Source organism: Dermacentor variabilis, chromosome 4 (genome assembly GCF_050947875.1).
Source record: "Dermacentor variabilis isolate Ectoservices chromosome 4, ASM5094787v1, whole genome shotgun sequence".
Classification (NCBI taxonomy): Eukaryota; Metazoa; Arthropoda; class Arachnida; order Ixodida; family Ixodidae; genus Dermacentor; species Dermacentor variabilis.
The window spans coordinates 51,719,338-52,004,700 of NC_134571.1; the positions used below are offsets into that span (position 1 = coordinate 51,719,338).

At 47.1% G+C, this 285,363-nt stretch overlaps 6 protein-coding genes across 15 annotated transcripts; 3 read left to right on the forward strand and 3 right to left on the reverse strand.

The window, feature by feature from the left end:
- The first annotated feature begins 624 nt into the window (after positions 1 to 624).
- On the forward strand, positions 625 to 20,132 carry Xpc (DNA repair protein complementing XP-C cells homolog). The gene is made up of 6 exons (XM_075689035.1): positions 625 to 3,046; positions 3,914 to 4,139; positions 5,216 to 5,384; positions 16,179 to 16,272; positions 16,597 to 16,690; positions 19,358 to 20,132. Exons 1-6 carry the CDS (start codon positions 882 to 884, stop codon positions 19,451 to 19,453), a joined length of 2,844 nt encoding a protein of 947 aa, XP_075545150.1. The 5' UTR covers positions 625 to 881; the 3' UTR covers positions 19,454 to 20,132.
- A 14,706-nt stretch (positions 20,133 to 34,838) lies between these two features.
- Positions 34,839 to 170,309, reverse strand: Synd (protein kinase C and casein kinase substrate in neurons protein Synd). 10 transcript variants are annotated; one of them, XM_075689044.1, is made up of 13 exons: positions 170,188 to 170,309; positions 139,095 to 139,159; positions 67,199 to 67,274; positions 56,989 to 57,066; positions 55,672 to 56,016; positions 54,149 to 54,370; positions 53,004 to 53,230; positions 49,137 to 49,257; positions 47,207 to 47,317; positions 42,752 to 42,966; positions 41,923 to 41,991; positions 38,496 to 38,656; positions 34,839 to 37,601 (listed from the first exon to the last, which is right to left on the reverse strand). In XM_075689044.1, exons 5-13 carry the CDS (start codon positions 55,999 to 56,001, stop codon positions 37,489 to 37,491), a joined length of 1,569 nt encoding a protein of 522 aa, XP_075545159.1. In that variant the 5' UTR covers positions 56,002 to 56,016; positions 56,989 to 57,066; positions 67,199 to 67,274; positions 139,095 to 139,159; positions 170,188 to 170,309; the 3' UTR covers positions 34,839 to 37,488. The 10 variants fall into 10 exon arrangements, with proteins under 10 accessions (XP_075545159.1, XP_075545153.1, XP_075545155.1 ...); XM_075689038.1 differs by having other exon boundaries at positions 54,128 to 54,370; XM_075689040.1 differs by lacking the exon at positions 170,188 to 170,309 and adding an exon at positions 148,757 to 148,901 and having other exon boundaries at positions 54,128 to 54,370.
- Positions 118,547 to 121,063, reverse strand: LOC142579134 (uncharacterized). The gene has a single exon (XM_075689037.1). It carries the CDS (start codon positions 121,029 to 121,031, stop codon positions 118,578 to 118,580), a length of 2,454 nt encoding a protein of 817 aa, XP_075545152.1. The 5' UTR covers positions 121,032 to 121,063; the 3' UTR covers positions 118,547 to 118,577.
- A 163-nt stretch (positions 170,310 to 170,472) lies between the features above and the next one.
- Positions 170,473 to 174,025, forward strand: LOC142579137 (FHF complex subunit HOOK interacting protein 2A-like). Its single transcript, XM_075689048.1, has 2 exons — positions 170,473 to 171,215; positions 171,398 to 174,025. Exons 1-2 carry the CDS (start codon positions 170,760 to 170,762, stop codon positions 173,057 to 173,059), a joined length of 2,118 nt encoding a protein of 705 aa, XP_075545163.1. The 5' UTR covers positions 170,473 to 170,759; the 3' UTR covers positions 173,060 to 174,025.
- A 5,465-nt stretch (positions 174,026 to 179,490) lies between these two features.
- Positions 179,491 to 222,926, reverse strand: Polr3C (RNA polymerase III subunit C). Its single transcript, XM_075689049.1, has 11 exons — positions 222,694 to 222,926; positions 222,472 to 222,617; positions 222,256 to 222,353; positions 219,204 to 219,355; positions 209,311 to 209,462; positions 195,469 to 195,646; positions 193,300 to 193,478; positions 187,927 to 188,047; positions 187,271 to 187,339; positions 182,515 to 182,682; positions 179,491 to 179,743 (listed from the first exon to the last, which is right to left on the reverse strand). Exons 1-11 carry the CDS (start codon positions 222,838 to 222,840, stop codon positions 179,603 to 179,605), a joined length of 1,551 nt encoding a protein of 516 aa, XP_075545164.1. The 5' UTR covers positions 222,841 to 222,926; the 3' UTR covers positions 179,491 to 179,602.
- Positions 222,927 to 239,608: 16,682 nt separating this feature from the next.
- Positions 239,609 to 276,250, forward strand: LOC142578202 (cholinesterase-like). The gene is made up of 8 exons (XM_075687603.1): positions 239,609 to 240,246; positions 252,456 to 252,738; positions 256,253 to 256,464; positions 261,033 to 261,362; positions 264,377 to 264,581; positions 265,761 to 265,940; positions 268,461 to 268,777; positions 276,118 to 276,250. The coding sequence occupies exons 1-8, from the start codon at positions 239,678 to 239,680 to the stop codon at positions 276,248 to 276,250; spliced, it is 2,229 nt and encodes a 742-aa protein (XP_075543718.1). The 5' UTR covers positions 239,609 to 239,677.
- The last annotated feature ends 9,113 nt before the right edge of the window (positions 276,251 to 285,363 follow it).

Below are 285,363 nucleotides of genomic sequence, written 5' to 3' on the forward strand. Positions count from 1 at the left end.
TGAGATCTGTCCACGTTTATCTGTGCGCGCGAGACAAAATACTTATCAATATAATTAGTAAACAAATGTTTACTGCAGTTTATCGGCCGATAAAACTACGAACCCTCAAATTTTGGGCGATACTAACACTCTTTATTGACCTAACAATTTGAGCTATAAGTACGATCTTGCTGCTAAATTTGGGCAAAAACACCGCAGCGGCGAAGCGGTACCGCGGTGCGCACATAAAATTTTAAAGGTGTGCAGGCGAAGACGCCGTGTTTGGCCTTTGGTTCGACGACGGCCTTCCTCAGATTTACATACATTGGTCTCGAAGGCCATACTGAGAATGCCGGAAGTGTCTGCATACATTAAATGTATTCAAGCGACAACATGCTAATGACTAGAACCAACCAGAACTTTGCGCCATGACAAAAACCTTTTCCTATTTTTTATTCTTGCATTACGCAAGAAAATCGTGTTTGGAATTTCGACGCTTACCTTTGAATGACAAAAGGAATCTTAAAGGCTATGCATTTGCTAGCTGTGAGCGCCGAAAGTATTTGCAGAACAGAAACACGTTGTTGTTGCCAGGCTCTGAATATTATTTATTTGTGAAACAGCCGATATCAGTCGATCCAATCCAATTTCGGACACAAGTTAAAACATGTTTCGGTTGTTGCTATGTGAAACAAGCGGCGTGCTCTGTCTGACGCAAATATATAACTGTGCGCACGCGCTTAGCTGTTTCCACATTTGAAAATGTGCGCGATGCACAAGTGTTAGTCGGTCTTTTAGCAAAGTGCACATATCTAATGTTTGTTGAAAGCTTTTTCAATTCTCCCATCTTAACAAAAGTACCGGCGTGACAAGCGGACGAGTCGTCGTCAGGAGCTGGCACAATGGCCACAAGGCGATCGTGTAGGCTGCTTAGTAAGAAAGACATTACTCCAGCATCGGGGCCGAAATCAAGCAATGAAGATATGGATATTGACAGCGATGAAAAGTACGTATCGAGTTGTTCTTCGTCAGAGGACGAATACATGCCCCCGAAAAAACAAGACTCCACGGATGAGTTTGAGGATGATGTTCCGGCAAAAAAAATTAAGCACAAAGATCTTCAACCCACGCGCGTTTCAGAAAGTTCTGCCGATGAGCCTTTCGAGCTCGAATGTTTAGAAGTCGATTTGTCTGAAGGTGGAACATCAAGCGATGAGTTTGACGAGAACGTCAGAGCTGACACCAAAAAAAGCACTGAAAAGATGGCCGGGCCCAAGAAGAAATCCATGCAGAAGATAAGGATACCGAAACTGGCACAGATAAAAAGAGCTACTAACATGACTCTGAACACTCGGATTTCCAATAACAATCTTTCTGAAAGAAGGCATCAGTTGGAAAGTTTACCTGGTTCCAGTAAGGTTCTCGTGTGCGAGTTGAAAAAGCACAACCCGGCTGACTCTACCAATCAAGGCACTGCAGCGCTGTCAACTCATGTGGACAAAGTCATAATGAAAGAACGTGTAGGTGATGGCAAGCCTTCTGAATCCTTAAAAGACGTTATCAGTGCTATGCTGCTTGAAAATGAACCAGAGGCCTCTTGCTCTTATACTGTAAATGACGCACCAAAGTCGGGACAGCGTAAGTCTAAAAAGACTGCAAAGAATTCATTAGTATCCTCTGCAAAACAGTCTGCTTCATGTCAGGATGCACGGTCTCCAGTCAAAACTAGAAGCAGGCAGTTTCAAGATGTGAAGACAGCCAAGTCCATGTTGTCACCTGTAAAAAGTGGAAGGAAGGCTGGCAAAACTAGCAACACAACAGAAACTCAAGCAAAAGCGGCACCAAAGAAGTTGCCAGAGATAAAGAAACAACAAGTGAGAGGAAAGAAAACTAGGCCACAAAGAGCCAAGTTCGAGAACAATGAGAGCTCAAGTGAATCTGATTGGGAAGAAGTCCCCGAAGGAGCCGACCTTGACAGCTATGCACCGGTTGTTCCTGAAAACGGAATCACAATTACACTAAAGGAGCCTGTGATGACTGGAAAGCACAAGAAAGCCAAATTTGATCCAGTGGCAGAGATGAGACGCCGCATCAATAGAGTGCGCAAGGAAGTCCACAGCCTGAAACACAAGGTGCATCTTCTCTGTCTCCTGGCACACGGACTAAGGTTAAACAGCCTTATCCTGGACCAAACTCTGCAGGCTGTTGCACTGTCTTTGCTTCCTTCTGAATTCTTGGCATACTCTGGCAAAACAGTCACACTTCTGGATGTTGAGCGCATGTCTAGACTGTTCACCAAAGTGTTTGTGTGCACGCTTGGCACTCGCACTGGCTGCCATGCCTTACATGATGATCTTACAGTGGCACTAACAACCAAAATCGCTCAGAATGCACGAGATTACGCACTTCTGTTTTTGGTCATTGTAAGGTGCCTGCAGATTGAAGCTCGTTTATGCATGTCCCTGTACCCTGTGCCTCTTGATGCTGTGCAGTTGTTGAAGACTGACACGAAACCTGGAAGAAAAAGTGCCGAGCTCAAAGCACCTTCCAAAAAGAAGGCTCAAAAGGTGCACAGTGAGCCTGATGAAGCAGACAGCGACTTTGAAGTCGAGAAACCAAAGAAGGCAACAGGGAAGAAAAAAGTTCATGACGTCTCATCAAACAAAAAGACTGGGAAGGAAGGAAAGACTGGCAAAGGAAATGGTGAAAAATTTGGGCAAAGTTTAAGTGACAGCATTGAGCACTGGGTTGAAATATTCACTCCAAAAGATTCAAAGTGGATTGCAGTTGATGTAGTTCATGGATCAGTTGGCAGCATAACTGAGAGTAATATTCAAGAACCATTGTACTACATTCTCAGCTTTGATGACAACAACAAGGTGAAAGACATTACAAAGAAATATGCCTCAGGTTGGTTAACATCTGTGAAAAAGAAGAGGATTGATCCGAAGTGGTGGGAAGAGTCTTTAAAGCCTTTTAGGCCCACTGACAGTGAGCGAGAGCGTGTGGAAAATACGCAAATACAGTCAAAGCTTCAACGGCAGCCAATGCCTGGAAGCATTGCCGAGTAAGTTTGCTGCTTGTTTTGTGTCCCGCAGTATCGCTGTCAAATACCCTAAAGTTGCGATCAGCTTAGAATGTCCTATGAGCAAAACTTGCTTGTGCAGAACCACAGACAATTTAAAGCCGTCAGGCCTATAGCTCTTGAGGTTTTCATGACCTGCACACTAGATATGCAAGGTGAAATATAATTCAATTGTGCCTGAATGAAGCACAGCTACTTGCTAATGTATAAGTAAAGTTTGCCAGTCTTCTTCCAGGCTGGCCAAACAAAATGGGCCATCTCTAGATTAGTGAAACCCTACAAGAGCCGTGGAGATATCTGCTTTATGTTGCTTATGAGCACTTTATCCATCAAATTTTATGGGCAATCACTTGTGGTATAATGCTGTTGGCCTACTCCATTCTTACTGATTTCTACTGAAACCAGTCTTTAGGCATGCTTGTTGGCAGGTGTAGTTGCAATCTTGCTTTTTCACAGACTGATTGGATAGGAGCATTGTATCATCAATGATTCCTTGTTGCTACGGGAAGGCATTGATTGTGCTGAATATTGCATGATGCAACAGGGGAAGTATTGTGCAAAGTGATCGATCAACCATATGGCCCTAGAACCCAAGTAAGTTTATTTTATCCTTGTTGGCGTGCTGTATTGTGGGCTTCAATTGTTGCTAGAAAAACCAGCAAATCTACGCAGTAGTCAAGTTCATGACTTGTGTGCATCTCAGTCATTGTAGCTGAGAAGCATTAATCCTTTGCCTTGGGTTTCCACAGTCAGGCAGTAATGTACTGAATGATTTGTCATCACATGATCTTGTAAATGCTCCTGTAAAAGGATGTCTGGAAGCCTGATGTGTGTCCCATGTCCACACAGGTTCAAGAACCATCCTCTGTATGCACTAAAGCGTCACCTGCTCAAGTTTGAGGCCATCTATCCATCAGATGCCCCAACTCTTGGGTTTGTACGAGGAGAGCCTGTTTATGCTAGGGAGTGCATTCACACTCTGCGCTCAAGGGAAACTTGGCTTCGAGAAGCGCGAATGGTGCGTGTCAAGGAGCAGCCATACAAAGTTGTCAAGGCCAGGCCAAAGTATGACAAGGTATGGAGAAGTGTATGTTCATTACTGGAAACAGAATGTTTAGGCATAAGAAAAGCATCACTATAATCTTTGTTCGAGGCACTGAAATATTTTAATGCTCAACAGAACGCTAATTTTGGCCACGCGGCGCTTTAATACAAAATACATATCCATTGTTGACAATATCTCATAAAACAGATGACAGACACACGGTGATCAAGCATGGCAATAATGTGGCCTCACAACTGCTAGTGCTTTGCCACATGATTGCTTCAGCTTTTAGCAGCTATTGTTGCCTGGCATCTCATCATCGGCTAAAGAGATGCGACTTCTCTTGTGTATACAATGTTAGACTAACAATGCAGCTCATTATGGTGGTGCTATTGGTCATGAGAACACAAAACAGGCACTGACCAGGCACGCACTATACAGTTACATCCTTTCAACATACTGAGCGATTGGTGAAACAAAGCTGGTGTGCTGAACCGTTACAGGTAGTCTGAAATATGGGCCAGTGTGAACTTGGCCACACAATGGCCAAATTCACATGGTATCTTGGCGCACTGAATGTGACACCGTGCTACCAAAACTGTCCACGTAGTCACACTGCTTGCATAGTACCACGCAACAGCAGATTGGCATGTTGAAGTTCAATGAAGGACAGCAGAGACATTTCAGTAAAACTTCATTTGGGCCTAGTTGGTACATAATTCTGAACTTAATGTTACAGCGCAAAAACCTAAGACAAACCACAAGAAGAAAAAAAAGTGTGTCGTGTCTTTCTTTTTGTGGTTCGTCTTAGGTGTTTGCGCTGTAACGTTAAGTTCAGACAGCAGAGAAACAGCATAAAACGCACAAGTGTGCAGTGGAGCAGGCAACCATCTGTTACAGCTTGGCCAAATGTATCTGTTACTACGGCAGCTGAAAACCAGGATTGCCTCATTGCAGCACTGGTGTGTTGGCTTTATAAATGTCCCCTACACAGGGCTTCCTTATTGGTGCAAAATTCAGTATTAAATGAAGCACAACAGACGACAGAATGTGTCAGTCATTTGTGTCTGTGGCTTACTTATGGGGTTATGTTTTAATAAATGCAGCTCTCTGGGCAGATACTTAAGGAGCAGCCCCTGGAGTTGTTTGGCCACTGGCAGACGGAGCCATACATGCCACCCATTGCCTTCAATGGCAAGGTGCCCCGTAACGAGTGGGGCAACGTGGAGCTCTTCAAAAGCTGCATGCTCCCTATTGGCACCGTACATCTGAGAGGTTAGTGACATGTGAATATCTTGTGCAAACTGTGTGCGGCTTAGCCATTCCTAAGAGCTCAGTAGTGAAAAGCTTTGCTTTTGGGGAGGTTTTAGTTCCCTAGTATCTTGCATCTTGAGGCTAAAGCCAAATCTTGATTTAATGAAGACAGATGTAAGAAATTGGATAGAACGGATATAATGAAGTATAGAATTGACGGCACATGCATTCGTCAGATATGATTGGTGACATTAATGGCATGAGCAATTTATCCTATGATTGGTGGCTGGTGGGTAATTATCGATGATATGTTTTATGTAATGATTATTATGAAGTGTGGCACAGATCCGGTGGCAAATACTACCCAAGTTGACGTCAAAGTGGTTCACTGAAAACCAGCATATACCTAGTGGCAAATACAATCGACTTTCATTACAGGTGTGTAAGTGTGCCTAAGAACCAAAGACAAAAGAAAGAACAAGACGCATAGCATATCCTGATGCCTCTGGAAACCCACCTGTCTTTTCTAATGGGTAGAGATGTACCACAAACTGGCGCTCAGTTGTTCGTATGGGTTCTCATCTCGAAAAAGGGCTATAGATATTTGCGAGGGCCTCCAGTTGCCCCTTATCCTCCACCACAGCTTTGGTGAAATAGTCGAGCATCTGTCGCTGCTGTGGGAGGCAGACGAGTGCTGCTGCTAGGTAACTAGTGGTAAAATAGGTAATAGCAGGCATGTATATTTACACGCCTGCAATGCTGGACCATCTCGCCCAGCTAGTTGAGTTCCCTTAATTTGACCTGGATGGGACCGCCGAAGTCGATCAAATTATAGTAAACAAAGTGCAGAAAAAAGAAAAAAGAACTGCTGAATTATTTGGCACTATTTGCCTGATTCCAACACGCCTCCGAATTAAACGCATGCCCCAAAGTAGAAATATCCTCAAAGTAGAAAACTAATGTAGAAATGCTGCAGCTCGTCCTCCTCCTTATAGAATTTGTCAAGGGAACAAATACATGAATAATAACTGCATTGCAATTGCTAAAGTTGCTGCAAACTAAATTTTGAACTCTACGCACTGTCAAGACAAGTAAAATGTCCCAAAAATTGTGCCCGAAATTACTGATACCAATGCTTTCATGTCTTTCTTTTGTCTATTTAATAAGTAAAGAAAATGTCGTACCAACTTTAGAACTATATCAGTTTAAAATCAGCAAAGCAGTGCATGCCGTTGATATGAAGAATGTAAAGGCCGTGAAATGAAGAAGTTGAGTCTGTAACTGACTCCTTTACGTCATCGTCCGACACGAATCGGGTTCCCTTGAGCTGTCTGTTCAATTGCCCCAAGTTGTGGAACTCGCAAGGCGACAGGTCTGGGCTGTAGCGGATGTTGCAGTCTTTCCCACTTTGCCAGTTTTGTGTTAACCACATCAATGACTTGGGGACGGGCATTGTCGTGGAGCAACATTACCCCATTCGTCAATTTTTCACGTCGTTTGTTCTTGATTGCTACATGCAGCTGATCCGACGCTTCGCAATATCGGAAATCATTCATAGTCTCTCCTGGTTTAGCAAATTCGGTCAGTAATGGCCCCTGATGATCGAAAAAAAAAAGTCAACACTTTTCTGGCGGAAATGACAGCTTTTGCTTTCTTTGGGGGTCGTGAATTCGTATGTTTCCACTGTAAGCATTGCCGTTGTGTTTCAGGCTCGTAATAGTGGCCCCATGATTCGTCCCCGACAACAACTGCAGACAAAAAGTCATCACCTTCATTGTGATACCAGATAATATGAGTCAAGGCAGCGCTGAACCTCTCCGTCTTCTGATGGTGATTAAAAATCTTGGGCATCCATTGCGCACACAAGAGCCGATAACCGAGATGTTCATGAATTATAATGTGAACTTATCTGTGACTGATGCTCACACGCTCTGCCAGTTCATCGATGCTTATCCTCCATTCTTGTCTAATCAGCTCATCAACCTTTGCAATTGCATTGGGGGTGATTGCACGGTGGCCTTGGCCCATTCTTGGATCGTCCTTGCAACTTTCACGTCCTTCTTTTAACTGTTTCCTCCAATGCTTCACAGTGGCCAATAAAATGCAATGTTCAACATACACGGCAACTAATTTCTTTTTGGGAAACACCTTCAGCTGTCAAAAACCTCACGACACCACGCTGTTCAGCTTTTGGAGCGTCCATTATGTCAAGCACACAACCATGTTCAACCCAGTGTATGGGAGCATTAAGGAACGTTTATCCTCACACCTGCGTGTCACTTTTCTAAGAGAGGTGCCCGAGTGCTACGCGCATGCCTCGCAGATAATAGACCGAACCATTATTGTGCGGATTGGCTTGGCTCACTTTCATTTGACTCGCCCTTGTACATTAGAAATGCGAAGGTACAATGGAGTATACAAATGCGAAGATACAGCTTGATAAAGAACAAAAAAGTGTCACGGGAAACAAAGTTCACTGCACGTATACACAAAACCGCGCAACAAGATATTTATACTGAAAGGGGGTTTATTGCAGCTCATTCAAGGGATCGCAAGTAGCTTTTGATCACGAGTTCTAGCCCTTCGCATCAGCAGCCCGAGCTCGGGTCTCGCGCCGCAGCGGTGGCAGTCCGCACAGCGCCACATGCATATTCCCCACTACAATTGTCTCCGCGGTGAAGAAGAGCCATCCTGGCGACCTTAAGTGATGACACGATAAGGGGGACATGGTACGGCTTCAGGCGGCTGATGTGAACCGTCTTGCAGCCACGGCGGCACTTGTACAAAGGTGGCGTCACCAGTTTGACCACTGTAGGATTTGTGGTCGGTTAACTTTGCTGGCGTCGCCGGCTCTCCGAAGACGCGCATTGTTGGCTCTCTAAAGCTACTCGTCGCAGCGGGCTGGGAAGGGTTTGAAGGTCGCTGCCCCCGCAGGTCGTTCGAAACAGCTGCAGAGGGCTGGGAAAGGTTTGCAGATCAGTACCCCTGCAGGCCGATCGTAACACCACATAATTCACAGGCGATATACACGTGACGATCCGGTACAGACCGTGATATTTTGGACCCAGCTTTAGGCTAAGGCCTGGAGCTTGGAAGGGCAGCTGAAGCCAGACATGAGAGTCCACGGTGAAGGACTGTGTGGGCTGATCATTGTCATGGCGATCTTTATGGATTCCTTAGGTATCCGACATGAATGAGCAAGCCAGTTGGCGGCACTCTTCAGCATGGCCAGCAACTTCGGAAAGACCAGTGAATTCAGCGGCATCCGGAAGATACAGTAGTACGGTGTCGAGGGTAGTGGATGGTTAACGTCCATAAAGAAGAAAAAACTGTGAGAAGCCTGTGGTAGCCTGAGCGGTGGTATTATATGCGTACGTCACAAAAGGGAGGACGTCGTCCCAATTGGAATGATCAGACGCAACGTACATGGTGAGCATGTCACCAAGAGTGCAGTTGACTCGTTCCGTTAGACCGTTAGTCTGTGGGTGATATGCCGTAGTGGTGCGGTGAATAGTGCGACATGCAGCGAGTACCTCATTAATAACTTTGGACAAGAAGACACGACCTGCATCGCTGAGCAGTTCTTGCGGTGTGCCGTACCATAAGATGAATGCGGCGACGTCACGAGCAGCAGTTTTGGCATATCTTGTGAGGTGGTCTACTGCGACAATTATCCAACAATTTCCATTAGCAGTGCGTGGAAGAAGCCCATAAAGGTCAATGCCAACCCAGTCAAAAGGACATGCAGGACACGGTAAAGGTTGCAGAGGGCCTGTCGTATGAGGAGATGTCTGCACATGACCGAATGCTGCACATGACCGAATGTATTTGTGGACATAAGAGGACATGCCGCGCCGGTAGTACTGCTGGCGGAGCCACTCATTGGTTTTCAGGACACCAGCATGAGCGTGTTGTGGGTCAGCATGGAAATACGTGCACATGTTGGAATGCAAATGGCGAGGGATGACTAGCAGCCATTTGCAACCATCTGGCTGATAGTTTCGGTGGCTCAAGATGGCGTCCCGTAGCACGAAATAGGTGGCTTGGAGATGAAGGGCCGAGGGCATGTAGCCGTTGAAGAACTGTTGAGAATGTCAGTGAGAGACTCAATCCACGGATTTTTTCTCTGTTCAGACGGCATGCCAGTAACAGCAAGCGTAGCAACCGGGCGCTCCATGGATGAGGGTGGTGTTTCGTCGGATCACATGGGCGATCGGGAAAGCGCATCTGCATCAGAATGTTGATGCCCGGAGTGATAGATGACGCGAATGTCAAATTCTTGGAGCCGAAGAGCCCAACATCCAAGACGCCCCAGCAGGTCTTTCAGTGACGCAAGCCAGCAGAGCGCGTGGTGGTTGAACGGATGGCAGTCGAACGTCTAACGGATGGCCATTCAAGTAAGGGCGAAATTTGTTCAAAGCCCAAACTATAGCTAAACATTCTTTTTCTGTGACAGAATAATTGGTTTCTGCCTTTGTCAGGGCACGACTCGCACATGCAACCACATATTCCAGAAAGCCAGGCTTGCGTTGTGCAAGTACAGCTCCAAGACCAACGCCGCTGGCATTGGTCTTGTAGCCGATCGCAAGTCCAAAGAAGAAAAGAATTCGGCACCATGTAGACAATCCAGGGCGTCATCTATGCCCAGTAGAGAATAGACATCTTTTCGTGCAATCTTGTTGAGACGACGATAGTACACACAGAAACGAATCGAGCTATCTTTTTCTCAACGAGTACTACGGGAGACGACCAAGGACTGCAGGATGGCTTGATAATACCACGTTCAAGCATGTCTTCAACTTGCTCGGTGATGACACGACGCTCAGTAGATGACACGCAGTACAGATGCTGGCGTAATGGTGCGTGATGTCCCGTATCAATGTGGTGAGAGACGGTACTTGTGCGGCCTAATGATGCTTGGTTCCAGTCAAAAGAGGCGTTAAAATCATTTAAAAGAGTAATTAGCCACTCACATTGTTTCGGCTCGAGGTCATCGGCAATAGAGCGACAAAAAATATCCGGTGCTACTCGGTTAGATGGCACATGGGGTGTCAGTGCTGTTACATTGGCAGTATCCACGTCGTCGGCAACAGGGAAATGCACAATAACGTCAGCGTCCACAGTCTGGATGGTACCAATAGTCTCGCCACAGTGCAAAGCGAAGGTGTACGAATTTGGGTTAGAAATCAGTATTTCTGCAGCACCATGGTGAACCGTGAGGAGGGTGAAAGGCAACTATATAGGCTGGCGGCAACTGAAGACAGCAGCGGGTGCAAACATTGCTTCGGCAAGCGATGCACATGAAAGAGGGACAAATATAGCACTGTGAGGAGGAAGGTCAGTATCTGAAGCGGCACACATCCTCCTAACATTGTGAACTTGAAAGTCGTGAGATGGCAAATCGCACAAAACGGAGAACTGCACCTCAGCACGTGCACAGTCAATGACGGCATGATGGCGTGACAGAAAATCCCAACCGAGAATCACAATAAGCAATAATATCGCAAGCAATAATACTGAAGGTCACTTCCTGTAATGCACGGCAAAGTTTCTCACTAATCACAGATACAGCAGCACCTGTATCGACGAGCGCAAGACATTTGATGCCATCAACAGACACTTCAATAACGTTAGCGGGGGAAAAACGAGGACTTTGATGTTCCGACGATGACGCAGTTCGTGCCTCAGGAACTGCGGAAATCAGTTTTCCACCTCAGTAGTACTGGCACTGGGGCTACGACGCATGGGTGAGCACCAACAAGGGGAAGGCGAGCGACGAGTACCATAGAGCTGTGAATGCGGAGCTGGTATGTCATCAGCAGCGTAGCATTCCGGTGGCGGCCGTTGAGGCATACGGAATGGTCAGAAGCCGGAGCTGGGTGGTCGCTGGATGCCCACGAAGGCCAGCAAATGCTGGCGGTAGAAGCGCGCTACATGTCCCAGGGTACCGCAGGTGTAGCATATTAGGCGGTTGTTAGCAGTGCGCCAAGGATTTGTACCCTGCTGCTGTGCACTGAAAAAGGGAGCTGCCGGCTGGCAAGGCAAAGGCAGAGGAGAGAACACCGGTGGGCGAGGCGCTGAAGGCGGAGGAGGGAACCCCAGCAGACGACGCACCCATACAATGGCTTCAGCATACGTCAGAGGCACGCGCGACCACAGGAGCTGGCTGACACGAAGGTGGAAGAGCTTCGGTCACTTGCTCTTGAATCATCTGTCGGATCGTTGGAGCCAAATATTGAGAAGGCTTCTCCGTGGTCGGCAAAATCGAGAGCTGACGTGCGACCTCCTCGTTCACAAATTCTTTTATTTTCGTCAGCAAAGTTGTTTGGTTGTCGCCAATAATCAATGCTGCTAGCAAATCTTCCATAGGCTGTGGGCGCCGAGCTAAAATGCATTGTTTCCGTAGCTCGTCAAAACTTTGGCACAAATTGATAACTTCGGCCCACGGTATGCGGATCCTTCGCTAACAACATTTGAAAGGCATCCTCATCAATGCCTTTCATAATGTGTTTTATCTTGTCCTGTTCTGGCATTGACGAACTCATGCATTTACACATGCCAATGACATCTTCAATCTAATTTCTGAAAGTTTCACCAGGATGTTGCGCACGCCCCCGTAAGCATTGTTCAGCACGAAGCTTGCGCACAGCGGGGCGCCCGAACACTTCTGCGAAACCTGTCTTGAATGTGCTCCATGTTGTGAAATCGTGTTCGTGGTTTCAGAACCAGAGGTTCGCGACGCCGGTTAAGTAAAACAGCACGTTGTGCAACTTGGTGGCGTCGTCCCACTTGTTATGCTGGCTCACCCGTTCGTACGATGACAACCAATCCTCCATATCATCATCATCGGTGCTGCTAAAGATGGCAGGATCACGCTGGCACAACACACCAGTAACGATGACCGCCAAAGGCTTTGGTGCATCTTCCTGGGTGGTTTCATCAGGCATGGTCGCAGCAGTGGGTAGTGTCTGGCTTCGGAGTTCCAGTTTTCGAGATTACCCAGCACCTCCACCAAATGAAAGGGGGTTTATTGCAGCGCGCTCGAGGGATCGCAAGTAGCTTTTTATCACAAGTCCTAGTCCTTCACATCAGCAGCCCGAGCTCGGGTCTTGCGCCCGCAGCGGTGGCAGTCCGCACCGCGCCACATGCATATTCCCCACTACAATACGTATAAGTCTCCAATAAATCTACCTTAGAATAAGTCACTGTATGTTTTGCGTTGAAGAAGGCAAATAAATATGTTGGACAATCATAGAGTCACAGATCACAGAATACTAAGGCACGATCCCCCACCTCCCTGCACTCCCCCCAATGTATCGCGCACAGCAGAAGGCGGCGCACTTCCTTCTCGCTTTTCTCCCTTGCGCACACAGGACTGACCTACCATCGTCGGCTCACTCGTGCCTCCCCCCCTAAGCTTTTACTCCCACATACAGCATGCGGCGTGCAGTCACGATGTTATCGCCCTTGGACTTCATATGGAACATGAGGGTGATTGTGACTGCAGGATTGCACCTGGAGTATCCATACAATTGTTATCGCAATAATATAATAAGAGCACCCAGCAACTGAAGCATCCCATAGCCCTCTACTTGCCGTAACGAAATTGAACATTCACCATGCGGCAGTTCACTGCGTCGCAACAAATCTCTCTCTCTCCCTCTCTCTCTTGGGGGGGGGGGGGTGCATTGAAATGAAAAAAAGAATGAAAAGGAAAGCATGTTGGCCCACAGAGAACCATACGCATACTGCTTCGTATCCTACACCGACGATACAAGACTTTGGGAGAGGTTGCGCTCAAGCAAATGCGATGCGGTCCGTCAAGTCCCCACGATGATGGCGGCGAGTGACCATTGTTTCTTTTACTCGTCTGCTAGCCAGAAAGCATCCAAAACTCTGCCAGGCGAAAATCCACTCGGCCAGGCAAAAACAAACGCACACTGAAGGGTGCCGTGCGGTGGTCGGGACAGCACGAGAAAAACGCATGTGGCTGACTCTGGCAGCTCGCGGGTAGTGAGAACAAGAAAATTGAAGAGGCTCAATGTGGGTCCTCGCGAATAAAAGTCAAAGTAGAAAAATAAATAAGAACGCAGTTATCTTTGTGGGCTTTAGTCTCTTGAGATGGATGCTTTGGCGCAGGTGAAAAAAAAAGTTGATATTCTTTTCTATGACATGGACTGCACGAATCAACCACCGCAAATCTTCATCTCATTGGACCTCGCTCACTGCGTGCTTTGTCAACTTGTCTGATAGTGTGTTGATTCAGCTTGTCTCGTTGTATGGTCTGATGTACGACTTTAGAATAAAGTTATGCACCTTTGGCGTCATATTTTTATAACAGTAAACCCACAAAGTTCCAGAATTGAACATCTAAAGCATGACTTTGTAAATGTCAATGCACCTTTCACATCAAAAGTTTGAGATCTTTGTACCCATAAAGTTTCGGAAGTGAAACCTATGCACTCTGTAGATTACGCAGCCTCCTAGAGATGAAGCGACGAGCCAGCTCGCCATCAAAACACCTTTCAAACATTGTGCTCGGATGGGGTTCCTTACGTTATGTGACTCCCGGCGCATGGGCATTGCCGTGAAATCCAGCCCGAGTTTGCAATGTTCGCGCTGAAATGTCTCTTCAAGTGTGAAAAAGACATTCTAGACAAAATCCTGAATGATTTCTAGTGCCAGGGGTTGTTTTGGTCGGCGGTGCATGACAGTACGAAAAATTTTCAAGGGAGGGTAGGCTGAAGCCCCATAAGCACCCCCCTCCCACTGGCTGCGCCCCTGCTACCTAGTGATCCAAGTTGGCGTGAAATAGGTTAGGCACAGACATAGAGACATACCGCAAACTAGGTGAGGTTCTCAAAGAATGCTAATACCGTTAAAAACATTTGGTTAGCCTAGCTTTATTTCAGTGAATATTCTATTGCTATAAAAAACAAAAATGCAAACTTCAAGGCAATACAAAGTTACAACAAAGTACATATTTGCTTGCTCGCAGCTCAAAATATGTGTTCTGCTCAGAAAAACATCAATTACTCAGCAAGAGAAATTTGAAATGGCACATCCTCAATGTACCGTGCTCAGCGATTGAAAAACAATACTCTGAGCTGCCGGTGATTTCTTACGCCATCGCTGAGCTCCCTGGACACCAAGCTTATTAATTACGGTATATGATAAAAGGCAAGAGCATTGGCAGCACATTACGACTCTATTTAGTCCCCCAGGGATTACCTAGCGCTTTCCTGTGGAGCAAGAAGCGCCGGCCACTATGTAGTGAGAAATCATGTTTCAATCACTGTACATTGCATTCTGGCGAATAGCTTGCAGCATGCCATCATCATAACTTTTCGTTCATGTTACCTCTCGCCCACATTATGCACACCTACTGAAGATTTCACACATAGTTCTTTGCTTTGCATAAACTACAAACTGAGCCAGAATTCTGTGACAGTTGGCAACCCAGGACTTATTGATATCGCTTTGATTTACCTGTATATTTATTTCCTTACTTGCTGAAATTTTGTATACAAATTGATAAAACACTGTTCAGACTGTGATCCTGTAGCTTTGGGCCTGATTACAAAAATGTCACTAAGGCAACTTTGAAACTCTAGCACAAAGCAGCTTCAAGACAGAAACAACAGTCATTGTCAATTGTAATGTTGATTGCTGCACTTTTGTATTGTTTCATAACGAAAAAGAAGAGGTAAGGAATGAATACATGGACACAAGAGAAAAGAAGTGGACAACACGAATGCCATTCATTCATTCATTCATTCATTCATTCACTGATTCATTCATTCATTCATTCTTCACTGACTGAAAAATTATTAGTGGCCAATGCTGCAACGCTAGCGTGTATATATGTGCTGGGAATTTCTCTTGGTTTTTGACACGTGATAATGTTCAGCTATTACTTTATGTGCTAATTGGCATGCTAAATTTTAATGCATATGAAAAAAATTATTTATGCACCTTCTATGTGAAATTATTGAAGGTATGAGATGCATAGCCATTGAATCATTGGTCAGTTGACATTGCAGCAATACTAAAAATACTAAATCTCAGTGTTTGTGCTGAAGCGTGTCAGATGTGCCTGCAAACATAATAAATCGTAAACAGCCACATTTATTATTTTGTTGTGTGTGTGTGTGTGTGTGTGTGTGGGTGTGTGTGGGTGTGTGTGTGTGTGTGTGTGTGTGTGTGTGTGTGTGTGTGTGTGTGTGTGTGTGTGTGTGTGTGTGTGTGTGTGTGTGTGTGTGTGTGTGTGTGTGTATATATACATGGGGCCATAGGCATTGAAGAAGAGAGTGATTGCAAAATGACAGCTAAATACAAAATTGCATGAGTGGCAACGATGAACTTGCTGCTGCCTATGCATTGTCAGATAAAGTGTTTCAGAGACTATGAATTGTCATTTATTATGTATATGTACACTCAAGAAATGCAAGGGTTACAAAATAGACGTTATCTATTACTTTGCAAAAACCATGGTTATCATTAGTAGCAACTTCTGTATGAAGATGGTTTCATTCTTAAGTTGGGGCTGCGAGGAAGAAAATACTGAAAAAAATTTTCATATGCCGTGATTCAATTTCTACCTTAAAATGATGTTGAATGCAATGGGACATATACTGAAGTAATGGAATTAATTCCTCACCTAGCACAGGGTGACAGTACAACTTATGGAAGAAAGTTAAGTGGGATATTTTGTTATGAGAATCAGATTCTTCATAGATCTTGTGTCCCATTGTGTGCCAACTGTACATACAAGCAGCAGCTACTCACAGCATACTTGTGACAATTCTCATGCAGCTCCTGGACTGGCTCGTGTAGCTGCAAAGCTGAACATCGATTGCGTTCCTGCCGTCGTTGGCTTCGAAGGTCACTGCCGTGGTGTCCATCCAGTGTAAGTGCTGTGTGCAAGGCAATGTCACCAATTTGTTTGAAACTCATCTTATGTTGTACTGCTACAATGAACAGTGCAGCACTTGGCACACTCATTCTCAGCAGAATATAATTCAACAGACAAGATGGTAACACAAAAGAATGAAAGCATGCCATGTGCCTGGCATTGCGTCTTCATTCTTTGTGCCCATCTCAGTCACTGAGTTGTTCTGCATAAAAACGAATGGGAACTACTTGCCCATTTATCCGTTCTCTCCTTTGGCACCTTTCACTCTTCCATTGGTTCACAAGCCCAAACTAAGCCAAATGGCTGTTGTTTCTTTAGGTTTGATGGGTGGGTCGTGTGTGAAGAGTTCAAAGAAACACTGATGGCTGCTTGGGAGGAAGAACAGGCTAACATCAGCAACCGCGAAGAAGAGGTATGTGTTGGGTATTTCCTTGACTTTGCTAATTGGACTAACTAGTAGTGCATTCACAAGCTTCATAAAAGTTAACAGGGGAGTGCATACCACTTGGTACAGGCAGAACACTCTTGCAAGCAGCTATCACACTCTCGTATTTGGTAGGTTCAGCAGACTCACATCCTGATCGCACTTGTGCGTGCCACTAGTCTACTGCCAGGCCATAAATGAATGCGCATGCGCATGAGGCTGCACATTCCGTCATTTTCAGAAGCTGTGCAGTGGTTACGGTAGCAGACGACACGCAAGCATGATTAGGGAGTGAGTCTGCTAACCTACAAACTACGAGAGTACGCCAGGCACTCACCACAGTACTCTGCCTGTGTCGAGTGGCACACACTTCCGTGTTTAAAGTATTTCAGTATATATTTCATTTTCATATTTTGTTCATGGCTAACTCTGTCAAGCATCAGTGCTGGCCGCATGTTGAATTTGGTGTGGCTGACAAAAGGATCGTGTCAAGGTACATGCAAGTGAAATGTCACTTCTGGAAAACAACTCTTAATGGTATACCGTATGCTGTGTTTACATAACATTCTTTCATTTATGCTTAGTCTTTTTGAAGGCTGCCTCATAGAAAACATAGTTAAAGGGTTCCTGAATGAACTGTAAGTGTTTAAAATTGTGATTTTGGGTAACACTAAGAAAAGTTCTTCTCTATACATCAAGACCTCGCTGTAACAAAGCTAAAGAAAGATATTGTCTGCCGTCATGGCCAACATTGGTCGATGGGGTGAGAGTTGTTGCCAGCTAAGCTGAAGCCCATGCGTCCACCTAGCATCCACACTGCCAAAGTTTCCTTCAGCAGTATGATGGTGATGCCACTAAGGTAACTCTTAGCCTTGACCTCTTGAGGAGTGTGAAGCAGCCACAAGCAAAGTATGCACAGAGGATGAGTGCTGAAGAAGAACGCAAGCAAGCGGAAAGCGACAGAAGATGCTGTCTTCAAGCAGCCCAGTCTCGAAGCGCAAAAGAGAACATTGGAGGACCAAGTGGCGGTCAGCAAGGCATTGCTCACTAGTGCTAAGGAGATGATCAACGCCATCATCAAGCAAAAAGACATGAACAAGGTAGAAAGTGGCCGCGTGCTTTTAACAACAGGACATACAAACCTTGAGCAGGCACTTAAAAAACTCGAACTCAAAAAGCAAATGATCAAAAAGGCAAAGCATTGATGTCTAGCCATGTATAAGCTGTTGTTAGCCTTGTTGAGATGCCGTTTCTTGAACCTCGACCGGCGTTACTATCGGGTAGCGTGGCGTTGTCGGCGGGCTGCAGGCGTCCGGTATACCATGGCGATCAGGCAGGGACGAGACGATTTCTAGTGCGAAACTTGCACTGTTTATCCAATGGATGGTGAAGGATGTAAAAGAAGAGAATGAATGAATTGAAAAGTACATTGCGGGGTGCCTTAAGTTGGCCCACTAATATCGTAGGCGGTATCTTGCTCACGTCAACGTCACGTGACATGCATTAAGTCCCCCTCATTTCTTTTCGGCTGCTCCCACTTTCCTGGGCGATGTTGCACGTCCCCGTTGGTGCTTTGCAGCTGCTCCCACTTTCCTATGCGACGTTGTACTTGCTTGCCTCCGCTGGTGGTAGCCCGCGGGTCCGGAATGGGTGGCTGATCCTTTCTTCGGGCGATGTTGGTTCGCGGAAAGGGTCTCCCTGGAGTCAGACAATTTGGGGAAAGGGTCCCTCCTAGAGTCGCACAGTTTGTGAAAAGGGTTCCCCCCTTGGTCACACACATGCAAAGGGGTCTGTAAACACTGCGGGGCGTCCGCCAGACCGGCAACAGCACGAGACAACCATAGCAAATTAGGAATCCATCCTCCGTCTTGGTTGAGCAGGGTCTTTCGAGCCTCCTTTTTACCTGAGGTGTCACACGCCAACCATAACAGCTTATAGTCATGTGCAAGAGCAGCTTGGTTTTTAGGGTATCTAGTCATAGTCTAGTCAGCTGCTACTCATGTGCAAGTCTAGTCATCTAGACTAGTCCAGTGAAACGCTACTCATGTGTAAGTCACTTTGAAGTACAAATATATTTGTTTGCATTTTTATACCAACCTTTTCTTTGGTCTGTGTTCATTTGCTTGGTCCTATCAATATTCTAAGCAATTTGATCGACCTGCTCAGCAGGTTAGAACAAATTGAAATGTACCGTGTGGATTTTTGTAGGATTCAATGGGCACTGGTTTGCAGGACCTTGGTCACTGAAGCTAAAACAAGATTACACCAAATTAGTTTTGTGCACGGAGCTTTAAAAACAATTGACCTCAATGGTTTTATGGCTTGTACTGTAGCTATGTCACATTGCTGGAGTTGGTTCTGAATAACTGCTGTAAGTATTCACACCTTTTTGTTTTCTGTTCCAAAAGTAAGCTTTCTTCTACATTAGACTGCGCCAAATTTAGTATTCGGTGCTCCAAAATGGAGTTATTTTTCTCCGCAGCCTGCTCCAAATTTGAATTTTCCTACTCCAAAACTAAGATTTTCCTGCTCCAAAAATTGCTCCAAAAATTGCTCCAAATCCTACTTCAGCTGTTGCACCTCTGCATAATGGATTCGATTGATTCTGGGTGAATGTTGCATATTTTACATGTTGCATGTTGCTCTTTCTTCCAGAAACGACTGAAAAGAGTGTATGGAAACTGGAAGAAGCTAATCAGAGGAGTTCTCATCAAGGAAAAGTTGCGGATGAAGTACATGAATGACGACTAATGTAGTGTTGAGGATTTTTGTTGTCATTTGGCAGTCATATCTACCTCAGTTATTTGTGCTTGTGTGCTTTGCTTTATGCACTCATTAATCACTGCTACCACACCGATGTAAATTATGTACATATATAACTTCATGTTAAATACTAGTTGGAGCTCTTTATAGTAAAGGGATTTAAAGTACAATAAAGTTATTGTTTCCATGAAGTGTTTGTTCCTCGCGTAGAGACAACAACGTAAACAATCTGTAGACAATGGTACCGTGAACATGCGAGCCAAATATGATCGTGTAAAAGATAATGGGGAACATTAACATTGTGCTTTTTATGTCTGAATTATTGCTAAGTCATTTTCAAAGATTTCTTTAGGAATAGAGCATTTACTAAAAGGCATTGTATTCACTTCTGTGTTTGAAGAAAAGTTGTTACTAGCAGGGCCTCTCTAAACTCTAAGGGGTAACCAAACAGCAGCACTAACTGCTAAACTGTTTGCATTTATGAGGCAGGAAAGGGTTAATTTCTGCCAGAGAAAATCAAGACCAAGGTTCAATTTCTTGAATTTCACATCCAAACCACAGCGTTGCCATAGGAATGTTATGTCATGGATGTTAAAGTGTTTTCTTGTATATTTGTCATTTTAGCACATAAAACATCTCAATAAATTTTCTAGGTTGTGTATTTCGTCATTTTAGCAATGTGGTTCTTACTTTTTATTGAATATTTGTCGATCTGTAGACGAGGCTCCTGTGAACGTGTGAGCCAAATATTTTTGCATTGCATGCAGCTGGTAACTTACAATCTTGTGTGTCAAAAACAGTCAAAAATTGCAATGGTGATGTCTCAGTTTATTTCTTCTGTACAGTGAATGACTACAAAAGTTGCTTGGCCTAATATTTGCTGACCTTCTAATCCACTGCAATTTTTATTATAACTACTTCACTAGCTTTCTAGCAGACACTTCCAAAATCTGACATCGCAAGATGTGGCGCAAGGGCCAATAATGGCAAAAAGTGCCAATCAGTGGTCTAATTTAATCACTGGTTTGATCAATGATAAATAGTAAATGTGCGGATGTATCATGGCTGTATAGAGGCCAAAAACTATTGTTGTAAAGTGGGTAAAGTACAGTAGAACCTCTTTACCACGTTCCTGTTACACACATTTTCCTGGCGCCAATTCTCACAATCGAGAACAAAAAAAAAATGACTCACTAGAGTTATACTCATTTTTTTAACGGTTCATACGTTCCCGGAAAACACTATATTTTGACACCAACATTCAGTACATCGCTAAACTGTGATCGTATGATATGTTTTCCGGCTTCTAGATCCCATGTAAACAAGAAAATGCACAAGGTGCGTGTGATCAACAGTATACAGGGTGTTTCACGTAACTTGAGCCAAACCTTAAAAATATGCAAATGCTACGTAGCATGACCGAACCAATGTAATGTTTGCCGTCGCTTGGAGATACTCAGATTATTTTTTTGCATTCTGCCTAGTTAGATAATTAGTCTTAATAATTGAAATTCTCAATTATTATAATTAGATGAAAAGTCTCAGTTAGAAAATTGTAGAGCAATATGAGAAACTCCCAATACAGCTTTCTATTGCTCAACACGTGCTACATAAAGTGCTTTTCCAAGCTTGAAAGGAGCCCGCGAATACACGCAAAGTGCCTCGAGCGGCCAGTTGTGTGGCAATATTGCGTGTATTCGTGGGCTTCTTTCAGGCTCGGAAAAAGACTTTTATGTAGCACGTATTGAACAACAGAAAACTGTGTCAGGAGTTTCTCATGTTGCTATACAATTTTCTCATTGATACTTTTCATCTAATTATAATAATTTACAAGTTAAATAAATAATTAAGACTAATTATCTAATTAGGTAGAATGCAAAAAGTAATCTGAGTATCTCCAAGTGACAGTGAACAACACTATCTTGGTTCTGCCCAGCTGCGTAGCATTTGCTTATATTTAAAGTTTGGCTTAAGTGAAACACCTAGTACAGCTGCCCGCCGAGGCAGCTTCATCGCAATACTTGCCTGCCCGTCTCACATGAAAACACCCGCGTGCACATTTTCTTATTCCGGTACCAGCAAATCTCCACTCAGGTCATGGCACGCCGCATGCACAGCTATCGCCACCAAACCTATTGTGGTAAGAATCTTCGCCTATCTGTTTTACAGCGCATGGCGTGTAGTGCCATTGGTAGCGTACTGCATGCTTTTAGTAGGCAACAATCCAAATGTGCCGCCGTTTCCTGCTGCAGGCGGTGCAATCTGGGCATCACGTTTCGCTTCAGCTACATCTGGCCACCAGTTTGACGCGCATCGGTTTCTCGTGCCGCAACGATCCGCACGATGCTTCACATTACGTAGATGTCAGCAATAGTTAAGTCTGTCAACTTTTTAGTTACTTTGGATTGTATGTTTTCTCAGTTAGCACGTTTTTCCTCGCATTCTTTTCCAAAATGTATGAACGAGGTTCTACAGTATATATGCGCTAAAATATTGCCAGTGCCTGGTGAGGCATGCTATTGACATGAGAGATATGGTTTATATTGATTGATATACTGAAAAGTATCAATGTCAGTAGCACTACTGCCTCGTCAACACCCTTAGACGCAAAGGCCTGGAGGCACGTCCCCTACGAAGCTCTGCTATCACAGCAGAAGTCTCGCGTGGGAGGATGTGCTATGAATCTTGTGGGCTAATTACATGTAACACAACTTCATTTAGAAAATTTTAAACAGCTTTGGCACTGAATAATGGCTCTATACCAAGAAACATTGCTGGATGGAGAGGAGTATGCTGTTGGTAAGCTGCAGGAAAGGGCTTTCTTTCCTCAACTTCCGCCTCCTGGCACTCCAGCAAGGCACGGAGTACTATCAGCCGCTCGTTACATCTACCACTAATGGGAAGTTCACTGCCAGTCAAAAGGTAACAGTGGGTACCATATGTGCGCCCTATTCTAAATCGATAAAGCAGGACATCAATTCATCGTGCCTTTGCTATTGACAGCTAATTACCTAAATGCAGCTTGATTAAATGGAGCTTATTCAAGGTTTCTTTGTCCCAAGTTGATTGCCAAAGATTTCTGAGTTTTTCTGCAAACATAACTTCAAGTCTAGAAGGGATAGCTATGGAATAGTTAAAGGCTTTCGTTGTTATGTACGTAGCGATTTCTTCTGCAAGCATATTACCCGCAATACCTCTATGGGCGGGCACCCAACATATGATGACCTGCGGGTTAGATGCATGCATAGTGCACAGAAACGAGAATAGATCATTGTCTACAGGATTGTTATGTCTTTACAGAGACATTAAAGCTTTCACAACGCTTGGTGAGTCAGTAAATGTAATTGCCTTTTGTATTTTTGTTTGCTTGGTGTGCTTTACAGCCGACAATAGTGCTTTGGCCTCAGCCTTGCGTAAAGATACTTGTTTCCAGATTCAGAACATCAAACTCCGAAAAGGATGTTCTTACTGCTGCATAAGACACATTGGCATGTGATCTTAATGTGTTGGTGCAATGCTCTGGACACAAGTATTTTGCCTGAAGTTCAAGAAAGTGCATCTTAATTTGTTCCTCTGGGGCGTGCGTAGTGATCTCGATGAATGATGTGTCACATTCTAAGAGTTGCGACTGCCACAGTGGTAACAGCTTTGCTGGAGGCATCAGACGATGTTCAAGGGGTGGTACCCTCACTTCATCACTGAGACTCTGCACATGTAGCGAGAAAGGCTGTCTCACTGCTGGTTGATTACGAAAAAGTATGGCACATGTCACATTGCTTTTACTTGAGTGAGAAGGATGTCCATTGTTCTAGTGTACTTTCAAAAAGTATGTGAAACTAGTGTACAACCTTCGCAGTTGGAATGAGCACTCATTGCATTCTACATATATAGAATTTGCACAGGGTTTGTCTGAAAGCTTCTGTGGCCAGTTGGATGCCTAGATGGTGTACAGGATCGAGCATTTTTAGGGGATTCAGTGTAGCGGACTTGTAAACTAGGACACCGTAGTCCAAACACGAACATACGAGGCTTTTATGCACATTAAAGAGGCACTTCCTATCACTGCCCCATGTTGTATGTGCTAGAATTTTCAGTAGGTTCATTGTCTTTAAGCATTTTACCTTTAGGTTATTTATCTGGCGAGTAAAGGTTAGTTTCGAATCAAGTATGATGCCCAAGAACTTATGCTCAGTAGTTACAGCTATATGTTGTCAACATTTGAAGACTGGGTTCTGGGACTAGCCTCCTCTTGTAGAAAGAACACAAGAAGTATCCTGGGGGTTAACTTTATATCCATTTTCGTCTGCCCACTTAGACAACTTGTTCAAGCCATGTTGTACCTGCCTCTCGCACACTGTAAGGTCACAGGATTTGAATCCTATCTGTACATCATCGACATAGACAGAATAAAAAAAAATGGCCGACTATTACGCTTCTTGGTAATGCGATCTTTGAGCGCAGCTGCTGTCTTATTTCAACAACAGGCAACCGCATGCAGAACACGCAGTGCCGAACGGAGGTGGTTCTGTGTTTCGGATCGGGCAGCACACCGCGATCCGCCGCTATCGAGCCGGCGATGCGCCATCTCATGTAGATGGAGACCCATCTTATAGTGGGTCACTGCTGTGGAGAGAGGCGGGGGGGAGGGAGATTAGCAATTATTATTTAACGTTTATTCTGAGGTGGGATGCGGAAAAGGGTGGAGATAGGGATATTGAGTAGAGGTCACACACTCATTCACTCGCTGGCAGGCCTCAGTGTGGCCGCACAAGGTTGGGGTGGGGAAGTAGGAATAAGGGGACGAAACGCTACAACTGTCTTTCGAGTCGCCGCAACGACACTGCGCCATGTAAGGGCAGGTATAGGGCAACAGTGGAAGCGGGAGAAGGGCAGCCAGTCGCAAGTGCTGGCAGAGGCGACAAATGCCACTGAGGAACGCGCCCCGCCAACGGGGAAGGGAGCGACACGGCTGAGAGCCGTACAGCCAGCCACGCGAGGCGGCAAGGAGTGCCCGCCGCCGGCATAGCGACAGTTGCGCAACAGCGGGAGAAGAAACGGCGAGAGCGGAGGGGACGGTAGCGGCGAGAGTCACTGCAACGGCACTGCGTGGAGGAAGGTGGCGAGAGGATAGCGGGAACACGGTGATCCGGCTTTGGGGGACAAGGGGGAGCAAGCCTCGCGCGAGAGATGGCAGCTGGAGCGCACGCAGCTTTAGCGCAGCTAGAGCAGCGCGCGTATCATGACCTTGGTTACGGCGAGGCCGACGGCGACGCGAAACGTGGGAACGGGCGCCAAAGAGCTGCGCTCTAAAAAATTGCTGGTGGTAGTGAAGCTGGGAGCGTGTTCATATTCACAATTAAAAGCGTGCAGCTCAGCACGCCTCCCTGGGTACACCACTGTCTTGCGTGAAGGGACGGGACAACATTGACGCGAAAAGTACGATCGGCCAAGTAGCTTTCTATTACATTCAGCATGTTCCCACGGATGCCTATTGCCGACAGGTCTCGCAGTATTCCGTAACGGCACGTTGTGTAGTACGCCTTTTCCATATAGAGAAATACAGATAAGAAGAATTGTTCATGTATGAACGCATGTCGAATGTTTATTTAGATGCGCACGAGATGACCGGTTGTAGACCAGCATTCTCTGAAACCGTATTGATAATAATCAAGCATTTTGTTGCATTAAAAAAAATAGAATACGATTGCTCTTTTTTTTTCAAATAGCTTACAAAGGCAACTTGTGAGAGCTATCGGGCGGTACCTTGCCCCCGAGGAAGGGCTTTTACCCTGCTTCAGAACAGAGAACACAATCGCTTCTTTCCATGCGGATGGAAGGTATCCGGTAGCAGTGGCGTAGCTAGGTCGTCTGGCAACCGGGGCCGATAGCTCTTATTTGATAACTCGCGGGGCAGCTCACTATTATTCGAAGCTAGGACAGGGGTTTTGAGAACGAAAACATACAGGGCTAAATTTGAAGACGTGGACCTTCGGTGCACAGCATGCGGAACCGAAATGGAGACCACTGAGCATATAGTGCTGAGATGCACAGACCTTCGCCCAACCCTGGCAGCGGGAACAGTGGCAGATATGGAAGGGGCATTAGGTTTTCCCGGGGAACGAGGGCAAATAGACGTGAAAAGAGTGGCAGTAACGAAGGGGAGGCTAGAGGATTGGTGGAGGAAGTCAAGGGATAGATAATACTATAAATCGGGGAGATAATGTTTCCTCTACTGTGTTAGATAGTTATTTTGGGGGGAGGAGGGCAGTGAAAACTAGGTTAAGTAAAAGAGGATATAAAGAAAGGGGAAAAAGAATAATAATAATAATAAAATAGGAAGGGGAGCAAAAGGCTAGGTGGCGCCAGTCGCCGCCCGTTACAAAGGGTATAGCCGCCATCCATCCATCCATCCATCCATCCATCCATGTCACCCTCCCCCCCCCCCGGGTGTAGTCGAGGAAGGCGAGCATATCGACAATTTCCGGGTGTATTCAGACGTATATGGCACCCCCCCCCCTTCACTGGCCCCTTGCACCCGGGGCCCACGGCCCCCCCTGTTGCTCCGCCACTGTCCGGTAGCCCAAATAGTGTTGAAAAGTGCGAGTAGCGTCAGTTGTGTATCAGTGTGTACGCTCTTAACCATTTCGTACACTAACCTCTCAGGTCTCGGTGCAGAGCTCTTGCATGCGATCAAGGCAGCTCTCAACTCGGCAATACTGAAAGGACGGTTATACGGTTCGTTCTGTCGGCATTTACGTACGAATGGCTTACATTCTTCTATGTGTTTGTATGTGAAAAAGGATTGTGAATAATGGGTTGGGCTTTACACATGCTCAAAGTGCTCCCCAAGAGAGTCTGCTTGGTCTTGCAAGGTATTCCCTTGGTCGTTCACCGGAGGCAACAGATGGATTTTTTGCCCTTGTTAGCTTTCTTGAGCAATTCCATACTTTTGTCTCCTGTGTGTATTAATTTATACCTAAGAGGAACATCACTCAGCCTTCTCTATTTGCCTGACACCATGTCCGCCATTCCTGTGATTTAATATTTTTTTTAAATTGAATGAGGTTTTCTGCATTTGGCGATCTACACAATATGCCCCGTGCCTTATTCTGCCTCTTTCGCGCCCCTCTATAAAGTCTTCGTTCCACAAGGGAACATGTCTTTTAAGTGAACCAGCATTCATTTCTGGGATAAGCTTTTCAACTGCATCAGTAATAAAAGCGGTAAAATTTGTAACAGCATCATCTACACTAAAATCGTGTATAAGATCTCGTGGTAAACAAGTTGATTCTTTAAAATGCTCCCAGTCAGCCGATGCTAATTTCCATCGAGGAACATGGGGAGGGCTGTCATGCTGCGTTAGTAAGTTTAAAGTTACAGAGAAGTGGTCGCTTCCAAAACGATTATTGATGACATTCCAGATGAGGCAGAAGAGAAGCAGAGCCAGTTGCTAGATCTATCGATGAATGCGACTTGTGTTCGATGTTGTAATACGTCTTGTTGTAATCTGTTCTTTTTGGGTGAATTCACCCAAAAAGATCACGTTCTCGTGACGCCTTTGGCAAAAAGGACGTTCCACGTCCGCCGCCAAGGTCTGTGAGCGGTGGCGCTGGCTAACACTCCCAGGGTTCTACTAGGACACATAAATACACAAGAAAAAGTGGATGGGGAAACAGCGCCGCGGTAGCTCAATTGGTAGAGCATCGCACGCGAAATGCGAAGGTTGTGGATTCGGTTCCCACCTGCGGCAAGTTGTTTTTTCATCCACTTTAACTTCCATTAATTTATCGTTTCTTTATTTCATTTATTAAGCACAAGTAATTTTCCCTATGTTGTCCTTGGTGTCAGTGTTTGTTGGCTTCTCATGATATGACTAATAAAGATCGGGCCCCTCGGTTAACACCGTTTCTCCTAGGTTGGTTATGTCACATGGTTAACCCTCACTTCCTGGAAAATCGGAAATAGTGATACAGAAGTCAGCAGAGGACAGGAAAGGGAGAAAGTGAGAGGGAAAGACGAAAATTGAAGAGAAGTACAGGAAAAGGCAACTACCGATTTCCCCCCGAGTGGGTCAACCCGGAAGTGCCATCTACGTGAAACGGAGGCCAAAGAGGTGTGTCGGCTCCACTGAGAGGCCATAAAGGTCCAAACACCCGGCATTGGCTCAACCCCCAGGATCCCCGAACACGGCTAAGCCGCACACGGTTAGACGCGGGAGGGTCCAACCCTCGTGTGCTCGGGTCCGTGGTGTCGCAACACACCAAACGCCTGCTGATGCAGACGCCCCTGCGGGGACATCGCAGGAGCTAGTGCAAAATTTCAAATTGAGGACACCACCAATCTTTTCTAAGCTTGTGCGAATATTCAATATTCTCGATTACTCAATCAAATATTATGCTACTCGATATTCGCTTCGGGTCGTACTTCAGTATTCAAAGTATTCGAGACCATCGAATATACGCATATGTTTACATATATGCTGCACCCCCAATAACACCCCCTAGGAAAGAAAAAAAATGTGTGTATAACCTGGGGAAATAACCGCACAAAACACTCCAATCTTATAAAAATTCACACAGAAACTCTGGAAGTTCTCCAAGTATGCGTAAGCATTGTGCCACATAATTGCTCATCTCCACGTAGCCCAGTGTCATCAATGTTATGAAACTTGATCCAACCATTATTACCAGCATGGAGGAAGGAAAAAACTGAGGAGAGGCCCTGCCCCCTCCGCACGCTAGGAAAAAAGTATGGAGGAAGTCACGTGGTTGTTCTTTCCTTTTCTTTGTTTATTTTTATTTTTGCTGTAGCGGCGATGTTATTAGGCTACAATGGTGTCTTTGTTATGGTTGTGTCATGGTGGAAGGAATGTGTGGACTCACACGTGATGCTCTGTTGGTTTAGTACCGTGGCAAAGGCGTCGCGTGTGCAGGATTGCGTTAGTCTCCGTGTTTTGTTCCGGTGCGTTATCTAGACCGTGCTCTCCCAGCTGTTGTTGCGGCCAAGCAAAAAATCTTAGCGCCTCGGGGGCGGCCTAGGCCCAGGCCACGAATTTGCCGGATTGTTAATAAAGTTGTTACCACCACCACCTCCACTCTGTGGAGAAGGATAACCAGTGATGCTGTATTGGGATGACTATCGTGATAACTACATTGATTTATATAGTTATTGCTATATTGAGTTAATAAATACACCTACGCGTAACTTCTTGGTTGTTATCGTCTTTTATTTTCTCTCATTCGTTATCACAGTGGCCAAAGCTTTGTGGCCGCTGTGGTACGAAGTATTCGCGGCCCGCTCCTCGTGGGTCCTATTCGCCCGCCGTCGTCGCACAAATTCTCGCTGCTGATGGCCCTCCGTACTCCGTCGGTATACTCGATGGTGCCGACCCGTCGGCTGCTGCGCGTTTGGCGGCAGCGGCTTCCCGTCGCTTTCGCACCCATTCGCACTGTTGTTCACGTCGGCACTCTTTGAGGGCACGTTCTTCTTCAGAGTGAACTACGCACGTCCTGCCTATAGCAAGTCGAAAGTGCAATTGCTGATTACGTCGCTAGGGTGATTACTACGTCAGAAGAAAACGAAGCACCACGACTGGTGGGTAGACTATGACGTTTATTTTTCTCTGTCGATGGGACTCCACAGACGGATGCATAAATTTTCAGAACCTAGCCATATACAGTTTCGCTGCAAATAGATGTAGTTTCGCCCGAAAGGCGAAACATCGATTGCGATAGCAACTTAGCAGACAGCCATATGAAGTATAAGGATAATACTTTTATCGGCCGTATCAACTTGTAAACGCTTGCTAACTAAATTAATAGGCATGGTGTCAACGCGCACAGGAAACACGAACACCTCACACTCGATGACTGCGGACAATCGCTGTCAAAACGCTGGCGTGAGGAAACGCGGCAGCAGCACCGAGCGAAGTGACATTCGTGCTGTCTATCGCTTCAACGCAAAGCGAGGGCCGAGAACACACAGCACGCACGAAGTTACGCGTCACCGACGTCCCTACATGACCTAGGCACTGCGCCCAACGCAGATCGCTCAAAGTTTCCTCTTCGCATTCGTCCCTTTCGCGCGGGCGAGATTGAGCCCCGATCGTCAGCTCCCCTCGCACGCTATCACTCGCACATACAGCGTAGAGCGCGCGGCGACGGTGTTATCGCCCTTGGACTTTATACGGAACCTCACGGCGACGCTTGGAGTGTCCGCTATCGAAATTAAACGTGAGACGAGCGCGCATGTAACGCTGTATACAGCACATACCACGCCACATACGAAGGACGACGTGGGGATATATTTCCCGTCTTCTGTAGATTCATGCTAACATGTCGTCACAGACTGAAACCGCTGTGCATCAGATGACGTACGATAAACACCTTGTACGTCAGTGACAGCTGTGCAGTGTACCTGCAAATTTTGACAGCGGACGATGCATTTGTGGCACGTAAAACAGCCACGTGGAAGGATGGGAAAGAAGCCGCTCTTGTGAGTAATAAAGGGACGAACCCCATTTATCACAGTAATCTTTTGTGCTCGACGGGCGCAGGGAAGTCAGAGTTGGCGGATGCGGTACAATACTGAACAAGGCTCTACAGAACAACATACGCCTATGCGCACGTCAAACGGCAAGCCGTACGTATTCGCGCTTACTGTTCGGCACCGCAGAATTTCGTTCCTATGAAGCTTCACTTACCATGAGAACAATATACCTGAGGCCGCAGTCGGGGTACTTAAGCGACGTTCTGCGTCAACGTCGACACGCTGTGGCTCGTCACACCTCCGCTGTGAACGGCCGCCCGAAATGTGTTCAGTTAAGCAATACGATTCATATGAAGCCACGACCAGCATACGTGTTTGTACTCATGAGCTGCAGATGGGCTTGCCGTAGGTCGTATCGCGATGGAATACACCGCGATTGGAGTGGTCGGGTCGCTACGGTGCGCAAACGTACGCGCAGCCCGGCGTGAGAGTGTGGTGTGACTGTGAAGAGGAAGACGCGCGCTTGAAGCCAAACCTGGTGACCCAACACGTGATCGCAGGTCAAAGTGCGTGGTTGGTTTTAGTGTTCCCGCTCTACAGGCCACAGAGTTTCATACAATAATGCTGCAGGCAGAGCCACAGCAGGGCAGCTGAACACGCGCACCGAATGAAAGTCCCAGTTGTCCTTAGTTATCGCCTATAAGAGACGTGAAGGCGATAGCCTTGTAGAGCCTACTGTAATTCATTCCTGATCCACCTTAATCTGCCCTAATCGATCTTAATCTACCCTAATTATCTTAATCTTCCTTAGTACACCTTAATTGACCTTAATCCAATCACTAATCAATCATTAATGAATTTTGCTCTTCATTATTCATCTCATACACGGCTGGACATGCTTTGGTTCGCTTCAGGCCTTCCTTGGGTCACGTGCTATTTTCTGTACCTCACAACACGACCTTGACACAGAAATCTAAGGCTTTCGCCTTAAAAACTACTGGGGACCAAACGTCTCAGCAAATCTAGATTCTTGTTCCGTGATCTCAACACAAGTGCTAGGTCACGTCTTTGACCATCACTGTGGCTCCACGGAACGTTCGCTTGCAAAGGCTGGCTGCGTCACGTAATGTTCGCCCCTATATAATGTTGGCCCCTTCGTTCCTTCCTCCATGATTACCAGAATAAAGACAGCGGCACAGCGCTGCGGGGATACGCACTGCTGCGGACGGCGGGTGAATTGATGACTCAAGCCAAGCAAACTACTGCAAGTGGAGGTGCCAGGTGCGTTCCAATCATGAGCCACTATCGCTCTATCCGTCCGCGTCGAACCATTATCAACCATGGCCCACCGTACCCCGACGGCGGCTGCGTATCGCGCGGCAGCTCGGGCCCCTATCTTGAAAGCGATCTGCGATGAAGACACAGTGTGGCGAGTGCTGATAGCTTCGTGCGCGTTGTGTTAATAATATTTGGGGTTTTACGTGCCAAAACCACTTTCCGATTATGAGGCACGCCGTAGTGGAGGACTCCGGAAATTTTGACCACCTGGGGTTCTTTAACGTGCACCTAAATCTAAGCACACGGGTGTTTTCGCATTTCGCCCCCATCGAAATGCGGCCGCCGTGGCCGGGATTCGATCCCGCGACCTCGTGCTCAGCAGCCCAACACCATAGCCACTGAGCAACCACGGCGGGTGTTCGCGTTGTGTTCTCGCCGCGAGTTCGCGTTGAAGCGAGGCGCATAGGCCCCTATTTTGAAAGCAATATGCGATGGGGGCAGAGTGTGCGGCGAGTGCCGATAGCTCCGCGTTGAAGTGAGAGGCAGCACGAAGGTGAATTCGCTCGCTGAATTCGGGCCCTATCTTGAAAGCGATCGTCTTACCGGACGGACGGTTTCTCTCATTGGTATGCTTATGCATTTAAAATGTGTCCGTTCGCGGACGCACTAATCGTCCACGACCCATCTTTGGGCGGCAGCTCTGTTCCCCACGTCTTCGGCAATGCTGACGGCGAACTTTGCCCTCACTGTTTTCACGGCAGCGCGGTCCCCGCTGCCGTTAGTGCGGGTTAGGCCTAACAGCCAAGGTAGAAAGATTGCCGCTCATCGGTGATCGGGCCAGAGATCATTCGCGGGGGCTAAACTGAGTACCGCAAAAGTGGCGAGTCTACTGATGCGAGCTTACAGAACGGAACAGGTTCAAGCAGCTGAATTTGCGCAACACAGCATAAACTGCCGACGTTGCGCAGTGAAGGTCGCACATGTACAGCTTCGCGACGACGCGCACGACGAGCGAACGCGAAACACTCCCGCGTCATCAGCACCATCACGAAATTTTAAGTAGACTGAAGCACAACGGTGAGCAAGGGCCGTAAAGACATCTGTGCTGCTTTGAATTTGCATTGTTGCACGAAAGAAAAATGTAAATAACAGCACTTTGCAAATAAACTGACATGAACATGTTTCCTTTTAACGCGATAGCAGTTATATGGTCACTCCATGGCGAATTTCCGTCGTCATCGTAGCCGTGATGTTCCGTATAAAGTCCAAGTGCGATAAGTTCGCGGCCGCGCACCGTGTGCTGTAGCGGAGGGCGAAAGCTATTGATATCGTGTGCGCTGTGTTATAGCGCGCGCATATGGCGGCGAGCTCGACCACTGGAAATGCTAGCGTCACCGTCGGCGTGACGTGACATGAGGGATCACGTGGACTCAGCGGCCGCGTCGGCTGCTTCGGAAGCGAGCTGAAAACGAAAGTTTAATGTCCCAGCTGCGCTGCGGTTGTGGTTAAGTGGTGAGGCTTTACCGTCTTGGGTGTCTGCTTGACAACATTTAAAAGTGCTATAATAGGTAGTGGCTGCCTTTGGAGGCGTGCAGCACGGTAGGCTACTGTTCGGTGCCGCTGCGCCGGACGCACGCAACGAAGCCCTGTGTCAACCTTATTCACACGTAGCCACAGGGCAAGGAGCTGCGTGAAGCTTGGCTGGCGAAACTTAGAACCGGCAGACAGCCATCGGCTACAACTCGGGTATGCAGCAAGCACAGACGGGAGGAACATTTCTGCTATGGCGTCGGGACTGCGCGATGTTCGGTGAGTAGCAGAAAACGCGTACTGAGACGCTCGCCCGCGCCCGCTGCACGGATAATGTCATTACGATTTGGTCTATGAACTTGTTGATGCTAGATACCGGCAAGTTCACTGGAACGGAAAGGGAGCGGTAAGACGCACATTATAAAAAGGCACGGCATATGGTCATGTTTGTGTTATGGATTAATGCGCTGGAACCTATGAGGAGCGCGCCGCGTGATCCCTCATACTACGCCAGCGAGGCGCTTCCGATAGATGGCGACTCCGTAACTCCTCGCCGCCAATAGTGGGTTACTGCAATTTTAGCTCTGTGTTTGAACTTTACGCCACCAGGCGGCTGCAACGCTCCGGCAGCTCACGTTTACGCCCCCCGCACATCCGGCAATCCGCCCCCGTCTGCCGGAATAGCGGACACGCTAAAAGTCTGTTGCGATGCAGAGTTAAACCAGAGTGTACACAAAGCTGATACTGCAGTGACTTATCATATTCAACTTGCTTGTTAAAATGCTGCTAGTGACATAATTGTAAATGTGCAGTTGAGATTTTCTTTCAACGAGAACTTTCACGCAACTAAAAACAAAAATGATTAAACGCATTGCAGTTGGACAAAGCATCACAAAATGTAGCTACCAGCTTTTCTACTGTGTCACAGCTCCGGTAACCCAGAAATCTGCAACGCGCAAGCAGTTTGTGGGCAAGCTAGAACTCTATTGCAATACCAGAGGTGTAATTGAGCAATCCAGCTTACCTCTGTTTGGTGTGCATTAAAATAAACATTTCTTCTTTCCTACCTTTCCCTGTACCAGATGAATGCAAGCCTCATGTTTTGTCATGACCCCCACCTCTCTCCTTATCCCCATGCTACTTGCTGCTCTGTGAACACTCCCTTTATTCCCCTTGAATAGATAGTGTCGCTGCTTTTTGCTCCAGCACGCACAAGAACAGCTGTATGCCAAACCTAGCATTTGGTAGCAACACCCAATGTGTGCTCCGGATTTAAATGTTTCAAGCAGCGCTGAACGTAACAATAAAGAAGCAAGTACTACAGTGCAGTCCACTTATAACGATACCACATATAATGATATATCGGTTACATCGATGAGCAGACTTCAGAGTGTCAACTTATGCATTAGGGCTATTAGAAAAAAAATAAACATGTTATTTACCGCATATCGGACATAACGATCTAAATCCTGCCTTTTAGGTGGCGTATTCAGTGCAGAATAATTGTGAAATTTGTGTTGCTAAGTTCTCCGTAACGTAGACAAGGCGAAAGGTTTGCATACGCGAGTTCGTAACTGCCGCCATTGCCGAGCAGTGCGTCCCGCCGGCGCACCGATTACGAAAGCCACGGAGAGCATCGCAAGTTGGTGCAGCGTGCCACAAGAGGGCGCCAGCTGCTTTGCACCCGCATCATGCCTGCGTCGCCTACAAGCGTCCAGAAAGAGAAAAAAACACAAAGCGAGAAGCAGATCACGCTTGCAACCTCCCTTCCTCGGCGAGCACGTAAATGCGCCGCGGAAGCAGCTGTAGGTGCGCCGTCAAGGCCCAAAGCTGTGTCGCTTAAGACGAAGCTGTAAATTTTGCAAGACTCGCAGCACGAACTTGCGCAGTAGATGACAGCGACAATTCTGAAAACCGCGAGCGCCACGATCATGAAGGCTAGAACCAGTGAACATGCCAATCAACGGAAACGGCAGGTTTTGTGCGCCAATTTTCCTTTGCTGTGCACACTGGCACAGTGCTGAAGTAACATCTACATGCTGTTTGATGAACTGTAGGTAACGTTGCCAGGACACCATTTTTCGCAGACATATTTATTTACAATGTTCTAAGCCAATCAATAATTTCACTTGCACACACACCAAAAGCATTCACTTTCAACAGTGGAAGTGCTTTTAAGTCTCAAGTGCTACTTTACAAGTTCGAGTAAAACAAATATATAGCAAAGAGTTTTCATGTGGCTCAGCTTTGACGAAAGCTAGCTGTTGCAACAAGGTCAAGTGCAAAGAGCCTTGCATGGTCTGCTCAAGAGTTTGGACTGCTGACAAAAGCATTCAAACAGAATGCAAATGTCCCTTGGCTATCAGTGGTATTCCTGTGACGAGGACACTAGTAAATGGCAGACCTGTCGGCAAATGAAACCCGTCTGTAAGTGCAACAAAGAAAAAGTGCTGGCTGAATCAGTTTCGCAAAAATGTCCTGTGCTGAAAGTAAAAGAAGTCTCGTGCAAGTTCTGCTCAAGTTTTGGCTTGCACAAACTGAAGAGTGTATAGCATATGTACAAGCACTGCAGCCCCAAAATGCCATACCCTACCTACATTCACTTCGTAAAAATATCCTCCACACACGCGATCATGGCAAACAAAAACAGCATTATGCTTGTTGTCGCAGCTGGAGTTCAATGGGCAAATGGCAGAGTCAACGGCTTAACTTTTGTACCGCATGCCAAGACAGTTCCACAGTGCATGCTTGGTTATAGTTAACGTAGAGTGCAAACGCAGCTCAGTATACCCAGCAAGAAAGTCAAGAAAATCTCACTAGGGAGATCGCTGCTGGCAGTAACATTGAACACTGAGATGGTGTAGTGCAAAGCCGAATGCTCTTCTTTAAAAGGAATGGAAGAAATAAAATAGATCTGATGCACCATGGAAGGTATTTCTGAGGCCTCTGTACCAAACTGTCTTACTAGCGAGTCTTGTACATCCTGTGTAGACTAGCACAGTGATGGAACAAAGAGTGTCAACAAATCAGTGTAATAATAAGAATAAAGGCTCAAGCTATGCCCCACAGCTAATGTTTGTAAATGATAACAGGTCAGTAAGCCCAAAACTGCAAACACAATAAACACTGGTATGCCAAGATCCACTTTGCAAGATCTCGTGGAAGCAAAATTGCACACGACAGCAAAACAAAAAAGCCAGTAGTAGAAAACTGTTATAGAACAGCATAAAATAACTAGAGTGCTATAAAAGAATGTATACATACAAGGCACTTCCTGTGCAAACTGGGGAGAAAGCAAACAAAAGGAAGCATCTGACAGTTTGCTACAGCAAGTTCAGTCCTCAACACAAGTAATGAGACCATGCTGTTGGCCCGCTATAGTTGGGTTGCAAAATGTAAATCAAAGCAGTAAAAGTATGTTTCTATACAGCAAATGACTATGAAAGATCAACATTATTTGGTTGGTTAGCAATGACAGGAGCACCCCTTCTATAGAAGGGATATTAAAAAAAATGACCTGTTAAAACGTGTTCACATACTTCCTCGCTGAAAGTGCTTTCTCGGAGTGGGCAATGCCTAGAACAACGGGCTAACCGAAGAATACTCGCCGGCACTTCTAGTGGGCTTGTACTCTTAAGACATTTTCATGGCTGAATGCATTGATCTAGTCTCGGAAGAACTTCCCCATATATATAAAAAAAAATTTTAAAAAACACGCTGAAAGTGGCTTCACCATACATAGCAGCAAAAATGGTCATCAATGCAATGTTAGAGTGCCGAGAGACTGCATTCAAAGCCAGCCATCAAAACAACTGTAGCATTGCCAAATTTAAAAGAAAGAAACATTAACTTAGAAAAATAAACACACAGTTTCTAGCTTTGACATCTACATTTTTCAGTTAAACTCTTTACATGCGATTGCAACATGCCGACAGGCAAATGGACACAGCAATATTATGTACAGAGAGTGGGGCGGGGGGGGGGGTTCAGCGCAACACACCCAAACAATTACTATAGAGAGACAGGGAGAGGTCGTCGCAGTTAAATAAATGCCACTGATGTGTACAAAGCTTCAAGGCTGACCATGTTCCCGTGCCAGCCATGGTAACACAAAAAAGCCAATACAGAAGGCATTGCTAACTACCAGGCGCAAGAGGACCAATGCGCGACATGCGTGCATCGCGAAGTGTCTCTCTCATTCCTCAGTCTATATCTATTGCAGGAGAGAAGAACTACAGTGGCAACTCTGTCTCCGGGTTAAGTGCAGCAGACATCCCGACAAGGCAACCACACGACACGCACACACGTTGAGCCCACTGTACAACAGTCCCTTCCGGCAACGCTGTGCCCACCAGACAAAAAAAGCACACACCAACAGGTGCAGCACATCCTCTGAAGTGATGAAACAAAGAACGTTAAGAGATGGCAAACACATTAACAACGTGTGCCAGCATCACACACACGCACCAGCCACATTATGTCCGTGCAGCCCACTTGCTTGCACATGGAGTGCTGACACTGGAAGAAGGGGACATGAGGACCAGAGGACGACGTGCCACGTGGCAACAGTTGCGGGTGTTGAAGATAAAAGCAACACAGTCTCTTTTTTTTCCATCTCATTTCATCTAGAGAGAGCACGGGGGCAAAGGAGGAACGGCTCGCGAGCTGCTGCAGCACGCGGTGCGTCGTGCGAGTGGTCAGCCGCTCCGTCTCGGCTCGAGACGCATCTAGGGGGCGATGACTTCAACATAGTTGGCGGGGTAAAGACCGACCCGGCCGTCCTTACGGCCTTTGCACCAGCCCTGTTCATCTTCGTCCTCTAGCTTTTCAAACTGGTCCCCTGAGAGAAAGAAATATTACAGAACAATGAGATAAAGTTGTCACTGATACAATTTTTAAACTTGTTACATCTATTGCAACCACCTAGGGTTGCCACCAGTTTGGTTTCTTGACCAGCACAACCAGCATAGCTGGCAGTCTAACCTACTGATGGAAACACACTTACTGGTTTACAGTCCTGCCTAGGATAAATGACTGAAAAACTACATAACAAAAACCACTGAATAGAGTGGATTAGAAGACCGTGTGAAATGATCAAATCAAATGTGCAACTTGCGTAAATACTGCTTTGGGACATAGCAGCTGCTTTTTACTTCTTAATGTCTTCATCAAGTGCAGCTTGCACTTTCGTGTAGGCCTCCATAGAGTGTTAATAACTCTGCTGCTCTTTAAGGTTGCATAAAATTGACCTGTAGGTACAATAGGGTCACATTGTAGTGACAGTAAAGAACCAGACAGTGCTAAATCTGTGAGTGGCAATTCTAACTCTTTATTGGGTGGACTTGTGCCCAACAAGACAAGTAACACTCAAGGCAGAACGATAACGGCAAGCACATCAAAATCTGACGTACGGGTAAAGAGTGTGCTATTTACACATGATTCGCCATACATTGCAGCACAATCGACGATGGCACTCACGTACATTCGAGAATGTGCACCACTATTCACGTTGCATGCACAATCTGATCGGATGCGACTATTTTGCTATGGAATTGCCAAAAAGATTCAAGAACTTTTGGACACACGTAGGCACATCTTGCCCTGAGTGATAACCTTGCAACAGCGGTTAGCCAATAAAAAATGGTCATCACCAAAAAAAAAAAGAAGTACCTGTGATCACACAGCAAACAAAACAAGTTCTAGCGACAGGTGCAATTGCGGTTTGACAAGTTACCTTGCTTAAAAGATAGTTCATCTGCTTCAGCCCCATCATAGTCATATAGCGCTCTGACAGGCACACCCGGCTCGCCATTGTCTACAAGTGCGTCATTGGACTCTTCGTCCCAATCTTCATGGTCCTCCTCAAATGGGTTTGGTTCACCTGCACGTCCATTCCTGCAGACCCCAAGGAATAAAGATGCAATCAGTGTCCGCTGCTCTATTTTATCATTCAGTTATGCAGAAAACGAGCAACCACCACTGCTCTGGCAACATTTGTAAAGACTGATGTGTGTACCAATTTAATGAAACAAACTGCAACTTTAACTATGGACAACAGCTATCAAGAACTGAGTGCTTTGCTATTTTTCGCCTGTCCACATGAAACAGTTCACTTTTCTTATGCATAGTCCTGAACCATAGTGCTCAATTTTAATGTGAACAGAAAAGCTCCTACACTGACACACTGGCCCAGTGACACTATGCAACAGTTTAGGAATGTTTATGTCAACTGTCTGGCGACATTAAACATAAGTGACTATACGAAAGACTGCTTTCAGCAGGCTTGGCTAATTGAACAAATAAATGTGGCATGAAAGCGTCGCTTGATACACAATGGAAAGATTTTATACATCTTTGAAATTCTGGTAGAGCTAGAGGTGCATGACGTCATAGATGTCCTCCATACCTGAACACGTACAATATTTGCAGTGGGTTCTCTTAAATCTCAAACTCTTGTTTTCCACCCTGGAGACACTGTGTATCATTTTTATTTTCACCAGCTGTATAAAAATGTAAGAATCAAGACTGCATAAAATTTTGCTGGTCTGTTGATGCTCAGGAACTGTATACCAGTTATTTTATGCTTGAAAAGAATAACATGCTCCTTGGGCATTGTGGTGCCACTGGATGATATCGTCAACATTTTACCCCATGTTTTCAAGACAGCATTGCCAGTCAACGAACTAGAATGATCTGGTTACCATCCTGACACTGCCACCTGCCAAACAATAGAAACAATATCACAGGAATTATGATCGTTCATTTTATGATGATTCTCACAATGAGTAAGTATGCCTACAACAGGCATGCATATCAGCACTAACAGCTACATACTGCTACACACCACATCACATTAAAAAGCAGAGCTAGCATTTGACCTTCAGCAATGACAATAGATATACATCTCGATAAATTGGGTATATTTAGCCTTCCAAGTTTCTGGTTGTGATTGAAGTAATGCTGGAAGACAAATGTGTGTAAAATAAAAATAAAAGTTAAACAAAAAAATGGATGCCAAATTTCGGACACTTTGGCCTCTACATATACCTCCTTTGATTTGATACCAGTTCTTGACAGTGCCATGCACAATGCTGCATTAGTTCATATCGTAAAAGCTGTAACGTGGCACTCGTGCGCAAATGTAAAGTGTGGATGGACAGCAACAGACAATTCTTGAATATGTCCATCTCGTGAAGAAAAATGCTGTGGCTTCCTCACTTTAATGAAGTTATTCATTCTAATACAAGTCAAACTGTCATGTACACACTGTAAAGGCCGTCCATATTCCATATGGTCAAAATGATTCTGGAGGCCGCCACTGTGGCTTCCTTCACAGACAACACATTAATGCCCAAATGAATGAATGAATGAATGAATCCACATTCCATTGTCTCATGGAGGGGAGAACATAAACTAGAGGGAAGTAGCTCAATGAGACTTTCGGGTGAAAAGTCAATGTTCACCTGGCCGCGGCAGCCGCATTTCGGTGGAGGTGAAATACATAAAATGCACATTTAAATAAAGTTCTCGATGCTGCAACTGCACTTCTAAGTAATGCTAAGATTGTTTCTAAACATTGGCTTAAATTTATGGTAACATATTAAGAGTTTTACTATACCAAATCAGAAATTATGCGTGCTGTTCGTAAGTTTTTGTGCTTGGGAGAAGACAGAATGCACGTTTCCTTGTTGTCACTCGTCTGTTTGAACCTATTTTACTATTTCCATCATTGAAAATCGTTGCTTTTCACACTTTCTGTGAGCAACAGACCCAAATTTACCAACCTTCAAGAAACAAACACAGAAAAACCAAGCTTTCGCCAGAAGGATCTACAGCTTGACCTGGTCAAAACAAAACCTTATACAACATGAATATATTTGTTATACTAAATATTTGATGCTAGCATATATTCCTTACATGCTCATATCAGCGAAACATTTAAATTTACTTTGTTATATTCGATAATTCATTATAATTGTTTGTCAGACAGTATCGATGGTACCAGAAAATCCGAAGCCTAGCTAGCATACTGTATGGGGTCCCTATTTCGGCGGCTTATTCAATTATTCAATTCAATTGAAAATTTGAATTGCATCTGTAGCAAGACAAAGTTCATGTGCATACAAAATTGCCTAAGAACTACACATTACTGCAAACTAAAAGCACCAGTTCTTGTTTAATGTTTACAACGGGCAGAATGGTTTAAGAATGGCTCATGACGCCCCTAACAAATAGGTGATGTTGCATTGATTGAAAGGAACAACTAAAAAACAAAGAAGCGTAAGAAAAAGCTTTTGCCAAAGCTGGCTAATAAGCTTTTCATTGATAATAGCAAAATAAGAAGAACAAAGCTAAAGCAACCTAAACAAAAGTGAAGAACAAGCAAAGCAGGTTGCATGTCTTGGGTGTTCAGAGCACTAGTCTACATGACTCACACGGAGCTATAAACTACAGAAACTACACAACTACAACTAAATGAGTCCTATGTACAATACTGGGATCTCCGTACACAAAAAACAGGTCTGACCATGGCGACTACAGGTCGACCATCTACACAATCTCAAAATGTAGTACAGAACTGCTACACAAATGAAGAGACTATGCAACATATTATATCGATACATGCATTTGATGACGGGGCATCACATCTGCAAGTTTCAAATCTGTTTTGTGTGGTTACTAAAAACAATAGCCTTATTAATACAATAGACTCCACACTAATTATGCTACAATAACAACCTAAAGGAAGTGATATGCAAATTACAATGAATGCACAGACAACTTCCATAACACTAATCTGTCACCTTTACAAATCTCCGACTGAGTGGCACAACAAAACATTTAAACTTGTGGCGGCATATAGAAAAATTTAACACCCTTTCATTACCAATGTTTACGTGAAATCTATAAAACATTAATCAAGCTTCGTCAGAAGTTATTAAACTGGGCTTCACTGTTCCTTGCCGTAGTGAAGCAACCATTCCACTAACACCTATCAGGGGAAACTAGGCTTTAGCTTGGGTGTCAGAAAACACCTGGCAATGAAGGTGAAGGAGCAGGAGCAAACTAGGAAGTGGGAAGAACAAGAGGCTGAAGCTTCACAACAAGGCCAAACAAGCTTTTTTTGCATAGCGGTATGCGGCCACATAACTCCACTTTACATGTCATTCGGGTGGTCGACCTCATTCTCGTCGTCGTCCTCTTCAAACGGGTTGTAAGCCTTTTTCACCCTGCACCAATGGCAAGAAACGTCACAGAACCGGCCTCCAGGAACTTGAGAACATCCGTGGGTGTGATCATGGCTTATACAATAAGTACTCCCTGCTCAAAATTTCACTAAAATGACAAACCTGTCAAAGCGGCAAAAGAAGTAGGAGAGTTTCCAGAGTTCTGAAATTTAGTTGAAGTGGCATCATGAAATATATCACAACCTTTCCAAGAGTTAACTAGGAGTTTACTGCACTAACACTAACACTGCAGGTTTTCTGCAAAGCAATATTTAGGTCAACCCTCTGCCCTTGTATTGTGAAAATCTTGCAGCACAATACACAGGCTCTCAATACATTGATTAGGCTACCTTCACATAAAGCAATGCTCCATTACAAAACATAAAACAGAAGGTCATAGTTTCACCAGTGCGAGAGATGACATAGCGAGCATAATGCCCTTGTTCAGTCGAAGGACTGACAGTTCCGCAGGAAAAGCTTGCTTTGAATCTAGTAAAAAGGTCTGCCAAAAAGTGCGATACAGAAGTGGAACAACACTATTTCAATGTTGGCACAATGCCAGAACTATGCTGGCACTATCTTGGCACAAAGTATGAGAACAGCCTAAAGCTGAAACGAAGCCCTTGCATGTTGATGCTACAATATTAGCACAGTGTTATGTTGATGCTACAATATTAGCGCAGTGTTGGCTAAAATCTTATAATTCTGGTCCAAATTTCGTGCAATGCATGGGGACACCGACGAATGTAGACAAAGTCCTTACGTGTTTGTGGTGGCCGTGGGTGTCGAGTTGTTGGTTGTCGCTGCAGTGGAATGGTTGGTGCCCGTCTCCTTAGGTGCCTTGTTGGTGGTCTGGTTTTTCGGTGCATTGGCCACCACACCGTCGGCACGCGTGCTCACGCTCGTCAGTGTGATGCCACCTGCGTCAATGCCCTTTTTCTCCTTGCGGTGGATGTGCTGCACCTCGGGTGTGTACTCCTGGAAAATTGGGTCCACGAGCACGCTTTGGTCAGTGAACGACACATGATTGCACTACTCACTTATGCAAATGTTGAATTTATTTACTTTAAGGCCAACGGCAACACAAATTCAATTTGGCTAAATTGGTTTTAAATGTGAATAGTACATATACTATGAAATAGTACATGTACCATGTTGTGAACACTGAAATTGATGTTGAAATCCATCTTGGAAGGACACAGGGCTGGTAATTGCAGAATTTTCTTATTAGCAGCCTCTAAGCAGCACCTAAGTAGTCAACATGTGCGCCTGGCGCTTAGCAGCAATGATGGAAGTTCCAGCATGTTGCCTCCGAGATTTTCGGCACACCACAGGCAGCTGTGGGAGTTGGCCAATCTCAGGTCATGTTGAGCGGCTGTGCATGCTAGGTCACAAGTCACTTCCAGCGAGCAATAATGATGGTGGCTTTTTTTTACACTACGGTATCAAAAATGGCTATTTTTGCTAGCTTTTTGCGACACTTCCACTTGTATTACAAATGTGGAATTTTACACGGAGGCTCCTCAATATCCACAATATCTCAAACTAGGTTTTTTTAAACAGTCAAACATTATGTTCCAGTTGGCCTTTAATGATGTTATCATGAAGCCAACTAACCGTCTTACTGTAACTTTCATTAGGAAGACTTCTAAAGTTTTTCCTAAAGGCAATTAAATGGCCACTATGGAAAATGCACCAGCCTACACAGACTATTGCTAGCCAAATTAAGTACAGCCACCACCGTACTTAGCCCAAACACTCCTTGAGTGCCTTTTTGATTTTCCTGCAAAGTGTGCTAGAGATTTCTGGTTGGGATTCCATAAATGTGCTAGTCTCGTGCATCTTTCTTCCAAAGCACTCAATGTTTCCTCCTTACAGTCTGTTTGTTAAACTGCCATACATGTGTCTCCATTGTTCAAACTAAGTCTGATGGTGGCTATACAACAATCTAAACTAACTACAATCGGACACTACGACAATGGACATGCAGTTAATTCCCAGAAACTGGAGTGTGAAGACAGTTGTATCACAAGAGTTGCTAATGCAACAGAGTGTTAAACATGCTTGAATGTAAACAGTGGGTAGCTAGCCATGCACAAAATTTTACAGGAGTAATCAAGTGCTATGCTAAGCAAGACACTTGCTGGAAGCAGATAACAGCCAATATGTGAAAAAATTTATGCAGAGCATAAAAGGATTGGCGAAGAAAAAGTTAGTGGTATGCTTTGGGACAGCGGTCTGAATTTGCAAATCTGAAAGAACAAGAGACAAGGGTTAGATGTCCCACAAACAGTAAATCACAATTCAATGCAAGAAATGTCATTCAGAGTACAGTAACATGCTGCTGCAGCAGAGTGTGTGTCCCTACAGACAAATGAAAATGAACAATAGTGGAAAAAACAAACCGCCGATATAGATGTCGCCTATAATATTTATGACTGTGTGGTTTGGGTACTAGCACACTTCAAAGAATGAAAGATGAGTAGTGTACAAGGTGGGGAGATATTATGCAAAATGCTATGTGAAAATGTAAAAGAATATTTGCATATTAACATGACCAGGAATTAATTTAAGCACCAGGTGGATGAGATGTGTATTTACATTTGCTTTGCTCTCAAATAAATGTTTAATAATTCAACCATTTTTCTTGCAATTCTGGCAGAACTTCAGAAACTGCCATATATTCACACAGGTGGAGACAGAGTGTCAAACGAAGACTTTTTGACGATGACATTCTCACTACGGGAAAGTATCCTAAACAGGAAGACCATTCAGTTTGTTGCAGCAAACATGGCTAGTTTCAGCAGTCATAAATAATAGCCTGACAGTGCCTAAACTAATAGATTATCGCAGACAGCTGTAGAGAAGCCAGCTAGAAGCCCTGAAAAGATGCAGTAACAACACTTTTGCCATGGCAGAGGCCCAGTTGGTTTGATTAAAACTGAGGCTACTGTTAACAAAACCAGACAAAGCATGTTACTGATTACCTGCAGCCATGCCTCCCGCAAAGCTAACCTCACTGGCTTATTACCTGCACGCATCCCATCTAGTTGGTAAAGCAAGATGGTGTGGCACTTTGCCGCAGTCAGCCATGCACAAGCTTGGCAGGAATGTGTTATTCATGAGCCCAAAGTGGGCATGCTCAGCAAGCCGAGTATACTTCTGAGAAGCAAAGCTGCTGCTTGAAAGAGCTCACTACTGAAGTGTTCCTGCCTGATTTCATGCACCAAAGAAAATTGTTTGAGAACACTGGATAAGTATGATTCAAGCAACATCGAAGTACTCATAGAAAAGAAAGAAACAAGAGTACATTACGTCTATATCATTGTGTTGCAAAAGGTTCATGTCGGTGTGGGTAGGGCAATGATGAACCCGTAAACCACCAACGGTTGAATTTGGTAAACACGGGCACACTTGTTTCCCGTTATTTGCGAACAGCCACTGTGTGCTTGCTAAATAGAAAGCCTAAGTAGGGAACAATGAAAATACAGTGAATTTCCTTGTGCCCCATGGAGTTGCATACAAGTAGATTCTAAACTTTTGCTATGTGCATTTAATTGGTGTAAATTTCAGTCTGTAGATTGCTGCTCTAAGCTTTGTCACAATTTCACCATAAATCCATGCTACGAAGTTTGCTACATTCAGCCTTTTCTGCATGAATGGCAAAACACTGCAAGCAACTGGACTTTCATTTCTATGCAAAGACTTTGGGCCTGTCAATATATTTATGTACCTCTACACATGTGTGTTGCTAGCCTATCACTCTAGCATTTTTTTTAACAGTAAGCAACCAGGCAGTTCGAGAGGGCTATGGAAAAGTTGTCTAAATTAAAAAGTCATTTCGTTGCAAAGTAGAAGGCTGGAGTGTGCCAGTTCAGGCTGACCTCTGCTTTACCAGTAAATAATTCAATTCATTTTGTTTCTCCCTTTTGCTGCACTGATTTTCTCAAAAAGCGGTGTCTACATCAGACAGCCATGCTGCTTCTAAGAGTTGCAAGGAACAGGGAATAAGACTTGTAGCATCAGAAATATGGTTCGAGTGAAATGGAATCCAGACAATCAGACAAGTTCCGTGTGTCAAAGAGTATCGCTGTTTCTTCGTACTGATATCAGGACCGCCACTGAACTGCTGCAGATCTGTGCTGACTCAGAGTGTACACAGCCCAGGGAGCTGGTGGAAGGAGCTATCATGTAGCGAAGCCTGCTCTCATGTGTTTTTGTTTAATAATTCAGGATGATCAGAGCACCTTAGTGAGAAAATTTCCCCAAATACATGCTTTAGAGAAGTGACCACAAATGCACTGCCTTCTTTCGTTCAGGCATTCTTGGTACACCTCTATTAAGTAATCACCCTGTCCATGCAGTGATGAGCTGAGGCCATAAAATACTTGTGCCAAATTATGAGGACAGCCAGCCTAGCATATTGAATTTCTTTGTATTACGCAGCCCAGAAGATATTCAGTAAGCATTGCGATTCCAGAAATGAACTTGGTTAAAACACGTTGGCGGGCTAGTTGGTTAGAATCCACTGGTAGTGCTTATACACACTACCAATGATTCCAGACCTATCGAACAAACAAGTTATGAGTGTGTTGTACAATAAAAAGAGTATAGATAAGAAGAATTGCAGAAAAAAAAATACACTGAAATTGCAACTGATAGGATAATCACTGCATTGAATGATATAAACTCTACATTTTTGTGGAACAATCTGTTACTAGCATGGAGAATGATTACTGAGCAGTTTAAGTTACCTTGGATATGTGCCTTATGTGAAAGATGTTTGAATTAAAAGAGCTGTGGCAAGAAATATACAGCCAATTCATGCGCAGTGAAGCCTCACTACTTCATGACTTGTACTCCATGACTTAGGCTGAACTAAGTGGGTTGGTGCAAGAAAAAAAAAAATACATGTGAGCATGTGTGTTTTAGAGATGTACAAAGAATATCTACAAGCAAAAGAATTGATTTCTTGCGAGTCTTTCCCGCACGATTTGTCAGTACTGACAGGGGTTAGAGCCACCAGCTGTCATTGAGAACATCACAACCAAGCACCAAGGAGCAATAACACTGCATGCAAGAGTAGAAAAATCCGCAAGTCAATCCAAAAACATGGTGAGACCGCAGCCAAGTGGAAGAGGAGGGAGCAGAAAAGGTCAAGAAGAGGCTGGAAAAAAGAGGCAAGGCGACGCAAGAGAGGCATTTTGTTTTCCTTTACAGGCAGCTCCTCGCCGATCTTGTGCTGGTTGACAAGGGTGATGCCGCTCTCGGGGATTGCTGCCTTCTTGCTGCTCTTGCCTACGATGTCCCGGAATTCTTCAGAGTACTCCTACGCAGGGGGTGGGTGGGCACGAGCCAGAGAAGCAGACAGCCAAAGAGTGCATGACGGGCAACAAAAAGCGCATCAACTTTCTCGCTACTGTCAACCAGACACGAAAGCTCAACGCACACACGAAGATGCAGCGGTGAACAGGCAAGCTGTACACACTGGTTTTTGACACTTATGAAGTGCAAGCATGGAAGAAAGATGTAGCTAGAGTACATCTGTCATTATCAAGCTATACTACCTTTGAATAAGCACTACTGCTGGCAACAGGGTGCAGGATGGGAATAGTTGGTTCATCTACATGGAAGGGGGGAAACAGCACAAAAGCATGGGCACAGTAAAGGAACTGTGCAGTGTGCATTTTGTGCAGTGTTTTCACCTTTCTGTGGAGTACCTGTGCTAGCAAATGGCACAATGTGTGCCTACTACAAGCTATCTGTTCAACTATGCAAGTAAATATACAATGTTTCTTACTTTTACTATGCATATTTATGTAATTATATTTTAATACATATGTAGGCCGTGCACAAACCACTCGATGTGTAAATGCACTGGGGGTTGCTGACCACTTGAAGTGCTTCAAGTCGCAAAATAAGAGCGTGGGAATACGATTGTTTAACCAAAGTAACACCGAGTGGTGGAATAATTTGATTCCACTTTTGACTATCGGGCACTCAAGTTCTGAATCATTCAAAAAGTGCAATAGCGAACACTAACAGCACTGTCTCCAAGATGTCTTAAAGTAAAATTATATTCTAGTGTTTTGACATGCCAAAAACACCGCCTGATTATGAGGCCACCATTCTGACCATCTGCGGTTGTGTAATGTTCACCTAAATTGTAAGTGCATGAGAATTTTTCATTTCACCCCCATAAAAATGTGGCTGCCGCAGCTGGGATCAAATTTGCAATGTTGAGCTCAGCAGCAGAATGCCATAGCTGTTAAAGCTACCACAGCCGAATGATCTACGTTTGTCAGAAATTTGGCAATGCCAGGGTGCTCCACTAATGTACGCATGTCGAATTCAACGTAAAGCTTCTTTTGTCACTGCCAGTGCATTTTAGTGGCGATGACTATTGTCATATCCCTAGGAGGCACACTTCTGCAATATGCAAGACACTGCTGGCAGCAATGCAATTGTTAACACAGCATTTGCACCAGTGACATTGTTCAACACTCACAGCATTTGCAATAATGCAGTGCAATGTATGCGTAATCTAAGCACTGTAATGTTGAACGTACAACCAGATAAGGCATCACGGTTAAACAATAGTGTACGAGACGGCTTCGCGATTGCAACTTAGTAATACGAGGGCTAATTAGCATGATGTGCTTAAATCGTTACTGCTCAAAGAAGCCTATAGTACTAGCACAGAAGCAAAGCAGGGAAGTTAAGCTCGAGGTTAATAGTAAAGCATGCAAAAGGCTCCGAGGTAATAAATTTAGAGCATGATAAGCAACATGTGTGAGCTATCAGTAATTTCACTCCTGCCCCCCTAGTACTGATGTCACCTATATCACAGAAAGCAGAGCTCAACATGCATTCTGCGCAGCATTCTGGTGCTGCCTGCCAGTGTTAAAGGCTAAACAAATCGCTTATAGTTGCTAGCCTAGCTGCAATGACACATGATATGACTAGTGCCTACAACACCAAGTGAGAGTGAGAGAAAACAGATTCCTCGAGTTAACACTAATAGCCAAGCGAAGGTAGCCAAAAAGCATTGTTCAAGCAGAAAGCATTGTTCAATGCCAACATGCTAGATGAAAAAAAGCAATTCCTGCCGCAGTGCATCACTCATGAAAACATGCAAGGCTTATTACTTCAAACTGAGGCCAGTTCATTGCCATGCCAACACCATGGTTGTTGGACCACCACTTGAGGTCCTTTGATGCATCGGCGTTCTGTATCGTATGCCGATATTCTTCGTAAATCTGGGGAAGCCTGCAGGGATAAAAAAAATATGTACATAAATAAACTGCAATGTGGCCAACAACACAGCATCAATTTCAAGCAATAAAACTAAAAGTGACTGTGGGAAAAGGATCACTGAATGTACTATTTTATAAAGCTGCATGCGGTAGCTTCAGCACTGCCTCAAGAATTACAGGCCCTTCTTTCAATGCATAATTACTTTGCTGTAGCCATCATCAAACCAAACAAGCTTTGTTTAACTTTGAATGCCTAAGTTTATGTCACCACAATGATATGCATTGGTAAGATACACACAGAAAGAAGCAGTAGCAATGAGAAGTGAAATAGGTCTATTCTCAAAAAAAAAAGACAACTCCTTATCGCCATCAATAGACCAAAGAATTTCATCCTCGGTGCTGTCCACACCCCGGCATTTGAAATCCCGCACTTTTCAAAGGCCTTGTTGACCATGGCAAACGGGATCGTGCACCATGTATCTTTTACCCATCCAGCCAAGTCCTGCAGTGAAGCACGCTTCATTTTGTTGGTGGGCATAAATTCATAGCAGCCACTGACAAGCCATTCGGTTTAGGGCTCCCGAATTCTATCTGTCGGTGTTGCATGCGGCCAGCTTGTCCTTGATGCGCTGGTCAGGGCGGCACCTGAACACATCGAGCACAAGCATCCCATGCAAACCCAAACTGCTGCTGAGTCTTTTCCGCCAAATGTTATCAATTCAGTCAGCAACCAAGTACGTGGTCATCCAACCTTTTTCATTTGCACGTACAATCGTGCCACTCGGACACATGATTCCTTTTGGGAGCATCTTCTGTCTGAAGGCAAAATACAGAGGCAGCTTGTGCCCATCCGCAGTGCAACAAAGGCGGGGACTAGTTTTTTCGTGGCCGGAAGACAAAACGCGCACTTGCTTCGCCCCCTTATTTTCAACGGTTGTGATGACAGGCATGTCAAAGTAGAGCAGCATCTGATTGGCATTTCCAATCTGTCTGAAGTGGTAGCCGTTTCTATGGTGCAACTTCAAAATGTACCGGTGAAAACTGTGCAATTTCTCTTCATATTCTTCGGGCAATTTTTGGCATATCCCTGTCCGCCTTCGAAGAGGAAAGGCTTTTCTTTTCAGAAAATTTGATAGCCAGCATCTGCTCGCTTTGAAGCCACTCCGCATTAGCCCTTTCTGTAGGGCTAACTGCATCGCCTGTACTTTGAGCAGATTGGTCGTCACAGGTCGCTGTGCCACTTGCTGCTCTTGCACATATTCCACGAGCAGTTCTTCTGTTTCGGTGAAGCAGCCCTGCTTCAGTCCACTGAAACCCTTCCTTGTTGCTTTGCTGGTGAAAATGTTCTGTTTGCGCCAGTCCTGCATGCAAGTTTCGAAAACTCCGAACGCCCATGATGCAGCCTGATTTCCGTCCGTCTCCACGCACATAACTTTTCTTTTAAATGCGGCATTCATGGTGGACTGTGTCTTCGCAGTCGGCGCTTCCATGCTGATTGAATAAACGCGGAAAAGAGGAAGACAGGCGGTAGACTAGGCTACACCAGTGCCTGGTTACACATACAACATGGAGGTATGCACATGCAGGAAGTTACGGCAGCTAGGCTAGGAGCGCGTACGAGGCGGCCATTTTTTGAATGCCGATGGCAATATGGTAACGCAGATTTAGGGCCGTACTCGATTATAACGCGCATGCAATTTTCGGACCCATTTTACCGGAAAAAAGGTGCGAGTAAATACAGTACTTCTGTTTCGTCTGCTTGTTCCCAAGCTGTGCCGCTCACGCACATAGAAAACGAAACTCTCCAAATGTGCGCACGCTGAGAGATTCACTTCAATGTAGGGCAGAAGCAGCCAGTCATCAACACAGGTGATCTTGTGTACAGCATGCAGAACCATGCACAGCACAAAACAAGACAACTGTAACAACTTGTGCATGAGACCGCCACCAAAAGTCCACCATGCATCAAGAACGTGCACGAGAAAAAAACAGGGCTCATGATGTATACGTGATGTCATCCTCAAACTACGGTATAGGAGAATGCAGGGAAGGAATTTCGCTTGCAAAGGCAAGACAGGGCAATTGGAGGGAGTATGTTGGCAGAGCAGCTTGCCTCCTGAAATCATGGACTTGCTACACTTGAAATATTTCTATCTCTGCTATTAAAGAACCAACTCGAAAAATTCCTGTGATAGAACACTCCTTAGAGTGCGTGTAAAAGCTTCCAGCATATAACTGAAATTTGCTATGGGGCCTGGTAAGAGGACCTTTAGAGGCCCATGAAAGTGAATTTTTGTGTATATTCCATGGCAAATTGCATAACTGCTCTACCTTGTTCCCAAGCTTCAATTTATAGAACTTAGAAATGCAGCTAACATATTTATTTCGTGTACCCTCAGGGCCAGAGGCATTAAAGAGGGGAGTGGTTACATCAAAGACACACCATTGAACTCCATTGGCACTCACATTAACCCTTTTTACGCCCAAACAGTTCCACATAAAGGAAAATAGCATCTTGTTCACCATTATTTCTGGTCATGGAGAGTACATTGTACAACATTGCTGTTACTTGAATAAAAACTTAATTAGTACAGGAGTTATTTGTTTAGTAATTGGTTTAATTGCTGACCTATTATCATTAGAAAATCTCCTGTAAGATATAAAAATTGCTACTACAGGCTATGCATTATGTAACCCGTGCTTAAATCAGAATTATGAGGTAACAAAGCAGCGTAGCACATTTGATACATTGGGCATTACCTGTAAAGCTGCACACCTCAAGTTAATAAACTAGCATGTGTTTGGATCATGCCCTAATGTATTAACTGATGCCACACTTTACTGCACTCATGGTTCCCTATTTTCATAGAATGCATTTATGTATCAATATTTGTACATGTGACGCTTCAGAATATTTAACCTTGTGGCACTAGTCCTCTAGAAATGCTCCAATACGGAGCTTCGATTGAAACTCAGCCTGGACCTCTTTCAGTACTTTCTTATAGTGTATGTGCTACATATCCTAGACAGTGCCACAGGTCGAGCAACTTTAAAACCAGACAGCAGAATCCTGGAAAACGTGGAAATGGGGATGTGTGCAGCGGTTGGCATTTGCAGGCACTGGAATCTGATGATAGACTCCTGTCTGATTAAGACAATGTTTGTGCAGAGGATGACCCATATGTCGTGTACACAGCAGCAGCACCTTGCATTCAGTGCGACTCAATTGCTAAAATGCAAGCTTCAATTCCCGTGCCGGTGTTTCCTTGTACACCTCTATCTTCGGCAACATTAACTAGCAAAGCCAATGTAATGTAGACAAGCTGAAAGCACTGTACAACTTCATTGGCATCTCAGGTAACCTTCCTCCACGTATATTGCATTGCTTACCACCAGTATATGCATAACTAAAAATTCGCAGTTGCCTATAATGTGTCACTTGGTTTGCAGGTGGTACGTGTCCACTAACTGAAATGATGTTAGATACTTCAATACATGGTGTACAAGCTGAATGAAAATTTTAGAATTGGGCAAAATATATATTCATCTTTAGCATCAATTGAAAATTAATACCGTGAGACCAAAGAAATCCTTTGCCTCTAGTGGCTGCCCTTCTTCCAGGTGCATGCATGAATATGCACACACACTTGCATGCATTGTAATGAAAAGAAGACCAACAGGCTAACACTGTAGCTGCAAAAACGTTCATGATAAGCGCTGGAACAGATGGAAAGGAACTGCAGGTGGAACAAAACTCACTCTGGGTCTGTAGAGATGTTGAGGCAACCATGAATGGAAAATAGCATTTCCTTGAAGAACTGCAGGCGTCGCTGCTCAAACTCCTGGCACTTATCAAAAACCACAGTCATGTCCTCCATGTATTTGGCATTGTAGTCGTTGATCTCCTGCAGAGCTGCTTCGTAGCGCTCTCGCGTGCGCTGCACTTCCTCTTTGCACTTTGCTACACGGTCCTGAAGCTTCTTCACCTGCAGAATAAAAACAGAGCAGTAGTCATGTTGTAGTAGCGGTAGCAGTACCACTACTACTGCAATGGTAGTGCAGCACAGTGGTATTAGTTCCAATACAACACAGCTGGTTCACTGCAATCAGGGTGAGGCTTGCCTTGCAAGAAAGCCAGCAGCACAAAAGCCCGAATTCAAAGAATTTGTGCATGCATGGCAAGGCAGAGCTCAACATCTACAGCAATGGATTTCATCAATACTTTAGAAAGGCAGCAAAAATATTCCAGAAGGTTTTTAACAGGGAATTGTAACGTTAAGAAACTCAGACTTCCAGTAAATGGATGCAATTAACTTTATTTGGAGAAAAAAGTTTTGCAGTTATAAATTTTCAATAAAATAATTATTCGGTATTGCAAACTGCAGGGGTCCAAGCAGGAGTGGCATACAAGTGACTGCAGAAACACACACAAGTACAATAACAAGTAAAATCAATACATTAAAATGAAGACAGTTTAACCCTACAAGTCAAATTAGGTAAACAACTCCAGATAAGGATACACAATAAATGGAATAATGTCACACAGAAAGACAGACATCTCAAATAACAGAATATAGCAAGGAAGATTCGTGTGGAAGAAAGCTGGCAATATTTATAACCAGCTTTGTTGGTAATGAAGCTGCTACTGATAAAGATATCTATCTAAAATCACCTCAGATGTTTTACTTTGGAAAGCAGAATGCTAAAGAATTAAGGCTATATCACATCAAGCACATGTCAATGATGCAACTCTAAGATAATGGTGCACAAAAGGTGTTACAATCAACGTTATTTCCTCTTATTTCCAGTTCAATTTACAGTAATAGTGCTTCATATTCCCGTGATTTCTGAACAGTACCCAAACCAGACTGGCGTTCACCTACCGGATCGGGGGATCTCCTCACCTGGTCAGGTGACAGCGAGCTGTCTGCGCCAGCATTCCTCTCCTGGTTGGTGGCCGAGCGCTCCCCTTTGCATGCGGCGTGGTAGTCGCTGCGTGCCTTGTTCACCCGATCGAGCAACTTTGCCCAGGGTTTCTGGGCTTTCTTGAATGCCTCGTCCAGCTCTCGCCGTTCCCGCAGTTGCATCATGGACCGGTGGTAATTCTCCTTCTGCCAAGTTTTTATCTGCAAGAAAGAACAGAAAGTTTTCTATTCAGATGCTGAGCTAGTGCTATGGTGCTTACCTTCACATGGGTACAACATAGGGAATTAGTCATTCTTTCATGAAAAGATGTTTGGTTAAGAAAAATGAATAGTACTGATAACAGTGACAAAAGATTGTTCTGTAAAACGGTATAGATTATTGATAGGAACTAAGGTGATCTGAGGTGATAAATAACATACAATCATTCTGCTGGAACAGTTCCCCAAACTTCTGCCAAAACACTGCAAAATAGACTTACGGTGCTTCAAACAATAAAAAGCCCTAACTTCTGCATGCTCATGTTGCTCTTAATGATCATTCCTTTCTTAAGCATGCTCAATATCACCTTGAAATTAAGGTGTACAATGGCTGCTGCTGGGCTAGTGAAATGTCCTTGTCATAGGTGTCAGCAAATTTAGTGTCAATGCTTTCTAAACAGGAAACAATAAGGTTGAAAAGTAGTACATGCCGAAAGCAAGCAAGGAAAACTATGGTGAAAGAAAGATTACAGTGTTTACCTGTAACTACTGCTCTTCAAGGAGTTAAAACTAGTGAGCTGGTAGGTTCTGAAGTGGTGTGCAAAGAAAATTGGATGAGTCAGTCATATGCTCATAACAGGGAAGCATTAAAAGCAGTAGGCACTAAGGCAAAGCAACCTTGAAGTCACTGACAAAAATTAGTGGCAACTGTCAGAGTGCCAAAAATAATTTGTGATATCTTTTTCTACCGACCAGTTTTCGTTTGGTATCGAGGAGAATGTGTCATGACATTATACACTGGCTTGCCCTGTTCCTTCAATCTCTGTGACTGCCACAAGTGAGTGCAGCCAAAAGAGACTGATGTAGCACTCATTTCTTTTAATACAATTATCATTCCTTGGATACTTCAAGCGCGTCTTGGTCTACTGGTCTAACCACTCTCACAGCGCTGACTGGTCTTCGGCACAACTTATAAAAGAATGCAGCCCCTTCCAGCTGACAATCAAAAACAAAAGTTTTAGGCCTGAAATGGATGCCTTTGCAATCACACCGTAGTTCATTTGAAGCCTTATCCTGAATCTCAACTCTACAGTGCCAGCGGCACAGAACTGGCTGCAGTTAGGAGGCCACGTTTAGTGAAGCTTTCTTTGTAGCATCCGAAGGTGTAGACGGTGTGGCACGTGGGTGTATTAATGCGATTAACATTCTCTGTCTACTTTCCCCACTATGCTGCTTTCTTTCATGCTTCTCTTTCCCAGCTTTGACCACTTACAACTCTTGGCTCTGAAGAAAGGGCCACACACCTGTGGAACGACTTCGTTGAGCAGCTTGTCACGCACGCGCAGATGCATCTCACAGGTCCGGTCTGCCTCGAGCAGTGCACCCTTCCAGGCAGCCTCGGTGGTGCCATACTCGGGGCCCTTGTCAATCTGCTCAGCCCACTTGCGCGACCAGGCTCGCAGGCCCTTGGCGTATGCCTTCTCCACCTCCGACCGCTCCTGCACCAGCTGGATCAGCTCACTGCACAGCCGGTGGCCATCCTCTGTGCGCTTGCTGGTGCGCTTGTAGTTGTTGGGCTCCCAGAAGCTGTCACTGCCAGCCACCAGCAACGCCTCGTCACTGTGCTGAGACATGCTGGCCACCGACCCCTGCGTGAACACGTTGAAATGACAATGCACGGTGAGGATGCTTATGATGAAACGTGCATATCTTGTTGCATCTTCAACTTAGTGTGCGTTCAATATCTTTGAGAAAACGCTAAATGGCTAACAAATCATTCTTCCCTAGTGTCATCAAAGACGGCAACAGTATCAGAACCAATGGTTGATGATCGTGACACTAAAGAATTTAGAAAACTGCTCACTATACACATAATTTTGTTACATAAAGAACAATATGTTCAGCTAGTAACTTTTTCGTGAGCGATTCTTCTATATTTCACTCTAGCAGTACAAAAAAAAATGTGTCAAAGCACTGCTGTTCTTGATATTTACTTGCTTATAGCTCTACACTTCTCACAGCATCCATTGTCATTTTCTTAAATTTCTCTTTTTTTTACTGCTTCTCAATATTGTAATACCCCAGTTTGAGCTCCTAATGAAGTTGAAATATCTCCCAATAATGTGGCTCATATAACTAAATTTAACTAAATTTGCAGCCCTACATATAACAGTTTAATTTCAGAGGTGCTTCCACGCTAAAATTATGTCAAGCAGCCCTCTGCAAATGTGCATGGCATATCTTGTGGAGGTTGTCAAAAAGAGTTAAACAGGCTCTTCCACGATGCATGGTCATGCCTTTAGAACACCTCTGAATTATGATTGGCAAGAAATGCTTGATTTGCTGCAATGTGTTTTCGCATTAATTTTTGCGAGGCTTAGTGAGAAATCTTAAGGGGTTACAAAAGCAACTACTGCTAATATGAAACATGCAAGTTCTACATTGGTTCTGTAATTAAATGTTGACATCTTACATCATGACCCAATGAAAAACATTTCAGTTTTCGTTTCTCCACCAAGTCTTCCTTGCAAACCAGTTTTTCTTGCACATAAACAGTCAATTGGTGTACATGACAAAGGAATTATGTCCTCTCAGCGATAGAACAGTAAATATTTTCTCACCAGTTCTTATTCTCGACAATGGCCTAGTAGAAGCACTTGCAACATCTGCTTTGCCAACCCCTTAGTAAAAAGTCAGCTCTGTAAAAAAATCGTACAACACATTATTACGTCAGACCAACAGTTCCATAGACTCAAAAGCCCTAAACGAAATAAGATCCTCATATTCAGTAATATTTTATGATTTCAAGCTAAACGCAACAGAAAATAAAACCTGTAATCAACCACACACATCCATTACATGGGTAAAAAAGTGGCATTGTATCACCTTTGTTTTTCTCCGTCACATTATTGACTGTACAGGAGATTACATTGTACTGAAAGAGCTTATAAAAAAGCTCCATGTCCTTATAATAAGTCACAAATACTAGCCTTCGAAAATCGTAGCCTCATATTGCAACAGTGACTTAAGCTTAATTATTTCACCATGTGAGAATGAAAAAAAAAAAGCATTTCTTCATAATGGTAGCAGTTGAACTGTTAAGGTGCCAGACGGTAAGCAAAGAAGGTAGACCGTCTGCTTACTACTACATGCAACGTGGCCAGTCCTTAGAGAAGTGCAAATGACAAAACTAACAATGAAAAGTGATTACAGTACAGCAAAGTACATTAGCACCACGCACATGTCCACATTTTTTTTCTGCCAAAAGGACAACTTACGGTTCAATAGCTCGATAACACAGATGTGCAGCGAGGAACAGGGCCTTATTACTATCAACACCACTAATAACAGACTGCAGCATGACATGTCAACAGCAGTAAATTGAAGACATGCATTCTAAAGGAGAAACTGCCATCTTCACAGCATAAGATGAACAACCAACAAGACTCACATATAACGGTCACCACTAGCCGCCCCTTCTAACCGTAAAGCGCCTACACAGGCCACTCCAGAGAGCAACACTCCACCCTGTGATACCTTACCTCGCATGTTCTTATCAGACAAAGCCCAAATGTCAAGAATTATCCAGATAAAGCCTACAATAGTTTATCAGAAGGTTAGACCTACATTTTTTTCTATCTGATCACGAGAGAAAGAAGGCGGATATCCTAGTGCCCGACAGCCCCGTTTCCAGACTACAAAGGAATAAGAATGTCCACGCACTATCAGGTAGCATTGTAGCATTCTCTTGAGGGCTCCCACTATGTGAATCAGTTATTGTACAAAAACAAAAAAGGCCTAGGACTTCATTGCTGACATGAATGTTGCCACATAGTCCAAGAAGCTTCTTAAAAAAGACAGCCATTTTTTAGGAGGGCCATGATACGAGGTGTGACAAAAAAAAATATGAGACTGGTCCAATAACTTATTCTACTTACTGAATCAGTTCTCTGTGACATTATCACCTTCAAAGTAGTACTGCCATTGCTGGTTACAGTTCTCGAACGAGGCTTTTGGAAGGCCCTTCAGGAGATTCTCCGTTTTTGCCTGAACCTATTCAACTGAGGTAAAATGGGCAAGATTTAACTTTAGGAAGTAAAACAAAGTCGCATGGAGCCAGATCAGGTGAATAAGGAGGATGCCTCATCACAGTAATGTTTTTGCTAGTCAGAAACTGCTTGACAGATAGGGCTGTGTGAGCGGGTGCATTGTCCTAGTACAACAGCCACCCATCACTCCAGAGCTGTGACCTTCTTTCCTAATTTTTTCACGATGTCTTTTTAGTACTTCAATGTAGTAGTGTTGATTAACAGTCTGACCGCTGGGAGCCCACTCAATCATTACAATTTCATTAATGTCGAACAAGACAATTAACATTGCCTCAAATTTTTATTTTGACATGCGTGCTTTTTTGGGTCTTGAGGATCCTGGAGACTTCCACTGCATTGACTGGCGCTTACTTTCTGGGTCATAGGTAAAAATACATATCTCATCACATGTTACAACAGATTCCAACAAATTTGGCTCGTTTGCAGTGTGTTCTAACATGTCCACACACACTTCCTTACAGCACTGTTTTTGGTCAACGGACAGAACTTTTGGAACAACCTTCGCACAAATCTTCCTCATGTGTAATTCGTCCATTAAAATGCGTCAAACAGCTTCCCTATCCAAGTGAACCAACTCCGCCACTGCGTGAACACTCAGTCTTCGGTCACCACTGATCCCATCACGAACTTTGGCAATGTTTTGGTCTGTAATCACTGACCTTGGGCGCCCAGCACATTCATCTTCCACACTGTCCCTTCCCCGTGAAAACCGCTTATGCCATTCAAACACACGTGCACAAGACGAAGTTACATCTCCATAAGCCTCGGTTAACATTTGAAATGTTTCCGTGGCTGATTTCTTAAGTTTCACAAGAAACTTGATGTTGATTCACTGTTCGGTTTTTACATCAGACATTTTTCCAGCAGAATGCAGATGCACATGTTCACTCAATGACGCAGCACTCCCAACTGGCGTGATAGGTTCCGTCGAAACTGGACGCATGAATAGAGGAGGTGTGTGGAGGAGGTGTGTGGAGGAGGTGTGTGGAGGAGGTGTGTGTGGAGGTGCATCAGCAAAACAGTTGTTGCCAACTCCACTCTTTTTTTCAAGCTACTCACTTAGTCTCGTTTCTTTTATGTCACGCCTCGTATACAAGCGTATCAAACCGTACAACCATTTAGCATCACAATGAATGCTTTGACAAAAGAAATAAAATGCGATTTATTGTATGAATGTGTTGAAATAAAATGTAAATCAGCATGTTGAAGGCAACTACAATGTCCAGCCAGAATTTGGTCATTAAATATGAGTGAGTATCTGCTTATTCTCCTGATCTTAAATTATGGGGTTTTAAGTGCCAAAACCACTTTGTGATTATGAGGCAAGCCGTAGTGGAGGACTCTGGAAATTTCGACCATCTGAGGTCCTTTAACATGCACCTAAAGCTAAGTACACAGGTGTTCTCACGTTTCGCCCCCATCGAAATGTGGTCACTGTGGCCGGGATTCGATCCCGCGACCTCGTGCTCAGCAGCCTAACACCATAGCCACTGAGCAACCACGGCGGGTCTATTCTCCCGATATATGCTTGACTTCCTGTTATGCGAATCCTTCCCTTCTTTTTTTTCTTTTTGCATGCACATACTGTTAGGCTTGTGCATTGCTGTTCAGTGCACCAATATTAGAATACAGTTAAGGCCAGAACTGCATGCTTCTCAATGACTGTCAAATAACTATCCAATGCAGCGGGCACTGAATGCTGTCCAATTGCTCCACAAAATTGAAACCTAAGATAGAAGAAGATCGGGGGGGGAGGGTAAATTTCTGCGATATGGATATGAATTCTGAAGCTTCTGTGCATTCAAGTAGCAGCAGTAATTGATTGTTTACTGTCTACATTACAGAAATAGAAAGGAAGGAAATTGCTACTGGCCGCAGCCTAACTGTCAAGCTTTGCCCGCTGACACTTGAACAGTGGCCAGCATAAAGAGGTACGCGATATCAGAGGATAGAGCAAAAGTAGAAAGATACACCTAGACACAAACAGCGACCGAATCAACATTTCCGTAGTTCGCTCGCACTTTAACTTTGCCGAGCGAGTTGTACAGCTCCAAAAAGTGAGTACAGGCACAGCGTCCCGAAGGTGCGGGAGGGAAAGTCCAAAATATGCCTAAGCCACGACGGCACTCTCTCGAATCAAGCAGCGATCAGAACCAGACCATCCATCCATCCCCGACAGCTGCGGACACTCCAAGGAAGAAAAGGCGACGGAGGGCGGAAAGGAGGAGGAGGTGAACCGGAGTGCGGAGGAGGAGGAGGCGAAACGCCAAGGAGACGGGCGCAACTTGGGCGCGCCGCGCTCCTCATCACGCCATCGGCAGGCGCGTCTCACTCCGGCAGCCGTCGTCTCAGGCCTGCTGTACAAGACCTCGTCGCAAGCACCGCGCGCGCTCGTGAGCGCAGTACCGCCGAGCGACGCCACGTCTAGTCCGCGAAATGACGTGGTGATCCAGACCGGGAGGTTGGGAGGAGCGGTGTGTGTGTGCGTGTGCGCGCGCGAGGTTGGCAGGTGGGCAATGCCTCCTGCCGTGTCGTGCCGTACTGAAGTGCCGTGCGAGAGTCGATCAAGGCGCGTCTGAGGTAAGCGAAAAGCAGCGACCGAGCGACAGGACCATCAGCGTCGAAGGTGCACGTCCCCGCCAACCGCCACCCCTTGTCCCGCAGCTTCTTCGTACTCCACCCATTTGCCTTTTATCCTCGGCGACAAAGAAAAAGGAAGAAGAAAAAAAAAAATGGGTGACATTCACGCACAGCGAGCGGCTTGCGCTGTGCTTATACACGCCACACACATCGATGAACAACAACCACAGTGTTGTTGTGAACCTGCCAGCACAGAAGCAGTCGCGATGATGGGAGACAGGCGCCCGGTGCAGGACAATGCACGCGTCGTCAGCGTCAGCTGTTGGCGCGCGCATTAGCGTCCCCGTCCCTCAGAGGCCTTTAGATGCAAACAGCGCTGGAGTGTCTATGCATGTGTATGGAGGCCGCAGCGAGCAAGGTCGGGGCTAGCAGCACTACGCGGAAAGCCGACGTTGAAACAAAAGAAACGCGCGGACTTGTATATGTAAGTACATTGAACATTCCCGTGGATTCAACTTTCGCGCACGAAGTTCGTTACGCGAGTAAAAAAGCGAAAAACCTTCCCTGCAGATCACATTAAATTCATGGTATTTCCGTTTCGCGATATTATTCCACAACTTCCGGTTTGTACGAACAGGGAGGCGGGGTGTAGAATACACGGAAGAATATCGGCACAAAATCCCTCCCACTCCCTCGAGATTTCATTAGCCTCAAGCATCCTCTAATATACAGAAATGCTGGGTCACTAAGTGATATACAGGGCAGTCCGGTAACAGCTGAATACTGGTAAGCGCAGTTCCACGACGGCCACAGAAGCACAGTACAAGCGCTAACTCGCAACTAACTTTTATTGTGAAGACGTCGCCTACTTAAATACACAGCCGACCAGGATCGCGCAAGCGCCCTGTCCACCAAGCCAACCAATCCGTCATATCAAGAAGCGTATAGATTACAGCATCATTTATTTTTAAAAGCTGCTTTTCTTTGCTACGCAAAACAGCCGACGTATCGCTAGTACAGGCGCTTCATTCCCTTCCATGATGTGCCTCCATGATTTCTCTGGCCAAAGCATCGCCATTCCTGCCTAGAATTCGAATACCGGGGAGAACTGGCTCATTGGCAAATGAAAAGACGCTTCGTTAGCTACAGATCGCTTATGTTCCCGCGCCCGATCGTTGACGCATCAGCCGGTTTGTCCGATATATACCTTTCCGCACTTAGGCGGACTCTCTTAAAAAACGCCAACGGAGCATGCGACGTATGGCATGGTGTGCTTCTTTCCACGGGCAGGTTTCCTCGGAGGCCCCGAAATGCGTGGGCACAGCCCAGCAACTTTGGGTGGCAAACAATAGGCACGTCGTACTTTTTTGCCATGGATTCTTCAGTTTGTGTGCAACCCTGTGAGCGTAGGACACCACTTCCGGCTTTTTTTGTTCGTGGAACTTGCCGAGGAATTTTCCTACCCTTCAGTTTCTGAAGGAGGGCCTCGGACACAGCTGTCAAAATCGCGCGAGGGAATTAAGCCAGCCGTCTGGAGGCGCTCAGTCTGGCAACTGACGCTATCTTGAACCAAGTGAGCACAAGGCTATGGAGGCTAACAAGGCTAGGCCAGCACCGACTCAAGACTGTGTTGCGATCACTCGCTTTACCACCTTACTATGTGCTGAATCAAACGGCAAGAGTTCTTTACGAGCTCGCGGAGAGCATTTCTAGCAAATGTGCAGCCCACTAAAAAACATGTTAACATCTTCATTGTCAGGAAGTTCATGAGTAAAGACTAAGCCTTTTCCATGCAGTCTAAAGAGGCTAAAATTTCATCAACACTACAGGTACTCGTTGGAAGGGATTAGCGTTGAAAATCACGAGAAAGTCATCTACACATCTAAACACTCTTAGTGCCTTCTCGGTGTCTAAAGGGTTATTCAAGTCGCAGTCAATAGAAGCTAAAACAATATTATAAAGAACTGCATGGGGCAATACACGATGCAACCCAATTTCCATTTCGCATGGATATACACATCGTTGTCAAAAGAAACGAAAGTTGAGCATAGGCAAAACTCCAGTAAAACTAAAAGATTATCAACAGAAATTCCTGTAGAATTCTGAAATGCCCATCTCACCATTTTCTTCTATATACAAGAGCGCACCGCAGGCAACAAGAGCGCATGTGGTACTAAGGCAGGTCTTCAATATCTATGGCAAATGCGAACCTCCAAGAATCAAGTGAATCCAAATAAGTTGTCACTTATTTAGTCCGGTAACACCCGCCGGATAACACAGTACCATATACTTGAAGTTGTAGCTCAAGACCAAGATTGATATTTCAGTGGTGCAGCACTGGTGATCGATCGCACGGTTCCACAGGAATCGCAATCCAGCCGCGGTACATAGGGCAAAGGACGTTACACGATTGGATGGATGGATGGATAAAGCTGAACCCCTCAAATAGGGCTGCGGCACACGCCACCTAGCCGTGGCTAGCGATATAGTTTGTACTTATTGGAGGGCGAAATTTCACTCTTGCCTTGATTTTAGCCACAAAGAAGATAACTTTCGTTTGGTTATTTCTACCCACTTAAAATTCTATTTTGCTTCCACTGTCCATAAACCCCAATGCTTTGAAAAAAATCAGCCCCGTTGAACTGCAGGGCGAAGCCCTTTACAGAAAAGTATATGCGCTTAGCCGTTTCCTCCTCGTCTACACACGCACCGCATAACGTGTCGAACCCTTGGTGCTTGACTCGATATGTCTTAGTCCGCAATACTCTGTCCTGGCTTCAAACAACGAAGTTCCCGTAGAATTATCATAGATATGTCCTTTAGTAACTTCCTGCTTGAAAGTTCTGCATATCCCCAGGGGTGATTTCGTCTGCATCCCTATTTTCCACATACCTCTCTGCTTCTTTAATCCTTTTCTTAACCGATGATTTTTGGTTTGCCGTCCCGCTGCTGCCGAAATATTTGCTTGGCAATTTTCCGGTTTGCTTCCTCCATTGTGTGTCAACATTCCTCATGTAAAAGTAAACGAAAACTTTCCTAGCCCACGCTCGCCGCCACGATTATTAAAAATCATGACTGCCGATTTTTCGTTACTAAACTTCAAGCCTAATACATCTCCCCCTTTACCGTACATGTCCACCAATCGCTGGAAATCCTTGTTGCCAGCCATAAGTACTATATCATCCGCGTACATCAGTCCTGGTAATGACTGTTCAATCCATTCTCCTAGCTTGAAAAAAAGGTTGAAGCCAAGTCCACTCCTCTCTAATGTGATCTCTGATGCTTATAGATGGAACATGAACAAAGGTGACAAATGGCACCCTTACCTAAGCCCCCGCTGTATTCCTAATAGCCCCGAAAACGACCTACAGGGGCGCTGCGTGCGCCGCTCGCGTGACGTCAGGGCACGGACTCGCGCCTGTCGTCTGCTGCAGTTCGGGCGGTGTCCGGGCGCATTCTGCAGTGTTTCCGTTCGTTCGCATAAGTTCCTTATGCTTGCATACTTATGACAGTCGTGTCAATTAAATATATTTTTACGATGTATTCGTTCGCGAAAATTAAAGAGCTGATTTCCTAGACGACAATATATTTCTCAAATGTAACGAACGCTACAGTGCCAGCCGAAGACGCTCAGACCGGCCCATTGCGAGTTTTTCATGTGCGGATCTACACTTTGCAGTGGTAGCTCACGTGAATGATGAAAGCATAACCGCAAGAACAGTACATAAGAATCCGGTTATATACCTGCCGTGATGCAACAAGCATCTCGCAAATGCTGGCTATATACGACTTCTACAACATTTACCTTGATTTTAATGTGCTTTAACATGTTTGCTCACGACGAGCAGTTCATGGCACAATATCAAATTTTGCATTTCTTCACAGTAACGATCGGCAGTAACGCGAGAACTTAACACTGCAGTTTAGGTTCTACCAGAACCACTTGTTTCTTTAACTGCTTCTGAAAATTAGGTCTTCACTGGTAACATTAAGCGGCGGTAAATTGAAGTAAAGGTAATTGAGGCTTACAGATGTTTGTATCATGCGGAAAGGAATGAACCAATATTTATTCAATTTTCCGTGCTGCACGTTCAACTCATTTGAGCAATTAATTTACTGGTGATTTTCGATTGCGGAAGACACATGACGAATCTGTTTGGCAAACTGACGTAGGCTGCGCGGCCCAAATGTTTGAGTGAAATATGCCTTCTGGACCGTATGGCTGCAGCCAGAAAGAAGCTATAGCCTCATTCATTGGTAGTGTTGAAGATATTATTCCTCGCTGGAGATTAAACATCAAGTGAATTCACGTGAGGCTTGCGGTGTCTTGATGATGAGGCGGGTATGTTTTTATTTTACGTACTGACGAATCGAATAGGTCAGTTTGTATAATTAGACAACGCAGGATCGAGACGTGGTGAGGCAGACGCTGTTTGAATTTTCATCATCAAAGCAGCCTAAGCTGCGCTTTAGTGCCTCAAGTATATTTTAAGCATTGCAATTGGCGCTCTAAAGAAACTGCATCACGGTTTCAAGAACAATGCGTGCCTCGTCATAACGACAGTCGGTTGCTGCCGTTGCGTGAGGGGTATGCCATAGTGTCGACAAAGGCTACTGAGGGCCACTGTGAAAGCCACAATGATACGATATATATATAGCGCCAATTGATTGGCTCGCCATCTTAATTACGAAACCTTTATTTCAGGCGATTGCTGTTATGGTATTCGTGAAGCATATATATACTATACATGACGCGCATTGTGTCAACAGCCATGAGCAATGAGTTTTCTGGGTGCCTGTTTCAGATAACGGTGAGAGTATAGTTGCGAACTTTTTCATACAAAATGCGCCTATCTCTTCCTTTTACGCACTAATAAAGTGGCCATATTTGACTACAACAAGTCATCAGAGATAAGAATCACGATGAAGGCTTCGCCGGGCAGTGTCCTAACACAGATTTATAATCGTGACACCATATAGCAAGATTTTTCTTCTATGTAAGATGTAATGCCCCCCATAGCTAAGTACTAAGGGGATTTTAAGTGTTTAACGGAGCATCACAAACAACTTCGCGTGCTGGATTTGCAGACATTCTATTTATGCGAAATTTATGGACATTTATGGAGGGACCTTAGTCAGGCGGAGTTCATCTGCCTTTAGTCCTTTCAACCAGGCAATGTATGCCTGAATAAACTGAAACACGGCGCATATATGCATTGCAAAACCAGTAGACCCTTTGAACACTCCATAGCTTGCGATATGCAAGCCGCAAATTTTGTCGGCTCACGCGGTTTTGAAGAAGAAACAGCAGTTCGGCAATGATAGCAGAAAGAAGCCGAAATATCCTTCAGCGGGTACGGCTCGAGTCACCAATACCCCAAGCATGCACGAAGTGAACGAGCACGCGCGGCAGCCGAGCGAGCCGGAGCAAGCGGAGTCCTGGCCGTGACGTCACTCGCGAGAGGGCGCCACTCCAACTTCTCGCCGCTAACCTACTGATGCCTCCCCCCCCCCCCCCCATTTTATAAGACCCTTGTTACCTTTTATAGATACAGTTACTCCATCTTTTAGTTCAGAGGCGCCTGCCCGAGACAGCCTGTAAGTTAAATACGACTACCGTATTAAAGGGACACTAAAGAGAAACGCTGAATCAATTTGGATTGATAAAGCATTCTCGAACTCTATTTTCGTTGATTTCGCGGTAGCAGGCTGATCATTTGAAAACAAAATGTAGGTCAAATTTCTGCTCTTTCGATTTCGCACGGAGACTCACCAAGGGTCGGAGGGACGTATGCAGTATGATGTCACGGATTCCAAATAATTTTTCGCATTTGGGCCGTTGTGGCCAAATAAAGGCATTGAAACTTCCCAAGTTCAGTCTTTGGCTCTTTTTTTTTTTAGAATACTTATCGGATATCCATTATTACCGATGAAAATTTATAAACCCAAGCAGACGGCACCGAAATTCATGACGTCACAGCAAGCTTGCGCGGAAAGCTCAAGGCGGCACCGCCAGACGTCTCGTCTTGGCTTACCAATTGTCTTCTCGCGGTAAGAGTGCAATTTTTTTGTATTGTAGAAGGGTAATTAACTAACGGCAGAAATAACTTCTGTTTAGTCGTTATTAAAGAAGAGTACTCACACAGGATAGCCGCTGAAGACACGATGCCATGTGGACACCTAGAGCATGGCACACCAACGACGGAAGACAGGCAACTCTGAAAGAAGCAGGCAAAAGGAACGACAAAGAAATTAGGCAAGAACAGTCACAGAGCACGTATCAGTCGGGAGATAGCGTTCTCATGGAAACTTACGAACGCGCGATAGGGCATAACGCAACAACAGCAACACGTCAAAAAGAGCAGATAAAAACAAATATGGGAAGGGTGGAAGGCAGGTGGAGGGTAAGTGATTCAAGATTCGAGTGCGAACATAAAGACAAAAACCAACATGGCCGCACAAAGTGCGCACGATAACGGCAGACCTACAGAAAGGCGCGCCAAACGCGCCAAGAATGCACGTCAACGTCACCGCCGTTGCTCGTCACAGGCGCAGCCAAAGGTGTCATCACGCGCAAAATAACAAACGCGAGCGCCAGCGCGCGCGCGTACCCCCTCAGGATCACGCTATAACGTGGCGCGACACCCAGTCAGATTGCGCAGCTTTTCCTTTTTCTTTAAAGTCGCACATTCAACGAACTCCAGGTGTAATTAACGTTTCGCGCCCCTAAGCCCATCTTCTTGGGGACAATTAGGCCACTGTCACAGCGCAAGCCGTGTCCTCTTTTAAGCAGCATTTAATCCGCGCCGTTTCGTCCGGGGAGCAGCCGGAGGCCTCCAGAACAAAAACAAGGAAAAACGGTTTGAGCGGCCGAGGAGGAAGAGGGCGGGGGACGGGTACGACGACACGAACTTAATGGATGCACACACGCGACCCCCAGACGTCCTGTTTATCCCTTTCTTTTTATTTGTTTCATTATTCGCTGTTGCGTTTCTGGAGGTTGCGGTAACTATTACCAGAACCCCCCAAAAGAGAAACAGGTGTTGACCACTTCGTTACAAATAGCACACCTGATAATGAGAGCTCTAATTTCCGACAGACGCGCCTTGATACAACAGCAAGAGAAACGACCCCATTACGGCAACGCCTGAGAGAATATCACCCAGCAGCCACGCCTACAGGTGATGATAAATGAAACGAGTTGCAACGCGCGGAAACCTCCGCAGGGGAAGAAGCAACCATGGTGGCTTTGTTTTGTTGTTTTTTTTTTTCCTTCCTTCTTAGAGTGGCCGTGAGCAACGAGACGGCACCATGGCTGCTAGAGGGTGAGCAGCCGACTGAACCGTGACTTCCGAGACGTATGTCGGAGGTCATGGATTGAACCACAGTTTCCTGCAAGAATTACTTCAGGGAACACAGGCGCTGTTATCGTTCAGCTACCATGGTAATTAGGCTGATGACAGATTCGAAGGTAGGTGTGATGGATTTGTCTAATATCCGTGCATGTGGCTTTACTTACATGTTCGTGCGGCGTTATTGCACTTTACCTTTACAAAAATCAAGGAAATAACTTTTCTAAACCCATGATGGCAATAAGCTTCTGCGCATTGGTAGGATTTATAACGTAACATTTCGCTGAAAAAGGGCGGTGTCCAAATCGCACTCCCTGAGACGGCTCCCTTGGAGTAACAGAACCTAACCTCGAAAACCACGCTTTTGTGTACTGCAAACGTCATGATCGCCAAGTTTTGCACATCGTCTATCATCAGCTTGCAAAGTCAGAAAGCCGTTTGAGGGCAGGAAAGACATTGTCACAAATCCGTATACTACCAATTACTACTACGCTGACTAAACCACCAAACTTGCATTTCCCCGCAGATAACGCTAGCGCAAGAGTTGTGTCCCGTAATACTTGTAGGTAACAGACAGAACCACTGAGCAACGGGATGTACCGAATGATACTGGGTTAAGTACATGTAAGCTCTGCGACGAGGCACCTCTTTCCATCTGGCAACGGCACAAAAGAAGGCACCAGGTAAGTGCAGAAAGAGGAGAAAGAACCACCAGAGGAGGTACCTCTGCGCTCTCTGAATTGCCCCCTTCCCCCTCTTTTTTTTTTCACTCTGTCGGTAGTGCGAGCACTTGCGTTAATTTCGCAGAGTACCCGAGTTAGCCGAGTCCTTTCGTTCAAATGGCACGACGCAGAGTCTTCCCAGAAAGTTGCACGGAGGAGGTGTTCGATCGAAAAGCCCCACAGATGCTAGCGTCCCTGGTCCCGAAATCTCGACGGGGCAAGTTTAGAGAGCGAAATAATAGGGCCGCTCGAGCGGCAAGCAGGACGCGTGTCGTGAGCTAAATGGTGCGGCGACTACCCCTAAGCAGGACGCGATTTGATGGCCCGGCGGCGCCTCCACTACAAGCCCATCAACACGTGCCCCTCGCGTCTTCCGCCATCAAAACGCGACGACGCTCTTCGCGAGTGCCCCCCTCCCCTCCAACCGGACACAGCCGCCGCGTCGGGCCCGTCAACAACACGCCGAACAACCACGCAAGCGAGCCACATGCTAGCGCAGAGCCGAGTCCCATCGCTGCACGCGCTCACACAATCGCGAGCGGCATGCGCGCGGGAAGGAATGGAATTCGACGCTATCCGGCGACGCCAACCGACCCCTACTCGAACGGGAACAATGCACGGGCGGTCGAGCGACGCCACACGGTTCCGGCGTCGGCCGGCCGGCCGGCCCCGAGCGTTACGTGCGCCAGGTTAGCGGATTATCTAGCGGCCTTCGGAGCGCCGCGGCGTAGTGCTGAGAGGATGAGCAGCGCCGCAGAATGTAACGGAGGGACGCCAGGGTCAACCCTGCGAAGGGAAGCAAGCCTGCCGGTAGAGGCGACTGCGCAACCGTGCAAGGGCGTACGAGAGACGAGGCAAAGCGCGAGGGAAGGGGAGGGGGGGAATATATTTTCAGTCTCTTCCTCAACTCCTTTCGCAGCACCGAACCTTGCCCGACCGATGACGCGCGACAAACCAGATCACATCCACAAGCGCAAGTTAACACATCTACCCAACCATGATGGTTGGCGACAGACGAATCTTCCCTGCAACCGTACCCCGTATCGTGGGGCAATAACGGGTCAAAGGTGTTCCGCACAAGGGCGCGCTTGCATATCACTAGCATTTCAGTCAGCGGTTGTTGTCCGAGTCTCGGTCACAAGAATGCGCGAAGGGTCCACCGAAAGCTCTTCGCACAGACAGGAGTGGGGGGACTGTACATTCCGGTATGTCGCACGCGGTCGTTACACGGGTTACGCGTGTATAGGCTGGCGCGCACACGGTCAAGAAGCGCAAGGCTTCCCCCAGACGACCAACCGCACGAGCGCGCAGGGGTCAAGGTACCGGCGACGGTGGCTGTACAACGCAGGCGCAGCCAAAAAGAGGAGAAACAGCAGTCCGCGCTTGCTTTGCTACCACCACGCGGCTCACGGCGCTCGCCAAATGGACCGCAGGGCCGCGCCGGGCCAAGTCGCCAGTCACGAACTCACCCAAATCGTGCGATTCCGCCCTGCGGCCACTCAATACGCCGCTCCCCGTGCCTGTCGGAAGGAAGGGGGGGACGGGGGACGGAGGGGGTTGACGCGCCAAGGGGAACCCGGCGTGGGTGCGTACATGCGCACGCGAGCGGTACATGCGGCGGCGGCCTCTGGAGTGGAGTGGCGTGCAGGGAGTGCACTAGCTGGGGACGGGCGGTGGTGTAGCGTGAGCAAACTTCCGGGAAGAGGCAATACCTTCGCTCATTTATGTAGCAACTGCGCGAGAAAGGCTAATTAAATCCGCGAGCAATGCGGTATAGGTATTATGAATTTGTTTTCTGCCCCGGCTTTACCGTTGGACATGATATTCCCGTAGATGGTTATCTGCGGACAGAAGCCACTATATATATATATATATATATATATTTCTTTTTGATGGGAAATTTGGTTTTTCTTTTAATTTTTACCCAATAACAAAGGTATATGCAGGGTTTGCGAGCCCCACACGGTTCTTTCCTCTTTTACTTACGCCTCGAACCACGCGTCTTTCGAGTTTCGATGAGAGCAACGGTGCCGGGTGATGCAGCCATATAAATATACATCCTGCGTGCACGCCGGAGTTACTAATACGCTTTTCTTTCTGTTTTTTTTTTTTTTTTTTTTTTGTCACGTACACGTCTTTCGTCTTTCCTTTTCCTCGGGGCTGGTAGCCGCGAAGAAAGCACTAATGCTATTTGATAGCTCAGTGATAATTTGGTCTGTTCGAAATGAAAACGCAAACGAATCACGTGCCGCGGCGCGCCAGCTTTAGCGAGCTTGGTGTCGCAGAGACTTAACACCACAAGCAAAGGCACAACGCCCCGCTGGGCGAACGGGACAAACCACAACACAGCAAGGGCGGTATAGAAATCGGAGCTATAGCTCTCAAGCGCGCGCACATTCGCTCGGAATGGGCAGTAATCTACACTTAACACATCCCCGTCTCTGGGTAATACGAGTTCAACCAATGCAGTCAACAGAAAAAAATGAAAAAAAAAAGAAAAAAAGAAACGCCGCAAGTCTTGCAATGGGCGAGTGACTTCGGCAGCGCACATTGCATATACGCAGCAGTGCTGCATAGCGAGCTCGCGCACCCGGCAATTTGCTCCCACAGGCGCGCTGCCGGCCCACCCAGCAGCAGGTGGGCCGATCCTTTCTTCGCGTGCCCTCGCACGGGACCAACGGCAATCACGCACGCGCTCGCAGTCGTGCGAAATTGGGAGGTTGACACGGCCGAGTGAGACATTCGCCGCCTTCCAACGTGCTTCTCGCTGGCCGATATTTACGGCTGGGCCCGTCGAAAGGAGGCACACCAGCGGCTTTTATTCGACCTTGGTCGGCGCCAAAAACCAGATTTGCAACGCCGGCGAGCCTGTGCAGTATACACGCGCAAAGCATTGCCCACGGGGTCGAGACAGCGTTATAACGGTCGGTCGCTTGCGGCTTGGCCGTTTGCACGCAGTTCTCGCAATGCGCCGGTGGTCGCGCACCTTATTGCTCGGTTCGCGATCGGTGGTTGAATTCCGGCCTAGAGGCTATATTATAACCAAAACATTGCGTTAAGCCTGTGTTTTAACTATAACGCAGAGGGCGTTGGTAATCGACAGTACACGATGTCCGTTAAGAATACGGGGTGATAATTTTTCAGTTCTCCGAAATTTTCAAAAAATCGCCTGTGGCAGGCAGCAGAATTCATGTCCTTGAGCTGGATTACTCGATGAGGAGGGTATCACTAGCACGAGAATACGAAACAAATATTGAACTAATTAACAAAATTTTACTAATTAAATGTTAATTTATAAGTTACTTCACGGCACATACTGCAATTTACGAATTGTAGCCGGTGAGTTTGCAAGACGTGTACAGTTGATACGAATCAAGGATGACGCCAGTTTCGAGATATTTCTCAAACAATGGGGCGAAATACGTGGGCGTTCGTTACTTTTGTGCTTGTTACTTTCTGTGTTTTGTTAAAAAATCATGAGTTAGAAATCTTTTTTGAAAAAAATGCCAAGCAAGAGCCTGGGCGATTTATACGGGGTTATTTTTAGCTGCACCAAATTTTTAGTTAGAAAAATGCAAATCATGGTAACCTTATGTTTACCGTTTGAGGGTGCGGATTGTCAGCCTCTAGATACAGATCAATTTCCGCAATTACGTGGATAATTATCGACGTTACGGTAATTGTAATTATCAACAATAGGTAGCTACAGCAAATTAGTACTTTGGGGTCCGTTGTCGACACTACCTAACCCAACGATTAAATTTTGTATAGCGGATTTCATGTGGGAGCTATGCGAACAATTAGTTCCCTTTCGCAGGCTCCTTGAAACCCAAACTGGCTGGAAAAAAAGGGCGTTTGTGTCGTTGATGTCGCCGCCACCCCCTCCCCGCCTTTCGTCACGTCTCCGAGGTCTCCACCGGTCCGGCCCCGCGAGCAGCTTGCGCTGTCTGCTTGCTGTGTGCGGCGTTGGCCTAGCGTTTCAAAGACGGCGGGCCACCAAATTTACTTCGACATTCCCTTGGGCCCCTGAAACCGCATTTCGTCGGTGAAAGTGGACATGTGGCTCACAACGGAATGACGAGGTAAGTTTGGCGGCCCGCCGGCATTGAAGCGCCAGGCCAACGCCGCAGACAGCAAAGAGATTACGCAAGCTACTAGCGGGCCGGACTGGCGGTGACCTCGGAGACGTGACGAAAGGCGGGGGCAGGGGGGAGCGGTGACAACGACACAAACGCCCGTTTTCCAGCCAGTTTCGGTTTCAAGGATCGAGCCTGCGAAGGGGAACTAATTGTTCGCGTAGCTCCCACATGAAATCCGGTATTCAAAATTTAATCGTTGGGATAGGTAGTGTCGACGACGGACCCCAAAGTACTAATTTGCTGTAGCTACCTATTGTTGATGATTAGTAAGTTAATTACCGTAACTTCGCTAATTACCCGCGTAGTTGCGGGAATTGCTCTGTATCTAGAGGCTGCCAATCCGTACACTCGAATGCTAAATATAACGCTACCGTGATTTATATTTTACTAATTTTAAAAGTTTGGTGCAGCTAAACAAACAAACAAAAAAGAAAACCTGTATATCGCAGATGCAGGCAACGAAAACAACTTACTAGCGCTTCCACGACCTCAGCGACCGAGTTAGGCTATGGTGTACTGCAACAAAGTTTCTTTAAAAATGCTCTCACTGTTGCTCCGACGCGAAACTTGACCTGTCAGACACACGCGCCAACCGAACCATTCACGCAAGCCCGGCTACATCCTTTCACAGTGCGCCACCACAGGAGAGAGAGAGAGAGAGAGAGAGAGAGAGAGAGAGAGAGAGAGAGAGAGAGAGAGAGAGAGAGAGAGAGAGAGAGAGAGAGAGAGAGAGAGAGTCTAACAGCGCGCAGGGACTTAACAGGGCGCAAACTATCCACCACAATGCGCAAGTTCTTGGTTAATGTAACATGACGCATTGCAGTTCTTTAACACATGCCGCTCAGAAGAATAAACAGTGATGTTTCTTTTTAAATCTCTTTTTAACCCAGAGGAGATTAAGCGTAGAAAAAATTACGGTACATGCGAAAGCGAGCTCAAACTACACCTGCGATGACGGATGTGAGAGAATAAACCATTTCATTGACTGTTTGAGAGGCGAAGTTCAGGAAGGTCAATGGTGGCCACCTGCACGGTGCGCACCAGATAGTTTGACGCCGATAGTTGTCAAAGCTTATTCCATGCTGTTTTTGTGTCGTCTGTCACAGCAGTCCTCTTTACTTGCAACCAAGAAGTCGCCAAAAGAGTACTTAATTTCCCCGGTAAAATGTAAGAGTGTTACGGCGAAAACGAAGGACTCAAAAAGGTGCAAAAAAATGTTGACTGTGTTTAGGTGCGCTGTTTCATTCACCTGCGATAAAAACAAAAAAAATCCTTCTCGCACGAAGCATCGTTACTGTTCAAAGGTCGCGTGCTCATCACAACAAATGCGCGATATCTCACTTACTACATGTATGACGCGAATTACGCTAACACAGAAGTGACACTGCGTCGGGCTTGCTGATTTGCCACGATGCGATATCAGCTCTATTCACCGAGACGCGTATCAGAATAAGCTCTGCTAGTTCAGTTCCATCTTGTGTCGCCTTCGTCTCGTGTCCCTTTCCCCCGTACAGCGCGTCTAAGTAGGCGATTTTCGAGGTATCGAAAAGGCGTCGCCAATCACACTGCTAGCGTCAAAGCGTATTGTAGCACAAACCCGTAGCGCCCTCTTGGCAGACTAGGAGCCAAATAGATCAGGTGCGCGAAGCTTCGTTATAGAGCGTCGAAGTGGCGGTGCCGGGGGAGCGGGCAAAATGTGCTCATCACAAACTTCCTGCTCTCTCTCTCTCTCTCTCTCTCTCTCCCCTATTTGCAGTTTTGAATCATTTCCTTCGTTAACAGAAACAACTTCACCAAAAGCATTTCCCTGGTCTTTTGAAGGACAAAAATAAATAAAAAATACCGCTCGAGTCAGGTTAATAATGTCGTAAGCATGCGCAACCGCTTCGAGTACATTCGATCGAGCTACCTCGCTTTCCTAGAGTCAGACATCAGCGCATCTGCAAGTTCGTGACGTCACACCTCGCGCTCCTAGCGCTCCTACGTTTGGAGGTGGCGGTATACCGAAACCGAAAATATCCAATAGGTTTCCCAACCTCGCACCATTAGTGTTATTTTCTAAACTTTCCTTTTTCTCTCGCTCACGCTCTTTTCTCTTTTGTTTTGAGACAGCTGGCTAGCGCGGGAATCCACTGCTACATACTCGGCATGCGACTGGCGTGCGCAGAGGGAAAGAGCACGTTGCAACCTTGACAGCAGCTCGCAGAGAGCAGCGGGCGACGGCGTGCCGACCGCATTCTCTCGGCCACCGCCCGAAGCCATTGTCCGGCCACGTTCCACGAGGAATCGAACTCTGTTTCGCTTTTTTTTTTTTCTTCTTGCTAAGAAACGAAAGCGGTAGCGCACAACTTGGAACGCCAAAGCCACCGCAGGAGCGAGAGGAATCGAGCAGCTTTTGCGCACTACATTCGAAAAGGCACCCTGCGTGCTCTATCACTGCCGGCTAGCCTTTCCCTCGAGCCGGCACTGAGTGGAACGCGAAACGCTCCGCAGGATGGAATTGGTGGCCCCGTAGCTCTATCCATCCAAGGCTTTATTCTTATATACTATTTTCCAGGAAGTGAACCGCGTATCGATTCCTATATATGCGCAGATATGATTTGCGTGTGCCTTGAGATTGAACGCTCAAACAACGAGGCTTGATATGGGGGGGGGGGGGGGGGGGATAAAAATACGATACGATATATGCCGGCCGCAGTCGAACGTTACTGCTGTCATCCGTTATTCGGGATGTAGATTAAGCAGAACGTCCACATACAGATGAGAGACGCAGGCTTAAGTGATGCGTTGTTTACACTATATACTGCTTAACTAGATACGCACGCGGTATACAGGCGTGTACTTAGAGATCGTAATAGACGCTATATCGTTCCCAAGCGAAAACACTAAAGAATCGGCCATATAGGTTAATTGTACACCTTGTTAAACTGGTCATGGATACTACACTATATTGAACGTTTTGATAGTGCTTCTGCACACACACTGACGGGGTATTATCTGAAAAGAAGTGAATTCGATGTCTGGAATAAGCCATACACAGATGCGCGCCGCCAGCAGTGAGTCGGCAAACTTGAGCAATGTCCTTCTCGTGGCCTCCGAGATCGCTCGGTGACTTCATGCGACTATGTAAGCGTCGAAAGGCTGAATTTACAGATGCAAACGCAGGACTAACGGGCCGTAAACGGCAGGGCGAGTAGCCATATTTAAGGAACCTCACACGTGGTTAGATCAAGGAGAAAGGGGGAAAATGAACTGTCATGAAAGAAACAATCACTAGTGCTGCGCGAACAGCAGCAGATAAACAATCGCAACTTCAGCGCTGCCACTTATTCCATCTAGGTTCCATCGCGGCGCGTGTAATGCGACCGGTCGCCGTCGGTCGGTTTGGATACAGCGTTTCAGCCTTCCCTTACAAAATTTTTTATAGAAAGTCTATAGACAGTCTATAGACACTCTATAGACTGTCTATAGACTTTCTATAAAAAACTTTTGTAAGGGTTGGCTGCTCCCCGTACAAAGCGGGTGGCGTTCGGAACCCAGAGGTTCGCGGAACGACACGACAGCTGTACACCGCCGGCGAGTGCGTGACGCCGCATTCCGGGGCAGAACTCAAGGCCGGTGCCCGAACGGAGGATTGACATGCGCCGCATGGCCGACCGACCGACCGACTGACATGCGCATGCGACATGAGGTCATCGCGAGGGCCACACCTCCGCGTTTTTCCAATTAAAATTCCACGCGAATCTTCTCTCGTGCAATCGCCACGCGGGCCTGACAAACCGACGAAGAGCGAAAACACGTACGCAGCACCCAGCAACGCGCACGCGCGGCTGGGTGTGTCTCACGTACGTGTTTTCGCTTCGAAGATCTGTAAGCAAACGGGTAAACATCCTGCAGGACATTGTTAAGGTTGGTGCCGACCTCTGAAAGCAAGATTGCGACGGAGAGTTCTTGGCTGTTAAATTGATAGTATATACAGGGTGTCCCAGTTAACTTGGACCAAGATTTTAAACATACCCAAGAGCTCTAGAGAAATCGTACCGAGTGCATAGCAGCCGTAGTCATATGTATTTACGACCAGCATGTTTTTCATCACGAAGTATTACTTAACCACTTCTAATTAGCGAACTTTTTAAATTATTTCTCGAATCGCAAACATGTCAATTCCAATGTTGTAGGGCACCTTAAATAACCTCCCAATCAAGCATTTATTTCGTGCTGAAGTGGTCCCGGTTTTTTTTTTTTCCAAGAAAAAACAAAAGCCCGCGAAATACCCCAAATACGAACTAGATGCGCACTCGCACGCCGCTACTCAAGCAACCATTGAAAGATATACGGCTGCATTCTCTCATCGCCGCACCGTACAAGGGTTCGCTACGCTTATCAATGCGTCCGCGGCGCGTTCTCTTGATGCCGCGACCATCGCACAGCGTGAAGCCCCGGATCGAGCTGCCGCCGCTAGTAAAGCCGTGTATCCGTGGCTATTCGCTTGGGAGCGCTTGAGTAGCGGCGCGCGAGCGCCTATTTGTTTCGTACCTTGGATGTTTCGCGCGCTTTTGTTTTTTCTCGGAAAAACCAACGAGGCAAAGCTGAGCACTAAGCAAATGTTTGATTCGGAGGGTATTTGAGGAGCCCAACAACTTCGTCATTAATATGTTTGCGATTCAAGGAATAATTGAAGAGTTAACTAATTGAAATTAATTAGATTAATACTTCGTGATGAAAAAAATACTGGCCGTAAGTACATACGACTACGGCTACTATGCAGTCGGTACGATTTCTCTGGATCTCTTGGGCATTTTTAAAATCTTCGTCCAAGTTAGCTGGGACGCCCTGTATATATATAGTTCAGGACCACGACACACGCTTAGGCACGTTCGATAATTCATTCACTCTATAGGAAGGTGGGCTAGATGCAAGACATCAGTGCTGCCCGGTGAGGAAAAACATCGGCAGAGCGCTGTGCGCATGCACTGCGGGCGTGTGCCGAGTGCTATTCACCTTTACTGGGACCCACAGGCATCTCTTTTCACCTCTCAAATGCAAATATTGATTGATTGATTGATTGATTGATTGATTGATTGATTGATTGATTGATTGATTGATTGATTGAACGAACTGAGCTACATACCGCACCCGGAACAGCAGCTCACAGAAACGCCACTCTCCACGTCGCGTCATATAAAAACAAATGCAGAACGCTGCACCGCCTACAGAGGTGTAGTGCGCTCTCTCGAACACCACACAGAAGGTCGGCAGAAACTAAGTATGCGGCAGAACGATCGGGAAATCTCAAATTCGAACTCTTCCGTTAATGGACGTCATCAGATTCAGGCACGCTGTGAAATGAATCGCAGGGTCGGCCACTTCATTAGGAAACAGCGCAAAGATTAACAATATATCCCTTAATCTCTTTTACATATATTCTACGTCCCTCTCTCTGTTTGCCACGAGACTCGGAGAAAAGGCAACAAAAGGAAACAGTAACACACACACACACACACACACACACACACACACACACACACACACACACACACACACACACACACACACGCACACACACACACACACACACACACACACACACACACACACACACACACACACACACACACACACACACACACACACACACACACACACACACAGAGAGAGAGAGAGAGAGAGAGAGAGAGAGAGAGAGAGAGAGAGAGAGAGAGAGAGAGAGAGAGAGCGGCGAACACAGAAATAGACACAGAAACAGCGAACATTCGACGGGCCGAGCAATACGCGCGACTGCACGGAATCGTCGACGCAGGGCCGGGTGCCCGGGGTGCGAATGACGGATCGATTAATGAGGCCGAAAGCAATCGGTCTGCTATACGCCCACATCGTGCGTGCGTAAGTTCGCGCCGCTAATAAGCGTACCTACACGCTACGCAGTAGAGCCCCGAAGTTGTGCGCAGAGCAGAAGCCACCGCCTGCATCGCAGCGCACATCCTTCCTCTTCGGTGCATGGGCGCTGCTCCGCCGGGTTTGATCACCCCTGCAGCGGCACGCCGACGACTGAGCGAACGTTCAAGGCGGCGGTCAGGAGAAATTGAGGCGACCGGAACAGCAGTCGGCGGCGGAGGCCCCCGTTCGCATATCCATAATTGTGCCCCGTGCGCTTTTAGATATGCGCTCCACGCTCGCTCGCGCGCGCTTTCCTACCGCGTGTAAGCCAAGCCGACAACGCCCTCCTATCGGGCTCCCTTCCTTCCTATTTAAGCATGCGCGCGCGTACGTATACGGGAGTCCGGGCGAGGAAGTTATACATGACCGCCAGGCAAGCAGGCAGGCAGACAGCGCGAACAGTTTGTGCACAGCGGAGGAGTCGGATTATACACTAGGACGAGAGTGTATACAGTATATACATCACCGATATTTCAAGGCGCGCAGGGAGCGTAAGCAGATGCGTGCGCACCCATCCTCTAGAGAGGAGGGCCGTTGAAGTGCGGCAGCCGCGTACGGGGGCAGGGAGCTATCGGCTTAACTGGCAACCGAGGTATATAGTTGGTGGACGGCTTCATTTATTTAAGAGTACAACCGCCATAAGAATTGGGCTCGAACAATTAGGACACATCTATCGCGGGTTAGTTAACGCGAGCTGTGAAGAGTTGATATTGAAAGTTTTGGAAGGAACACGCAGTGGGTTGACACATTCAAGGCATCCGAACAAGAAATTACGAGCCTGCGTTCTCCGCCGACAACAACAGAGAGAGAGAGAGAGAGAGAGAGAGAGAGAGAGAGAGAGAGAGAGAGAGAGAGAGAGAGAGAGAGAGAGACTGCAGTGCTGCCAGTCTATCTGTTTCTGCTTTTCGTGCATGTTGTCTTTTGGAAGTTACGTTAAAAAATATGTGAGCTGTCGCCCGCGCAATGTCGAGTGGATGATGTCGACGTTTGAACTGATCCTGACTACGGACTCCGGCATGCGATGCAACGCCAGGCATGCAATGCCAACAATGATGCGATGAATTCAAGAATACAGGTGCGAGGGCTTGTTACGAAGCGTTCAGCGTACGTAAGTGTGTCGTAAGAAAGAGCAAGAAGGGGTCAGAGAAGGCACAATGCGCCACAGACGAGCATCCCGTAAACACGCTGTGAGACGACGCTTCCCTGCCGTGGCGAAAGCTCTGCGGCGCTCCAACCAGCCTCAGTTAATAAGTATGCAGCACAACCACGGATCTGAATGAGTGCCTTGCGGAACTCCTAGCATGCTACTCGAGATAGGAAAAATGAGAAATAAGCACTGAGCACGTAACACCGAGACCAGCGTCTCAAAGAACGAAGCGCCTTCGTACAGAGTGGCATGGCCAACCGCACTGTAGTGTAGCGTTACTACATGCTGCACGGTCCAAGTCTAATTAGCTCAAGGGAAACATGCAGGCAGCTGGCTTATACATCTTTCAGGTGCCGTACTTGCTGGTACCAGCAGGAGTGCTGTCGATGCAGTACATACAGGCAGAGGCAAGGTTAAAATGTCTACAGTATGCTGGACAAAGGGAGAAGTATTTAAACGAGTCTATACGCGCTGCCGTTGGGAATTTTTCAGGGAAACCGTACTCCGTAAACTTTTGACGTTTTCTGTATAGATGGAGAAGAGCCAGCGCAATCTTCAGCGGTATCTTCAGCTCTACCTTTCCATACATAGCGCAGAGATAAATTTGCTCATGCTCGAGTAATGTGCGTTCCTATGAACAATGGACTTACCTGTATGTACATTCAGTGCGATAACCTTGAGGAGTGCAGAGCAAGCAGTAATGCCTGTCGACTGAAGTCACGTGTGCGCGCTACGCGAGCTTAATCTGAGTTTGCGGCTGGCTTCCAAAGCGAACGCCACAAGCGAAAAACGAATTCGTGTTCATGCATGAGAGCTTCATGCTGGTACAGGCCAACTGGTAACTTCGGAAGCGTCGACAAGAACAAACAGATAAGTGCGGGTAACGCAGGCTTTTCGTAATGATTCCGTAAGTACAGAAATAAGGCGACGCAGCTGCGGAAGAACAAATACGCTCAAGGTAAAATATATATATATATATATATATATATATATATATATATATATATATATATATATATATATATATATATATATATATATATAAAGTAATGATAATTCTGGTGGTATATCAGCACGAAAACGCTGGAGTTCTCCGAAAGCGTATTGGTTATCTTGTACGGAGGCGACACGAATTCAATAAAATGTGGAGCACGCCCACTTAACGGCTGTTCACAACCTCACGAAAAACTGCGATATTGTCATCTCGAGCACACAAGATGTCGTGAGGTTTCAGATGTTACAGCGTTAATGGCAATTTGAGCACTATACACCCCCCCCTTTTTTTTTTCTTTAAAGAATATATTGCTTGTATCCGTGTAACTATTGCACAGGGATCAGAGCTTTGTCAAGCTGCTAATTCATTTTTTTCTTTCTTAATCTACTTCCATAGACGTTTATGAAAAAATATAAACAGCAAACCATCAAAGCAGGAAAGTGCGCTCAGAAGCTAAGCTCATTACAATATGTAGTTTGTTGCCGTTAATTTGCCTACGATTGTAAAATCGTAAAAAAATCGGCGAGTAGCGGCGGGAGAAGGAAATCGTTCGATTCCACTTAAGACCGTGATTTCATGAGTCGCTCTATAGCCACGTTGTACCTAGAAAAAAAATTTCGTCCGACAACGCAGGAACACCGCATGTAAACATGCAAGTTACCCTTACAGAGACAACACTAACCAGTCGCTCGTTTCAGAATTAGCGAGTCAAGTCACGGAAAACGACCGCGTTCGCTACACCAGATGAAGAGATGACTCAGTCGCGAGCAGACCGCGTGCGCATATTCCCACGCGTTCCAAGTCCGCGCCCCATAAGGCACACAGATTCTACGGATCAAGCACACAGAAACAACGCACCGCGATGCTACAGAAAGGGCAAAGGGAACAGAGAGGATCTGACTGAACTATACACCGGGCAGCATACCAGCCTTCGCGTACGCAGACGGAAGTCGAATGTTTTAGAGGGGAGCCCAGACACCGTTAAGTTTTTTTTTCTTTTTTAGCAATTTTGGGATTGTTGAACCTTTCTACGTCTCTCAGTGTCATTGTCAAATTAATCGAATGAACCTGTGCGCAGAAAAACACAAAGCAAGACAACGAGGACATATATACGCTCAGAACACTTTCACAAAGTTTCAAGGGACACTGAAGGGAAACATAACTTGAGCGCTGTATTAGTATACTGCCTTTCTACAATATCAAAATAAACCACTGTTACCGTGACAAAGCTTTTAAAAAATTAAATTATGGGGTTTTACGAACCAAAACCACTTTCTGATTATGAGGCACACCGTAGTGGAGGACTCCGGAAATTTCGATCACCTGGGCATCTTTAACGTGCACCTAAATCTAAGTACACAGATGTTTTCGCATTTCGCCGCTATCGAAATGCGGCCGCCGGGGCCGGGATTCGATCCCGCGACCTCGTGCTCAGCAGCGCAACACGTGAAAAAGCTTGACGAGAAAGAAAAGATGCCAAGAAGATAGACTGGTAGCGACGCCACAGATATTGCGCGTCTGCTCGGGCCCAGTACCTTGTTTTTTGTTCGGGAAAAGTTAGACTGCGTCGAATATTAAGAGAGGAAAAGACTGAACTTATCAAGTTTCGCGAGCCTTTACAGGGCCACAACGGCCCAGATACAAAAGAAAAGACATAGTTTGAAACCAGTGAAGCCCCACTGACGTACAAGAGCTGGAACTCCGGCCCGCGATATTCGAAAAAAAAAAAAAAAAAAAGAAGAAGGGAACTGACCATTTTCTCTTCTAGTAATCGGCATCTTGCCGCGAAATTAATGAAGGCAACTAGGGTTTTGAAGGAATACTTTGTCGGCATAAGCCGATTTATACTGTCGTTCCCTAGTATCCCTTCAACCAAATCGCAAGCACAAGATTCGTGCCATGTGCGGCCGGAACAACGCCACTGTGTCTTCATAGGTGGCGTTACTGTACAGCGGTAACAAACATAGTAGAACAAAGGAAGGGGACGCCTCAGTGCGGTGCCTGCATCTTGACAAGGCATACGTCTTTGTCTCGATTGCACAGTGAAGAGGCATACTATTACGGTAAGCTAGATTAATAAGTTACACTTTGGGATACCAAAAAAAAAAGGTCAGCGTTGCCGCTAGTGGGGAGGCTTGATAATTCAGAAAAGGAGTCAAAAGGAGAGACTGCTTCCAGCGTCAACTTCATTACATTCCCATTATCTCCTTGCTGCAAATGCTCGCGCAAGTAATTGTTAACAGATAAACAAGGATTGCTTTGATATGTAAAGAAAACAGGGGCGCAACCTAGAAATTAGAAAATTTTAGTGCACATAAGCGTACGAAATGCGCGCAAGTAAAACGAAATACGTGACGTTACACAGACGGCCTGCTGCAGCGGCAGACTTCGACGCAAAATTCAAAGAATAAGAAGCGCAAAAAAATCGCTTCCATTTTCCGTTATGCATTCAGACGCCGCTAATACACGAGAACAGAGTTTTGAAAACAATACCTTGTCGTTATAAACCGGTTCATTTCCTGTTTAGAGGGCTTTAACAAAAGTTATATTCTCGGAACGGTGGTACCGGTTTGAGACGCCAGCTGATTACTTATTCTCTCGTAGTTCCTGCATACAAGTCCACATTTTGTAAGCCCGCCCTCAATTAAGGCTCTATGTAGCACAACCTGGCAGAGCGAAACGCTGCCGCAGATTCTGGAGGGCCAGCACAGCGTGACGTCAAACGTGACTGTACAGCAAGCAAGTCGAAAGAGCACGCTAGCGGAATGAACTCACAAGAGAAGTTCGTTAAGAAACTAGAGAAGTGATATACCGCGCAGCCGCTTCATGCATAATGGTACCCGGCTCCGCCTCGTATATCTCCTGAGAAGAAAAACGTCAACACATTCTAATTCAGGGCCAGTTCTAGAAGGAAAATAAAAATTACGAAGATTCCGAACAGCCCGATGCGACAAGTTTGCATATGAATGCCACCGTTCTGAAAAACCAAGGACCGCCGCAGAGCAATGGGCCGCACGGGCAATAAGAAACAGTTCCCGCGGTCTCTGAATAGGTCGAATTAAGATATGTTGGACGGGAGTTGCATCAAAACTACGTGTCATGCATAGCACAGTGAAAATAAAAAAAGGAGAAAAGAAGAACATGTTGGGAGTGGACGGCAGTGGCAACATATAGACGATATGGTTTCGGCTGTACCCGGCCCCTCCCCCACCTACCCTCCCCCCCATCACCTTGACCCTCACTCCAAGGAGCTGTTACGTATTAGCCGTATTATTACAAATGCTAGTCGCATGTTGTGAAACAGAACTGGCATCTTCGTGGTGAAGTTCTGTCCTCTATAGCCGCAGTCTTGGTAGTCGTGTCTCGGACCAAGTTTGACGACGACGACGAGGCATAACAACGATTAGCAGCACGGGAAAGTCAGGGTAGAAGTGCACTCGTAACAGCATAAATCGTAATTAGCTGTTTACGCCTATTCAAATCTGCGCAGCCTCCTACACGGCAACGTGAATAACGCATCGAAAGCGAACTAAAACATCAGAACACGGAGGACGTACAACAACGAAAAAAAAAAAATACGGGGTAAAAAAGAAGCCGCGCCACTCGATCTATTCGAATGCGGATCACGCACGCGCGCTTTCGAGACAAACAGCTCCATTTATATACAAGCGTAGCAGGATTTCGCAGAGGGCGCGCGTAATATGTTGACAGAAAAGCGGGTCGGACAACAGGGTGGCTCTGCCCAGAGGCAGCGGCTTCACACGTTTCGCAAACAAGGACCACGCACTCACCGCGTAACACCGCCACCCACTCGAGGTCGGCCGGCACGTGCGACCCCGTCCGCGTCGGGGCCGCGCACGGCGAAAGCTTCGAGGAGGACGAAGACGAGGATAAAGACGATGCGGGGGAGGAGGATGATGATGATCCCGTATCCGACAGCGGGAGGCAGTGGCCTCCCCGAGCACTGAGGACACCTCCGGAGCACGGGGCAGAGGAGGACTACACTGACGTTGACCACAGGGACTACAGACCGTCGCGCGTTCTTCGTGGCTCGGCGCACTCGACGGCTCTGGCCGGCAAGCAGTGCGAGCGCTGGAGGCGTGCGTGGACGCGGTGGCGGTGGCGCGAGCGGCTAGCGCAGCGAGCGCGCGGCGGGCAGCGTCACTGCTCCAACCTTGCCTCCGTGATTGACGGCGCCAGTAAGCGATCGCGGAGCCTATTCTGTGAGACTTCGGCGCCGTTGCCGTACTAGGCGTGCACGGAGTCGCCGCCGCCGGCTGCGGTGCAGAGCGCAGCGCGACCTTCGCTGCGACTAGCTTTGACAGCGTCGCAGCAGACGCGCAGTGCGCGTTTTGAATTCCCAATCAGCGGCGCGCACCGCCGACGCCCTGCCGCCTTCCTTTTGTTTGTTTGTTTTGAAAGTGGGTGACGAGGAACGGAATGCAAAATGACAGTTTGGGGAGAGCAGGTAAGCCGCTGAGAAACGGAAGGGAGGAGTGGGTGAGCGGTGTCCCGTGAGCCCCGAGGGAAATACTGCGACGGAACGGATGCAAAGGCGCACGCGGTTTGAGCGCGCACACGTATGTTCAAAACCAAGTACGTGCGGATGCACCCTAAGATGAAATAAAAGGGAAAAAAAGAGGAAAAGATCGATGGATCGACGCTGCTCCGTGTTGGGAGTCCTCGATCGAAAGTAGTGCAAAAATGGCCCTGGGCTGAAAGGAAGAAATTTGTTTTTCTCAGAAATGGCACTTCCCTGTTTATACCTCATGCGCATGCAAGGACGCCGACATGCAGTTCTGTGACTGGCGTATATCCTTTGTTCTGGGACTGTACTAAAATAAAATTTATTCTATCTATCTTACACTGAATAAGTGTATACATATCTTTGACACTGAGTAAGCAGGGCGCAGCATACAGACAACGCAATCGCTTTCCCCACAGTACACGTACGAAGCTGCCTGGATATAGCGTTGGCTATATTTCAGTGGAATAAAAGTGGAAAAGATTTTATTCGCGCTGCAGTGGTCATGACCGACGATAACGATATCGACAGCAGCTTCATTTACATGAACTCCACGGGCGCGGGTCGAGGCGCAAGTCGAGCTGCTAAGCTACACACCTGGCAGCGTTTACATACACCTAATCAAGCGGCTTGGGCGACGTAAACCATCCCTTTGTGGGCGCGCTGACCGAACTCTCCTCCAAGCCCGCTCGGCCCCACAAGACGACTCGACCTCGTTGTTTTCATGGAAACGTACAGACAGTGAAGCAGCAACAACCACAATTGCATTTTGCAGTGATTTTCATTCGACTAATCTTTTTGTCCATCGCGACTGTATAGGTGCTGATCCCGACGATAATAGCAGCGAGATGGCGGCATGCTAGTCGATGACGAATGGAAACGTCACAATAGCCGATGTGTAAAAAATATGAAGCCATAGAAACTGTTTTGTAAGGGAATAAGCGTGTTCCATAAGTACTTCTCGGAAGTTTACGTACTCACCGATAGAGCGAACATACTCGACTGCGACCTATAGACAACCCTAAAAAATTGAAGATACGAGGGCGAATCAGAAAGTCCTTGCCCCCTACATTTTCTTAATGACAAATTACGACTGTAAATGCAAAAGTCAATATATCCGTTCCCAGCGGTGGACCTTTTTTGGACCGGCCCAGCCTAATCTTCCGGTAGCTCCGCGGCACGGCGCTGGTGCCAGGTGAAGATGGCGGTTGTGCTTCACACGTCCACGGCGTACGAGCAACGAAGTGCGGTCAGTTCTCTACGGAGCAAGGGCCGAACGCCCATCGAAATCTGCAGGGAAATTCTGCCCACGTAAGGGGAATGGTGTCCCGCTTTGAAAAGTGTGAGGTGGTGGTGTTGCAAGTTCGCGAAACGCCGTGAGAACCTGCATGACAATGAGCGTTCGGCGAGGCCGCGTGCGTCGCTGACTGACCACAGGGGCATCCCAAGTTTACTGCTGCGATGGGACAAATGTCTGAACCGGTGCGGGGACTATGTGAAAAAAAAGAAAATAGTGCAGGGTACGTTGAATGTATTGTACGCCACATTTCTAGTTACCTTTATGTACCTCATTCTGGCTAATAAAATATAGGAGGACAAAGACTTTCTGATTCGCACCTCGTACATTATGCGACATGCAATTACGGCCGCGCGATGGCGCCATAGAAATTTGTGCCGCCGTGCGCGTGGCTACAGTGCCACATCCATCGTGCGGCCCTCGCAACCCATATACATGCACGCTTAAAAGCGAAGCATTTCCAACCTTCTGTGTAACTCGACAGCGCGAAAGCGAAGCGTGGCCTATAACGAAGGCAAAACGGTGATATTACATTTCGATTAGGACTTAAGGGAGAGTATAATTGAACGCCCAGAGCCATCAACTTACCACGCTCTCGAATAAATGAGCAGCAAAGCCTTCAGGGAGCAGCAACCAAGGCGCGTGCGCTTCACGGGTAACCGTTATCCGTTCGCGAATCGAGCCACCGCACAATCCGTGTACGAGAGGCGGTCGTCATCCGTCTTGGCCGCAGACGCACAATTACAAACCGCTGTGGCAGAGCGAAAGTGAGAGGCTGTATTCAAAGGCTAACATTGGTCTGCGCTCTCTGAAGCAGCAAGTAGCAAACACGCCGACGTCTAACTGTGAAAGGGGGGAACGCAGTTCGATCAAAACTGAGCGGGCGCGGGCGAACGCGTGGTTCGGCATACCGCATGTTTTAAAACTCGGTTTGTCAGACACGAACGGGTGGCCTCTGACGGGACAGATTTCAGCAGCACATGACAAGTGGCAATGTTTTGACTTCGTGCTTTCCATCTGGCCTGCGCACTGTAACGGTTACAATGTGATGACCGAAGAGTATAGAGAACTGGGAAGGTAGGTACTGATTAAAAATGAAGAGCCCCGAAGGCGCAGGAGATTATGAAGGCATACTTAATAAAATGGATGAAGCTAAATGCATCGCATAACCGTCTCTGTTGCCCTCGCTGTTAGCGAAATGGCGCTGCTGGATGTCTATGTAAGGGTAAGTGTTAGTGCTTGTGCATTATTTATACTTATTTTCCCCGCATTCTTTATACGGGCAGTGGCGAACATGGGTCGTGCAGAAACATGTCAAAAACAAACAGGGACGCCTACAAGAATTGACATTCTCGGTTAAGAATAGGAACAATGTTTCCGCTCTTCCTGTCCTACACCATTCACTTTCTCGTGCTGCTATACGACAGTCGAAAAAAAAAATACAAGAGATCTGAAGACAAGCGCGCGAATGGGACAGAGAGCATCACGAAAATGTCCTTCAAGTCAACACAAGTAAGTGTAGCCACTAAAACACAAACTCGCGTGTTCTCTCTATCTCTCTTCCCCCCATTTAACGGTGATAGCACGTATAGAATTTAAGTGAGCCGAGAGAACACCCCGTCGTGCGTTCAGCTTGGTCCCGCTACAAGCATGGGCGCAAGCGATTACATAAAGCACATGATCCGATGACATACAAGGATGACGAAAAGTGATGACCGTACACCTATTACAGCTTACGAGAAACGTCAACAGTGACTGCCTCAGGAACAATTTCAAACCCCGTGAACTTCCTTAACGTTCGCCGAACACTTCGATGCGCGGTACACATATATAGCTTTCGAATTCGGCCGCATCCAACCGCCGTCGGTTGTCGGAATCAGAAACCTCGTGCGCAGCGGGAGAATACCACGGCCGCGCAGTCAGCGCAGTGGGCCGTATACGTCTCGATCTCAAGCGCGGGCTCGCAATGGCGACGCGAACTGCAAGGTCGCCGCATCGCCTTACATTTAGATGTATACACACACCAAGCGGTGGCAAGAGGCTCGTGGGAGAGCCCTCGTTTTTTTTTTCTCCGGCACCTGTAAATATTCGCACGGCCCCAAAAGGTCTCCCCGTAAGTCCGAGCCAAGGCGAGAAAGAAAAATAAATAAATAATAAACCCAAAACGGCCCACCAAGGCCGGTAGGCGCACCGCAAATGCCGCTGGTGAGGACGCGCAGCCATGCAAGGAAGGGGCCACCGCGCAAGACGGGGAAGTCTCCGGCTACAGAGCTATAGCGGGGGGAAAGAAAATATACATGAAAGTGTAGCCGCTGCCGTCGCTTTGGTGCGGCTTCCGTGCGTTACGAGATGCCGGCTGCGGAAAGCGAAGAAAAATAACGCCGCGGCGGAAACGCCTGTGCGCGCGACCGGGCGCCGCCACATACAACACCGCCGCGTGTGTATTTGCTGCGCGCAGCTTTCGCGCCGTCCGTGTGGTGCGAAGAGCGAGGGGCATGCCCGATGCGAGGGAGTTTCGCCGTAACGCGAACGTAAATTTTAGCACCATTCGATTGGCGCTCTCGAGAAAAACCATTAGAGTACCACGCTACTGCTGTTCGCGTTCATTCGTGCATATGCGTCGGTGCTGCTGCTGGTAGATTTACCTAATGCCGTTTGGTGGTCAGTGTAGCGAGGAATCTTTTTCGCATTAGCAATTAATGCGTACAGGCGTCATTTTTCCTTCGATCTGTGGCCATGTGCACACACACACACACACACACACACACACACACACACACACACACACACACACACACACACACACACACACACACACACACACAGTTTGCGCGGCCGACAACAAATAATGCCGAACTGGTGCAAGTTGCAAGAAAACTACAGCGCTCAGCACTTTCGAGTCATTCGTACATCAAATAGCCCAGCGCGTAGTATATTGCTCCCGCAAACACACACACACACACACACAGTCAAGTCATTCGATTTGGTCCGCCGAACAACGGGATAGCTCGCGAGACAGCAAACATCCGGCGGTCGTGCCATGAAACAACGAACCACGTCGACAAGAATGACAGCAGACCTCGAAACTCGCACGTTCGATCGCCCACGTTTCTCGCTGCGAGCTGGGGAAACAGGTCGAAGCCGCAGTTCTGAGCGCTCCATATAGGAGCCACAACGCTGCTCGACGGCCTCGCCCGACGAGCGTCCTCCAAAATAAGCCGCAGGTGCGCGCTGACACAGCCGAACGATGGCTTTGCAGCGCGCAGCGACTCGAATTGCGTGGGAGGAGAGGCAGAACAACGTGCATATAGTACGCAGTACGTGCGCGGTGCGAAACAATCTGCCCTGCGGTTCGCGGGGGAAGTCCCCCACGTAGCCACACCGAAACGGGCACCCGATAACGCGAAACGCTTTTCCCATTAGCGAGTAGAAGAACAACGATAGGAGAGAAAGTCGAGGAAGGGTATCAGAATGACCGGGACTCCGGGACATGTACTGCGGGAGCAGGGGGAATTGGCGGTGGTGTTCAACGCTCAAAAGCCCGATACAGGCGGCATACGCAAACCGTCGCGGCAGCCAAATGAGGGCGGGCACACGCGGTTCCGGCCGACGGTAAATGCTTTCGTTCCAGCATGGCTCGGGCAAACGCCGCCGGCGAGCGCTGCGCGCCGTCGGAAGCTGCAGAGGCGCCGCTCTTTTATCGAGTCCGAACGTGACCCGCGTGCTTTACCGAACTGCGCAGTGGCAGACGACGATGCCGCAGCAAACGCAACGTGAGCCGCACTGCGATAGCGGACGGCGATATAGAGCATTGCGCCATGCTGCAGCGAGCCCCCCCCCCCCCCCCCCCCCCCCACCCCCCCCAAACAGAGAGAGAGAGAGAGGCACGCTGCGACGGAGCGTCCTTCGTAAACGCATTCGATAGCGTCGCGAAAGGTTGTAAATATATACCGTTTACAAGTCGACACGGTTGAGTATAAGTCTTTACGGTGTCGCGGGGCCATAAGTTCATACCAACGACACGCCTGGTGCTCACAGCCGGCGGTCGAGAGCGGGCTATGGTGGACAGACATGAAGCCCGAGCAAAAGACGACTACACTTTGGCCGACGGGGACGTTGGAATTGCGCCAATCAACCGCGTTAGCGGTATAGCATACTAGCTGAGACCGACCTATACCGCTCCTGTTAGCGACAGAGTCCATGGCCCTTTCAGCGTTTATCAAGGGGAAGGAAGCGGGACGGCCCAGGACTATCGCTCAGACGAAATGTTAAGATACTAGCGGAAGTGTTCTTTTGTATAATGTTACCAGAGAAATAAACTACAGTGCCTTCTATTCAACCATGGACCGTCATCGATACAACTGCTTGATCTATTCAAATCGGTGATATCATTCGTTAGTTCAATCGCGTGAATAAACTGCGAACCAGACAGTGAACGATGGGACAAACGTTGTTCAATAGCGGGAAAACGTCCTTGCGGCAGGCACGGTTTTCGAGACGTCATACCAGCTGAATGAACACAATGTTGCCTTTAAGCCTGTATGCTTAACGCGGCACGCATAATAATTGAAGACAGCTGCAGAGGCAAGAAAAATGCGATGGAAACTATATAGTTTTGCAGTTTTGCTGCATATGTGTAACCGAGGTACGTTGACCTATGGTTGCCGAACCGTTTATCTCGGTCGCAGACAGTGACGTGCAGCCGACTGAAGCGTGCCAGAAGACGTGAAAAGCTCGCACGTAAAACGCTGTCTTGCGCTTTCTCCCATCGAGTGAGCCAGAGGACGTTGCACGCACATGGCCCCGTGACGCGTCAGTTATCGAGCCAAGCACACAAAGGCGCGTGACAACGCATATACGCACATTCCACGCGTACTCGTACGTCGGTCGTCTGGCATGCGTCCCGTTCCTTGCACGCCTGCAAGATCAGCAATTCAGTCCGGCATGCGCAGAGCGCTTTCCGTGTCATACTATCAGATGGGCGAGATTCTTGTTTAATTACATAGGCCGCAAAGAGAGAGAGAAGTTAAGAGATTTGGAAGTTAAGGACACACACCACCATGTACTTTGGCGATTCTATATCACAGAGCAAATGTTGCGCTTGCATGACGTGCCGTGGTGTGCCGAGGTTAGGTTAGGTTGGCATGCAGAGCCCACACGGCTGTCTACATGTTTACGATGAAGACTGCATAAGATAGGTGCTTTTCAACGTTTGCACAAGCAGTCTTAGGAGCGTATACAAGGACGCGCAATGGAAGGAACGTCACCGATGGCACGTTGGTGCCATGGCACAAGTCGCTAATTTTAAACCTTTGCTAGAAGGTTATCTCTAAAAACACAGAGCTCAAATTTTATTCTCCAAATTTTAGCTGAACTCATTACTCGTTAGTGTTCCTTAGGTATACAACGAAAGGTTTGTTCTCCCTTTACGTTTAAGTAAAAATGCGGGCACATTAGGTAATTTTGGAAAATTAAATTCTGGGCTCTTACGTGCGAAAACCGCGATGTGATTATGAGGCACAAAGCAGTGAAGAACTCCAGATTAATTTTGACCACCTGGTGTTTTCTAACAAGCCCCCAATGCACGGTACCCGGGCGTTTTTGCATTTCACACCCCCATCGCAATGCGGCCGCCGCGGCCGGGATTCGATCCCGCGCCCTCGGGCTTAGTAGCGGGCCATAGCTACTAAGCAACCACGGCGGGTAGAGTAACTTACTATTACTCTTTAGTGTCCCTTTCAGCAGCTTTACATTTTTCTCACGAGTGAGACCTGTCTCGTTGACTGCTTCACCTCTATACAGCAGGACAGACAGTCGGTGGCCAAAGCAGCATTTAAGACACCCAGTTTTCACGACGCACGTCACTTAACTGTATACATACCAGGTAACACTCGCACAACTAGAATATCGCCAATTCGAATACCTACACCTTAACCAGGCACAGCTGAACGAAAAACAAGCAAGGGCGAATTCGGGTAATGGGGGGCACATAATTATACAATGCCGTTTTACGTAGGTTCCCGATATACTGTAGATCTATTCAGCGTTTGATAGGATATATAAATACTATCTGTAGACACACAGAAATTAAACAAAAACAACGAAATATTCCACCGCAGCCTTTGGGTTGACCCATAAATCCACCCCTGAAAACAAGCTCGCACTTTTTCTTCCATTTTTCGCCGACGACGAAGGTTTACGTAGTGAGAGAGTATCGCGCAGCTGCACGCGTTGTCATTTCGACAAGTGAGCAAAAATTGTCGTAAACACGGCGGAAGTGAACATTACACGAGGCGCTTAAATTTCGACGGATATTGCAGCCATGCGAAAAATTGTTTAGGCTGGAAGTAGCGGCTGCTATTTCGCCGTGTATATACACGGCGCAGCTAAGCGCAATGTCGTCACTTCTACGTCCGAATGAAGTTTTCTCACCGCCTCAGCACAGCGGCTCCGAGTTAACGACCCCGCGAAATGGGCCCCGGGCGGCCGCCACAAGCGCTGCGGCCGAGTTGTTGGCCGGAATGCCGCGTACTGCATCGCAAAATAAAAGTAAAAGGTCAGCATAACATGAACTCACGCAAAAATGGACTTTTAAATGAAGGAATGCGCGATTTTACGATCCCGGCTCGTCACAAAAGCGCCGTTTCTTGAAGAAACGTGCTCTTCAGGTGAAACTTGGTTGCGTCAAGAACCATGCAGTCAGGTATTTAAAATTTTAAGTTAAAAAAAAAGAAAAGAAGAAAGTCCAGCAAGAAGAGCCCGTTTATATTCGATGCTGTGACGTCTGAAGTACAACATGAAACAATACTTACGCTTCAGGGGACGTAAACGGGGCATGCGAATATATAGGATGGACCAGTGGGGCCGCGGTCACTATGTCGAAACAAGCTTAGACAAGGCCGTACAGATACTTGCCGTACACAGCCAGACAATTTCATATGAATCGCGATAGCCATGCATATAATAACGAGCAGACAATCAAGTTATCCGCTCGTGCCATTCTCGAAGCGAAAAGACGCGGACAACGAATGGTCCACAGTGCGCCTCACTGATTCTGCCATAAGAGGAATGAGACCGGACGAACGAACGCTGCTCCCGCCGAAAATCGGGCTGCGTGTGTATACACACATCGGAAGAGCCCGCTGTGCGAGTCGTCCAATCTCTTCCTCATCAAATTCCGCATTCCGAGATACGAGGTAAAGAGACACCAAAGACACAAGAGCACGCGAGCGCGCGCGCACACACACACACACACACACACACACACACACACACACACACACACACACACACACACACACACACACACACACACACACACACACACACACACACACACACACACACTAAGAGAAAGATTGGCGCACGAATGGCGTGAATGGCGAAGAATAAGAAGGGGAGGAAACAGGAGGGGGGGACCCGACCGAAATAAGCCCAGCGTTTCCCGGGGGGCGGGCACGTGCGGAGCGCGCCTCGCCCGGTCGATCATCCGTAAAAATAGCCTCCGCTGCCGTGGCCCTTATCAGATTGCGCTTATGGCTACGGCTTTTTTTTTTATGTGTATGCACATTCTCCCGCGAGGCCGTAGGGAGCTCCGCGGGATCAGAACGAGCCTCTCTCTACGGACCGGCCGGCCGGTCGGCCGCCCGCATAACAAAGGGAGCAAACGCCGCTGGAGCGCCGCGCGGCTTGCCTCGACGGTTGAGTGCAGCATTGTGCCAAGTCCAGGGTCTACTTCCCCCAATGCAATCAGAAACGCGAGCGCGGAATGTCTCACTCGGCACGACGGTGGCGTATACTGATGAAGTATATGTACGTGAGAGCCCGTCGCGCGGTCAATCTCCGCGCCCTCTGCGCTGATATATACCACACAAAAAAGAACGGAACGTCGCCGAAGACCATATATATATATATATGTACGTGCATTTACCGATCGGTGGTTTCCTCTCTCTCTCCACACTTGGCCGCCAGACAGCTTAACCCGCACACGCACGTTCCTGGTTTCTGGCATCCCATCGGCATCCCCCGACGGCGCACAGAACTATTATACACGAACTGAACGCATGCATACAATATACAGCTGCCAACGACGACAGCGCTCGAATCTGGAGATCAAATTGGTAGTCACCGAACTGAGTAATAACGCCAGGGAAGGTGCTTGAAGCGCACGATTTCGTTTGCGGCTATACTGATACTTCCTTCGCTGCAGCGTAAGACTGGTATGCGTTCCTCGTGCGTCAATAGAGGAACGGAGGTAGGAGGAGCAGCAGCGATTGTCCCGTCGTCGACCGCGCGATTGTATCAATTTTCCGGCCAGGCCTCTCTCTCTCTCTCTCTCTCGTACCCGTATTACGTTGCTTTCGAGCTTTTCATCGAGTATGGAGAGCCGAATTCTATACGGCAACGAGGTGATAATCGAGTGATCGAGGCAATGACCGAACGACTATATAGCTAGAACGAGAGAATATAGAACGAGGGAGCGAAAACGCTGCTGGATGGCTATCCTCCTCACCCACCGAGTTCACTCCGGTGTGCCTCAATACGCAAGAGGCGGCGCGCTGATTAGAAGGGGATTTATTGCGCGCGCAAATTAGGGCGATTTATGAAAGCATGCCCTGCCCGAGTGCGCCAAATTATGGGGTATATATAACGTCCCAAAACAACAAAGGGCTATGAGAAACGCGGTGGGGGTTCGGGATTAATTTCGACCACATGTTTCTATTTTTTTCTTTTAACATGCACTTAAGCCCAAGTAGACTTTCTGAACTCCACTACGACTGAATGCAACGAGTCGAACCCGCATCGTCGAGCTCGGCAACAGAACTCCACAGCGACTCAGCTAGCCACCGTGTCAGAAGAGCGGAGAAAGGGGGGGGGGGGAGGGTTGCAAGTGCTTTTAGAATACAAGTACGACAGAAGTACACCATGGGATGTGACTTGCGGTCGAAAACAACGTGACAGAGTTGACTGCAGTCCTTAAGCAGAAAGATGGTGCACGGCGCGCCGCGGGGAACGAATTCGAGCGGAAACAACGGGCTTTTCGCTTCCGCTTGAGCGAAGATGTACCCTTCCTTCAAGGATGCGCTCGCTTCCCCTCCGGTGGCGTATATGAACAGCGTCGTCCTTCGACAGGAAGCGGACGCAAGTTTACGAGTTCCAATTGCATGCGCAGATCAGTCGGCGATGTAGATATACATGCGTAGAGCGAACAATGTCCTTCGTAAGCCTCTATACTGGAAATCAGTTTAGACAGCATTCTTACACGGCTCTTATTTTTCACGTCTCTAGCGGGTTATTGTGGATTAGTAGGCTGAGAGAACACACCAAATCTTTATATTTGCCGCCAAAACCGCGACGTAAAAATGCAGCAAGTTGAACGAACGTCATGCATTGCATTTTCGTCGACCGTTTTTGCGTTGGGAAATTTTCTACTAAAAAAATGAGCTTCCGGACGGTCAACTTAAGAAGAATTAAAAAAATGTCGTTAGAAGCCAGATGGACGACGATGAAGGCGAATACACGCACATGCCCGTCACTGGAGCGAGAGAGAGAGAGATCATTTATTTGTAATGAGATGGGGTGACTTCCTCGTAGGGAAGTCACCCCATCTTAGCCTTAGTTCGGTGCCCCATTGGCTCGCGCCACTCCGCGTGCCCGCCGGATCAGCAGCCGCTGCTCTTACGAGTAGCCATGCATGCTGCGGTTGAACAGGCATATACTGGCAGTGCACGCAGGCACCAATGCATATACCTACCCTTTACTACATTTATCGCAAATTCTCCATGCGTAGTACTTCAGAACGCAATGTAGTCGTTCTTTGCTGATAAACGGTTAGCTACATAGCGCCCAACAGACATCAAAATTTAACAAGTTCCCAGAAGCGGGTGGGGGAATTTCGAAAATTATCCGCACGTTCGTATGCGACGAGGTACTGCACAATTTCCGACGATAGATATGCGTAAATAAATAAAAAAAAACGCTATCACAGCTGCAGAGTTGGCCTGAACTAATTGCAGCAATCGTGGCGGACTTTTCAAACGGCACTGCTCTCCTCATACCATACGCGAAAAGAGATGAAAACGTGGATAAAAGCCCACCATCATAGCTGACTATTCAATCCTATTAAACTAGCTCGAAACCAAACAAAAAAAGGGGGGGGGGGCGGAGAGGGGTCGGTTCGAACGGGCCACACTATTGGCCACACGCGCATCGAACGCCAAGGCGCTTATTTTCCGACGACGCCCGCGAAGGTTTACGGTTCACGCGATTCGAGCGTAGTCGGCCGCTACGCAAGACGGGCGACAGTCGGCGGAACAAACACAGACACGGGGGCAGCTGGGGGCGTTGATCGTGTTCGCACCGTAAAACGGCGAGAACATGTTATGCTACCTTGCAATCGTTATTCTCTCTCTCTCTCGCTCTCTCTCTCTCAGTGGTATTACCATCATACGACCGCAGCCTGGCCGGGTGCCGGTAAGGGGTCTTGCTTTGGACACACGCAGCATTCACGCGCACAGAATGCGCCGCAAGTTGGAACGGCGCGCATAGGGAAACGAGAGCAAGCGCAGCGCATGCACACGGCCCGCATGCAGGGCGGGTTTTAGACGAAGAGAGAGGAAACCGCATACTTTCACGCAGCGCGCGCGCGACAAACGCCGTCTCCCTTGACAAGATGCCGCGCACGCGAGCTATAAAGGCGAGCACGCAGCGCGACCTTCGGCGACGCAGTTCGCGCGCCGCACCGGTGCATACTGTTTGGATCTGACTGCTGGTACGATCTGTTGGGAACTCGGCGCTGACGCCCGTGGTTGTACCTGGGTCGCAAGCCCCAAGGGTAGCGTTGGCCTGGCGGCCTGGGGTACAACTGCAAGCATCCGAAGGTCCCGGCAAAGCATGAGTCGACAGGTAACAACGAAACAACTTGTTTATTTTAACATCGCAAAGAGTTGGCGGTCAGGTTTGACCGAAGTAGAGAGACGGGAGAGCACTTCACTCAACGGAAGAAATCGGAGCCCTCCTCTGGCGTCCGGGGGCAGCTGTTTTTATACTCTCGCAGTTGAGGGCAAGAAGGAACCCCTCAAAAGGCGAGCACGTGAATGTACAATGGGCTAATGGTGACGCACACTGTCGTAGCGATGCCGTAGCACCATGTCGTGGCGCTGCGCACGATCTCGTAGCACCTGGTCGTGGCGCTGCGCAGCACACTGTCGTGGCGCTGCGCAGCATACTGTTGTGGCGCTGCGCAGCATACTGTCGTGGCGCTGCGCAGCACACTGTCGTGGCGCTGCCGGTCGGACACAATGACTGTAACGAGAAGATGGTCCCTGCTTTGGCATCGCCTGTTTCGGGCACAATGACTGGAACGAGATCCCTGCTTTGGCATCGCCTGTTTCGGGCCCAATAACTGGAAGGAGATCCCTGCTTTGGCCTCGCCTGTTTCGGGCACAATGACTGGAACGAAATCCCTAGGCGGTCGCATCGCCGCAGACGCGCCTGCAAACACCTGGCGATGAGTGTTGCGGTGACGACGATCGGGCCAAAATGTCCGCCGCCCCGCCGCCGTCGTGCCGGCAAAACCACGTGTCGCAGGCGAAACGCAACAGACCGCCCCGCCGGGGAAAGGAGATCCCGATGGACAGGGGACTGCATCCGCTGTCCGGAGGGATGTCGCTCGATGATGCTCATAACCGAAGTCGGGCGTCCCTTGACGTTTCTTGAGCGCAGCGCACAGAGAAGGCCTCGTTCTCTCGTTCAGGTTCGCACGGGACACTGCAAAGTGACTTCGGGAGAGTTCACATTTTTGTTCTCGTTCCCGGCAAGCGTTAGAACTACGCTGAAAACTCAACCGCTCAGTCAGCAAGCACGGCACAACCCTCACTAAGCCCTGCCAGGCTCTTTCCCCTTTTTATACCACTGCCTAGTTCCTTACAGTAGTCTAGCATCACTCAGAACGCGTCCACAAATTGAAAAATTGCACTAGAAAGCATATCATCACTTTGAAACACTAAACAAAAGCAATATGTTAAAAAAAATCCTGCCTCAGGAAGAAAAACATCAGTAACAAACAATTTTGAGGCTGATTCCTACGTTAGGGGCTTCGACTTAAGCCATCGGCGTTACCGTTGAGACTCCCCTTTTTGTAACGCACCTCAAAGGAATATTGTTGTAAAGCGAGGCTCCAGCGCAGGAGGCGGCCATTTTTGGGAGAGATGGTCTGCAGCCATTGGAGAGGGCAGTGATCTGTCTCAATGATAAACCTCGAGCCGGCTAGATAGCATGACAATTTCTGAACGGCCCACACGAGACATGCACACTCTTTCTCGGTGGCGCTATACGCCTGCTCACGACTGGTCAGCTTACGACTAGCATACAGGACGGGGTGTTCTACTTCTCCATTTTCCCGTTGGCACAGTACAACGCCCATGCCTCGCTCACTAGCATCGCACTGAACAATGAACCCTTTTGTATAGTCTGGCGATCGTAGCACAGGCTGGCTTGTTAGGGCACTCTTTAGGGCGCTAAAAGCTCTTTCCTTTGTCTCGTCCCAGACGACTGTTTGAGGCTCTGTCTTTCTTAGAGCATCCGTCAGGGGAGCCGCGATATCAGAGTACCTAGGGATGTACCTCTGATAGTAGCCGGCGACACCTAAGAACGACCGAATATCGGTCTTTGTGCGCGGTTGCGGAAAGTCTCGCACAGCGGCCACTTTTATTTCAGAGGGGCGGCGACGACCCCGACCAATCACGTGACCGAGGTAGACAACCTCGGCCTGTGCTAACTGGCACTTAGGAGCCTTTACTGTCAAGCCTGCTTCGCGCAGGCGGGTTAGCACTGCCCGCAAGTGTGTCATATGCTCAGACCAGGATGCGGAGAATATCGCTACGTCGTCTAGATACGGTAAAGCGAATTCTTGCTGTCCCCGCAACACTTTATCCATGAGACTTGAAAAACAGTATGGCGCGTTCTTCAAACCAAAACTCAACACTTTAGGACGGAATGTTCCCATTGGTGAAATGAACGCCGCATACCTACTAGCCTCTTCTGTAAGTGGAACCTGCCAATAACCCCTGACAAGATCTAGGGTGGAAATAAACTGAGCGCTACTAACTTTCTCAAGGCGCTCCTCGATGTTAGGGATCGGATAAATTTGATCCTTAGTGATGGAATTAAGCCTGCGGTAGTCGACGCAAGGACGAGGTTCCTTGCCCGGTACCTCAACTAAAATCAAAGGGGAGGTATAATCACTCTCACCTGCCTCAATAACACCGAGCTGTAGCATTTTCTTTACCTCAGCCTCCATAATATCGCTCTGGCGGGGTGACACCCGATACGCCTTGGATCGTACTGGCTCTGTGGAGGTAAGTTCTATATCATGAGTAAGTACCGAAGTCCTACCAGGCCTCTCAGAGAACAGACCTTGAAACTCTTGTAATAGCTGGTGTAGTTCGGTTTTCTGCTCAGGCGACAGCGGTGCTTTACTGATAAGGTCACTAATGACTTGACCGGTGTCTTCCCTGTTCGTCACTGAGCCTAGTCCCGGAAGCTCGACCGGAAGCTCTTCAGGAACGTTTACCATCATGCACACCACTGCTTCCCTTTGTCTATAAGGTTTGAGCAGATTACAGTGGTAAACTTGCTGTGCTTTCCGCTTTCCTGGCAGACTTACCACGTAGTTAACGTCCGACAGTTTCTGAACAATTCGCGCTGGGCCCTCCCACTGCACGTCTAGTTTGTTGTTTAGCGATGTGCGCAATATCATGACCTCATCGCCAACCTCAAAACGACGGGCCCTGGCTGTCCGATCATAATAAACCTTGGCCCTCTGCTGGGCCTTTGCCATTGCTTCACCTGACAACTCCTGTGCCCTTCTTAAGCGTTCGAGGAGCTTAAGTACGTACTCCACCACGACTGGGTCGTCGCCCCTACCTTCCCATGATTCTCGAAGCATGCGAAGCGGAGATCGAAGCGAGCGACCGTACACCAGTTCAGCTGGCGAAAACCCCGTAGCCGCATGCGGCGCGGTTCTTAATGCAAACATCACCCCAGGCAGACACAGCTCCCAGTCAGCTTGATGTTCAAAACACAAGGCTCTCAACACGCGCTTCATGACGGAGTGGAGCTTCTCAACGGAATTCGACTGTGGGTGGTACACTGAGCTGTGTAACAGCTTTACCCCACACCTTTCGAGAAAAGTTGTCGTCAAAGCGCTAGTAAACACTGTGCCCTGATCTGATTGAATTTCTGCAGGAAAACCAACTCGCGCAAATATGGACAGTAGTGCATTAACTATCTCAACTGAGCTGAGTTCTTTAAGCGGCACTGCTTCAGGGAACTTTGTCGCTGGGCAGATCACAGTCAAAATGTGTCTGTACCCCGTGGCTGTTACCGGCAGAGGTCCCACTGTATCAATAACGAGCCGTCTAAAAGGCTCCGTAATGATAGGTACCAATTTCAACGGCGCCCTCGATTTGTCCCCTGGTTTGCCCACCCGCTGACAAGTGTCACATGTCCTCACGAAATGGTCTGCGTCCCGAAAACACCCTGGCCAATAGTACTCTTGCAAGAGACGGTCCTTAGTTTTCTTAACTCCTAGGTGTCCGGACCACGAACCCCCATGTGACAAGCGCAACAGATCCTGACGATAGCATTGAGGCACGACCAGCTGGTCGAACTCCACTCCTCGGCGGTCTAGATACTTCCGGTACAGGACTCCACCTCTTTCCACAAAACGCGCAGTTTTCCTGGCGATACCTTCTTTGACATTGCAGCGCACGTTTTCCAGGCTGCCATCCTTTTTTTGCTCGGCTATCAAAGCCGTCCGGCTGACTTTTAGCAACCTATCAAGTCCGTCTGACGTAGGCGCGATGAGCAAATCAGTAGATAGCTCTTCTAACTTTCCCGCGTCGGGATTTTCCTCTCCAGTATCTGGCGCCTTCAACGCTACAGACTCAATTCTATTCTGTTCGGGCGTGCTCTGAATATCAGCTTGCTGCGCCTCTGACCCTTTTTCGTTGTTTGATAACGTCGGCCCCGCAACTACCGCCTTTGCAGCGAGCTCCCGAACCTTCGATCTGGTTAAGGCCTGAACACTAGCTTCACCAAACAAAAGCCCCTTCTCGCGCAGGAGGTGATCGGACCTGTTTGAAAATAGGTACGGGTACTGGGGTGGCAGCATAGATGACACTGCCGCCTCCGTCTCAAGCGCTCCGAAAGGTCCTTCAATAAGCACTTTTGCTACCGGCAGACACACGCTATGAGCTTCCACGGCTTGCTTGATCCACGCGCACTCGCCCGTGAACATATGGGGTTCTACGTAAGATGGGTGAACTACATCCATCGTAGCTGCAGAATCGCGAAGCACTCGGCACTCTTTCCCGTTCACGAGGAGGTCTCGCATGTAAGGCTCGAGAAGCTTCATGTTCTCGTCCGTGCTGCCTATTGAAAAAAACACAACTTTTGGTGTTGTTTCCGGACACTGCGCCGAAAAGTGACCCGGCTTCTGGCACGTATAACACAAGCGCGCTCGCCTCATCTCGAACCGCTTTCTGCGTTTGGCTGCCGCCGTCTCTTTACGTTTGGTCGGACTGCTTTCGCTCGCATCCGCACTACGCGTGTCCCCGTTTAATCTCATGGGCGTGAACTTTGGCCTCTCAAACTTTGAGCCAAATTCACCCTTTTGACCGTCCTTAGCTCCGCGAGCTCGACGCGTCACAAACTCCTCGGCTAGCTCAGCGGCTCTAGCCACCGTACAAACGTCTGGCCTATCCAAGACCCAGTATCGCACGTTCTCCGGTAACCGACTATAAAACTGTTCTAGCCCGAAACACTGCAGAACTTTATCGTGGTCACCAAACGCTTTCTCTTCTTTGAGCCACTCCTGCATGTTCGACATAAGCCTATACGCAAACTCTGTATATGACTCACTTTTGCCTTTCTCATTTTCCCGAAACTTCCGACGGAACGCTTCCGCAGACAGCCGGTACTTTTTTAGCAGACTCGATTTTACTTTGTCGAAATCCTCTGCTTCCTCTCTATCCAAGCGAGCGACTACGTCGGCCGCCTCGCCGGGTAACAAAGTGAGCAAGCGCTGTGGCCACGTTTCCCGAGAGAACCCCTGCTTCTCGCACGTTCGCTCAAAGTTAACCAGGAACAAACCAATGTCCTCTCCAAGCTTAAACGGCCGCATCAGGTCAGTCATTTTGAACAATACGCGTTCTCCTGCACCGTGTGCCTGACTTCCATTACGAGCGCGTTCCATCTCTACCTCGAGACGCTTCATTTCCAAAGCGTGTTCGCGCTCTTCTTTTTCTTTCTGCTCTTTAAGTTCGCGCTCCTGTCTTTTTGACCTCTCCTCAATAGTCTCAAGGCATTCCGACAGCTCGTCATCCTCAGCCTCTAACTCAAGAATAGCCGTTATCAGTTCCGGTTTTCTTAGTTTGTCTGAGACATCCAGACCCAACTCTCTTGCAAGCTCCAACAATTTCGGTTTGCGCAACGACTTCAAATCCATGGCTGCTCTGAATGCTGCTTTCTCTACTGCTTACTATTGTCTTGCCGCAACTAACCCGGCAGCAACGACAACCACAATTACCAGCTCTGTTTCTGACACTAACAAAAAGCCTGGCAAAGCTCAGTAGAAGAAAGTCCCGCACTCACCAAACCTCGCAGGCAGGAATTCCGCGCAGTCGTTCCGCTGCAGGCAACCAGTCGTCACACAGGGCTCGTTGCACTGCTCCCGGATCGACGTTGAGCTGCTCAGCATACAGTCAACTGCATCTCTTTGCTGCTGGCCTCCGTTGTCGCGATCTCGCCGCTGGCAGACAGTTGTTTGAAGTCGTAGGCGATCTCACCGCTGGCAACCAGATATTTTGATCGCGACACTGGCGCGGTCGGTTGGGAACTCGGCGCTGACGCCCGTGGTTGTACCTGGGTCGCAAGCCCCAAGGGTAGCGTTGGCCTGGCGGCCTGGGGTACAACTGCAAGCATCCGAAGGTCCCGGCAAAGCATGAGTCGACAGGTAACAACGAAACAACTTGTTTATTTTAACATCGCAAAGAGTTGGCGGTCAGGTTTGACCGAAGTAGAGAGACGGGAGAGCACTTCACTCAACGGAAGAAATCGGAGCCCTCCTCTGGCGTCCGGGGGCAGCTGTTTTTATACTCTCGCAGTTGAGGGCAAGAAGGAACCCCTCAAAAGGCGAGCACGTGAATGTACAATGGGCTAATGGTGACGCACACTGTCGTAGCGATGCCGTAGCACCATGTCGTGGCGCTGCGCACGATCTCGTAGCACCTGGTCGTGGCGCTGCGCAGCACACTGTCGTGGCGCTGCGCAGCATACTGTTGTGGCGCTGCGCAGCATACTGTCGTGGCGCTGCGCAGCACACTGTCGTGGCGCTGCCGGTCGGACACAATGACTGTAACGAGAAGATGGTCCCTGCTTTGGCATCGCCTGTTTCGGGCACAATGACTGGAACGAGATCCCTGCTTTGGCATCGCCTGTTTCGGGCCCAATAACTGGAAGGAGATCCCTGCTTTGGCCTCGCCTGTTTCGGGCACAATGACTGGAACGAAATCCCTAGGCGGTCGCATCGCCGCAGACGCGCCTGCAAACACCTGGCGATGAGTGTTGCGGTGACGACGATCGGGCCAAAATGTCCGCCGCCCCGCCGCCGTCGTGCCGGCAAAACCACGTGTCGCAGGCGAAACGCAACAATACGGACGAGGGCAGCCAGCCTCGCGCCAGGGTTATCGAACGGCTTCTTTGCTTGCTCTGCCGATGCTCGTGCGAGGGCTGGCGAACGCAATACGCGGGCGAGCAGTAAAGTTCTTGCCGCTGGCTGTCGTCGGTGGCAGACAGAGCAACACACACACACACACACACACACACACACACACACACACACACACACACACACACACACACACACACACACACACACACACACACACACACACACACACACACACACACACACACACACACACACACACACACACACACACACACACACACACACTGAGAGAAAGGGAGAGAAAAGAACAAGAACGCTGGAATACGCGAGGACGGCGCGCGGCTTGTTGCGCTCGCAGATTTCGAATAAAGAAAGAGATAGAGGGTAAGAAGAAATGGTAACGTGAACGTTTCGCCACCTATTCGTATTTCGTGGCAACGGCCCCGCCTGCTGGACAGGCCGCATCTGAACGAGAGGCGCCGCATTCACACGATCCCTCACACGAGCAGCAAGAAAGCGAGCACGGACAAGCGCGCAGTCTCCGCATCTACTTTGGAAGTCATATGTGGCAGCTAAAAGAGCTTCACAAAGAAAGAGCGAGGTTTGGTGAATTGGAAAAAGGAAAGAAGGGCGCGAGTATATTCCTCCTGCCTGGCAGGCCGTTGCCCAGAATATGCGGCTGCAGCAGCGCCCCTGCGCATAGATGCATATACGCGGTACGTGGGGCAAGGTTCATGGTAGGAAAAAGTATTCCCGAAAAAAAAAAAAGCAATATGACTAGCGAATTCGACACCGGGTCCAAGACCTCCGTATGTCGCACGAGAACTCAAAACGGAGCGTATATAGCCACCGATCGAGAAAGACGAGCGCACCGCCATCTTCAAAGACCGGCTAGACAACAGCTGTTTTGTGACCACAGTACACTCTTACACCGCCGCAAGGTAACTATTCAATATTTGTATAGATGCGAACTGTAAATGACGGTTGCTTGCCGTAATCACTGCAGCACACACACACACACACACACACACACACACACACACACACACACACACACACACACACACACACACACACACACACACACACACACACACACACACACACACACACACACACACACACACACACACACACACACACACACACATTCCAAGCTTCCCATTATACTCAGTTTTATACTTAGCAGGCACCGTTGAGGAAGATACCGAAGTATACAATACGGTCACAGATGTCGCACTCCGCGTGTTTCTCAGTGCAATTGCTTTTAATTTGCGATGCTTTCTACGAGGGTCCATCACGTATTACAAATACAGCTCGTGGACGTATGAGGCTTCGTCAAACTACGCGTTATCCGCGCACAAGCTCCGTGCTTCCAGTACGTGACGTATACATGCTACGTTTTCGTTTCTGAACAAACGGACATTTAGCCAAGCCACCTTAGCGTCTGGGACAGCTGCCTAGCTGTATACAGGATAAATCATTCCATTCGGTAAATCGAGGCAGGGGGCACGGCGCACGATAACGGCACTATTGTACAGTTGGGGAAGTTTTCTTCTCGACGCCACTGTAAATTCCTTGCACCACCCTGTCCCTGGGTTCAACAACTGAGGTTTGAGAGAATTCCGCAGCGGGACGCGTTTGTTCACTTCGTAGGTCAACGCTCTCTATACGGAGTAAGCGCTTGGTAAACGTATATACCTCGATGATTCGTCAAAAGCCGCGCCGAAAGCGCCGAGCAACTTATCGGCGCTTCCGTGCCACGTAGGGACACGGAAGGACTGGCGTTATATAGCACGAGGTGAAGCGTCCTCAGATTACAATGGGGTCTTTCAAATTCAATGAACCAAGCGATCATCGACACCGAGCGAACAAAACATCCAAACAAGGCGCACTCATTCAACCAGCGGCTGGCAATGCAGCTCATTACTCCCCAAGTAAACGCGAAAGGACCGGCAAACAAAGCACTCTGCGGCACGTGGGCGACTGAGTTAAACATCTCTATTACCCCCTTTTAGAAGCAGCTCGTGTCCTATGGCAGGAGAAAGAAAGGCGTGGGGAGGGAGGCGATGTGGAGGGAAGTGCAACGCCTCGTCATCATCACTCCAGGCTTGACGCACACGGCGTAACAGCGCCGAGAAGAAGTTCGAGAAGAGAGAGCACGCGCACGCCTGCTATGAATAGGCGAACGCGTACGTGGGCGAACGTGACAGAGTAGGTAACGCGATCAGCAGAAGCCCGCACGCAAAACAAGGTGCGTCCTCGGCGCAGCTCGGAAGAGAAAGCAGCGGCAGGCGAGTTCGCGTTATCGCGCGGCTCGGCGGGAGGCAGGACAGCAGAGAAGGGCCCGGCGAGACGCGGGAGGCGCACGCAAAGCCGAGGGCCGCGGTGGCAGTCCAGAGAAAGCAAGCAACAGCGAGGCGCCTGCACGTGACGCCCGGTGTGCCACTGCGCTGTGTTTAAGCGGGGAGGCCCGCGAGCTCATTGTCTCGGCCGCGAACAATGCCGGGCCAGTATATGCAACGCTACTGGAGCAGAGGCACGTGGTCCGCCCACTATCTCGCACTCTTTTGCCCCGGTTCTGTATACACCTGCACGCGCTAAAGCGGTCGCTCGAACGAACGCCACAATGACAGCCCCCCACACACACGGCACGTCACCGCGACGCTTATCACGCGATATTTTTGCCAACAGCGATAAACACGACGCGCGGGCGACTTGTGTACTTTCGGGCTGGAGGCGCCGACCTATAAGCGTACAGTCGCGATCAATTTGAAGGCGATCGCGCGAGCATCGAAAGGCGGGCCTTCCAAGCAGCATAGCGGCCGATTTCGGAACTGCGAAGATAATTGCGCTCCCTTCTTCCCCTATTATGCTCTTCCAGGCCGCAGCCATCACCCCCAAGACCAACTCGCCGCATTTTTGCGTTTGTTTCCCTTTCATGGCAATGATCTGTGTGCGTCGCTTCCTCATGCATATCTTGGCTAACAATGACGCCTCCGCGCATAATGCAATCGAGATTAATTCGCAGGTTATGCCGTGAACGGTGACGGGAGTGACAGCTTTTCAGGGAACACTAAAAGAGAGAGAGGGGAGCTATCTGATGTTTCCCTCTCGACTAACGGTGATGACGTAACGTGGCGCTGCTCCTAGTTTTGGTCGCCGCTCGAGCGATCACCTTCAAATTGATCATGACTGTACACAAGCGAGATGCCGAAGGAGAAATTGTCGGGTGCAGCAGCTGCACACGGATGATGGCGATTGCACTGGGATGTAATAGAGCGGATTCCGGCGAAGAAACCCTGACAGCATGGACGTAGTCTCAAGATGACAGGTAGAACGGAAGCCAACGTAGCTTGCTACGATCGGCCTGCGGGGGCTGGCGATATTCGGAGGAGCGACCTCCGAACCCTTTCCAGCCCGCTGCGACGATTCTCTTTGTAAAGGCAACAATGCGCCTCCTCAACAGCCCAACGGCGCCGCCATGTCTAGCCACGTTCGGCGGACCGAGTATTGTTAGTTGATTCGCTGTCGCCTTCACGGTTTGCTTGGAGCAAGAGAACTCCCGGAAAATGATGTTTTGCGGTGCTTTCTCGCGGCGGCTACTGACAGCGGGGTCAGCTCTGGGATCAAGAGGCGCCTGCTCTGGTCAAGACCTCTATCTACGAGAACCCTCTCACCAGGGTGCGTTCAGTGAAACCAAAGTGCGGAAGTGAGTGAGTAAAGCCTTCCCCTCAAAGGCGGGTCTGCTACGACGACTTTGGACGCTCCCATTGGACGAAGGTTGAACGGCAGTTTTCCCTCACCTAGGGCCTCACCTAGGGATCTAGGGAGGACAGTTTTTAAGCAGCCGTTTACGGCTGCTTGGTGTGCATTGTCTTTCAGGCATGCTAGTCTGATGAAATGTAACGTTCTCCACCCTTCATGTAGATATCGTAAAAAATCGCATATTCCTCGTTCTCGATGAGAACAAGTCCCTCCCTTCAACAACGTCCTCAGCGTGGATGAGTCGGACGATGGCATGGGCCAGCTACCATCTATTTTATGCCCGACCCCTAACCGCAGTCGTGTTAATTGACCGTAGCCTGTAAGGCTACGGTCAATTAACACGACTGCGGTTATATAGGCTCACGTGTGTACTATATGCTGGCCACTTCGGTTTGCATCGATAAGACTTCAGTAGTAGCAGTAGTAGTAGTAGTAGTAGTATGCGACTTTTAAAAGGAAGAGAACTGAAGAGAAATGTGCAGTGCCTAACAGTCTCTCGCTGTGAGGAGAGATATCCGTGGTATGTGGGAGGTGAAATGTTGGGTCACGAGCAGCGCAGTAAGTTCCTCTCAGTGCACCAGTACACCTCAACCGCGCTGCACTAGAGAGTGAGGATAGAAAGAGGATGAGCAGCAACAGAAGTGCCGCGGACGCTCGAAGGACACTAGAGGCGATCGGCAAGTCCGCCGTCGTCAGCGAAGGTGACCAGAGCAAGGGGGAGCGCCCTGTGAGTGGCGTTGCAGCCCGAGGGGTGCAGGATGTGCTCTACCACCGAGCAGGGACGGTTTTGCTGCCTGTAGACCTTTGCGCGTGAGGAAACTTCAGTAGCACTGCACAGGGGAGAGGTGAGGAGGAGTAGAAAAGGAAGGAGGCCTCCTCAGACGAGCGGCAAAGGCGGACCGCCCAAAGAAGCGGACTTTAGGGGAAGGGATTTCGTTGTGATCCAGTAGCAAACGTTGACGCGTAGTTTGGGGTACCGTAACAGTACATTTTACAAACCGTAAGCATAAGTACAACAAAGGACCTCGACACAACGACACTAATCAATGAACTTTGGCAGCAACGCTCAGTACGCAAAGCAATCGCGGCGCACGCCTCCCACGCGCACGCGTGGTGTTCTGGCCCGCTACGGCCTCCTGGCCGCTTGTTCCTGTACTTGGAAGCGCATTCGCGGTGATTCGCCCACTGTTGGATTAGAGAACTGCCACAATCGCAGCTGAGTCACAATCATGCATGCGCCAGAAGCCGCCGGCGCGTGCAGTTGTGGCACCACGTTGCAGTACCACCGACGATTCCGGCAACGTTCACTATACGTGCCCGCAGTATCGTATACTGAAAACAGTCCCTTCAACATACGTAAAGGACAGGGCAGTTCATATATAGAGGCCAACGTGGATTTTTAGGGCATACAGTACACGCCGGCACATTCAGGATAAGCAGGTAGTGACAAGCGAGAGCCTAACGAATAAATAAATAAATAAATAAATAAATAAATAAATAAATAAATAAATAAATAAATAAACTTGTGCATCAAGACGCGCTTGCTGGAACTTAGACAATACCCTGATCTATTCGAAGGGAGAGGGGTCTTCTCGTACGTAAATCCGTTAAAGCGAAACAACGCTACACACAAGAACCTGCAAGAGCAGTACCAAGGTCAGTTGCTTATCAGGTGCTGGCGGGCTGCATTTAGCGATTTCCATGACAACAAAAACAACTGCAGGGTCATTCCCTATTCGCTAAATTTGATATCTCAACATATTTATTCAAGAGCTGTGAACCTAAAGGGCAACTCCGGCTATTTTTGACCATATCAAGATAATGGAATATTTCTCGCGACAGCAACTTCTCACGCCATGCACTATATCTCACGATCGTCGACTCCTTGACGCTCTTGTCACTGTCGACGCTGCATGATCCCGGCATGCTCTGCAGGGAACACTCCTGACGTTATGCATAATGAGGCCTGTAACTGAGGAAGAGGTACGGTAGGGTGTTCGAGGCAATAAATTAAATTCCATATGTAAAAAAAAAAAAAAATCTGTGCAACTCTCAAACCTGAATTTTTGAGGACATGACGGAATTTTTCAGAGGAACATATCCAGCGAATATCATCGACATCCGTTGACACAGAAAAATCGCCCGAGTTGCCCTTAACGCAAAGCTTTTGGTAGCGTTTACGGCATGCTGGGCAGTGGTAGAAATTACGCACCCCCCCACTTCAGTATTGGGTAATTCACCTAACCAATTACTTATTACCACACTAATTTTTAAAAACTTATTTTTCTTTACCATTTTTGTACGAATGTACCCCTCGTGACCACATATCTAAGCAAGTCGTTTCAATCTTCATTGATGCGGAATCCTGTTCGGGCTTCGTGGGGTTAAAGTAGTGCAAATGTATAAAGCCACGGGTATATGTATAAAGTACAAGTACGGATATATGTAAAGTACGGGCATATGTGCAAATGTATAAAGCGCTCGCGCTGCGCTATACTGCATGCAAGGTGGCGCGTTCAATTCTCGACCGCGGCGGAGTGCAAGAATGCTTGTGTATAGATAAGTAAAAAAACACCGTGCAGTCAAGATATGTGCATTCGAACCTCAGGGGCGTTAAACTCCATCCATCATGTCGGAAATTGCGATTTCATATTCGGTACGAAATACACGAACCTTGTCAACAACAACAAAAAAAAAGTGATTCCGAAACCAGAAAAAAAAAAAAGTTTCCACATCCGATGTTATAGCGACCCGTTCACTAGCGTGCATTTGAGCGCGTTGCTAAAGCATCTGATATGAAAATATTTTTTTTTCTGGTAGTACTACATTTCTGGTACTATTTCGTGCATTCCGTGCAATTAAGTGCCCCCGCGAAAAGAAAAGGAAAAGCTTCGTCATGCATGCCGTTTGAATTCAAGTTCGCCGGCTTATAGACCGTATACATGTAACGACCGGACCGAAGGACGCAGCCTCAAAATGACAAGCTCTAACTGCCGGTCATAAATTACAGGATTACGTACAATATATACCTTCACATGCAAGTATGGGGCGAATATATATAGGTATGGAACTCAAGAGACACCGGCATTTTTTTTTTCTTTATTCCTCGCGCGCTACAGATGGCCTCGACCATTAAAGATGGCCATCATCAAAGATGGCCATAAAAGAGGTAAAATGAGTCACCTCGTCAAATATAATCAGCGAACGCACTTAAACAGGATAAGCCAGCCAAGAACCAAATCGCGTTCTCCGAGATCTCATAGTGCGGTGTAGAAATGGCGCACGAGGTTCGCAAGCAGTTTGTGTGACCTTCACAAGGTCACGGCAGCTGTGCACCACGTATGAAGCAAAAGAAAGCGAATTAGACTGCTGATTTGTGGCGATCCCACGCTTCGAGTTCTCGCACCAGCTCTATGTGGCGTCATAGATGTTTACACCATAGCAGTCCACTACACATTAACTGTAAATAAAAAGTTGACGCAGCACACCAAAACTAGCGAAGACTTCACCCGCACAGAAAGAAAGAAAGAAAGAAAGAAAGAAAGAAAGAAAGAAAGAAAGAAAGAAAGAAAGAAAACGCCTTCTAGCTCGCCACGAGATTAGGGAGCGAAAATAAAAATAAACGTTTGGTTTCATTTTTTCCAACCGTAAAACTTGTCGGTGTTATTAAAGAAACGCAAATAGAGATCTTAAAGGAGTAATTTTTAGCCTGAACCGATTTACCGTTTTCTCAAGCACTCCACCATCATAGCTGCAGTCTCAAAGTTGGCTTTTCGCGCCTGCATTTCAGCACCATTCCACAAAGATGACTTATGGTGGAAAAATCCCGAGAACTAACTCACTGTACGTGGCAGCTTAAACGAAGGCGCAGTTTACGCCCAACACCAAGAAGTCGGACAGGCCTCCTGCGGTCATTTTTCCCCAGCAACGTTTCTAAACGACAAGAAACCATCCGTGACATTACCCCAAACAAAGCAGCGTGATGACGTTCGTCAACATCATCACTTCCACCAATTTCTACCAAATTGTGCACTGCAAACGACACCTCGATTAAAGCGAAGAAGAAAAAAAATCGGGCAGATAGAACAAAATGAAAACGGCGCAGTTTCACTGGAACACACACAGTGTGCCTACACAGTGTAACGGTGCAAGGGGTCATAACACGGATAACGGGCGTTTGCAAGAAAAAAAGAGAAGAAGATCACAACTATGTAGTACGGCTGCCCAAGTTCACGAACGACCTTACACAACGGCCATAAGCAGCACTGGCGTTGTGTGCAAGGGGGAGGGGGGAAAGGGGGGATAACAGTATCAAATTCGGCCGTGAGAGAAAAGGGCCGCTTATAAAAGCGGTCTCCACAATACGACATTCGAAGTAGGGGTCTCTTTCTTTTTTTTCGGGAGCGCGCAGCTGCCGAGCCAGCGCGGTCTTAAATCTCGCAACAGCGAGGAACAAAGCGGGGGAGAGCGAAAAGAAACGGCGACGAGACAGAGAGACACAGAGCCTGGGCAGAAATGATTATCCCATCGCGCTGCGTCAACGCTACCCGTAATTGCACGTCGCCCGCGCAAAAGTAGCGGCGAAAACCGTTTGCCTGGGCTGCCCGAGCGCGGTACAGGTTCAACAAAGGAGGTCGTCGTTATGTTTGCTTTTTTCTTTTCCTTTTCTTTTTCCCTTGCTCTCCATTCCTTCAAGAGCAGCGAGTGCCCTTTCTGCTGCTGCCTCGGGGACGCGTCTACAAATGACGGCGGCAATTACGGCGCAGCGGCATAAAGGATTCGCGTGCGAGCAAGCAGAGGCGGCGGCGCTCGCGAATCTCGGAGAGTGTACAAACGAACGGACAAACGAAAACGCATGAGCACACGCACGCATGCACCGTACACAGGCACACACACAAGACACACATACAAGACGCTGTAATACGATTCCCGGTTCATGTGTAGCGATGACAGTAGCCTCCGGAATCCATCTGTGGAGGTGTTTTAAGAAAAAAAAATAATATATAGAGACACCGGTGCACAGTTACGTATGAATATACAGGTGAGAATGAATGAATGAATGAATGAATGAATGAATGAATGAATGAATGAATGAATGAATGAATGTACGAGAACTGTTCGGGATTTCGCTAGGGCTGTTAAGAGGAGCGAGCTCTTTCATATATGCGAGCAGCGCGTGAGAACGATGTTGGAGACGAAAAGTAATCGAAGATGAGACTTAAAAAGCTAACTTGAGAAACCAGGTGAGTGTGTGTGTATGTGTGTGTGCATGTGTGTGCGTGCTAGCAGTGAAATATGGTACATGCATAAAAAAAACTGACACAAGTGCAACATTTCATGCAGTGGGGAGCACGCGTTATATACAGGGTGTCCCACGTAACATTAGCCAAACTTTATAAAAATCTGGAAATGCCACGTAGCTGGACAGAACCAAGGTAATGTTTGCCATCGCTTGAGATATACTCAGATCATTTTTTTTGTTGCAATCCGCCTAATTACATAATCAATCTTAATAAAAATTCTCGGATAGTATAGTTAGATTAAAGGTGTCAATGACAAATTTTTAGATCAACATGAAAAGCTCCCGATACAGCTTTCTATTGCTCAATACGTGCTACATAGAAGTGTTTTGCGGGCTTGTTTCACGCTCGGAAAAACACTTATGCAGCACGTATTGAGCCTCAGAAAGCTGTGTCGGGAGTTTTTGATCTTGCTTTACAATTTTCTCATTGACACTTAATCTAATTATAACATTTGATAAGTTAATTCACTAATTAAGTCTATGTAACTAAGCGGAATGCAAAAAGAAAATGTACATTCTGAGTATTTCCAAGCGTTGTATTTTACATGCCAGAACGCACGATACGCGGGAGAAAGATGCCCGCAGAAGAGACGCGACCATAGTCAAATCAAAGCACACGGCGAAGCCATACACCGGTGGAACGCGACAGACGTAAAGTATGTGCGCATGCGCAACACCAAGCGACATTTATTTGTGCGAAGAAAGCACGGAGGAAGAACAGAATTAGGCGGGAGCATTGCGCAACCAAACTAAATCCCAAGTAGTCGGCCCAACACGTGGTCATCACGTCAGAGCGCGCGGTAAGATACAGCGCTCCCGCTCCGCAAGGCAGGCCTGGTCATGGCAAAGCGGACAAACATGGCGGCCACGACGTCGTCAGCGCACCATATCACCTCCCCGTAGATTGATTTGCTTTTTTACGGCGAGTGCTTTTCACTACAGATTATTACTGTTATCAAATTGGTAACTCGGTGCAATACGCGGCTGTTGTGTTATGGTGCTGCTACTTTTCTCTCAGATTCTCCATGTTCTAGTACCCCCACGATGGCGGGCAATGAAATTCATCACAGACGTGGTCATCACGTCAGAGCGCGCGGTAAGATACAGCGCTCCCGCTCCGCAAGGCAGGCCTGGTCATGGCAAAGCGGACAAACATGGCGGCCACGACGTCGTCAGCGCACCATATCACCTCCCCGTAGATTGATTTGCTTTTTTACGGCGAGTGCTTTTCACTACAGATTATTACTGTTATCAAATTGGTAACTCGGTGCAATACGCGGCTGTTGTGTTATGGTGCTGCTACCCTTATAAAAATGAACGTTAACATTCTTTAGAACTCCTACCAACTTTCTATTTACTTTATTGACAGTCTATTAACATTTACATTCTAGTAACATTTGTTCATACACAGTCAAAAGACTTCCTTCTTACTTTTGTATAAAGAATATTTTCAATACACCGTTAACAGACTTTCTTCTTGCTTTTCTATAAAGAATATTTTCAACACACTGTTAACAGACTTTCTTCTTACTTTTGTATAAAGAATGTTTTAAATACACCGTTAAAAGACTTCCTTCTTACTTTTGTATAAAGAATATTTTCAATACACGGTTAACAGACTTTCTTCTTACTTTTGTATAAAGATTGTTTTAAATACACCGTTAATAGACTTCCTTCTTACTTTTGTATAAAGAATATATTTAATACACCGTAAAAGACTTCCTTCTTACTTTTGCACATAGAATATTGTAAGGTCCCCATCAACATGTATTTTTCTAACTTTTATCTCTACAACCTCTTCAGTACTGCGTCAGAAGGCTCGTTACTTTTGTGTAAAGAATGTTGTACTATACATCATCGAACTATATTTTTTTTTGTTTGAAGGACATGTATCCTCAGTACGTCCACAGCTCGTACTGTTTGCCAAAAAATATTTAGAATGGGAAGTAACTTGAGAGTTTTTCATAAATTTTTCTAAGACACATTAATGCCGATATATGACATACTCAGGAGTCAAACTCTTTGTTTTAAATCATAGTCCCAATCCAAGTCGGTAGCCAATTGTTGACGGAGTGCTCCTAAAATGTTTAAAGAAATATGTTCGTAAATTGTTAGAACTAATCTTTTAGAGGATCTACTGGACTACGTGAGCGTGCGGTGACGTCAGCGCACTCCGAGAAAATTTTCTTGCGCTACACCACCTGACCGGTGTGATAGCGGACTACTGTGCAGGCCGCGCACCAATTGCAGAGCTTTATCCCGACCTCGGGGCTGGTTAATTAAAGGCCGATTTACGCTTGAGCCGTGACGCGTGCGGTCGTGCAGAAAACTGTACATTTCGCCCACTGGTTCACAAATTTTGGCATACACTGGGCTCGCACATGCAGTGCAAACCGAAATGTGTGTACCAGTCTACGAAATGTGCAAATTTTCACCCGACCACATGCGTGCGGGCAGGCGGGTGGTGTGGTCTAAGGCTCGAGCGTAAGTTTGCCCTTACCCTGCACTGCTATTGCAATGCCACCAATTAGCTTTGCAACGAGATAATTAGGTCGGTGCATTCTGCGATATAAAGTGTACGCCCTAAGCTGGAACGTGTCAGTGTAGTAGCGTCACGATATTTGTTAAAAAGAAGAAAAAGAGCCGGAACTCAGGGTAACACGGCGCTGGAACGTTGCCGCTCAAATGTCCAAAAGGCTGCAAAATACAACTACTGCTGAGTGAGAGCGGGTATTGACCTGAGAAGCGCACAGGTCGAATAGAAAGAAAAGCTGAACTCTGTGCAAGCAACACTTTTCTGTGAAAAAATAATAAATTACCCTTACAGTATAAAAAATGTAGGTTTCTACGCGTTCCTATTCGCACGCTTTCGTCCCTGCCTCCTACCGACGGCTTCTGCATATTAAAGGAAATAGGACCTTGCATCAAAGTGAAGGCAAAGTAACTATGTCAACTGATGTGCTTTATGGCGATGGAAGCTTGCTGTGTGTGAAAACAGATCGAAAAGGAATAATTATGCACTCTTAACATTCAGTGATCTTGCTTCACAGCACGGCGACAAAATTTTGAGCTCCGACAAGGGGTCATCCTGACATCCGTAATAATGGCATTCCGTATACCAACAGCCAGGATATCAAAGGCCATGCTTTTGCCGTGCTTCGGGCGTCTGAAAACTGCTAACGTCATAGCCGCCACGCTTCGGACATGCATTTGACTATAAAAAAAGTACTACAATGTGCTTCACCGCTGGACGCCAGGGAGCAATGTTTCGTCTTTGAAAGCAGTAAGTGCTAAAGGATGCTCTTGCGCAAAATAGAATAACCCCATAATTTACCCAATATGATTTTATTGTTCTATGTTTATTACATTGCGAGAAAAAGTCAGGTTTTCAGAAGAATAACTGTCTCGAAAGATAAAACTATACAGCCCCTAAATGCCCAACAATATTGAGCCGGCTGCCTTCTCAGTTTTTTTTTTTCAACCTCGGCCATGAGGTACATTCCTCCCTCTAAGTGCAGTTCCCAGAAAGGGGTGCGTACACAAAGGCCGGCCACAGGTGTCACCAAGAGGCGAGGAATGTCTAGGTGTGAGTCAACCATCGCAAGGGAGCGGGGGAGGGGGGGGGGCATGTTTCGGCTTAAAGAGGGGCTTTAGTTCCGCGGCGGTCAAGGCGAAGCGGGTGGATGGAAAGAATGTCACATGCCTCCGCGCGCATGCGCACAAATTTGACAGTTGGCCATAGCCTCCTTTATTTTTTTGTGCCTGGTCAATGGCAGCTGGGGCCATTGTCAAGCGCCGTTCGCGCAAGTACGCGAAGCCGCTCCCAGGTGGCGCCCGCAGCCCTGGGTTGAGCAGACGACGCAGCAGTAATACGTAGCGTAGAGAACGTTGCGCTTTGTTACAGCGCAGCTTCCATTTTTCTCCGAACATAGATAATTTGGGAAAATGGTCACGATGTTGGCTACCTATATATTGTTTTCATACATATACAAGCGTACGTAAATGAGTAGTAGTAGTAGTATAATACTTTATTGAGGCACAAAACATTAGGCGCCTAGGATGTCGATGGCCTGCTGCACGAGCAGGCGCCGTTCACTTTCAGCTCCAAGCCAGTCCAGCCAGTATGGGAGGAGGTGTGAAAGAAACCCCATTAAAGAGCAACAGGGCAGTTGGCATAAAGGGCAGGGCAGTTGGGACATGAAGAATCGCGACGGAATTTGTATACCTAAATGAGGAGTTGGATTACGAAGCAAATTGTGAGCAGCGATTCCAAGGTGAACATTTAGTTTGTTGACTTCATCACCGGCGATGCTAGTCATTTCGCTAGTTCCCTATAAAAACACACTAACATTAGAAACCTTAGGTTACCTCATTAACAAACATTATATGAGAGTATTTCTCAATGGCACAAGAATCTGCCTGTGAACACCATCTCATGTTCCGAAGATGTTTTTTGCAGGCTACTCTGAAAGCGTTCCTTATCTGTGTGTTTACTACCGACTTTTGCCTGGTAATGATGCAACGGAACCAAAAGGCAAGGCACATCTAGTCGACATACAAGAACTTTACTGTCATAAGCAAGAAGTCATAAGGGCAAACACATGTCACAGCTTCAGCAACTTCCTAGAAAGCGGCTTGGATGTAAGTGGCTTGACTATGTCCCTCCTGTCTGTCACAGACAAGGCATAGTTCGTGAATACTGGTCTGAAGAACTTTGCACAAACAAGTTTCAAAAGTTCTTTGTGATGGTCACTGCCTGCACGTGCACATTTTAATGCCCCATGTTCTGCAAGGACATCCACAGCAGTTGAGACTGCAGCTTGAAGGGGCTTTGCCAGAAACCTCCTTTTCTCTAGCATCACTTCAATGTACTTTCGCAGTGTGTAAAGCACATAGACGAACTCGGCAGATGGATAAAAAAGCCCTCCCCTGTCCTGATGTCGTATCAGGCTGTCGCTGGGCGCAGATGAGGCAGGTCGTGTGAGAAGAGCACTGCAGGAGCTGCAGTCCAACTTCTCTTGCACAACACGGGCCAAGTAGCCTCCTAACATGGAGAGTGCCGCAGTGTCTGGTGTAGGCAGCAAGCTTTTTGGGTTCTTGAGGAGATCACCAAGAAGCCTTCTTATCTCTTGTGGAAAGAAATCCACATGCTGGGTCACTGCAGCCTCGCTACTCAGTGGTCCAAGTGAATGGTTTGAAGTGTCAACAACATTGCTGTTTAGCGAAGCTGAAACTAAGCCAGTCTTCAAGACCTTCTCCACACCAGAGAGGACTGCTCGAGCATCTGTCTGATCGTTGCTCCCAGCAGATCGCCTTAACCATCCAAAGAACGATTCAATTGGGTCCGATGAGAATTTTCTTGTCAGAACGAACTTGAAGCCTTCAACAGCAAGGAGGTGCTTGACGCACTCCACATTTGATGTTGTTGTCATAACAAGAGCTTGATAAGTTTCCTTGCTAAGGAACTGTTTTGCTTGGCAATGACGTCGCATGCTTTCAAGATAACTTAACAACGACGTCATTAGCCAGTTTAGACGTGCATCTTCAGCACTGTCATACTGCCTGCTATCTGGCAGTTTTTGATGAATGTGCTGTGCACAATTGCTCACATCCATCAGCAGGAACCAACTGTGCATCATATCCATAAACTCCACTGTAGGCCCCACAGCAGCAAAACTCATGTCGCATGTGTGTCCAGCTTGTTCTTTCAGAAGCTTAAGTGCAGCAGTGACCGGCGGGGATAAAACCTGCACAGCTCTTGACACGTTCATTTTCTCTATATTAGATGGGAAAACATGCTTCCTTGTTAAAAAGCGAACCGGTTTAACAATGCTGTCTTGCTGCATCCGGTACAGTTCTTTCAGGTGTGAGGAAGACACTTCACCATCTTTTCCAAGGTCCCTGGCAAGGAATTGGGACCGCACATTCTTTATAATGTGGCACTGGTCGAACGCGAGGAACAATTTTCGTTTTGGATCCTCAGGGTGCTGTGTGCAATGGCTCAAGCTTCCACCACACAGAAGTTGAAATGCAAGGACATTGATCTTGTGGTTGTCAGACACAATGCGCACAATCTTAAAGCCTATTACTTCAACTTCCTTTATCACAAGCTTTATCAATGGAAAGAGATCCTGTCCAGTGCAATTCCTTGTAAGAAAATACCCAACAGGTATTCGAACATGCACTGACAACCCTGTTAGCACAAAACAAAGAAGCGAGTTGGCCAAAACAGGTTCACCAGTAGCTGTTTCTTGAACTCTATTTCCCAGATCAACTTCTCCCACAAACGCGTCTCTTTGTTTGTTGTACTGCAGTCTCTGTTGAATCCGCATCTCGTCCACAACTAAGGAGCACACTTTAGCTTGCTCGGCTTTTAGGTTGCTTACCTCCGCCTGAAGACGTTGTTTCACAAGGGAGGTGAACCCTACCTCGCCAGAGTTTACTCCTAGGTATCTCTGTAGGGTTGACCGGCTTGGCAGCTTCAGGATGCCTTCTTTGCGGATATGCTCATAGGCGCGGGTTGATAGATTTCTAAGAATAATGCAGTGGCGCACTACTAGCTCAGACCAGGTAGGTCTGGTCTTACTGAAATTCTTGATTTGATCAACGAGAATGCTTGCACCCAAGTGCTTCTCGCCCGCCGCTTTGACAACACCAGCAAACGCAGCGATATTGCAGTCCTCTTTCAGTCGCCTGAGCTCCTCCTTATACTTGTCTACAGTTCGTTTGAGTTGCTCTATTTGAGTTTTCATGTCACGCTCTTTTCGTCGCCACTTCTGGCGTTCCACGACAGACATCGAGCTGCGAACATCTACCTGGGTCGCTTCGTCTTTCGAACTGCAGCAGGGCTCGACGTGGAGCCGATCGTCACCACTTGCAACATCCATGTTCGAGGAGTCAAGCACGGGGGACGATGCAGTTGGTAGCGGAGAGTCGGCAGTGACATCGCGAGGCAGGCAACTTGCAGTAGCACGGACAAGGGACGCGGAATGGAAAACGGCAGCCTCCCGTTTTCTCACAACAGCATCGCTCCGGGACTTCTTCGCAGGTGGTTGCATATACTCTGGATAGTCTGGAAACACGCTCGGTGCCGCACCTCTTTTAAGCTTCCTAGTCTTGCATCCTTCCTTGTAGTCGTCAGGGAGAAAATGTTTGCTGCAAACGACCGAATAGCGTGATGTGGTATTCGGCACCCAGTCCTTTCTGGATATCACTTGCAGCCACTTCACTCTTAAGTCGTTGTCACTAGGAATTTCGTGGAATGAAATTCCTGGCACTTTCCGCTTCGCGTCTGATTTGCATCCCGGCACACAGCAGTATGCCATAGCTCTTGGCACACGCGAAACGCTGCATAAACACAACGCAAACAATGCGCCGACTGATCGCCGCAGCCCGCACACCCGCACGTGCCTTCCCCAGGGCTGGCAGCGCCGCCCCGCGGAAAAATTCGGCAAAGGGGCGTTGCCTTCAGACGGCGCTTCAGCAGCCTTTGAGCAGGCACAGAAAAATAGAGGAGGCTATGGTTGGCCGAGTCGAGGCAAAGAGGGAGACCATCGCAATCGCCATCAGTTCCTTTGCGACGCCGGTATGGTACGGTCGGAGCGATGTAGTTGTTTCGTAGCGTATGGCAGCAGCAATCTAGCTATTTTTACTGCTATTTATGTTTATGCTGTGTTGTGGCTAATTCATCGATGCAAGCCAACCAGCAAGGTGTTTGCGAAGCCCACGGTGCTTTCTTCGTTCCGTGATGTGAGCGTTTCTGGAACTTCTCTGCCAGCTGCGATGCAGTGTCGTGTGAAGTGATTTAATATTGGCACTGTCCGTGTTTTAAACTGCACAAATAGCGAACAGCTGTTCCTCAAGACTGCTATGCGCCGAAGTTTTCTCTATCTCCAAATTATAATAAAAGGTATGTTCTTTTCAATCATTTTTCATAAACATATTGTTTTTATGTTATTTTATTTCAGTTTCTTAGAAACATTCTGCCGCATTTTGGCAGGTTATTATAGCGCGAACTGTAACGACGTGAAATGTTTTAAGAACGATTTTCTTACCTTTTTCAGCTGCCCCGCGTCATGGGGTTCGCTTGAAGTTGCTATAAACACGAAGCGTACAAATACTTCGTTTTCACAGCGTTCGCAATGACCTAAGGTCTGGTAAATATTGTCTGATCATGAACTCATTCTTTGCTCTTTCCTACTCTGGCTGCACAGGATGAGAAACAGTAAAATATTGAGCGTATAGCTTCACGGTTCACAATTACATATGTTTCAGCGAACCGGTTCACAATGACATAGGTTGCACTGGATAGACAAGTGCGAATGTGAAAGAAAATCATTCGCACCTGTTTAACCACTGCAACCTATGTCATTGTGAACCGGTATTTTTTGACACTGATATTTTGTTTTCGAGTAAAAATAAACGAACACGTCAAATTACAGAAGCGTCCCATATAATAAGGCGTGCTTAAAAATGCATCAGTCAGCCATTGGTTGCTATCACTGACAAAGCATTTGTATTCTTGAATACTGCTTCAAGCTCTGTCATCTGTTTATATAAAAATGGATGACACGTTTTGCACATGCTCGGTGCAGCTAGCTGGCGCTGTTACGTTCAGTCCTTCCAAAAATAACCAGCTTTGAGTAAGCGCTCGCGTGTCCACCTTCTCTGCGTCCCTGTCTATTGTGCGTGCTACAAATTTCACCATGAATAAACCATGTAATTAACTTTTTTAGTGAGGAACTCATTTATGCAGGTAATTGGTAGAGAAACCCATTTTGTACACCTTCCTAATTTTAATAACACGTAGTAAATACAACGCAGCAAAGGATATGCATTGAATAATGTGCCCCATCCTTGCCATCTCCTCTGCAAGTAAACAGGGATGACGGTCACAATTTTAGCATTCATGTGAACCTTAAAAAGCTGTTCTATGTATGTGATATGCTAACCTGAACATGATGTTAACACTGACCATCTTGTTTCTGTGCAGGGTTGGTTCATTCTGCAAGCACTCTGAGATATCAGCTTGCATAATCGATGCTTGCTAGTGATTATGCGACAGCTGCCATGCCGTAATCAACTAAGTCATTAATCATTTATTTTTTAAAAATTTCTCTACTTCTCTCACAATTCTGTGTAAATATTTTCGTGTGAATAAACTTCTTTCAGTGCAAACTTGCATTTGTTTTGCATTTACGAGCACCTTCTAGGTTGCATACTGCCTTTTACCAACATGTTCACACATACTGACAAATGTTTACACTATGCTACTAGGTCGTATGTGGGACAAATGTTACTAGGGGAATAGTAAGACGTCAATAGCAAGTACATAAGCACATGTAAGTAAAATATTGCCAGAGTGTTACTAAAGAGCCTAAAGACTTGTGTTGGTTGACGGTTAGTAGAATGTTTGCAGACCATCTATGAACATGCTTCAGTTGAAGTACGGTAGGCAATTCTTGATAGGATCCAATTCTTGATAGGATGTTACTAGGGTGTATATAGACAAATGTTAATAGGTGATTGGTAGGAAGTTCGCAGAACGTTTACAAACATTGATCAATTGGAAGAATGTTAATATGGCGTATAAAGAAAGCTTGTTAATAGGGAATTGGTAGGAAGTCAACAGAAAATATATGAACATTTTTCTTTTGAAAGAATATTAATACGGTGTATAAAGAAAGCTTGTTAATAGGGGGTTGGTAGGAAGTTAACAGAAAATATATGAACATTTCTCTTTTGAAAGAATGTTACTAGGGTGTATAAAGACTAATGTTCATAGGAAATTGGTAGGAAGTTTAAAGACATCCTATGAACATGTTTCTATTGAAAGTTGGTGGCCAATTGTTTCTAGGGTGTTACTAGAGAGTTGTTAGGATGTATAAAGACAGCTGGTAGGATTTCAATTGACTGTTGGTAGGTTCTAGTAACAAAAGTCTATAGACGGTCTAAAAAATGTTGCTAGAAATTTTTATAAGGGTACTTTTCTCTCAGATTCTCCATGTTCTAGTACCCCCACGATGGCGGGCAATGAAATTCATCACAGACGTCACCTGTTGGGCTGACTGTTCGAGCGGAAAAAGCAAGTATATAGAACGGCTCTACAGACAGTTTGCCGAAGCTGCCTGCGTGACGCAATGATGCCTCCTAGTTTATATTTCCTTCCGTTTCCTTTATGGTAGGTAGTCTTCGTTCGGGGAGCGTACATGAAGGCTGTATACTCGTGCGGAGCCCGAGGCGATATACATTTGGAAACCAATGCGAGACATCTGCATACTGAAGGAAGCTGCGCGGCTGTCACATGTACGCGGCTCTGACGCAGCAGACGTATATATTACAAAGCGCGAGGGAAACGTGCGGTTTTCTTCCCAACCCATGGTGGATTTGACTACGCAGGAACAACGGAAACATGATGTACAAGCACTTTAAAATGCCCACAAAGCTATTGTTACATACGAGTCCTCGCGCATACAAAGGTTTATGTACGTAGTTTCGCACAACCACGAATTCCTCCGAACGATGACCGGATCGTTGAAGGTGTAAAAACACGTACTAATCAGCCGGCCACAACCAGCTCGAAAAATTTATTCACGTCAATCACACAATCAGACAACAGCTCCCAACAGGTCACCCATGCAGTGAGCTGCAAACAAGCGCCGCAAGCAGCTTCACTATATATATATATATATATATATATATATATATATATATATATATATATATATATATATATATATATATATATATATATATATATATATATGCATGCACGCCGGAATCTAACTACGGCTCCCAGACAGCACGAAGCAAGAAGTGCGGCTCCTGAACAAGTCAGCTGCGAGCAGCACTTCCAAGTATGCCGCGATACAGGCGGCCAGCGCGGATGGTGTTAGGCATGATTCGCACGTCGTCGGGTACACACGCCGAGAATGTGCGTGCGATCAGTGGGCGAAGGGCAGCCTCCTTTACCTCCTGTCCCAGCTGCGCTTGAGAGGGTTACGCACCGTCAAGTACACACATAGCAACGCATGGATGAAGCCGTCGCCGTAATCAGAGGGCAACGACAACAGCCGACCCCGTCGTCACGACGGTTGATGTTCGACGCGAAGAAGCTATAGATCGCGCCAATTACCCAAGGTGATCGGGTTTCTCGACCTTCGGCGTGCCACAAGTTCGCGTCTCTTTTTCCTTCTTAACTCTATACGTGCGTAGAAATCATAGGGGAACGTGGTCCTTTCCAACAAACTTGACTCCAACACCTTCGACGAAGGGTGAGTGACATCCGACACGCAAACGCACAGAGTGCAACCCAACGCGGATGAACACATCGCACGCCAGCTGGAGCGAATCCTGCCCTATAAGGCGCTTTACTAAACACATGGGGCGTAGTTACTATGCGTGAAAAAGGAAACGTATAAAAAGAGGGGAGGGAAAAGGGCGCAAATGTTTTGCGCAATATGCGTGACGCAGCAACTCAGTTTGGTCAGACGATGCCAAGCGCATTCGTAGGTTGCTTGTCCTTAAAAAATTAAATTATGGGGTTTAACGTGCCAAAACCACTTTCTGGTTATAAGCACACCGCATAGTGGAGGACTCCGGAAATTTGCACAACCTGGGGTTCTTTAACGTGCACCTAAATCTAAGTATACGGTTGTTTTCGCATGTCGCCCCCCATCGGAATGCGGCCGCCGCAGCCGGGATTCGATCCCGCGATCTCGTGCTCAGTAGCCCAACATCACAGCTACTGAGCAACTAAGGCGGGCGCTGCTTTTCCTTTCTTTTTTCATTAAACAGAATACAAACTTTGCAATCGACCCATGTCCATTGGACGCCGTCCAGCCACAGACATTCTACGAACGTTGCGGTCTTGACAGCAGCGGCCTTTATAAGCGATTTGAAATCTTGCCAGCGATACTGTGGTTGAACTGAGGGGCGAATTACTTGCACCGCCGCTGTATGAGGCGCGCACAGAAATAAGGCTAAACGCCTGCTTCCAATCTGTGCCAAGTGCAAGAACGCGGTCTACGGTGGGGCGCGCTCGAGAACCGCTTTCCTCACAGCGACAGCAGGTCACGAAGTGACCAGTTCAGAGTAAGTATGGGTGGTGCTGAGCACCTTATAGTCAGCGAGGCGGAAGAAAAAAAAAAACAGCATCAACGAACCGAGCAGCACTTTGGCAGCACGATACGGCGAGGAAGCATGGTATTTTTATAATCGATTCATCTCGTTTTGAGTACTATATATTCACAGTTCACGAAGCCCCTTGACAAACGCCCGATAATGACTGATGCGGTTTTACGGCTCAAGGTCATTACAGATCAAACAGGACCAATACTGCCGGTTTCCATAAAGAAATTAATAGGAAAGCTATTTAAATTATGACATACAGCAGTCAACAACAACGACGACGACGACAACGACGAAGTTCGTGGCTTATCTAAAAGTATGAAAAATATACCGCACGAAATAAACGATTGAAAGCGCGAAAGCCGCACGAAAAGAAGACTGGTGGCGACGCCACAGTGAATTTTCCGCATTAACTCGCCACGAAGTCACACAGAATCTGACAACGCATGGCCGACGATAGATTTTTTTCGTTTTTTTCAATAAAGGTTCATCTGTTACTGCACTAAGAAAAAAAATGAGAAAACGGGCTCCAGAAAAATGCAGCCCGCTATTTGCCAAACTAACGACAGAACATGGACGTCGCGTAAGAAAGGCCATAACGGCAGGCAGAATTTACGCTTGCGGAAGTTAATGGCAAACGAAAAGTATGCGCCCGCACAGGCGCACTTTTTTTTTTTTTTTGCGCGCATAAATTACCGGGGAAATAAAACGGCCGCACGAAGCTTGCGGGAACAGCGTTCGAAACTATATGCTTCAAGGCCACATCCGCGAGGCCCTACGGCAGCCACGGAGGGGAATGGGAGAGAAAAGTTAAACGGCGCTCTCCATCAAGTAAATGGAAAGCAAAGCTTCATTTATTCGCGCGACCGTGTATCATTAATTAAGACCGCGCGCGCATCTAACTTCCCCTCGGAGGTCTTTTGCGCCCCTTAATAGGCTACACACAAAAAAATATTTTTCTTTAAATCAGAACCCAGGATTCAATCAACTTTTATTTTTCCTGGATAACCACGTCATATCTAACTCAATCAACTATTTAAAAGTGCAGAAAATGGTTCACTTTTTGGCAGCCAATTTTTGTCATAAAATGCGGCAAAAGTACTAGTCGCGCCAGCAGCGATAACTTTGCTGAATTGAGCAACGCTTTGGCATTTATGTAGCTAAGTGTGGGACCTATGCAATGAACTAGGATAAACGCAATGTGATAAATATTAAGTGATGTTCGAAAAACGACCAAATTTATTTGCAATGAGCTGTAAATGCAAAAATATTGCATCAATTTCTTTTGATCTAGTTCGTTCAACACATCTCCATGTATGACTGCGCAAAATTTTGTATCAGGATATTCATTCAAAAAGCACCATTAAGTGGTGAAAAAATGTTTTGAGGAAACCGCAACTTGAAACCATGTGAACGATGTCAAAAACAACACAGAGGCCTAAAATGCACCAGCTTCATAGCTGGAGCCCCGATGAGATGCAGTAGTCATTTTGCTCGTGTGACTCCTCGGTGACCACATAAAATAAAAAAAAGAAAGCATTTTGAATAATATTTATATAAAATAAACAGCACTGATTTTCCGTTTCGAAATACTAGGGTATGGGTCAGAACTCACTGCAACTCCCAAACTAATGGTGATCGGAAGATCATTTATTTTGCAACACGCGCTGCTGTATGTTTGGGCATTCATAAAGCGTAAAAAAAAAAAAAAAGCAAAATATTCTATCTCGTGCAATAAAATGGAAGGTGGCCTACCACCTTAAGCGCTGGGAGACTTGGATAATTTTTTTTTTCCCCACATCAGCAAACGCGCCAACTGTCAGAGGTTCTAGGTTTTATTGCTTCGGATTTAAATGAAATACTGGTTGCAACACGTGCCGTCATAGCGTGAATTTCACTGTTTCACAATTCTGCGGGAACAAGGCGAAGGCCATAGGGGTCGTCCCGTACGCTGGCACTCGATAATAGAGAGTTTTAGAATTGGGGGCGCAAGGCTCTGGGCCCCCAAGCCGCGTTGCGTCGGTTACTCTTGGGTTTAGAGGAGCAGCAGAGTTTGAGGACTGGGTCGAACGCAGACAACGTTGGGTTGAGCGCTCGGGGTGCCGCAGTGTGGAAAATAGAAAGGTGCTTGAAAGAAAAAAAAAAATGAACCTCTTTTCTTACAAGTGAAAACAAACAGAATGCATTTTTGAGCAATAAGAACGAACAATAAAATGTAAAAAACTGTTAGTACCGGTTAGCATTACGAATTAAGTGTGCGATTCTAAGCCAAGCAAAGCCAATCGAAGCCAAGTGCTCTTAGTTGGTGTTTTCTTGTGACGCGCTGCGAAGAAACTGCGAGTTCACCCCCGTGAAATGGCGAAAATCAGTCGAAGTAAATAAAGTTTGCTCTGCGACCATCTGCTGTACGCCATCGCTGTCACCCGCGAGGGCGGCCCAAGACGGCTTGGGGGCCCACGCTAGTTTTTCATTCTTGGGTCTTGGGTTAACGCGAACGCAAGACCTCAAGACTGGCTTGGGTTTTGCGCATGTGCACTTGTGGCGCGCAATTTTCTTGGGTCCCCAAGCCGCTTGGGCCCCCAATTCTAAAACTCTCTAATAGGGAGTTTTAGAATAGGGGCCCCAATAGTTTGGGGCCCCAAAGAGCTTTGCGGGTGTTAGCGTTGGGGCACTTAGGAGTGAAGAGTTTTAGAATAGGGTTTGACGTTTGCGGATAGCGTCTCGCGCTGACAGCGCCACTACGGCGTCAAAGAAAAACTATTAGAAATAATTAAATAAAATATACCATTTTATGATAGGAATAATAATTTTTACTTGCGTGTATTCGCGTTTAAGTACAATTTAGAGGTTATTCTCTGTAAGCAGCAAACAATTAGTTGCGCTTGGTTTTGGGCAAACAAACTTTACTAGCCTTCACCAGCCAAGATTAGCCGTGTTAGGCCTACGAGCCATAAAATCGAATTCAAAATCAGCGGCGTCTAATGAGTCAATCTTCATAACACACGTTAGCTGAGAGAAAGCGATAACCGCACTCACTTCTCCTAGCTTGCGAACTTCACGCGTTACCGCGAATCGAACCCAGTTTTGTGCTAGGTTAGAGCCGTGGCATCGATGGGTGCCGCCATGTTTGCCGACGCAAAGCTTTTGGGGCCGCTATTTGGGCTCCCGCTAAATCGGTGAAATAGAGTTCCCAACGCAAAACCCAAACGCAGTCTGCGTCTTGCGCATGCGCAGTGGCTTCGACGCTATTTCTTTGGGGCCCCAAAACGTTTGGGGCCCCTATTCTAAAACTCTAATAAAGAGGAGGATCGATCTAGATAACACGAGGAGCGACACACGCATTCACGCCGTCGCGCTCCTGATTGGCTCGCGCCAGCTGCAGCTTACACTGAAATTATCAAATGTGAAACGTATCTTGTACTTCTCTTTTGAATGAAAACAACGGGGGAACTAATAAAGCAGGTTTCTGCAGATATGCGAAACTTGGAGGAGGGGGAATGAAGTAGAACCATGTTACTCTACCTCATTTTACACCCCTCCTCCCCCCCCCTCAAAAAAAAAAAATAGATATGTAGTTTCTGCTGTTCAATGAAACGGCTGTGATACCACGCAGCAGACCAATGGTGTCGTGAGAGCCGCCCCCCCCCCCCCTCATTTTTCGCAGCCATGCCGATTGAAACGCACGTGGCACAGCCTAAACGCGCGCATTCGACCAATGCAGTGCATTTCGGGAATTCCGCGTCGGTGTGCTACGCTATAGAAGAAATTTTAATTTTTAAAGCTAAATGGCATTCTTTGGCTCGTTCGCCCGTTTTCGTGCCGGTAGGGCTCTCACTGTCGATACAAATTCGCCGATGCAAAGGGAACGAGCTCATGCATAAACGAGTTGCGGGGCGTGTTCGCGTACATCGACGACAACGCACGCGCTTCCGCGCGGGAGCTTTGGTCGCGTCTGAAGGTTTATACACATGGTTTTGAACTCTTTAGGAGCACGTGATGGAGCACTCAGGATGGACAGCCCTCTCCTGTTCTCCCGCCTCGCTCTCTCCCCGTGTGGCGGTAGCGGGAGAGGGCACCGCAGGAGACTACACACACGAACGACGAAACGGCTTTGACGGCTCATTCTGTACGGAATTACGCAACGAAACAACAAACCTAAATGTCCACACTGCAACAAATATAGGCATTCAAGCGCATCATTCCTTTAAAAAAAAAGAAAACATAAGGAAAGCTAATAGCTTTCTACAAGCGTTCATTTATTCGCTTACAGTAACGATAATAGTCGATGTGGCTTCTGAACGATATGTATCGTGATGCCGTGAACTCCACACGTTTGCTCACAACTGTATACATGATTGCACAGGCTTAGCGAGCGACTTCAAGTAGCTCTTGTTGTAACACTTGCAGTAGCGTAAGATTGGAATGAAGTATCCCGCCTGAACACTACAGTAAGCATAAATCCATGCCAGGTGTCATAAGGGCCACTATTCAACGCAGAAGAAATATTGGAGCCCCTTACAGGAGCACCAATGGTTTCAACGCATGAATAAGCTGTTCCCTCAAGAGTGACGATCACCGGAGAATAATGGAATTGCACTCCCGAGAATAAGTTGCACAGAATAAGGAAAGCATCTACAGCACTGTTATCAGGAACCAAGAGGCTTTGCCCATAGGCAAACGGCATGCGATAAACCTGCTAAAACAAACGAAAGCGTAAAGCATATTTCTTCAGCGTCAGCACGATCTCGTGCAGCCTATAAATAAAGAAATAAGCAAATAAGCCGAACTAAATCAATAGTAACACAAGAAGAACAAGTTCTCTTGCCGCCGGGACGTGGATGAATCGTCCAATCGAGTTCCCGAACCAAAGGTTCCGCACATCACAAGGAAGCGCGCATAAAAGAGTGAACGGCCATCATCGTGATTCAAGACAGGCCTGGCCCGAAGGGCTGACGTTTACACGGCCGAGGCGCGTCGCTTCTCTTCGCGAACCACGTTGGCTCGGACGGAGAGAGAACAATGGACAAGGCCGCGCGTGAGCGCGCATCTCTCCTCTTGACCGGAGGGATGCGAGATGGGCGAGTATGTGGTGGGGAGGGAGGCGAGGACGGGGTTAAGCCCCGGAGAGGAGACGACAGTAGTGCGCGAGTCGTCCGAGAAAAACACGGACGGGGAAAGAGATCACCTCGTAATAATAATGACGGGTGCTCGTCGCCACCCTATACCCCGCCGCAAGTCGGGAGGGCCGCCCTCGAATCGCGAATACTTCGTGAAGCACGCGCGCGTAAAGACGCCCCATTTTGCATAGCGAGAGGCCGACAAAAAAGAAAAACCAACGAGAAACAAGCGCATGTGAGGAGAGGACGCCACTATGCGATGCGTGCCCGACGAAGGGGGAAAAAAAATCACAGAAAGAAGGAAAGAAATAAAGGTCCGAAGAACGGTTTCGTCGCGTGAAATGCGGCGCGAAATGTAAAATCAGCCGAGAGACGCGCCACAAGAGGTATTGAGATATGTGCGAATAGGAGGCGCGAGATATTTGCCGCTTTCTAATAACTCTGCAGTGTGCGGCGGATACGCGACTTACGTTACCTTTTTCTAACATTCATAGCTGTGCGCGTTTTTTTTTTTTTCTCTTTCGCATCGGGCTCGTAAAACGCACTGGCCGATATAAAAGAGCCAAGAAAGAAAAAATATGATGCTTTAGCAGGACGAATAAAAGACGATCGAAAGTTCCAGCGTATTGAATTCAAGACCGCAACGAGACGTGTGTGTGTATATATATATATATGGTATACGTATAACTGCTGCTGAATGCATATTTGGCGCCATTCAAATAGTTCGAACACACGTTTCACACTAAATCTGCGCGTCGGTGCACGTTCACTTATTGCGTTAACACTTACAGACCAGCCTTCTACATTAGTGTAAGGTTACAGCGAATTGACCTTGACTTTTTTTTTTCTTCCAAATATCACCGTTTTGCTAACAAACGGAAACAACTTGTAAGGCCACGTTAACAGGCTAGCGAGACCAGCGAGGGGAAAAAGAAAAAGTGCGCCTTTAACAAACGCTCCTCTGATATATAAAAGCATACAGGAGCTGCGGAAGCCTGTGCGTGATTTTAGGCCATGAACCGCTAGCCCTTTCGATTCGCCCTCCCGTGGTATAATACTGAATTCCAACACCGCTCCTTAGCTCGCAATTGATTCAGAACACACACAATACGCCGCGGCCTTGCCGAGACCGGCGCAGGAATGCGCTCGCTCGGCCGGCTCGTCGCACACGGCGTGCGCCTTGACGAAGTCGACCCGCTTTCGCGGCATGCAGGTGCCCGGGAGGCGACGCGGTTGCGGCATTACGACGCAAGACCGATAACTCGCTCGTTCCGAAAGTCACACACGCAGAAGTACACAGAAAGCGCGCAGAATCGCCAGCGAGCCGGATTCTACCCGACAAGATTTGCGCTGGCCGCCGCTTATATTACACCGCCAAGTTGATGCGCGCGCGAGCATGGGTTGAAAGTCGACGGACGACGCGATGATAACCGAACATTCGCGCACGGATTCGTTTTACACGGCCATCTGCGTTCAACAGGACAATTATCCTCCGTTGGCCAATGTCCAAGGAAATGCCAGCCGCGTGCGAGGTAAACTACAGCATATCGCTTCCAACAACGAAACGGGGCCATCTTGATAGTGGATGTTTGTAGGTGTGTGCATGATTTTTTTTATTTTCCTTGCGTTATATATTGGCTACTAAGCCACTCATTCCGGTTGCGCAGGAGAAACAACGCTTGGGCACCCGTAAGCAACATTCGATGAGACACTAAAGCGATTGTGATGCTGGACAAATTTGTACCGCTAGATTGACGCACTCAGTTTCTTTTCGATATTCATCTGGTCACAAAAGCACAGAGGTTGCCAGAGCGACTAAATAAGTTAAGAGGGCGGCTAGCGCCCCATTAAGCCGAAAAAAAGACAGCTAAGGCGACAAGCACCTGCCCTAGCGAACGTCAACGACAAGGAAATTTTTTGTCAAACCATCTCAGGATGACTGTAGACGTTAATGCGATTAGCATGTGAGCAATGCAGCGACACACCGTATTGCATGCCACCTCCAAAATGCGTCATGTATGAGGCGTTTACTGCAGCCAGCCTCCTCTACTGCCATTTATGAATACGTTGCGACATCTAGCGATGCCGCCACGAAGTCCGCGCGTGGCGCGTGTTTGTATGTCCAGATAAGACCGTGTGAATACATATGACGTGGGTTCAATTCCGCGCAACACCAGATAAATTTTAAAGTACTTTTTTTTCGTTACTGACGAGCAGCACATGCCCAGTGTCAAATTCCCAGTGACTCAAGTTGGCGTCAAAGAGGTTCACTGAAGAGCGGCACATACCCCGTGACCCACGTTAGTCCGACGGTTGGTTTCAAAACCCTTTCCCTCGGCACAGCAGCCCCATGCTCCGCCCATTAGACCATGGACTACCAAGTAACCTAAGTAGGAGTTAAATACGTTAGATACGCAGAGACAGATCGCAAACTGAGTGAATTTCCCAAAAATGCTACTCGCTTTGAAACTGGTGTGCGAAAATGTGTCGTCCTTGCCTGCTATATCCAACAGGCAATTTATACAGGATTGGCGGAGGCTATGCTATGTAAGTATTGCTTGCTTTGGCGATGAAGCATCATCGGGTGAAAATTAAAAAAAAAAGAAGGCAAAGCGCGCTGTAGGCTCCTCGGTTGTCTTTACTTGGCAGGACATCCAAATGGCGCAAAACGTATGGCAAGAACCCACGGAGCCACATAATATCCCAGTTCCAGTGAGTCGAGCTGTGAGCGTACGAACAAGCGTGGGAAAGTCTTCTACCGACGACATCGCTCTGACGCTGTCATCGCACGGTGCACAGGGCCCTCAGAGGTTCTACATCGCCGTTACTTTACCAGTTACTCATTGAAAGTGAGACAATGAGCACTGGTACAAGAATGGCCAACGCGCTCGAGTAACCCAGCTTCTACCGGAGCAGGATATCCAAGCTCAGGTACTGTATAATTTCTTTCACTGCACCAAGTCCTAGCACACATCGCTTCGCATGTTATTTCCAAAGCAACGCGTCCACAAACAGGTTATGCCCAGAAACGCGCATGGACCGTTAGGTTAAGCTTACGATGATAAGAAAAAAAAAAAAAACAGAACATAAAAGCATACTACACCTACGCGGGGCCAGCGCGATGGCATCTCACCTATATAGCGAACCGAGGCCCGGGCGCGCAGCAGTACACAGCGACGAGCGATGCTACGTGCATTACCCGAACCCATTTCCTGCGCATTATTCTTCCGGCTTACGCCGCTTTCCTGCCGAGCATTTAACAAGGCAGCGCGCCGCACCTACATTCGCTTTACTTTGTACTACAACTACCTTCACTTATATCTTTTAAGAATTCATTTTCTTTTCGGCTATTCGCACCGCACGAGAACTTCCGTTTTTACGGCTCGTCCTGCAGCCGCCCCGGCGCAGTGAATCACTCTTCGCTACGCGGCGTCCATTACGCGCGCCGCCCACGCTGAAAAACAAAAGCGAGACGGCAAAACGAATTCGATTCAGCCACCGGTCTGCCACGCCATAAATCGTCCCGGCACGCGCGCCAGCGGCGACCGTCGGTCCCGGCAGCCCCCACCGCGCTCGGTCGCTATCGTCGATGTGGCGTATAAATCGCGCCAGCTCGCCTCCGTAGGCAATGCGGCTGCAAGCAGCAGCAGCCACAGCGGCAATTTGACGAGGGGGTTATACGGGCGCGTTAGCTACTCTCCGCCCAGCCCCTCCGCCCACCTCCCATTTCTCCTTCGCCTCGCAGACGGCGAAGCGACGTCCGACAGAAGACGTCCCATGGATGGCGGCGCCCCGGAAGAGACAGCGCGCCCGTCAATCGGGGTCAACCGGCAACGGTTCGCGCGTCACGTGAACATGCCCGCGGGGCAGACGGCACGTCCTTTTACTTATTTCCCCCCCCCCCTCCTCCTCGTTTGGTCTTCCACCCGGAAGCGTCCAGGAGAGAACCATCGATGGCCTCCTCCTTCGGTGGGGGAGTGCGACGTTGTAAGTACGCCGCTAGTCGACGCTTTCCGAACAGGGCCGCCGCCGCCGCCGTCGCCAACGCTTTCCCTCGCCGTTCGTTTTCGAGGGCTGTCACACACGGGACACCGCAGGAAGACGTGCCGGCGTGACCGGGAGGCGCCTTCCGAACGACCTCGACGGAAAGGAGGAGCAGACAAGAGGGCGCGGAATCAAATCCACCGAGGGTGCTTTCGCTCTCCGTATATATGCGCCCGCCGCATAGCTGACCACCCTCCTCGTTTCGAGAATGCAGTATAGCAGCGGAACGCGCGTAGCACGAACGTCAATCAACTGCCCACAGGCCTTATGTAAATGAATTTATACGCTCTTTATATTGTCTGTTAGACACCTTGCAGAGCCTTAAATTTGTTATTTCTGGCTGTGAAAATTTGCACGTTGTCTATAAACAAACGGCCGTTAACATGCATCTCGCTCATTCTTAGCGATCCAAGATATTTCCTATAAAGTTGTTTGCAGAAAGTCCACACACGTACAGTGACACGACCGTTTATCTGTTTAGTCTATAGAAGCCACTTGGTCTACAGTCAAATAGACTGTAGACCAAGTGGCTTCTATAGACTAAACAGATAAACGGCCTATAGCAAGCCCGTATAGACCACATTCTTACGAGGGGTCACGATGCGCCTATGCAGGTCTGTTCACGCACGCGCATTGGAACGAAGAGACAGTCGTCCTGCTGCAACGCGGCTCACTGAACATTCAGTCATCCTCTAATAGGGAATTACATTCGCGATCCACACGCAGCAGCCTGACAGAGATCGAACTTTGTTTTGGAACGCGTTTGTGGGTGAAGCAAAAACAAAAAGCACCAAGCCTTGCTTTGTCAGTTGTATTGAAGTGGCAACATGGAGTGTGCAAATGGCAGTTCTTTGAGAGCGAATCCAACAGGAACATAACAGCGCGAGCTACTTGCGAATGAAGTATGGCCTTCTCACCGCTGTTATCATTAACAACCTGGTGTTCTTGCAAGAGAAAAATACTTTCAATACACTGCGCATGATAAAGCATGCTTTGTTAAATGCAGAAAGGGGGCATATTAGAAACAACTAAGCAGACCGTTCGCAAACTCGGGGCTGTTATAGGAGAATACGCAGTCATGCATCATCATATGAAGCTTATAAAGGTAATCTTATGGGATGCACTGCCGACTGGCGCGCTTAAGCAACATTTTATTGCGAATGATCGTGTTTAGCTGGAAATGTCTGGCTGAGTTGAGCGGCGCAGCGTGCGCTAGCACGTTATGTCCACAGTGGAAAGGATGAAAAAATATCGCATTCCTGCTTCAATTTCATGTTTGATTGTGTATAGCTGACCACGTAAATTATTCATATTTTCAAAGAGTGGATATTCGATTCGTTATCAGGAAATTTAGAATGTTCGCACACCCATAGTGGCAACCGAAACTAAAGGCGCATGAACTCAGTCGAACTCCTGTCGGGCATCGCAGCTGCTAACACGAAAAAGACAGCACAGAAGCGCCTGCCCCACCCCACTGCCTCCACTGCTTCCCATTTTAGGAAGCAAAAAGTTTTGAAATGAACAGCGCAAAGTCGGGATTTGATAAGGTTACGCGTTACATACTTGGACGAGTTTCAGTTCGAGTGTACTACCTTCTGCATAATAAATAGCCTGATTCAGCTATATTTACGAATTATGCTCATAAGTGGGTGCTTCGCTCGTCTGTATAAGTGCTTGCGAATAGCTCACGATGAAACGCCCACGAGTAGGGGTTTAAAACTATAGTCTTCAAGAACGGAAGGCGTCAGGAGCAGTACGAGGCCACCGAGAACGCACGCACTGAGGACACCGGCAGCAACGTATATAGGTAAAGTACGTTGCCGCAGGAAAACACAAATGTTTCCGTCTCCCTTCTACCCACAAAGGCGTGCTTCCGAACAGAGGTCTATCACGGCAGTGGCCTCGTTGAATTGGCATTACGCACACACGAGACCTTCGACGAAGACGCCCAAAGCGCCGACGTTCGGAGATAACCGTCCCGAAGACAGCCACTTCGACTAACCTTCGATAAAACCTGCGAGCCCCCAAAGTGCAGCCGAGAAATGTACAAACACGACAAAGAGGTCAACCAGCGCACTATCGCTCAAAAGAAGAGCAAAAAATACAGAGACGCGCGCCTGACTCGAGGAAAGGTCACTCGGTGAGCGCGGGCGGTGGTAGGTAAGTGCACTTCCGCGCCGGGCTCCGGCGATGCGTGTCTACGCAAGAAAGCAACGGCCGGCCACGTGACAAGCGCGCTTTCACAAAGGGAGGCGGCGCGGAAGGGCCGAGGCTTTCTTTGGCGGCTGCGTGATTTCGATCCGCTCGCTGGCCCCGCGCAGCCTTTCACCGCCTACAAAAGCGCGCGAAATGCGGCGAGAGCAAAGGGGATCGGCAGGCAGCCGGAGAAAGATTGGCCCCGGCACGTAACCTACGAGAAGAAGAAAAAAGACGAACCTTCCTAACTTGCATGTTCTTTTCATGGAGGGTCAGCGTTCGGCTACCTTACAATGGAAGTATTGGCAAGATGCCCCGTGCAGTGAATAAGTGGAGCCGTGTCACGTTTCCGTATCAGCCGTACAGTATAACTGTAGCGATCTGCCTTCTGCTTGTTCTGTGATACCAGAAGAAGAAAAAGAAATACCGGGAAAAATTAGGGACACGTGTGCGGCACTGGCGTACGAGCCATTCGAATAATACGCTATCGCGGTGCCTTGCGTCTGCTGCATTTGTCGTGCGTTGGGTAAGCCCGCCTGCAGGGGAGCTCGAAGCGCTTGGCAGAATGTAGTACGTAAACCCAGTCTGGGTCAGCCCGACTTCTGACACGAACCGCTCGCGTCAAGTTTATGCAAACAAAGCTTCTGATGAACAGCCAAACAACGAATTTGTAAAACAGACTTCACTGCTTAGCTGGTGCAAGGTTTCATAGGGGCTAAAAAAAAAAAAGTCAAGCGAATAGGACGTTCGCTGTTGTTTGAACAAAGACCTACCCACGCTACTCAGCCATAAACTGCGCCGACCGGCTATGCCTGAACTAAATATTACGGTGATCGTCGTAAATTTTTCATTCGTGTATAGATCATGCCACTAGCCGGCTACCACGCTATTAGCTGCCTAACTGACGTCTGAAGGGCGCATCCCGTCTACATTTCTTTGTTGTTTTTTGCCTACTGATTGCGTTTAGAATTAGGGTCAGGTATATTATTAAGCTAGCGCACCAAAGCGTTGAATAGGTCAGAGACAATAGGCAAACGCAGAAGAAAAACACGTCAAGTCATCCCCCTTTTTAATCAAAAGCTGCATTATTTCGCGTGTGACACACGCGTCAACTGACATCGCATGCATAGAAGCATGCAGGAGGCGAAGTATACCTGTATATAGGTACCGCCGCACTGCCTACACAATACGTTGCTGAGCATAACTGCGCACGACGAACGCATGTGTGTCTGGTCTTCGCAACAATAGAGGCCGTTTCGAGTTACCGAGATGCCATGCATAGTAAAGGCTGATAATTTATACACGAGTAGCTTAACAAAAAGGTGTCATCGGTGCAATACGAAAGCGCAGTGAAGGTCATCTTACATGGAAACCACTCGTCATATGTATGCGCAAGTGGCCGTATACCGCGGCAGTTCCACTTTCGCCGACATTGCTTAGAGCGTTGAATAAATAATTTAGCTCCAGCAAGCCCCTGGCATGAGCGCGGCATCGCCTGAAAGGAAGTATCCCCGAAGGTAATATCGAGACCGGAAGACGAGCCCGAACCTCGCTTAACCATTTTCCTAGCTTCTAAATAACGGGAACACGACGACAGTTATGTGCTGAGAATTAAGAAATTTAAACATTGCTTACATGTCAATGACAGTGAAGAAGCAGGACCCACGCACGCCGACTTGTCGCGACACCGTATCTTCAACCTGAAATCCGTGAAAAGTCGTCAAAACGAGATATTCTTGAAGAGTTTGCGAAGCAATTCTTACACGACATCGCTGTTATCGACGAAGTATACATCCTTTATCCCCTCTTATGCGCGCCCATTTCTTCCCAAAGTAAATGTCTCAGAAACCTCGCCTCTGCCCTCAACGAAAAGAATTGCTGTGAAACAAACGCCGTATAAATGTTCCAAAAGCACACACTTGCCTTGCGCCTCGGCTTCAAGCGCTTGCGCGTGTCGTCATCAAGCACCAAGTGCGCGAACAAGCGTATACACGCATGCTTCATCAACCGACCAGGGTCGTTAACTCGGTTCACACGTGAAGTTTCTCACGACAGGTGGCATCCATATCAGAGTGCGTAACACGCCGCGCCAAACAATACCGACACGCGCAAAGAAAGGATAGGTCGCATAGAGCGAACACCACTACTACTACTACTGCATGGGCTGCCGCGCATACACCCATACACGCACGCAAACGTCCGTTTCCGGGCGGTGGCAAGGTGTACAGAAGCCTCCGGTGGAAGAGGAGCAAGCGCCCATCTCGCCTAACTGCCGCCGTCGAAAGGGAAAGCGGGGAGGGAGTGAAGTGCGTACGCACGTTCGTTAGCGCCAGCAACGACGAGGCCTAGCGCGCCGACGCGCCCCGATCATCAAGGGCGGGGACACAGGGACGACGGGCGCGCACGCCGCGCCACCCACGCGATCGCGAACTAAGTGGACGGGGAGGCGCAGCATCGTGTAACGTCACGCGCTATAAAAGGACGGAATATTCCCACGCTTCAAGCCCGATCACGGTGCGCTCAAACTAGACAGCGCGTACAGATATCAGTACGTAAGCCTGCTGAAGTTTTTCTCACAGCCTTCAGGGAAATGCTACACGGCAGTCACAGACCGAAACTTCTGCAGCTGCGTTCTGCTGACCGGCGGTCAAGATTGTATAGCTGCTAAAATGTGATGCTTAGCTGTCATAGCTAAGTGTACCATCATTTGTGCCTGTTTAAAGCTTGCAAAGAAGCGTACGATTCCAAGCATATTGAGCGAGCAATCGCTATTAGAGAAGGTATTACTACAAGTCTTCGGAAAAGAGCACTTTGCACGAGAACTTGAGCGTGCATAGTGACCCGTCTGGCACAAATTCTTTTCTGTACAACGGATCCTCGTTGGCAAAATTGGGTTTAGGCGTACGAGAAATACACGACTGACTGACTGTCCAGCGTGAGGACACTGCAACAGCGTCCAAGTCCTTAATGAGCCCATAAGTGCTCGCTATTATGGCCGCGACGGCTCGTTGCACACAAAATCCGAGACCGACACAATCTAGCCTTCTCGCGTAGCACTGATGGCGGGAGGGACGGTGCGTTTTCTTGCGCAAATATAGCGGAGCGAGTGCCAACAACGACGACGGGCTCTTTCGCATCAGATGTTCGTGTCGAGGATTGCACTATACGGCGTAGCACGGGCGGGACACAGACAGGATGAACCCAGTATGTAACGGAATGCGAAGTAGAGTTTTTTTTCTTACTTAATAATGTCGCTCATGTTTGAAGGGTATCGGTAATCCTATGTTGCTGTGCTTTTCAGTTGCATCATTTTGGGCCGGTTTTAACGATAGATAGATAGAACAACTTTATTGAAGAATAAAACGCTCAATGGTTGGAGCCCCTAGACAAGGGCCCCACTGGCTTCAGCACGCCGTCTTGCTTGTCGGATGATGGCCCTTTGGACCTCTTCCTGTGAGCTGACAGCGCCGCCTCCCATTGTGTATGATCCGTAATTTCTGTGTTTGTCAGAAACTATTGCAATCAATTCTTATTTCGAATCCGCCATTAGCCCTCCGTGATAGGTCAAAATGGCTTTTGACCTACCGAAAGGGCTAATGGCGGACTTCGAATAAAAACAATATTTACATTATATCATGGCCCAGAGCAAGGATAACGGGAGCCAGAAGACTGCATGACCATTATGTTGAAACAACTTCTTCGGCCTCCGTAAAGCACCTCAGCCACACCCAAAAAAAGGATTTGTGCCATTTTGGAACCATTTTGCTTTCAGAATACTCCCTCACAATGCCTCGACCTCTAGAAGGCCGATCCCGGGCGTCTGTCCGATTTGTACCGAGCGAATTTTGACTCGCAACTTCACCAACAGTGGGCGAGTGAACAACAATCAGATAAAGCGCGAACTGACAAGCTCGAACTTTATGTCGAATTTGTTATATTTGCATAAAACATCCCTGTATACGAATGACGTACGTCTGCATCCCGTGTGTACCTTTCCAGCTCAGACAAGACCTGAAAAGCGTTCACGTTTATTGCAATTTTAAGCTAACATTACGTTAAGCACCACAAAACTAGGCATAAAGTACGTGGTGATGCGTCCGTCCATTGACCATTCGGCCTTAACTGAAGTAGTGCGCGTTAGAAGTTAAAAAGCCAATTTCGCAAAATTAGTGCCTCCCCCCCCCCCCCTTAAAGAAAAAGCTAGCTGCTCATCACAGCTATTTGGAGGCGGCGAACGCTAAAGGCGAAAGTTCCGAGCGACCAAAGTCCGCGCCCCGCGGCCCCAAACAACGGCGGAGGCAGCGCACGGCTTTCGCCCCCCACGCTGAGCGCAATCAGCGCCCCTCGATCGACCGCGCAAGCGAGACACGTGGCTTGCTCTCTTGCGCATTCCGGCCCCCACGGCGCCATGTGGGTCACCGACGCTGGCCGAATTTGGCGCGCGCCCGACCGCCCGCCCGTCTGGCGGAGACGACGACAACAACGAGGTGATACATGCGCAACGATACGTTTTTTTTTTTGCTATTTCTTTTTTCAAGTTCGGCGCAGTCCAGCGGAAGCTAAAGCTGTAAACACGCCACCTGTGCAAATGGGGGAGGGGGGGGCACACGAAGTAGAAGCTGACAGGCATTCGTAGCCCATCCAATTGTGCAACATAGCGTGTCCCAGAGCGAACTATAGAGCGTATATATATAATTAGAAGGAACAGGTAATCTCGCATATAGTAAGGTATATTAACTCAATATGTTGGAACGCAGTAAGAAACATCACTGGAGCTTGTCTGCTTTGCGCCTGTTCCCAATATTTTGCGTATATAAACAGTATACAGTCAGCATAGAAGCATTTACAGCGATAGCTACGGGTAGAGTGTCGATCAACCGATCAAGCACTATACAGCCGTTAGGTGACGGAGAAAAAGCTTTCGGAGAATGTTGTTCCCTCCCGCATGATGCAGAACTCGGCGCATTTATACCATGAACTTATGCCGAACGGCAATTCATCCAAACCTAACAAATAAAGAAAAAAAAAGCAAGAATCATAACTACTGTTTGCCCGCCACTAACATATCGCCACGCACGTCGGCAGGCTGAACCGAAAGTTTGGCGGAGCACAGCTGTCAAACCCTCCTGTAGATTATTTGCTCGCGGATACCGACATGCCGGCTTTCGTCACCGACTGGATGACGGGACCCTGCACTGCACGCAATTGGGCACACGTCGTGCAGCCATAGATGCAGCTCACACACACGGGGGGCGGTCGCGCAATCAGGGACGCTGAGCGACGGACGGCAAAGGAAACGGGCCGTAATCGCGGGCACGGCCGATAATTTTCTCGCCCGTGGCCAATGCAGGGCGCGAAAGACGCCTCGGAGACAACACACGCACGAGGCTGCTGAGAGAGAGAGAGAGAGATTGCACGCGCACTGACGTGACTACGGTTACGACACGTGTACTGCAACGACACCGGCTCGATTAGCTGCGGGGAAATAAGGGACGCGCTCCAGGCACGTGGAAATGATGGAAGGCGCCGGCGACACAGAAACGAGCTCATACACCGCAGGCCAGAGAACGCCGCAGCAGCCTCGTTGAAACTGGGAACCTCGAGAAGACGTGCACGGGGAAATGATGAGACGCCCGCAGCTTTCGCTGCTGTCGCTTCGGCGACGCGAAGCCCAATAAAACTGGCGACTCGGCGAAGTCCGGGGAAAGCGACACCTGCTCGAGACCAGAGTCTGGTCGCATAGTGCAAGAGTAGCGCACGCGTATCTCTTACACCCTTCACGCTGTGTTTATCTCTCTCCCTTTCTACATTCGCACTCTCCACCGCTGGCCTTTGCTTAATTACGCTGCGGATCGCAGACCTTCAATGTTTTACACATTCTCTGCCAACAGCGAATCGAGAGTTTAAATATAGAACGAAAGGTTGCTTTTGGTGAGGGGTGAACTTACTGTTCTACGTAGAAAGAAAACGGTTGAAGAGGTTGAAATCGACGGTCCTTCGCACCCCGCCCCCTTTTTTGCTTTTCCCACGCCAGTGCGGTTACACAGCACAAATTGCCATGCACTTTCCGGAAAAGCGGACTTGTTTGCTTATTCACAAACTACGTCAAAGCAGGTTTCCGTAAAGCCGAATATAAATTTATGCTTTTGCAACCCTTGAGCTCCCGTCGCTCCCGAGGAATACTGGAAGGTAATGTTTGCGAGCCAACGAAGATTGCACGCATATAGGTCGCGTATACATAGGCAACGCCACGAACCTTGCAACGACGTGATAGGCAACCTGCATCCTGTGCATTACTCATCTGCCACCAGTATTTTTCCCCTCACAAATTGGAGCGCCGAGAGCTGTTTCCGTTGACGCCTACCGTGCCGACACGCCTGGCGTCGTATAGCACAAAGACGCCCATAGTATAGCGTACACCCCGTGCTCGTCGGGGCTCAGACACACGCCGCGAGTTTATAGCCATAAACCCAACCGACGCGCGGCATTCTAATTGACGCCGAAGCTCGTTTCCAGCGTTTTATCGCCTTTTGTATATAGGCCATAAAAAAGGGGGCAGGCCCTGCGGCGCCTGCACAACGCCATACGGGAAGCAATTTATGGGGAGCGTAAGCGAAAGCGTATAGAGATTCACAGGCTGCAAGTATATAGAAAATGCATTTCCCGCTCACCGGCGAAACCTAACCTGCATGGTTGTACCACCTTAACTCGGAGCAAGTTTTCATTTTTTTTTTTAATATCAGTTTTGTGGTTTATCCGAGGTACAGGAAATGTGGTGCTTGAAAGATGGAGACGAAGAATAAATAATGGTAGTGCAGATATATAGTGTGGATGTGCTTGAAGGCTTCAGGTCTAACCGATGTGGATTTAAGTGCTTCTATATACACGAAGCTTATTTCCGTAAAAACGTATATGAAGGAAGCGCCGGACATTAAAGAGAAAAATTAAATATCGGGAAAATCACTTTTACGGTTTAATCAAGAAATTGCGCAAAAAAATAAAAAACTAAGCACGGCGGGAGGGGGGGGAGACGCCGCCTTGTAGTTCCTGCAGCAGCTCACCGCCACGTCATCGATCTTTAATGACGTCTGCTTGGCGATGGTTATTATCGTTTTATCGGTAAATGAAGCTCGACGCAGCTGTATTCTAATGTAACTAAAGAATAAACTTGACAAGTCTCATAAGTTTGACAGCTCCAGAACGGCTGAAATACGAGAAAATGTATCGAAATGCGTGACGTCCGGTACTCACGTACCGGTGTTGGCGCGACAACAAAGGAAGATGTTACTCTGGCCTTCATTTTGTATTGTCCTAATCAACCACTTACCGGGAAATTAACGAAAATGGAGTTTTGATATAGCTCGTTTCATTTCATCATTACAAACGTATTTCTAAATGTGCCCCTTTATAACTACAGAGGAACTGCAACGAAATATTCGAAGTTGCGAATACGAATCGAATCTTACACTAACTATTCGTACCCGCACTCAAATATTAACAAACTATTCGATATTTTAGAATATCGAAACTAACCAAATATTTCGCCAACAACCGAATGGTAAAGTCGGATTACTGTTAATCTCCGTCTGCTAAACGGAGATTCGTTTAGTATCGCAAATTATTAGACGCGAAAAAGCAACAAAAGCTTTCAAAGCAATGTAAAAACAAAACGGACAATGGAAGATTTGTTTCAGTTTCGCGACGGTATATTGTCTACTTGACAAGGTGCGACTTTTGGTTGTAGTCCTGTAATTTAGTGTTTCTTGCAGTCTAGTCAAGCTGCAACTTTATCTTTTACACCGCTATACCAGTGACTTATTTATTTTTTTGCAGCGGGCCACCCCTTTCACATGTATCCACGTCACACGAGTCACTCAGCAACTTCTTTTCCCAGAACTTGCAATATTTTTTCCACAGCCATTTATTTAGAATTTCTGGAAAGCTATAGTTATACAGCGGGCATTCATAGTAGGAAAGCTAGTTTCGCAACAAGGTTCTTAAGATGTTGAGAGTTCATTTACAATTCTTTTTATGACAATGACTGATAGTGCGTTTAAATCTGATCAGAACTGTCCGCGTCATAGTTGGCCGTCTTTTTTTCACTAGTCAGTACAAGCGTGTCACCTAATTATATACCGATATAAATGTTTGTGCTGTAAATATATACATTCGCGTTTGACTAATTCGATATTAGAAAACATCTACGTAATTGGTGATAAGCGAGCAGTAGATACTACTATAGAAGCAATCTAGGCAAAGCTGCAGGGCTAGTAATGAACTATTATTATCAGCATTTTGGGCATCTACATGCGGACAACGCGCGAGCACCTGGCAGTTAGAAGCTATGGCGGAAGTCCCAGCACATCACCTCAGATTTTTTTTTTTTTTCAGCGCGCCACGGGCAGCCGCAGATGGCTAATTTTGGAGGTCATGCCAACAAGTCGCGTGATCCGAGTCATGCGCCACTTCCGGCGAGCGGTATAGTGGAGGCGTCATGTTCAGTTTCGCCGTGTCAAAAACTTCTATTTTTGCGAGCCTTTCACGAAGCATCCACTCGTTAAAAAAAAAAAGAAAGAAAAAGAAAACTGGCTGTATTCACTCTATCTGAATATATAGGCTTTCTACGTGGACCAAAATTTCGCTGCGGTTGGCCTCGCAGCGAGCCTCACCGTCACTCATGCGAGTCGCCGAACCAACGAGACTAAGTAACTCGCCAAGGTATGTAGCGACCTACGCGACGCCGATCACGTCACCATTTACTGCATAAGGGACTGCGAACCCATTCAATGTCCACGATGCGATCGGTCACTCAGGTCGGGAGTATACGCGCGCGCGTAATTCCCAGACGTTTGCAACGCTGGCCGCAGCACTCTCGATTCGAGAGCTCCATCGGCCGGGGCACTTGACACGCCACTGTAGCGCCGAATTGTGCCCTCGGTCTTTGCTCCGATACAAGGGCGCTCTCGCAATCGAGATTAGGACCGCTGCCGTGCCTGCCGCGGACTGACGCCGGACACCGGCTGCGTACGATACACGCAGCGCAACCGATAAGCGTCCCGCTATAGGTTTGAGCCTGTATATAGGCTGTCTCGCGCACGCACAACGTGGGCCTCTCCGTGCACGCGCGCACGCACACGCACGCAGACGAAGCTCCGACCCGGAGGGGTACGCACTGAGAAATGGAAGCATGCACTATAGGCCCGGACAGCTAGAGCATAAAAAAAAAAAAAAAAAGCATTTCCAATATCACAGTCGTCTACAGTTCGTGTCAAACGTCCTACACCTCATTTTCTTTCCTACCGTGGCGTCCTCGGAGAACACCGGCTAGCAAAGCCCCGACGGGAACGCGTCAATAACCGTAATTCCACGCTGCAATATAGTAATTGCGCTTCTCTCTTCCCTTGCAGTAGCTTCCGCCGTGCGTAAACTTCCGCAGCCGGCCGCACACTGCTCGCAAAGCCGTCGGTAGACAGAGCTGAGAAATAAAATGCGAGACGTGCAATTTTTCTTTTTAAACTAATGAAAATCCCAGCGCTCCAGACAGCAGTAGTCATTGTAACCCCACGTCGGCGACGAAAAAGAATGAAATAAAGCAGGAAAGAAAGGGAAGTAAGAAAATACGGCGGATATACGCTCATTCGTCTCGGAAGCACGCGCATTCCCGCACTCTCTCAACTCCTCCTTGGCTTAGCCGCGCTTTCACTTTTCTTCAATTGCTCTCTCTCTCTGCTGGCAGCACAGTAAGGCACGCAATATCCGCGCCCCCACAGCGCGGTGACGACACGCCACGGGCCGCCGGGGCGTGCAGTCACGAGTTCGTGTGTCGTCCCTGCGCGGATTCCCGCGAAACGGCGAGAAAAACAAGACAACAGCGAACGCTCTCTGTTCCGACGATGCGCGGCACTTCGCCGCGACCCACACGCGCATAGCATATACGAATGAAGAAATGGCGGACGCGAGTCGTCGACGCAACCTCATCTCTCTCCTCCACTGCCGCTTTTCGCAAGCCCAGCGAGTAGTCGCTCACACGCGCCTGGCGGCGGATATGCATCGGCGCAGTCTGCCCGCCATCCGGCTTCTCCACGAGGGAACAACGGCCCGGCGAAAGCCGCATGATCAGGGCTGCCAATTTGACGGAGAGTACGAGAGCTATACACCTCGGAACGAGAAAGGTTCGGTCTTGCCTCTTCGTTCTCTCCAGGGACTGCGAAAGCCCTGAAAAAAAAAAAAAAAAACAACCCTATTCGCCCTCGCCAAGAGAAGAAGCACTCCAGTCGTCTTCGATTAGCAAGTTACTGGAAAGCCAACAATTCCGTTTGTGGTGCGCCTCGTTATAATAAGGCGTTTTCTCTCTCTCTCTCTCGTTAGTGACGAAGAATGTATTTGATTGCCTTCCGATCTCAGGTATGTCAAGGGTCTAGAGTGACGGACTCTCCGCTCTCAAAGTGATTTCACGCTGCACTGCCATGACAGAAGTTACGCCTTGAAGCTAGTGTCAGTCTTTCTTATGCACCTTACATCGTCCCAAGAAGTTTCCTTGTACCGTTCGAATTGTTTAACGAATCAAACTACCCCTTGCTACTCCCGTCCCTACATAGATGTAAAGACTTCCGTCAGCGCTGCGGCGTACTATTAAAGGGACACTAACATGAAATTATGTCGAGATTAGAGATCGACAGATTATTCGTCAAGAAGTCAGTCATCGCTTTCTACGTGCAAATATGTGCACTGGTTGTGTAGAAAATTGCCGCCGAGGCAAGGTGCCGCTGCTCCTCCTCAATTTGAACCGCCCGCGGCGGAACGGTCCGGTTGACGTAATCTCCACGTGACTTCCCTCTAGGCATTCAGATATCAGGCAGCGCCGACGTCAAAGGCATAATCCTTTGATCTAGCTCAACTTTGTCTTTCTTTGGTGTACCTTTAAATACGTGAGACACTGACCGGAAGTGCACGCTGCATCACCCTGTCAATGTAAAGATGTGCAGCGGTCGTGACAGTTCCGTGGATAACCGCCAAACCTTCGCCTGACAAAAGGGGGCGAGCAAGGGCTAAGCACAGATAACAAAGCAAGGGCAAATGTGCGAGCACGAATGCGAATGCACGCTCAATGGCCGCCGAATAGGGAGGAGGGGGAAGCATGAGGTGCAAGCAAGAGATAAGGGTTGGGAACTCTTTCGGCAGCGCACTTCATTGCAAAATAGCGGGTGCCACACACACACACACACACACACACACACAAACACGCGCACGCGCACGCAAGCGGGTTTAAACTGTATAGACGATTTGGCACCGCTTACCACTTGAATACCTTGCTGTGTCGTCTCAGGAGCGATAACGGGATGCTTCCCGAATAGCGCAGGCCGAAAAAGTCCGGCCTATAGCATCAATCATGACTGGGTACAACGCGAATCGCAATTATTAAGGCGAAAATGCATTTTAGAATTTGCCATTCTCGAGCTTACGCAGTAACGGAGTCCTTAGTGGTTCTGGAAGTAGGAAGAGCGCATTCGGCCAATACGCGGAAGTTCACCGTGCATGCGTCTGCGAACATGCGGAATTCGCGAGGTATTGCTTGCGCGTACGCGGGTGACGTTATCGCCGCAAGCAAAGTATTCATGTAGGGGTAGAGGGGCGCGACGACGCGGGCAACACCTGCGGCTTCGCAGGCGCCGCGAAGGCCGCGCGCGCATGCATGTACACTCGGCAAAAAAAAAAAAAAAACGACTGAACACAACAAGCGAGAAAAGCAGAAAGGAGGGCGAGGGGCGGTGGGATCTTCCTCGAAGAAAAGCTTGAGGAGTTTCTCGCCAGCGTCGCCTACACGCACACGCGTACACTGCACACACACAGACGGGCGGCGAAGGAGAGAATCTCGGTTGCACAAGACGAGCTCACTCGGCACGCGTACACAAGCTTTCCTGCCCGCCAGCCAGCTAGCCAGCCAGTCGGCCCTTTTCAAACAACACACACGAACGACGCTAAAAGACGAGTGCGCGTGGGAGCGCGCGCGGCGCCTTTCTCTCGTCATCTCGCCGCTCGCGCCGCGAGAAGGGACGCGGCCTGGGGGCGAACAAGCCGAATGGACGGACGCCGCCAGCGGTATATAAAACGCACAAAAAGAAAAGCACCAGGAACTGGCGAACGAACAGACCCCACATCGGGATTCGCAGCACCGTACACAACAGTGCAAAGGGAAAAGGGCACGTCCGTCTTAAATAACTCCCGTCTCACCAATTCCGTTAAATGCACCGAAGGCTAGGGATCATGCGGGCAAATCGGTAACGCAAGCGGGCTGCGTGTTCCGAAGAGGAAGGAGGGCTCACCCACTGCACGCTATTAGTTTTTCCGCGAAGCTTCCATTCAGTCGGTATCTCGCGGAGGGCGAGCAAGAGGCGAAGAGTGCAGGAGCACTTCCGGTTCTCTTTTTTTCTCGTTGGCTCACGCGAATCGTTGCCTCTCCTTGCACTGTACGGAGTCGGCGACATGCGTTATACCATGGCCTCCGAGATCGCAGTGCTCAGGGTGCGATTTCGGAGGCCACGGCTATACGAATGTGGTACGTTCGACGCCGCTCCTCGGCACTCTGCGCGGGTCATTACCAGAACGGACATCCTTCGCGTCGCGGCTGCGGCGCGCGTTATCCGCGGGCAGCCAGCCGCCAACAGGGAGGAGAGGTGACCCCGGGCACCGGCGCGGCGGTTACGCACGAAGGAGCACCGCGGCGAGGCGTTTGCCAGTTGTTCCGGACTTTCGCGTCGCCGGATTTCGAGCACGGCTGACCTTGCGTGCATGCGCCTCCCGCTGCGGAAGCTGAATGAAGTTGTCCCGAAAAGACGAAGCGTACGTCACGGCGAGAGAACGACATGATCGCTCACGAATCCTGGATTAAGGTGCTATACGGGTTCAGCTATACGTTAGAATAGGTACATGCGCCCAGGACGTAAAAAAAAAAGCATTCCCCTCAGTCTCTATTACTAGGTAATTTATGCAACGTAACATATGTATCCAGCGGCAAAATTTTGGGCCGCGTGACTTAGGACGCGCGGCTTCTCGGTATGACCTCCGAGATTAGCCGTTGCCCGCGGCTTCCCGCGGCGCGCCGAAAGATCTCGAAGGCGACGTGCTGGGACTTACGTCATACGTACACGCCAACCACCAGGTGCACGCGTCGTCTGCTTAGGTACTCTTCAAAGGCTGCTAGTAAGAAAGTTATACAATTACCGGTCCCGCAGTTTTGTCACGATTTCTTCAGTATGATATACTATGTCGATAGCCAATGTAGACGAAGTGAAAATTTGTTGCCGTTGGCCTTTAAGGAAATTGAATTCTGGCGTTTTACGCGCCAGAACCACGAGGCACGCCGTGGTACGTGGGGGGACTCCAGAATAATTTTGACTAACAGGGGATATTTAACGTGCCCCAACACACAGGACCTGGGCGTTCTTGCATTTCGCCCGCATCGAAATGCGGGCCAGGATTTGATCCCGCGAGGTCGTGCTTAGCAGCGCCACAGCATGGCCCCTGAGCCGTCGCGGCGGGTCGCCTTTAAGGGTTCGTACCGCGCGAATCGAATGCAGGCTGCGCAAACTATAGGAGTCGTGTTGACGCTATACAAAATGAAAGCCCGACCACTCTGTTAAACGAATTGGCAATCATAGCGGCAGGCGTTGAAAAAGAATCATTCCTGCAGGTTGGGCGCGCGCGTACACGGATGTCCGCGAGCACAGCTGATCGAAAGCGATATATGCAAAAAAAACGAGAAAAAAAAAACAAGAGAGTTTCGCAATGACTCTGGATCTCAGACGCGACTCCACTTTCGACGAGCCGACGTCTCGCGTCCTCATCGACATCTGCCGCTGGCTGCTGCTGCGCGCCTGCCGCCATTCGGAAGAACAAATTAGACGCGCCCCACGAGACCGAAAGGAAAGGAAGCTCAATACAGAACTCGAGGCAGCGCGGAAAAGAGCTTCCCAGGGAGACCGCCGGAGCGGCAATTGCCGCCGCTGCCCCGAGGCAGGCGGCGCGCTCATAAGTGCCCAGCGGGGGAAGCCGCGCTCATTTGGTCTGCGGGACGAATAGCGGGCGAGAGAGGAAAGCGAGCGAGAAGCGAGGCGCGGTCGGGCGAGGCATCGGTCGTCGCTGTGGGCATCGAGCACTTACGAAAAGCCGCCCGCAGAGGGAGCAAAGAAGCACACGCCGCTCGCTTCTACTGATTTCGCCGGAGGAAAGGCACGTAAAGCCTGGACAGCTGCGATCGACTATTGCCGGGCGCCGTACCGATCGGAAGGGGGGGGGAGGGGGGACCCTAAGGCGGCAGGACGAGTATGCCGAGTTCGACTCTCCCTCCCTCACACATTATATATATATATATATATATATATATATATATATATATATATATATATATATATATATATATATATATATATATATATTTGCGATGCGTTTAAGGTCATCACTAAGCATTGTAGTAGAATGAGTGTCATAACATTAATTCCATGTCGTTGATTTCGTCTCATGGGGAGGACGCAGCATGGGCTGCGGGACAACACCGATTAACAGCCGTTGCGTGCGGCCAGCTATACAGTACAAGCCCATGCTATGAGAAACAAGGCGGCCAGGGACTATTCGCACCAGAGATCGAGAGCGAGCGCCGCGACGGAGCGGTTACATCCGAGTGAAGAAAGTGAAAGTATGATACAAAGCACACGTATTCAATTTCAGATAGATAAGATGCCGAACACTGAAGAGCGTAACTCAACATACGGAGACTTGTAGAGCGTTTGGTGAAAACGACAGTTACTCTCTCCCGGACGGATTAAACGTCCAAGTATTGAACTGCGCGCCATAGAAACTAGAACTATTAAGGGCGCCGGCGCATCGTTACGAAGTCTAAGAACAACTCCCCCTCATACACTTCTCGTCGCGACAGCAGCATCCCGGTCCAATCTAACAACAATCGGGCTGGCGTTAGCTGCCGCGCTGACAATGTGAAGGCGCGAGGTGCATAAATGCGTTCAGTGATCGTGTAGCGAGGAGCACTTTCAAAGGCGCTCGCTCCATTCACCACGCCCACACACCGTCAAATTATAGTCCGTCTCGACAAAAGTTCCGTGCAGCACCGCGATAGCTAGCGCTGTACCGGAGAGCGCGCCGAAAAGCCGTGCAACTCCGCCACAAGCGGCACTTTCACGTCGCTTATTCTTAAGTTCGTCTGCAAAGTTCCTCGTTCTATACATCAATTTGTAAAAGGCAGTATACGCATTCCACTAGGCGAGCACCGAGCAGCGAAGTCGCCGCTGCAGAGACCGTCTAAAGTCCAGAAACTAGCTTCTTTCCCTGCGAGAACAAAGTTGTCTCTGCTTCCCCGGCGGCCCTCTGATTCACAACGCCGCACAAAACTATACAGTGAGGGACCGCGTAGCGGAAGAATGGCTTCGCTCGAACGTGAGAGCGTACATGGCGACAAAACATGGCCGCTTGCCACACAGCGCCGGAGCGGGAGACAACATATCCGGATAGAAGATGAGAGCAGCGACGGACAGACGACAGGCGCGAGCACACGACGCGCACGCTCTCCACCAGACGTCGTCAAAGAAAAAAAAAAACAAGAGTCATGGAGGAGGGATTTTGCGCAAGGGAGCAAGAACGGATGATGGAGACGCGCGGCAACGGCAGACCATTAGCATGAGGAGGAACAGCAGTAGGGATGCACGGAAGAGCGTGCGTTCTTTCCTTAGAAAAGAACTCCTCCCCACCCCCCCACCCCCCGTCCTCAACACCTCTCGGTCTAAAAAGAAATAAGTAATAGTCGAAGTGGTAGGAAGTAAAAAGGCGGCGATATAATAAAGAATTCTTTTCTGCCCTCCGGCCCGGTGTTGCAATGCAGCAATCGAGCGTTGCTTGCGACGGAGGCTGCCTCTTCCAGGCAAGCGGCAACAGAAGGCGAGCGCAGGTGTCGATCTCGAGGTTAAGGGGAGGGGGGAAGTGGGGGCACGAAGGGGAAACGCCACTCAGGAAGTAGGATCTCGGTGTCGGCAAACAAGAGCTGGCCGACTGACCACCTTGCCGTTGCCGAGCGAAAGGAAAACGAAATTGGGGGCCGAAGCGAGTTGTGGGGCCAAGCACTCGTTTTCTCCATGTGTGAAGTTTTTTTTTTTTTCTTTAAATACACATATAGCCGCTTCGCGTGTTGAACGCCACACCGCTCGCCTCCGTCTCCAGGCGTATGGACTGCGCGCCCCTTGGAGGCAACAAAAGGGGACCGCGGAAACGCACGGCGCTGAGCCCGTAACGACGACAAATGCGGCGGAAAGCGCGACGTTGAATACCAAACGACGAAGTCGTGAATGCGAAGAAGGGGAGCGATCTCTGCTTACATAGCCTGCTGGGGGGGGGGGGGGGGGGGGGGGGGCGCAGCAGGATTACTGTACGACGAGACAAAAGCGTGACGTTCTCTTTTTTCCCACGAGCGAGTTCCTTCAACGGGGTTCAGGCGACTCGCGGAATACAGAAACCGGCGACTAATTAGTCTGGCAGCTTTCTCTTCTCCAAATCTAGTTCGTGCATGCGACACTTGCTCCTGTGGATGCCGAATTTCACTTTCTTGCTTTTTGCCCAGACACAAATTTCTCAATTAACTTCAATTAACACCTCTTATTCCTCCTCCCCTTTGCATTATAAAAGAACACATCTGCAGTATAATTGATAACACTAGCGCAACATTATGTCATAAGCTATAAAACTAACATATCTTGGGTCTCGGTTGTTTCAACGTCCACGAGTAAGTCGAAGCGATTGTTATTCCTTAGTAGCCGACGAATACAAGAAGAAAAAAAAAGTAAGAAAAGGGAAAGGAAGTGCAAATACTGTTCGACCTTTCCAAAATAAAGCACGCTGTGTGAAAATTCTGCAAGACAACTACAAAGTTTGACCCAAATTTACAGATCCAGTGCGCAGAAGATCTAACAACGGCATTTAAGAGAAGGAACGCGTTTTTTGCTCGGTCCCTGCTGCGGGAAGCAAAACTGCGGACGCAGGCTCGGTACAGCCATAGCAGAGGGAACGAGCTTCTCACGTTGAACAGAGAAAACAGCCTCCCTCCACTCTTTACACATGCGCTCGCTGTGCGCATTCTCAGCCGAGCGGGTTCGAGTAAGCGCACACATCTCTCAAGAGTGCATGGAGGATGATGCGGCCACCGCGGCCGTCGAAGCGGCGACCGCCGACGAGAGGAAGGGCGTGCGCGCCAGGCCAATCCGCCGGCGGCGGCGGCAGCGCCGTTGCTCGAAGGGCAGAGAAGGTCCCGACCGCCGACCCGCCGCGTACCGTTCCGATCGACTGCGCTCGACGCGGCAGGCAAGCCTTGCGCAAACCCCGTCGAGAGAGCAAGACACGCCCGGCGTCAATCTCGCGCTCGTCTGCCCGCTCTTCCCGGTTACGTTCGTTCCAAACCCTATAATATATATATATATATATATATATATATATATATATATATATATATATATATATATATCCAAATGACCGCTTCACGGGGGAAAATTAAAACAACCTGCACACGTTCATTTCAGGCCACAAAGAAGCAAATTTGTCAAAAAAATAAGAAATATTCGAGTTAAAGCTTAATTAGAACATCGCTTCATTGGTTTTTTTTACCTGTAAACAAATGAAACTTCGCTTCAGCGCATCAAGAATGCGACTACGGGCCGCAATTAAATCGGAGCGCTGAGGAATCAAACTCAGTGTAGCATAAATGATAAGTTCGGCCTTACAGGGAGGGTTAAACGAGTACTGACGTGACTTTTACGAATTTTTCCTTTGCGTTAATTAAAAGTGCAAACCCACTAAACCTTAGGGGGAAAATACCTGACAAATGGCTGAGCGTCCTATGTGATTTACCATTTATTACTTGTTTCTAACAAGAACTATACACGTACGGTACCCAGCAAGTGGGGATGCTTCATGACGGCACGATACAACGGCTGGCTCCATTACCGCAAGCGCTGCGGATGTCGCACGCGAGCGCAGCTAGAATAAACGCACGCATGTCATTTTGTGAGCAACATACTTACAGCCTCACGCCATGACGTCAGGACAATGTTGACGCCAGGCACGGCATTTGGAGACAACTTCAGTATCCAAAATTTATTTCCCGACCTTCATACCGAATTGCTAAATGCCGCCGTTTTACGCGCGGAGTTTCTGCATCGCTGAAAATATGCCAGTAGTCCTTTAATACGACAATAAAGAACAAACAATTAAATTATACTGAAGACTGGAAAGGTAATGTTTGAAAACTACTTTCACTTAGTTGGCGGGAAAACACTGCTTCTTAACATAGAGAAAATGAAGGCCAAGTTTCTCTGTTTAAATTTTACGCCATAACACGCGCGCCGGTATACAGCAGAGTTATGTCATTGGTTTTAATGTGCCTCCTCGTATTTGAGCCGTTTTGGTTCGGGTACAGTTCTCTAAACTTGCTTATACGTGAGACTTTCGTTCTCTTCGATTGCATTCCAATGCTTCTTTACCGGTAGCAGATCTAGATCCTAGCATATGGTATCAAAATTCCTGACGTCACTCTGGAGTGCGAGAAGTTCAGGGCGGCCCTCCGTCGCCAGCACTCGCCACAAGTCTTCCTTTCATTTTGGTGTCCTTGCTGGATTAAGATTAACTCTCCTCTCAACACAAGAGTGCTGGTTTTGTTATTGCACTAGTGTAATTTACTAACGCAGTTGAATGCAATGCTCCTCTTTAGTGTCGCTTAAAATGAAACGCCTAACTAGTGTTCAAACTAGCATGATTTTCAACGTATATTCCACTTAACAGAAAAGCTTGATGCGACACGTTAGGTGATTTTCTTAATGAAAAAAAAAAAAATCCCAGGGCCTTCGTTTAAAAACAGTTCTAATCGGTGCTGGAATGGTAATTAGGTGTTCCCTTTAAGAGTCAGCCATACTGTATATGTAATATGCAACTCAACGTGACATTCACGACGCGCTATACCGGCAATGAGTCCCGACATGCAGTCAACCGCGAAAGCATTAAAGAGATGAAAATTTCCTCATGACGCCACCGCTGGGCCTGGAATTTAGGCAAACAAATGCAGTGGTCGCACGGAGACATGCGACTCAAGCAAGGCAACTAAACTGAAACAGTGCAAGCAATCGCCCCCCATCATAACTACAAAGCTAGACTCTAGAACACGCTGGGCGAATTAGCAATGGAATTCGCAGACATTCAGTTGTTGAGGCCGCAATAACATTCTTGGTCTCCATGTCTATGAAATTCGAGGGAAAAGTAAACGAAATTGATTGGTTAATTCATTTGTTTGTATGAACGTCCCAAACAACGCCGCAGCGGGGGATGTACTTCTTAATATCCGTGTTCATTAAACGTGCACCTAAATAGAAGTGCAGTACACGAACGATTATCTGCACCCTGCCCCGTTACGGCGGCCGGTGAAAGTTGAAATTACCGTCGGGCAAGCCACAAAATCCGTTTGCGTGGCACGTGTAGGCGCGCGGGTGACAGCGTCGTTTGTGCAAAGGAACTTATTATAAAGCCACCCACTAAAGCACTATTCGAGTGGAGATGTAACGAATACCAGATAAGTGCACTCTTTGCCAATCGATGTTTTTTTTCGACGCGGCGGCTCTCGGGAACCTCCGCCAGGCCGCATTTATTTCGCAAGCGAGAGAGCATGCCAGCTCAATCGCAAATTGGAAGCGTGACGCGGTTGCGCATCGACAGACATGGAACGCGAGAATGCAAGCGCCAAGCATAATAACGTGCGAGGGTGCCAAAAGTGAGGAGAGAAAGAGAGCAAAATATGCGATACCGAAAGCGCGTCCTCTACACAAGCCTGGCTAAATCAAAAGATCGGCCACGACGGCTTCGATGGTGGCGGGCCCCAATGGGCCGCCGCCCTCGACATCGACCTTGACACGTCGGACAGGAGAGAGAGAGGGTGGGCGCCTTGATGATGGCCGACCTCTCCATGTTCGGAAAGCCAAAAGCGGCCCACGTGACCACCGTACCCATACGATACAGCGATGTACGAGAAGAGGGGAGAGAGGGAGAGCGCGAGAGAGATAAGAGAACCACCGCCCAACGACGATGACGAGTGGCCGATGGAGAGGCAGAGAGATACAGACGCAGCCGCCGTGTGCCGTACGTGTCTCGCATAGACATTCCGAGCTTGATTCATTGCGCGCGGCTAGCTGGCACTTTCGTGGTTTCCTCACTTTCTTTTTTTCGAAACGCCGAAACAGTAAACAGCGAGCGGAGAACGAACTGGCGGACTAATGCGCGTACCTGCGTTAGCGTTTCTTTGTTTTTATTCGTTACCTTAGCCATCACGCGACGTCTTCGCTTTCGCTCAGAAAGCGCTTCGAGGGATGCGAGTCGTTTTTGTAGCGGTCTTCTCATGGGCAGAGCTGGCAGTTACGCAACAACGAGGGACCGCTCGTCACTATGCTGCAGAGGCCTGTCTGATAAGCAGAAAGCGAGGGGAGGGCTGCGAGGCAACATCGGCGAAGGACATCTAGATTGAATTTAAGAGGGCTCGCGAGTGTTTTGACAGCGGCGACGTGAAAAATGCTTCCGAGTCGGGCGGGGACGGTTTACTACTTCCTAGCTTTTTAAGATCCTCGAACTACTTTTCTGATGAACGAGCACTTTGAAGATAGAGCGCTGAAGCAACGACGACGCTTGGGCCGAACTGTTCCAGCGTCAAATTATACTCGTTCGGTTCGTTGCTCTCAAGTTGCGTGTCAATGCCTAGCGCGTGCGCAAGCTTAACACACGGTAGGCGCTACCGTTCGATTCCATGGCCAATGCCTACAGACTCCACCTCAGACATGGAAGACGGTCACAGATCAAGTCGTAAGACGAGACGGATGTTCCGCAGCCCGTATACGTGTTCTTCGATTCGTAGTACTACGCCTTACGTGAAACGGTACAAAGCATGTACTCGAAGACGCAACCGTTTGTCTATGGTGTACTTATGGCTCGTGTTACCCCCCCCCCCCCACACACACACATTATATATATATATATATATAATTCCAGTTGATGTGCGACTTGTCGTGGTGACCCATCGTCCGCAGTACAGCGACGCGGTATGTCGCACAAATTTCACTTTCATCTCCACTACTTACAACAGCAAACAAGCAAGAAACGTGGAAAAGCAAGTAGGCACGCAGGAACCCGCAACTGAAGCTTACTTAAATCAATATAAAATTACCCGCTACCCAAATAACAGCCGGCTGAATATAACTGGCTGTTCCGGCCCCGATACGGGAGGCCACTTCACGAAATATCAGCGTAGAATCATGAGAGGCCATTCTTCAAAGCAAGCAGCCCCGGGCCGACCGCCCGGCCGAAAATGGAGTGATCGATACGACCCCGTTACAAGACGGCCCTCGGTGTCCCAACAACAGATCGAACAGAGCAGTGCGCTGTACGACAAGGGGTGTAGGTAGCATGGCCCGCAGTCGTATACGAGGCAACGGACGAATGCACGGACATCACGAGAGCATCGGACGCCGAGAAGCCGTCAACGTCCACGCAATAACAGGCGAATAGGGGGGGAACAAGAAAAGTGCCGGAGGGATCCGCAGCCTATACCTCATCGTTCACAACGTATAGCGGCACTACAATAAAACAACAAAAAAAGGCTATTACAATGAGATTCTTGTCTCACAAAAACAAAGAAGTACGGGACGACGACAGCGAGAGACTTCTGCAGAATAGGCGAAGCGTCATGCGAACCGGTCCGGCCGATCGAGTAATTGGATTAACAGGCAGCGCGGCTTCGACAGGCCGCACGTAGCCCGAGGCGGCGAATCCCAGCGCAGGCAGCTCAATAAAAGGAAAGAAGCCCTCGGCGGTACGCGCGTGCGGGAGACGCGGCGGTACTCACGGCGAGTGATAGACCCGCTAAACAGAGATGAGAAGCAGAAATAAAGAACGACTCGGTACGAGGCAGGGAATGGCGGGGGCCTTTCCGAGGAAAAGTGAGTATTGCTCCACCAAGCCGTCGGGAGCAGAGTCCTTCCTCCATGCTGCCGCCCCTCTCTCGAGAGAGGCGCTACGCGGAGGAAGGAGAGGAGGAAATCTTTTTTTCCACTCCTCGTTCGTAAGGGGCCAATCTCGTCAGGAGACACGACCCTCGTCTACCACGCGCCGGGGACTAATGAGTGTACACTGTCCTAAAACAAACGGCGAAACTGACATCGCCCAGCAGGCACGCACGAAAGACAAGTTTTCATTTTTCCACGTTTAACTTTTTCGAATGACACCTATACGGTAGGTAGCCAGCCAGCGACATCGAAGAGAACGGATATCTGCCCGATACCTAGTAGTAAACGTATGCGCTGCGTGTCCACGTCACGGAAAAGGCAAGCGCACGCCAGAAGATCGCGACACAAAAAGGCAAGTGGTGGGGGGCGAGGGGCGATGTGCGGCATCATTCCTCGTTGCTAGCAACATATGGACGGGCTGACATTCCCCCCCCCCCCCCCCCCCGCGCAAATAATTGCGTCCCATAACGCGCGTACACCCGGCGCACACCCGTCCCCGCAAGTGCTGCCGTTTTTCCCATCTCTCTCTATTTTCCCTGCTGCCCAACGGTTCGGAGTTGAAGAGGGCCCTACCACACAGCGCGACGACGAAGACGAGGAAGTAGGCGGCACTTGGTACGCGCGCCGTACGAGAAACGACTGCAGACCCCCTTTTCCTCTGCAACGCTCGCACGATGATTGCCGCGCACTCCGTAAGGCCGGGGTCGCCCTGTAGTGTCGACAGACGCAACCGCGAATTTAAATTTCACTTCGCCACGTCCTATTGCTTCCCCTCGTGCGCCTGCCGTCTACAAAAACAAAAGAGGGAAGGGCGGAAGAGGGGGGTCACGATATCCGTAGACACCACGGGTGAGACGGGAAGCAATTGACCGCACGCTGCGGCTGCTACGCGTGGATATATATACCATACAAGCACTCTGTGCATATTTCGTCGCGGTCAATCGCGCAGGGCGATGCCGCAAAGTCGAGAACGGGTGTCAACGAGGAACGCGACACACTAGCGCGCACAAGAGGCTTGCGTACACGCAAGCGAACACCAGCAAACGCCCGAACAGACTGATTACGCAGGCCGCTTGCGTCCCCTAATAGGAGAGCCAACGATTTCGCTCACGCGCTACGCACATTAGGTATACAAATCGACGCGCTGTGTTTCTTCCCTGTTCGTTCCCGTTTCCGTCCTTTAAAACGTGTGCGGGGTTCTGGACGGTTTACTACTTCCCCATACTACTTCAACATACGTCTAGAACCGATCGGCGGTTGCGGCTCACTGAGGCAATAAAAACCCACGGTGCGTAGAATGTAAATGACGGGAAATGGCTGCGACTATAGGAGGGCATGTGGTGTACAGTAGAAATCACAGCGATAATACGCCCTAAAATAGAGTACGCTCCAGCCGTACGGGATCCCCATCAGACACCTAATAACGACTTAGAAGCCATGGAGAACCGTGTTGCACGCTTCATCTTTCCAGATTATTCACGACTAACCAGTGTAACAGCATCAAAGAAATCGCGCCGAGCTTGAAGCCTTATCCTTCCGTCGTAATATATCTCGTTTAACACTATTCCATAACCTTTACTATCACGTATCTCTTCATAACGAGTTCATATGTGAACCCTCAGCCATTTTTCAGCGTCGTGATCATCCTTGCAAAGTCAAATGCATCTGTCGTTCCCTCGCATTTGTTCACGCATTTGTACCTCGCACCGCGATAGAGTGGAATAACCTGCTATTGCGAATTGTCGCGGAAACAAATGCCTCGACATTTACTGACGCTCTGCGTAGTAACATACATACCTAATACATAACGTTTGACTTTGATTTGTAAACTGATTTTTTTTTTTTTGCGCCAATAACCAAAGTATCCGTGACGTTGTCATAGTTTGTGCAAATTATTTAAAGTTGCTGTACTGATAACTACTTTTATACGGTTTCTGTGTTTTTACATTGATGCGCTGTTCTTTGCCTCATCGATGTGACCTTTACCCTACGTAATACCCTCCCTAGAGAGCCTTTAGGGTTATTGTGAAATAAAAAATAAATGTATATAGAAGCATCATTTCTGTCTTCACGCGCTTTGCAATTCCGCAATACTCGCAGAAGCGCCGCGAGGGCAACGGTCTCGCGTCATTGCCTCCGAGATTGTCGCGCTTCGTTGTCGGACAACGGAGGCCACGAATTTATGGCCTACACACGGCCGACAACGCTTCTAACAGAAGACTCACGCCTCGTTCACGAGCTGAAACGCATGTTAAAAAAAAAAGGCCAAGGTCGTTTTCTCGCAGAACATTTTCAGTGCCAATTAAAGCTCCGGCTGGGTACGAACGAGCCGAAGAAACACGTTTGCGTTTGCATTCCGAGACAACAACACGCGCCAAGAGGGTGCCGAAAGAGGATTCATCGATGACGTCATCTTTTTCAGCTGCGACGCAAAATGAACGCCGCGAGGAACAGTACTCGCGCGATGCCACAAAACACCTCGTCCCATTAAAAAAAGAAATAAGAAGAAAGAAACTAAGGACGCGCGGAACGTGCGGTAATCGTCGCTGGCACGACAGGCAAAGCCGCAGGCAACTTCCAGCTTCCCTACCAACGCATCTTGTAAAGCCGATTTTGTGTTATTCCGCGTCGTCCTCTTGAACACGCGTAGGAACCATAAATGCCTTTTCCGCCAGCCGTTCCTGTTATTATAACAAACACCCATTTTAGACTCTGCACACAAGCTGATGTACACAACCGGCATAATTGCAGTTCTTACGCGGTCAAATGAGTGTCTATACGGTAACGGTAAACAAGTAGCGTGTCCGAAATCGGCTTCCAACAACCGTAGCCTCGCAATCTGCTGGGCGTTAGCGAAAACCTGACGCGAGGTAGCACGGAGATGAGAACTCGAAAAGCCGCTAGTGCTGAAATACACCTCATACAAAGACTCTTAATAAAGGTCGTAGTCACTATATAGCCGTCGTAATACTCACTATACCTTGGTATAGTTAATAAGTAGAGTTAATAACTCGGCTGAATAAACAAGGTATACGTTGCACTGGTGAGTGTTAGGCGTGTTAGTATACGAACTTGGATAACACTTTAGCACCAGGAGGCAAGGACAAAAGGGCGGCGGTGCCTGCGTCACCCTTTTATCTTTGTCTTCTGGCGCTAAAATTTTAGCGCAACACGGTTGCTATAATGGGGCTCTGCTATACCAGCTTCATAACGAAGTTAGCGACACCGGATACAAAGTTTGCCTACAACGCATACAGGGACGGCATAGCATGTATTTTATAGTAGGTCTGATAGACGCGTTGTAAGGCTATACAACTTTGTATTCAGTGCTGCCATCTGCGGTTCTTTTTTTTAGTTGGTAGTTAAGCTCCATTAGTAACGGTGACTACCTCGTTTAGTTAGTAAGGCTACTAACTGACGTTTCTGCACCAGCCGTCATACTAGAGGCACAGCGAATGTTGTGAAATAGTATAGAACGACCTTGTTCTAAGAGTGAAGGACGCTGTGGCCGACTGGTCGATGTCGCGGCGACCTCGATACACGACGAGCGGAAAGGCGGGACGAAGCGACGATGGAGAAGCTGGGCCAAAACCGCTAAGGAACCCAGGTCGATATGCGGTTGCGGAGCAAATGATCACTGCCGCAGCAGAGAACGCATTGTTTGCTCTCTGGATTGGGCGCCTGGGTTGGCGCCGCCATCGGTCGAACAGTGTCGAAATCGGTGCCTAATGGGAAACACGACGGCACGCACATGCTCGAATGGGTATACTTCCAAACAATCCAGAAAACAAAAAACAGTATGACAAAATCTTCGGTGTCAGGCCATCGCTTTACGCGTGCCACCATTAACGGTAGTAGAAGGAGGGGGCATTTCAGTTTTCGTGAACTGTAACGAACATAACGATCCCAGAGACTGGGCAACGCGACGACACTATACAAAGTTGCAAAGCGCGCTATGACGATCGTGAATGCGTGTTTCGGGTTAATTCCTACAGCCCGAGGTTTTTTGTAACAGACGCCTAATCTGAGCGCCTAACCTGTACTCTCTCCGAGCAGGATTCGAACTCGCGGCCTCGTGCTCAGCAGGGAATTCACGTCGCGCAATGAACTGCCGCCCTTCCCAGAGTGACCCCAGTTAACGCCACGCGCGCTTCGCAAACGGGGATAGAAATAACATGTCCTCCGAGGTCACAACCACATAGTAAAGGGCGCGACAGTACGCCATCTCGGAGGCCACGGAAAGCCCCATAGTGTTTGCCACAAACATTACTAGCGGGAACTCCGGCGTTGGTGCCCACGGGAGCTGCAAGCATATGGCAGTTCAGCTGGTATTGTAATGACGGGCAGTATACACGGTTTTGCATAAAACGCCATCCTTTTGGATTCAAACTGCGTCGTGACTTCGCAAATTGATCGTTTTCGACGCGATATTTGTGGTATAAAGGTAACCATTTGCAATGATTTACTCACGTATGCAGATAGTGAATTACCATGTTTCTAAAACAGTAAGTGCTGGGAAATTTAGAAATATAAAACGAAGTAAAAGCCACGTCTGAAGCCACGAGCACGAAGGTTAGACAAATCCGCCTAACCAACCCTCGTTCCCACGGTAGTTGAACAGTCGAAGCGCCAGCAATTTTTTGTAGGACACACGAGAAATCCAACGTACAAAGGCAGCCCATGATCGCGCTGCCGGAGCGCTTCCCGTAAATGCGGATTCATTAAGACCGTGTATATAACGCATGCACTGGACGACGCCAGACCAGATCGCTAAGGGCCAGAGTGCACGAATTAACAGCCCGAGTAACGATAAAATCAGGAGACCTTCAATGTTTGCACATGCCGAACACGGGAGGAACTTGACTTCACACGCGAACAGAGAGGAAAGGGGCACGCATGACGTCCCCTCTATAAGGCGCGGAATGCTGCACCAGTGGGAGCCAACCTCATTTCTGTAGGCGTCGCGATTTAATTCCGCATATAATTACACGCGAAGCTTCTGCGTCCTCATACAGGAAAAAAAATATGTTCACGCTTCGGCAGGGTGCTCGCGTTTGCGTCTTTTTTTTTTTTACTTTTTCCCAACATTAACTCTCCACCTGAAACTTAATGAAGACAGAGTAGACCGTGAAAGAAACACGCCGAATGCTCCCCTATGCAAGTCATTGGCATCCGCAAGACAGCGTCAGTATAGCCCACGCTTACTCGGATCAACGACGCGCACGCCAACAAAATCAACGATTTACGCAGTTTAAAAAGACAAGGAGAAAGAAACTCGCCAACGAAGCGATGTAGTTATAGTACAAGCGTTCGCGCGGCCTTGCTCGCGACAAGTTTCGCCTGATCATCGACACAAGGACATCATTGTGCAAACGTAGCGAACGAATGACGGAGGTGCTCGTAAATAGTTGCAACGAAGGGAAGCTACAGCTCGCAAGTCTCGCCGGCGCGGCGAAAACACGACTGTGTCCGAAAGTGAACGGCCGCCGAGTAGGAAATGTAGGCCGCTGAAAACGATGGCAACCCACGAGGAAAACGACCGCTGCGCCCTCCTTTCCCTCCAGTCCTCTTATATTTCGTGTACAATCCTACCCGTGGATCGAGCTCGTCTGGAAGCAACACGCACCTCAGTTTGGCGACTTGATATGTGCCTCTGACTGCAATCACAACATAACGTACGCCAATAGCAGAAGCGAGCGCCTACGGCGACCGCAGGAAGACGCCACAATTAAGCAAGCTTTCATTTCTGTATTTCAAGAGTGTGTAAAAAACGTAAGGGCGTTCCAATAGAGAACTTTCCGAACCTAATACCGAATACTGTACATTTTCTAAACAAGGCGAAATATAAAGTTCGCGTGCAGTCAACTTCGTAGAATGGCTTACTTCTACATTTTGATATGCATGTAATGCCGTTCACAACTGGACGCCCGGTCATCTGAGTAGTAGTTTGTAAATGACAGCTGATTTCAGTTAGCCGACGCGTCATCGCCCTTGGAGTGGAGTTACAGCATATGGCTAGGTTTCTTACGCTGCAACTTTTTAAGGGCATCATCTTCTCTTAAATTAAGATTATGCAAAACACTTGTAACGTCTAAGCTTGAATATGCATAAGCTTTGTGGGATGCCAGTAAAGAATTTCTTAACTGCCAATTAGAATCAGTACAAAACCGTAGTGCGCGTTTCATTCTGTCAAATTATTCCCGCTTTTCAAGTGTATCGTCGATAAAACACATTTTGAAACTTCCTAACATTTCTCTGCGCAGAAAAATGTTTCGTTTATCCTTATTTCATAAGACTTTTCGTAATCCACATATGAAAAATGAACTTGTTAATAAGGCATCTTATTTGTCTTGTCGTGCTAACCACCGTCATAAAGTTGAAATCCCTTTTTGCCATACTAACTTTCTGATTCATTCTTGCCAAAGACATCGAGGGAATGGAACCACCTGCCCACCTCCGTCGTCATTACTCCAAGTGTTTCTTCATTTAATGACGCTCTCGACAATTATTGTACATACTAGCCGCCAACTATCGCAACAATTATTGTTTCCCCCACTCCCTCCTGTAACGCCTTTGAGCATTGAAGGTAATGAAATAAAATAAAATAAATAAATAAATAAATAAATAAATAAATAAATAAATAAATAGAGTGTTCCGTCCGTCGAAAGATATAAGTGTAACACTTCAGGTTCTTTTAAAGTGATGCAAGCATGCCGAGAATGAATAATATTTTCCTTTGTTTAACTAAAAATTCGTAGGTTGCCTGAAAGCAAGGTCCTTGAAGACAAGAGCCGAGTTCAGATTGATTTGTGGTTCGTGGGATCCTGTTATCTGGCCCCTTTCGGTTCGAATTAGACGATTTGAGGCCTTGTAGTGCACACAATACAACGGAAGAAGTCGTTAAAATGAAGCTAGCATGGAGCAGTAATGCGTAACTAGCGAAAAAAAAAAAAGCTGAAATGAAACCGAAATGCGCTCATTCAAACCGCGTGCGCCTAAAACCGGAAGTGCGGCTTTAGTCAACAAAAAATGTAGGCCGATCCCGATAGTGCAGGCTTCTATTAAAGGAAAGTAAAGGTTACGTAACGGGCATTATGTAAGAGTGAGCTAGACTAATGCAGGATGATGTGTAGGTGAAGTTAAGACGGCTCAACAGCGGTTGACATCAAGGAAAGAGAAAACGTTGTCTGGAGGAACCTCTTTTTCCCCCAGAATAACAAACATGGAACAAGAAAAAAACAAAAACGCACGGTACACTATTGCACCACGGAAGACCTTGTCCTCCTACGACGTCAACCGCTGCTGACTCGCCTCTTGAGTGACTAGAAATTATTCAGCAGGAGGTTATCTGCCTCACGCATTCGCTCAGAAATTGCAGCCTCTGAGAAACCGCGGCTTCCTCTAGCAGAATCATTCGGAACAGTTTCGGTGTTTCGCCCCCAGGTTCCGTACAATAGGTGCGCCGATCCCTTATATATTAGACGGTAAACGAATATTCTACTATTACTGATTCGTATTGGAAATTTCGAATATTCGCACAAACCTAGAAATAAGACGTTCAAAGGGACATACAACAGAAACAATCAGTTGACACAGGCAAAGTATTCTTTCAAAAGTATCTTCATTCGTTCGGCGTGTAAAGGTTTAATACTACTGGAAAAAATGAAGGCCAACTTTTCCTCCCTGAACTTCGTTTCGCGCCACAACCTCGGCGCAGGCACGTGATTTCAAAGTATAATCTCGTAGTATTTGGGCCGTTTCCGGGGGCAGGAATACTTCACTAAATTTCTCCTAGATTGAATATTTTGTTCTCATAGAATACAACATAGGCTCTCGCTTGCCAATAAACGGTTAGCTAGACAGGTTTAGACGTTGTCAAAACCAACGAGCTGGTATGTAAATTCGCGGAGGCGGCTCCACCAGTCTAGTCCTTGCGTCTCATCTGGATTTACAAGCCTCCTCTTATGGTGAGTGGCCGTTACGCTACTGCAGAAGGGCTAATATCCGTTCAATTGCTGCAGCCTTTAACGTCCCTCTGCGGCAGTTTGCTCCGGGTATAGCTGCCTAAGTAGAACGTGCTCGCGGCCAAGCAGGAAGTGCAGAAGTTGGGCAAATATTGATTTACAGCTCGGCAACGCGACTCCTGTGACGGCCAACTACAGAATAAACTTACATACACGCCTTGTGTTGTGGAAGCAACAGCCTCCGTCCGGACCTGGCCTTCATCCCCCACACGCCCATGTTTCGTCTCTAACGACAAGGGGGAACGCAAACAAAAACATTTAGGGTTGACTGACCTTCCGGGTTGGGCAGACGCCGCCTATTTTTACGCGGCGCTAACAGTTCGCCGGAGACTTCTTTACTATGGCTGCACTGTCGCAGAGCAAACTTCTGGCAATGCTTTTCACACACTGCGAAACGCACGTAAGCGACAAGATTGCAGTCAAAGCAGTCACCCAGTTTTTGAAGACTCACTCTGCAACAGTTAGCGGCCATTCATTAACTCGATTAACGTCGTTCGTTTGAAATCGTTATCTAACTGAAGAAACACTTGGAAATTCATTTGTACATAATTCAATTACTGTATTTGCCGAGGCAGGTGCACCATGTGTCATCCCTCAGGGGAACATACGATTACGTCATTTGCAACCTTGCGCAAGCACCTTAGCTTAAGTGCAAGATTAAAAAAAAAAAAAAGATATGCGTAAAATAGGTGTGAAGGGAAGTAGTTCGGCGTTCGATGACTGCAGCTCCGGGGTCAAACCTCAGATCAAGGGGACGAGGGCCCGGTTAATCATGACGGGAGAAATGGGGGATCCCCCGTAGGCGTCATTAGCCAAGGCACCTATTAGCCCTAATTTGATTTCAAAAAACGTGATTGCGAGGCGTTTCGAAAAGGTCTGTACCCTGACCAGAAGGAACAAGTGAATTTCACAGCGTGAAAAAAAGAGGGCTGAAATGTAGAGACGTTTACGTATCAACAGACGTGGGAAGGCCTTTATTAATATTGGTGCGCATAACGAGTAACATTTATGCATAAACCACAATTGATGCCAAAAAAAAAAGGCGCGCAGGAGGCTATGTGTCAAGAGACTACGCTAAACTGCTTGTGCGATTTTACGGTTCCTCCGCAGTGACCGGACACGCAGCGTTTACGTGGTATCCGTTAATGAAAAAACAAGCCGCAGGGTGAGTGAAAGACAAGACGTTCTCGTATAAGTGCCTCGTCAATCCACAGACAAGTGCGTAAGGGAACTGAGAGGCTCGAATAAGGAAAAAAGCAATTTTCGCTTTTCCTATGGGGAAATTTGTACACCAGTAGCTGCGCCGATACGCATCTAGATTTCGAGCACGGATACCATTAGTTGGCTACTGCCACTCACGCTGTGAATAGCCGAAGTTCCCTGCTCCGGCTTGCAGAGAAAAAAAAAGGTGGGGGGGGGGCATGCTCAGTTATGCTATAATAGCGTTATCATGAATGCGTGCAGTACTCGAACAGCCATATTTCCATGGTCCAGCTGAAGTCGGTGTAGTACAAGTCAGCATACCCGGCTGTTTCGACGAAAGGACAGTTACTAAAGACTAGTGAAACAGGCTGCGTAGGTTTGATTATGTCGCTTATGTTTTTTTTTTTTAATAAGTACACTGAACCATGCGCAGGATACCTACATCATCTAAACTGCGCTAGACAGACCACGCTTTCGCTTTCCTACAGCATTACGTAAATGCAAACGTGACAAGGAACGACGCGCTTCGGCCGCTGACGCTTCGCAAAGGGCATGATGTTCCGGGAACGCAGAGGGTCCCGTGCCTCCTAAACAGAGCTGGTTGAGCTAATCGTCGTGACCTTGAACCACGGAGGAGGATGCCTGTTGCTGCAAAGGACTTTTTTTCCTTTACTTTTTTTGCCTCCTACTCCCCTCTAGTGCATGTGCCGGACGCGAACTCTGCAAAGGGCGCCAAGTTCCGCCTAGCGCCTTTGCTTGGCGGCGGCTGCAGCGGGCCAGTTACGCGCTCCCCAGGCCCAAATCATGCAAAAAAGGAAAGCGCCGCCGATCTCGTTGGCTTTGGTGGGAGTGCGTTAAGCAGCGCGTTACGCTGGGCTTTCCGCATGGATGACTGCCGGCTCTTCGTAACGTTGGCAGCAGACTTTTCGCACACGTAAATCGGAAGTCCGGAGAGAACGGTCGACACTTAGTGCAACTTGGCACAATGGGGTCCAGCAGTCGGGACACGTCTAGTTGCATGGGAGCCGTAGCCCGCGCAGACTGTGGGAAGCGGAACCACTACGCTGACCGCTCCCGCCCCACCCCCTCTTTCGTCGCATTCCTGAGCGGCAGCGAACGAATTCCGCTCAAAACGCAGCGAAAATGCGACACGTGTCTGCAAACTGCAGTTCGAAAGCATGGCTAGCTGTCCTTACTCTAAAGGTGCAGCGTAGACGAATGCCGCAGTGCCGCTCGCGAAGCGCGACGGGGCGCCAAGGTTCCTTCTGACCGGGGACGCACACATACACTATCGGGGAAAGAAGCAGCCTGGGAGAATGCCCTCCCTTGCCCTCATCGCCAGGGCGGAAAACAACACTTCTGACTTTGCACTTCGCCGTGGAACAGAACGAGAACGACATGCTTGATGCTCACCGTTTATCCTGACGGCTGTTTTCGAGAAATCCAGTAGCGGAAAGTTCTTTGCCACTCACAATACGCAGCGCACACACAATATGGATAAGGCGATAGCCATTAATGAGCACGCGCTACCCCGCACTGAAGGCTAAAATATGTGAGCGTAAAGTAGACGCAATAAATATAACGTAAATGTTAATTATTTTAGTATAATATTACCTAAATTTTGTGTATTTATTAGCTTAATATAATTTATCTTAAAATTATTATTTACCGGAAGCTTTATCTGCGCATTTGCCAGCATCCGGTAAACATGGCGGCTTCGAACCTCTGCTTACGAGTGCAGCTGATGCGCGAAAATAATGAGAGACTTTTCTATTCGTCCGACTCTTCCTCATCGTCCCTGACCGCAATGGGTGCAGCGGCGCCTCTCTTCTGACGAAACAGTTTGTACAATTCAATGCAACTATGTGCCGAGGAGGCAAGCTACTCTGTCTGGCAGCGACACGTAAATCTGTCGTGTGGGGTTGTCGCCGCAGCTTGGCAGATGGCTATTTTAAGCGTTCGCTAACGTAGCCGCCCGCGTCAAGATGTTCTCCCGACTTGCCACCGCATTTTCTAATGCGGTGGACGCGTTAGCCCCGCCGCTGCCATTGCACGAGGAGTTCCTGTGGCATTGGACAGCGATAATGAAGTTCTACACCGACCGAAACTCGAACAGCAAGAAACCCATCGAGCTCACAGGTTTGGCCGGACGCCTCGAAGAAATGTCCAAGATCTTAGAACAGGAGGAAGCCGAGCTGGGAAGCGACAACATGGGGCCATGTATGGAATACTTCTTGCAGCACAAAATGCTCGAACAGATGAGCGCCCTGTCGAGAGCGGACACTCCCCCCGGGATCAAAAAGTGCGTTCTTGTGTTCACTACGCGGCTGCTGTCCAACAGCAAACAAGTGTTGCTGCCACAGATGGGGATATACACTGCCGTCCAAAAGCTCATCGGCCTTTGTGGCGAGGTTCTGGCCGCGCCGACAGAACGGGAAGAGGTATGCATAGGGGCCGGGATTATTTTTGAGTGCTTAAATGGCCATCGACAGTCGTCTGCAAGGTTGTAGCGCATTGTTTGCTTTTCGTGCCATACTTATTCTGCCGCGAAACGAATGTTTATAACATAGTACTGCCGAAAAGTTACAGGTTGATATAGCACATCTTTTTTTTTCTTTTTCAGGCTGGCTTTCTTAACGTCATCTGCCAAAAAATCCGAGCCGACCCGAGCATCCTTACCTGCTTCTTACCAAGAGTGCTGGAAGAGAGGCATTGCACGTCCATTGTAAATGGAAAGCAACCAGATGGAGGCTCTGGCGACACCTCTGCAGTGTCGTTTCCGTTACTTCGAGCCTGCCTTACCCTTATGGAGAGTGCGGACTCCGACGTTTCTACGCTCGCAGCAGAGTGCCTTATATTGTGCATGTCTAACCTAGGCGATGATGTCGCACGCTATGTAATCGCCAAGTCTAACATGTGTTCCAGCGTGGTTCATCACCTAGTCAAGCTCTACTGTGCCATACCTCGCACACTGAAAGCTGCCGACATTGACGAAGCAGTGACTTCTTGGTGCGCCGACACTGTTGCTTCCTGTGGTTCAACGGACCACCAAGTTATCGCCCCTGGAAAGCGGAAACTTCTCTGCTTCTTTAAGTGGCTAGGCTTCACGGACACCTTGGTTGAACTGTCAAATGCCCTCATAGGTGCTGAGCTAGGCAAGACGTTCTTAGACGAATTCCTGCAGGGTCCTCTCCTTGACGACTTCACTAAAGCCGAGTCTGAAGAGAGCTTCCTTTTCATCACTTGTCTAGTCACCACTTGCTTACGCAATCTTAATTCAAAAGACTTAGTTGTCATCGTGGGAAGCTTCTTGTTAGGTGATCAGAAAGGTTCCCATGCTTCACCAAAGGACATGCTGTTAGAGCGTGGCCGCGATCCTAACGCTTCTCCACAGCTTGTGCTCACCACCCTTCAGGCCTTTGAAGAGCTGTTGCAAAGGCCTTCAAAGGAAATCCTAGATATCTTGCTGCTTAGCCACCTTGTTGGCCGCAACTACCAAAATGACACTGCTGCTGAAGTTTTCGATTTCAGTGACGACGATGAAGAGGGATTGTGCAATCGAGCGGGCAAGGCAAACATGAGCGACTTTGAAATTTCACCCGGTTCATCACCAGTTAGCCGCACGTTTGCACCTGCACAGATTCATCGCATTCTCAACTGCTTTCTAATGCTCTTACCCGATGAAATAAAGTCGTGTGAGGAGACTGACTCTGGCTACGATGCATACATTTCCGACGCACACCGGCAGTATCAGGACATGCTCGCAGTCACCGATGGTTGGGAGTGGCCTAGTGAGCCCGTGAGAGAGGAACAACCAAGTGCTGAAGATGACCAGAGTTCAGATTCGCAGCCCGAGGCCGACAGCCTCCACCGCAGCTTCTACGAAGGCCCTTTCTTGTCCATGCTGCTGGACCGTATCGAAAACATGCACAGACAGCCGTATGACGTGAACCTGCTGGTAACCTCTCTCATTTCACGGCTTGCACTGTTTGCCCACCCGAACCTTCACGAGTACCTTTTAAACCCACTGCTGCCTTTGGTCCCTGGAGCAAGGTCATTGTTCAGTGCCCTCCTGAAAGTTGTGGAAGAGATTCAAGTGGCAGTTCATGGCATGGAAAACCTCAAGCGCAAGCTCATGCTGACACGCAATGCACTTCTCAATGACAGTGGAGACGACTGCACACTTGGAGAAGAATCTGGTGTCTTGGAAGCCATCATTGTCCTTGAGGAGTTCTGCAAAGAGCTTGCAGCTGTGGCATTTGTCAAGTACCATGCAGCTGCTTAGGTGGCTAGACTGCAGCTTTTGCTCAGCGTAAAACAGAAAAAGAATTCCACATGAAAAGACTAAGTGCACAAACTTCGAGAAGGCCTACATGGTGGTGATTGAGACATGGCTCAGCTTTGATGTATTGCTTCAGCACAGTGCACTCCTTTATTTTAACTGGTGTTTCACCAGCCAGAGAAAGCTGTAGTGTAAACATATACCATTGATTAGCTTGACTGTGTTCATGACAACTTTATTGCTGTTGTAATGTTTTAAGTTCATCACAACTGCAGCATAGCAAGCATTATTTTCCAATGACTGCAGACACTGATGTCAATTTTAGCTTTTTTAAAAGCATTTTTGCAACAAGACGGGCCCTTCGGTGGCGCCAGAAGCACCTACATACACAACATAGTGATGTATTTCTTTACCAGAAATCACATTTTTTATGCTTTTAATTTTATTGCTTTGGGGTATTGTTCCATGGTACATATACTGCGCTGTCCTTCGCACAAAATGCGCTGCAGTGTTGCGCCTGTGCATGACGCTTGCAAGTGTACCTTATCCAGGAAAGTGCACAGGGTATTCAGTGGCATTGCAAGATTTGTACATGTATGACAGAACTGTTGCTGAATGTGTTTACTACTGTAGACTGTAAGAAAAATTACATTTGATAGCTCTGGCGATCTCTGAACTCTGATGTGAAGTATTTTCTTAGTGATGCTAGAGAGAGGAGGAGGAGGAATACACGTTTATTTTTGAAATAGTATCCCAGGGTAAGCCCCAGCTCTACTCTAGGTGGGAAGTCTCCTCATTCCAGGAACCCTCTGGCCTGAATAAGAATTTTATTTGGAGGACAAGCAAGTGAAAATAACTGATGCACGTTGTGCTGAACATTTTTAAGCAATGTAACTGGGCAAACCACTGATGCTGCAAAATAAAGAAAATCAGCCTGTTGAATGTTGTATTTTAGAACTGCTACTGCAAGTTGGATGATTTTGTGCAATATGAAAGAAATTGTTGCCGATTGTCGTTTTCTTTATTTGCTTTATATTGCTGTCGATCGCAACTTCTGAAGTTCCTTTTACTCCCAAGTGGTACCATAGTTGGCAGCATCAGTAGAACAAACCACCTATAATATATATATAATAATATATGGGGTTTTACGTGCCAAAACCACTTTCTGATTATGAGGCACGTCGTAGTGGGGGACTCCGGAAATTTTGACCACCTGGGGTTCTTTAACGTGCACCTAAATCTAAGTACACGGGTGTTTTCGCATTTCGCCCCCATCGAAATGCGGCCGCCGTGGCCGGACCACCTAGCGCAACCACCTAGCGCAACAGTGCCCTTGTAGGGCAGCATGGCAACTATGAGTGACGATTACGAGTGCTGAGAGTACAAGCACACTGCGACGGATGGTACACCACATGTTCTGTGCAAAGCAAGATGAGAAGTCTGCAACCTAAACTACAGTTATCTAACCGTTGATTTTCATAAAAGCTGCAGCCAGCATGAAAATATCTTTGTTAAATCCAATATTTGTTGCAAGCATATATATCTGACACACTATCAGTGAGATATCTTATATTTAATTTGTTGTACCTAATAATTAGTTATACCTATGTTTGACTGTAGTAGCAGTTCCGAAACCCTCCTTGGAATGTTTCATATTTTATTTAGACTTCACAGGCCTACGAAGAGGCATAGTGTGAGGGGGGCATATGGTACAGTTTATCACAAGATGCAATCTGTAAAGATATTGATGCATAAACATAAAAAGATAAACCCTGGGACAAAACGATGAAACTTAAATATGTACAGAAACATGTAAAAAAAAAAAAGGAAAATCAATCCAAAGGATTGACTTGCATTGCCACTAAGCAAGAATACGAAGCTTCAATGCGTCGTCTGCCTGCTAAACCAATATGTGAAATAAAAAATCCAACTGAAACAGATGTGCAGATTGGAAACATTTTTGTTTGTTGCACACTCGTATATCTGCTATCTTTTGTGTGTAAAGTGCACAAGTCACACTTTATAGTCTGGTTTTGATGTCCACAGGTGATCTGGAGCCCTTAGGTATCTCTTTTTTGAATGATTTTGTCTTGAAAGTGACTCATCAAGCAACGTTTGGCTGAAGTGAAGTGCAAAGTAGCAGAGTCAGCTTGGGCATGCTGTTCAAACCAAACTATGGCACTGTAAGCGACAGCTTTTCCGTGCATCATCCATTCTGAGAGTATTTGAAAGTAACAGAACACAAAGCAGGAGCAATGCACCAGATGCACTTCACTGTTGCCACCATCATTTATTGCCCTGACCTCTTTTTAATTGTAGTAGTAATTGCAACAAATAAAATGGAAACAGTGGCAGAGACTAACCAAATCGAAGAATGCAGTAGTCTGAACAAAATCTACCGACAACTTTATTTTCTGTCAAGTTTGAGAGCTTTTATCAGAAGTTTCCCAATTTTCTTGTGCTTGTTTATAATTTTGCTGCAACAGTGAAAAAGTATTACTGAAACGGTATGCTTTGTCTATCCTTTCACTCCATAATGCTGCAGCATGGTTGTCATGCCGTGAATCATGCATCGGATACAAATACTATGCGTAACTTTTTACCGCAACGGCACTTCATGGCTCGAAACTGGGTTTTCTATGTCCCTTTCTTTATGTGGCGGCATATGTCACAGTGCTGTCTTCATGCCGCCATTACCTTCAGGTTACTGCCATGCTGTCACCATTGTGTTTGTCATTGTGCTGTTGTCGCATCATTGTAGTCATTGTTGCCCTATCGTAGTCATACTGCTGTGGCTGTTGCAATACCACTGTTGCAATCATCATGATAGTAAGTTTTAGCTTGCCCATAGGATACTTTTATCGATTACTGGGTCACTGGAGCTATGGACTATAGTTTCCTTTTTTAAAAAACTGCGCTTTATACGTAGCAAAAATGCTGGTAGTGACATCTTGTGGCGCTTTGTCTACCCACAACCATGAGTGTTCTTGTCAAATGAAACTGATAGAAAATAGACTGCGTGTTAACCATTATGTGCCTGCCAACCCTTTATGCCAGGAGCTAAGTAGAGTATGGATGGTCACTTCAAAAAGCCTTGAGTGTAGAAGTGCATGTTTTATAGCATGTGCTAATTGTGACATTAACATTACCTTTGCTGGTTAGTATAAAATATTGCTGCATTTTAATGGGAAAAACAAGAATGTGTCCATCATGGTTGACAGCATGAAAAGAGTGTATACATAATTACTGTTAATCTTCAGCAGATCATTCAGCAACTAGAGACATGTGGCTGCTCATAACACTCCTTGAACAAGGTTTATGCATAAAAGCAAGAAAGGGAAAAAAAATAAAAGAGCAAAATAAGCAGTAGTAAGACCTACTTTATTTCTTGCCAAATTTTCTGGCTTCAGCTCTAGCATGCTATTGGTTCAAGGTTCACAGGTCTGCACTTGTATAGTCAGGTGAAAAATTTTACCCATGGCAAAAAAATATCTGGAATAGCCTGTAGAGCATGCTTCACTTGTACATTATCATACTTGATCATAACAGCAGCTTGCTTGATTGTAGTACTCTCGTACCCACTATGATTTATACCACTTCAAGCAAACCTTTTTTACAAAATAAATACAGATCTGTTAATGCAAGTACAATCAGGCCGCAACTTGTTTAAAAAATGGCTGCCTATCTCACACCTAGAAATGAATGTCAACATAGAATGCATTTCATACAGGAACAGTGTATGTCAATTCTCATTATTAACAATGCCATCTCCCTCACTGCAACAGAATACTGTCGCAGTGAATACAACATAGTGAAAGAATGTGATACTTTCGCTATTTCCAGCTAGACAATTTCTTTCTTCCTTATCACCACCATTACTATTTTTATGGCTACCAACATGCAATGGCAGATTAGTCGCTCCTGCACTCCTCTTTAGAAACTTTCTCACAGGCTTTTATAAATCTCTGCAAGGGTGGTTTCTCAGGCAATTATTTTTGCAAGCCTTCACATGACTCGGCACTGACGGGTCAAGGTACATGGCCAACAGCATTCCTGGCACAGTGCAAAGATAGCAAGCCTGGCATAGTGCCAGGAACATTGTCGGCTGTATGCCAAAGCATCGGGTGCTGAGTGACGCAAATGTGGTCGCTCAAGTATGCCGACCCTCTTTATCTAAAGACATGCTACGGCACTACTCATTTCGCAGCCTAGTTTGCAGTGTGTCTGTCTAAGAATTGAGAGGTCCCTTGTTTGATTCCTGGCTCAATCAGCAGCACAGAATTGTCTTCGCCTTTTCTTTTTTCTCACCCACATGTCCATTGCAAAACATATCCGACAATTACGGTAATCCCTAATGCGAAATTTGAACGCAGCTTTATATGTGTTTTCACTTTGCGATATATTGAGGCAAAAACTGAGACCGTAACCGCCACACTGACTAACAGTGGGCCAGTGTTGCGAGTGCCGGCATGATGAGCGACATCGGACACAGCTGTGGAAGAAAACTACTAACACGCGAGCAGTGGCACCAGAAGTGACACGAGCAGTGACACAAGCACATTCGTGTGGTTGCGTTGAGGAGCAGCAACAAGCCAGCTATGGTAGATAGAAGACGAATGTGCGAACCTGCACGCGTTCGCGCAGTTATGCTGACGCTCAACCCAGGAACGGACGCACTGCACTTTAAAAGATGGCGATCAGCCACAGCGCCTGGCGTGAACCAGGCAGCCTCGTCAGCACCATTGTTGTGAAGCTGGAAATCTTAACATTCTCAAACGACAAGGAATGCACTGGATCCAGACAAGTATGGAAAAGCTGTTGTCAGCTTTTTCTTTTATAGGATGGGCACATGGGCTTTGTTCTTCAGAAACATTATTGAGAGCGCTGAAATTTAGATGCACAGGCACAGTGATGCCATTTTTTTTATTTTGCGGGTTTCTTGGGAGCCCCAGGAACAGAACTATGTGAAAAATAGTGTCATAGAAACAACTTCATTGGGTGTTTCTAAGCACGCCCTACAACTTCTCATATACAACTTATGCCCCCCAAAGAATGTTCAATATTGAGCCCAACTAGTTCGTGAATTGGACATTAATAAATAGCCTAAGTAACTCTAGACAATTACTAACAATGTGCAACTATTAAAAAGTTTAGTTCAAGTGGCATGAAACACCTTCTATGTGGTTCTTGGTTACAGGGATATGGAACAACACTCAATAAGTTGTCAAGATCCAAAAGGTGAATACAAAGCTCAGTGTGCTTTTGTTTGCTGTTTTTAACCTAAAAGAATACTATATATAGAAGACTGTTGAAAGCAAAGCCTTGAGCACTGTCTAAAAATAGTGGTATCTGGCCCAGAAATGACGACATGATGACAGCTGACTGGTATAACAACAATGGCATGATGGCCGAGGTATCGCAGACCTTGGGGTCAAATCCCATGTTTGTGTAAGTAGCTTTCTTATTTTGGTAAACTTCTGTCAAGGAGTCATGATTATAAGCATGATGACGATGATACCAGCAACAGTTTATGAAAGTTGGAGGAAGTATTCTTAAAGGGACACTAAAGGCAAATATTACGTCAAGTTAGAGTGACATAGCTATAGAACGTCTAAGGCATCAATATTATCGCAAAGAGAGCTTTACTAACAGAAACAGGCAAATGCAGGACACGATTTGAGACTCCCCTGGGACATTCAAGTACTAGCCCAATGACAAAGGCACTTCTCCTTATAATTATGTCACTAGTATTCAACCATTCATAATATCATTGTATTGCATTATAAGACGAAAGAAAATGCTACTTGTCCAGTTTTATCTGATTAAAAAAAAAAAGAACTAATTGACGCTACCCTTGACACGACGGGGGTGATAGAAAAGTTTCGTTTTCTCCACTCTGCGGTGCCTGCACTTTCGTGTTTCAGTAGTTTCATTATCGCGTAGCGCTGCGCTCGTTTTCAAGCTCACAAAAATCACACAAGGTGCAAGTAGCAGAGAATGCTACATCCATGTGATATCACGGGATTCCTGAATGGTCCACACCACTTGACCAAGAGTAGCTGCAGCGGCGAATCCAACGGTTGCCTTGGCTTGGCTTATTCATGGCTGCGCATTTGCACTTTGTGCAGAAAACCATAGTGCCATCTGCTGGGTGCCGTTTTACTCAAAGACAGCGGTAGAGGGTGGAGATGGCGCATGCAACATTGCCACTTTCTACTTGGCTTGGGGCAAGTGATTTGAATGACGCTACAGGTACACAGACCCTTCAGACACAATTTTCTCGCAAACTAAGTATTTTCTTCGCACGAAACAAACACTGCGAGGTTCCAGAAATTATATTTGAACATTGCACGTCGACCTAGTATTTGCTGTTAGTGTCTCTTTAACAGCTATCTTAAATGTAATGAGCGAAATGGAAGCCAGGCAACAGCAAGTCATTGCAATGTTTGTATAATTCATTTTGACAGGGACTGAATTTAGAGCTGTAGTATAGGGATGGTTTCATACAGCTTCACTTCAACGAACACCATTTTGGAGGTGACGTGCCTATTTTGACAACGACAGAATGTACAGCTGCAGTATGAGGATGGTTTCATCCAGCTGCACTTCACCAAGCCCTATCTTGGATGTGACATGCCTGACGTAGGCAAGCTGTTTCCGTTCAGGAGGAGTGACCATTTCTTTCACCTGTTGAAAAAGGAAAACAATGTCCCACCGTAAATGCAAGCTTTCCAAACTAACAACAAAAGTCATGAAAACATCGATATAGAGTGTCCAATTCAGGTTCTGTTTGACCTACACAATGTTATATATTTCTGATGTGCAGCAATAAGAAATGTCAAAAAAAGCTTGCAATATTTCTAGAACATAGAGAAGGTTGCCTAGACATAAAATAAAGTTTTTGTTTATACCCGAGTCAAATATGCATGCACGTAGAAGGAAACCTACAATTTAGATGGAAAGGATACCTGTCCTTCCTTGTGCTTTTCAAGATGTCATGAACGAACATAGTGGTGGAAAAATCTGAAGAAAAGAAGGAAAAAAGGGGATGCCATTCGTGGCAATGCGCAGATGTCCAGTGGTACAGAAGGTGGCCACTGCAGGCCTGTTCTCTTCCTATAAAACAGATTAGGAGAGGAATTGTCCTGACATCTGATGACGATGGTCATTCCGGAGGCCACATCCTTTTTGTAATGAGATATCCCATTCAGGCGCCAATTATGTCCATTGAAAATTTAGCTTCACCACATTTCTTGCATCTTCAAAATTGTGAAAAGTGTACAGCTATACAATGGAGCGAGAATTTTCAATTCTTCAGTGAGCTTTGTCAAATTTGCAGAATGTGGACATGAAGCAACAACCCTCTACAGGAACATTCTCATTGAACATGGAGTGCACACCTTACTTTCTCTCCTCTTAAAGGCCAACTGCAATGAAACTTTGGCCTGCGAAAAATGCCTAGTTTCAGATATAGCTTCTGTGCAAAATATTACATCTGAACAACAAGGGGATGCAATTTGGCACAAAAAGATAACAGAAAATAGGAGATTTTTATATCCTAACTGACAAGAACATTGGCATTACTGTTAGTTGGAAATGACTCTGACAATGAGAATGTTGAGAGCCAACACGGCACCTCAGCGTAACCTCCATGATTAGGCACGCTGACTACAGAAGAATCTTGTTAGCCGGTAATCGCTTGAACGGAATTGCTACTTAATATAGAACTACAGTCTTATTGGTTAGATTTGTACTTGGCAATGCAAAACATTTTTGCAAATCTCTGTAAACGGAACCACAGAAGCGGGCTCTAAAGGATCTTTCCAGAAAGTGGAAGGACCTGAAATATTTCTTGCGGCATCTGTCTTATATCCATGAAGCCATCTTTAAAAAGCAGTGACAAAGCCTCAAGCCTGAAAAAAATTGGCAGATTTTGAATACGCAGCATTCACGGCCCTGGGCAGCCTTGCAGCCCTGCCACTTGCCCCATTGATGAACAAAATAAGAACAACCAAAATTTCGGATGATGAAACATGAAGCAAACCGGCTGAAAAAGCTTTAGAATGTTTTCCAATGGAGTGAAGCTTCAAAATAAGCCATAAAATTAAAAAGCAAAATAATGTCACTTTTAGTGAAAATAATAGAACACTGAAGGGGCTAATGAGATTCCACTGTATTTCGGAAGCCATGGCCTGAGATTTTCAGCATATCCACTAACCGTCGGGTGCACGTGTCTGCTTAGGTGCTCTTTAAAGGCTGCTAATAAAAAAATTAGACTTTTACCAGCCCTGCAGCTTTGCCAGGATTGCTTAATAGCATGCACTACCAATATATAGTCAATTTAGCCAAAGTGAAATTTCACTGAAGTTGACCTTAAGCTAAACTTCTGGTGACACAGTCAGGGTGTGGCCTGAAAACACTGCACAAGGCTGTCCGACTTGTGCATGAAGGGTCTGCAATACCATCAACTCTGATTTATGCGATGTAACCAGAAGGCCTGCTTCAAGCCCGACACTGTGCAGCACTTTGCGCATATTCTTAACTGATCGCTTAAAACTATGATGAAACTAATTGCTTTTTGTGCTTTTAGAAAATTATGGCTTTACGATGCAAGCGTGTTAACTAGAAATGCAGCCAATGATAAATACTGCAACACCATCAGCAATTCAGATACAACATAAGAGTATCAGATAAATTCCGTAATGAAGCACACACAACTTAAAACAGTCGCACAGCACATAGAAACCTTTTAGACAGAGCTGGAAAGAAAATACATTAGATTCTAGTAACTTCTAATTAAAGATTATGTTATAAAAAATATCTTTGTAAAATATAAATGCACTGACTCATCACTTTAAATGTATAGTTGCAAGCACAAGTCTAGCGACCACAGATGACATGAATAGCATCTTTATTCTTCTTTGCAACCTATCTATGCAGACTAAAACCAAGTGGTACAGCCTAAGTGTGCCTGTTCTAACAATACAATGCATTCAGATAATTCTGCATTGCACAGCTGTGCTAAAAAAATTCTGATGCCTTGGTCTCTAGAATTTTGCTCCCAATTGCATTTTAGGCTTGGAAGATTGCTGACAAAATATTAAGCTACAAGAAAAGCGATGCCAAAGAAGTGAAAGTTTATAGTCCCATTAGCATGCACTGTTAACTAGACTGGGTGGGTGAAAAAGTAATGTGCTCAAGTAAAACTCTTGCTCGGGCTAGTTGGTTCATGCTTGAATGAGTAAAGGCAAGGCACAAAAGACCAGGACTGAAGAAGGACACAAATGACAGGACCGGTGCCTGTCGTTTGTGTCCTTCTTCAGTTCTGGTCTTTTGCACCTTGCCTTTACTCATTCGAAAAAGTAATAACAATTTAAAAAAGGTTTCCTCCGCAGCTTAAGATGCCAGCTCCCATGAACGGAAACTACAGTCGTCCACTGGTCCAATGCTTCCAGTACCTCTGCAATCTGTTCGGGTGTGGAGTTGTTTGGATGCATAGTAGACAAGATGAGGTCCACCCTTTGCTTCTTGTCCAGGAGTCGTTTGAGGTCCTCAGTGATGTGAATCCTTCGCAGCATCATGTTGGCCAGTGCCTTGTAGCACCACTCCAGCACCTGACGACTCAGCTGTGCCAAGAACAAAGGATGCGTACTGTCAAACTCACTTGTTACAGGAACAAAACAGTACATACCAGATACAGTAAAACCTTAGTATAACAAAATTGAAGGAGGAGCTCGTATCACTTCACTTGTAACCATTGTTACAGTGAACTAAAATATATGGGCAGTGCACCGACTGACACGTGCAGCACGTCATCACATGAAGTGATGCTCGTGCGGCCACATTGTCGTCACTGACTATTGAATGTGCCTAGCAAATTACAGATCAATCCACAGCTAGTTAGTAGTGTGTATGTGGTCAGACGCCAAACACACGTTCCAGAGCAGCCGTGCTCCAAAGCATAACATGCTTGACCACGATGCACCTTCAGCAGTTAGTGACTGCAGTGCCAACACTATTGGTGACACAAAACGCGTCAGGCAGAGAGGTATGGTCACGCCACTCAAAAAAGGTTCTAGTACACTTTACCATTGTGCTCCCTCAATTGAGCGGACACTTCCAAATAACAATAATAACAGGACACTTCCAAATAATAAATAATTTCTTTATGCTGACATCGAGCGACGAGTGCTTTAGGAAATCAAGAGGCTTGAAGCGCTCCCCTGACACATTCACAATATGATCCTAATCCAATATCAATGCTTTTGTCTCTCTCTCATTCAGAGTCGTAGCACACGACACTCGGACAAGGTGCAACATGTGTGCAGAGAGCACAAGAGAATTTTGGGTCGGCAGAGTGGTCTACAACTTGGCAGAATTACCACCTTAGTGCATTGATAGGTCGCTGACAGCTCGTGCGAGTTTTAAACTGCTACACCAGATGAGTTAGTAGCAGTGTTGTACACCACCAGATTTTGGCCTAATCAACGTGAGGTTTGTTTGTTGAAAATTTTGCTGCGTTTAAATGAGATTTTAAATGCAGAAGTTTCGATGAGACTTTCAAGGATAATCACAGTTTAGTACATTATATTGATTATTTCATTATAAAGAGAAAAAAAAAAACAGAGTGCCATGAAATTTTGAGCAAACATGAAATACTCTACGTGCCCACACTGCACTTTTAACTTGCATAGGTCACAAAAGCTCCCATTATTCTATCTTCTGTGCTTGGACAGGTGCGGCACAGCCGGCGTGTTTGGCTGTATTCATTGGCATAAAGTCTGTGGGATTTACTTGAAAAAAAACATGAGCCTCTTTTAGTTGGAAATAAAGTTGTCATAATACAAATCATAGAGCGATACCTGCTACAGGCTCACTAACCTAGCCGTTTCGATGTTATTGCCAGCATTTTATAAAGAAAGAGAAGAAAGCCAGACTCTCCCTTCAGGAATCAAACTCCGGACCAAGAGATTGTCTGTCAGCCATAGATTCTACCTTTTGGCCAGTCTGTCAATGAGGCAGCAAAAAAATAATGCGCCTGGCCAACACTGTGCCTCACCTTTGGAGTGCTCATTAATACATAGTGGCTATCACTGCACTCTGCTGCTTATCTATAAATTAGCACTAAGGTGAAAGAATACAGAATATGCCAATAACAAGAATGGAAAGGCTGGATAGGAAAGAGGAGAAAGAGAGAGAGTAATGTCTCTTCACTTCTCCAACACCAAGAAGCGTCATCTACACAAACGAAGACAATCCAGACTAGAAGTATCGCAGTTCTTCTCAAAAGAAGATTGCTCATGCACATTGGCGAATCTTTATTCCAACCAATACTGCACGAAACAGTGTGAGACTAGCTGTTTATAATATTGCACCAGCTCCTGCATCATGTTTCGCATTGTGGGCAAAGCAAACTTTTTCACAGTAAGCAAACAACGCATCACACTACTGTACCTCTAAAGTATTAAATTTCAATATCTTTTTGGCATAAGCCTGTCATAACAATAACTGAATATAGCCACAGTCGAATATCGATAACTTGAACTCAAAGGGGGCCGTAAATTTGTTCGGATTAAAGGAAATTCGAATTAAAGGAAGCTACTTGAATGGAGGACTTACCTGCAGTGGCGCATGTGCACTGAGCTAACACATGAGTGGGTAGTTCCACAAGATTTATTCAGACATGTAAACAAATTACAGTCAGTTATTAGGCGTATCGGTGCTCGTACTGTGATATGAGGCGGCGGGTGCACGCGTGTATGATAAAAGGAAACGTATGTCCCGTGAAAATTGTCCCTTCAAACTTTTGGTATGCTTCACCGCGTAAATTACTGTACTGTGCGAAGCTAACTTTTGGGAACCGGTATTATGCAACGCACCGTGTTTTCCGCACTCCGAAGACACTGGCAAGAATTACACAGGCAAAGTCGGCGCCATTGCGGACAGCGGCGAATTGTTTAAATGAAAAACACGCAACCGAACAGCAAGAAGCTTGTAACCGAACGTCGAAGTAGCTAGGCCTAGCCTTGCCGTGGTGTGGCTATGGCTTGTTAAGAATAGCCAGCTGCAGTGCAAGTTTGCCAGCCAGTTACGCCAGCGGTGGTAACCTCATCTTGGAATGCCGCCGCCGACCTCTAGCCTCGTCGCCGCTGCGAGTGAAGGAGTTCGACGAAGCAGGCTTTGCGCTGAAACCACCAACCTCTAGCCTCGTTGCCGATGCGAGTGAAGGAGTTCTACGAAGCCCCTCTGACGTTGGCTCCGGACCTTTACACCTGTGTGTGTGTGCGGCACGTGTATGACAGCCCTCGTCCTCCAAAAGGGCTGGTCTACGGTGACGTCGAACGGTGACTGGACAAACGTTTCCGTCCGCTTGGAATCAAGGGGGGACCAAGTGCTTATAAGCAGCGTTTGCCGGCTGCTAGTGTGTGCTCGTTGTTGTGCTCGTCGTAGTGAGCTGAGTGTTCGTTGTCGTGCTCGAGATGTACTAGTGAGCTGCGTGCTCGTTGTCATACTCGAAATGTACCCGTGAGCTGTGTGCTCGTAAGCTGTTTGCTGTATGTTAGTCTTGCGGGCTCCATATGGGAGTCACGCTGGACTGTCAATATGTCTGGTCTAAGATGTAAATAATGTAAATAAATCCTGCTCTCCTAAGTCCCGACGAAGAGCCAAGGTCCTCCCTACAACTGCGACCGCTCCAAATCCTAATAGGCTGCCAGCGAATCAGCGTGCGGGAGCGCCGACTGGAGGCGGCGCGATAATCAAAATGGCGGTGGTGGTGGCTTCAATTAATGCCGTTTCGGACCTGCGGTCATGGCAAAAAGTCCGGAAGGTCAGACGGTGAAGGTTTTTTGCATGCGAAATTTCAGACATTCTTATACATTAACAGAAGACACTAACTCTCGTCAGGAATTGAAGTAATCGGTGATGGGCGCCTGCGCATGCCTGCTCACAAATTTCCGCCATGGCTTTTTTTTTTTTTTTTTTTTTCGTGCGTGGCATTGAGAAGTCTCACCTAAGCTTTTCCTATATGGCGGGGTTAGAGGAATGTCCGAGGTGCCGCTGTGTGATTTGACGCGCTGCTGAGAGCATTGTCGGAGCACAGTATGTTCGAGTTAAACGTCGCAAATGCTTGTGCATTCGAATTGCCGGGTGTTTTCGCCCATTGGATACACATAGCTTTGACGGGACAATAGCGTCAGTTCGAATTAACCGAAAGTTTCAATTAAGCGTGGTAGAATTAACGAGATTCGACTGTATGACATTTTCAAAGCACTTTATATTTTTATACTGTGCAAGTTTCACAGTATGTGTCTGTTCGGACTGTAGAGAAATGATTGTTCTTTCCCAAAACAGAAACCCCTCTTCACAGTTCACACATAAATATTGCTTTGGCGCAAATTAAGCAGCAAGACTACATATAGCCAAATCTGTGTCACTTTTAGACTTAATTTAGGCTTCAAAAGTACTTTTAGTGATGTTTTACGTTCACAGCATGCGCTGAAACTGTTATTGGTTCACGTCAATTTTACTGCTGAGTGTACAAGGGGTCACACAAGTTCTGGCAAAATGTTATTATTCTTACTATTATTATTTTCTTTTGCATGTGATTTATAGATGAACTTGTATGTGGTATTTTTGAAAGTTGACAGAACTGGATGAAAGGTGGAAAGTTTCAGAACAAAAATATGTGAACTCTTCTTTTTTCCCCTCTTGCCTGTCTTCTCCCAATCTTTCTCTGTTATTTAAGGACATCACCACTAACCCAAATGACGATGGTTCAACAGTGGTATTCCATCACCATGCTTCAAAGTTCATTTGCTTCTCATGCAGCTCAAGTGCATCTGGCCTAGTGTTCTCAGACAGTACTAAGTACTGCATTGCTAAAGTATGTGTGAGCGCAGCATGGGTGGTGGTGTGGGGCTGCATCAGAACTAATAACTTAAAAAAATGCAAACAGCAACAAGTACAGCAGTTTCTTTCTTCCTAATCTATTTGACCACAATGGCTGCATTTCACCGTGTTTTAGTTGGCAAATCATGTTTGTGTTAATAATCCTAACACTAAAACACAACACGAGGACAAGGCAGACGCAGTGCAGTACTATTGCCAATATTTTTGTTTCAGGCTGTTGTCTCAAAAAGGCTGTCCCTTGCTTAACCTTTGTGGCATTACAGGCCATGCACATTCTTAGTTTGTATATTTAACAAGCCATACCTGTGGAATATCAACATGAAACAAGTAGATCATCCTGGAAGGGGCATAGTCTGGTGTTCTTGGAAGTTCCTGCACAGAGAGCGCACAAGGGAGTAGCTGCAGAGGGCACATGTTACAAACCGAAACCCTGGTAGCAAGAGCGGTCAGTTCCAAGAGCCTCTTACATACGTCTGCCATAAAATAAATTCAAAGCATGCTTACACTTTTTTTTTTTCAAGGCTAAAAATACCCAGGAAAGTGGGCAGGAAGACAGTCGTACCTGTAACTTGAATAGTAGAGCATCACACACGCAATGCATAAGGTGTGGATTCACTCCCATTGGTGGTAAGTTGTCTTTTCATCCAATTTCTTTTCCCATATACTTGTACGTTTCAATTAAACTTGCAGTGAAATACCCCTATGCTTTCGTGGGTTTTAATTGTCTGTTGGCTTCATGCATTTGTGTCTTAAAAAAGGATGTAAGGAAGAAAGAAAACAAGTCGCGCAGATCCCGTTTTTCATGTTCAAAGGTTACGACTGCAATTCACGCACTTGAATTGATGCAATCATGGGAGTTTCTTGGAAGTGCTCAGCCTCACGCTCAGGTTCTGTTTGTGCAAAACAAGGCCACACTTGAATATAAACACATGCTGATGCAGCAGAAGGCGCTTACATACCTGAGCCAAGACGAACTTTTCCTGGAACATTTTGTAAGTCATTTCCTTGGCATCTCGAGCAGTGATCATTGCGAGTTCTTCTATCTGTTTCTGCTCCAGGTACTTCTTTTCAAGCAGCAGCCTGGACAGCGAAAAGAGCATATCCTTGAATTTGCTGGCTGCATAAATGCCCACGAAGCAGCTCATTTAATGGGACACTAAAGACAAACATTTTAATCAGTTTCGACTGACAAAGTATACATAAAAACTCCACCTTCATTCATTTCTTGGTGAGAAAATGAAGGCCAAACTTCCATTTTTGTCACAGTGCCATTTAAAGCTATAGTACCTTTTTAATAGGCAATAACCTAAATGCTTTGCCTGCATCAGGGAACAGTGGCGTGTTTGTGTTATCGCCTGTTAAAAGCATGCATTTCAACGGCACTACGCCCCACACATTGTGAAATAGATAGTTGGAGACGTTTATCACAATAGAGTTGGCAGTGACAACTGTGAATGCCATGAGTCACGACTCGCGAGGTGATTTGCTGGTACCAAGAGAGGAAACTGAGTGTGTGCTAGCATTTTCATGTGACACAGGTGGGCAAGTATCGCGAGGAAGCTGCCTTGGAGGTTGCCTACTGCTCTCGGCAGCTCGTGCTTGGCGCCTTTTCTTGTTCACATGGCATCTAGCGGCAGGAAAACATATCATACAATTGCAGTTTGGCGATGTGTATTGGGTCATTTTTTGTGTTCTCGAATGCGAATGTTGGTGCCAGGAAACTGTATGAAATAAGGCGGTATCAACAAGGTTCTACTGTGTTTGATAATCGCAGTCTATCTTCAAGCACTCGATCCTATTTTATTATTATTTTTTTTTGTCAGTTTTCGTGCCATGTATATCGAAGTAACAAGATGAAGCACCAACAGTAAAAGTGCATTAAGAAGGAACAAAGACAGGACAATGCGCTTTGCCCTGTCTTGGTTCCATCTTAGTGTGCTGTCACTGTTGGTGCTTCATCTTTTGAAAAGCTATGAACCAACTAGCCCTAAAATGTGTTCTACTGCAAGATATTGAAAATCACGACATGCGGCAGTCAAGTAAGTTTAGTTTAGTAAGTAAGTCAATCTTAGTTTAGGCTGGATTCTTGTAGCTAATAAGCAACAGTGGAACTTCAGTGATATGTTTCTTTTGTTACAGTCTCTCAGCTGTGAAGCGCCAGTCCCATTTAGTTCTCACAAGGTCATGTGTATCGGCTTCCCGTTTTTTGTTTCCTTTCCCAATTGTCAACTCTGAAAACTACTTCAGTGCTGCCAACAGACGACACCGTGTTGTTTCACTTGACACCTTGTGTTTCACTTCAACTGCTTCAGTAGAAATAACCTAGTATTCTATGGACTTCCCAACCCAAATGAAAAAGAATCTTACGATCAGAGAAAATAATAATCCAGCACTGCCTTGATAGCCTGAACCAGGTAATCGAACCTAAAGATATAGAGTGCGCTCACCATCTAGGCCACCACAGCACAGACCGCCAAAGACCGGTAATAGTGAAGTTGGCTTCCTCCAAAATGAAAGGGATCATATTTTTGAAAGGCTCTCAGCTTAAAGACACAGGTTTCAGTATTGTCGAAGATTTTTCTCGACCAGATTGAAATGCACGAAAACACCTTGTGGATTTCGCCAGGACCAAGTATGCCCTTTTTTCCGTCTGATACAATATGCCGCACATCTTTGACCAAGAAACACAGTCAGTAAAAAAAGTCACCTAGGAATCGTTCCACCATGGGAACATGTGCAAGCAGCAGCGGACTAGCCGTAGAGTTCATCTGTCCTCTTCCATAATCTACACCAATGTATGCAGTTTTCTTCCTAAGCGCGAGTCCTTGTCTAATCTACTCTCGTCTTCTGGCAGCAACATACCAATCTTAATTGAAATGTGGCTAACGAGCGACGTCACAGATAATGAGGTTTCGGATGACTTAGCGAATTTTAACGTTTACCGTAATGCTCGTCAAGGCACATGCAGGGGAGGTGTTCTTATTGCTATTAACAAGAAATTCCACGTTCATTCGTTAACACTACTTCAGACCTAGAAATATTATGGTTAAAATGCAGCACCCCACCGCAAACCGTTCTCCTTGGTGTCTGCTACAGGGCTCTTAACAGTAACCCAAACTTCAAGCATAAACTTAACAACGCACTGCTCCAGATTACTAGGAAACGCCCCAACGTGGAAATTCTTTTCTTTGGAGATTTTAACTACCCAAGTACAAACTGGCAAACCGTAGGCCCTCTAACTGCTGGTAACTCTGAAGCAAGGGACTTTGTTGACGTGTGTTTAAACTTTAACCTGAGGCAAATGGTGCTCGAACTGAATCGCATTACACACGGATCATCAAACATTCTGGATTTAATTCTAACCAACACTCTCAAAAGCTTATCATCGATTACTTACCTGCGTGAAATTCGTGATCATAAGGTTATTTGTGCCATATTCAAGTTTACCCCACTCCCCGCCAAACATTCATGATAACCATCCGTATGTACGACAGATGAAATTATGAAGGAATAACCAACGAACTAGAAGCTTTTCTGCTGTCTTTTCAATCTACATTTCATCACCGGTCTGTTATTGCTAACTGGACAGTTTTCAAAAACAAGATAAATGAACTAACAAACAAATTTATTCCCTGTATCAGTTTTCGTGCAAACTGCCAGATACTGTGGTTCTCAGACAATCTGAAAAGATTGGAATGAAGAAAAAAACATCTTTACAGTGCAGTGAAATGGAACCCATGTGCAGATGTATGGGATACATACTATGCAGCCGAGGATTTATATTATGATGCAATTCGCTGTGCCAAACACGCTTTTTTTTCAAACTGACCTACCAAAAAACCTGCAACTGCGAAGAGATGTCTGCTACGAGGTCCGACTTTTTGCCATCGTTGCCTCTGTTGTTGCTGAAGTGTCGCCTAGCGACAGTGATAAGGGCGACACGGAAAGCGACAGCACGGGCGATTCAGGCCCGACAGTGGCAGAAGCTGCGCGTTACATTAGCCTCATGAATGCAATCGTCGTGATGAGAAGAGCGCCCCGCAATGAAAAAAAAGGTGCCCCGCAACTTCTGCAATGCTACCGCGTCTGTGCACGGAGAATATGCAACGCCAACGAGGAATCAGCCATGCGAGTCTTTGCCGAGGAGAGGGGGCTGGCTGAAAAGCTGGCTCACAGCTTCAGCAAGTTTGAGGCCGCTGTTGTCGCTGCTAGGCTGGCGCGGCATCAAACGAAAATAACACGTTTGTAGCACGAAGTAAATAAATACTGCATGTTCTTTTCCCCTTTCATCGCACTCTCCGAGTTCCGTTTATGACAGGTAAGTGGGCGATCTCATGCTATCTCAATTAAGCAGTACTACCATTTAGTACATACTTTTTCCGAGCTCCGGCCAACTATGGTTTAACTATATTTTGCTCTATCGTGTAAAATCTGTGTCTTCGCCGATGACTGTGTAATTTATCGTACTATTACTAACACTTCGGATCAAGCTACCCTTCAAAACGACCTTAACTGTGTCCATGAATGGTGTGGCCTCTGGTTGATGATGCTAAATGCTAAGAAATCTAAACTGGTCTCATCTCGTCGTCAACGCAACCCCTTTATTTTTTTTTATGCAGTTGCTAACTCACCTATTGAAAGCGTTCAGTCATTAAAGTATCTTGGTATCACCATTTGCAGTGACCTTTCTTGGTGAACACACTTACCATAATCATATCATCTGTCAACAGATTTCTAGGATTCATAAAATGTCATCTTTGTCATGCGCTGCAACACGTGAAACTGCTGGCATACAAAACCCTCATAAGACCTAAACTTGAGTATGCCAGTCAGATCTGGAACCCGCACCAAATATACCTAAAAAATGCACTCGAATCTGTTCAAAACCACGCCACTCGCTTTCTCCATTCTTCATGTTCTTACATCAGCGTTTCATCCCTGAAGACAAATTCCAGTCTCGAAAGCCTTGAAGCTTGCCGCTGCATTGCCAGCCTCTGTTTACTCCACATGTGTTACCATAGCACTTTAAATCAAACACCTTACATTACTCATCCGACCCACATATCTACCTGCAGTGCACATCCATTTAAGATTGCCCAGCTCGTTTCTCAAACCTCGACTTTTTCACCTTCCTTTTTTCCCCGCAGCGTTGCGGACTAGAACGCCCTGCCCACTGACGTCGTCACCATTACATGCCCATTGCCATACACAAATGCTGTAACTGCTTATATTATAAGGCAGTGTACTTATTTGTTGAATAGTCTATGCTCGTTACAACGGACCCGCGTACAACAGACTTTCGGACATAACGGACTATATTCCAACCTTAGTTCGTTCTACCTATTTTATTAATGCAATGAAGTTTGCTTTTAACGGACCGCGCTACAACAGACTACTGGCTACAGCACACGATATTAGCGGCAATTTTTGTCAAAATCGGGCGTATAGAACGGACTTTTGCAGTGTCGACACAGGCTGGCAACTGACTTGCAAGGGTCAGCCGACGATCGTGGCTCAATATCTTGTGCGCGAGGGAGGGAGGAAAGCGGGATGGAAGCATGCCGTCTATCGCGTGCAAGGCATGGACGTGGCTGCTGTGAACGGCGCGGCTGTGCGAGTGCTGTATCTTGAAAGTAATCTGCGATGTGGACAAAATGCGCACCTGCACGGGCGCCGTATCCTGAAAGCGATCTGCAATGTGGACACAGTGTGACCAGTGCCAACAGCTTTGTATGTGCAGTGCTTTCGACGTTTAGTTCGTGTTGAAGCGAGAGAGAGCACGAAGGTCAATTCGCTTGCTGCAGCTGCCGCGCTTATATTGCTTAATTTGCTATCGCAATCGATGCTTCGCCTTTCAGGCGAAACTGCAACATTTTATTTGTTTATTTTGGACGTTCATCACTTACTCTTTGCAATAAAGTTGTTAGACATTGTGATGAAAGTTTCGGGAGTGAGATGTCTCAAATATTATGGACTTTGGATAAAACGGATGTTTTTTGTCGGATTATCAAGGTATGTTGTAATGAAAGTCGACTGTATATTAACACACCCCTTATGTACTACCCCACAGGGAGTCTTTAAGGTGAATAAAGTGAGGGGAAGTGAAGTTTACCATATCTGAATGCACCAACAAAAGATGCGTTTGCAGCACACACATTTTATAGCTTTACACTTTTCCCGATTAGCATCTGAATATATTTACTGAGTACACTTTGAACAAATGTTAAAGCTGCGTAACAATTATGTCATTTCAAAAGCTACAGAGTAGATGTCAAAGATGAATTTAAACATCACAACCTCAAGAGATAAGCCATGACATGTTGTTATCGTACCTAAAAATGCGGCAACTCTTGGCTCCAAAGCGGTCCTGCACTATGGATGCTAGGACACCCTCAGCGAGAAGACGCAGCGTGCGCTCTAGGTTGACACTAAACATGCCACCTCGTTCATCCGTCCGTCTTACTAGGCCCAGGGCATCATCTGCAAGAAGGCTCAGATAGGAATCCAGCTCCTGCAAAAATAAAACTGCTTAGAACGACTGAATGTAGAGCAAGTTGGTACAGATTTACGACAGGAGAATGCAGACATGCAAATATGGACACACATTGAATCAGAAGGAAAACATAAATGCATTTGTGTTGTCCATCTCATTCTATTTGTGTCCGTATTAGCAAACCTGCTTTTACGTAACATGAAACAAGCTGCATTTTAGAAACACATCTCTGTGCTTATTGCACTGCACCAGCAAACTTCAAGTAATTCCTAGCAAAAAATGTTACAGAAGTTCTGAGAATTGTCTACCAATGTGTAAGCATCCTACGCCTTGGGTGCTACTTCACTTTTGCTTATTTATTTGGCGAGCTTATGCACATCTACCCATTGCTACCAATCATCTACTATTACACTATTATAATGATTACATGAGCTAACTTGACCAATTATGCACTTATTTTGTAGATATAGGGCATCACGGGACAGATAGATTTTGCTGGGGTACTCGCCAAAGAATGCTTACACATTAACATAGTAGAGAGACACTGAAAAGATAGCCTCAAGCACTCGCTACTCAATGCAGCCAGAGTGCACCCAACAGCGACACAGTGATGACGATAACAATGAGACAATTACAACTCCAATAATGATGGCAATGACATCATGCATATTATTGATCCAGGACTGAATCTTGGGTGTAGATGAATAATAAGTGTGATAACACCTGATAATGAAACAATAACACCTGTGCCACACACCATTTAAACTACACGAACTAAGCTTTTACACCTATGGTTGAAAAACATTTAATTGAAAACAGCTTCAATTAAGGAAACCAGAAACATTTGGGTCGGCTAAGAGGATATTAGCGTGGCTTTACCCCTCAATGTGTGGCATGGCCAGCAACAGCTCTAAGTTTCTGAAATTCCAAAGTAACACTTAGTGCATAACATCTCTGACACAGCGGCATCTAGTCCATGGTATTCAGCATGTCTCAAGGCCATGGCAATCATCGGTAGTATCTGCTTACAAAAAATAGGCAATTCATCCTCTCGCTGTTGATGCCTATTTAGTGCCGTCTTTAAAATTTCTGTCATATTTTGTGACAAGAATGTGATTCGATTAGTTAACATCGAGAATGAAAGGGAGACCTAACAGAAAGAGAGTTTTTTTTTTTTTCTGCACTCGAGTATACCAGAGATAAGATACCACAAGTACACTGTAAATATCACGGCAGCTGTTTTCTAACCACTTTTAATATCTGCCATTGAGTCAACTCCGCTTGAAATACTCGGCCATTTTGACCACTCTCATTCAAAATTATTCTGGAGCAGGGCACTTTTATTTCTCATTCAGAAGCAGCAGTCACTACACAAGAAAATGGAGCAGCTTCCTTTTTTTTTCCTCTTCAATAACGTGCTGTTATGTAATCAAGAGCATCTCATATTTATGCCACCAGCAGAGTTGTTACCTGGAACTTACATTAAATAATGCTGCCCATCAATAAATAATTGCAGAGGATAAACAAAAACATCTCAAGTTAGAAATTTTCTATGAATGCTTCCTTACAGGGGCTCTGCAACACACCTTAGAGACTCAGCCATTTCTTTTCTTTCGCGTTGTTCCTCTCCCATTGCCACTGCAAACACCTTTGCTCATACTCAATGCACCACAGCTGTGCTTGCAATAATACTTGAACAGTCATTACCAACTGTGTTCTACTCCTTTTTACTTCTTTTTGACTATTCAGCTGGTGAAGATGTGCCAGTGACCACCAATTTAAACAAACCCACTTACGGTGGTTTTCATGTTCAATGACGATGCAGCAAGCATTGTGACAGCATGACGAGAACAAGGTGGCATGAACGAGTGAGATGCAAATAAAAGTAAACAGGGGTGTTTTGAAGTTTTCAGGGCCGAGACCATCACTATGCAAAAAAACTTGTGATTCGCAGGATTACTCAACAAAATGAGAGAAGTACAAATAAGGCCCACATTGGTTGCCTTACCTGTTGGGAGATTTTAATCTCTTGTTGGAGGGACTGGTAAATCTCACTGCGACTGACAGGAGCACTGTAAGCATCCTTTGGGTGAGACCGTGTCTCCGACAGTCGCAACATGGTGCGCACAACCTCACCAGCCTTTACACCCATTCGCTTGGACACGGCCTGCACTACCAGCTGGTCTCTGCAATACATACGAGCGTAGCAATGAGAAGCTGCTCAGAACACAACACGCAGCCAGTACATCCATACAACCTTGTGAGACCTTGAGATCCCACAAGCATAGACTTGAAAAAGGAGCCATGATAACTGTGGTGTGAACCAACTAGCAAAACAACAAAATGGTGGCTCAATATTATCGCTTCCTCTGACTTTGTCTAGCTCCATGATGGAAACGGTGATTCAAACAAGCCTGTCGTTGATGGCTGTGGACACATAACACCTGATAATTTTTTAACAACTCACAAAAGAAAATATCTAGGATTGTTTTCCCACAGACAGTGGGAAGTCAAAAGCTTCTATGAAGACGTGGAATCGGCGATGGGTAGAGTGAAAACTAAATACACTATACTAATGGGTGACTTTAATGCCAAGGTAGGCAAGAAGCAGGCTGGAGACAAGGCAGTGGGGGAATATGGCATAGGCACTAGGAATAGCAGAGGAGAGTTATTAGTAGAGTTTGCGGAACAGAATAATATGAGGATAATGAATACCTTCTACCGCAAGCGGGACAGCCGAAAGTGGACCTGGAGGAGCCCGAACGGCGAGACTAGAAATGAAATAGACTTCATACTCTGCGCTAACCCTGGCATCATACAAGATGTGGACGTGCTCAGCAAGGTGCGCTGCAGTGACCACAGGATGGTAAGAACTCGAATTAGCCTAGACCTGAGGAGGGAACGGAAGAAACTGGTACATAAGAAGCCGATTAATGAGTTAGCGGTAAGAGGGAAAATAGAGGAATTCCAGATCAAGCTACAGAACAGGTATTCGGCTTTAACTCCGGAAGAGGACCTTAGTGTTGAAGCAATGAACGACAATCTTGTGGGCATCATTAAGGAGTGTGCAATGGAAGTCAGTGGTAACTCCGTTAGGCAGGATACCAGCAAACTATCGCAGGAGACGAAAGATCTGATCAAGAAACGCCAATGTATGAAAGCATCTAACCCTACAGCTAGAATAGAATTCGCAGAACTTTCGAAGTTAATCAACAAGCGTAAGACAGCTGACATAAGGAAGTATAATATGGACAGAATTGAACATGCTCTCAGGAACAGAGGAAGCCTAAAAACAGTGAAGAAGAAACTACGAATTGGCAAGAATCAGATGTATGCGTTAAGAGACAAAGCCGGCAATATCATTACTAATATGGATGAGATAGTTCAAGTGGCTGAGGATTTCTATAGAGATTTATACAGTACCAGTGGCACCCTCGACGATAATGGAAGAGAAATTAGTCCAGAGGAATTCGAAATCCCAAAGGTAACGCCGGAAGAAGTAAAGAAAGCCTTGGGAGATATGCAAAGGGGGAAGGCAGCTGGGGAGGATCAGGTAACAGATTTGTTGAAGGATGGTGGACAGATTGTTCTAGAGAAACTGGCCACCCTGTATACGCAATGCCTCATGACCTCGAGCGTACCAGAATCTTGGAAGAACGCTAACATAATCCTAATCCATAAGAAAGGGGACGCCAAAGACTTGAAAAATTATAGACTGATCAGCTTACTGTCCGTTGCCTACAAACTATTTACTAAGGTAATCGCAAATAGAATCAGGAACACCTTAGACTTCTGTCAACCAAAGGACCAGGCAGGATTCCGTAAAGGCTACTCAACAAGAGATCATATTCACACTATCAATCAGGTGATAGAGAAATGTGCGGAATATAACCAACCCTTATATATAGCTTTCATTGATTACGAGAAAGCGTTTGATTCTGTCGAAACCTCAGCAGTCATAGAGGCATTACGGAATCAGGGTGTAGATGAGCCGCATGTAAAAATACTGAAAGATATCTATAGCGGCTCCACAGCCACCGTAGTCCTCCATAAAGCAAGCAACAAAATCCCAATAAAGAAAGGCGTCAGGCAGGGAGATACGATATCTCCAATGCTATTCACAGCGTGTTTACAGGAGGTATTCAGAGACCTGGATTGGGAAGAATTGGGGATAAAAGTAAATGGAGAATACCTTAGTAACTTGCGATTCGCTGATGATATTGCCTTGCTTAGTAACTCAGGGGACCAATTGCAATGCATGCTCACTGACCTGGAGAGGCAAAGCAGAAGAGTGGGTCTAAAAATTAATCTGCAGAAAACTAAAGTAATGCTTAACGGTCTCGGAAGAGAACAGCAATTTACAATAGGCAGCGAGGCACTGGAAGTCGTAAGGGAATACATCTACTTAGGGCAGGTAGTGACGGCGGATCCAGATCATGAGACGGAAATAATCAGAAGAATAAGAATGGGCTGTGGTGCGTTTGGCAGGCATTCTCAGATCATGAACAGCAGGTTGCCATTATCCCTCAAGAGAAAAGTATATAATAGCTGTGTCTTACCAGTACTCACCTATGGGGCAGAAACCTGGAGGCTTACGAAAAGGGTTCTACTCAAATTGAGGACGACGCAACGAGCTATGGAAAGAAGAATGATAGGTGTAACGTTAAGGGATAAGAAAAGAGCAGATTGGGTGAGGGAACAAACGCAAGTTAATGACATCTTAGTTGAAATCAAGAAAAAGAAATGGGCATGGGCAGGACATGTAATGAGGAGGGAAGATAACCGATGGTCATTAAGGGTTACGGACTGGATCCCAAGGGAAGGGAAGCGTAGCAGGGGGCGGCAGAAAGTTAGGTGGGCGGATGATATTAAGAAGTTTGCAGGCATGGCATGGCCACAATTAGTACATGACCGGGGTTGTTGGAGAAGTATGGGAGAGGCCTTTGCCCTGCAGTGGGCGTAACCAGGCTGATGACGATGATGATGAGTGTCCACGGCATAGCGCCTATGCAGAGTTTGTTACTTTGAATGTACAAAAGCCATCGCCAATCCTAGTTTTCAAGAAAAATAAAGGAGAAAATTTATTTCCAAGGAGTTCTAAGGGCCCTTGATTCTATTTCTCCAAATTCATCACCATCACCATCAGCCTATTTGACGTCCACTGCAGGACGAAGGCCTCTCCCTGCGATCTCCAATTACCCCAGTCCTCTGCCAACTGATTCCAACTAGCGCCTGCGAATTTAATTTCATTACCCCACCTAATCTTCTGCCGTCCTCAACTGCATTTCCTCTCTTTGCACCCATTCTGTAACCCTAATGGTTCACCATTTATCTAACCTATGCATTACATGACCTGCCCAGCTCAGTTTTTTTTCTCATAATGTCAATTAGAATATTGGCCATCCACATTTGCTCCCTTCCTGTCTCTTAATGTTACGCCTAACATTCTTCGTTCCATCACTCTTTGTGCGGTCCTTAACTTATTTTCGAGCTTCTTTGTCAGTCTCCAAGTTTCTGCCCCATATGTTAGCACCGGTAGACTGCATTGACTGTACACCTTTCTTTTCAATGATAATGGTAAGCTTCCAGTCAGGATCTGACAATGTCTGTCGTATGCGCTCCAACCCATTTTTATTTTTCTTAAATTTCCTTCTCGCGATCAGGGTCCCCTGTGACTAATTGACCTAGGTAAACGTGCTCCTTCACAGACTCTAGAAGTTGACTGGTGATCCTGAACTCTTGCTCCCTTGCCCGGGTATTGATCATTATCTTTGTCTTTTGCATAATAATCTTCAACTCCACTCTTACACTCTCTCTGTTAAGGTCCTCAATCACTTGTTGTAACTTGTCCCCAGTGTTGCTGGACAGGACAATGTCATCTGATAATCGAAAGTTGCCGAGATATTCATTGTTGATCCTCACTCCTAAGCCTTCCCAGTTTAATAGCTTGAATATTTCTTCCAAGCACGCAGTGAACAGCATTGGAGAGATTGTGTCTCCTTGTATGACCTCTTTTTTTATAGGTATCTTCCTACTTTTCTTATGGAGAATTAAGGTAGCTGTAGAATCTGTAGATATTTTCCAAGATATTTACGTAAGTGTCCAGTATTCCTTGATTACATAATGCCTCTATGACTGCTGGTATCTCTACTGAATAAAATGCCCTTTCGTAATAATCTATGAAAGCCATATAGAGAGGCTGTTTGTACTCTGCATATTCCTCGATTACCTGGTTCATAACATGGATGTGATTCATTGTAGAATGTCCCTTCCTGAAACCAGCCTGTTCCCTTGGTTGACTGAAGTCCAGTGTTGCCCTTATTCTATTTAAAGCTTTCAAGGATGTCTACGAAACCCGGTGGCAGCATTTCAGGTGTAGTGCCAAACAAGCTGTTTTGGCACAGGGTAAGGAATGCTGACCCCCGTAGACGTTGACATGTCTTGTGGTAGTCACATAAAATCTCACAAAAGTGATGTATATCCCAAAACATGAACAACTGCGAATACTATCAGAGAGGAATGTGCTTTTTAAATGATCGCTCAAGGCCTATTTGGTGAGCGGGGAAGAGGTACAGGGCTACGTGAGTCTCACTGTGGCCTAAGTAAGTCTCACTGTGGAAACGACATACGTGAAGCTCCATGGCAAGTTAAATGTCCTTTTAACATAAACGTGTATCCGGATTTAGTCCTGGAAGGACATCACCGTCTTCAAATGGCACTTGTCACTAGACAGACTCAACCCTGCACTGATGTGTACTTGTGGCAACCTCACCCGCACAATTGTAAAATTCTATTTGTGACGATCACAACAACACTGTGGCCCCGAATTTCAGGCTGTGTTGTGAAACCACGATAATTAATATTTTTAAAAACAATTTTGTGTTCAATTTGCAGGGAGACGTACTAGCGCATAAGAAGAAACATGAAAGAAACGTGAACATGAAAAAACGAGCAATACAAAGGATGTTTTCCTTTCTACAATTCATGGCGTAGGTGCGACTAGTATGAATCAGTCACGGCCACTTATTTTGGGTTAACGTGCGTTTACCTTAGCCTACACCTTAAGTACACAGAACAATTTCAAGTAAACTAGGTGCAAGCAGTATTGTACTATGATTCTTTGCTTTCACGTCCCAACAGAAAGAAAGGAGAAAAAAAAGGCAGACACAGGATGACACACCAAAAAGATTTTCTACAGATTTTGCTTTTTTCAGAACTTTTACAAACATGTTATGTTTACTGCATCCCAAGTCTACGTACATTATCCAACCAGCTTGTTTCATTACCTGCGTAATGCACACAGATATGTTCGGAGCAGTTTCAGCTGCTGGTCAGGTGTGAATTAATAAGCAGCACACAAAAAATTCTAAAAGGACACTGGAGCAGAGCTTTGGTGCCACCATTAACAGTGTTGGCTATCCTCACTTGACTGTTTTGTAATGTCTAGTTTCTATGGCTGATTACCATGACTTGTTACTATGATTACCTTCTTGCAGTGGTGACATCGTGCGTAGCTCTAAGCCAGGAAGGTCAGCAGCTTCTGCTTTGAGCAGCAGCATCAAGACTTAACATTGGTGACCTTTTATAACATTCTTCCACGATGACATTAAAGTAGCTCCAAACACCTTTTATGACTGTGTCTGAACTCTTCAGGGATTGTTTCCAACAAAATGTTTCCGAGTGTGCTTTGTACTGGTCAAGTTATTCGTAAAAAAAACTTTGCCCCACTGCCTTCCCTTTGTTTTTGTTGTTTCTACTGTGCTGGAAGCTGTGCCCATGCAATGCTACGCCCCCCCATGCTCAACCTATCATCCCTCTAGCTAGGGCTGCACAACTCAAAATGAGCAAAAGCCAAAACAACCTTCTCTAGAAGCCCCACAGGCTGCACATTAGTGAGAAAAGTTGAATCATTTTGCTTGTGGAAAGGCAGCTGTCTGTTTGCTGTTATTCATTGTTGACCACAGAACATTCTGTACTGTCACGTTGGCACTTGAAGACCGAAGGTGCCTCTTTTTCATAGTCATTATTAAACATGTGTGCTGATGGGTCTACGATGGCACTTCCAAATAGAAACGTCATTTCCAAGGCATGATTAGCTACATGTTTTTATATTTGTTTTTTTAAAGGTTTCTACAGAACCAAAGAGGGGGCTGTTTACTCTGGATGCCTTTTAGCTACGGTGAATAATGTGGTTCAATGCAGAACTAGCTGCACTCTATAGTCGCAGTCTTCTCGCGTCACCAAAAACGTTAACACAGGTGATTACTCTTTTTCTTATTTAATAATGACATGAAACACATTCAGAATTATACTAAGAGGTTCTTGACATGTTCCAAAGATTTATTCACATGCATGAACATTTACCTTTGAATAGAGAAACTTTGGTTGCTGGTAATTATAGAAAATGATGCCATTCCTATACTAGCTCATAAGTGTGATGTAGATAAAAACTTTGCTGCTTTCACAAGTAGAATGGACAAAAAGTGGTGGTGTCTTCCATGCTAATACTGATACAAGTCATGTCAGCAGCATGTCAAGGAATTGGCCAGCGAAATCTTGGTCACTTTATTATGAACTCCTTAAAATGTGCCAATGAAGAGGGGCACATCACTTGTATCAACCTAGCAGAAAGCCTCAATTGAAGTTTTTGCCACCGATGTTACTAAATCCAAATAACCTTGACTGACACTTATTCCTTATGCACTGCAATGTGAGTGAATACCGTATTTACTCGCATTATGATCACACTTTTTTGTTTAAAAAAATTGACGCAAATTCAAGGGTGCGATTATTATGCCAGTTAAATTTCTGTGAAAATATTTTCTTTTTCATCCTGCATTTGCTGCAGGATGACAACAGGCCAACAAACAGGCGGCTGCCACTGTAACAGTGCAGGACACTAATACAAAAATGGTGGCTGGCGGAGCAAGCCGAAGGCGCCGAACGCGATTTTTTTTCTTCACGTGAGTACATTACATGCACTGAAATAGTTTCTTCCGCATCAGTAATAAATAATATCGTTAATATTGGCAAGTTTGGAGCAATAACATAGCCATGTCCACTTTGAGGGGACAGAAACAGAGCTGGGTGAGCTTAGCTGCCAGTGACATAGAAACACATGACGGGCATGCTGCGAAAACAGCGGCATTTGTCTTCACTACTATCCTAATACAGCATGTTTCCGCTAAAGGTGGGTGAATGTCTTAGCCATGTTACAAGTTTTGGTGTATGAATAGGATAAACTTCCAACGTATCAGGGTAAATGTGGTTACTATCATTGCCACTCGCGATTTTTTGCGCGCCCACGAGTGCAGACGAGAGGAACTGAAAGGTGCCTTTTTTGTTGTTGCTGCTGATCACAACCATTATAAAGCCTAGAATTTATAAAGCCAAGGCAAATTTGGTTGTAGCTTCTTATTTTTTTTTCATGGAAGTGCAGAAAGTGATGAAAGAACGAAATGGGGCACCTGCTTAACCCTTTGAAGGTTTTTGCCGTACATGTACGGCGGCGGTTTTCTGTCCCCCAAGGTCTTTGCCGTACGGGTACGGTTTCGACCCTCCGTTTGAAATTTCGCGCCATAATGACGATGCGTGCTCACTGGGAGGTACTGCCACCTCTTAGGACTTACAAGAAGCATTTGAAATTTGCGCTATCTCCTTGGGGAGATAAACAGAACTGATGTCTAGCTTCAGCGCATAGCGCAGACTACGGCAACACCCCTTTTGCGATTTCGGTTTCGCCGCGTGATCGCAACGTAGGCGTGCAAAACGTCATCTTTCTCTTTGTCGGCATGTTGTCGGCACTCTCTTGCAGAGGCGGTGGAAGTTGATTTCTATCTTGATTGGCGCTGCTCTTAGCTTGTTTATAACCGCCGCTTGCAAGGTATTCTCGCTCTCAGTGGCAAAGCGCTTTTGCGGTTTCGGTTCCTCCGCGTTATCGCAATGGAGGCACGGGAAACGTTATTTTTCACTTTGTCGGCACGCAATCGCAGAGGCGGCGGAAGTTGATTTCTATCTTGATTGGCGCTGCTCTTAGCTTGTTTATCACTGCCGCTCACGAGGTATTCTCGCTTTCTGCGGCAACGCGCTTATGCGAGAGGGTGCCTCAGGCCTCTGCCTAAGGTAGCCGCACGCAGAGAAGATGTCGTGTGTGCGCCAACACAATTCGTCGCTCCAAGAGAAGAACATACACGCATTTTAGGTGTGCAGACTGTGATAAGGCGCTGTGCGGAGACCCGTGTTTCAAAGAGTACCACACTCTGAAATACTATTGAACATTTTGCAGTTCCGAGTGATGCTGACACCACAATACTGTTCCTAATTTTCTTTTTACTATTTATTCCTGACTTTATACTTCTTGTACATTCAAGATCCGCAATAAAGTAATTTGACCACCTGGGAAAGTTTTTTTCAAAATAATTCGACCCTCAAAGGGTTAAGAATCTGTTTGGTGCGTGCAGACTGCTTGGTATGTCTTGAGTCGTTCGCGCAGCATTCGACAGATGGTAAGCGCAATCATCATTAGCTAGACTTGGCAAATAACATATCGCTGTGGCAAGTTCGGGGTGCGATCATTGTGCTGGAAAGAAAAAAAAATCTAATTTTGACAACAAAATTCAGGGGTGCAATCATCACGCGAGTGCAATCATTATGCAAGTAAATACGGTACCATATTTACTTGTGTAAGGCACGAATAAAAGTGCCACTAAACATCTGTGCACACCCGCGTGCTTGGCCTCTGAGGTTGGACATGCCGCCCAGTCTCGGAGGGAGGCCATACTGTGTGCCAGTTAATTTCCACAAGCCACTACTAAATGACACTAGTTACTGTGCTGATGATGATGGCATCATCATTGTCATCATCACTGTATTCCGGCAGAGAGCGCAGCATAGATTCAGTGTGATTCAAGCTCATTGTTTAACTGCATTGTGCCTTCTAGAGCATGAAGAGGGCATCGCTGAAAAAAGTTGTAAGTCCAAGGTTGACAGATGACAGGGGTTGTTGGAGAAGTATGGGAGAGGCCTTTGCCCTGCAGTAACCAGGCTGATGATGATGATGAAGTTCAAGGTAACAGGAATCTCTAGAGTATGGATGAAATGGAGGGCAGCTGAAGCCATCAGGACGATTGATCAAATAAGTTGATATTCAGCTGCCAGTGGTTGCATTACTCTATATAGCATTCAAAGCGCAGTTTCAGGCTCCAGTGAGTAGCCATAATGCATGCCTTGTGTAAGGCCTGAACGTGTTAAAGAAAGTTTAATGGACGTGCCTTACAAAAATAAATACAGCATTTGTCAAAGTTGATAATTAAGGTCAACACATCAAACATAAGCATCTGTTTACAGGTGCTAACGACATTAAATCAAAACATATCTACTGTGAAAGCGCATGTTTGGTTCACTTACCGATCCTACACCAATGATGTGGTCTCAGAGTTCATAACCTGAATACTTTCAGGGGGCATGCGCCTTTTTTATATGCTACCAATAAGAGATCCTATGCTTCCACAGCCTTTTTGTTTTAATATGCCTGGCATCACCAATGGTTCATGTCATGCTTTGTGTTTGGTGACAAAATTCATGTTTTTCTCATCCTATGGCCACGCTCTGATTGCAACACAAGCACACCTTAGAAGTGTAGACTCAACTGCGAGCTGCTAAATACCTGCTCATGGACTGCACGCAGCTTGCGGACCATATGTTGTTCAGTCCTGCTCCAAACTTTGGCATCAGCACATCCTCTGAGGTCAAATACATCACGGAGGCTTAAAGGGAAGCTGAAACACTTTTCGAAAAAAATGAGTTCTCTGCGGCATTCTACAGTTTTGAGTCCCCTGAACACGAATATCTGGTTCAAAAAGGGCGGAAACAAACGCAAGCGGCTGTTTTTCCAAGAAAACGCGCACCAGCGCCTCAGGGCATCGCGCGAACGCCGCTGTTGCCCGTGATTGGTCGGGGCCGCTGTGACGTCGTTGGCGGTAGTCGCCGGTCGGCGCCGCCGCATGTCTCCGTTTCAATGCGTAGCACCATTCCTTTCTCTCTGGTAGCACGCGGTTCTGCTGTTCTGGCTTCATAGCTGAGTTGCAAGATGGAACGTTCTCGCTGTCTCCGACAGCTTGTATTGTCCCCGTACATGTTTGAACCCACAGCCGATACGGAAAACGATGGCGGCAACAGAGTCAACGACGATATTGAGTGTGCCAACAGCGAGAGCGATGTGTGCACCTTCTCGCGCGCTGGAAATCTTAGCTCGTACGTATGTTTCTTTTTTTTTTTTCATGTAGCTGCACGTTGCAATGACGGGAAAAAAATGCGCTAAAGTGTAACTGGGAACATGCTGCTGGAAGAATGCCGAAGCACTAACTTCTCATTAGATTTACACGGGTGCAATTCCGCGATGTCAAGCACCTTGCCGCTGCTTGTCTAAAGTCTCGTGGTTTTTTCAGCGTTGATACACGATCGCGAACATAAGTGCCGCGTTTCAAAGCGCGCACATGCAGTGCTGTGAGGTACAGTCATGGAAGTTGCTTATCATACACATCCAGAGATGACCAGAGGTATTATATGTGCAATATTCATACTATGGTTCGACGACTTTGCGAGTGTGGCTCGATCAAGAATCGGTATGCGTGCTCCATGCTAGTGTTGACATAAAGATATTAGGCAGTTTTAGCACCGCCGTGTGGTAAACACGATAACTGAACCGTACGTCGAATGTCACTAGGCAAGCCTACACTCCATTTGATACCTCAGGTGCATCGCTGTGGAAGCTACGCTCGAAGTCCGGTCACCAAAATTTATTACTGCGCGCATTTCCGTCTATGCTTCGCTACGTGCCAGCGGCGTTTGCTCGCGCGAGCATGCACGTGAAGCTGCCGCGACGGGCTGCGATTAAAAAATACCGAAAAGAAAATTTTTTTAAAAGAACGTGTTAGCAGCCGTGTAAGTACACGGATGGTTTCTATGGGTAAATTCTTTTTTTATTTTCATTCCGAACTGAGCTGATATATGGAAAGCTTTCTGAAAAATCGGGTCAAGAAACACCGAACTTTTTCTAAGTGCGAACGCAGCCACTGCAAGAAGTATCTCAAGCCTCCACAGCGTTGCACTTGATGTATGAAACGGAGTATAGCAACGCTAGCAACAACGCATTTTCACATTTGTCGTAAGGCTATCCGGCTACGCTAAAACTGTGTTACCAGACGTTAATGGCTGCAAATGTTCGTATTTCTCCAGTGCATCAATGTGGGCCTAATCACGCTCTCATTAAACTAGGTGCACCTGCATGTGCTGCGTATTGATGGAAGATGAAGAGAACTGCTTGTGCTGCCAGGAGGTGCAAGAGATTAGGAAAAAACAGAAGCGCACGCAGTGCGTAACAAGTTTAAGACAATTCAGGACTGTGTGCCTCAGCAGGGCAGTACTGGAAGTGGCACTTGCCCAGAAAGGAGTCGAACCGGCTGGACAAGGCAAGAAGTTTACACACAGGTGTGAAAATGATATAGCCAATGGAAAAAGAGGGATGCGGAACAGCGCGGAACAATGCCGGGCTTCAGTCGCGCCGATTTAATTGGAATACCGATTGCCCGCATCGTTGTCAAGCTCCGATGATAGTCACTGTCGCGGAAATGGTCCGAGCACAGCACAGTTGATTTCGTCGGCACGAACTTATCTCTCCTCACCGCGCGTACCCACTGCGCTGAAAGCTTCTTTTCCTTCGGGAATTTGTGAAACACCACATCGTCTCGCCCGCCTGTGTTCGCGCAGCCGAATGCTGCACAGAACGAGGGCATGTTGGGCGCCCTTGGATGTAGGCACTCACGCAGCACAGAAGGAAAGAACAGTTTACGAAAATCGCAAAACAAACGTGAGCGGCGGCGGCGGCGGCAGATCTCTCGTAGCGTCGTTCAGTAAAGCGCAGGACGGAAAGAGGCATGCCAGCACATGTCAGCACGCCGCTCCGCAGCTCGGTTGGCTCGGTCTCCGCCCATGACGTCACTCTCGCCGGTTCTCTCCTCTGCCAACGTCCTCACCCGGCGCTCCGGGAAGCGATGGGGGCGTGTCCGCGCGGGTGATTTAGAAAGCGATTTCCGCCCGTTATATTAACAAAACGAAAAAAAATTTCGGAACCGTAAATTATTAGGTCTGTTCTTCCCAATCCCAGCAATTCATAGAAATTGAAAACCGTTTCAGCTTCCCTTTAAGCACTGATCTAGTAGTGATATTGTTTTCTTCCAAAAGATGGAGCCGCTAACCTAACAATGATGTGGGCTTCTTTGTTTTCGTTTATCGCAGAAGGACGTCCTAGTCACAATATCAAAAAAGATCTGGCCAGTAGCCATTGTGTTTACATATGCACAGCAAATAACACAAAAATGTAACTGAGATTTCAGGAAGTTGCTGGAATGAGCATGCAATCTACTATCACATGAACCTGAATAATATATTTGGCTCAGATCTTCATGACAACATTGCCTACTGACTTAAGTTTACTTATCATGTTCAAAGTGTTTCAAGGCCCCTTTAAACAATATATGCATGTGGCAGAGCTTGTGAACCCTTCTAAGCCAGTGTACTGGTATGGTTAGTGCAAATCAACAGGCTAGCCGGTTCAAAATACTGAACCAGCACTACAAAAAGCACAATGAACACAAGATTGAAAGAGCATTCATTGTGATCATTTTTCATTTCTGTGTCTGTTTTTTTCCATGTGCTGTTCCTTTAATAGCGTCATTACATATTATATTTACAAGATCAATTAGCTTCCATTTAAATTGGCTTGGGTTCTATCGTCTCAGCGTGATAAGTTAGTGGCCACTTTCGATCACCTTACTACAATGTCAATGCTAACCATAATGAACAAATAACCCAGCTCTCAAGGTAATGATATTGGGCAAGACCAACTAAGCTTGCAATACAACTCTTTATTGTTACCTTTACTGCTTTGCAACCATCATGACTGCCGAAAAAACATTTCAGCAACCACAATGTATGTACTCGAAGCAGCCACAGAAGTTACAGAAGCTACAGAAGTGTAAAACTGGCTAGTTCTGCAGCACAACACAAGGATGTACATCAAAGTTGGACAAATCAAGTGCTAAAAGACACAAGAGCTACTGCTGTAAAGCTTGGGGCGACAGGGAGTGACAGAGACTGAACTGCAGCAACTGGTGTTTGCAACAACTTTCAGATTGCACCTTTCAGCTGTTTTCATTAGATCTGACAGCAGCACATTACAGTGCCAGCAAATAACCAGAGAACGAAGATGTTATAAGCATCCAGTATGTCTTGCAGGACCCTGCTAACATGAGGTGCTTATTTTATGACCAGCAGCAACCAGGCGATTGGAGCAATTCAGTGACCTGATAGAAGTGTGCACACCTTTTATAGCAGACTTTGCCCATCTCTTTGATGTAAGCAATGCCCAAGAAACCTCAGAAAATGTTGAGGGAACCTCCGCCATTTCCTTCCAGGTTACAGTGCAACAAAGAGCATGCACTGTCCCTCAGCGAAAGCCTGCTCTCAATTATTTACATGGTTTAATTGAGTTTAGGACACAAAGCTTAGAGAAATATGGAAAAACACAGAGTAAAAAAAATCTGTACTATAAACGAAAATTCCCCCAGTGCATAGGACATGGGTGTTGCTGCATTTAGCCCCCATCGAAACAAGGCCCCTGCAACTGGGAATTGAACCTGTGACCTCGTGCTTAGCGGTGCAATGCCGCTAAGACACTGCAGCGGGCAGCAAAAAGAGTAAACCATAAGAAGCATTATAGTGGTGATGTAAATAGAGAATGAGAAGGGCTTGTTCGACACATGTTTACATCAACCAAGGCATTGGTTCCCACCTGAGGTGCTGGTGGAAGCGGTCGATGTTGACACGCCAGTACTCCTTTTCATCAGGCTGCTTCTCACCGTCGGGCTTCTCCATCTTTATCTTCTTTGCTGGAGGCTCTGCAGAAGGCTCACCTGTGTTCTGCTTCAGTAGGTACAATTTGACCTGCACAAAGAATAGAAAAAGGTGTTTTATAAGCAGCAACACGAAATATAGCAACTAGTTTACTTGGGCTCGCTTATGCCTCCGAAAAAATTTGGAGAAAGAACAAACATTGGCTACTTTGCTCATTAACAAGGGATTTCCCAGCTTAAGTAAGCCACGTAGGTGCCCCATGCACATGCTGTACAAATATCTCACATGTTCACACCGACAAGTGTGAACAATGTTAATTCAAAATCAAATCAAATTACATCCCAAAGCAACACATGGACTATGAGTCACGCAATGCCTCAGTGGAAGGCTCCCAATTAATTTCGACCACCTGTGTTTCTTTACTGTGCACCTAAATCTAAGTACACGAATGTTTTTGCATTTTGCCCCCATAGGAATGCGGCTGCTGCAGTCAGTAGGCAAAACCATAACCCTATGCTCAGCAGGAGAACACCAAAGCCACCGAGTCCCTATGGCAGTTACAATGTTGAGTAAGACAAAATGTCGCATCAGGTAGCTGACATACTGAACACATAATCTCATATTTTAATGCAAGGTGCAGTTCAAGGTGTCTAAATGCCCTCAAAATTACAAGAAAGATGAGACAGAGAAAAGCTTTGAATTTTAGCCCTGATGTTTGTTCAATTTTTCTTAACCAAATAACTTCAATTGGAAGGTGCCAGCCACAATAAATTATAATTTGCATTTTAAAGCTACATCTCAATAAAAATAATTCCACAGGGCCTTTGTACCTACTTCTTAACAGCTAAAAAATGAGCTATTTCTTATTTTACTGTTTCAAACAGGATTAGTTGAGAACTGTTGGGTGCAGTGCCATGGGGTGCTATTCCAAACTAGCTTATTAGCTAGTCTCTCATAAGAAAGGAACATGAAAGTAACAGACAAGAAGTTTTCAAAATGACTTCTTTTATAGAGACAAAGGATTCAAAATAAACAAAGGAAGCAATGTTTTGATAATGGGCCTTATATTCATCATGTTAACCCCTTAACTGCCGATGACGAGTTAGCTCATCGTAAATTTCTGGCAATTCTTGCGAAATTATTGCAAGAACATTTTAAATAGAGACAAAGCGTGAAATATGCATGTCTTGAAACAATTCTGCCAACATTTTTTTAGATCAGCCGGTCAGAACAGGAGCAAATGTCCCTTGGGTTGCCCCGATGCTGATCGGCTGACTTGACCATACTTCTAAAACCATGAACACATGTTGCCTACGACACTTACGGTTTCTGTCCAGTTCTCTGAAGGCTCCTCACCCTCTCCCTCCCCAACAACCTCCTCACCCTGCTCTTTCTTTTGGTGCGAAAGCACTACAGTCGAACCCGAATATATCGAACTTATTTACATTGACTTATTCTTTATATCGAACAATTTCTGAACATGGTATAGTTACAATAAGCATATATATAGCAAAAGGTACGCTTACATCGAACAAAAACAGTAGCGACTCCCGATATATCGAACATCAAGCGGCGGCAAAGTGCTCCCAGAAGTTGGCTTTCCCACGCGGTGACGGGGAAACACAGCAGCACGGCTCCATCGAACCGCTCTCCCTACCGTGACTGCACTGCGTCAAGTGAGCTGTCAACACCCCCCTGCAAAAAATGATCCTGGTCTGCCCACAGCGCTTGCTCAGACAGCCAATCAGAAGCTCTTGTGCCCTCGTCGTGCAAGATGGTGCAAGTGCGAGTTGTCTCGCTGCTTTTTGGGTTCATTGTGTTTACGCTTTGTGGGCCTTCTCCCGCACTGTTACCGTGATGAAGCGGCAGAATTCGCCTTTCACCGTGAGGCTCGAAATCATAAATTAGTCGAACGCGGTGAGAAGTCGGATGCCCCACAGTGTGCAAGATTCCGAGCAGCGTTCTCAGCACGATATTGAAGAATAAGGGGGAGATTAGGGCTAAAGCGGACAAACTCATGACCCAGTGTCCGTGGTGCCTGATGCATACGCACGGCCATGTACAAGTGGCTCATCCTAAATTGCTTCAGATGTGCCAGCTTCCGCATGCCCGTTGATGACTGTAAATTCTGATGAGTGCGATGAAGCCGCTGCTGGTGTTGCCGAAGTTTGGACTGAACTGTTGTGTTTGAACTGAACGAGTTTGTGAGTGCAGATGATGGTGTTGCGACCACAGGAGAACCCAAAAACGAAGACTACATTGCCGACATCACACCGAGCACAAGTGAAAGAGGGAACAATGAGGAAAGCAACGACGGTTCTTTGCCCACGTCCTCCAAGGTGATTGGTGCACTTGCACTCGTCCAGTGCTTGTGCGCAAATGTGGAAGGTTACGGCCTCAGCTGCTACGACTCCTTAGATAATGTGGAGAAGTGCGTGCATCGCAGGCAGCGAAACTGCCCAAGCAGGAGAAAATACAGGACTATTTCATGTGAAACTAAGCTATTTCATCAATAAAGCGATTTTATAGATGGTATGTACTTTTATGACATCCAATTCTTTAGCAGGCTTATGTAGAAGTATGCTCTATATCGAACTGATGAGCGTTCTTTTGCAAGTTCGATATAGCCGGGTTCGACTTACTAGCCTACCAACCTCGTTTTTGCCTCTACATACCTGTATGATGGTTCTTTATACGCACGTTTCAGATGCACAGTATCTTCTTTTCACACATACACCTATGTGCGTATGTGTGATAAAATATTTAAAGTGAATCGGAATCATTATTGGAAATGTCTAAAGAAGAGATTTGTCGCGTCAAGTGCAGCGAACAACAATGAGCTTGGTGACAGAAGCAGCGGGAGTCAACCGACGATGAAGATGTAGATAAGTGATTGCAACTGCAGCAACAAAGACGACAATTTATGGTGTTAAAATGTGCCAATGAAACTGTCAAAGAACAATGGAAGTGATTGGAGAATGACAGATTGCACAAGCATGCCATGCGCGCTGCTGAAACAGAACAGTGACAAGCCTGTCTAGCCAAGGACACTGCATACCAACATTGTATGCCAAAGCAATGTCTGTCTTTGGCAATGGTTGCAACGGCCATCTTCAAGTGTGACTTCATCGACAACACATTTGGCTTTGCATGTTCTGTGTGTGACAGACTGTTGGCACAAGAATAACTTGGGCTGCATCATGGCCCCCATGTACAAGACCTTGGCTTTGGTCTTTCCCAATGTTGAAGACTTCTCTTCATTTAAGTCGAGTAGAACGTGTAACTCTTCGCTCCTATAAAGTGCCTTTGTACTCTGTGAGCAATGGGTATAAATATCTGCCCAAGCCTGCCCTACTCCCTCTGCTCAATTGCATAGAAGAGTGCATGATTTCCCCTTGCATACCATTCATGCAAGTGCGAAGGCTGCTCGACAACACTGGCCAGTACAACGTAAAAGTACAAAACGATCTTTGTGCAAGTCTGCAATCCTTGTTCTTCTGTGTCCACCGAGTAAACCTGTATGCATTATGCAACCCAGTGTGCATGACTGCACATAATGTGTGCAATAAAACAACAGTTTAACAACAACATTGCGACTGCAAAGGATTGATTAGCGACTGTTCAAATAATGGCTTTGCAATACCTAACTAGGTGCAAGAAGATGGCTAATTTGGTCCATGAAAATGTGCTTTCACACGGCATTCCGTGGTTGGCGCAGCCAAACTGTCTGTAATGTTGTTCTTTTTCTTATTTTTTTTCTGCCGCATTCCCCCTCCCCTTCACCGCTCTCTTCCTGTCTTCCAACATTACCCTTCCTGCAACGATGCCTCGTAACACCAAATGATCGTGCTTATTTTTTTTTTCAGTGCCTTCCTTTATAGCCAGCCATCACGGACAATGATCACATGTGACATTCCCTACTAATTAAACCTTTATATGTAACCTGCCGAGGATGACAAGGCTGCCTTTGACAAAATCAGGTCCAGCTATCAGAACGTTGGCCAGACTTTCTGAGGCACCCTTTACCCTTGTTTATATAACTGTTTCTTTACTTAAAATGCAGAAATGATTAGGTAAAAGTAAACGAATGTAAAAGAAAAATAACTTGTTGCCAATGAGAATCAAATCCATATATTCCCCATTATGTGTACGATGCTCTGCCGACTGAGCTACAGCAACAGCTGTTCTCACGTACACATTCTTAAGTATTTGATGTTTTTGTACAATATCTGGCTCTCGGAGTGCTAGCCAGTGCCACTCATGGTCATGGTGATGGATGTGGAACATTCCTTTAACTGCAGGTGCCACAAAGTATGTGAACATAGAAGCAGACAAACTGGCCAATAAACCCTTATGTGCTACCTGAAGGCACCTAAGCTGCCTTAGTTGAGATGCTTGCTATGCAACAAACTATAAAACATTAATCGAGCCCCTTGGTTTCCCTTCTTCGCCACCGTGGCCCATCAATCGCCATCGCCATTGGGTGCTAGCTACTAATCCTAGTGCCAGGTCTTGCACCCGTACACAAATACCCAAGAAAGTGAGCGGTCGTATAGCCACTGCCATAGCTTAATTGGTACAGCATCACACACATAATACTGAATGTCTGGGTTCGGTTCCGACAGGTGGAAAGTTGTTTTTCCATCCACTTTCATTTCTCTTGCCTTATCATTTCTATGTTTCAACCAAAACAAGTAACTTCCCCTGTGCTTTCCTTGGCTTCATGTGGTTCTAACAAAAATTAGGTACCTTGGCTACCCCCTTCTTCTCATTCACATAATGGAAAGCTCATATAGGTAGCTATTTGTGGTTGACATCAATGTTTTTCAAATCTCTGCTGAATGGTGCAGTGTAACAAACAGGACAGACTAAAACAGATGTTTCCAGGCTACACACTCGATGGAACTGCTCATCTCAAAAAATTGGATTCCCCGCTTCACAGCAAGGTCACAGGTTTGAATCATGGGTGTTGCAGCTGCATTCCAATGGGGCGGAATGCAAAACTGCTTGTGTATATTTAGGTATTGATGCACTTCAAAGAAACCCATGTGGTCTAAATTAGTATTCCAGAGCCCCTACTACTCGCTCATTCATAGACCATGTGTTGCTTTGGAATGTAAAACCCCTTACTGGGCATGGCAAAAGTGCTGTCATGAATACTGAACCAGCCATTCTGTTGTTACAGGTTAGTAAACTTGAAAAGTGCTTCAGGAGTGACAATAAATTTATTATTGTTCTGCCATGCCTCGAAGTGCGTGCTTCTTGTGTCCTGGAATGATCTGTTTCTATGTTGTTGATGCTGTCGTCTGGTGATGTTGAGCTTAAACTTGGTCTCAAAACAGTTGAAGAAATGCTCGCGGAAATTTTGGAAGGGCAAAAACTAATGAGTGAGGATATAAAACAAGTAAAAACAACACAAGCTTCCTTTTGTAACCAGTTAGAGGTCATAAACAAGAAGATATCGGAAATGGAATTGATCATGAGGGCTGTAAAGGAAAATGAATGGAAAATAGAGCGCCTTCAAACAGAAATTAACAACATCGGTAGAGCTCTACAGTACAGCCAGAAAGAATGGTTGATTTAGAAGATTGAAGTCATAGAAATAGCTTAACTGTCTTCGGAATAACAGAAAGCACTAGTGAAATGAATGATGAATTAAAAACGAGAGTTCTGCGAGATGTATTCGAGGAGAAACTTGGAGTAAAAGTCAGCACAGCTGAAAGAATTCACAGAATTGGGAGACAATGTACGAATAAATGTTGAACAGTTATTGTAAGATTTTTTTACTACAACGAAAAGGTGAAAATATCCCAGAACTGCAAAAAGCTAAAGAGCAGCAGTACTTCGGTTGCAGATTATTTTTCCGAGGTGACGCTAAGAAAGCGTAAAAACCTAGAAGAAAGTGCGAAAGCTGAAAAGGACAGTGAAATGAAGGTACGCCTCGTGCGTGATAATATTTTGATTGACAACATCATGTTTATCTGGGACGAAGAAAAATGGTGCCAAGAGAAGGTGAGTAAGGGAGGGTCAAGCTCGCGTACAACATAGTGACAAAGAGAAAACAAACCCAGGGATTTCAACTTGATTAATATCAACGTTCGTAGCCTAGCAAACAAGACCGTCGAAATTTAACACCTTCTTTTGCAGTACAAGCCAAATGTCGTTGTTGTCACAGAAACTTCGCTGCGCCCCGAAATGAAAGACTGTGAATTAATCATCCCGGGTTATATCATGATCTGCAAGAACCGCGGAACAAGTGGTGGAGGCGTAGCAGTTGTTTATAAAGAAGACATTGAACTGATCGTTTTGGATTACTGCTCTAATACTGAAAGTATCTGGTGCAGAACAGTGGTTCTAGCCATTCTAGGCATTTTATTATTGCAGCTGTCTATCGACCTCAGGATGCTCCTCTTTCATTTTTACAATGCCTTCAAGATTTTATAGAATGTTTCTTTAACACCCGCGTCATTATTGCAGGAGATTTCAATTTACCGGGAATAGATTGGGCTGATCTTGCAGTGGGCAGAACAGATGTTGCACATTGTGAAGCTTTGTTAAACTTCACTTTCAGTTACGACCTCATGCAAATAGTTACTGAAAGTACTAGAGTTACACAGACCTCAGAATCCTTACTTGATCTTGTGCCCATTTCAAGCAATGTACCAGATTGCAGTGTTTCCGTCAAAGATGCGACTTTCAGATGATAAACTGGTTTTGCTTTGTGTAAAGGAAGCCCTCCCGACGAAAAATTCAAAGAGACCAACTATCTATATAAGAGATTATAGCAATGTTGACAATGTTAGCATCTTGAACTGTCTTGAAATGTCATTGTACTCGTTCGACGGGGCGACTGACGTCAACATCTTGTGGAATAGACTTAGGAATACGGTGAACTACTGTATGCAAAAGTTTGTACCAAAACGAATCAAGGCAGTAAAGAAAGCGCAATCCTTGGATTAACTGCGATATAATTCAGCTTAAACAAAGAATAAGACGCAGAAGTAGGAATAAAGAGAGGAACAAAATGGAGATTTTGCAGCTTTCCCAAACCCTTAAGCATACGCTTTTGACGGCAAAGGAACACTCTTACTTGCGGACATTACCCAATTTTATGAGAAATTCACCACAACGTTTTTGGCGTCACCTTGCTCCGTCGCACGAACAAATACAATATGTCAGTATTGATGGCAATATAATTAACGACTGTGCACAAATTGCTGAAAGATATAACGAATATTTTCATTCTGTGTTCGTGCCATCATAACCATCTTCCAGTGACTTTGACGAGGATCGCACCGAGGGTATGTTGCTTATGCCAGATATAATTTTCTCTGAGGCGGGAATATTTGCAAAACTCCTTAACATAGACACAAAAAAAAAATCAGCCAATCCTGATGGTATCCCAATTGAATTTTTAAAACATATGCGGAATGGATATCTAAGTATCTGTATCATTTTTAAGGCGTCCCTAGAGCAGCACAAATTGCCATCTGATTGGCTGACTGCTAGAGTTGTCCGTATCTATAAATCTGGCGACAGACAGCATCAAAAACTATAGGCCTATTTCAATTATCTCCACATGCTGCAAGATTATAGAGCATGTGATATCAAAAAGCTCTTTCAATTACTTCAAAAATGGTAATGTCTTTCTTCCTAACCAACATAGTTTTAGGCAAAAATTGTCAACGGTTACCCAACTCACCGAAACCATACATAATTTTTCAAGCTTACTTAACGAGAAAGGCCAGTTAGATGCTGTTTGCCTTGATTTCTCAAAAGTGTTCGACTGCATTCCACATCCATAACTTTTTGATAAACTGTTTAGTCTCAGCGTTAACATTAACGTTATCAAATGGATTCAATCATATTTAGTAAGAACACAGTTTGTGGAAGTGAATGGCGTGAAATCCGGAGTGTTACCTGTAATGTCAGGAGTCTCTCAGGGATCGATGATAGGCCGTGTCCTTTTTCTTAGTTATATAAATGACATTGCAGACAAGATTAACCCTGTTATTAAAGTTCGAATTTTTACGAACGACTGCTTAATGTATACTACAGTATCCAGCCGCAATGACCAGATCACCTTAAGTTCCACATTAAAAAGTATGAGTGACTGGTGCAATAAGTGGCAAATGAAAACAAACTACAGCAAGACTATGAATATAAGGGTAACCAGCAAGATTAAAAATATACACTGCTTTGATTACGAGATAGATGGTAAGGTCATAAGCTCTGAAAATCACATTAAGAAATTACACCATACCGAGTGATCTCAACTGGAAAACATAACATATGCTCATCAGCTGGAAAAAAGCTCTGGCACTTGAGGCGAAAGTTAGAACTTGCTCCTCAACAAACTAAATTAGCTGCATATTTAACGCTTGTTCGTCCTACATTAGAGCACATGAGCGTTGTGTGGGATCCATTAAACAAAAATCCGGTAGATAAAATTGAAAAAATTCAAAGAACAGCGGCAAGGTTCATCTTGTCAAAATATTGTTCAGCTGACTCTGTAACTGAAATGCTCAGGAAGCTCAACTTACCTCCTCTTTCAGAACGCAGAAGGATAGCTAGACTAAAATTTCTTTATCTGATTCGCCATAACTAGTTTAATCTTAATACACAGGAGCACATAAAACAGTGTCTGTCTTGAACAGTAAGGAGCAGCAACCAAGAGCAAATTCAACCCATTTCAGAATGAATAGATGTACATAAGTACTCGTTTCCCCCCAAAACAATAGAGGAATGGAATGCGTTGCCACATGAATTACTAATAGTAGACAGTGTAAATAAATTTGAAACCACGCTAACAAAACGTTCTACCTCAGCTAGAAGTACATGGCTACTACTTTAATAACGGTAATTTTTCCAGCTAACTTATGTTCCTGGTTGTAATACACGTTTAATACAGTGACTGGTACATTTGATGCCACCCTGATGTAATTTGTCTTTTGCTTTTTCTTGCTTTGTATTGAGCCTTTTCCTGTGTATATGCCTCATTTGGTCTGTTATAGGCTGTGGCAGCACTGCTATCTTGTTTCGTTTGTCTTGCAACCGCTCTGTAACAGCCTTTGGCCAACAGTATTGGTGAATAAAAATTAAAAAATAAATAATATAAGTGTTTCGTGGCTAACTGAAAGCCATCAGTCAGTAGTGGCTGACCTTCCACGGCCCGATAAGGACAGCTAAAACACACTGAACAAGTTATCGAGCATGTCACGTGTAGTGTACATAACAAGGACTCGTGAGCATGTGTCCTGAGATGTTTCTGTCTTCTTTACTTGTCACAACATATGTCATAAGAAGCCAACAAACACTGACACCAAGGACAACATAGGGGAAATTACTTGTGCTTAATAAATGAAATAAAGAAATGATAAATTAATGAAAATGAAAGTGAATGAAAAAAATAACTTGCCGCAGGTGCGGAACGATCCCACAACCTTCTCATTGTTTCCCCTATGTTGTCCTTGGTGTCAGTGCTTGTTGGCTTCTTATCATATGACTAATAAAAATTGGGTCCCTCAGTTAATGCCCTTACTTCTCGTTTATTACTTATCACAAAGTATTTTGCATATGTCAAAGCTTCCATTCGGGAGGATTCATATTTAGTAAAATCAGCTGATGGGTCTGTTCAGCTCTCCTTAAAAAGTATGAGAGTGAAATTTGGTATGATAAGCTGTGAATATCTCTGAAAGGGGCAATAATGTACTACACCACTGCAACCAGGTTATTCCCTCTTAACAGTGTTAAACTGCAGTGGATCATGTGAATTTAACAATATCCTTTGCAGTTTAATTTTATCAAACGGCAACAGAGAGGTGAACTGACCTCTGGGATCTTGTACATGACATCATCAGGCATAATGAGAGAGGGAATCTTTGAGGCTGGGGCATCCGGGTCGGGATATGGCACTCTACACAAGAAGCTGGTTTTGACAAGGTCTACAAATTTCTGCTTCACGTCCTCCGCGGTGCCAGCTCCTGGAGCAAGAACATAAGGTTTCAATGTAAAACTTTGAAAACTTGCAGGCAAGATAAACAGTGCCCACACCTGCCAGCCATAGAATTCGAAGAACACTACCAGTGGAAGACCAACTAAACTAAAATTTGTTGAGAAATACCAGAAATATATTATTATTCAATATGTCCACAGTTTACTATAGATTCACAAACTTTTTTTCCTAAAGGGATGCTAAGAACCTGCACCCTGCTCTATATAGCCAAAGCAGCAATGGTCTGTGCTGCTGACAAGTTGAAATGTCTATGAAGTTTATTAATGCAATATTCATGCAATGGCTGTCAAAGATTCAAAGACCTGTCAAAGATGTCAGGTGGGACTAGTCAAGCTGCCGTTATGCAGCTTTTATCCTGCCATCCCTACCGCTTTGTATATATCAGTGTACTTATGTGGTAAATAAACTTCTAAACTTCTAAACTTCTTCTTCTAAAGATTTGATTGTCGTTATACATCGGCTCTATTAGCTGATATTGCTGCTGTACAGGCATACCCATGCAATCAATGGTCCAAAATATTGGGCCATAAGAAATTGCTCAGCAACTGCCTTTGTCTTTCTTTACTAAGTTTTCTTTTCTGCCTGAAACGACATGCAAGCAAAAAATTGTAAAATATTTGTGTCAATACGACCATAATAAATAAGAACAATCGGACATTTTACGAAACAGTTGCAAACGATCGCAGGTATGAATCTCCATGATGGCAAATTCTGCATATTTCCCATCTTATAAGCTTCTGCTAGAAATACTTTTAAGAGAAATGGTTCTAGGCATGCTGAAGCCTCCATTACGGGAATAACAAGACCGACAGAATAACAGAATGCAGAAGCTGATGAAGTGCTCGATGTGCTGCTGCCAACTTAACGTGCAACCTTTTCAAGTAGGAAGATGATATAGTGACCAGCGACAGATCCATCGATCCCTTATAGGTACAATAATGAGAAACACTAGTAAATTAGCTTAGACTCATGTAGCATTCTTCCAAGACTTCATTTCCATTAATATCATACTAGGAGATTGATTACCAGAAGAAGAATTTGGACAACATTTTCGTATCTTTTTTTTTAATTTTGCAGCAACACCACAGCCCCAGTATGTTGGTGCGGTGTCATGGACTTCAATGCATCTTGTCATATTTGTGCCATTATGGCATAGTTAAGGTTCTGAAGTCTTGATAATGTTCAGTCTCTGAATATGTTTGAATATCATGTACTACATCTTGTAGTCCAGAAAATTACCAAGGCCCAAGTAGAATTGAATTCTGGGGTTTTACATGCCACAACCATGATCTGATTATGAGGCATGCCATAGCGGGCGACTCCGGATTAATTTTGACCACCAGGGGATCTTTAACATGCCCTCAATGCACAGGAGTCAATGCCGTCAAAATCTAGAACAAAGTGGGCAGAGCTGGTGCAAGAACTTCAAAGTGGTGCTGCCATCCTTCTTTCATTTTTGCATCTTATCTGGCTTATCAAGTCCTCTGTTATGGTAAGAGTGATTTTTTCTGTATTTTTGGTGCAGCTCCATTTCAAATAGTACTTCCACTTAAAGGTCTACAAAACAAAGCCCCTATCCACATCTTAACATGAAATTTACTTTCCACAAGTGCATCCACGTTAATATAATAATGCAGAGTATCATCAGTGAGTGATTTGTTCAAACATTAACTAGAAATTCTTGTGCACAAATGTAAAAATCGTATATTTTCATTGGATGCGTTAAAAAGGTCATTTATTCACCTCCAAACCATTAGGTACACTTTGAACATAACCTTTTCTTTGTTACCACTTGAGTGCATTAATTGCAGCATGCGTAGTGTCGCATTTCTGGCTGTTCGAGTCTTGGAATTGCATACCCTTATGTACTAAGCAATCATTCTCAATTACGGTGTTTAATAAGCTTTACTTCCTTTATTTTATACCCTTAAACAGCATGTAACAGCTATTCTGTATAGCTATATTTTGCTGTTCTTCATAGTTCCGTATCACTACGTTCTCTGCATTTATATTCTTATGGTGTACATTATTCATTTAAATTTGCTGTGTTTACGTTGTTACAACAAATGCAGTGTTTTTGTGTCATTATTTATATTTACCTCCACTCATTTTCTAACAGGAGGTGTGCGTGCTAGGGATTTACTTCTTAATGAATCCCTATGCATGTACATAGTGAGCAACTTTAATTTGTTCTTGACTCTCCAGGACTGCCTGACGTGCTGCATATGCAACATTAATTGGCTCAAAGCACCTCTATAATGAGTCGGGCATAAATATACTAAGAGACCCAGTTACTTCGTGAATAAAGTTTGACTCGGTTTGATGTACAGGTGAGGCTCACCAGTAAAACAAAGGCAGTAAATGCAAACGGAATTTATGTAAAAAGTTTGATGAGTTACCAGGACACAGAAGCAAAGTGTGAATGACAATCACAAATATTGGTAGCAGACACTGAATGCAGTGGCAGAGGTGCCCAATACTTAAAATGCTGACTCCAGTAATCCGCTTGTGGGAACATACGCATATGGTATGCGCTTAAATACGAGTAAAATGGGTATTAAATGTGATCTGGTGAACACACTTGAGGACTGCCATTGGCATAAAAAATAACAAGAAGCCAGAAACTGTTCATTCTTTGTATCTAGGATTAGATGTACATTATATCACAGCATGTGGCAGGCAACATGTCTTTGTGCATGATGCACATTGCGACCTGGACTTTCTAATGGCTATGGACGCTGAAATTATGATTCAAAGGGGAAATAGGAATGGTATGGCCACCTGTGAGAAGAAACACGACCGTGACAACACGCAAATGCAGACTGAAGGTGAGAGAAGCAACAACGAATACAGCTTTGCAAAACTAACCTTGCAGTCTTTCCAGCACTTTCTGGAGGACAAGGGACATACACAATCTGCCGTTCAGCAGCACCTCCTCAATAATGAATTCACCTGCGTCACCATACCTGTAAACAACACACAAAAATATGAGCAAGGGTTTCATATTGTTGAGTTCGAGGACAAATGGCTTCAGATTCTGAACCGCAATAAATAAAATAAAGGGATGACACGTTTACCACTTACAGCATTTTTGTGCAGTATATGTAACGCGAATATCGGAGCATACATAAAACGCGGTCGGCGTTTATGGAGTACTTGACAGTTCCCCTGGGATGAGCCTCGAAATCCACAAGATTCTGATGAATCAGGACCATCAAAGACTTCTTGACCTACGTAACAATAGCAGTATGAACGTCAGAACGCGCAAGCAAACTTTACACTGTCGGAGTGGTTCCGTTTGCGTACCTTGGCAAGTGGCAGATTGGTTGATCTTGCTATTTCGCCCAAACTTCTCCATGACACTTTAAGAAGACATTCGCCGACGGACTGAACAACGGAGCCAAAGTGGTCTTTAAGTATTATGGAGCAAGCTCTGATCTTTACGTGCGACATTGTTCTAAACTTTCATTCATAGCCGCCAATGGTCAACACGCGCCCGCACATAAGCATAGACCCACATAGCCCGTCGAAGCAAGCTGGGGCAAACCTCCTGCTATTTTGACGGGGGTCGCTACGATCGCTGCTGCAGTGACGTCTAATAGATCGACGTCTCGGGACAAGATAATAAGCGTGGAATAACAAGGAGGAAGTTTTTTTTTTCTTTTTTCTTCCATAACTGTAAGGTGCAGTTCTTACGCAGCTGCATGCAACCATAGTTTCATGCTAGTGCTGCTCTCTGCTACTTCCGTTCGGCGCTGAGATATGCCATTCTATGGACGTGCACATGGAGTTTCCTTCCTCTATGGATATGCACAAGCGGCGCCTGGCGCGCGTATTTCGACTCGGGGGAGTAAAACCATGGTAAAACCACGCACGTTCGCCTCACACAAAACGCATTGAAGTAAGTAGTGCTGTCTAAGTCTCTGCATGTACCTGTGCAGTAGCTTCTGACTACTCGCTTTCAATCTTTCAGCGCGGCTCACATGGATTTGACGCACGTACACGGAAGAGCCCCGTGATGGTGCAGTGCTGCTGTTTTCCGTTTTGGAAGTCGCGCTCTGGGAAAACTCCGCGTATGTCTTACCACCAGCTTCCTGGCGACAGAGAGCTATGCGACAAGTGGGAGAATAATATTTCAAGGGGAAATTAATTGTCAACGACAAATTGCCTCTGCACCAGGCATTTCCTAGACAACGCCTACACTCTCGACTGCAAAATCAAGAGGCGGCTTCCTGGTGACGTGTGAATGTCTGCAGGTTTTTGTTTTACTTCGCACTGCAGCAAGAGAGATGTACTTCCGTTTCGTCTGCTTGTTCTCACGTCGTGCAGTCGCGCGCGCAGACACCAAAACCAGGGTTTACCGAAACTATGTCATTTTCTACCGTGTCCCGGCGCGGGATCAGCTCTGTGATCCACTTGTGCCTGCCTCAATATTCGTGTAGCACTCACTTATACCGCTAGTCGGGTGTCCTCGTGTACAGCGCGCAAGAACGTGCGCTGCGCGAAACCCTGCAGACAATCATAACCAATCACAACAGATCGCGCGCGACGCCGTCAGCGGGAGTGCGCCTGCAAAAAAAGCGAGGAGAAAAAAAAAATTGGCAGTAGCTTAGCTCGGCTATGCCAGGATATACATAGCGAAAGCTAAGGCATAGCATGGTTAGCCTTGGTTAACCTTGATTGCAAGTCCAGGTCAGTCTGGTTGTCTGGCTATGTTGCGGCGTTTAGCCAGTCGTTCGGTGCGCTTTTCGTTTGTTTCCTGGGCGATTCGTTTCCTCTTCATCTCATTCCGATGTCGACTCCAGGCCTCCTGCTTATCAGAATTGTCGCCGTCCATACCGCCGCCTCAACTGTGGTTGCGGCGCACGCGAGCTCTCCTTTTCAATCCTCCGACATGTTATCAGGCATGCGACGCAGCTGGCGAAGCGAGCGGAAGCGAGCGTAACGACGATGAACGCGGTGTGACGTCATGTGCCTCCTCTGAGCACCGCCACGGTGAAATCGCAAGTTCGCGGCCAGTAAAGCTTTAGCTTTAAAATGAAAGCGGGCCCGTGACGTATGCGTCACGCGTTCCTCGAGGCCCGATATGGAAGAACGCAAGGAAGGAATTTCGCTTGCGGAGGCTAGACGGGGCGAGTGGGGATAATTATGGACTTTTAGCTAGTACGCTATTCCGGTAAACGGGAGCGGTTTGGGCGGATTGCCGGATTTGCTGGGGCGTAAACGTGAGCGGCCAGAACGGTGCAGCCGCCTGGTAGCGTAGAGTTCAACCAGACAAACACAGAGCTAAAACTGCAGTAACCCATTATATCCTGCTTCGCTACTCGTGCAAATTTTTGGCAGTTACGCCACTGTCGAGAATGTACACCAGCAGCTATGCAGAACATAGTAACATTGTGTTTGTGTGGTTGGTCTTTGCGCCACCAGTTGGCGCCACCAATCTGGCCGCTCACGTTTACGCCCCCGCTAAACCGGCAAACCGCCCGCGCTTGCCGGAATACCGGACACGCTAAAGGTCACTATAGTGTCTCACTTGGCATCCCCTTCGAGCTCGACTGAAATATTTATATCTCGGCTATTAATGAGCCCATTAAAAAGAAATTGCGACAGAACGCTCCCTAGAGGACATGTAACAACTTCCAGCGTATAACCAAAATGTGCTATGGGGCCTGGTGAGGGGCCGTTTAAACACACCTACAGATAAGTGGGGATAACTCGCCAAGAAAGGCATCTTTAAAAAAAAGTCACAAGCCTGCGCGGCACACCCAGCACAGTCACAGCATAAGCTGAAGGAGCGGCTCCATAAGAGCTCCATTTTCGGCAGCGCGCACTAGATTGTCTTCGCGGCGAAGTTTCCTTGCGCCGTTTTTACGGCTTGTGCTGCTCTCTGCACAGCGGTTGGTTGAGCCCGACGTTGCCTGGTTGTAGCCGCACGCGTAGCTCTACGATTCGCTTTTTCAGGAGCGGTTCGTACTTTGTCAGGAGGCGCCACGAAGTACGCCGAAGAGTAAACACAGGTATCTACACTACGCAGCGCACGTGTCACATTCCTTGACCGCCTTGACCCGTGGCACGATTCAATGCTGTTGAAGACAATGATGATTTATTGGCATACTCTTTGATACGGGGCGGTAACAAACAGTCACCTAGCCTATTTGAGTTAACCAGGTCCAGCTGTGTGCAACATGCAACTGCTACACGCAACCATAGAGTTTCCTACAATATACTAGAGGGAACCCTGGCGCTGCAGTCATTGACCCACCATATGGGAATTATGGGAAGCACACGGATTTGTCTGATCTTCGTGCTGTGGATTCAGACGTTTTTGTGGCTTTGTATATTGCGCTTTACAAGCCTTCATTGTCGTAAATTTAAGAGCAATCTGAAGAGCAAGCTCTTCGAAGTACAGGACTACACTGGAAAACTTTATTATGGTCATGCCGGATGCGCTTAGCGTGTAACGGGCGCCTCTCACGTAGGGACGCTTCGAATATGCACAATTGTTACTAATTGTAACGATTGAGCTTGTTGAGGTGGCCAAATCGAAACGCGCCAAGCGTCTCAAGGCACTGGCATGCACGCGATATTCATAAGGGCGTTTCACATCGCTTGTCGATGCACGTGTCTGTGGCTTAATTCAATAAAGAAGAAAAAGCGTCTGTGGCCTAATGGTTTCAATATCAGGAATCTGCGCTAGAGGTCATGTGTTCGAATCCTGTCATTCGACAATTTTAATTATGTTTATACGATTATTTATTGCGCAGTACATTGTTGAAAATGACGAGTTTACAAAGTCACAAAGCCATTTGACGTGAAGCCAGAAGGACGAAGTTTAGGCAAATCCATGTACCTCCCATAATTTCCATGTTGGTGCAACCGCTCCCATTGCAGCTCCCGTAGACACTAGCACCAGAGTTCCCTCCAGTAATTATTGTATGAAACTCTCTGCGTGCAACTGCTGCATGTCGGGACACAGGGACGCAACTGCAGAGTTTGCACGTATCGACGCTATGCGGCGTGCATGCCGCATCGCGTGACAAGCGTACACTTTAACAAGTTGCACGATTCGATGCTGCTGCAGAGAGGTATCTATTGACATCCCTTTTGAAACGCGGCGGTGACAAGCAGTCACTTAGCCTGCTTGATGTAATGAAATATGCTATGCATGTTTTATTGTAGCATTTTTGTTTACGTACCATTCATCTTCTTTTTCTTCCTCAAGACAATCCATCCATTTCTTGGCCAATCCCTCATGGTGGGTAGGAGCCACATACCTGACTGGAAACACAAGCTACCTTGTACCGCTACCCATGCAACTGCTACATGACGTGCCACCTGGTGTAATAATATGCAAGTGCAATGCAAAGTGCGGACGTATTGATGCTACGCAGCGCGCATCTCGCATCGCATGGCAAGTGGCACGATAATGCTAATGATGATGATGATGAGCTTGGTGATTTGTTGCCATCCCCTATGAAACAGCCACCTATCCTGCTTGATATAATCAAGTATGCCATACATGTTAATGGATGGATGGATGAAAAAACCGCTCTTCAGTGTTGTCCTTGTCATTACGTAACGCGGACCAACGCCAGAGAATATGACTAAGATCTATGGTGTTACATTCATCGCATGTTGTAGGTGTAGATAACCCCGGATAGATCTTGATTAGAAGCGGGTTCGGATAGATTCTTGTTTGCAAGAGCCTTAGCGTAACGTTAATGGCCTGAGCTCTATTTAGTTTACTCTGCCGAGGAAAAACACCCTGTGTCCTATATGTATAAGTGCTTGGTTAGCTCGTTGTTAATTCTAGCATTTTTGTAGATCTCCTTAATCTTTTTCCTCGAGACAACCCAACCATTTCTTGGCCAATTACTCATAGCGGGTAGCAGCATGGCGATAGCTGCGACGGACACCGGCGGCGGCTGCGGCGGACGTCATCGCCCACCGAAACGGCTGTGGAAAGAGGGAACGAGCCCATAACAGGGAGCTTACGCTGTAAAACACTAAGCTTGCTTTGATTGCCGCTTATAGCGGTTTCAAACAAATTCACTTTTGAAGGCTGCCTCGTACCAGCGATTTATTATGGCCGGACAACGCAAGCTCGATGGTCATGCGAGCGCCTCCTCAAGCATCATGATCTCAGACGTATCTGGGTCTACGCCTTCCTTATCGTGCCCATGTGCAAGAAATAAGCAAACACGATGCCACTGAGCGCACTGAACAGGATCACGTTGATGGCAACGCACAGATGCATTAGCATCGAGCTATCCGTTTTGGTTTTGTCCTTCGAAGGGGGTATGAGCGGTCGGCCGGTAGATGCCTCACTTGATTGGAAGTTAGAGGAATCAAGCTCTCCCCCTGGAAAAGCCAACTTCATGCAGCCTGTTTGGTCCGGGTACTGAATTACCTTCGTTGAACGCAACTTCTTCTTAGACGACGTCTGAGCAGAACTCGCATTCTGCAAATGCCTCCGGCTTTCCCTTATTGGCGGGGGGAACTTGTCCGCCTGATACGCAAGGCTGTTTCTCATCGGTGCGGCCGAGATTGGTCGCGTCAGTCGGGAAACGGACGACAGGTCCCTGGAATGTTCTTTAGCGGCCCGGACACCCTTTGCGACAGGTACGGACACCGACGTGACCGGAACCCTTGCAACTGACGCCGCTTCGTGTCGAATAAAGGCGGCGCTGTGTGGAGTCAACTTAGGTACGATGGCTTCTTCTTGGCTGGACGAACGACGCGGAGGCAAGTGGGAGGTTTGGTTAACGCCAGACTGAAAGCCACCCACACTCACATGCTTAGTTTCTTCAGTATTCTGACTACTATGCTGGATAACAGAAGGCTTACTTGATCTCAGGCTGTTGAAGATTTGCTCACTATGGAATTCCCCATTATTGTCCTCACCTGGATTTCTCCGATCTTCGTTGTCTCGCTGCGACCTTTGTGCCGGCAGTGCGTACTCCACTTCCTGTGTTTCGGTAACTGACTCACGCATTCTTGAATTCGACATCTGTTCCTGTTCCTCAGCAGCGACAGCCTGCGCCTGCGTAGAAGCTGTCTGTACCGAAGAGCGCTGAGGTGTCCTCAATATGGAGTGCGGTGTTTTGGGCGACGGCGGAGGAGTTAGGTTTGCTAGTGTTGGTGGCCTCGTGGATGCCGGAGTTGTCTTGGCAGGGCACGCGGGTGATTTTGACAGTGATCTTGATGTAGAGCGTGTCTTCGTGGTTGACGCCGGTGTTCTTGATCGCGAGTGAACGCTAGCAGGTATCTTGGTGGCTGAAACGGGTGGTGGGGTCTTAGACTTGGAACGAAGTTCGGTAGGCGTCCTAGCGTTAGACGGCGGAGTCCTTGAAGGCGCCCGATGCTCCCGGGACTTCCTTGATGCTGCTGGAGAATGCCTCGAAGCGTACGACACTGTCGCGTCTGGCGATTTCGCAGCGATGTAAGTCATGGTGGTCGACGAAGCCGTCATAGGCAAAGACGAGGGCGTTCCCGCACAGGAAGTGGGTGGATTCTCTCTGTTTGAAAACCGAGTGGATTTAGACACGGTGTCCCCGCAAGCGGAAATGGATTGCGAAGTGTCGCTGTCTTCCTCCGAAGACTCGCTCGACGTGCTGGACATTGACGACGTTCCCGATGATCCAGAAGGCTCTGAGCTCTCGGATGGGCTAAGAATCGGCGGCGGAGGGTGTGGAAGAGAGTCTTCGCGCCGAATTTTCGCAGAGCAGGACAGTTCGGCTGGCCTCGCTTTCTGCATCTGAGCCACGTCCACCTCTTCGATACTTGTTGCGGGGAGGGAGTGCACGGTAGCGTCCTGCCTCAGCACCGCCCAGCTGCGGTCACCGCACTCGTCTGAGCGGAACATCTTTTTCGCCCTGAACGCGTTAGAGACGGCCACATTGTTGATCTCTTTCGGATTCGACCTCACCACAGCCGCCGAGTGGAAGAACGCGTTCTGCTGAGCCCGTCTCCGGGAATTTGTGGGTTTTTTCTCGAGCGACGCTGCCACTGCGACCGGCGACTCTAGTCGAGGCACCGACGCCTCTGGTACTCGAACAGGCACCGGCGTTGGGGGTGGCACCGCAGTCTCGGCGAACACTGCCGTCGCGTCCTTGCTCGGGGCCAGCCTCGCGCTCAGCGGCGTCTTCAGCTCCGGTTTCTGGGCCAGATGCGGCACGTAGCGCGGCAGCTGCAGCTGTTGCTGCGAGAGCTGGAGAAGCTGTTCGGACACCGCGGAGAAGTCGGTGACCGTGTTCGCGCTTTCGCTCAGGTTGACGTACCTGTCCAGGTTGGTGGATATGCGCCGCAGTCCCCCGTAGTTGGGCCCCGGCGGAACGCCGGGACGCGCGGTGTGCGGCCTTATGGTGGCATAACGGTCCAGCTCGTCCTCCGAGATGAGCGACATTTGAGTCTGACCGCTCGAGCGACGTCTCTGGCTGGCCGCGTACCAGGGTTGCTCCGGCGGCGAGTTGGCTCGCGGCTGGTCGGCTTCTGGGTCCAGGCCATAGTACGGCACGTCGTAGTAGGTCGGTAGGTCTTTGAGACTGCCGTAGTCCATGGCTACCAGAGGAACGCGGTCGGCATGATCTTCACTCGGCCGCCGGGCCGGCGCGCGACGGGCGTTGTGGGTCCTTTCTTTCTTTTCCTCGCCAATGTCCTTTCCAAGGAGGTTTATAAAAAATAATTCCGGAGTGGAGATGGTGCCCTGAAATCGAAGCCGGCCGTTGCCATCTTACTAAGGGAATCCATTAACGTTAGGATGTGGCGGAGTGGAGGAAGCGTTTTCTCTTCGGTTTCAGCGGTTTTGAAACAGCCAATTTTTCCATGCAGATGAGTCTTCATGTGTCTGTCTGTGCAACAGTTTTAGGATCAAAATTGAACCTCTTGAGAACTTGTTATGGGAGATCGCGATATGACGATAAGCCAATGGCAATATTCTAGCCCGAAACAACAAGCTTTTATTTTTCAACCACTCCAGAATGTATTATCACAGAACAAGAGCAGCTGCACTGCCGCTATTCTCCGCCTAGTTCAGCACGCTTTTAACGATGGAGTAAGGGAAGGCGCTGGCTTCACCTCTGCTGGTAAGAACCTGCGGGAGTTGCCACTCCAGAATTTTTTGTAAAATCTTCTTGGTCCTTTCTTTCTTTTCCAAACGGCCGACGACGCTGGCGCCTTACGGCGGGCAAAGGCAACTCTACGCTGGGCAATGCCCAAGCCAGACAATATAGGCGAAAACCGTGTAGTTTTCCCCCGATCACACGACCTCCATTAGTACTGCTGTTTTTTCCGAGAGAGAAAAAAAAAAGACCAAGAATTTTCTGGAGCAGCTACCGACGAATTGTGCCGATTGCCGCCATTTTCATAACTGTTTCATGGAAAGGATGCCATCTCTCAACGTTGACTGACTTCTGAACCTTTTCGTATGTAAAAGAGAGAACAGAATTGCTGCACAGGTTCACTAAAGCAAGTATGATCGATGCAAATCCACCATGTAAAATGCCACGAGTCCAGCTGTTGTTGCTATTATTATTATTATTATTATTATTATTATTATTATTATTATTATTATTATTATTATTATTATTACTCAAGCGCGCCTCTTTAAGCGGTATCACGACTCATGTATTGCGTCCTTGGAATATAGAGCGCCTCCGCGACCGGCAGGATGAATTTTGGAAGTATATCCTGAAGCGCTCTAGTGAAGGTGTAGAGTGTTTTCACCTGCTTCACTCTAGCGGAGTAGAAGTTCCAGCAGTCGCGGAATGCTTTGCCGCCGTTTTCTCATTCTTATATAAAGCTTCAGGTTTCAACGCTGGTTTCAGTCAACAGCACACGGTGGTTCCTATACATCTAGTACGTGCGCTGTTCAATCAGCGAATGCCATGAGTGCTTGAAGCCTTATTCCCTATCCTGCAGCCCCGATGGCATCCCCTCCGCAATCCTAAATGCTCATGGCAGTATGTTTGCTCCAATATTAACATCCATACTTAATAACTCCTTGAATACTTCAACTTTCCCTCACATGTGGAAAATCGCTCGTTTTTTCTGTACTTAAGTCTGGCTGTAAAACCTATGTCTCAAATTATCGCCATATTTCTCTTCTATGTGCCACGTAGAAGATTTTTGAACTTGGTTTCCGCAACGTATTCTCTTTTACTGTGAATAACTGATTAATTCGGAATCAGCATGGATTTCTCACCAGCCTGTCCACTATCACAAATCTCGCAAGTTTCACGACACCAATCTCCGCGCCGGTGCTTCAAATGGGGGCAAGTTGACACCATTTACTGTGACCTCAGCAAAACTTTTGATGTCTGCTTCTGATCAAGCTTATGCGCACTTTGGTGTTGACTCCTCAACTGTCAATATCATGCGCAGTAATCTTCTTGATAGATCATGTTATGTTAACGCCAATAGCCAAACATCTTCTTTTTGCATGGTAACTAGCAGCGTCCTTCAAAGCAGTATTAGGAGCACTCCTTCTTAAATTTTTTATAAATGACATTCTTTCTGCTATTCGGAATTTTTCTTTTTGGTGACATCAAATTTTAAAGGAAATTCATAGTCTTGATGACTGCCCCATCCTGCAGTCTGACCTGGTTTCTTTCTCTAAATGGTGCAGATGAATGCTGCTAAGACCAAAGTCACGACTTCGGTGGACAAAGTCACGACAAAGTCAAGACAGAGATGATGGCCGTTGAGGGATACTCTTGCGAGGGAATCGGCGATTTCAGTCAAGTGCATCTCACGGTGTCCCGGCACCCATAGCAAGTACGCTTGCCGTAAGTATGGAGAAGCCATTGAACAAAATGTTCACAGAATTCTTGAATTTGAGGACGCAGTGATTGCTGTGCATGTGGACAGCGAGTCAGTCACATTAACAGCTAACGATACATTTTGGGTAATTTTTCGTAATGATTATACAATTACTAATAACTGTGTCTGAAGTATGTGCGTGAAGTCGGAAAGGCGTGGAGAGTAAAACCGTCGAAGTGATTCAGAGATCCTCAGTCCTGCCTTCATTGGACAGAGAAGCTTCTGCACTTATTTTGTTGTCAGTAGCTAGCTGGCTTGGGTGGCCTTGTAATATATCAATTAAATGTCTGCCAGCAGCATGCATTGCAAATATGTCCTCGAAGTCAATTTTGAGGTCTGTCAAAGCATCACTTGAATGGTAACCTTCACGTATGGGCACATTTAATTGTTGTAGCGGTGCTTTCACAAATGACAACTGAGGTCTGTATATTCGTGATAACGAAACGTAAAGAAACTCGGACGATTCAGTGATGAATACATACTGCGCACGTCACTTTTGAAAAATTGTATATTTTTACTAATGTCTTAACCGTAAGCTTGCGGACTCTGCAATCTAGGGTGGGTATATGAGCTTCCTGATATTGTCACGTGGTCGTGACGTCAAAGAACACAGTAGCAATACTGTGAAAGGCAAAAACTAGCTTTTATTGGGCGAACCTGTGCCCACAAAACAGGCTACACTTAAAGCACAACGAGAGCGGTGAACACAGTCGGCGATCGTCGAAAATATGATCAGCGGGTCAAGCGCGTCGGCTTTTATACAGCAGTCGTCGAATGTTCCAGACTAATCGTTCGGACCCGCGTGCCTTCCACAAAGTTCTACACCATTCGCGTCACGCGATGAAATCAGATAACACAAGGTTCGGCGACAACAGACAGCCGGGTAGAAGCATCGATAACTTTCCAGAAACTTCGGATACATGCAGGCGCGTCCCGCGCTGTGCGATTACATTTGTTAGGCGGCGAAATGTGGTCGCCCGATAAAAATAAGTACACGTGTCAATATAAAGCAGTGCTGGCAACGAATCTAGGTAGTCCAAGGCATAAGCGTAGAGCTTCCCTTTCTATAAGGACAAGAAGTTTATTTTATTACGGGACCACCGGAAGATAATAGGCAGCCACTTTTTCGATATGGGTCGAACATGCTTTCTACAGTGTCCCAACTATCATGCGCCAAGATTTAGAAAACATGCAAATGCCACGTAGCTGGACAGAACCAAGGTAATGTTATTTGCTGTCTCTTGGAGATGCTCAGATTAATTTTTGTATTCCGCCTAAGTTCATAATTAGTCTTAATTAATGAATCAACTTCTAAAATATATAAATTAGATGAAAAGCATCATGAAAAAACTCCCGATACAGCTTTCTGTTGCTCAATACGCGCTACATTTAAATTGTTTTTCCGAGTGTGAAAGAAGCCCACGAATTCACGGAAACTTCCTATCGGCCAGTCGCGCGGCAAATTACGCGGCAATATTTACGATTGTTATTGCCTCTTTGCAGTGACAGCGAGAAATAAATAGTAAAATCAGTCATAGCTTTTTGTAGTCTCACGCTGAGGGCAAAGCATCAGGTATGTTTTGTCGTTATTATTGAGATCATAGGTTCGTTTTGGTGCTGCTATAAGACTGCAGTGTAGAGATGGTGCCAAACCGTAAAAGTGGTTCCATTTCCATTTAGCAGATCGTGCCATTGCATTAGCACTGGTGATGCGTTGACGATGCGGTGCTCTGTTAAGAGGAAGCTTTAGCTCGGGTGCTCCTATCTAAATACATGTAAAAGGAGAATTCGTTTTTCTCGGCAACCACTGCACCAAATTTGACGAGGTTTGTTGCATTTAAAAGAAAGACTTAAAATCTAGTGACTGTTGGTTTCGAATTTTCGCGTTAGGTCGTGAATATTTTATTAAAAATTGGCAAAAATCGAAAAATTTCAGAAAACGAATATATCAAGTTTACACCTCTGTAACTCGACAACAAAAAATGATAATACAATTCTATGAATTCTATCAAATAGTACATCTAAAGCGGACAAAATTGATATGTTACTCATGAATATAGAAAATTTTAGCAATAGGGAAATGCAACTTTTGCAGAACCCTTGTAACAAACGTAATAAAATCACGTAAGATGTAAAATGACACATCAAATTTGTCCGCTTTAAATGATCTAATGAATGGCGTTTACAGAACCGCGATATCAGTTTTTTATGCAGAGCTATGAATTTGTAAACTTCGTGCTTCTATTTTTTTCAGACGGTCAAATATTTGAAAATCTTTTTAAGAAAATTCAAGCCCTAAATCGAAATTCCGCTTCCAACAGTCACTAGAATTTAACTTTTTTTTCAAATGCAACAAATTTCATTAAAATCGGTCCAGGGGTTATCTCACAAAAACGTTTTTGCGTTTTACATGCATTTGAATAGGCCGCGTCGGAGTTGGGCCCGAGCTAAAGCTTCCTCTTAAAGGGAAGCTGAAGCACTTTTCGAAAAAAATGAGTTCTCTGCGGCATTCTACAGTTTTGAGTCCCCTGAACACGAATATCTGGTTCAAAAAGGGCGGAAACAAACGCAAGCGGCTGTTTTTTCAAGAAAACGCGCACCAGCGCCTCAGGGCATCGCGCGAACGCCGCTGTTGCCCGTGATTGGTCGGGGCCGCTGTGACGTCATTCGCGGCAGTCGCCGGTCGGCGCCGCCGTTTCAGAGCGTAGCACGCTGTTCTGTTCTGGCTTCATAGCTGAGTTGTAAGCATTATGGAACCTTGTCGCTGTCTCGGACAGCTTGTATTTTCGCCGTACATGTTCGAACCGACAGCCGATACGGAAAACGATGGCGGCAACGGCGGCAACGACGATGTTGAGTGTGCCAACAGCGAGAGCGATGTGTGCACCTTCTCACGCGTTGTAAATCTTAGCTGGTACGTATGTTTTTTTTTTCATGTAGCTGCACGTTACAATGACGGGAGAAAAAATGCGCTAAAGTGTCACTGAGAACTTTCTGCTAGAAGAATGCCGAAGCACTAACTTCTCATTAGATTGTAAACACGGGTGCAATTCCGCGATGTTAAGCACATTGCCGCTGCTTCTCTAATGTCCCGTGGTTTTTTTAGTGTTGATACACGATCGCGAACATAAGTGCCGCGTTTCAAAGCGCGCACATGCAGTGCTGCGAGGTGCAGTCATGGAAGTTGCTTATCATACATATCCAGAGATGGCCAGAGGTATTATATGTGCAACATTCATACTATGGTTCGATGACTTTGCGATTGTGGCTCGATCAAGAATCGGTATGCGTGCTCCATGCTAGTGTTGACATAAAGATATTAGGCAGTTTTAGCACCGCCTTGTGGTAAACACGATAACTGCAACCGTACGTCGAACGTCACTAGGCAAGCCTATACTCCATTTCATACCTCAGGTGCAACGCTGTGGAAGCTACGCACGAAGTCCGGTCACCAAAATTAATTACTGCGCGCGTTTTCGTCTATGCTTCGCAGCGTGCCAGCGGCGTTTGCTCGCGCGAGCATGCACGTGAAGCTGCCGTGACGGGCTGCAATTAAAAAAATACCGAAAAGAAAATTGATTTAAAAGAACGTGTTAGCAGCCGTATAAGTACACGGATTGTTTCTCTGGGTGAATTCTTTTTTTTTCATTCAGAACTGAGCTTATATATGGAAAATTTTCTCAAAAATAGGGGTCAAGAAACACCGAACTTTTTCTAAGTGCGAACGCAGCCACTGCAAGAAGTATCTCAAGCCTCCACAGCGTTGCACCTGATGTATGAAACGGAGTATAGCAACGCTAGCAACAACGCGCTTCCGAATTTGTCGTAAGGCTATCCGGCTATCACGGAAATGGTCCGAGCACAGCACAGTTGATTTCGTCGGCACAAACTTATCTCTCCTCACCGCACGGACCCACTGCGCTGCAAGCTTCTTGTCCTTCGGGAACCTGTGAAACACCACATCGTCTCGCCCGCCTGTGTTCGCGCAGCCGAATGCTGCACAGAACGAGGGCATGTTGGGCGCCCTTGGCTGTAGGCACTCACGCAGCACAGAAGGAAAGAACAGTTTACGAAAATCGCAAAACAAACGTGAGCGGCGGCGGCGGCAGATCTCTCGTAGCGTCGTTCAGTAAAGCGCCGGACGGAAAGAGGCATGCCAGCACATGCTAGCAGCCCGGTCCGGCAGCTCGGTCCCCGCGAATGACGTCACTCTCGCCGGTTCTCTCCTCTGGCAACCACCTCACCCGGCGCTCCGGGAAGCGATGGGGGCGTGTCCACGGGGTGATTTAGAAAGCGATTTCCGGCCCTTATATTAACAAAACGAAGAAAAAAAATTTCGGAACCGTAAATTATTAGGTCTGTTCTTCCCAATCCCAGCAATTCATGGAAATTGAAAACCGTTTCAGCTTCCCTTTAAGGCCTATTTGTTAACTGCATCGGAAAGCAAGAACAGCTGTTCTTGATTTCCTTCGCTTAATTATGCATTGTAGACGACAAGCTGTTTCAAAGCGAGCGCGAATCTTGTGGTGGTGGTGGTAAACTTTATTGAAAGGGGGAAGGGTAAAGGGGGACGTGGCTGAGGAATCGGGCTCAAGTAAGGCCCTGGGCCTGCTTGACCTTCTTCGCCCAGTCCACCAGTTCAACCTGTCGGTCATTTGTCCTCCAACTTTAGCGGCCGGCTTATACGTTTTACGTTTCATATAACTGTACATCCAATAACAAATCCTCATCATTAAACAGCATATGTTTTTGTGAAACAATAAAGTTAGAACAGGTTTTTAGGTGCTATTTTAGCATGAAATGAATCATTGTAACGGACGGAGCGGTGCCAGCCAGGCGTGTCTTCAGGGTGTCCTGGCTCTCCGATAACGATGCCGATTCGAATCAATATATGCCGGCAGTTCCATGCATACCACAGCGCAGCAGCGCTAGATTTCCCTCTAGGTAATGTAGTGAGAAACTGTATGGTGGCGAGCAAACGCCAAATAGACATGTAGGAAGGAAAAATGTAGGAGAGAGCATTGCGTCGCGCAGCCAGCCTTGGCAAGCGAACGCTCCGTGAAGCCAAAGTGGTGGCCCAACACGTGACCTCTTGCGTCGAGGTCACGGAGCAAGAATCGACATTTGCTAAAACGTTTGGTTCCCAGTAGCTATGCCAGTAATTTTTATTCGGGTGCGCGCTTGTTGAGCTGCTGCCATGTCGCGGCTCTGCCTGCAGAGCCGGAACACTAAAACCAACTGCACACTTTGACGTGCGATCACGTGTTGGGCCACAACTGGCCCACCAGATTTCGGCCTCAATCGCGTTGCGGTATACTCCCGCCTGTTTTTTTTCCTTCCGCCATGCAAATAGATGTCGAGCATACGACGCAGCATTTGTACTGGCGTTCGCCATTACTACTGGCACTGCGGCTGGATAAAAAAACAAACAAAAAAGAAACAAAAAAGAAACAAAAAAGAAACAAAAATAAAGAAAAGTCCAGCGGCCGTGCTACTGGCTAAGGAGGATGCAAGGAACTGCATATAAAGTGTACATATATGAAGCGTGGCCCTGCTGTCGCATTCAAGAAAACGCAGCTTATGGTTACAGCGCCAAAACGTGTTGCCTCAATCCACCAACCGTGCAGAGACAGAGTAGACGACGCGGTGCGGATGAACACATTTTGAGGGGTGTTCAATTTTTCTATGGGCTAAAATGCCCTGTAGATTCGATAGTACTGCAAGGAACTTCTGAGATAGAGTAAGTCCGTAACAATATCAAGCTTGAAACCATGCTCCGTCAAATCTGTCGCACTTTACTGGGCACTGCTCAATGCACTAAGTCCACTGGGGTTCGAGATACTGTTATCTTTCCTGGACTCGACGAGCTGGCTCAACTTTACCCTGAAGCACAATACACTCGCTTCAAACTCTCCGCACAAGGGCACACCCTGTTTAGTGAGTTGGGCTACGATAAACCTCCACCACCCGCATTCGAAGCATCCCGGCCTCCATGGGCGACGCTCTACAATATAGCCGTCGAACCTGTACCACAGCACGTGAACCCAGACACTTAACCAGGACGACGCCGAAGCACAAGCCCAACATCTTCACGAAAACACAGAATAGTGGATCTTATACACGGATGCATCCCCGGCTCGGAACTCCGAGCGCTACCCGACGGGAATCGCTTCCGATAGAGTGCCATGGTCTTGGGGCTTCCGTTACAACATCAACATGAAACGCTCGGCAGAAATTACGGCCGTTGTGGAGGCCGTTACCACGTCCAACCCACATGCCCGTAGTTTACTGATACGCACATATACTCAAGCGGCCTGTCGAGCCCTCGCGACAGGTGACATCCCATGACATGAATTGCAATACACTAGCTAACCACTTTGATGCCTGCCCCTCCATAAGTGTGTAATTCAGTGGATACCTGGCCATTCCGCGATCAGAATGAGTGAAGTGGCACACGCCACGGTCCCGCGTGTTGCGATCGGCCAGCGGTGACAGCGACCTTGGAACCTCTCCTCCTTTCCTGAGACGAATCAGCTTTGTGAACCTAACAATATGTCCATCAGACAGAGCAGCGGCGACACCATGGCGAGACTCGTTTGACGAATACATGGTTGATGGATGCCATTTGGTCGCCGACCTCGACGCTGTGACCGAGAAACTCCAGTAAAAGTGCGTTCTACGCCGCTTCGTTACGGCTGCTGCTGGCCGCCAAAGCCGACCGTCCGACGAACCAGCTGATTGCTGGGCCATTCCAGGAAACCTCCTGTGAGCGAGCATCTGGGGCAGTGAACAGTGTGCGCCTGAGTGCACTTGTCAGATCGTGTTCAGTCAACAGAGGAGCCTCAGTCATATACGTATACCGCAAGGGGACCTGCGACCCTGGAGTAGTGGCTGGCTGACCCCTCCTGAGACATCAAAAAGGCCCGAACACCCTAAACTTCTAGGTCTGTCTGACGAAGTAGGCCTGGCTTTTCTTAGTGGACCCGTACTGGAGTTTGTTATAAATAAAGGTGCTCTCTCTCTCTCTCTCCCTCTCTCTCTCTCTCTCTCTCTCTCTCTCTCATTACAATGTTGATTCTCGCACTCACACCACAAACATGGGCTTTACGCGAGAGTTGCGAGGCGCCTGGCAGCCACCAGGGCCGTTTCTGATGCGCGGTAGCAGCTGTCTCGTGTGCTGCCTCGCGTGCTATTTCGCGCCAACGTGTCTTCATCTGCGTGTTGTTAGAACACCCTCCGAATAACTATAGCGCAACCATAAACCTTGCTTCGCCCTTCGGGTTGATAATGCCAACTTTTATTCTACCAGACCAGCTTCATGACCACTCCCATGTTAAGGATATGTTAAGTGTCTGGGATGATTATCCCATCGTTATCATCATCATTATGGGACACGTTCTGAGCGAGCCTCGCTCGTGCCTCTCGTTGAAATGAAATAGAAGAAGCAGCCGTAAAAAGAACAAGCGAGGAAATGGAGTCCTCTAGTGAATCCAAGGCGAACACTGTCCAATCTGCCCTTCGAGGTAAGCGTCACTCAGATGAAACAGCGATAACGACGGCCCGTGGCAGAGGCAAGTCCTGCAAAAGCTGTTCCAGCAAAACCAGATGCGCCTGCTTGGTCCCGCGCCTCGAATCCGGTCGCGACCTAGTGTCGGCAGGTTCGATGCCCACGGTCCTATCCCAGGAGTACTACGGCACTGGCGCTTCGCAACACGCGGTCTCTTCGACGTCGCTGCCGGACATCTCGCACGACCGCAGCCGGCGCATGTCCCATACCTCAGCGCACGACGAACTGGCCATCTTCCGCTGGAGCGCGCGGCTCAAGGAGGCCCTGCGGCTGCCGCTCAACGTTCGCCTCGGGCTCGTGTCACCCTCCTGCACGTCGGTCGCCGACAAGGACGGCGCCAGTGAAGGTCGCGCCTCGCTCCAGGCCTCGGTTCAGGCTTCGGCCCGGCTCACCCCGGATCAGATCGCCTCGGCCCAGATGAACAGTTTCTGGAGCATGTTGGTATCGCACTCGCGTCAATTGATGCCTAAAGGGTGAGCAATTAATTGTTGGGCTAGTTGATCTTTCATTGCCTGGTGAGGAAAGTTAGTGCAACATAAACAACGCACACAGTATAAGGGAAGATAAGGACGAGCGCTGTTTGTCTTTGTTCTTGTACTGCAAGCATAGCGATCTGTACCAACCTCTCCCAAGCAACGCATCTCTGGTGAGCCGGACTCCTGGCCTGGGGTTTGCTTGTACACGTCTTATACACCGGTGGGTATACGGCGGTTGGGATCGTACCACGCACCACCCGCTTGTCTTTGTTTTCCTTTACTGTTTGCGTTGTGTCTTTGTTACTCATATTTTCCTCATCAGGAAAGGGTGAGGAGCGGGAGCCCGTCGAGCTGTGTTGAGGCGCCCCACGCAAGCGAACTCTCCTTATAACCCGCCACGTTGGATACGTTGGCGCCTGCCTTATAACCTGCCATTGCTGACGTGTCGCAAACAGGTTCTGTGGCGGCAGCTGCAGGTTGTTTCATTAGTAATTCTAAGCTTTTTGCCGCAATTAAAAAGTTTCCAAGTGGCAAATTATTGCGGCTTTCAGAAGAAGTGGCTTCGACACGGTAGCTAGCCTTTTGCTGTGTGTACCATAACTCTAGGTAGGTCACAGCTGGCTCTTGTTTGCAAACGTAAAGGACAGCTGTAAAGAGCTGTGTCGGCTACGGTGGTCATAAGGATGTGGTGTTGTCGTTAGTAACCGGTGTGCACGTATAATTACAACAATGGCCCTATTCACCCGCCTCGAAATGACGCTGTGCTACATTACTCAGTGAACCCTGAAGTGCGCACTGCTATGACACATATTGCGTATACCGTGTCCTTGACCTCTGAAGCTACCTAAGGCCACAGCAGATTGGGGACGCCACAGCACGATAAATAATAGAGCCCCCTTTTCTCACAGCACATACGTGATGCCTATATACAAATCTGTACACAAGTCTATGTACAATCCCAGATTCTTGCACGACTCTTTGCGATAACGCTAATGTAACACACACACACACACACACACACACACACACACACACACACACACACACACACACACACACACACACACACACACACACACACACACACACACACACACACACACACACACACACACACACACACACACACACACACACACACACACACGCACGCACACGCACACGCGCACGCGCACGCACACGCACACACACACACACACATATTCAGGTCCCACGTACTGTGGGAATTGGTGTACGCGAGGCTATCTTGAGCCATCAAGGGAAAATGGCGCGTTGTGAGGAGAGAAGCGCTGCATTTCAGTGACGAACGCATCCATCAGCCACCATGGTGGACCTTGCAGAGAAAGCGGAACCTTTATTCAGCGTAAAAACGTGTCGAATCACAAGGCACGACGTGATCGACCGAGTAGAAGTTTATAAGGTTCCTAGATCAAACAACCTTATGTAGAAACGCACTAAACAGTGCCGCTACGATGAGAGGCACAGCGAATTGCGGCGACGAGCCCGTCCCTTAACTCCCATCTTATTGCAAGCTAAAAGAGTACGCGCTTAATCTTAATGCGAGAGGATTATATGCCCCATTAAGCGAAAATCCGGCGTCGTCGGCGTCGCCACCGAGCGATGGTACCAAAATTGGCCGACGGCGCAGAGTTAAAAAAAACTATAAATGCTCGGATTGACGTCATATTTCTCAGGGAGGTCCCTGGAAAGAAAGTAAACCAATGGCCTACAAGAAAAAAATTTGCTATATTTTTGTCTGGGTGGGAATCGGACTCGAGTCTCCGGGGTGCGGGAAGAGCCACCGCCTCCTAAAGATTTCAGGCCTGTGCACTCTGCTTTTTGACATCATGCTATACTTGGACCCCCATAGAGTTTCATATAATAATTACTAGAGAGAACTCTGGCGCTGCGATCGTTCAGCCACCATGGGAATGATGGGAAGTACATGGATTTGTCTGATCTTCGTGCTTGTGCATTGATTCAGACGCTCCTGTAGCTTTGTTTATTATCCGCTTTATCTGCCCTCATTTTCCTGAATTTCAGAGCAATGCATACTTTTCTAAGTGCAGAGTACTGTGCGAACACACACCATTGCTACTAATTGCAGCGGTTCAGCCTGTCGAGGTAGCCAAATCAAAAGGCGTCAAGCGTCTCAGCGCGCTGACTAGCCCGCGAGAAATTCATAAGGGCGTTCTATGCCGCATGTCGATGCTTGCGGACGTGGTGTGATGGTTTCAATATAGGGCTTCTGTATCGGAGGCCTTGTGTCCGACTCCTGCCACCGGACATATTTAATAAGGCTTATTTAATTATTTATTACGCAATAGTTTACTAAAAATGACGTGTTTACAAAGTCACGAAGCCGTTTGAAGCCAGTAGGGCGAAGTTAAGGCAAACCCACGCATTTCCCATAATTCCCATGCTAGCTGAACTGCCCCGATTGCAACCTCAGTTGACACTATAGCTATAGCTCCAACGTGCCCTCTAGTAATTATTGTGTGAAACTCTATGCTTGGACCAAAATTGCCATTGCCAAGCCAGACGAGCACGCTTCCTCAACGTCCAATTGAACGCAACGCGAGCGTTGCGTTCCTTCGATTATGAACTCCCCTGCGGGCAAGCGAGTGCGTTCAGACGCTTGCCGCGTTTTTATTTGGCCTTACCGAGGCGCAGTTAGAACGCAAGCGAGAGGTTGCGCGGACAAGCAACGCGCGGAAAAAAAAATCACCGACGATTACGATGCTCCCTATGAGCGCTACTCTGTACGTGTTTTCATTTCGCGATATAATGAGGCAAACAATTTGAGCGAGACATGTAGCAGAGTCGGCACTCGTCGAAAATGTGATCTGCGGTTCAAGCGCATCGGCGTTGTCTACATGATCCGTCGAAGGTACCAGCGTAAGCGCCTGGTGCCGCTTGGCATCCAGAAATTACTGCACAATTCGCATCGCGCATGCAATCAGATTACAAAACAATCACAAACCATGGCAATCGAAACAAGCGCCGAACGAGACCGAACCAAGCAAACCAAACAAGCGCGAGCAAGAGCTGACGCGAGCAGACGATAGTGCGAAACTGACAAGTTTCGAGTACGCATCGAGCGGTCGGGCGGGTCCGCATGACACCAGTTTTCCGCACGCACGTCACGTACTGGAGGGACCGGTCTGATTGGTCTCCGCCGTTCGCGGCTCGCGTCTTTCATATCCCGCTCCGCATTTGCTCTTTCATCCTTCGCTGCTGCGCTCGCTCGCTTACGCCGCCGACGCCGACGCTCGCCGCAGGCACGCGCCATTAAGATCTGCGCACTAAGACGTTTCACCAAAGGGACTATAATGCTTTCGCATTCTCACACGTAAGCGGTCCTTGTATCTGCCGTACTTATTTTACAAGTAAAACTGGTGCTGTGCGACGCGCCGACTGTAGACGCGCCCATACGTCACCAATCGCTGGCTTGCACGAGGAAAATTCGTAATGGTGCTTTATTTGGCCTTTTAGACAGGAGTCCGTGGCCTAACGGTTAGGCAATCGGATCGTGCTTCTTTGCTGGCGGAAGAGTGTAATGCTCGCGGAAAACTTTCTGTGCCTTCGAAGGGAAACAGTAGCTATAGTTGTGCCGAGTCGGTACATCTTCATGCCTATTACTCACAGCGCGCACTAAAAAACACGAACGAAGAATGGACAAACACGAGTGCTCGTGTTTGTCTATTCTTCGTCCGTGTTTTTTAGTGCGCGCTGTGTGTAATAGTTACGAAGGGAAAGCTACGGAGTCAAAGCGCGCCCAAGTGAGAGCGCTTCTGGAAAGAGTCCCGCGTTTTCATCCACGTCAGTTCAATCTGGGGAAGAGCAAACATACACACCTCATTAGCAACAGTTAAATAAGACAAAACACACCAGTAAATGTAAAAGTTCACTTATTTTGCGGCTTTTCCCTTCCGAGTCTGGGCAAACGCGAAACCGTCGCACGTGGAAGCGGCGCCGATTCAGCGTCAGTTCTGATCAACCAAAAGCACTGGCAAACGCCGGCGGATTACTTGGCGCGGTAACATGTGCAGAAACTATATATATATATATATATATTGTTGCGTTTCGCCTACGACACGCGGTTTTGCCGGCGCGACTGCGGCGGGGCGGCAGACATTTTGGCCCGTTCGGCGTCGCCGCAACGCTCCCCGCCAGGCGTTTCCAGGCGTTTCCAGGCATGTTCCGATGCCACGTGTCTTCATGTGCGTGTGTGAGTGTATGTGCCATTGTGCCCGAACCAGGCGATGCGACAGCAGGGGTCACCCTCTCCTTCCAGTCATTGTGCCCGAACCAGGCGATGCGACAGCAGGGGTCACCCTCTCCTTCCAGTCATTGTGCCCGAACCAGGCGATGCGACAGCAGGGGTCACCCTCTCCTTCCAGTCATTGTGCCCGAACCAGGCGATGCGACAGCAGGGGTCACCCTCTCCTCCCAGTCTTTGTGCCCGACCGGCGGCGCTACGACAGTGTGCGTCACCATTAGCCCATTGTACAATCACGTGCTCGTCTATTGAGGGGTTCCTTCTTGCCCTCAACTGCGAGAGTATAAAAACAGCTGCCCCCGGACGCCAAAAGGAGGGCTCCGATTTCTTCTGTTGAGTAAAGTGCTCTCCCGTCTCTCTCCTTCGGTCAACCTGACCGCCAACTCTTTGCGATGTTAAAATAAACAAGTTGTTTTGTTGTTACCAGTCGACTCATGCTTTGCCGGGACCTTCGGATGCTTCCAGTTGTACCCCAGGCCGCCAGGCCAACGCTACCCTTGGGGCTTGCGACCCAGGTACAACCACGGGCGTCAGCGCCGAGTTCCCAACAACCGATGCCATCGGTGGGATCCCAAACAACTGTCTGCCAGCGGTGAGATCGCGACAACGGAGGCCAGCAGCGAAGAGATGCAGTTGACTGTATGCTGAGCAGCTCAACGACGATCCGGGAGCAGTGCAACGAGCCCTGTGTGATGACTGGTTGCCTGCAGCGGAACGACTGCGCTGGACTCTTGGCTGCGAGGTTTGGTGAGTGCGGGACTTTCTTCTTCTGAGCTTTGCCAGGCTTTTGTTAGTGTCAGAAACAGAGCTGGTAATTGTGGTTGTCGTTGCTGCCGGGTTAGTTTGCGGCAAGACAATAGTAAGCAGTAGAGAAAGCAGCATTCAGAGCAGCCATGGATTTGAAGTCGTTGCGCAAACCGAAATTGTTGGAGCTTGCAAGAGAGTTGGGTCTGGATGTCTCAGACAAACTAAGAAAACCTGAACTGCTAAAGGGTATTCTTGAGTTAGAAGCTGAGGATGACGAGCTGTCGGAATGCCTTGAGACCATTGAGGAGAGGGAGACTGCAAAAAGACAGGAGCGCGAACTTAAAGAGCAAAAAGAAAAAGAAGAGCGCGAACGTAAAGAACAGAAAGAAAAAGAAGAGCGTGAACGTAAAGAACAGAAAGAAAAAGAAGAGCGTGAACGTAAAGAACAGAAAGAGCGAGAGCAACAAGAGCGTGACCGTCAACACGCTTTGGAAATGAAGCGTCTTGAGGTAGAGATGGAACGCGCTCGTAATGGAAGTCAGGCACACGGTGCAGGAGAACGCGTATTGTTCAAAATGACTGACCTGATGCGGCCGTTTAAGCTTGGAGAGGACATTGGTAAGCAGGGGTTCTCTCGGGAAACGTGGCCACAGCGCTTGCTCACTTTGTTACCCGGCGAGGCGGCCGACGTAGTCGCTCGCTTGGATAGAGAGGAGGCAGAGGATTTCGACACAGTGAAATCGAGTCTTCTAAAAAAGTACCGGCTGTCTGCGGAGGCGTTCCGTCGGAAGTTTCGGGAAAATGAGAAAGGCAAAAGTGAGTCATATACAGAGTTTGCGTACAGGCTTATGTCAAACATGCAGGAGTGGCTCAAAGAAGAGAAAGCGTTTGGTGACCACGATAAAGTTCTGCAGTGCTTCGGGCTAGAACAGTTTTATAGTCGGTTACCGGAGAACGTGCGATACTGGGTCTTGGATAGGCCAGACGTTTGTACGTTGGCTAAAGCCGCTGAGCTAGCCGAGGAGTTTGTGACGCGTCGGGCTCGCGGAGCTAAGGACGGTCAAAAGGGTGAATTTGGCTTGAAGTTTGAGAGGCCGAAGTTCACACCCATGAGAGCAAAGGGGAACACGCGTAGTGCGGATGCGAGTGGAAGCAGTGCGACCGAACCTAAGGAGACGGCGGCAGCCGAAGCCGAACGCAGAAAGCGGTTCGAGATGAGGCAAGCGCGCGTTTGTTATACGTGCCAGAAGCCGGGTCACTTTTCGGCGCAGTGTCCGGAAACAACACCAAAAGTTGTGTTTTTTTCAATAGGCAGCACTGACGAGAACATGAAGCTTCTCGAGCCTTACATGCGAGACCTCCTCGTGAACGGGAAAGAGTGCCGAGTGCTTCGCGATTCCGCAGCTACGATGGATGTAGTTCACCCGTCTTACGTAGAACCCCATATGTTCACGGGCGAGTGCGCATGGATCAAGCAAGCCGTGGAAGCTCATAGCGTGTGTCTGCCAGTAGCAAGGGTGCTTATTGAAGGACCCTTCGGAGCGCTTGAGACGGAGGCGGCAGTGTCATCTATGCTGCCACCCCAGTACCCGTACCTATTTTCAAACAGGTCCGATCACCTCCTGCGCGAGAAGGGGCTTTTGTTTGGTGAAGCTAGTGTTCAGGCCTTAACCAGATCGAAGGTTCGGGAGCTCGCTGCAAAGGCGGTAGTTGCGGGGCCGACGTTATCAAACAACGAAAAAGGGTCAGAGGCGCAGCAAGCTGATATTCAGAGCACGCCCGAACTGAATAAACTTGAGTCTGTAACGTTAAAGGCGCCAGATACTGGAGAGGAAACGCCCGACACGGGAAAGTTAGAAGAGCTATCTACTGATTTGCTCATCGCGCCTACGTCAGACGGACTTAATAGGTTGCTAAAAGTCAGCCGGTCGGCTTTGATAGCCGAGCAAAAGAAGGATGGCAGCCTAGAAAACATTCGCTGCAATGTCAAGGAAGGTATCGCCAGGAAAAATGCGCGTTTTGTGGAAAGAGGTGGAGTCCTGTACCGGAAGTATCTAGACCGCAGAGGAGTGGAGTTCGATCAGCTGATCGTGCCTCAATGCTATCGTCAGGATCTGTTGCGCTTGACGCACGGGGGTTCGTGGTCCGGACACCTAGGAGTTAAGAAAACTAAGGACCGTCTCTTGCAAGAGTACTATTGGCCAGGGTGTTTTCGGGACGCAGACCATTTCGTGAGGACATGTGACACTTGTCAGCGGGTGGGCAAACCAGGGGACAAATCAAGGGCGCCGTTGAAATTGGTACCTATCATAACGGAGCCTTTTAGACGGCTCGTTATTGATACAGTGGGACCTCTGCCGGTAACAGCCACGGGGTACAGACACATTTTGACTGTGATCTGCCCAGCGACAAAGTTCCCTGAAGCAGTGCCGCTTAAAGAACTTAGCTCAGTTGAGATAGTTAATGCACTACTGTCCATATTTGCGCGAGTTGGTTTCCCTGCGGAAATCCAATCAGATCAGGGCACAGTGTTTACTAGCGCTTTGACGACAACTTTTCTCGAAAGGTGTGGGGTAAAGCTGTTACACAGCTCAGTGTACCACCCACAGTCGAATTCCGTTGAGAAGCTCCACTCCGTCATGAAGCGCGTGTTGAGAGCGTTGTGTTTTGAACATCGAACTGACTGGGAGCTGTGTCTGCCTGGGGTGATGTTTGCTTTAAGGACCGCGCCGCATGCGGCTACGGGGTTTTCGCCAGCTGAACTGGTGTACGGTCGCTCGCTTCGATCTCCGCTTCGCATGCTTCGAGAATCGTGGGAAGGTAGGGGCGACGACCCAGTCGTGGTGGAGTACGTACTTAAGCTCCTCGAACGCTTAAGAAGGGCACAGGAGTTGTCAGGTGAAGCAATGACAAAGGCCCAGCAGAGGGCCAAGGTTTATTATGATCGGACAGCCAGGGCCCGTCGTTTTGAGGTGGGCGATGAGGTCATGATATTGCGCACATCGCTAAACAACAAACTAGACGTGCAGTGGGAGGGCCCAGCACGAATTGTTCAGAAACTGTCGGACGTTAACTACGTGGTAAGTCTGCCAGGAAAGCGGAAAGCACAGCAAGTTTACCACTGTAATCTGCTCAAACCTTATAGACAAAGGGAAGCAGTGGTGTGCATGATGGTAAACGTTCCTGAAGAGCTTCCGGTCGAGCTTCCGGGACTAGGCTCAGTGACGAACAGGGAAGACACCGGTCAAGTCATTAGTGACCTTATCAGTAAAGCACCGCTGTCGCCCGAGCAGAAAACCGAACTACACCAGCTATTACAAGAGTTTCAAGGTCTGTTCTCTGAGAGGCCTGGTAGGACTTCTGTACTTACTCATGATATAGAACTTACCTCCCCAGAGCCAGTACGATCCAAGGCGTATCGGGTGTCACCCCGCCAGAGCGATATTATGGAGGCTGAGGTAAAGAAAATGCTACAGCTCGGTGTTATTGAGGCAGGTGAGAGTGATTATACCTCCCCTTTGATTTTAGTTGAGGTACCGGGCAAGGAACCTCGTCCTTGCGTCGACTACCGCAGGCTTAATTCCATCACTAAGGATCAAATTTATCCGATCCCTAACATCGAGGAGCGCCTTGAGAAAGTTAGTAGCGCTCAGTTTATTTCCACCCTAGATCTTGTCAGGGGTTATTGGCAGGTTCCACTTACAGAAGAGGCTAGTAGGTATGCGGCGTTCATTTCACCAATGGGAACATTCCGTCCTAAAGTGTTGAGTTTTGGTTTGAAGAACGCGCCATACTGTTTTTCAAGCCTCATGGATAAAGTGTTGCGGGGACAGCAAGAATTCGCTTTACCGTATCTAGACGACGTAGCGATATTCTCCGCATCCTGGTCTGAGCATATGGCACACTTGCGGGCAGTGCTAACCCGCCTGCGCGAAGCGGGCTTGACAGTAAAGGCTCCTAAGTGCCAGTTAGCACAGGCCGAGGTTGTCTACCTCGGTCACGTGATTGGTCAGGGTCGTCGCCGCCCCTCTGAAATAAAAGTGGCCGCTGTGCGAGACTTTCCGCAACCGCGCACCAAGACCGATATTCGGTCGTTCTTGGGTGTCGCCGGCTACTATCAGAGGTACATCCCTAGGTACTCTGATATCGCGGCTCCCCTGACGGATGCTCTAAGAAAGACAGAGCCTCAAACAGTCGTCTGGGACGAGACAAAGGAAAGAGTTTTTAGCGCCCTAAAGAGTACCCTAACAAACCAGCCTGTGCTACGATCGCCAGACTATACAAAAGGGTTCATTGTTCAGTGCGATGCTAGTGAGCGAGGCATGGGCGTTGTACTGTGCCAACGGGAAAAGGGAGAAGTAGAACACCCCGTCCTGTATGCTAGTCGTAAGCTGACCAGTCGTGAGCAGGCGTATAGCGCCACCGAGAAAGAGTGTGCATGTCTCGTGTGGGCCGTTCAGAAATTGTCATGCTATCTAGCCGGCTCGAGGTTTATCATTGAGACGGATCACTGCCCTCTCCAATGGCTGCAGACCATCTCTCCCAAAAATGGCCGCCTCCTGCGCTGGAGCCTCGCTTTACAACAATATTCCTTTGAGGTGCGTTACAAAAAGGGGAGTCTCAACGGTAACGCCGATGGCTTAAGTCGAAGCCCCTAACGTAGGAATCAGCCTCAAAATTGTTGGTTACTGATGTTTTTCTTCCTGAGGCAGGATTTTTTTTAACATATTGCTTTTGTTTAGTGTTTCAAAGTGATGATATGCTTTCTAGTGCAATTTTCCAATTTGTGGACGCGTTCTGAGTGATGCTAGACTACTGGAAGGAACTAGGCAGTGGTATAAAAAGGGGAAAGAGCCTGGCAGGGCTTAGTGAGGGTTGTGCCGTGCTTGCTGACTGAGCGGTTGAGTTTCAGCGTAGTTCTAACGCTTGCCGGGAACGAGAACAAAAATGTGAACTCTCCCGAAGTCACTTTGCAGTGTCCCGTGCGAACCTGAACGAGAGAACGAGGCCTTCTCTGTGCGCTGCGCTCAAGAAACGTCGAGGGACGCCCGACTTCGGTTATGAGCATCATCGAGCGACATCCCTCCGGACAGCGGATGCAGTCCCCTGTCCATCGGGATCTCCTTCCCCCAGCGGGGCGGTCTGTTGCGTTTCGCCTACGACACGCGGTTTTGCCGGCGCGACTGCGGCGGGGCGGCAGACATTTTGGCCCGTTCGGCGTCGCCGCAACGCTCCCCGCCAGGCGTTTCCAGGCGTTTCCAGGCATGTTCCGATGCCACGTGTCTTCATGTGCGTGTGTGAGTGTATGTGCCATTGTGCCCGAACCAGGCGATGCGACAGCAGGGGTCACCCTCTCCTTCCAGTCATTGTGCCCGAACCAGGCGATGCGACAGCAGGGGTCACCCTCTCCTTCCAGTCATTGTGCCCGAACCAGGCGATGCGACAGCAGGGGTCACCCTCTCCTTCCAGTCATTGTGCCCGAACCAGGCGATGCGACAGCAGGGGTCACCCTCTCCTCCCAGTCTTTGTGCCCGACCGGCGGCGCTACGACAGTGTGCGTCACCATTAGCCCATTGTACAATCACGTGCTCGTCTATTGAGGGGTTCCTTCTTGCCCTCAACTGCGAGAGTATAAAAACAGCTGCCCCCGGACGCCAAAAGGAGGGCTCCGATTTCTTCTGTTGAGTAAAGTGCTCTCCCGTCTCTCTCCTTCGGTCAACCTGACCGCCAACTCTTTGCGATGTTAAAATAAACAAGTTGTTTTGTTGTTACCAGTCGACTCATGCTTTGCCGGGACCTTCGGATGCTTCCAGTTGTACCCCAGGCCGCCAGGCCAACGCTACCCTTGGGGCTTGCGACCCAGGTACAACCACGGGCGTCAGCGCCGAGTTCCCAACAACCGATGCCATCGGTGGGATCCGAAACAATATATATATATATATATATATATATATGCACGTGTTAGGTCTCCCTCAAGGTCACATCAACGGCCAGACAGAAACGTAGAGAAACCGTAAAGTGTGGGAAAGAGCCAAAGAAGGCTGTTGTTTTAGAACCATGGGAGAACAGTCCATCATCCGCAACTCAAATCGCTCGCCTACCAACGGGGTGGGGTCTCTTACACATCTAAGAGAAAGAGAGGTCCTTGGAAACAGAAAGAAACGACAGGACAGGAAGGGCGCTGGATGCTGTGTCCTTCCTGTTTTGTCGTCTTTTCTATGTGGTGAGGTCGTCCGTACTTTCTGCCCTGTCGTATTTTCTCTGGTTTATACCGCTTTCTCTTTCTCTCATTCTGTCTAGTGCTGGAAATGTCTAAGATGGCTATGACTCCGTTTGTGAGCGGGCGATGTGAATTGGGGAAGACGGCCTGTGTTACTGTTCTTTTTTCTTCTATATTCTGCTGAAAATGTCATAGATGATTGACTTCCAGCTTGCCTAGCCATCTGCGTTAAAGTTTCTCATACGTGGATATCCTATGCGACGTTGGCGGTCTCAGAGGTGCCGAGCGTCACTACCACCTTCAATCAGAGGTCCACAGAGAGGGGGCGCCACACTTTGAAATAGCGCTGGTCGAGTTGTCTGCATCAGATAGTTCCGCTGAGCAAAAAAAAAAAAAAGAAGGAAAGGTTCAAGCTTCATTTTCTATAATGCGGGCGTGTTACATAATAAGCTATGTTGAGGGCACGGAATGGGGAACGATATTTTACCAGTGCTGGCGCCTCAACCCTGTTCTACGTTTGCCTATTTCTCGCTTAGGAGGGCACTCTTCTCGGTAAAATCAAATTTGATTAGAGGAGGCCTAATCCCCAGGATGAGCAGGAGCGTCCACTATGGAGGCATAAGGTGTACATAACAGTGACAGACGGAATGAACAGAAGTGAACGGTGCGAGGAAGGTATTCATGTCAATTTCTACGCGATCTGAAAAAAAGAAAGAACTGCGTGGACAGTGACTGTTATCCTGGCATTCTGAAACATTGTTCCAGCGCACAACTGAACACGAACGAGAAAAAGAAAACAACACGAACGCCGGTACCGGCGTTCGTGTTGTCCTTCCCTTTTTGTCCGTGTTCAATTGTGCGCTGGAACGACCTTTCATAACGACAATCACAACCAACCAGCCCAGCTGTCCATACTTAGCGACTGTTATCGCGCGCTGTGAATCGCCTGCTCCGCAGAGAACCCACATGGGGGCATCAGTTGAGCACGTCCGATCTGGCGTGCGCCGTGGCCACCATCCTGTCGGCGGCCATCGTGATCCTGACCTCGCTCCTGCTCCTGTCTCCCGCCGTGCCAGCGGATCACGCCGAGGTGACCGTGGTCGGAGCCTTCGGTTCTGTCACCGGGTTCGGCTCGCTGGCCGCCGGACGACACGTGTACGCCTTTCTGGGCGTGCCCTTCGCCGAGCCACCGCTGGGCAAGTTCCGCTTCCAGAAAGCCGTGCCACGACAGCGCAGTGTGGTACGGGACTGTCTCGCTCCCTGTTCAAATACCGGGCTTCACTTGCTCGCCCGTGTCAATCAATCAATCAATCAATCAATCAATCAATCAATCAATCAATCAATCAATCAATCAATCAATCAATCAATCAATCAATCAATCAATCTTTTCACCAGTAGCTATTCAAGGACCACCTACATTCACCAGCTACATTCACGCGCTACACATTTCACCAGTAACTGTCCTCGAGTCTTCGACATATTTCGCACAGTTATCGCCCATACACTTTTGCAGCGCAAATAGCTGTTTATGCGGAGTTACCTGGTCTTCTGGAATGTTACTACGCGTTCAGTGTTCTCCGCGCGCTGAAAGGGGCTCACCCATCGGCCACGGACTCGAGCCCGCCGCGCGGAAGGCGAGCATAATTCTACGATGAAGCTGATTCCGCTGCTGGTAGATTGTCGCACAACTCGGTACGGCTTGCTAGCTGTGACATCGCCTCGGAAACCACCCGGAGGGGAGCGTTGCTCCTCACAGAAGATCTCGGAGGCTGATGCGTGCGCTTAGATTTATAAGTCGAGCCGCTGTCGCAAAATGCCACAGTGATTTTGCTTGCCATAGGGTTACTGTAGTTTTTCTACGAGAGTATGTACAGTGAATCGCGGGTGCATTTACAGCGATAGCATTCCGAGGGAGGAAGAAGAAGGAAGAACACGTCAGAGGGCCGAATAAGAACAGGCATGCAGACTCCAACTCCTGTTGTCATCTACGTAAAGAGAAGCATTCTTGGCGTGACTGGCTCGCGAGCCATGTGCGTGTGTGCGTGCATATCAAGTGTGTCTTTCGACGTATAAATGTTAGTATTAAACAGGAGCGCGTTATACGAAGAAATGATTTTATTTGCAGTAAATTATAGACAGGCTGGGTATTGTATGCACATATTTACATGCGGTACATCATACGTATATTATCTGTTTAAACCTTGAGTGGTGATACGTAGGTGTCGTGTCGCAGCCATGTTGTTTCTTGTGAGCTGGTTTCTTCAAGTGCGGGTTGAAACGCGCCAAGCGTCTCAACGCGCTGGCTCGCCCATGACAAAGAGTGTTCTATGCCGCTTGTTGAAGCATGCGTCCGTGGCGTTCGTCGTTAGAGGCCAGATACGTTCGAAAAAAATGCGTGGAACTCGGCAAGAAAGCTTCGCTTTATAAGGGAGTGAAACCGCGCTCAGCTTAGCCGGCGCAGTTTTATTGGTGTTTCATAGCCCGAGGGATCAGTAACAAGTCACGATAGACGAAATTAGGGAAGACGAGGCCGTTCGCTTTTTCTTTAAATACGTATGGAGTTCAAAACATTTCCACAGGCGAGACGGGATTTTGTTACACTACGAGATAACCATATGCGCACGAAACTGTATATACATTGCTGGTTTGTCTCGAGTAGTCGCAGACCTTGAGGGATGCGTATGACCAGCGCTCGCTCGCTCGCCGATATATCATATAAGCTTGCGATGGAGTCCGCTGCCGCAGGGCAGGGTTCAAGAATTGGGAGGTCGCTCGGAGAGGCGTTCGCCTTATAATCGACATATACAGAATTGATTATGAATAAGATGATGCTGGTGATGACGACATTGGTGACTGTGACGTATACAATTAATGCACTCGAGAACGACACGGATATGCTTGTACTTGCCATCGCCGGGATATATGTTCGTGATTGCAGCCTCTGACTGGCGGGACCACAATCGTTAGTGAATATAGTAATTAAAGGGACACTAAACGTTAATATTAAGTCAACGGGAACTGTTGAAATACCATCCCAGAAACCTCGAAACGCTTGTTTCATGCGAAGAAGAGACTTACTTTAAGAGAAAATGCGTTCTGAAGCGTCCGCGTACCTCTAGCGCAGTTCAAATCGCCCGCCTTCCGATCGAGGAGCGGTGACGTCATGGTCTCATAGTGACGTTGCACCGTCGGTGAGTAAAACGGCGCCCGCAGACGGTGCTACGACTTTTCTGCGCAAAACGCAAACGCGCGGCCAGAAACAGAGGCAAGACAGAGCCGACAGCAGCGCGAAAGTTGAACTATGGTGGCTAGCGGAAGGGAAAGCGTGCGACGATAAGTTGGTTCTTTATTTTATGACGCCAAGCATGACGTTCGTTGCAACGGACGACCCTGACAACGACACATTGGCTCGCGATGCTGGGCTCGACTTCAGCGATTTAAGCACTGATGAACGTGACCTGCTGGTGAGGGCTCGTGCTGCCGGCGTCGTTGCGTACTACTACGACGGCAACTGTATGCGATGGCTGTACACATTCGCACATTTGTAGCTTTTTCTTCGTGAAAACCAAATGCCGCACTCACCGCCCCGTCTTCGACCTGCAGTTGTTGTTGCGCTTCGGAGAATGCAGGCAAGACCGACGGAACAGCGCTACGGGAAAGCATTGCTTTGAAAGGTACTCCACACGACTTCAGTAAGTCGACGTTGAACTCGTAATCCTCTGGACGAAAGTGCAGCGAGCACACTGTGCGATTTTTTGGCTCTTTGCCAACGCGCTGTGGCAGAGGTACGGCACCTAAACGCTTTGAACGGAGAGGTTAACTCGTTGGCACACAGTGATAAGTAACGTTGGATTCGCCGCTGCAACTGCCCTTGGCCAAGTTTCGCGGACCGTTCGCGCATCCCACGACATGACATGGACGTGGCATTCTCGCTGCTTGTTCGAAGTGCAAGTTTTGCGAGCCAGCAGAACCAGCGCAGCACGACGCGATAACGAAACAACTGGAACACGAAAGCGCGCGCGGCGCAGAGTCGAGCGAAAACGAAACCTTTTGACCACCCATACTACTGAATTAAGGGTAACGTCAAAATGTTATTTTTTCTTAGAATAGAACAGAAGTAGACAAGTAGCATTTTCTTCCGTCTTATAACCTAATGAAATGATCTTTTTAATACGAGTAGTTGAGTACTAGTGACATAAATTATGATGATGAGTGCCTTCGTCATCGGGCTAGTACAGGAATGTCTCTGGGGGGTCGCAAATCGTGTCATGCATTTACCTCGATTTCTCGGTTACTAAAGCTCTGTTCGCGATTATATTGACGCCTTAGACGTTCTGGAGCATTGATTGCTTTATCACTTTAACTTGACTTCATAGTAACCTTTAGTGTCCCTTTAAGATCTCGCTAGTCTGTGGCACACATTTTACTAATTTATGGAGCCAAGGGTTTTGTATCGGGCTCTCCATTGGTGTCCAAATATAAGCACGCGAGGCTGCGCCGCAGTCTCTCCATATCATTGCGGCACTCGTAATCGACCGTTCTTTCACGATTCACGACTCCGCGCGAATAGGTCACGCTGTCTCAAGACGCTGCGAATGAAACGGCGGTGTTTGCACACCTGCATAAAAACGATTCTCGAGGGAACACACGCCATTCTAACGTCGTGCGAGTTCGTGCGGATCGCGCTCGGGTTATAAATTCCCCGCTGATATATATTCGAATACTATAGTGACGTTGCAATTGGCGCGGTGCAGATGGACGGCCGACGTCCGGGTCCCGCGTGCTACCAAGAAGGCGCTCGCAGTGCCGACGTGTCCGAGGACTGCCTGCACCTGAACATCTGGACGCCCAAGGCGGACTGTGATACGGCGCGGCAGCCCTCGTGCGCAAACAGGACGGTGCTGTTTTTCCTGCACGGCGGGTTCTTCCAGGCCGGCAGCAACCGGGACTACCCGCTCGACGGAAGGTGCGCGTCCTTCTCGCGCAGAGCGGCGTGATGCCACCACGTTAGCAGAAATGGAAACACTCGAGTCATTTTCACGATCGTCTTCTATGAACTATTTCTCCTGCACTGTGTAAGCTCACTTCGGTTTCGAGTCAAAAGCCAACAGCTGATTCGGAGCGACTCCTGACGCGGAGCAACGTTTCTAAACAGCGACTGGAACTCGAAGGCTCGCCGCAAGAGCAATCGGGCGGGAGTTCGCGAGCTAAAACGCTTTACGAAGTTACCCAGAATCCCGGGCTTCCGATCCGCTGCACCAATTTTGTCGGCACAGTCACGCCTGTTCCGTTGGGTGACCTCGTCCCGACAGGCGTTCTCCATCCGCCATTTGAGCACGCTGCCATTGGGATGGTCCCGCTTCAAAAGAGCAGGGGACGTTGCTCCGAAACTGCCGGTGGAATTCGTCATTTCTCTTCGTTATACTATATTCGGAGTTCAAGCTGAGAACGAGGGAAAATATACTTCTAGTTGATCGTCATTGTCTCTTGCCCGCAAAGCTCTTGTCAAATGTTTATTACGTAGCCAAGCAATGCCTGTCTTAATCGTCACCCGGTGATGACGCTGGCTATGGCTACCCTGTTCGAATGCGCGTTATTTTGAAGCGAAAAGCTTCACTACTATAGTCAACACCGTGCTTCGCTTGAGCCGGCGTATGTCTGAATTGGCTCCGTAAGCGTGTTCGGAGTCGGAATTGGCTCCGTATGTGTTCGGAGTCGGCGCAGGTGGCCACTGCCACACGCCGCGCTTCGCGTGAGCCGGCGTATATCGGAATTGGCTCCGTAAGCGTGTTCGGAGTCGGAATTGGCTCCGTATAAGTGTGTTCGGAGTCGGCGCAGGTGGCTACTGCCGCGCGCTGCGCTTCGCGTGAGCCGGCGTATGTCGGAATTGGCTCCGTAAGTGTGTTCGGAGTCGGAATTGGCTCCGTATACATAAGTGTGTTCGGAGTCGGCACAGGTGGCCACTGCCGCGCGCTATGCGTCATCGTTTGACGTTCGCCGCAAGCGCGTGTTTATCGCGGAGGCCGACTATATAACCGCTTGCCAGAGAATAGGCGTGCGCATTCAACATGGAAGGAGAAGAGAGTGATACTACTGATACAGAGAGCTGTGTTTATGGCTGTACAGAAATCGCAAGACAATGTGCCCAACAATGATGAATAAAGAAGTTTAATAATCCTGCATAACTTACGGTATATATCATTGATAAGCAATTTGCATAACTACACAAGGCACACGTATAGCATAACCATAAGTGAAACCGTAAGCATAATCATAGGCTAAATCGTATAGCATAACCATAAGCTAAACCGTAAGCATATCCATAACTTAAACCAAAAGCATATCCATAACTTAAACCGTAAGCATAACCATAGGCTAAATCATAAAGCGTAACCATAACCTAAACCATAAGCATCACCGAACCTTTTCGCTTCGAGATATCCAGGCTTAACCTTAGCTAACCCCAGCCAATTTTTTCTTGTCAGTCTCATCAGAATCAGTTTCAGAAAATTCGACGTTCTGAGCGTCGGCGCTTTCATCGGGACGGTCTCTGCTTTATGAACTGGCAGCAGCACTGTCAATAACTTGTGCCTTCAATAACTTGCGTATATTCAAATTACAATCTGACGCTATCATGTCTGTAGGTTGCGCTTAGCTTGTACTTTACGATTTTTCTGACGCGTCTTACTCTGAGGAATTCGATTAGTTCATTAACGCCTATGCGCTACTCGAGAGCCTGCGTGGTTGTGGTTCGGTATGATTTTTGCCATACGACGTCCGACGCAAGGCACCGACACCGGATGTGTTGCAACATGGGGCCCCTAACGCTATCGCGTTAAAACCCACTGCGAAAGAGTGATCACCTCCTGCCAGGCTAAGCTCTTGCATAGCTGCTTTCACTCGATACAAATGCAGGATCCTGCGGCTGTCTGTTGCATGCGGGTCATTTGCAGACGCTTACGGACTAAACGAGGGTGGCACTAACGGGTCCCGCCGGACATTCGAGGGCCGTCACTGCGGCAGACAACTCTCACTGCCAGGTCCCTCTGTTTTCGTGCACAGAGGAAGGAATGCGATGCGAGGACCAGCTCCCCATAAACCCCGTAGGCGGTAAATAGCCGTCTCCCTCCACGCATCACGCCTCATTTGAGTGTCTGGCCACGCACTGCCACTGCGTGGTCCTGTGCGGAATGACCGCGGGGCTTCTGTAAAAGCCCGTGCGCTCAGTCATTAACATAGCAGGGAACAGAACCTGTGTGTGTATAAGTGGGGAGGGATGGGTAGGGGGGAGGCGGCCACTAACGATATTGCGCATCCTTTAATTCTTGCCGTAAGCTGAAGTTCCTTTATGTGTAGTATTGAATGAATATGCGCAATAAATGTCATGGTGACAAAAACGTTCGCGTCACACTACGGAGTGACATCCTACTCGTTGTCGTAAATCACGTTTCGCTGAAAGTGTCGTCAAAGGCCATTATTACTCCTTTCAGCTGGCACGAATGAGTGTTTAATGTCGTTTCAATGTGTCTACCAACCGGGAAAACCGAGAATTCTCCGGGATATTGAGCAGTCTGGAAAAACTCAGGGAAAACTCAATGAATTTGTGCTTCTATCAGGGAGAATTAGCTGTAACTTTATTGAAAGGGAACGAAAGTCGCGGTAATGCTCGCTCGAGTAACAGACAGGAGTCGTAACGAATCGTCTTTGACGCCCGATCGTCGGCTGGAGGGGTTGCCAGTGTACAGTGAACGACCTACTTTTCGGGCGGCTTCGCGGTACCATCCCGTACCCCATAGAGTCAATGCATCAGAACGTCTGAAATTTCGGCCGCAAGAACCCTTCGCCGTCCGATTTACCTGAGGTTTTTGCCAGGACCGCCGGTCCGAAACGGCATTAATCAAAGCCACCACCGCGGTCGTTTTGATTACCTCGCCGCCTCGAGCCGGCGCTCTCGCACACTGATCCGCTGGCAGCCATAGCCACCACTGCGGCAACGCTAGGCCTAGCTGCTCCGACGTTCGCTATTAAGCTTCTTGCTGTTGGATGCAGTGTTCTTCATTGAAAGAATTCGCCGCTGTCAGCAATGGCACCGACTCCGCATTTCTGAACCTCACGATTGGCTTCGAAGCTCGGAAAAAACGATGCGTTGCATAAGGCCGGTTCCCGAAAGTCAGCTTCGCCTTTGTACAGAAATGTTACTTCGTGAAGCATACGCAAAAGTATTGCGGTGAAGCATAGCAAGCATGTGAAGGGGCTATTACCACAGGACACAGTATGTATTCATTATTTATACACGCGTGCACCCGGTATCTCCTGTCACAGTCCGAGCACCGATATGACTAATGCGTGTACTGACAGGCCTTCAGATCTTTTTTCCAATGTGCTGGTGGCGGTTTGAGTCCTTAAGGGCAGTAAAAGACATGCATTCTTTTCTAACTGGCCGATTTTTCGGACGTTTTCTCGGCACCTAGGGAGTTCGAAAAATCGGACGTTGACTGTACAACTGACCAAAAAGGTGCTTCAACTGGTCCGTGGGGCGATCGAGCGGTGGAAGGAGGACGAGAACATGAAGGACCTACGCATTGAGGAATGAACGGGAAAGGAAGCGTGCTGCCGCCGTTTTGAAAGAGCTTAAGCTCAAAAAACAAAGTGTTGGCTGATGCCGAGAGGCAGGTGTTCCTCGTACAAACCAAAATAAACTCTAAATTTAAAGCAGTGAAACACAACAGTGAGGCATCGTGCGCGGGCTGAGATTATGTCAGGACTGTTGAGGTAGACTTAAAACCTGCTGAAAGAGAATCTTTGTTGTGACAAAGTTCGGGGCTCATACCACTGAGCTTGCTATCAGTTGATAGAAATAGCTCATATTCGAAATATTTGCTTCTTTATGCATCTCTGTTTTATTCGTATATGAGAATGTCCGACTCGATTTGCAATTTCTTTCGAAGACACATTTTATTTGCTGCGCATTTTACTAACTCCTCCCTTGTATTCCCTTTTTTAATAAAATAAACACTATACTCCTTAGTGTTAAACTGGATCAAGTCGTCTTTAAAAAAAATTCACATGCTTACTAGAGAGGGACAGCATTGGGCGACATGGTTTAAGCCCGTCTTGACATAGAACATACATGATTATATTGCGCTTAGTGTTACACTGACGATTTTTTGTTACGATTTGTTTGTTAGGCGGCCCGCTCGGTTCTTACAGCACCACTGCGCTTGGCTCCGCGCATCCACAAGAAAGCCGCGGTTGCCGGGAAGCGTGACAAGCAGTCGGGGATCTTTGAAATCTATCGCGTTCCACTCTTAAGTATCCTCCAAATTTTGTTTAAGTTATGAAGGATAAATACAAATGTGGAAAACAAGGAAGAGGTCTAACTTAGGGTGCTTCCATACAGACGAAAACATCGCTTATTATTTTGGCCGCTTCGCGCATTATCGCCATTTACTGTACGCTCGAGAGATCGTAATGCGATATAGGAAGTTTACTCATGCATCTTGCATCTTCCCGTCCCTCTATTGAAAACCGCAGCTACCTGTCCGCCTTGGGCGACGTGGTGGTGGTGGTGCCCAACTACAGGCTGGGCGCCCTGGGCTTTCTGTACAACGGCGGCCCCGCGGCGCCGGGCAATGCGGGCCTGCAAGACCAACTGCTGGCGCTCGAATGGACGCGCGCGCACATCGGGAGCTTCGCCGGCAACGGTTCCGACGTCGTGGCCATGGGCCACGGTGCCGGCGCCGGGTCCATCGGCCTGCACCTGTTTGGCAGCGCGGCGGACGACAGCAGGCACGGCAGCGACGACCGTCGCGGTCTGCCGCGCCTCACCAGAGCCATCCTGATGAGCGGCAGTCCGTTCAGCAGGTGATGATGATAGTGATCTAAAGAAAGGAAGGACGCTTGATTCTGCAACCCGTGAGGGAGCACTGCCAAGCATCGCCAGGGGAGAGGGAGTGGGAAGTGAAAGATGATAGAGAAAGAGGGACGATGTGGCCTAATAGACTCCACTATGCGCGACAGGTGACTGTCCTCAGTAAAGTGGCCTAAATGGCCAGCGTTGTAGCGGGCGCTCACAGTGTTGCGATTCCCAGTAGAATTTATAAACTCCAGCGGGCTTCGCAGTGCAGGGAGCCGGGGACACACCGGGAACGGCAGGTCAGTCTCTGTGGCCGCTGGAAGGCCATGACGTCTGTAAGTGCTGATGACTATGCAGCGTTCCTGCGCAAAGATGGGCAGGTACAGAGAAGATGCTCTAGAGTCTCGGGGTCCCCGCACCTCTTGCAGGCATGTGACGTGGCGCGGTCCTTGGTCTACTGCCAGGCCGCAGTCCATGTGCAGCCAGAGATAGAGTGAGTGAGTGAGTGAGTGAGTGTGTGTGTGTGTGTGTGTGTGTGTGTGTGTGTGCGTGTGCGTGTGCGTGTGCGTGTGCGTGTGTGTGTGTGTGTGTGTGTGTGTGTGTGTGTGTGTGTGTGTGTGTGTGTGTGTGTGCACGACTCAGCGCCTTGGGGAAGGGGAAGGAGACATAAAGCGCAGGAGCGTGGAACGGTATCTTCTGGTGAGGCCGTTCTCTGGAAGCGGCTTGGGTGCCCTGCCACTAGCCACTCGGGGGTCCGGGTGAATGGAGGTGGGCAGGCACCGTAGCCGATATCTCGTGTAGTCCGAAGCCGCTACCGCTCTGGTAACCGGGGCTACATCATGGTGGGCAGCTTTGGCGTAAGTATCCGCCTCCTCGTTACCCCGACGTGTGAGGGCAGCCAGTAGAAGGATATTGAAATTCCGCTGGTGGCTAGAGCTCAAGCAGCATAACCCCTGTAAGTCATGCTCGCCGTGGGTTGACGGATCCAGGGCCAGGAGCGCTGGCTTAGAGTCGCACATCACCGCAATCGGCTGCTGGGGAAGTTGCTCAGCGAGGAGGTCGGCAGCCAGGTGCAGCACCGCGAGCTCAGCTGCAGTAGAACTCGCTGTAAAGGGGAGCCGGCTCTGCCTGTGACAGGCGAGAGCTGGAACTGTGCACGCCGCTGCTGCCGACCCGCTGGGGCGGACTGAACCATCTGTGAACAACAGCAGGTGTCCTTCCAGCTCCTCCTGGAGCTTGCAGACTGCCGCCTGCTGCAGGGCTGCGGCTGGTGCACTCCGCTTGGCTATCCCCTTGAGGGAGAGGTTCACGTCCGGAGGTCGGTTATGGGGAGGAGGAAGAGCCGCTGCCACAGGTAGGTGGGGAACAGTGAACTGAACGGAAACGAAGCCGGCGCTGCGCGCACGAGACCCTTTTCTGCCCTTTCCCTCCCTGGCTGAAGCGAAACGGCTCTGATTGGTAGCGTGCGTGGCGTGAGCGCGTGCCTAGGCGGCTGGAAACCTTGCTAATGACTCACGCTCCGGCGCCGGCGCAGCTGTCAACGCATCAAACCACCCTTTCCCGCAGCTGCTCTGCTCTGGGAGCAACTCGGTTTTTGCGTGACCACGACGCAGCCACTTGTGAGCCAATAGAAGCTTCGCTTGAATATTAAAAGTACGAAACAATAACAGAATCCTGAAAATTATGTAATTTTTCTAGCGTGACTGTGCACCGCCTCCGGGATCTGTCCATGCAGGAGGTAGCGCTTCTACCAGAAAGCTCGCCTTCGTGCATAGCGTTCGCCGCCAGCGTTTCCCCGTAAACATTGCGGTTACATAAACTGCAGTTGCCGGGAAGCGTGAGAAGCAGTGATGGGTCCTTGAATGCTATCACGTTCCACTCTTAAATGTCCTCCAAGTTTTTCGTTGGGTGTTTTCCGTCGTCTTGCAACCATATTTTTGTTCTCATCTCAGTGAGGACAAAAATTTGATATATTCGAGGAGAAGGGATGCTGACAAGAAACCCCATGGCTACGTCGTTGCGTAATGGTGCGCTGTTCACTCTGGGCATGTTATAAATCTGGTCAGCATTGAAAACACTACGCTGAAGAAAACACCTTCGAGCATAAATATTGCAGCGCATCATGGAACCGTGTGAAAGACGTCTCTGCGTCGTTACGTCACTGCGCGTCCGCAAGAAATAGCTAATAAAATCACATATCATAGCTTTGTTTCAATTCTTTGCGTGTGAGAACCTATGAAAAACACAAGGTACATTACACTGAGCGTGTAAGGAAAACGTGACCACGTTTTCCTGTGAGCAGACGACCTTCCCGTCAGCGTTTCCAAACGTCCGCTCAGTCGCCGTCTTGGTTGCACAGGAAAGTAGCCTGCATCGCTTTAAGGCGAAAGCCCTAAATCTCTGTTTCAAGGCCGCGTTGTGAGGTACAGAAAATTTAACGTAACCCAGGAGGCCAGAAGCGAACCAAAGCATTTCCAGCCTTTATAAGAGATGATTAATGATTAGCAAAGTTAATTCAGGATTGATCAGTGATTGGTTTAAGGTGTAATAAGGTAGATTAGGGTGGATTAAACAGGAATCAAGTGGATTGGGGTGGATTAAGGTGCATTACGGTAGATGAAGGATTAAAGTGGATTAGGGTGGATTAAGGTGGGTGTAGAAAGATAGGGTGGATTAAGGCCGATTAACGTGTATTAAAGAGTATTGAGTTGGATTAGGGTGGATTAAGGTGTATTAAGGATGATTAAGGTGATTTACAGTAGGCCTTACAAGGCATTCGCCTTCGCGTCTGTTTGGTTATAGCTATAGGGACACCTGGGAATTTTTTTTTACTTCGGTGCTGTCTTTGTGAAGCCCTCTCGTCGGCTGGCTTCGTCATTATTGGAACGAGAGTTCTTAAGATGGTCGCTATCCGCTCAGCTGTTTAGTTAGCCGCCTACAGTGTGTAGTGGCGAGCACAGTTTTATCATCTTGTGCCACTCGCTGTGACTCGAAATGCGATTGGCCGGCGGGCACCGCGCAGGATGCACGACAACACGTTCAACTACCACGCCAACGTGGAGTGGCTGGAGCATCACGTGCACTGTGACGACAATTCGGCCACCGTCAAGTGCTTGCTGGACGTGGATGCCCAGTCGATGTACTCCGGGGTGCTGCTCCCGCGCTTCTTCCCGTCGTTCACCGGGTTACTGCCGTATTCGTCCATCAAGCAGAGGCATCTCGTCCGCGTGAGTTGAATTCTACAGTGAGGAACGCACGCACGTCAACGCCATCCGTCCCGCCCGTCGGCCAGCACGTCTGAAAGACGGCTGCTGCGGCTTTTGAAACGTGCTGGACTGGAAGGTTGTCGGAGGCGTGGTGGCTGGTACAAACGATTTGTCATACGTTGGATCGGGTGGTGTTCTTAAAAAAGACGTTGGTGGATGAGCTCTGTTAGTAAGTTACTCCTTCTGCAATACCAAGACAAGCCGCTGTTACCTTGAAGGGAGGCCCAGAAAAGACGAAATAACAAAGGATGGGTGGCGACACTGCCTTGAAAATCTCGCACCAGCTCGACGCGCTACGTCATAGATTTGTACGGCGTCTGCTGGGGATAATTTTTATTTTATATCGGTAAATATGGGCTACGTCATACTCCAAAGGAGCCGAAGACTCAACTTGACAAGCTTCAATATCTTTTACTGCGCCGTAATATTCTTAGTTCAAGAAAAATACATTATTCTGCCATGGTTTTGGGAGCGAAATTCAATACGTGAAAGTTAGGCCTTCATATTGGCCCCTATTTCGTGGTCAGTAACCTCTGACCGCGAAATCAAAAAGAAAAATTAAGCAATGCGTGATTAAACTAAACTAATTTAATGTTTCTCTTTAGTGTCCCCGTAAGCATACATTTATACGCCTTTAAGAGGGGCGCTGTCGTTTCTTTGAAAGGAAAGCTAGTTCCTTGAAATCATTCTGTCAGAGAACGCGTCGGAAAGATGGCCGCTCCGGCAGTTCGGAAAACTGTTGGATGCTGATTGTCTTACGATCAATCAGTCGGATCGGATAGTCTTCATGCTCGTGTGTTGCACGCTGTTAAGCGGCAAACAGATGTAACATTTTTCAGGTGTCCATCCGGGTTGCCGTCCGTCGCCAGCGCTATTGAATGTCGCGCCATGACCACTCGATTAAAGTACCCGCGGATGGGTTATCTACGTGGCTATCAAAGTCTCGCCGACTAGAACGTGCTCCTCGGCGTTCGGGGACTGCAGTGTTTACACTTGCGCGCTGACATTTAGGCGCAGGTTAGCGATGCTGTTCGTCTAACTGCGGACAATAAGCATTCCAACGCCTCGTCTACAACGTGTATGCGAGATCATGCGGCTCGCAGCGTAAGAAATGACCGATTCGCCCGCACCCGAACGCAGCTGACAGGCGTCAACGTTCTGCTCGGGCACATGGAGGAGGAGGTGCCGTACCTGGTGTCGTACTTGCAGAGGAAAGGCGTGGTGGAAGGGCCACTCTTCGACAGTTTGGTGCCCGGCTTGCTCCAAAACTTGGGCTTCAATGACAGCAGCTCCGTCGTCATCGCCCATTACTACACGAATGTGAGCTGCGCTGCACGCATCTCTTGAGAGTTTCTGCCTACGGAGAAGGATGATAGGCTGCGGCTCCAAGCGGCCACATGCCTATGCGTCAGGGCAGTAGGCGTGTATGTGTAGGTGGCACCTTGCCCATTACTTTACGCTGACACGTTCTAATACAACCCTTATTATAACAATGCCGCTGTGCTTCTTTCTTTCTTTCTTTCTTTCTTTCTTTCTTTCTTTCTTTCTTTCTTTCTTTCTTTCTTTCTTTCTTTCTTTCACATTCGCGGTGGCTTAGCTGTCCCCGCATCAGCAGATATACGTGGTGGCGTTCCAGAGCTTATAGTCTGTAGACCCTTTTTGTGGGGCAGTTTTCTCTAGAAGAACGAGATGGGGCTTTCGGCGGCGCTCCACACATTGCCTCAGCAAGCGCACGAATACGAAACCATTACCGCTTCTGCCCTGCTACTGTGCGATCAGTTGTCAGAAATGCAACCGGAAAGCACTGCGCTCCATTCATGCCGCAAAATGTGGAGTGATAGAGAGAAGGCGTGTGCTTCAGTTGGCTGGAAAAATGATGACTGGCACATTAAGGAATGGAATGAATCTGTGAGACCAAGTTCATAAACCGCTGCTACATAACGACTGCCTGTGTGGCCGACCCTTCGCAATGCACGACTTTCCTCGGGGATAAAAAATTCCCTCATCCGCCATCGCTGTATCACACAGCTCGAAAGAAAGCACTTCAACTCCGGAACATCCGCGAGCGTGAGTACCGCTTGTCACAAATTGACAGAGAGAGTAGTGCCACTTTCTATCATAATAAGTTCCTCGCACGTTATCTATACGCATCTGCCCCAACTCACAGGCAAATTTGCGCCCACTCTATCGCAACGTATCAATAATAAGGGAATAGGCGCACGCCTGAATCAATGCGCCGAAGCATGGGTGACGGCGACTACACCGACAGTACACGAATGTTCGAAGGGGAATGTTTGTGACAGTTCACAGAGTAAGCGGATGACTAGCGACAATACGTCTTTGCTACGAGCTATTGCAAAGTGCAGAACATGTACGTTCCAAGCCTTGCGCGCAGCAAGAATACGTATATCGCAAACTGAGCACACCCGCGAGCGATTAGGCAGAAAATAAACAGATAGTGACCGCACTGAGTAACTTTACTAAGTCATAAACACGACAAGCCACTGCTTCAAAGTGTTTGCCAAATAATAACCGAAGAGTCAGACACACTGATCCTGAAATTAATAAGCAGAAAGTATATGGACAGCTTGGAATACATATATAGCACCGGTTTTAGTACAAGCTCCGTTTATGCCCATCACGCCTTTTGGACAAGGCATAATGACCTCCGAAAGCACTTACATGTACTTTGAAGCCGTGGCCAAAGCTCGGTGTCATATCCCCAATCACCGCCTACGATATTCACCGCAACAGAGGCTTGCTGAACCGCACTGGCGTCATCTGCATTCATTGTAAACACGGAGTCAACGCGAGCAGCTGAGGCCAGCAATGGACGCGTCACCACGTGATCAAACATGGTGGCGCCCACGGGATTGCCGTGAAAGGGTCTATAGCAGCGTTCCAAAAAACCATGAACTCTTTTGTTTTACGGAGGCTGTCGATAAAATGTGTACCGCAACCCCTTGGGCCGCGCGTGCGGTCGTCCGCGCAAACACAATCGTTGCGGAGGCTCCTGTAAAGCGTACTTCTCTCGCTAGTTCATACGTATGAGAAGAAGTATACCTTGCCTGTTCGGCGTTGCGTTCAATTTTCTTTTCTTTTTTCTTCGTGACCGTTAGTTATCAGCTTCGATGATCCACATCAAACATGATTTAAATTTATTACGGACTACTGAGGCTGTGTTTGGCGGTTGTGTTTGAACAAGAGAAAATAATTTTAGTCAATTTCCGTTCGCTTCAATTTTGAGCGCCTTCACTGATTTCTAGAGTACCATATTAAAAAGAAAAAGATGGTGGATGGGGTCGTAATTTCACATTAGCATGGAATTTAGGCCAAGGGATTTGGACTGAGTGCTCGGCATCGTGTGTTTGTCCTCCCGTGGGCACGAAATGTGGTCGAGGCGCTTTTACGCGAGAATGAAGCGGAGAACAGGAAGCTACAAAGCATATTTTCCTCTCTACATTAGCTAGTGTGTGACACACTTTTCGAACTCATTCATGGACGCTTAGTTTTGGGTTACAGAGCGTATTTTACGCGCCCGTGTATGCCGTAGTCGTACCTCGCGAATAATTAAGCGTAAGGTGTGTTATGCTTTGTCTCAATCTCTTTAGCAAGAAATAGATTGAACGTAACAAAGACTGGAGTATAGGAACTCCCGGAAAGGGAGTTACTCTCGCAAAACGAGTTAACTCTTTTTAACCACAAATAGAGTGAGCGTATCGGGGGGCGGTGGGAGTTCAGGAACTCCCGGAACGGTTGTTGCTCTCGCCGAAGAGGCTCCCGGAACTCGTTTTTGTCTCTCGAGCGGGCACGTTTGGTTTCACGCGCTGCGTCGCACAGGGCTCGGCGGGTAACGCGAGCCGCTGGGCGGGCGAGCTGCTGGCCGACGTGCTGGTCGTGTGCCCCGTGCACCACTTCGCCGACTACCTGGGCGCGTCGGGCAACAACAGCGTGCACCGGTACCTGCTGCTCAGGCGACGGCGGCGCCCCTCGACTCCGACCGCGCAGGCCTCCCTCGGCGCGCGGGGCACGACGCCCCGGCTGTACGCCCTCGGGCTCGTCTTCGGCGATCCGCTGCGCCGAAACAACAGCGACGCCGAAGAGCAGGCGCTGAGTCGGCGCATGATAGCCCTGTGGACGGAGTTCGCCAAAAGCGGGCAAGTGTCCCAATTTGACGAGACGAGAAAGAAAGAAAGAAAGAAAGAAAGAAAGAAAGAAAGAAAGAAAGAAAGAAAGAAAGAAAGAAAGAAGAAAATAGAAATTTCCTTGGAAATCCCTTTGAAAATCAAGGATCGGTGTACGTAACACTAAATAACGATGTGAGGCATTTCATAGCTAGGAGAAAACGTAGAAATAAAATAATAATTTGTTGTTTCAGAGGTAGGTTCAGGTAGTTTTGCTTTTTTTTTTTGAAAGATGAGATTCAGAACGCAGCAAAGTATAACAAAAAGAAAGCGCCCGTTTAGTGAGATGTCGGCGGGCGTTAAAAATCTACAGTATTACAAATTAATCGGCAGCCTTCCAGTGCGATTTCCCTCATAGCTAAGCTGTTGCTCTGATATGAAAAAAAGAAAGGATAAACTGCGTTATTAAGAGTGTGAATGTTAACAGCGATGACTTAAAGGCGTATCTAAGGGCGCAAGAGTTTATGAAAGTTCTTCAACAATTATACCTAATTACGTACAGAGCAGCCAGCGGCAAAGACCGCGCTATGAACCTTGCAATATTCGGTTGCTGAGCACAGGGAAGTTTGCCACATAACTGCGGGCGCACGCAAGAACGTCACTGCGAGCCTGTATCAGAAAGCGTAGCTGCAATAGCGCGCGCTAAAATTCAATTCACCATTTCAATGTTCATCAGACTGAAGTAAAGAAAGAAGAAAAGTACGTGACAGACGCTAAATTTTCGTTTGTGTGCATCCTCCGCTAAGTCAATGAAGCTTTATTTGTAGAAATCTACAGCTTGTCGCTACCTTTGTTGGAGGTTCCCCATGGCTCCGCGTGGAAAAAAACAGAAAAGAAAACTTGACAAAAAAGGGGTAAATAATAATAAAAGAAAGACTCTTCTTCGATCTACCGTTATGGCTTCCGGGGAAAATAGGCGACCAGTTCCCCGAAGCTACAAACATTACACAGCTACCATCACGGGGGAAGCTTGCTCATACCTTACAAGCGCCGTTCAACCGTGTATCGTGGGGAATGGAGGTGACGCGATAAACAGAAGCTAACAAAATTTTAAGACTACATAGAACTATACATAGTAACGAAACGAAAATGAAATGTACTTGTAGGAACATTCTGGGCAACATTTAGGAGCAGTGTCAAAACCGCGTAGGTGCAAGATCAACAAATGTACACGAACACAATAAGAAAAGAAGAAAAAAAAACGTGGTACACGTGAGCCTTGGTGTTCACTGACTGACGGATTTTAAACGTTCCAAAGCAACACCTGGGCTATGAGGAACGCATTGTGGAGTGTTCCGGGACAATTTTGATGCCGTTGGGAATTGATGCGATTGAATGACGTGTCTGCTTCACCAATGACGTCAACCATGACGTGACTGAATCAGTGACGTCACGCTCGCCCACTTGCGAGGCACAGTCAAACGCCTCACTCATGGGCGTCACAACTGCGCTCCTCAGCTGTTAAGTTAATTTGCCAGAGGTTGTCACGCTGCACACATGTACAGCGTTAACTTCTTCCATGAAACAGTTATGAACTCCTGGGATGGCGTGATTCAAGTCTTCCGTTGGGATCAATCTCATCACTGTCCTCGGCAAAATTTTAATTAAATTAATTTGCATAATTAATTGGTTAAATACTACATTGAATCATTTTCAAATGACTCTGTCGTAAAGACGATCCAGACGAAATCATTTAGTTATCTCAACTTCCCCAATATCAAGAAATTCCGAACACGTTTCGCGAAACATGCGGTATGTACCGATATATAAAAATTTAACCACTGGGCTCAGCAGGTGTTGACCGCAACTCGGGGGCGCTTTCCGCTGTACTAACCGTCCTTCTTCAGCCTAGACGGAAACCAGATAACATGGTTAAAATTATATTTCACGTTATCCGCGTCTCAGCGAATCATGTTGTTGCTGCCAAAGTTCGTCCTATAACCATACCAAGTCAATCTGATTTGCTATTTCATATACATGGCGGCCTTTTCCCCCTGAAGGACAAGTAAATAAATAAATAAATAAATAAATAAATAAATAAATAAATAAATAAATAAATAAATAATGTCAGAGCCAATCGGGGCGACAGCAATGAATCCTCAAACAACTGGCGTTCAACGAAGCCTTGGGTTTCGTGACACTGGCTCTTCCACCAACAGCCGCAGACGTTGGACGCCGGGAGACTACAAACACGGAGCATGCAAATAAGCATGTAGCGCGAGAGGTGTTGCCACCCAAAGATGCATAAAATCACTCGCGGCCGAGGCTACGTGCGGTCTTACCGGGGCGCGCGCTGCTTTGTCGATGTGACGCGTGTCTGGAGTTGACAAGCCTTTTTTGTCGGCAAACGGACCCCGCACGACCTGTTTACGCGACCCCCTGTTCGGAATTCAGTCTGCGAAGCAATCCTTGACAGGATGTGACCGCGGACTCACTTCGTGGCTTCTTCGGGGCAAGCGGAAACAGAATGTGCCATGGAACTAGAGCTTCCCTTATTTCCCGCTCCATCAGAAGTCGAGAAAACATCTATTTCTTCCTCCCTCTTCTTTGACTTCCGGGGGAGGGGGGGGGCGTGCAAGAGAAAATTCATGCGTAGGACGCTGCTGTTAGTGCGTGTGTGGGAACCCGTGCATACCTGGCAGAGCGTAGTCATATAAAACGCTTCTAAAGCGAACTTATGTCCGGCTTACACTCGAACATGTAGTCTAACAATCATACAACTTTTTCAGATGGCTCGCATGTTTTTTTCATGCTTGCCTGCGCAAGCCACTAAGCGTACAATGGGTCCCAAAACACATATCAGTTCCGTTGCTGTGATGTATACGTACGCATACACAAGTTGTATGGTTGTGACTAACAGAAAAAGAAAAGAGCCCTTCGGAACTTATTGCTTTTCTTGCTCATTGCATAGCGAGAGCATCGATTTCGGCACTCTTGATGCCATGAGGTAGCACACGAGGGTATTGTAGGCCAGCTGCCAAGGGTCTTCGGGTGGTCGGTCTTGCAGCTCGGCTGGGGAGGCCTCCTTCCTGCTCGCTTCTTTTATTCCCCTTCCCTCTTCCCCCGTGCAGTGCTGTTGAGCTGTCCTCACAGCGAGAGACAGTTATGGCGCTGCACTTTCCTTTTTTTTTTCTTTTGAAAGTCACATACTACAGCTGCCAGCTCCTAAGTTCACGTACTACGTGACACCTGCGGTTAAAAGGATGTTCCGCATATGCCGCCTTGGGGTTGAGCGCGCTGGCTTCACATGCTCACGACTAATATTGTACACACGCACAAATGCGCACATATATATACACATTAGCGGGTAACGCGATACTACTTCGCGCTACAATTCAGGTGGATGACAATTTTTTCCCTTTCACGAACCTACTTCCACCTTGCGGGCTTCCGCAGAACTGATTTGCCATATTCAGCGTCCCAGTGCCTCGAGTTGCCGATTAATTTGCTCGGCGATCTACTAGCCACCTGGTTAGCTCAGATGGTACAGCGGACCGCCTTAGAAAGGCGTTCGAATTCGACGCTTTCATTCCAAAAAGCACACGCTAGCGCGCCGACATGGAAGATGCGCAGTGATGGTGATGGTTATGTACAGATGAGGAAGATGACGTTCATAATATAAATGCTCAAAACGGCCAGCCTGGCCTCAGATTAACCTAGCGTAGAGCGCTGATAAAACGGCTTGAGGCGGGAAACATGCACGATTTCTGTCCCGCGGCAGCGTCAGTCAGTAGGTGCGTCAACAAGCGTAACGCGGTAGTTCACTGGGGAGGTCTCTCCTATGACTTTGTAGGCGCCGGTGAACCGAGGTTGAAGCTTTTAACATAAACCAGGCATTCGCACAGGGCAGTAAAGCAGTAAATCGTCGCCAGGGTGGTAGAAAACGACACGGTCAGTGGCATCATAATGACTAGCTCTTGCGGTCTTCTTGGTTCGCCTATGTGTTTATGCGAGCACAGTGGCGACATTGAGCAAGACGAGACACAAACTGGTCGCAAAGGGGTGGAAAAGTGTTGACAGTGCCAGAAAAGAATGAAAAGTCAAGGGCAGAGGTTGTATGTCGGCCGTAGACCAGAAAAAACGGAGAGTAGACTGTGGTGGCGCTGGACGGCGGTGTTGTAGGCAAATGTGACAAAGGGGAGAATGGCATCCCAGTTACCATCGTTATTACCATCCCAGTTACCATCGTGTTAGACATACATGGACAGCTTATCACTGAGCGTGCGATGGAATCGCGTTGTCAGACCATTGGTTTGGGGGTGGCAGCCGGAGGTTGTCTTGTGCACGCTGTTGCAACCTCGGAGAACTTCATCCAGAGTGTTTGAAAGAAATGCTTTGCCGCGGTCGTTCAAAAGGACGCGAGGGGCTCCGTGGCGTAAGAAGGAAGAAAGCAGTCACTTCAGAAGCAGTCTCAAGGCGGACCGAGGTAGTTTCCACGTACCGCGTCAAGTGATCCACAGCAGTGACGTTCCATCGGTTGCCGTCTGCAGTGGCCGAGAGAAGGCCGTAAAGGTCAATGCCGGCGACAGCGAAGGGCTCTGCTTGACAAAGTAATGGTTGTAGCGTCCCGGCGGTTACAGTGGTACGTCGCTTGCGGCGTTGGCAAAGAGCGCACGAGGCAAAACATATCGGGCTATGCTGCTTGAAAGACCGGACCAGAAGAATCAGCTGCATATTCGCTCATGGGTTTTGTGGTAACCCAAGTGGCCAGACGTCGGGTCGTCGTAAGAAGCCTGGGGAACTTCAGCACGAAGAGAACCCGGAACGACAGGTACTCATCGATGACCCTCCGGGTGAAAAAATGTAGTGGTAGAGAATATGGCTCTAAATTGAATAGTTTTAGCTGTTTTAGAAGCCTGGAGTTAGGTGGGATTGAAGCACCAATGAGGTGATCCATGAAGTCGTGGCAATATGGATCAGTGGGCTGGTTAGCAGAAAACGCAGAAGGGCGGTTGCATGGCAACTGGGTCAGGGAACCCGCCGTGGTTGCTCAGTGGCTATGGTGTTGGGCTGCTGAGCACGAGGTCGCGGGATCGAATCCCGGCCACGGCGGCCGCATTTCGATGGGGGCGAAATGCGAAGACACCTGTGTGCTTAGATTTAGGTGCACGTTAAAGAACCCCAGGTGGTCAAAATTTCCGGAGTCCTCCACTACGGCGTGCCTCATAATCAGAAAGTGGTTTTGGCGCGTAAAACCCCAAACATCATTATTATGGGTCAGGGAACCAATAGGTAACACTGAAGACGCGACGTCCATGCGGCCAAGTTGACAAGGTGACGTAATGTGATCGAAAGATGGCGATAGTGGTCACCAAGAAAGTGCGTCGGCCGTCTTGGTGCTTTCTTATGGACTTATAAACGAGATAGAAATCAGATGCTTGTAATCTGAGGATCCAGCGGCCTAGGTGTCCTGACAAGTTTTTGATTGTTGACAACCAACATAAGGCATGACGATCGGTAACAACAGTGAAATGCCGACCGTGGACCTATGGGCGAACTTTTTTCACGGACCATACAACAGCCAGGCACTCCTGTTCGGTGATTGTGTACTTCTTTTCTGCGGAAGTCGAAACACGGCTTGCGCATGCGATGACTTTTTCGCGAGAAGCACGGTCGCGCTGCAGCAGGACGGCGCCAATTCCTTGGCCGCTAGCGTCATTGTGCGCTAGAGTGGGTGCCTTACCGTCGAAATGACAAATGACTGGTGAGCAGGTTAATGCCCGCTAAGTTCCTGAAAAGCGGCTTCGCAGCGATCGCATCACTGGATGGAACTGCCACTAGCAAGAAGTTATATATATATATATATATATATATATATATATGCCGTCATCTTCCTCATCTGTACATAAGGTCTGGGCCATCTTGTGGACAAATACTGCGTTCAACATGATCCTGATAATATTTCCGCAGGGCTCAGCTTTCCACGCTCACTTCGTGGGAAAGAACTGCGTAGCTTCCTCGGTCTCGCCTTCTTCTTCCGACGTTTCATCCGATACTTTGCCACTGTTGCCGTGCCCCTCCATGGATTTCTTGCCAGTGCCAGTTCCTTCCGGTAGTGCTATCGCTACAGGGTGGTAGTGCTATAGCCGCTTTTCAGTAACTTAAGCGCGCCTTAACCCCATATATATATATATATATCGTAAGAAGCCAACAAACAATGACACCAAGGACAACATAGGGGAAATTCTACTTACTAAATGAATTAAACAAATGATAAATTAATGGAAATGAAAGGGTATGAAAAAAACAACTTGTCGCAGGTTGGGAACGATCCCACGTCTTCGCATTACGCAAGCGATGCTCTACCAGTAGAGCTACCGCGGCGCCATTCTCCCATCTACTTTGTTGGGTATTTGTTTTTTCAACTAGAACTAATCCTGGGACTGTTAGCCAGCGCCACCACTCACAAACCTTGGCGGCTGATGTGGAACATCCTTTCTGCCGCAGCCGTCACGAGCACGTGATCTTTTTGGGTGAAGGCAACTATTCAATAAACCCACACATGCTACCTGAAGCCATCAATCTTGCCAGATTCGAGACTCGTTCATTATATAACGAGAGTCTCGAATCTTGTGGTTGTACTTACTAATTGAAATGAAGAAATGATAAATAAATGGAAATGAAAGTGGATGAAGAAACTACCCGCAGGTGGGATACGAACCCATGTCTTCGCATTACGCGTGCGAGGCTATTACCAACTGAGCTACCGCGGCGCCATATTCCCATCCACTTTCCGTGGTATTTATGTTTTACTACTAGAACTAACCCTGGGAGTGCGAGCCAGCCCCACGACTCACAAACCTAGGCTGCGCATGTGGAACATCCTTTCCGTCCTTTCAACCGCAGGCGTCACGACTACGTGACCTATTTGGGTGACGGCAACAGGTCTATAAACACACATGCTATTTGAACGCTACATTACGAGGGCCTCGAATCCGGCAACATTGATCGCGTGATGTTCTGAAATTTTATGAGCTTATACATTTGACATACGCCGAGTTTAATCATTTGATTTCCCCTCAGATGCACAATTTCGGAACGTTCCCAGATATTTCAAAACGAAAAAAAAAAGTAACATTTGAGACATCTGTTGCATGAAGCATTTGTTACGGCTGTCATATAGGTATAGTTTAAAAAAAATATTTCCAACATTTTCCTATGCTTCAGACTTAAGTGCAGCAATTTGGCTACTCGATAACCAGGATGCTTGGTACTGAGCAGGCCTGTGGAAATGAAATGCAGGGATGCAGCGAATAACACTAGCAGCAATAATTCCAGGCACCCTGCTTAACAGCGCACCCTTATGACTGCAGGACCGTTCCAGCCGACCTGGGCGAGAACGTCTTCAACTACACCATAGCGATTTCAAGTGCACCAAACACCAAAGGAAGTCCATTTGAGTTCCGCAAAACCCAGTGTGACTTTCTCAAGGACCACTACCTGTGAACGTTGTTTTGGATTCATGGGCCATTTATTGTCGTTCATTTTTTTTCTGTATCCTAATGTATCGATCTTGTGATGCGACGACCCTTTGCACGATGGCGTGATGACATCTGTCATTTTATTCGAAAATAACTACGTCACATACCGTCTTTTCATACCTAGTTCATTGATCTCGCTTGCTTGCTTTTTGGTGTGACTGATTGCACTGACTTTAATTTTCGTCATGTTCGATTTCTGTGACATCTTGCTGATCCCGTGTCTACAAATTGCGTACTGGTTAAGGCAGCGAATACCAAAAGCGTTTTTGAGGTATTCGCAGAGGCGACGTAATCAGTATCAAATATGAGTTCGCGCATAACGTCGTGGTAACTTTCTTGGTCCATTAGTATAAATTAGTAACTTAGTAAATTAGCTTACCTATTTTTGTGTGCGTGTACGGGCAGCGCAGCAAGTTCCCACGGCGTCTGGACAAATGCTCGAGCTTCCTTTTTTTATGTATTTTCGCGATATTGTGTTTAATGACAGTGCACTCTTTCAGTCAGGGTCTGTATTGTTAGAAGAAAATCGTACGTATAAGCAACTACCGTTGGTTCATAGAGAGAGAGAGAGCAAGAAGAGGAAAGGCAGGGAGGTCAACCAGACGAGCGCCCAGTTCGCTATCCTATACTGTGGGTAAGGGAAAGGGGGAATAGAAAGAGCAAGAGAAGGAGAGAGAGCACTGAGTGCTCGTGGACTGATGCACAGGGGCACTATAAGCGGTCTCTTGAACCGGCGCACTTCAAGTAGTGTACTAGTGCACAAATCGCTGTTTGTGCCAGTAACGGGTGTAGTCACGGTCCCAGTATCTTTGTTGGCTTATAATTGCATATTTAACTAACACTCTTAACTAATATAGTTAGCTGACGTTTTAATTTTTGAAGGGTTGTCTTATGGTGCAAAGGCTAAGCATGACCAAGTTCTAGAAAGATTAAAAATTGAGCTTGTTTTCGGTACATTGAAACTTTTAGGGGGCGCGGTAAACGACGGAACAAAGGAAGAGTAACAGACTAACAAGTCTTTATTTGTAGGAACATATATATACACTGAAAGAGGTTGCGCAAATAGTTAAAAGTTCATCAGCCATTCCACGTTGGGAAGGTGGAAGGTAGCAAACGACAAAGAGGTGACAGAATTTTGAACAAAGGTACGAACAGATTTGTTTTGATCGGTGGTCATCTTGAAGAACGGTGCACACACATTTAGTTTTATACGTTCGCGTTCATTCGTGTTGTACAATCGTTAAACACATTCGTTATATACATTAGCTTTTTTCATTTCGTGATATTTTGAGGCAAAGAATTTGAGACTGAAATTACCGCGCCGACTCGCAGTGGGTCAGTACCACCAGCGCCTTCGCAGAGCGAGGGGAAATATGTGAATGCTGGCATGATGAGCGCCATCGGAGTCAGCTGTGGAAGAAGACGAACGCGTGAGCGGTGGCGCTAACGATTGTTGATGATGATAGTTTTTTGCTCGCACACATGAAACTTTTACAGCACACCAGTCATAAGCAGTTTCGCTCTAAAATTCAGTTCACTGCCATGCCAAATAGACGACGTAACAACCCGAGCACACATCCAAGTCGCTTTATTGTCCACATAATTGAGCTCTTTATTGACTAAACTGAGTGATGGCGCGCTTACGTAAGAGCGATTCCTCCTATGAACCGCGCACACTTCAACAATTTCGCGCGTTCTTCGGTCTTTGTGTCGCCTGAGGACTCGGCAGTTGTCAAATGCTGGAGTACGGCCGCACGACACTGCATGAATGGCTAGGTTGCTACCACACACTGTGTTGAGATACCTAGCATGTTCTCGGATGCGTTATATTTCTGTAATTTTTGTTAGATGCGTAACTATTTGCGTATTCTCTTTCGGTATGCGTACCATATGTTCCTTCAAATAAAAACTTGTGGTTAGTCTGCGCCCGTGTGTTGTCGTTTTTTGTCCCGTCGTTTAGCGTTCCTACAAAAGTTTCGAAAAATTTCAATTCATTTTTTACACTGTGCTCTGATTTGGCACTGCAAGCGCTCTTGAGCTGTTATATCTGTAATATCTATTATATCTGTCACCTGAAGAGGGGAACCGTCTTGCTGCTTTCACAGTGGATATAGCAGGCCCCCTACGTTTCGAAAACACTAACAGTACTTAACAGGCACAATTTTTTACTCATTCCGTTCCATTTAGTTCTATTTTCTTTTACATTCCTCACATACGGCATCCTCTTTACAAATTTATTGCATTTCTTCCTGAATTTGTTATTCACAATCGTTTTCTTTTGTAAATTGCAGTACTTCTATCTCTTTTAAACCACCCCCTCATGTCGCGCTTCGGCCCTGAACGTAGAATGAAGTTCAATTGATCATAAACTAACTAACTAACTAACTAACTAACTAACCAACCAACTAACTAACTAACTAACTAACTAACTAACTAACTAACTAACTAACTAACTAACTAACTAACTAAAATATCAATACTTATCATGTGACGTTGCTTTAATTTCACAGTTAAAAGACGCCTACATTATCCGACCGTGTCACAATACGACCTATGGGTCGCAGTAAAGGCTCACAGCGTATCAGGCATTTGCTGTATCTTCCATTGCAAATCCCTGTCACTTCGTGGGGTCGCGAACGGTGATTACGATGCGCGAACGAGCCGATGCGCCATTTCGGTGACATTGCGTGATATTTAATCTACTGGAGAAGCAATGTTTCAAAAAGGGCTGTCGCTAAAGGTACGTCCGACATCTACCTGCAGCATTTTTTTTTTTACAGGTACAATAGACGGATCCGGCAGTGTTCTTATGGAAATACGTCCGACGTATTTAGTTTGCTTTTGTATGCTTCACGTTCAGATACTTCGGGCATAAGCATGCACGCTGAGCAGCTAAGCACATGCACACAATACCCACCTGTACACAAGACCCTCTCACGTGAAGATGGCGTAACATGGCGACAATTACAAACCAATACATACCCCCATTTAAGCAGGCTACACGCAATACACCCTACACTATACTCATACAAATGTCCCCTTTGTAACGACTACGCCTCCCTATATCACACCACATGGGCATGCCCCAACGTGAAGGCAGCCCCACAAATGCCCAACCCCACACCCGAGCAGTGGGAGGCCGTGCTGGCTAGTTCGGACCCTCGTAACCAGCAGCAACTGGTGCGGCGGACCCGGAGATAGCAAGAGCACGCAGGAGCCCTGGACTAAGGGCGCCTCCCACACAAGCCGAAAGACACATGCTTGTCCTTTCTTTTTTTCATTTTAAAATAAATTTTCCTCCTCCTCCTCCTCCTCCTCCTCCTCGTCGTCGTCGTCGTCGTCGCGTCAGCGTTCATTCTCTGCTTGTTGCAGTGCAGCATGCGTGAGTCGGCGCAGCCCGCCCAGATTGGTGCAGCAACGGCCGCATCCGCTTCCAGGGCATTGATGCAGCCCTTTCACAGCAAGAGGAACGCATTCCATCCGCTGTCCCTTCGACGCGATACAGTGGAAACGTCTGCTTCTTGAATTTATATACCAGTGATGCACTTACAGCCCGCAACCGATCCACTGAAGTGATTGGATCAAATGCTTCCGTGTTGCAGCATATCGCACGTCGCGATTAATTTGAGTTTCTCTCACTTCGAAACTTGTCCAGCCCATATCACCTTGTACAGCTTCATTTGTATTGTTCGCGTGAGCGCCCAATGCGAGGCGTCCCACTGACCTTTGGTTGCCATCGAGTCCTGATTGTACCCCTGACTTCAAGACAACAATGGCATTTCCAAATGTAAGCCCTGAAAGCATTGCACGTTTCCACACAAACCTCTTTTCCAGCCTTTCTACCATTCATAAAGCGGCCGTGGCCTCCGAAATCTGCGCGCGCCGACACGCGCAAATCTCAAAGACCATAAAGCAGCGCGCCCGGTTCCTTGCAACACCTCCAGATGGCCGTGTTTTTCCACGGCTCCATGGCGGCGACGAAAACATGTTTTTTGTGCATGCATGCTTTGAGCTTGCTTCTGTTTATGATTTCCTTATTTTTTTAGCCTTTTAAATAATAATTGGCTAGCTTCCTCTTTTCTCTTTCTTCCTTTTGTGTGCGCGGGTGTGTTTCGTGCATAATTGGTTTTGCAGAATAGTTGGAGCGTCCTTTCGCGTCCACACGTGCAACCGTGTGGGACGTCAAATCTATACAGCCTTTAAATAGTAGTTTCGAAGTGGCAAGACTAATAGCTATTAGTGGTTTTACTGTGTGTGCATTGGTATCGGTAATATTGCTTTGGTAGGACAGTGAGAGTGTGGCCGCGTGGTTGTACACGTGCGAACACGTGTCGTACTTTAAGTCTGTGCGGCATTTATTGCTTCTAAAACATTGGTGATAATTACTTTGCGGCATTTTAAGGATTTAGACACTGTGCGAATCGTATTTTGCTAGAAGTCACGTGCTACACAAAAAGCCAAGTGCAACACACGGCAAGAAACACGGCAAAGCGTGCAATGTGCGAGAGGTCCCTCAAGGTAGACGAGGGGGAAAGATGAGAATGGAGAAGAAATGGAGTTAATCGGCAGATGCTGTGATGTCAATGCTAGGCCATAGAAAATGGAGGATTTCCAGCGTGAGCTTGTGAAACAGGTCGAAAAGCTCAAAAATGAGCTCGATATGGATCGTGATGCGAGGAAGGCGGTGGAAAAAAAGACTTCAAGCAGCTGAGGAAAAGCTGAACAGGGCCGTCATCGTGAACGAGAATGGTCGTGACAACGTAACGCAGTCTCCCGACGCGACATGGCAAGGAGTGTCAGCAAAGCACGTGGAATGCGTGCAACGTGGGCAGGGGGTAGCTGGAAAGAGCTGCGTCTACCTTGAGGCCACCACAAAGGAGAAGCAGGAACGCAGGAGTCAATACCCCTTGTCGAGTCCGAATCACACGGAAAAGGACAACAAAGGGAAGCAGGGAGAGGCCTCGGCAGTAAGAGAGAGTGAAAGAGTGATTATCGCCGGCGACTCAAACCTGGCTAAGGGCTCACAAGTAATTGTGGAGAGGGTGAAAGGCGATAAAAGAGTGGCCATAGGGATATTTCTAGGACGGACACTGGGTTCTGTCATGGAGTGAGCAAAAGCAAAGATTCACGGAAAATGCCCACGGACGCAACCTTGTCGTAGTAGCAGGTGGGCTGAATGACGTCCTAAACAAAAAAGAGACAGGACTAACCCAGCGTTTGACGAAGGGGGTAGACGACTTGCGCGAGCTGTGCCTTCAGGTGCAGATCGTGGTGTGCACGGTGCCGGAGATGCCTGTACGTGACAGTAACGTACAAAGAGCCGTAGTGGCTGCTAACGAGGCGATATGGAAAAGGAGCCGAGGTAAAGGTTTCGAGGTTGTCGAAGTAAACAGGGAAGTGAGAAGGTGTGGTGGTTTTGAACGAGACGGGATCCACTTCAATTACAGGCTTGGGCAGGAAGTGGGCAGGCGCCTTGCTGGTCGCGCTGTCGCTTCTTTAGGGGGCCCACGGGCGCTCAGGAGGCCAGAGTAGGTAGTAATGAAAAAGATCCCCTAGGGGAACCTCAGAATAACGTCGCCGTCAATAATAGAAGAAAGCAGAAAATCAAGAAAGAGAGCTCGCCATCCAATAGGCTACATAAACATGCGGAGCGGCAGAAGAAAGGAAAACTGGACAGAGATTGAGGAGCAGTTAAATAGAGAACAAATAGGGGTGTATGCGGTTACAGAAACTCATCTTAGAGAGTCGGAAGAGCCGCCAGTGATCGATAATTATGTTTCGAAAGGTTGTAACAAAACTAAACCGGAAAGAAGGGGGGGGGGCTGGAGAGTCGGAATGCTCATCCATCAGAGAGCCAAATAGAAAAGAGTAAATTGAAAATGCCAAGAGCATCTTTGGTTATAAGGTACTATGAGTGGAAAGAAATCTTGGCTGGACGTAACGTATTTGTGGACCGGAAATAATTGCACAAATAAGAATGAAGAGTTAGTGGAATGCCTAAGTGCTGCATGGTATTAAGGGTTTCGGGAATGATGCCGAAATTATCCTATTACGTTACATGAATGCTCACACACAGGATCTAGATGGCTATATCGACAACAACGGGGAGTATATACTAGATCTTTGTGAGCAACATAACCTCGTTATCGTGAATACAGGGCCTAAGTGTGACAGGCATACCACGTGGGAAGTGGGAAACCGGCCGTCGACCAATGATTACTGTCTGTTGACAGAAGGAATTCATGATAAGTTGAGAGAAATGGTCGTTGACGAGGAAGGGTGTAGCAGCATAGGGAGCGACCGTAAACGCTTCATTTTGAAAATTCGATATGCAGTTGGCAAAGAGAGCAAGGAGCGCAAAATGACCAGTCCAAATTTGAACACAAGAAATAACAAATATAGTCACAGGAGTCGAGGAGGAACTTGGCAAATGGCCCCGCAAAGAGTGGGAATGTATTGAAATTCTAAGTGTAATAACAACAGAAATACGGAAAGAGAAGCAACATGTTCGTTGGAAAGGAAAAAAGAAACCGTAAAGCTGGTGGAACAGGGAGATACGAGGAGCGATCGCCGAATGACAGAAAGCATCCTGAGAGCACAGGCAGGCAAAAAAAAAAAAAAGCGCAGTTGCCGCAGGCTGAAGTAGCCAGAAAATAGGAAATATACCGGGAGAAAAAATCTATGGTGCAAATACTGGTGCAAGCAAAGATAAAAAGTTGAAAGTGAACGTTGATTGCCAGAATACTCGAGGAAAAGAAGGCCGCAACTAGAATATTTTGGAACCACATAAAATTATTAGGCAGGAAGCCTGGAACAATACAACAACATATCTTAGACAAAGATGGAAACAAATTGGAAGGGGACGCGGCACTAAATTACATCCCAAATGTAATAGCCGAATCTTTCCAAGGCAATGACGAGGTTGTAGTTGAGGAAAAAAGGGGCATGAAAAAGAACCAGATGGAAAAGGAGCTGGTGCTGACAAATTTCAACTGGAAGAAAGCCGAAGAGAACATTCCTAATTAAGCGCGCAGCCACATGGCTAGACGAGATTCCCGTTAGGCTGATTAATGAACTAGGACCAAAAAGTAAGGAAGCTCCGTTGAAAGCAGTAGAAGAACAGTCTAAAACATAGACGAATACCAGACAGTTGGCGACAAGGTAGAATGAATTTAATTTATAAAGTTAAGGGGTAGAAAAAATTCGTTCGTAGAGATCGTTGACCATTACATCCGTTATATACAGGTTAGCAATGCAGGCAGTTAAGTTAAAGCTGCAAGCATGGTCAGATAATAATCGCATTTTGGGAGAACTTCAGAGTGGCTTCAGTATAGGTAGGCGTTAGGATAACTTATTTGTCCATACTCAGTGTATTGAAATATCAAGAGTAGAAAGGAGACCCTTATATGTGGCTTTTTTAGTGTTTAGACATTAGAGGAGCGTATGACAAGGTAGACCGCAACATTTTGTGGGATATTCTGGAAAGGGAAGGCTTAGGCGACGATAGTCTACAGCTTTTGACACAGATTTACTTGGAAAATACCGTTTGCATTGAATGGGAAAGGATGAGGAGCGAGGAGAAAGTTGATATCAGCAAGAGACTGAGGCAGGGATGCCTTGATCCCCACTGCTGTGTATGATGTACGTGGTGAGGATGGAAAGGGCGCTATAAGGAAGTAATATCGGGTTTAATCTCTCATGCAAACAGGCGGGTACAGTAGTAGCGCAGCAGCTTTCAGGTTTGTTTTATGCGGACGACATTGTGTTGCTAGCTCACAAGCAAAGGGACATGCAACGTCATGCTAATACCCGTGGAGAGGAAGGCGAGAATTTAGGTTTGAAATTTAGCGTTACAAAATCAGATGTTACAGTAGTCAATGAAAACAGCGAACGGACAGTGACGATACAGGGCCAGGAAATATCTCGCGTAAAAGAATATAAATACCTTGGTATACGGATAAACGAGGGCAATATATATATGGAAACACACACACACACAAAAAAAAAGAACAATAACAGTAAGGGGAAGAGAAATGCGGCCATAATGGAACACAGAGCACTATGGGGATACAATAGGTACGAGGTGCTGCGGGGTATGTGGAAAGGCGTAATGGTTCCAGGAATTACATTTGGCAGCGTGGTTGTTTGCTTGAAATCAGGGGTACAGTCAGGAGTTGATGGCAACCAATGGTCAGTGGGATGCCTCGCATGGGCGCTTACGGGAAGACTACAAATGAAGCTGTGTAGGGTGATATGGGCTAGACAAGTTTTGAGGTGAGGGAAGCGCACAGGGAAATTAATTATTAAGAACGACTGAGGAATACGGATGAAATTATATGGGCTGGGAGAGTGTTCAGGTATTTGTACAGAAAGAACATTGATTCACAGTGGAGGAAAATAACTAGGAAGCTTACCAGCAAGTATGCGGCCTGTATCGTGAGCAACACAGCAACAAAGAACGTCAAGCGGAAAGTCAGAGAGGCTGAAATAATCTCATGGTTGGCGGCAGTGGAAAAGAAACCTTCCATGAGTAACTACTTCAGAGGAAAAAACAAAATCAGGAAAGAAACAGTTTATGATAACTAAGAGAAGCTCATTACTTTTCGAAGCGAGATCAGGATGCCTTAGAACACGCACTTATAAAGCGAGACATAAAAAGGAAGAAGAAGCATGTCCTTGCTGCGGTAAAGCTAGGGAAATGATGGAGCATGTTTTATTAGAGTGTGAATATATCTGCCAAGCGGTTGATTTAGGAATCACTGGCCTCCTTGAAGCCCTTGGTTTCAGCGAGAGCAGGGGGAAATTAAACATGTCCGCATAGAGATTAGTAAGAGCCGATTGGAAGATTGGTGGAGGTATAGAAACGACAAACAACGGAGGCGTACCAAAACAAATTTCACAATAGAGGTTCAGAAACATTGGTTATGGGAATTCATCGTGTTTTCTTTCTTTTCTTTTTTTACCATAGGACATTAGGCAATAAAATAACAAGAGCTTGGAGGCGCAACCCACCGCCCCGTTCCAACGGAGACGCTCATAACATCCATCCATCCATCCATCCATCCATCCATCCATCCA

Bases quoted from the DNA above. Each gene is read 5' to 3' on its own strand.
- Synd (XM_075689038.1), bottom strand. From the start codon at position 56,001: ATGTCTCAGCACAGTGACGAGGCGTTGCTGGTGGCTGGCAGTGACAGC. The intron at 47,318-49,136 runs GTAATAAGCCTT...CCCCCTGCGTAG, and splicing joins TGAACTGGCCTCAGTTTGAA to GAGTACTCTGAAGAATTCCG. The intron at 37,602-38,495 runs GTAACTTGTCAA...TCTTTCTCTCAG, and splicing joins TGAACTATCTTTTAAGCAAG to GGGACCAGTTTGAAAAGCTA.
- Xpc (XM_075689035.1), top strand. From the start codon at position 882: ATGGCCACAAGGCGATCGTGTAGGCTGCTTAGTAAGAAAGACATTACT. The intron at 5,385-16,178 runs GTTAGTGACATG...ATTCTCATGCAG, and splicing joins TGGCACCGTACATCTGAGAG to CTCCTGGACTGGCTCGTGTA. The intron at 16,273-16,596 runs GTAAGTGCTGTG...TTGTTTCTTTAG, and splicing joins TGCCGTGGTGTCCATCCAGT to GTTTGATGGGTGGGTCGTGT.
- LOC142579134 (XM_075689037.1), bottom strand. From the start codon at position 121,031: ATGCAACCACCTGCGAAGAAGTCCCGGAGCGATGCTGTTGTGAGAAAA.
- LOC142578202 (XM_075687603.1), top strand. From the start codon at position 239,678: ATGGAGTCCTCTAGTGAATCCAAGGCGAACACTGTCCAATCTGCCCTT. The intron at 256,465-261,032 runs GTGCGCGTCCTT...TGAAAACCGCAG, and splicing joins GACTACCCGCTCGACGGAAG to CTACCTGTCCGCCTTGGGCG. The intron at 264,582-265,760 runs GTGAGTTGAATT...ACCCGAACGCAG, and splicing joins AGCAGAGGCATCTCGTCCGC to CTGACAGGCGTCAACGTTCT.
- Polr3C (XM_075689049.1), bottom strand. From the start codon at position 222,840: ATGTCGCACGTAAAGATCAGAGCTTGCTCCATAATACTTAAAGACCAC. The intron at 222,354-222,471 runs GTAAGTGGTAAA...TGTTGTTTACAG, and splicing joins ATATACTGCACAAAAATGCT to GTATGGTGACGCAGGTGAAT. The intron at 219,356-222,255 runs GTTAGTTTTGCA...TTCTTGCTCCAG, and splicing joins AGTGCTGGAAAGACTGCAAG to GAGCTGGCACCGCGGAGGAC.
- LOC142579137 (XM_075689048.1), top strand. From the start codon at position 170,760: ATGTTCTCCCGACTTGCCACCGCATTTTCTAATGCGGTGGACGCGTTA. The intron at 171,216-171,397 runs GTATGCATAGGG...TTTCTTTTTCAG, and splicing joins CGCCGACAGAACGGGAAGAG to GCTGGCTTTCTTAACGTCAT.